The sequence below is a fragment of the Cupressus sempervirens genome, chromosome 3 (genome assembly GCF_028749045.1).
Source record: "Cupressus sempervirens isolate cs-2001-9-10 chromosome 3, ASM2874904v1, whole genome shotgun sequence".
Lineage (NCBI taxonomy): Eukaryota > Viridiplantae > Streptophyta > Pinopsida > Cupressales > Cupressaceae > Cupressus > Cupressus sempervirens.
Window position 1 is genome coordinate 799546714 of NC_143120.1, and position 288358 is coordinate 799835071.

Consider the following 288358-nt stretch of genomic DNA (forward strand, 5'->3'; position numbering starts at 1 on the left):
TTAACTTTAGAGTTGTGATCTCAATGTCCTTTTCATTCAATTCATGGTTTGCAAACATCAAATAATTCATTGTATCCAATTGCATGTTAGCAAGATTTTGCACATTTGATGCCTTCCCTTCAAGTCTGTTAGCCAGTATCCTTTTGCCATCTTCAATCATGAATTTGTCTTCCTAAGATTTCTTTTTTCTATTCAATCACCTTACATAGCAATAATGATTGGACTTCTTATTCTATTTTAAGATTTATGACCTCTTCAATTAGGGCATTGTTCTTTTCCATCAGATTTGCAACTGCTACATCAAAATCACTTGAGTTTCTATTCTCAAATAATCCAGTAGTGTCTTCTTGGTATTGAGTGTCATTTTATTGAATATCCACTTCCTTTCTTCTCTTTAATGAACATTGTAATTCATCTCTTGCCTCCTTGATTTGATGTAGGGCAAGTTTCATTTCAATCTTTTGGTTCTCAATAGTCTTTCCCAGCTTGTAGACTTCCATCTTCAAGATCTTACCTCCAAAGTTGTAAAAATTTCCTTTCTAAAGAACAAAGCTCTAATACCAATTGTTGGAAATAACAATGGGAAAGTAGGTTATGAGAGGGGAGGTCAATCGACACTTGAAACTTCTACCTCTAAAACATATCACCAACATCAATCTCATAACTTAATATGTAAAATGAAATAACATAGCATGCATCACATCCATAGCATAAAGTAAATAACAAAAAACATAGTAAATTGGATACCCATAAACCCTCCAATAAGAAGGTAAAACTAGGGTGAGGATGACACCCACAAATCTTCACTACTGTAGTTGTAAAGTGTGGCTTATTATGGCTACAATTTGTTTGAGCATAATCGATGATCTACCTTGTGAAAGGTCTATCCTATTAAAGGCTTACAAAGACTATTAGATCTCACCTTGTTAGAGGATTTAAACTTACAATAAAGAAAGCACATGGTTAAGAGATTTGCAAGAGCCTGTTAAGAACTAAAGCTTGTTAGGACTACTCGGTTAAGAGATTTTCTCTATATCACCTATTAGAATGATTCAACACCATGATCCTTCAATTAGCATCTTTCTTCTTGATGTTAGATCTTCTCTTTACTGATTAAACCTTGATCCTCCTGATCAAATATGTCTTCTTTGTCCTTTCACCTCTATACTTTGTTCTTCTCAAACTAATTCTTCAATACATAGCTCTGTCATAGCCATCTCAGCCACCATGAATGCTCTCTTCACACTTGGCATTTGTCTCCTTGCACACTTACAAACTCTTTAGGGTTTGCCTTGTTAAATAAACATTGGTGGGGATACATTAGGTAAGAATCAATAATTGTGGTTGATCCATATTGTCACCTTAAGCTTCCCTTTTTATAATTGGTTGCATATACTACATAGGGATTTGTAATATACTTCCATACTTATCTCTCATAATCATAAAAAATGATTATGTTGGCCCAAAAATGGTTTACATATAAGTTTGTGCCATTACAAACAACTATGCCAAACACTGTTCACTCGGCATCTAAAGACTCTGATGCTTGGCTTTCACTGTGCTCCTAATGTTGTAACTTAGCTTTTGAATAGCTCGACACTCTCTATTTACTCGGCACCTGAATCACTCAGCATGTATAGTCTTCTCAACACTTGAGTGGCTCGACACTAACTATTCATATTGCTTGGCATGTATTGGCTAATAACTTATGCTCGACATGCTTTGATCACTCAGCTCACACTGATTGCTCAGCTCACTCTGATTACTCGGCACACATTATGTACTTGGTTTGTACTATAATCTACTAGATTATGACTAAGTGTTTTGTCACTACCTTATCAAAACTAATATGAGATTAAAAAGAAACTTATATTTAATAATAATATGTATAAAGGTACTAACCATGCAGATAGTAGACCTATTGGAGGAACCAATATTATAAGGTATGGAATCATGTATTATAAGTGCAATAACTTTGGACATATTGCTGGAGACTACATATTATAGATTAGTCAATCAAGACCTAGATATGGAAATAATGTGATAACATGTTAGATTTGTAACAACACAGGACATACAAAAAGATGTTGTATGATGAACAACATGAGAATGCCAAACAACATGAGAATACCAAACTTTAGAAGGAATGCAAACAATGTTAGAAGGAATGAAAATAATAATAACAGTTAGAAAGAAAATGTGAAAGAGCATGTAGAAAACTTCAATGAAATATTTGTTAAGGATAAGACACCTGCATGTTCACAAATGTTGGGTAGAAAAGAAGCCAAGTGAAACTCCTGAAAATAAGTTAAAGTCATTAGTAGTTGCAAACCAACCTTTATCAATCTAATTAATCATTTTATTAGAGAAATATAAGGTAAATAACATCAAAAAATTATTTGAACCTTTAGAGAAAGGATTAAGGTTTGAGCTGTTAATATGAGGTAGATATGGATGTAAGGAAGCTACACCTAAGAGTGCATCAAATTTTGAGTTCATATGTGAGTGCATGAAGAGAAACAAGTTCTCTATTTAATAAGAACATCTTTTTGAAGCTTGTGTACTTGTGCAATTAATGAAAAATTAAATTGGAAAGGATTTAAAGGGTGAAATTGGATTTTTGTGTACCATTTGATCATGAACTGGAGAGGAAATCAAAGTGTAGTAAAGAAAATTAGAAAGTGAATTCCACAAGTCCTAGTTGTATGAATTTGAAGGTATTTATCACTTGTGCAGTTGTAATTTAAAGGTTTTAATTTGAAAATTGGAGAATCCTACTATATGTGATGTGAGTGAAAGGCCTAGGTATAAATTTAAGGAGCAACCATACATTTCACTCAAAGATGATCCATCAGGCACATTTTTAAAAGTATCCAGTAGAGTGTTACATGTAGAGGATATTCGCTCATACATATACTGCAAGTTTGAAATAACTTGAGACAACGTTATTCACCAAGACATGAACCTAGTGTACAATAATGACTTATCATTCAAACGAGGGTTTTACCATTTGGAAAACCTAAACATCACTAGGAATATTTTCTTTGAGGGGTTTGACCAACATGACTAGACAGGGATAATTCTAAGCAGAATTCATGAAGATATGTTCTGGGTAGGAGACATTCTGATAATGATTGATAATGATATGACTCACAAGTTGATTGGGTTGAGTAATGAAGGTAGTAAACCAGTGAATGAAAAGAATGTAAATAAATTGGTTGAAAATAACATTGGATCAACATCTTATAGAAGAAACATGGACGTAGATAAGATCAAATAAGTTGATGTGAGGTTGATTGGCAAGGTAATTGGCTACAAGATGAACTACAACACCAGAATGAATTTTCTACCTACTAGCCTCATCCATGAAACTTTCATGATGATTGTTGGAAGATTAATATTTAACATGTGTGAGATTCTTAGGGAGCAACTACTTGACAACATAGATAGAATTAAGAAAACTAAAAATACATCATACATATTTGAGTCTTTGTTGACACATTTATTCTTTCAAGTAATAAGGATATTTTTGGGTACGCTTGATTATGAATGGAACTCCAACAAGTGCATAATGGAGTTTATTATACACTACTATAGAAAATAGCCTTAGGAAATAATAAAAGAAGATATATCTAAAATGATGAAGAATTTCCAAGCTGAAATGAAACAAAGATTTAGGATTCCACTAGCCATTCTAGAGAAATACAAAGATGAGGTATATTTCATGGTTGAGATAGATGTGACCTGTATGGAGACAGTTGAACCAAGAGTAAAATTTATTGATACTATAGGATATGAAAATGGAGGAATTGATTGAAGGGTATGTGAAGATAATTCTTGAATCTGAGAAGTATGAAGAGTGTCCTAAATGGAGCACCTTTGAAGAAAAAGTTAGAGAAGTGGATAGTTAGATATATAGTAAGAACATTAAGAAGAAAGTGGACAAGAAAATAGGTGAAATGTTAAAAGAAATTGGAATTAATAAAGAAGAATTCAAAGAAGCCATGGGACGAGCTAGAGAAATGAAAGCAAGTGGAAAGTCTAAAATATTTATTGTTAAGACATTAGAAAATTAAAGTGGATTAGCTAAGGGATTTACTATTGTAGTTCCATTTGTGTAGTCATCCATTGCACCCTATGTAAAAGTTGCACTAGCGTAATGATAGTTTACCCCATCATCACCAATTCAACTAATGGAAGAAGAAGATGTTAGTATAGTGAAAGTTCAAATATCTACAGCTCCTAGCACAAGGAGATCAATGAGCTTGGGAGAAGTGAAACATGATCAAATAGAACCTCCTAAACACAAGAGAGTAAAGTAACTTGCCACTGGACTAGGTAAAAGAAAAAAAAACTATTGTTACATATGTAAGCAAACAAAAAAGGAAGGAACCAGAACAAGAAACTGAAATAGAGGAAAAGATAGCAGAGAAAGAGAAGGTTGGTGATACTACTAAGGAAGAAGAAAAAATAAAAAAATAAAACTTCTCGAAAGCCAAGGATAGATAATCTTAATGATTATATACTAAAGGAGGGAAATCTAAGGAAGTTAAAGTAGTTCTATGACAGATATCCCTTGTATGAGCAAAGAAATTTAGGTGTAACAATAATTTAGTCTATGATAAAGTTTAAGAAACCTATTCTTACAATGCATGGTGAGTTATCTAAAGATAAATATGATAGATTAAATAAGGAGAGGTTTAGGTTAAAGAAAGAAGAAGAGACGTTATGATAGGAATTAGTAAGAAAATTCTACAATGTGGAAAATGATGCATAAATGGAAAGAATAAGATAGTTACTAAATCCACATGTGCAAGACAAGATGAGAATAATAAGGATATGAGAGGACAAATACAAGAAGTTCTTAAGGAGATTGAGAATATTATTGACCTACTTCTTAGTGAACCAGTTAGAAAAGCCTATATCAATGAAGTAGAAAATTAAGAATCTCCATCTACAGTAGAACCACTAAGGTCATTTGAGACTTCACAGAAGACTTTTGAAGATAAAATAATATCTGATATACTTGAAACTAGAAAATAAGGAGAAAATGTGAAGCTAGGGGAAGCATCTCCTATTCCCATTAAAACTATAATACAGGAAAAAGATTACATTGTAATGAAATATGTAGAGGCAACTACAATAAAGACCCCAAAAATTATGATTGGTATAGACATAATGCACATTGATAGTACTAATATCATTGTGGATGAATTTTAAGATCCTTTAAAGGATTATGGGCCTATTTTTGAAAATTTGGTTAGATGCACAAGTTCTCAAAATGAAGAAGAAAGAGGTAAGAAAGAAGTTGAAAAGAAGGAATAAGAAGAAAATAAGGATTAGAAGGAGGATCTGGCTCCTTTAGCAGATGAACTTAAGAAGATTGATAAGAAATTACAAATTGTATGGAAGATAATTACATAGAAGACTTCTCACTTCACACCCTAGCTAATGCACACTGAAATAGAGCAGGGGATTGTTATCAGTCAGTAAGTGGATGAGGTAGGGTAATAGAGGGACAATATTAATGATGGGTTGGCACTTCATCCCTTGGATTAGAAGGATGGCAATCAAAATGTTGCAAAGGAACAATTGAATACACCTATCAAAGACAAAAGAAAAGAAGCAACTATTTCTTCAATGTCACCACTAGAATCAATATTTGCTAGCATGATGAGTTCTACACCACTAACATCAGTAGAGGACCATGAAATAGAAATGCTTAGTCAATTATCTACATTGGCCACTAGCTAGATTATTGAGAAGAGCAAGGGGATAAAAGGAAATCAAGAGATTCTTGAGAAAATGACAAGAAAATTGGAGAGTTTAATGAACATCCAGATCAATGAGAGTAATCCACGGAGAAAGGAAACTAAAGCATTAAAGGAATTTGACAGTCAATTCAAAATTTTAGTTAAAGTACCTATAGTCAAAGCACAAGCTAAGCATGATGAAAACATGTTCACAAAGGTATGCCATAATGTAAAAGAAGACTTAGCTAATTTGGACACATGCATAAAGGAATTGCAAAGATGTGTTCATGAAGGAAAGGAACTTTAAATGAGAAATATGTGCTAGCACATGAATACATGAACACCTTCATAGCACAAATTAAAGGAAAAGAGGATGAAGTAAAAAATCTAATTAGTAAGCTTAAGAGTGCATATGCTCAAATGATTCACTTGGAGAAAAGGACTAGCAAAACTATGATGAAAGGAGAATGCTAGAGGTTAGTAAAGATCATACATTATAGAGTTTCTCTTTGTTGAAAGAGCATCTATTATTGAAGATTGACCCAATTTAGAGACAACTTGAAGATTTCTTGAATGCAAAGACATCATATAAGAACTTTAGCTATCCAAACTTTTAACCAATAGAGTTAGCATTCTATGGATTGCACGCTTCTAATTGTGTCAGATTCAGTGAAAGGAGCATGGAATGAAGGTCTAGCCATCTTGAAGAATAGTTTGACTGATTGTATTTCACTATTACACAATTCATCAACATGAAGGAAAGAAAGGTAGAACCAAAATTTTGATTTATTTTTTACTCACCTTGTCATTGATGTAAAAGGGGGAATGATCGTAAGGAAAATTGTATAGTATATATGTATAAGGAGGTATAAGGTAGAACATAGTCAAGGGGGGAGTAATATTTTAATAAGGAGATATAAGTCTATAAATATGGTATATAATGGAAAATGATCCACATTTTGAAATTTTTGTATGGCATGTGAAATACTTCACAAATTTTGAAATTTTGAGTTTTTGGGACTTGTCAATTTTCCCATGTGTTGTCACCAATGTCAAAGGGGGAGATTATTGGAAATTTTCATAAGAGGAGAATATGTAAATGTATTTAGGTTTCCATTTATGAAAACATATTATATGTATTAAGTCAGTATATTATGGAGATACAGTTCTGGGTTGATAACTTAGAAAATTGTCTGAGTATCACAAAATTTATCTACTAGCATAGATGCAGTTTTAGTTGGTGTAGTTCACACATGAAGTTTTAACACGTGCATATTTACCTGGTGATAGTAAAAAGTGTTAGGATTTTATACCTATGTGTGTGAGTCATTATGAGCAGTACTGACAGAGATATTGATGATTTAGTGATTACAGGTTTTCACAAGTAGAACATGACATAGATAAGGAAAGGACTATTTTAAGAAAAGGAATTTTTTTTTTTAGCAAAACAATTACTTAACCAAATAGCTATGACAGAAAAAGTCAGTGTTGTATTTTGGTACTCGTGTGAAGATATGGAGGCCAACAGAAAATAATAACTTGGTATAAAGGACAAAATTTTGGATGGGAAGTTGTGTAATGCTTTTTGATAGTTATACTATTTTTTTAATGTGAATTTTATGTTGAGATTAGTAAGAAGAAATGTATGCAAAGATTGTTCAAAGAGCTACAAAAGTCAAATCAAATATTGAAGGTATCAACATTGGAAAGAGGTTTTTATATCTATACCTTTTATATACATAATATTATTGTACATTGAATGTTTGGGTTGTGGGCTCATCTTGTATACATTTTGTAATTGTAATAACATTTCCTAATAGGGTTGTGGCTTCTAACAAGGCCTAGTCCTCTAACAAGGACTGAGACATTATATAGATGTAAAAGACACCTAACAGGGTCAATATCTTTCACAAGATACTTTTAATTAGTGGATCATTTAGTGGGTACCATCCCCACCAAGGTTTTCCTTTGGCCGTGGTTTTCCTAGTTAAAAAATAATGGTGTTATGAGTTGCATTGTGTTACTATTATGTTTACTTTTTAGTTAATTCACATGTGCATGTTTTAATATTGTTAATAATATCCATAGTTGGGCAAAAAGTTGTGAAATATTGATTCACCCACTCCCTCCTCAACTTTCCTATTTCTAATAGTACACATCCATGCTTACAACCTCATATTTAGTATATCTATGCAACATTGTTTTGGTTCATCAATGTTCTAGCACAATATATAATGGTTATGTTCCATCTCTCTACAACACCATTTTGTTGAGGTGTCCTAGGAGCTGACATTTGTCTCATGATTCCATGTTCCTCATAGTGAAATTACAATTCTTGTGAGGTGAAATCACCTCCCTAGTATGATCTTAAGCACTTCAATCCTCTACCAGTCTCCCTTTCCACTTTTGCTTTGTAAACTTTGAACATGTGGAAAGCTTCTAACCTTTCTTTCAAATAAATAGTCCACAACATTCTAGAAAAATCATTAATAAACAACATAAATAATTTTTCACTAGATGCACTCTTTGTCCTTGTGGGATTGCACAAGTTAGTATGAAAAAGATCTAGTGCATGTTTAGAAGTAAGTGACTTGCTAGAGAAACTTGCCAACTTCCCTAGTTGATAATCTTTACACATAATATTGTTAGGTTTAGTAATAGGAGGTAAACCCCTTGCATAATTCTTCCTTCCTACTTTTACAATGCTTTCAAAATTCAGATGACATAGTGTCTTATGTCATAACCAACTATTATCATTTCTAGCTACCAAACAAGTATTTCAAAAAATATTGAGGTAGAAAATATTACCTCTACTTTGTTCTTCTATAGCTAGTAGTTTGCATGTCTTGTAAAATATTCTGCAAGACCTTTTCTTAAACTCAAACTTATATCCTTTGTCCACTAGTTGGGTCACACTCAATAGGTTATAGTTTAATCCTTCTACTAGATATACATCTTCACAAGTAGTGGACCCATAGGGTTTCAAAACCCTTACCTATCATTGTGCAAGGTGAGTCGTTGTCAAAATTGATCATTCCTCCATCGTATGCTTCAACCTCATGGAACTTGCTTCTATAACTAGACATGTGGCATGATCAACCATTATTTTTTATCCAATCCTTGTAGATACTAGAACTAGTTATCATGGCCCTCTCTATCCTTTCTTCTTTGATAGAAATAAAGGAGACTTCATCCTCATCCTCATCATCGTCGCTAGTTGACTCTTCATCAATCAAAACCTCTTCCACAATATAGATTCGCTTCTTTTCCTTTTCTTTGGAGTTTAACCACTACTTGTTGGTTCCCCTCTAGTTGTTATTTTTCTTCCTCATAGGTTCTAGACATATGGAAGCATAATGCCCCACCTCTTATAGTTAAAACACTTGGAAGCAAGCTTACCTTTGTACTTCCCTTTACCTCTAAGCATTCTTTTTGTAAACTGAGCCTCTAGTTCTTCTTGTTTAACTTATTCAACATATAGGCTTTCTAGTTCTTTACTATATCTAGATGTTCTTTCCTCTCCTCTTTCTCTTTCTATTGAAACTGGTGCAACAAAGGCCTTGAATGTGGTTTCAAACTTGGGTGATTTCCTAATGTCAAAGTTGCTAAGCTTGAATACATTGAACTTACCTATTAAGCCATCAAGTGATACCTCCATCTTGCCTATTGTTCTTAGCTCTTGAATTTTTGACACCCTTATGGCATATTTGGGTAGAAGGGTTCTCAATACCTTTCTCACACACTTTTCCTCTTGTATTACTCCTCAATTGGCTCTGATGGCTAGCATGACATCCTTCACTTGTTTTCCATATGCTTCAATCTCTTTGCCTTCTTGCATCCTCATCTCATCATACTTTTTCTCTAAATATTTTATCTACAACCCTGATGACATGCTTATCACCACCATGGATGAATTTCAACTTCTCCCACATCTTGTATGTTTTCTTAAATTCCTCCACATCTTTGTACTCATAATAGGACAAGGTGCTTGCTAGAGCATCCATTATGGATGTGTGTGTATCTCCTTCTCCTTCAACTAGTTTGGGCTGAGTTGACCAGTTGGTTCAACATATTGGACCTCTACATGGCTCTAGTAAGCATCTCCAAGAGTCTTCAAAAGAAAACACATTTTCATACACCATGAGTTGTAGTTTTCTTTAGAAAACTTAGGTGCATCTCTTTAAAACATTTTGATATTTTCCTTGAGTTATTAAACTCTTATCTCTTGAGGACCTAGGCTCTAATACCATTTGTTGGTTCCAACTATAGGTTACTATACTAAGATGGGTTCGAGGAGAGGGGGGGTGTGAATCAGTATACTCACCAGTGTCAACTTCTACTCCAAATCACACTTTACACTTATTTACAAGTTTGTGCAAGCTATAACTTAACCAATCAGCATTAAGCAAAAATAAAGAACATGAAAACAGAAACATGTAACACAATATTTATCTCATGGAAACCCAACTAGGGTAAAAACCACTAAATGTGAGTCGATCCTCAGAAAGCTCACACTATTCTAAAGTGTACTTGGTCAAGAGCTTATCCCTATTAGAAGATGACAAAGACACTATTAAGTGTCGCCTAGTTAAGGAATTTTGATAAAACTTGTTCAAGTCTTTCCCTGTTAGGAGAATCCTAACTAAAGGACTTTAGAACACAAGTTAATGTGTCACCCTATTAGGAGATTTATACAAAGAACCTATTAGGATATTTATACAAAGAACCTATTAGGGTCCACCCTTGATGAGATTTACTATTGCAAAGGTTAGTGAACAATAGGGAATGATCTAACAAAGAGCTACTACACTTAGCTTGCAATAAATCCTTCTTCAACTCCCCTGGCACATCTAGAACTATGCTTTACCTTATTTAGGCTCTACAGCTTTAGAACTTGACCACTTGTGCACTTGGCTCTCCTTATTCTTACACATGATAAATCTTATGTTGTTTGGCCATGCTAGCTTCTCCTTAGCATGATAACTCTTCAAAGGTGACTTTGATCTTTTCATTCTCCTTCACACCTTGAGATTCCACTTAGCTTGGCTCTTCTAGCTCTTTGGCTAATGACTTAGCAATCTAACCTTTCCTTTTTTAGTTCAGCCTCCTTTTATACTATCTTCCAACTTTTCTTTGGAAGTCCTAATCTGTGAGTTCAAAATTTGAATTCTCACCCCTACTACTAGCTCGACTCTCATTGTAGTAGTGGATCACTTTTGTTAGATGTAGTGTGTTCGTACAAGAGTCACGAGTGTTGTGTGTCCTTGATGACTTGCTCTTGTTGGAAAGAATTCAAATTTGAATTATTTTAAATGTTCCTTGATCAATTCCCCCATCACCATTAAATACAATGTTGCATGCACTCTTACCCTCTACATGACTAGGCAGTCATGGGTATTTTATTCCACGTGCTCCTTGCTAACTTGGCAAAATCAACTCATTGGTCTATCTACCTTCCCTTTCACTTGGCATCCTTCTACTCATACAGACTTCACTTAGCATAATTTTTCTAAGTAGATCACCTTCTAGCATTACCACTGCTAGGTCTGTATCCCTTTAATCACTCTTGTGAATTAAATTCACACATCATTGTGCTTTTCTAGTTGTTCCTCTCTCCCAATTTTGGTTCCTTTGTATATGTTGATATCGATGACAACACCTTTGATCCCTAAGCATACCAATAAATCTACTAATCTATCTTGAACACTTAATCCAATAGTTTAGTGGTCAATCTTAACACTGAACAATCAAAAAAGGTACAAAAAGAATGAAGATCTGATGCGTTTCCACCAAAGGGTATTCAAGACACTCACATCAACCCAATTGTGCCTATCATGATTTCATGTTTTTAGGAGCTTATTTAATCTAAGGAAAGGAGTGCACTACCCCCAAGAATAATCAATCTTCACTCATTCATAGGCTATCTTCTCATGGGAGAGAATGTAGGTAGATAATCAAAGGCCCTTCATAGAAATGGGTTTGACCTAGGTGATGCAAAGGATGCCAAATTGAGTTTTGACAGGAGAAAAATGCATTAATATTGGCCCCTATAGAGGAAAGGGTCATTCTTATCATAGTTAGTAAATGGGTTTATCTGAAGGTAAACTCCCTTTCCTTTTGTAAATTTTGTACATAGCCTTTTTGTTGTGCTTAAAATTTGGTTTTGCATCATGTGCTTTGTCACGTTTTCCCTGCAATAAGTCTTCCCCCACTTTGACTCTACACCCAATGAATGAGACAATAACCCATTTTTCATTCAGTTCTAGGTTCTCTTCATCCCTTCTAGTCCTTGTAACCATTGAGGGCTAGTGTTAGTCATGGTTTATGCACCCTCCATTTCAAAACTTCCCACTTCACAGTTCCTAAAGTCACCTGATCATTGTCTTCTCTAAAGTCATAACCCATGATGTCACTTCATTACAAGTTCCACAAAGCCCACAAGTTGCGACCATGCTTTCAATGCTTCTATTTTTTTATGACAGTGGTGCCTAGTTGCTTGCTTTCATAAGTTGATAACTTCTTACTAGAACTTTAGGAAGTAAGCACTTTCCCAACAATGGGTTTTTCAAGATTCATTCATCATGATGTGACCTTGCATTTAATAAGGCAATCCTAACATAACCTTTCAAATGGGACATATTTTTTAAACTTGGTAAAAAATAAGTCTTAGTACAAGGTTTAAATTTCTCACGTGTTGCCCTCATGAATAAGCTAATTGAATTTGTTTTAAATAAAGTACAAATTTATCCTTTGGCCACCTTATTCCTTGATAGCCATCTTGCAAGTTATGCTAGTTGCAAATTATCTCTTGCCAATGTGAATTCCTATTACAGAGGAATACAGTAATAAAGAGCCTAAACTTGTGCTCAACCTAGCCTTACAGAAGCAAAACTAAAATAATTTGATATAATCTCTAGCATGTTCACTACTACCTAGGATTTGAGAACCAGTCATGTCTATTATGAGAGAGACATTTTTGAGCTAAAGAGAGAAAGGGATCATGTTGAATTTGATTTTATCCTTGCTGAAGTAGAGGAAGAAAGAGCCCTGGACTTCATAGTGGATATCCTCAATCTGCAGCATGCAAACGAGGGAAAAAAAGAATGAAGGGAAAAGGCATAATTTTTGGTTTTAACTGCCAGTAAAAGATTGTGTTCTTTTTTTTTTTTTTAATATGAATGCATATCAAAGTTTTGTGCTACCATTCTCTGGGGCTCTACTTCGATGCTTCTAGTGGATTAGTTTCAGATAATTTACAAAGTTAGTGTTGTGTTATCTTAGAATAACTCCTATGAGAATTATAAGGCTTATTTCCCCTATTTGTACTATGGGATATTTTATGTAAATGAACTTTGTTTCATTTTCCTTCATCATCTATTTCAAAGATAGTTTATTTTATCATTGTGCATGCATGTTCATTTTCTTTCTAAGCGCACAAGTTAAAAGCGCACTAGTTTTCCATTCACTGTATACACATCTTATATGAGGGAGTTTTACCTCTAAAATTCAGAGATTGGTTTTGTGTAATTGTGCCTTCTATCTGTCTGTTGTGAGTAATCACTTTTCTTTAAGCTTGTGGCATCATTTCAATGTTTGTATTTAAGGTGACAAAACATTCACCATCATGTATAAAACTTAGCAACAACATAAATATCTAATAAAAATAAAGTAAATAAAAAATACTTAAATTTTATTTAAATAAAAATATGAAACTACTTGCATGTGTTTTGATAGTAGTTGTCTTATCAATAAAAAAGGTGGATTCTCACGAGTTTATAATTATTAATCATAAATGGTATAATTTATAATTTGTTATAGTTTAATTCTCGTCTCATTAACAAATTAATTTGTTTGCTTTATTGTATCAATGCAAGCTTGTTGGCGATGTCAATGACAATGTTGACAATGTCAACAATAATGGTGAGATTTGTATAGATTTTAAAGAAAATGAACAGGTTATTAATTATTCTATACAAATAAATAGTATGCTATTTTCCATTGTTCACTTGTCTCATCAAATATAACTATTGTCATGTTTGCCATGTACACTTTGTATAAATGACATGTAAAAAATGTGTATTTTTTAAGGAGAAATCAAAATTTAGTATTGACCAATTAAATCAAAGAAAACTAAGATTTCTATAATCATGTAAAATAAAAATAAATATAAACTATAAAAGTTGCATTAATTTTGTGATATGATTGGTTGATTTTGTTAAAGTAATAAGATATTTTCTTATTATCTCTATATTACTTAAGCTAAACTTTAGGCATATAATAATTAATCCTTTAATCAATTATTATCATGCAACCTAGGTTTTAGCTTTTAGGGTTTTGGATATCCTTTTATAAGGATTGATCTCTCTTTGTAATTTATGCATTCATTCAATACAATAGCAATTTTTCTCTTTTTGCTAATCAAGAATGTCTCCTTTATGGATCTATAAATTTGAGCCTCAATAGTTTTTCTTCTCTCTTTCTATCATAGGTCTTTGCATGCAGGTGATTCTTAGGAGCCGTGGGATTGAGATTTCATCAACTTTAACATGGTATTAGAGCTCCAAATTTTCAAGCTCATGCTCTTCTTGTGAGAGGTTTCACTTGGTTTTCAAATATGTATTTTCTTTCTCAAAGGGTTTATGTTTTTAGAAGTGTTTTGTATTGGATCTAGGAGGGACCTATTTTTCGGAGCACTTTGAGCTCAAACGAACATCATTGTTGAGCTCAAAGCACTCAAAAACCATCTATTTCCATATAAAATAAGTCTAGTTTGGACGCTATTGAAATCTGAGGCAAAAAAAATAAGCCTAAGGCAGTATGACCTTGGGCTCAGAAATTGAGTTAGTGATTTTTATTTTATTAAAAAAAGAAGTCACAATTGTTATACAAAAATATTTTTATTTTTTGTACAAAACATTTTTTTTATAAGCAAGAGGTTGAGGCCAAATATTCAATATAAAAAGAGTACATCTCAACTCATGAGGCACTGAAAGGACAGAGTTAGGTGATGGTCTCTTAGTTTAGCCCATATTTTTTTAAATATATCCTTTATTTCACATCCAATGGCTATAATTTTCCATCTTCTACAAAGAGATCCACTCTTATGTCTTAAATTACCCAAAACATCATATAAACATTAACCAAAACAAAAAACTCCATATTTCTCTGTTAAGGGTTAAACTTAAAGATATTATTAAAAGAATAAAATAAGAAACTACAGGAGGCCATCAACTAGAGACTGAGGACCAAAAACCCACAAAGTCTTAAAGGAGTATTTAAAAAGAAAAGAAATACATCAAATCAAACAAACATTAACACACCCAAAGCTAAGGCATTCTTTTTTTGTGTGTGGGATAAAGTTATGGTTAGGTACGCAAGATACGATCTACCATTAGAGCACGACCTGTGGGCCCTCCCTTTTCACCATGTCACCTAGATGAAGTGCATTATTTTTTGTTTGAAGGGCCAAACACCTAAAATTTGGGAACCACACCAAAGTGTTTGGTGAGCATGTTTTATATTTTATGTGGGCACTTTCCAACAATTCTTGGAAGAGTCTCATGCATTAGCCCATGGTACACCTATATGTGGTGCATATCCCAAGTCTGTCCTTCTTTGAACATCTATTGGTACCTACATTTTTTTCTTTGAGCCCCACACATCTTTTTTTAAGGTGTTGTGTGTGCCTCGACCTCCAATCCCATTAGAATCTACATGGCCAATGTCATTCTCAGTGCCTTTTGCTCACTTATTTTTGGAAAGACTTGCATTTTTTGGTGTAGCCTGAGGTCCACCTACCACCTAGGGCCCATTTGACCCCACATGTGCACTAACCATGTTAGTGGTAGTTTTGTGTTGCATGGGCATTGACTGTTGCACCTTATTTGGGAATGACATGTTTTCCTATTTTCTTAGCGCCATTATTTGAGGAGGTCAACCCCTTTATTATCTTCATGGGCCCTTTGCCTCACCATGTTCCCTCTAATCATGAACCCCTCCTCTACTACATGTCCTCCAATCACGATCATGTACTCTATGGTTGGCACAAGTTATTTAAGAATGCATGGTTTGGGCATTTTCAAAGGTGGTTTCTTATGCACAAGCAGTTTCATTTTACTGGCCGACATGCTCTTATTTGTTGGAACTCATGTCTTAACTTGGAGATCCTCGCGATTTCTTGGAGAATCTACATTTTATGCATGCCCGTGCCTCCTTCCACCATCAACATCCTTTTTGCGATGTCAATGACTCCAACATGGGAATCACATGAGTTTCATCTTAAAGATTGACTCCTTCCCACCTTCTGCCACACATCCTCGTTATTTGTCATGATTTATGGGTGGGTTTGAATATTTTAAAAATAATAAAATTTTACGTGTTCTTGGTAGTTTACCACTTCTCAAGGTGGTTTAATCAAAACATAAGTATTTGTGTTGTTTTCACTATGGTTTTCCATAGCAGATATGTCTTTTTACTAGCACATGCCACTATACTCTATTTTTTGACTCTGACAACATTTTCTGGTAGAGACATCTTTTCCGCCTACTAGATCATTCCTCTAGCTTTTTGTTACTTTGATGGTCATTTGACTGTCAAATTTGGGCTCATCATTGGCTGACATCTATGCCAAATCAACACTGCATCATTAGCTTGTTCCCCCTCCTTGCTTTGTTTGAACATATTAGTGAATTTTTGCTCATATATTTGGCATACAGACTCCATTAATTGAAAACAAGATATCACAAAAAAATTGGTTCCGAGCCTGTCATAGTGGTCTAGGTAATTTTTAGTTTTTATGGTTTTTTTTGTTGTCAAATTTAGGAGTTCTTTTTTGCACTTTGGGAGACATATCTTGAGCATTTGATCTTCCATTTGGGAAAATTTTATATCATTGGAAAGGTCTCTCAGAGCTCTTTCCAATAATACTGGTTATTTTTTCCAAATTCTGCACTAGGGACATTCTATTTAGTTTTTTGCATTTTTACATTCTAGTGGATATCTTGTTTGTTTTGGATTCGAGGATCAATTTCATTACTTCAGATGATTCATCATGGGTTGTTATATCTCTTATATCAACCTTATGTCTCTTGTGGTCTTTGTACACATGAATTGTATTTTTTTCGCAAATGCATTTCGATAAAGTGCCACATTGCATATGTATTTTCATTTCAGTTGTTTGCCTTGTTTTTCTTTGTTTTACCTTCTTATTAAAGTTGTGTCATCTAAGGACACTCGTACATATTATTGTATTCTTGGGATTCACCATATCTTGTGCCTTATTATACATGTGCTACTCTGATTAAGTGTAGGGGGGTTGATGTTTTTCTTTGTTTATCATATTCCTTTGTCCAGTAAGTGTCACTTCTATGACATTAGCATCATGAAGTGTCTGAGATTGATCACCCTAATACAAATATATGTATCTTTTGTGCATCTTGATCATGGTTCCTTGACATGTAGTTCTTTTGACCCAATTTTCCAATTTCTTGTCACCTTACCATTATCTCCATTAGGGGGGTGGGGTTCTTCTGTTGGTTCTTACGCTTCCTTGGTTTGATGGAGGGAGCTATGTATTCGATATTTGTTCCTATGTACTAGGCGGATGCAGTGGATGGGTTATGCATTTCGGTGAGATGGATCATTTACCATATAGACACTCTTATTTTCATTCCTACTTTGGTTGTAGCCTTCCATGTTTGATCAACTCTTCATGCTTTGGTGTTTTGTGTCATTTGTATCTTTGAGTTTAGTTGTTTTCTATTGCATACCTCTTGATTCAAGTAGTGTCTTTTGAGAGCACTTGTGCAAATTATAGTCTTCTCTTCCTAGTCAGGCTTTATTTCGGTGGAGGTTCTTTAGATCATCAATTACTTTTGATAGAGCTTTGCAACTTCTGCATGCTTCAGTGGTGTTCTTCGTGATCATCCTTTTTGTTCCTATCTCCTGGGATATTCTCTAGTTTGGAGGCTTTTTTCCTTCACTAGTTCTTTCAACATTATTTCCATATCTTTTTTGAGTAGGGATTTTCCCATGTGGTTTTCTCTATTTCTCCTCTTTCCAAAGATTTGGCTGTGCTTGGGTACCTCATCAAGCCTTGTTGCTAGGACCCACATTTACTTTTAGTAGTACTTTCTAGTTTTTTAGCTACTCCCTAAATTGTGCTTGGGTACCTCATCAAGCCTTGTTGATAAAATGAAAATGGATTTTAGATTCAGATAATTGGGTAAATACATCATATAATTTCCTTGTATATAAAGGCAATCAAGATGATTAGGAGTCATGTAAAGAGATAAGCAACAACTAAGCACATGCCCACTAAGAGTGGATTATCCTACATTGTGCATGGATGTACGTGAAATAATGAGAGGATATAAATACAAAGGTGTAGACCATAAAGAGATGTAGTAGACAACGTGTGCTCAAATAAGATGCAAGTTATTGTGTTGTCTACATGACAACTCATATGAATATGCAAACTCCTAGGTGTCTATGTGACAACTAATATGAATATGCATTAACCTAAGTAAACTTAAGTAAAGTGTAAATAGTAAATACTTATTTAAACCAACACACCCCCACCCCCCTTAAGGGTAACTTAAGGGAATTTACTTAAGATCACAAAAGCTAGATAATAATGCTAGATGGGTCCCACCTACTAGGCCCTATTACGTACCCATGTACAAATTATAAGTGCAAAAAAGACACAATGCAAACTCTCATAAAGCATAGAAAGAAGGAAAACCACATGGGAAAACCCACCTCCAAAAAGATAAATAAGTACAATAAGAGAAAATGAGAGAGAATAAGACCTCATGTGAGGAAAAGATCCCCCCATATAAGAGAAGAATAGGAAGAGAGACCAAGTAGCCCTCCTCAATGTAGAATGTACACCTACGGTAGATGTTCCAAGCTTGATGTAGAAATTGTGCCATGAGTGTAGAACAATATTCCTTCCCTTATGAAGAAACAAAACCAAAGGTGTTCCAATGAAGCCTCCCCCATATGTAGGAAGTAACCACAAAATGTATGGAATCTCTAAAACCTGCTCAAGTGTCCTCATATCAATAATGAAAAGTGCCTCCTCCAAATCATGTGTATTATGCCAATCTATTGAAAAGGACAAGTTAGGATCAACTAAGGATGAATGTAGAACATGTACCAAAGATTCAAGTGTCTCTCATGAACAAAAATAGACCTCCTCCAATTGTTGTATCAAAGTATCCAACATCGTATCAACTTTGAAAGAATGATCAAGTAGAGAATGAAGACTAGGGCCAAAGTGATACCTCGCAACAACTAAAGAAGGATTATCTTCATCAAAGAGAAGATGAATGTCATCAATAGTTTATCTCCAATACTTAATTTAGGACTTCACAAATAAACTTGAAATATTTGTCAAGAAGTCATCCCAAGGAGCTACAATTGGAAGACAAGGAATATCCTATTGCACTAAATCACCTAAATCCATGACTGTGTGAATGCAAGTATCATCAAGAACAATAGTAGATGCAATATCAATAGTAGGAGAAGAAATATAAGGCTTAAGAACTTGATCACATGTGAGAATACCCAAGTTCAGGTAGCCAAAGTCCTCAAAGTTTGAATCAACACTAGAAGTGCGATCAAAATCTATTGAAGAAATTGTAGAAGAATCCATGTAATATTCATGAGAAAAGTTTTAGAAGTAGTATAACCGAGATGCATGATCAACCATCCCTGCAACAATGACCTCTCTAGTCTCCAAGTCTCTAATAAATAATGAATCAGGTGTGAATTCCATATTCCTTTTTGTATCCCTATGACTGAGTTGATAGATGGAAAGAAGGTTTATGACTTAGGTGAGGTACACACAAGACATCTTTGAAGTATCCTTCCCCCTTGTCAATAGTTCATTTCCCAATAACATTCATGTAAGTATGATTTAGCATCAAACTAGGTGGAGTATGACAAGGATCAAACGATGAAAACATAGATTGTAAAGATGCCATATGATGAGAAGCCATCTCCCTGATTCATGAGTTGAAGTAGTAATTAATTCTTGACCTTTCCCTTGTGATCCTTTTCTTTATCAAAATATAAATATGAATAAGAGTATGAAGTAGTCATTCTTGAAGGAAAACTTATTTTATTCTTCTTGAGAAGATTCTTTAGTTCATCAATTTCTTTCTTAGAGCAATAATGTTCTTTGTGTCCATTCTTCTTGCAATATGCAGACTTTTTCTTTTCCTTGTTAGAAGTCTTCCCCTTATTATTTTTGTTAGGAGAAGACTTTCCTTGTTGTCGGCTGGGGGGTATATTTTTGTGTGTCCTCTTGTGGTTTGGCCTTCCACTTCTTCTTCTTGTTCTTTCTCATGCTGGAACTTTCACCCCCTTGATTTTTTGAGCTCTCAGTACTGGCCATCAATGCCTTAGACTTTGAAGACTTGAGAATTCCCATATCTATCAACTTGGTTTGCCCCAATACCAACAAGTGTACATAATCCTCAAGTGTAGGTTTTGCGAAGGTGCTTACCATGATAGCTTTATGCATTTTGTAATTAGAGACAAAGTTTGCATACTCTTGTGGCAACTTTTTGATGACATGATGGATCAACTTATCATCCTTTATGAGATGTCCACATTCCTTAAGTTGTGTCTTCAACTCATTGACTATTATGACAAACTCTTAAATGGAGTCAAAGTTCTTAGGATCCAAAGCAACAAGTTCATCCTCAATCTTGTATGCATCCTCCCCATTCACTTTCCCATACAATTGTTCAAGTTTATCTCGTGTCTCCTTAGAGGTGTTGAGGTTTAGAATTTGATAGAGGATCTTGTCATTTGCATTGTCCCTAAGGATTCCTTATGCTTTTTTAAATCAAATTTAGTACATTTATGTATGTCTTTTTCATCTACTTTGTCACTCTTAGGTTTCATATTTGTTCCATCCACATAAATAGCTACTTCATGAAACATTAACACATTCTATATTTTAACCTTCCATGCAGAGTAATTATGTGGAGTTAACTTAGGACATTTAGAAGAACCCATAATGCAATGAAGTGAAAGAGAGCACAAAGGAAGTAGACACAAAATCCCAAGACATCAAGGAATCTCTCCCCCCTGATGCAGAGCCACACCTTGGAAAACTCAGGAGGAATCAGTCACTCCACTGAGTTGCTTCAAGGGGCATCTACAACCTTCAGGATCACACACTAAAATCGGATTCAATAAACAAAACTTTGAAAATAAAATCCCCCAAAATATCTTCTTGCTACCTTCGGATAGACCCGCACTCAGACATGAATAAATTTTGAACCAAAAAAAATTTACTCAATCTAACTGTTGATATTTGGCATAACTAGGTTTCAAACAACATATAAAAATTTGAGATAAATCCAACGGTTCAAACACGAGATATTGACCCCGCATCAGAGTACATTTTTTCTGAAAATAAATCCCCCAAAATATCTTCTTATTGCCTTCAGATAGACCCGCACTTAGACATGAATAAATTTTGAACCAGAAAAGATTTACTCAATCCAACGGTTAATATTTGGCATAACTAGGTTTCAAACAACATATAAAAATTTGAGAGAAATCCAACGGTTCAAACCCGAGATATTGACCCCGCATCAGAGTACATTTTTCTGCAATTGTTATTCCCTAAATTGATTGCCATGTGAAATATATGAAGCATAACAGTAGAACCATAATCTTGAAAGAAAAACACAGGAGACCAAAGGAGACATAAAAACTTCCCATTCCTCCCCAAGTTTGAATCATTTTTTACATAAAAGATTGGCTTTTTAATAACCAAAGTCTGATTGGCCTTGCTATCCAATAGTAATAAAAATGTTTTCTTTTCCATCTAAGAATAGGAATCTGAAAGATGTTTTACCATCAATACCATGCATCAATCATGGATATTCTTGTAACTGCTAAGAATAGGAATCATCAATACCATGCAGCAATCATGGATATTCTTGTAACTGCTAAGAATAGGAATCTGAAAGATGTTTTACCATCAATACCATGCAGCAATCATGGATATTCTTGTAACTGCTAAGAATAGGAATCTGAAAGACGTTTTACCATCAATACCATGCAGCAATCATGGGTATTCTTGTAACTGCCTATTATCGGTCACCAGTATTTGATGGAATTCTCTTTAATTATTTAGCACAACTATGAATTAAAACAACTATTCTAATTTTAAAATCCACACACCTGGTCCTAGGTGGCTATATCTGGAGAGCTCATCGAATTGCTACTCCAGGTATGCCACCACATGTAGGACATTATTGAAAACATTTAAATTTAAAACACACACAAAATGTAAAACATTACTTATCATATTTTCTGCTCTGCTACTACAACATACTCCCCTGTAGAAAGAATCTCAAGTCCACTTGAGATGAGATCTTGAACGGATGAACCATACTTGTTGATTTGTTTCTCATCCATCCAGATAGCCTCTATCACTGGTTTGTTCTTCCATTTGACTAAATACTGAGTGTATTGTCGTCTGCGAGTCTTCTTTATTTTTGTATCTAGGATTTTCTCCAATTGAGGTGGTGCTGGTTTAGGTACTTGTTGTAGATCTTCTGTTACTGAATCTTCATGTACGGCTTGTGTTTCAGAACCTTTGTATCGTGTGAGATCACAAACATTGAATATGGGTGAAATACCAATTTCTGTAGGTAACTGAATTTTGTATGCATTATGTCCATATTTTTCCAGAATTTGACAAGGACCAACCTTCTTAGGTAGTAACTTTTTATTCTTCATTTGGGGTAACCTTTCTTTCTTCAAATATGCCCATACTAAATCACCAACTTCGAATTGTACTTCTCTTCTTTTCTGATCAACAACTTCTTTGTACTTTTGATTTGAATTCTGTAGCTACAACTTAACTTGATCTTGGACCTCTTTAATAGCTTCAACAAATTCTTTAGCATGTGAACTACTTGGAAAAGTATTTGGAAGTTCCCTCAACTCGAGAATTCCTCTTGGATGTGTACCATACACAATCTGAAATGGAGATTTCCCTGTACTTCTATTCACTGTATCATTGTATGAGAATTCAGCCTGAGCAAGTACGGAATCCCACTTTTCTCCATGTTGTTTTGTAAGGCACCTTAATAAGTTTCCCAAAGATCTGTTGACAACTTCTATTTGGCCATCAGTTTGTGGGTGATATGCAGATGAAAAAGACAAATTTGTGCCAAGTTTCTTCCAAAGTGTCCTCCAAAAATGACCCACAAATTTGCCATCTCTGTCTGAAACAATATTCAGTGGTAATCCATGAATTCGCACTATCTCTTTGAAGAATAAATCTGCAATGTATGATGCATCTTTGGTGGATTTACATGGTAAGAAATGTGACATTTTACTGAACCTATCCACAACAACAAAAATGCTATCAAACCCCTTCTGAGTTCTTGGTAATCCCATAACAAAATCCATACTAATACTTTCCCATGGTCGTGAAGGAATAGGTAAGGGCTGATACAATCCTGCGTTGGTACTTTTACCTTTACTTTTCTGACAAATGGTGCATTCTTCCACAAATTTCCTGACATCCTTTTGTAACTTTGGCCAAAAATAGTTTCTACAAACCAGCTCTAAGGTCTTATCTAGTCCAAAATGACCAGATAATGCTCCACTATGTTTCTCCTGTATGATATTATCTCTCATTGAACACTTTGGGATGCAAAGTTGTCCTCCCTTGAACAATAATCCTTCTTGAAGCAGAAAATTAGAATATTCACTATTGTACCTCTCATCCAAATTAATACATGCCTGATAGATGTCCTTGAAATTAGCATCATCAACATACATACCTTTCAGATTTGAAATGCCTGTAGTTTCCAACTGAATTTGTGACGTAGTTAGAGTTCTCCTGCTTAATGCATCAGCAACCTTATTTGTTACTCCCTTCTTGTGCTTAATAGAAAACGTGAATGCTTGCAATGTCTCTACCCATTTCATGTGCCTATGATTCAATTTCTCTTGACTGTTTATGAAACTAAGTGCTTGGTTATCTGTGTAGACAATGAATTCCTTGGGTAGCAAATAGTGTCTCCATTTCTTCAAGGTTTGAACAAGGGCATACATTTCCAAATTGTATGATGAATATCTCTGTTTGGCTTCATTGAGCTTCTCACTGAAAAAAGGCTACAGGTCTGTCCTCTTGACTAAGAACACCTCCTATGGCTATGTTGCTTGCATCACATTCTATCTGAAAGATTTTATTAAAATCAGGAAATGCAAGGACTAGTTGTTGGGCCACTTTTTGCTTAAGAAGTTCAAAGGCTTTATTGGCTTTAGCTGTCCAAACAAATTTACACTTCTGCCCTCCTTTTATAGTATTCAAAATAGGTGCACAAATCAAACTGAAATTTCTGATAAACTTTCTATAGAAAGTGGCTAACCCATGAAAACTTCTAACTGCTGCAATAGTTCTAGGAGTTGGCCATGAAAGAATTACACTTACCTTATCTTGATCCATCTCGAGCGTTCCTTTTGAGATCACAAAGCCAAGGTATGTTAGTTCCTCTCGCAAAAAACTACATTTCTCCATATTGATCATTAACTTTTCCTCTTGTAACCTTCTCAACACCAAATCTATGTGTTTCAGATGCTCCTCTTTTGTTTCGCTGAAAACCAAAATGTCATCTAGATACACTATCACAAACTTTCCTGTAAAATCTTCCAAAGCTTCATTCATCAGCCTCATAAATGTACTAGGAGCATTAGACAATCCAAATGGCATTACCTTCCATTCATATAATCCCTCATTTGTCTTAAATGTTGTTTTCCATTCATCTCCTGGCCTAATTCTTATCTGATGATACCCACTTTTTAAATCAATCTTTGAAAAATATCTTGCTTTCCCTAAACAATCTAGTAAATCTTCTATTCTAGGCATTGGAAATCTATACCTTATAGTGATCTTGTTCAGTGCTCTTGAATCTGTGCATAGTCTCCATGTTCCTTCTTTCTTTGGTGCTAGGACTGCAGGTACTGTGCATGGGCTTAAACTTTTACCAATCAAACCAGCCTCGAGCAACTCTTCAATTTGTCTTGCCATTTCTTCATTTTGTTGTGGTGTTAGCTTATATGCCGCCTTGTTGGGTAATGTTGATCCTGGTATGAGATCAATACAATGACTGATTTCTCGCACTGGTGGGAGACTTCTTGGTATTCCATCAGCTATAATTTCTTTGTACTTGTCTAGAATTGGTTCCACTTCTTCAGGCACCTTTTCCTTCTTCTTTTCTGTCACTTCCACCTTCAAGTTTGAAGACTCCATCTCTGAATTTTCTTCCTCAGTCTGATTTTCAGCATCATTCTGTAATTTATTTTTGAGTATAGGAACCAGTGCAAAGAGTGGACACTTCTTTCCTTTCATCTCTTTCAGAAATTCTTTCTTACCCATCACCATAACTTTGGCTTCTACGGCTTTTGATTCTTCTTGACTTGGCTCAACTAAAGGTATCAATTCAATGACCTTTCCATTTTTTGTAATGGTATACATATTCTTCACTCCATCGTGATGTGCCTCGAGATCATATTGCCATGGTCTGCCAAAAAGTAAATGGCATGCATCCATATTAACAATATCAAACAATAATCTATCTTTATAGGCTCCAATCTGAAATTCCACCCAAGCTTGCTCTTCCACTATAGTTTGTTGTCCTTTATTTAACCAAGATACTTTGTAAGGATACGGGTGTTGTATTCTTGGTAGCTTTAACTTTTCCACCATTTCAAGAGACACAAAATTTTCTTTAGAACCAGAGTCTACCAGTACCTTACAAAATTTTCCTCCAGATTTATAGGTAGTTCTAAAAATGGACTTCCTTTGTGGTGGTTCTTCTTTGACAGGCATTTTCAATAGTGTTCTTCTCATCATAAGTGCTTCCCCCTTTTTTGGATAACCATAACTTTCTGAATCTTCTTGTAAATCCGCTTCTTGTGCCAGGTGTATTCTCTTTTCGCCATGAGTACTAGAGCTTGCTTTTGCTGGACATTTGTGTGCCATATGACCTTCATGATTACAGTTGTAGCATCTTATTGGTCCATTCGTCCTTCCTGGTGATCTTCCTCTGAAATTTGGCCTTCTACCTCTGAAACTTCCTCTGAAATTATCAAACTTGTTAACTTCATTATGCAGCTCTGTTTGTGGTTGAAAATTTGGACTTCTTCCTCTAAATGTACCTCTTCCTCTGAATGGCTGCCTTCCTCTGCCTCTGTTGTTATTTTCTTGTCTCCTTTTGATTTTCTCTTCCACCTTCAAAGCTAGCTGATAGCACTTAGCTACGGTGTTAGGACTCAGCAACTGCAACTCTTCTTGTATGTTCATCCTCAAACCATTTAGGTATCTTGCTACCTTGATACTCTCAGGTTCTACAAATTTTGACCTTAGACTTAACTTCTGAAATTCTTCTGTATAAGTATAGACATCCATATCCCTTTGTCTGAGATTCTGCCTCTTCTGATGCAACTGTACCTCATAGTCTTCAGGGAGATACTTTTCTCTTTTCATTGACACCATCTTCTTCCATGAACAAATATTCCTTTTATCCTCTTTTACCCTTTCTTCTTGCACAAAATTCCACCATGTAAGGGCTGCTCCCTTCATTCTAGATTTAGCTAATTTAACTTGCTGTGATTCTGAAACTTTCTCACATTCAAAATGATTCTCTAGAGCTTCAATCCATTCCAATACTAATTCAGCATCCATCTTTCCTGTAAACATCGGTAACTCAACAGATTTTCCTCCCAAAGCCTTTAAAGCTTTAAAAAATGGCTTCTCGTTCTTAGATATTTCATCTTCTTCACTGTCAGGTACATCTTCCTCTTCTTCCATTTCTTCTTTTATTTCTTTCTTCTCAACTACATTCTGCATATATTCCAACTTACTGGCTAATTCTGCCACTATCCCCTTCAACTCTCTATTCTCTTTCTGGAGAAGTTCTTCTTGCTCCTCGACTTTCTTCGCTAACTCTGCATTGGTCGCCATCTTGTTTGACCCTATTGAAGAATCTTGATCAGGGGCGTTCAACATATAACTTCACAACCCGCAACTCTCAAGCTCTGATACCAAAAATGATGCAGAGCCACACCTTGGAAAACTCAGGAGACCAAAGGAGACATAAAACTTCCCATTCCTCCCCAAGTTCGAATCATTTTTTACATAAAAGATTGGCTTTTTAATAACCAAAGTCTGACTGGCCTTGCTGTCCAGTAGTAATAAAAACGTTTTCTTTTCCATCTAAGAATAGGAATCTGAAAGACATTTTACCATCAATACCATGCAGCAATCATGGATATTCTTGTAACTGCTAAGAATAGGAATCTGAAAGACATTTTACCATCAATACCATGCAACAATCATGGGTATTCTTGTAACTACCTATTATCTATCACCAGTATTTGATAGAATTCTCTTTAATTATTTAGCACAACTACGAATTGAAACAACTATTCTAATTTTAAAATCCACACACCTGGTCCTAGGTGGCTATATCTGGAGAGCTCATCGAATTGCTACTCCAGGTATGCCACCACATGTAGGACATTATTGAAAATATTTAAATTTAAAACACACACAAAACGTAAAACATTACTTATCATATTTTCTGCTCTGCTACTGCAGCACCCCCCCACCCCCCACCAAAAAAAAAAAAAAAAAGAGAAAAGAAAAGAAAGATGATTTGGCACTTCATACATAGTGTATGTACAATAGCCACTTGCCAATTTGAGTAAAGGTGGACTTTTGATTTTGATGGTTACAACAACAAATATGAAGCTATATTAGACTCAACAAGATAAGACATAAGATCTCTCGAGAATCTAATTAATTACAAGTGCCAAAATGGGCCAAAAAATGACCAAATACTAAAAGTGATATGTCCACTCAAAATTTCTCCAAATTGATACTAGACTTGGAAATTAGACAAAAAATTATGAAATTTCAAAAAAATAGCACTTGAAAATGTGTCCATATGAGCCTGAATGAAGCTTTTGAAGTTGCAAAAATTGGGATTTACAATTTTTAGAAAAATCCAGGAACAAAGATTACAAACATCCTACACTAGTGTGTAGATCACAAAATTATACCCCAAAATAAAATAAAAATTCTCGAAAAAAGGAGTACAAATGAGTGAGGTATCACTATTCGAAAATCACCTCAGTAAGTATTTTTCTTGAATTGTCATTGTTGCACCTTCAAAAATCAAATAACTCTAGATTTTGCCTTATATGTCCGATTTGGATGAAACAAGAGTCAATTTAGGGGTTTTTGAACCTTCTCAATGGGATGCCAATATCTGATTTGCACCAAAAAAATCCAATCTTGGCATGCAAATTTTTTCTCTCTCTAATGGCTATGCAGTGAATGCTCCTTCGATTTTAATACTATATAAAAATTTTCCTCAAGCTCTCATACCACGTAAGAATTTTCCTAAGGAAAATAATAAAATTCCAAGATCTAGAAGCTCAAGAGATAGCACAAGAGAGATAAGAAATGATAAAATGAAAATGGATTAATTAGATAATTGGATGAATACATCATAGAAGTGCCTTGTATATAAAGGCAATCAAGATGATTAGAAGTCATGCAAGTGATAAGCATTACAACTAATCACATGCACACCAAGAGTGGATAATCCTCCATTGAGCATGAAAGTATGTGCAATAATGAGAGGATAAGAATACAAAGGCGTATCTCATAAAGAGATGTAGTAGACAACATGTGCTCAAATAAGATGCAAACTACTGTGTTGTCTATATTACAACTCATATAAATATGCAAATTCCTAGGTGTCTACATGACAACTCATATGAATATGCAAACTCCTAGTTGTCTACATGACAACTAATATGAATATGCATTAACTTAACTTAAGTAAAATTAAAAATAGCAAATACTTATTTACACCAACACCCCCTTAAGTGCAACTTAGGGGAATACACCGAACCTCACAAAAGCTAGATAATAATGTAGGATGGGTCCCAACTACTAGGCCATGTTAGGTACCCATGTAGAAACTACAAGTGCAAAAAAGACGCAATACAATCTCTCATAAAGTAGAAAAAGAGGGAAAACCACATGGGAAACACCCATCTCCCCCGCCCCCACCACCCCCACCAAAAGAGAGAGAGAGAGAGAGAGAGGGGGGGGGGGGGGGGGGGGGGGGAAGAGCTTGTGTGAGGAAAAGATTACCCACATAAGAGAGAAGAAGAGGAAGAGAGACCAAGTAGCACCCCCCCCCCCCCCACAATTATAGAATGTACACCCATGCTAGATGTGGAAATTACACCATGAGTGTGAAACAACATTCCTCCCCTTAGGAAGAAACAAAACCAAAGGTGTATCAATGAAGCCTCCCCCATTTGTAGGAATAAACCTCAAAAAGTATGGAATATTTGAAACCTTCTAAAGTGTACCAATATCAACACCGAAAGGTGCCTCCTCGAAATCATGTGTACTAAGCCACTATGTTGAAAAAGATAAATCAACATCAATTGAGGATGAATGTAGAGTGTCTCCTCTAAAGAGAAAGTGACCTCCTCCAACTGTTGCACCAAAGGATCTACCATCATGTCAACCTTGAAAGAATGATCAAGTAGAGAATGAAAATAAAAGCAACATGCTCCCTCATAACAACTAAAGAAGGATCATATTCACTAAAGAGAAGATGAATGTCATCAATAGTGTCTCCCAAATATGTAATGTAGGACTCCATAAACAAACATGCAATGTTTTTCAAGTAGTCATCCCATGGAACTAGGTTTGGAAGACAATGAATATCCTACTGTGCTGAATCACTTGAATCCATGGTTGTGTGAATACAAGCATCACCAAGAGCAACAATAGATGCAATATCAGTAGGAGGAGAAGAAATGGAAGGATCAAGAACTTTATCATATGTGACAATACCCAATTTTAGGTAGCCAAAGTCCTCCTCAAAGTCTGAATAAACACTGAAAGTGTGGTCAAAATATGCTGAAGAAACTACAGAAGAATCACTCTCATCATTGTGAGTAAATTCTACAAAGTAGTATATTTGAGATGCATGATTAACCACCCTTGTAGCAATGACCTCTCTAGTCTTTAATTCTCTGATAAACATTGAATTAGGTTTGAATTCCATAGTCCTCCTTGTATCCTTATGAGTGAGCTGATAAATGGAAAGTAGGTTGAAACTTAGGTGAGGTACACACAACACATCTTTGAAGTATCCCCCTCCTTATCAATAGTTCCTTTCCCAATCACATTCATGTAAGTATGATTTCCCATCAAAATAGGTGGAGTATGACAAGGATAAAATGGTGAAAACCTATAGTGTGAAGATGTCATATGATGAGAAGCCCCTAAATCTAGAAGCCATCTCCCTGAATCATGAGTTGAAGCAGCGACTAATGCTTGACATTTGCCCTTGTGATCCTTTTCATTATCAAAATCTAAATATTAAGAAGAGGATGAAGTAGTCATTCTTGAAGGTAGACTTATTTTATTCTTCTTGAGAAGATTCTTGAGTTCATCAATTTCTTTCTTACAACAATAATGTTTTTCATGTCCATTCTTCTTGTAATATGCACAAGTTTTATTTTCTTCGTGTTGAAGTTTTGCCCCTTCTTATTATTGTTGGAAGAAGACTTGCCTTTTGGTGAGGAATATTGTTCTATGGAGGTAGATTGTTATGTGTCATCTTGTAGTTTGGCCTTCCACTTCTTCTTGTTCTTGCTCATATTGGAACTTTCACCCCACTGACTTTTTGAGCTCTCATTATTAGCCATCAATGCCTTAGACTTTGAAGACTTGTGAATTCCCATCTATTAACTTGGTTTTCTCCAACACTAAAAAGTGTGCATAATCCTTAAACGTAGGTTTATTGAAGACACTTCCCATGACAGTCTTATGAGTGCTGTAACTAGAGACAAAGATTGCATACTTTGGTGACAACTTCTTCATGACATGATGAATCAAATTATATCCTTCACGAGATTTCCATATTCCTTAAGTTGTGTTCTCAACTCATTAACTCTAATGACAAAGTCTTAAATGAAGTCAAATTTTGTAGGATCCAAAGCAATGATTTTATCCTCAATCTTGAATGCATCTTCCTCATTCACCTTCCCATTTAATTGTTCAAGTTTATCCCATGTCTCCTTAGAGGTGTTGAGGTTTAGATTTTGATAGAGGATCTTGTCATCTATATTGTCCCTAAGGATTCGTAAGGCTTTTTGATCAACTTTAGTCCACTCATGTATGTCCTTTTCATCTACTTTATCACCGTCAGGTTTCTTATTTGTTTTATCTACATATCATTGACACGTTTCATATTTTAACCTTCCATGCAGAGTAACTATGCAAAGTTAACTTAGGACATTTAGAAGAATGAAAGAGAACACAGAGGAAAGAGATGCAAAACACCAAGACACACACCCCCTTTCACTCAATCAAAGAATACTACCCCCACCCCTTGCGGAAAGAAGAAAAGAAGAAGATGATTTGGCACTTTATATATAGTGTGTGTACAATAGCCACTTGCCAATTTTGGGCAAAGACAAACTTCTAATTTTGATGATTACAACAACAATATGAAGCTATATCAGACTCAACAAGATATGACATAAGAACTCTCAAGGATCTAATTAATTATAAGTGCCAAAATAGGCCAAAAAATGACCAAATACTGAAATTGATATGCCCACTCAAAAATTTTCCATACTGATACCATATTTGGAAAGTAGACAAAAAATTATGTGTTTAAAAAAAATTAGCAACTAAAAATGTGTCCATACAAGCCCGAATGAAGCCTTTGAAGTTACAAAATTTGGGATTTACAATTTTCAAAAAAATTCAAGAGCAAAGATTACAAACAACCTGCACCAATGTGTAGATCATGAAATTATACCCCAAAACAAAAAAAGAGTCCGGATGAGTGAGATATTGCAGTTTGAAAATCACCTTCGTAATCATTTTTCCTAAATCATTATTGTCATACCTTCAAAAATAAAATAACTCTAGATTTAGCCTCAGATGTCCAATTTGGATGAAACAAGAGTCAATTTAGAGGTTTTGGACCTTCTTAATGTGATGTCAATATCTAATTTGTACCAACAAGCTCCAATCTTGACCTGCAAAATCTCTCTCTCTCTCTCTCTCTCTCTCCAATGGCTATGCAGTGAATGCTCCTCTGACTCTAATACAATGTAAGAATCTGCCTCAAGCTTTAATACAATGTAAGAATTTTCCTAAGGAAAAGAATAAAATTGCCAAGATCTAGAAGCTCAATTAATAACAAAAGAGAGACAAAATTGTTAGTTTGTGGTGACTGATTAGTAAAGTACTGTACATACTTCATAAATTCTTTGGAAAAAAAATAATTTTGGTACTATTCGTAGATTTGCCACTAAAGTAATGGCTAATATTCACCAATTTATGACCGACATGTAGTAACCCTAAAGCGGTTTAATACTTGTATAAAAGGGCTTAGGGTTAGGGTTGTTTTATATAGTGGTGATGCGACATAGGTTCTTGTGACAGTATTGAGCTGTAAGGGATTACAAATTGTAATAAAGTTTTAATCACTGGATTGTAATAATATCAGACTTGTTGTTTGGTGGACGTAGCCCAGGGATTGGATGAACCGTGTTAAATCTTGGTGCCTTGTGTTCTTTTCTGTGTGATCTATTTTTTTTTTTTATTGGTTATATTTGTATGTAATTGTTATTTTTGTCCATGGTTTAATCCTTATAAGTGGTATCAAAGCAAGGTTGTTTTTTCAATTATCCTTTGCAGGAAAGTCTCATAGTTGAGTGGGAGTCTCATGGTCAAGTGGGAGCGATGGCAAACGAGGGTAAGTTGAGGGTTGATAGGTTTAATGGGCAGAACTTTCAACTATGGAAGATGCAAATGGAAGACTATCTTTATCAAAAGGATTTATGGAAGCCATTAGAAGGAAAAGCCAAGAACCAGGGATCTATGTCAAATGACGAATGAGATCTTTTAGATAGAAAGGCACTCAGAAGCATTCGGTTATGCCTGACAACATTAGTGGCATTTAATATTACAAAAGTGAAGACAACAGAAGAATTGATGCAAACCCTAGCGAAACTATATGAAAAGCCCTCCCCTTCAAACAAGGCATTTCTCATGAAGCGTTTATTTAATATGAAAATGGCAGAAGGTGGATCTATTGTAGGTCATTTAAATGAGTTTAATACTATTAATAGTTAGTTATCTTCTGTGGGTGTCAATTTTGATGAAGAAATTAGGACTCTCTTGATTTTGTGTTCTTTGCCTGAAAGCTATAATGGCTTGGTAATGGATGTGAGTAATTCTGTTCCTGGATCTAGTACCCTAAAATATGATGATGTGATTGGTGTTATTTTGAGTGAGGAAACTCGTAGGAAAACCTCAGGTGGATCTACATCAGGAAGTGCTTTGAATGCACAAAGTAGGGGTAGAACAACTGAGAGAGGAAGTAACTCTGGAAATTATGGGAAATCAAGAGGAAAGTCAAAGGGGAGGAGGTCTCAATTGAGAGGACCTAATGACTATTGGTACTGTGGGAAATCGGGTCATAACAATAAAGATTGTTGGAATCAAAAGAGAACTAAAGGAGATAAATCATATGGAGACAAGGAAGCAAATGTGGTAAGTAAAAAATCTGAATAGGATGCTTTGCTTCTATCTTTAAAAAGTGTTGATGATTCATGAATTTTAGATTTTGGTGCTTCTTTTCATGCTACACCTCATAGAGGTTATTTCATTGATTATGTCCAAGGGGATTTTGGACTTGTTTATTTGGGGGATAATGAACCCTGTCAGATTGTTGGAAAGGGAAAAGTTAAGATTAAGTTGTAGAATGGGAATCATTGGCTACTACATGAGGTAAGACATGTTCCAAGGCTAAGTAGGAATTGAATTTCAGCAGGGCAACTCGGTGATGAGGGTTGTGTAGTTACTTTTAATGATAAAAATTGGCAAGTTTCAAAAGATTCCCTTGTAGTAGCAAAAGGTGTGAAAGTAGGCACCTTATATCTTTGTACAGGTCATATTGTTCCTTCTACTTTAATTGTTTAAGAGAAAAATGAATGTTTAGGAACAATTGCTGCAGTTGAGCAGGGAGAACAAATAGCTGTTGTAGATTATGATACAGTGTTGTGGCACAACAAACTTGGGCACATGAGTGAGAAAGGTATGAAAGTACTTCATTCAAAGAAAGTTTTAACAAGTCTGAAATGTGTTAATATGGATTTCTATGAAAGTTGTGTGTATGGAAAATAAAAGAGAGTGAGTTTTGTAAAGAATGGGAAGGAAAACAAAAAGGAGAAATTAGAGCTCGTGCATACCGATGTATGGGGACCGACTCAAGTATCTTCCCTTGGTGGCTCTCATTATTATGTTACATTTATTGATGATGCAACTAGAAAAGTATGGGTTTATTTCCTTAGACAGAAATTTGATGTATTTCAAACTTTTAAGAAATGGAAATGCTTGGTTGAAAATGAGACTGGTAAGAAATTAAAATATCTCAGATCTGATAATGGTGGTGAGTATTGCACTCATAAATTTGAAGATTATTGCTCCACTAATGGTATTCGTAGATAGAAAACTGTTCGAAGGACTCCATAGGAAAATGGAGTGGCTAAACGTATGAACAGGACTATAATGGAGCGTGCAAGGAGCACGAGGTTGCATGTTGGGTTACCCTTACACATGTGGGAAGAGGTTGTCAATACTGTTGTATATTTGATTAATAAAGGTTCCTCTACTCCTTTGGGCTGTGGTATTCCAGAGGAAGCATGGACTGGTAAGAAGGTGAGTTATTCTTTTCTCAAAACCTTTCGTTGTGAAGCATTTGCTCACATAGATTCTGAAAATAGAACCAAGCTGGAAGCTAAGTCAAAGAAATGTGTATTTGTTGAATATGGCGTTAATGAATTTGGTTATAGGCTTTGGAATTTTGAAAATTAGAAAATTGTAAGAAGCGGGGATGTCATATTCAATGAGAAATTGTTGTACAAAGATCTATTGCAACAACATGAGAAGAAAGAAGATGATTATGTAGTGCTGGATGATACTCCAAAAGCTGATGTTCCAGCCATTCCTCATGCGTGCAACAATTGGAACAACAAATACCACACACACTGGTGAATGTTAGACGGTCAACCAGACAAATTAGACCCCCAGAAAGATTTTCTCCCTCTTTGTATTCTATTTTATTAACATATATTGGTGAACCTAAAAGTTATGATGAAGCTGTGCAAGTGGATACTAATATTTAGTGGGAGTTTGCAATGAAAGATGAAATGGACTCTTTGCTGAAGAATAAGATATGGGATTTGTGCAAGTTGCTTGCAGGTAAAAGAGCTTTACATAATAAGTCGGTTTATAGGTTGAAAGAAGAGGATGGAGGTAAGAAAAGATTTAAAGCCAAGTTAGTTGTAAAAGGATTTACACAGAAAAAGGGAATTGATTTTGATGAAATATTTTCTCCTGTTGTTAAGATGACTTCTATCCGTACTGTTTTAAGTCTTGTGGCTACTGAAGATTTGCATTTAGAGAAGCTTGATGCTAAAACAACCTTCCTTCATGGTGATTTGGATGAAGAGATATATATGGCTTAGCCACAGGGATTTGCGGTCAAAGGTAAGGAGAACTTAGTGTGCAAATTGAAGAAAAGTTTATATGGCTTGAAGCAAGCACCTCGGCAATGGTATCTAAAATTTGACAGTTTTATGCATGAGCATGGTTACAATAGGTGTCATTTAGATCACTGTGTTTATTTTAAGAGGTTGGATGATGATAAATACATTATTTTATGTTTATATGTTGATGATATGCTTGTAGTTGGGTCTAACGTGGATCACATTAAGAGGTTGAAATGCCAATTAGCACATGCATTTGCTATGAAGGATTTGGGGGTAGCAAAACAAATCCTTGGTATGAAGATTTGCAGAGATAGGAAGAACATAACATTGATGCTATCTCAGGCTGATTATGTTGAGAAGGTGTTGCAACATTTCTCTATGGAGAATGCTAAAGCTGTTAGCACACCTTTACCTAGTCATTTGAAGTTGACTAAGGAGACGTGCCCCAAGACACAAGAAGAAGAGGATAAGATGTCCAAGGTACCCTATGCTTCAACTATAAGAAGCTTGATGTATGTTATGGTATGTACTAGGCCAAACATTGCACATGCAATGGGAGTTGTTAGCAGGTATATGAGTCATCCAAGAATTGAGCATTGGAATGTAGTCAAATGGATTCTTAGATATTTGAGAGGTACATCCAATAAGTGTTTACACTTTGGGGGCTCTACTACTAATTTATAGGGCTATGTTGACTCAAATTTGGCAGGGGATATTGATACAAGGTGGAGTACTAAAGGTTATGTCTTTATTGTTGGTGGGGTAGCCATGAGCTAGGTTTCTAGGTTACAAAAGGTTAATGCTTTATCCACTACAGAGGTAGAGTATGTAGCTGCTAAAGAGGTAGCCAAGGAGATGATATGGCTTCCGTTCTTCTTGGAAGAATTGGGACATCCTCAAAAGGATAATTATTTGTTCATAGATAGTCAGAGTGCCATTCATCTTGCAAAGAATTCAGCTCTACATTCAAAGACCAAACATATATAGTTGCGGTACCATTTCATTCGGTCAGTTTTGGAGGATGGATAGTTAAAGCTGGAGAAGATACATACAAATGATAATCCAACATATATGTTGACAAAGGTAGTAACGAAGGAGAAGCTGAACTCCTCTTTAGCTTTGGTTGGTTTTCTAGATTGAACATGAATAACATAACAACAGAGTCCAGGGTGGTTTGATCTAGCGGGAGCCTCATGAAGTAGCAACATCGCTACAGGATCAGTCTCCAAGTGGGAGATTGTTGTTTAGTGTGGAGCCTAATCAGTCCCCAAGTGGGAGATTGTTAGTTTGTGGTGACTGATTAGGAAAGTACTGTACATACTTCATAAATTCTTTGGGGCTCAAATTTTTTTTCAGGTACTATTCGTAGATTCGCCACTAAAGTAATGGCTAATATTCGCTAGTTTATGGCTGACATGTTGTAACCCTAAAGCAACATAAAATTACTTGTATAAAAGGGTTTACTGTTAGGGTTATTTTATATAGTGGTGATGCGACATAGGTTCTTTCGACGATATTGAGATGTAAGGGATTACAGATTGTAATCATGTTGTAATCATTGGATTGTAATAATATCGAACTTGCTGTTTGGTGGACGTAGCCCAGGGATTGGGTGAACCATGTTAAATCTTGGTGCATTGTGTCCTTTAATGTGTGATCTATTATTTTCTGTTATTGGTTATATTTGCATGTAATTGTTATTTCTGTCTGTGGTTTAATCCTTACAAAAAATGATATGATCAAATGAATGATTCAATATTGATCAAATGATATGGATTTCAAACAACACAATAGTTATTTACTTCCATAAGTAGTTTTTAGGTTTTTATCTACTCCCTAAGTTTATCTCAAGAGGGGTTGTTGGGGTAATAAGATATTTTCTTATTATCTCTATATTACTTAAGCTAAACTTTATGCATGTAATAATTAATTAATTCTTTTATTAATTATTATCATGACCTTTTAGGGTTTTGGATCTCATTTTATAAGGATTGATCTCTCTTTGTAATTTACACTTTCATTCAATATAATATCAATTTTTCTTTTTTTGCTAATCAAGAATGTCTCCTCTATGGATCTATGAATTCAAGCCTCCATAACTTTGCTTCTCTCTTTCTGTGGCAGGTGTTTGCATGTAGGTGATTCTTGGGAGCCAACAGATTTAACTATAGAATTGGATTGAATGATTACAATAGGGGAGAGCACCCAATACGTAAGTACCCTAACCTCACACTATCAAAATATTACATGAAAATTTCAAATCATGCTCAAATTTTTACAACTTATGTGACAAGCTATGTGCTTATAACAAAGGCTTCAAGTCTACACCATCATTTGTGATGCCACATCAATATAATTTTTGCCAAGTTGTCCAAAACAATTCAAATAAAAAGTGAGACCAATGGTCGTGCAAAAAGAGCACTCATTCTTGCATACCTAATGTGACATCACATCATTCATTGCTTTTTACAATTGAAAGCACATTTCATTCAACTATAGACAATTATCATTGTACTAACAACTTTAAAGTCACAATTACTGGTGCAATGTTATAAAAACATTTGGACATTAAGTCAATAAATATAGATATTAAATCAATATGAATATCAAATCAACAAGTCCTCTCACAACCATTGGAAGTTTCAAATAATACATCCTTTCCCCTAATATTGCTAATAATAATAGTATATTAATTCTTTAATTAGAAAAAAAAAGGAGGAAAAGGGGACATATCGCAGCAATATCTCCCTTTTAGAGACGAGGAATGATGCTCTTTCAACAAGTGCTTAAGCATTTTGAAAACCTGACTCTATCTCGATAAACATCAATTTGTATTCAAGAAAACGTTGGTGAAATACAGACAGAAATGGCGTTGGTATTAATGTGTGGACAGCCATGCAGTGGGAAATCATCGGCCGCTCAATGTTTGAGCGGAGCACTTCAATCTCAGTCATTCAATGTTCGTGTTATCGACGAGTCCTCTTTGCATATTGACCGTAATCAAGGTTACGCTGGTATGCAATTTTTTCTAATTTCTGAACCTAATATTTATTCAGCTGCTTTCTTTTTCCTGCCCATGGAGTTTACTGAATTCCCATTTTCTAGTATGTGAATGATCGAAAGTATGCAGTCGCTACATTTATCATGGTATAGCGGAATTTGAATTCGGGGCCCTTATATGCAAACCTCAATGCTCGTGCCAATTGGTCTTTCTTGCTCAATTTGTTTTCTCATTCCTACGATGTTACTCTGTTAAGTTAAGATTAGCGGGCCGTATGATTTGATTGCATTGTAAGCTTCGGTTCAATTTCAAGGGATGAGGGGTATTACTTGTCACCTGGAGACTTATGGAATATTTTTCTCATTTTCAGCATTGAACATGTCTTTTAGAGGATATCCTAGGGTTCCGCCGGGCGATTTCGTGTTACTTGTCATTAAGTTCTTTTTTCTTGACCACAACTGGTTGCTGTTGGCTGTTATCTATATCTATGTAATTTTACATATAATAATTATCTTAAAGTATGAATGATGACCTGCGGATTTCCGCCCTTGTTGTAGATGATCAATAGACTGAAATCACGAATTCGTAAGATTATGTATATGCTTAGCTGTCAACAGCATGTATTGATTTAAATACCGATACATATGAAATTAATAATTAACATATATGAAACTAATGGAACAGTATGATCTATAAGATTTCACAAGCTACATATTTTTACGTGAAAAACTATTGAAAACCCACCACCACAGAACATTTACAATTGTATCATTTAGTATCAATACCAATTCAATACAACAAAATCTTTAGAAACCCTTTTACAAAGTTTCAATCTGTAACATACCTTTCTTTTGCAATCTCTCAAGTGTTAACTCACTAATGATCAGATGTCTCGAATGTCATATTACAATTATTTCGTATCACACAAACTTTATACACACATGTATATATGTACACATACATATGTGTATGTACATGTACATGCTTATATATATATGCATGCATGCATGCATGTATGCATGTATGTATAAGAAGTCTTTAAAGCCTTACAAATGGAAGCACACATATTTGTTAAACTGGCCTTTTAATATATTGCCTGTGATTGAGATTGATGTCTCATTACCTTGGTGCTCAGTTCCTTGAATTAGGGGATTGGTGTCTCTTGTAGGTTGGTGCTTACAAATCATCTAATTGGGGCTTGTGTCGAACCTGTGTAAAAACGGTGTTGGGGTACATCGTAACACCAAGATGAGTTTTTGGGACAGGGTGATAAAGGGCTTCGATTTCAAGATGGTTGAAATGGGCGAGGGGCAAGGCGGTTTTGTAAACTATACGTATAGATCTTGACATGTCAGTTATGAAATGATGTTTCAATATAACATATTGAGTTGAAATATTTTAACATAGCAAAATAGCAATACGAACTAGAACCATTGAACATTGAACATTGAACATAATAACATAGTACATACCCAACATTAGCATTCAAAAATCAAAATTCAAATAGAAATTCAATTAGCCGTCCTGGCAGCGGTGTGGTTGCACAATGGTAGAGGTGGGGGTACTTTCTACGATAATAGATAATCGTCTATTATTAGTTAATGGTAATCTATCGTATATATTTAGTTAGTTGTAGTTTTTTTACCTTTCTTTCAACTAAAATAGAATGTTTCTATTTTTTATGATCGTTTCCTAAGGAAATATCGTTCCATTCTTTTGTATACAATGACCTCTTGGTCTCTGTTAATAACAAACAAGTATTTTACCATTTACTTTCATAATATGGTATCAAAGCCTAGTTGAATTTTTTTTGAAAATAATAATTTCTTGTTGAAATTATCTGAACAGTATTTTCAAAACTATTTTCTTCTATATTTTTATTTGCTTCAAATCGCATCTAGCTAGGGTTTTTTTTCAAAATCTTGGGCAAAATTGTGATTGTGACCTCTGTATCAGCAAATCATGACTGTAATACAAACTTCTACTCTCCAAACCGCATCTAAAAAATCACGATTTCCAACTCTGAAATATCATTTTTTCTTGCTTGCGATTTTGTCCCATACATGGACTTCAGGCTTTGTTTCTCCTAAGAAATCGCGTCATCGATTAAACCCAGCATCAACTCGCGATTTCCTTGGGCGTTTTTTCTGCAACTGAAGTCTGTAAATGACCTCTAGTGCTGTTTCACCACTGTTGGTGACCAAAAACCACTTGGAAAAGGGTCTTTTTTGATGTCTATGTAAAGAAACGACCTTAGATCTGCTGATTGCTACCACAACTCGACATTTGTAGGGCCTTTTTTTTAGCGTCCAAAACTCTATTTTTCTGCCTCCAAAACTCTATTTTTCTGCAAATCCGAGCTTAAATGGTTGCCAACTAAGTTTTTTTTTGAAACCCTAATTTTTGAGCTTGGAATTTTTTTTGATTATAGATTCTTGGTAGGTTTTTCGAGAGCTCAACTGGGTTGTCGTCTATTTTTCTGGGTGCGTCGATTTTCAAGCCAACAAATCTAGAAATCGAGACAACATATTCCTTTTGGGTTTTTTGAGCTCTTTTCTAGGTCTTCAATTTTTTTGCCCTGAAGAATGTGCTTCCATAGATTTTCACATTTTTTCATTGGAAAACGTGCCATGGCATCTTTGACAAACATTCTGCTCGAGCACAACTCAAAATTCAATGGTTGAAATTATGGCACTTGGAACCAGCACATCATCGCAATTTTTGAATATCAGAATGCCAATCAACTTGTTCTGCGCGTTACAAATTGTTCATTGCTCCTGGTCGTGATCAAGATACATGGGATCTGAATAATCGGGAGGCAGTGATGCTTCTCAAGTCATCCGTGGCTGATGATCAACTCTCTTAGATTCCATCCGACAAGACAACTGCCGATATATGGACACACCTCAAAGGTCTTCATGAGACTTTTGACAAAAGTAGAGCCTTTTTTTTGAAGAACACTCCGTTTTCTATTGTCATGGATGAGTGATGAGCGAACCTCACTCTAGGCACACTTGAATAGGATTCAGGAAATTCGTGATCAGTTACTTGCCATCGGTCGCAAGATGGAGGAAGAGGACATTGTGGTTATCACTTTTTGGAGTTTACCAAAGTCCTATGAGCATTTTTCCAGACTCTCAACATTACGTCTTCTAGTGTTGATTTGAAGTTCACTGATCTCTGCACACTTCTGCTTCAGAAAGATTGGTGGAAACAATAGTTCAGTAGTAGCTCCAACTCCACCTCCACAGAGCAAGCCTTTGTTGCCAAATCCTTTCATAAGGATAAAGGCAAGTTTCAGCAGCCTTCTTAGCAGAAGTCTTTTGCTCTCGCATCAGATGGTTCCCGAAAGAAGAACATTCAATGCAACTATTGCCACAAGTTTGGATACATGAAGGTTGAATGTTGGAAATGCTTAGCTGCACAATCTAAGCAATCAGGTTCGCAGCCCAAAGCAAACAATGCAGAGCACACTGAGCAGACGGAATCTGCCTTTTACGCCTTCATGGCTAAAAGACCTACAAATCATGTGAAGTCGTCTGCTTGGTACACTGATTCAAGTGCCTCTCGTCATTTTACTCACCGCAAAGACTAGTTCATTGACTACCAACCCTTTTAGACTCTGTTATTTTTGGTGGCAGAGAAGAGTACATTGTTGTTAGCAAGGCAACATTTAGATTCAGTCTGCTGGGAGGAATCTCATTTTCCTCGATGTGCACTATGTTCCAGGGATGGAACTAAATTTACTCTCAGTCAGCCAGTTGCTGCGCCATTCTCCACAGTTGGATGTTACCTTCAGTTCACATCAGTGTACCATCACTGATAGGGCGACTCAGTCTATTGTTGTAGTTGGTCTTGAGGATCATGATCTTTCCAAATTTACCAATTCCGGTGATTCTTAAGACTTAGCTATGGTTGCTTGACGGTCTTCTATTAGCACACTTTGGCATCAGCAATATGGGCACTTAAATGTGTATTATCTCTCACAGCTTGCTCGGGATGAGCTTGTTCTTGGATTGCTAGACATTCATACTCAATAGCTTGGAGTTTGTGATGCATGCCAGGCTGGAAAGCAACATCTTACACCTTTCACCAGCGACGATTTATGACGAGCTTCTCAAGTACTTCAGCTTGTTCATGCCAATATCTGCGGCCCTATGGCCACTCCTTCTGTTCTTGGGTCCAAGTATTTTCTGTTGTTTGTTGATGACTTCAATAGAAAAATGTGGGTGTATTTCATTAAAAAGAAATCAGATGCATTTCCTGTATTTCAAAAATTTAAACCTTTAGTTGAAAAAGAGTCCAGGAAATCTATTATTACTCTTAGGTCAGACAATGGGGGGGAATTTTGTTCTAATGATTTCTCTAGCTTCTTGGATACTCATGACATCAAATGCTAGTTAACCACACTCCATACACCACAACAGAACAATGTAGTTGAATGTCGAAACAAAACAATCTCCGAGATGGCTCGATCCATGCTCGAACCATGTTCGGAAGAAGCAGTCAACACTGCAGTTTATCTTTTGAACCAGTCACCCACAGTGGTGGTCAAAGGTAAAACTCTAGAAGAGGCTTGGTCAGGTTGCAAGCCCCGAATCAGTCACTTGAAGGTTTTTGGCTCCCTTGCTTTTGTTTGGATCCCTGATGCATCACCAAGTTGGATGCCAACAGTTAGAAACTCATGCTTGCTAGATACCTAAGTTGTCGGTTCGGATTTTGGTTTGTATGCGGGTTCGACATTCGCTCGATTTTTTTTGGGCTGGGTTCGGTTTGTTTTGGGTTTGTTTGTACAAGTTTTTTTAAAAAAGAAAATAAATAAATATGTAAACATATGCTGCAACAAATAAATTTATACACCACTATGCTAATATTGTAGCAATTTAGCAACATACACCACCATATATACTCACAATTTAGTTCGAATAGTATTACAAAATGTCAAAATGCACCATTATATCAATGTTTCGATTCAAAAACAATAATGCCAACATTACTAATCACTAATCACTATCAGTCATGTGATAAAAAATCATCAAAGAATTCCTCATCATTAGAAAGTTGTAGATTAGAAGCACAATTAGTGCCACTAGCATCAGTCGTCTCAGCTGTAGCCTCAAGATCAGCTTCAACATCATTATGTATCTCATCATTATGTTCACCAAGACCATCATCAACTGCTAGTGCATCAAAGTGTGCTTTCAACTCTGTAGACTCTGGTTCAACATCCCTTTGTTTTGCCTCCCCTTTTTTGTAGGTGTTCTTTTTGTGAGTTGTGAGTCTCAAGTTGGAATGCACAAAGACCAAGTTATCTGCCTTCTTGGAGTTTAGTCGGTTGCATTTTATTGAGTGGATAAAGGAGTATGTGCTTCAATTTCTCTCAGACGATAATGAACTAGCAACCTATCAAGATTTACAAATTTGAAATTATAGAGTGAAGAGTTTTGAATATTTATGGACAAGAAATTACATATTAGAATCTTAAGATTAAAGAAATTACTCGTGATACAATTTTGATGGCAATGGGCTGCAAGAGTTGGTACTTTTGTCCATGGAAGTACCACCATTTATGAGCATCAACATTGCTCGTCTTCAAGAGCATCAAAACCACAATCATCGGTTCTCACAAAACTCATAAATTCAGACCTCACTGCTGGTCGTAGGTGCCTTGGAAAGAGTCTTTGGAGGGCTGCCTTGAACCCTTCAAAAACTTCAGGATCTCTGTATGGAGCAACTCTAGTGTTGTTCCCCTTGAGAACATCTTGGCTATAGAACCTGGGGGTTAATGCAAAGGCAAGTAGATGCAAAGGGGTAGTCATTTTATTCCATCGCTCTTCCATGATTACTTTTAGCTCCTTGAAGAACTTCTCATCAGGTTCTTGCTCTTTCTCATTTATGATGGCTCTAATGTCTTCAACTACGGAGTGAATGACATCATATACCTCAGCCAAGCAAGGCCTAGCCATGTTAGTGTATTGGATCATGCTCAATATAGGATCAATGAACTTCAGAAGATACTCAACACAATCCCACCAAGAGTCTCATAATATCCTTTCCTTAATGACAAATGCCTTTTCACTATTAGATTGCCTCCATACACTCCAATTAACACTTGTTACCATTCTAGACAATGCCTCTTTCACTTTGATAAGGTGTCTCAAAACAATAGTGTTGGAGGCAAAACGGGTCTCAACAACCTATTTTAAGATCAAAACAATAGTAGATAAAAAATTAAGAAATCAACTAATCTATTTAAATTTAAAAACATAAAAAGTTTACCAAATTAATGCGACTAGATTTCTAAACATGTTTAAATTTTAAACAATTGAACTTACTTTCAAGAGCTCCAATTTCGAGAATTGTCTAAATATGGCTTGTGTCATATGGTGGTTTGTGACAAACATTTTGATATCTTGTACTTTTTCGTACAATTCTTTAATCCACTCAACCTTAGTGTCAATTTTTTGCAGCATTAGGTTGAGTGAGTGCACAACACAAGGCGTCCAAAAAATTTGTTCGTACCGCTTCTCAACCAATAAGCCGACAGCCTTATAATTCTTTACATTGTTGGTTACTACTTGAACAACATTCTGAGGGCCAACTTGCTCAATGGCTTGGATGAGAATGTTTGCAATGAAAGGACCGTCCTTTACCTGACCTTCACAAGCCATAGCTCTCAAAAACATTGCACCTCTTGTAGACACTGTAATAACATTCACCAAAGGATGGTTCCTCGCATCTTTCCATCCATCTGATACTATTGTGACACCTGATTTGGTCCATGAATCCTTGATGGGCAGCATGATAGCGTCTACACGAGCCGTCTCGTCATTAAGTAAAGTGGTGCATATCTTCTCATAACCGAGGCCCTTGAACCCCTTTAGAGAATCTTTAATTGCTCTCACCATGTATTGTCAATATGGTGAGCGAACAACATTAAATGATAATCTATTTGCATATACACATCTCGCTATGGCTTGATTGGCAATGTCTCTAGCATCATTTAAAAATGATGCTTCCAATGGTCCCACTGCTTTCTTACTTACAAGCTGTTGTTGAGGAGAACGTAAGAATGGATGACCCCCAATTGGTGGTTCAAGACATAAATGACATTTTCCCTTTCTTTGAAGGCCTACCGCTTTGCAATGGATGAGCAACACTTGCCCTCCCAGCAACTTCATTTGCTTGCTTTTGTTCTTGAATGTATTTGTTCACAATGTGATTTGGAAGGAGAGTTTTAGGTAGCTTTCCATTTACTCTTGGCTTTCCTGTACAAAATCTAATGCCTTTCCGAGGAATAAAGCACAAATGTGCTTTCACTCCACTATAGGAACTACTTGATTCCCTTTTGCAATGGCTGCAAATCCATACACAACCTCCTCCACTCGGCATTGGTTGAAGTATTTCCACGTGTTTCCATAATGGGGAGCATCTGTTGATTTTGAAGAGAGGATTTTTGATGCCAGAACCAGTTGCAGCCATTTCAAGAATCTACAAAGAACAAAAAAAGAAAAAATTAAGAAAAACAAAAATGATTCTTGATATATACCAATACTGTTACATGATATTTGACTACTAATTGTGTCTTGGCTAATCTGAATCATGTTATATAATATATACCAGTATAGGCTAATCGTTTATTGGCAATAAACTAGTAAATTAGTAATTAAAATGGTTTGTGATTCGCTTAGTCAAGAGATTGTATTTAAATTAAATAATTTAAATTTAAGAATGGTTAGCTTTAAAATAATACATGAAAATGCTAACCTGTAGAGAGGAGGATGACGCTGTTGCTTAGAATCCAGACTTGCTTGCAACTCAAAAACTTGTTGTGAGGAACCACAGGATGCCACTGATGCTCAAAACCAATGGGCTCACAATGCATTAATGCAACACAAAAAATTGTTGTGAACCAGGTTGCTCAGAATCCATGGGCTCGAAATGCAACACAAAATGTTATATCACAGGAAAGCAACCACAGGAAGCTGCCAAGCAATCGTGCGTAGAGACTTAGAGACAAACGATACATTGAGGAAGCAACATAATTTTTTAGGTTTAAGACATGAAATACGTGTTCTACAAATTCGTGGTGGATATATTTTCATGCACCATGTTTCATTGTTTTACTTCATCAAATCGCGACGCCATTTAGGTTTAAACTTTTACCATTTACAACTTTACAATGTTTACATTATAATATGAATAAAACAATTTAATAAAGTAAAAATAGTGTCGTAGAAGTCAAAATTTTTACAAAAATCAACAATCACTCAAATTCGTTTTGATATTCCTATTGGGTTCAGTCACGTGGTTTTGACATTCGCCCGAATTGGATTAAATTTCGACCCGAGTCCGTATGAACGATCTTTATACGAATATCACACGGAAATTGCAATTTGAATTTGAATTCGAATCGAATACGAATATATTACGAATTGAATTGCGATTTCCTAGTTGCAGCAACAAATATGGTAACCTAGTTGGATACAATAGTCTTCACAAAGCCTACTGCTTGATCGATGTTGAGACATCTCATCTCATCTACAGTTGTGATGTAGTCTTTGATGAGCAGCAAGTACCTTTCATGCCTGTTTCTCCTGTTCCCGATCCAGTAGACCAGCCTATGAAGGCTCATGATTTGGGAGTTAGGCTTCCGTTAGGTCCACCTGATGCGAGGGCTTTAGTAGCTCTTGTAGCTCTAGTTATACTAGTGATCCTTGTACAAACACCTCCAGCTTCTCCTGCAGGATCATTTCGCTTTGTAGATGCTTTGCCTGAGTTTGATCGAGATTCTTTTGATGAGGAACTTGATCACCAAGCATCTTCTGATACTAATGCTGGTCGTTCTCCTCTTTGGCCTAAGTGGTGGGCTAAGACACTTGCTGATCTTCGTGATGATGAGCTCATTAATGGGAGAACTGTTTGGAAAAAGAGCAAACCTACAGAGTCTGTCAACTTTGCTTTGATGGCCAACATTCACAGTGTGTTTGAACCTCGAACATACTCTGAGGCTAAAGGAATTCCAAAGTGGGAACATGCCACGACATCTGAAAACCAGAGCTTGCTGAAGAATAACACCTGGGTCCTTTCTAATTTTCCACCATGGAAGAAACCCATTGGCTGCAAATGGGTTTACAAAATCAAATACAAATCTAATGGTACTTTGGATAAATACAAAGCTCGTTTAGTTGCGAAGGGCTTTTCTCAGCATTAGGGCATTGATTATGAGGAGACCTTTGCTTCTATTGCAAAGATGAGCATCATCAGATTAGTCCTAGCCATGGCAACACAGTTTGGCTGCAAGGTCCATCAGATGGACCTCAAGAGTGTTTCCTGAATGGTGATCTCCATGAAGAAGTCTACATGACCCGGCCTCCTGTTTCAAGGTTGTTGGTAAAGACCATCAGGTTCTCAGATTGGTAAAAGCTCTCTATGGCTTGAAGTAGGCCCCTCCGTCATGGTACATAAGAATTGATAAGTACCTCAATGATCAAGGCTTCCAAAGAAGTTCTTCAGACTCAAATTTGTACATCGAGACTACTGACAGTGACATCATCCTTTTGGTTAGTTATGTGGATGATCTGATCATCATTGGCAGTTCGACATCTTTGATTCAGGGAATCAAACATAATTTATGCTAGTCTTTTGATATGACTAACCTTGGGCTTATGCATTATTGCCTAGGTGTTGAGGTTTGGCAACAGTGTTCTGGGATATTCATCTCTTAATCCAAATATGCTAGGGCTTTGTTAGACAAATTTTGTATGTAGGATTGCAAGCCTGCATCTACACCCATGGAGAAAGGTCTCAAGTTATCCTCAGAGTCTATTCTCCTCGCGTTGATTATACTACATACAGGCAACTAGTAGGCAACCTCATCTACCTCTTTGCTACTAGGCCTAGTATCAGTTTCACAGTCAGCTATATCTCACGCTTTATGACAGCTTCTAAGGTTGATCATTGGATGGCAGCAAAGCGTGTGCTTTGTTATGTGAAGGGCACTTCAGATTATGGACTTTTGTACTCTCAAAGTTCTAATACTAGATTCAGTGGGTTCACTAAGCTTTGTTGATGATAAAAAGTCAACTTTTGGATGTGTTCAGTTTGGGATCCGGTGCAGTCACATGGACCAATAAGAAGCAACAGGCAATTTCTCTCTCCTCTACAAAGGCCGGATTTAGAGGGATTGTTAAGGTAGGATGTGAAGCTGTTTGGCTTCGTTGGATGCTTGGGGATATGCATATGTCACTAGCAGGGCCGACTACTTTGTTTGTTGATAATGAAGGTGTTATCAAGTTAGCACAAAATCCAGTCTTCCATGAACGAACCAAGCATGTGGATGTTCATTGTCACTACATACAACAACTGGTTGAAGACGAGACAATAGATTTGCAGTATATTCCTACCACAGATTAGACTGCAAACATTCTCACCAAGCCTCTTGGTCTTGAGAAGTTTGTCAAATTCAGAGAACAACTTGGTGTTGTAGATGGATTAACCATTAAGGGAGGGTATTACGATAATAGATAATTGTCTATTATTAGTTAATGGTAATCTATTGTATATATTTAGTTAGCTTTAGTTAGCTATAGCTTTCTTAGCTTTCTTTCAGCTAGAACATAATGTTTCTATTCTTTACGATCATTTCTTAAAAAAACATTGTTTCATTCTTTTGTATATAATGACCTCTTGGTCTCTGTTAATAACAAGCAAGTATTTGACCATTTACTTTCGTAATAGTACTTGGGTACTCCAAGTACTTGGTTTGGAGACATCCTAGGGACGAGTACTTCCAAGTTTTGGGGGGTGCAAGTCCCTAGGTTTCGCTATGTAGAACACAATTCTTCTACTAGGGAGGGGGAGTGATTTAGTAGAAGATTTAACTTCTAGTCCTCAACAAATCTAAACTTTTAATGAACTATGAAACTTCAAACTTTAAACTGGAAGGAATTGGAATTAATACAAGAAAGAGATGCAAGCACACAATAAAAACAATGCATAAGATTTTACATGAGAAACGCTACTAGGATCTATTGCTCTAGTCTAGCCTCACACATAATTGCATTACAATGTTAAGGGCACTGACCTTATGGAGTCACCAATCTCCTATCTTAGTGTTGAAGTTTCAAAGCAGAAATGAAGATAAACAACAAAACAAAAGAAATAAACAAAATACAACAAATTATCTTGGGAAAACCCTCCAACTTGAGGGAGAAAAGCCTAGCCACAAATATATCTCTTGTATATATAATGAAAGAGTAGAAGACTGCTTCACAATATGGCCAAACACTAGGCGGAAATTATAGCACTCATAATAGCACCGATTTAGTTATAAATATTCAAACCATCAAATAATATCTATTGATTCATATGTATATATGAATTCCTTGTGGAAGAATATATAGATTGCCTTGACCCTTCATTGCCTTGCTGTTATAAAGTGAAAACCCTTCGTTGTTGTGAAATCCCTGTCAAAATAGGGTATAAATAAATAAATAAATAAAAAAATAAAAAATAAAAAATAATAATATATTATAATATATCAAAATACTGAGAATTAAATATTTAAATTATTGGTCATAATATATAAGTGAAAATATTATGCCCTATATATAATAATATTAATATTAAAAAAGTAATAGTAAGAAATATAATTGGTAGAATTTATATATTATTAATATCATATATGTTATTAATATATATTATCAATCAATATAAGATAATTATATTATTAATATAATATAATTATTAACAAGATATTATCATTTATGAATAGAGACGGCTCTTAGAATGAAAAGTATATATTAACTTTGAGAAATCAATAGGAAGACATTTAGAAAGATGGAGAAATATGAAAGAAAATATATGCAACTAGTTTGCAATCACAGAAATGAAATAAATTAATGGAAGTCCCAATAGGGGACATTACAGTTGTCTTGGCGCTTCATTGTCTTGGCTCTTCAACATATTGTCCCTTCAAAGTGAGAACCCTTCATTGTCTTCAATAAAGGGTTCTCACTTTGAATCAAACATGGGTCAATGAGTTTGGCTCAAAATGACACAGTTAAATCTTGATAAAACATGGGTCAACGAGTTTGGCTCAAAATCACACAGTTAAATCCTGATAGCAATATCACAATTTGACTTGTTGTGGAAATTATCTCCTACTTATCAATTGATGAGCTCAAGGGGCTTTCTAATGAATGGTTCATAAGGCACAACACTTGGTGAAGGTTTTGCAAATAGGGTTGCAAGCTTTGGTTTTAACCATGGAGGAAACTCCGTAGTGACCTCCCGGGAAGTCTCGGTGCTTCACCCCTGTGTGCATCACCTGGATCCACTGAGTGCTAAGTGTTCCATTCATACTCATGAGAGATGGATTCATGTTGAATCACTACTCATGAAACATGGGTCAATGAGTTTGGCTCAAAATCACACAGTTAAATCCTGATAGCAATATCACAATTTGACTTGCTGTGGAAATTATCTCCTACTTATCAATTGATGAGCTCAAGGGGCTTTCTAATGAATGGTTCATAAGGCACAACACTTGGTGAAGGTTTTGCAAATGGGGTTGCAAGCTTTGGTTTTAACCATGGAGGAAACTCCGTAGTTAAGCGCGCTCAGGCTGGAGTAGTACTGGGATGGGTGACCTTCCGGGAAGTCCCGGTGCTTCACCCCTGTGAGCATCACCTAGATCCAATGAGTGCTAAGTGTTCCATTTATACTCATGAGAGATGGATTCATGTTGAATCATTACTCATGAAACATGGGTCAATGAGTTTGGCGCAAAATCACACAGTTAAATCTTGATAGCAATATCACAATTTGACTTGTTGTGGAAATTATCTCCTACTTATCATTGCCATTGTAATTGATGATTTCCAAATGCAGATTTGGATCTCATATAAATATGAGAGGAGGAGACATGTCTCTTCAAGAGACATGAAGAGACATGTCTATATAGTTAATTACCATTTAGTTTATAAATAACTATAACTCACCTCTAACATATATATATAATATTAATATATTGACCATATATGTAATTTAATATAATATTATTATATTATTCTATAATAATATATAATGCATAATATATACTATACATATTATATTACATATATCATATATATATTATATATGAGAGATATATAATGTGTAATATATAATATATATTATATTACATATATAATATATACTATATATTTAAGATACTTAAGGACAATTTATCATCAATGAGGTAGCTTTAATAAAATCAATCCAACAAAGGCTACAACAAAGTCATGTCTCATAGCTTATGTAAGTAATAGACATACACTCATACATATATATAGATAGATAGATAGATAGATAGATATATTAGTAATATGAGACATAAAACAATGTTCATATAAATCATGAATACAAATACTCAATGTAATGAGTATATCACTTCGACTGATGCTATACTTCAACACTCCTTAGCAAGGGAGAAGTAACAAAAACATTTTATGAGACATCAGAATCAAGGATATCTATACACATCATATTATCTAGACTTTAACACTCTAAAATAGTGACTTGTCAAATAACTACAATCTCAATGTTATGAACACTATCATAACATATATTATGATCTCTAATTGTCCGAAACTATATCTAGAGTAATCATAATGGATTCGTTATCTATGATCTCTAATTGTCCGAAACAATATCTAGAGATGTCCATGATAACAAGCCTATCATTTTCAAGATCATCATCTTACAAAGATTACATTTTGTTTGTTCGTTATCATGGTCTCCGGCAAAATCTGGCCCAAAGAACCATTATAACAGGATTACCATTTACAAGATTGTCATCTTATAATGGTTACCTTTTATTTATATATGTCATTGAAAGATTGTCACCTTTCATTACATATCATATGTGCAATAGTAACTACCATGAACCTAGTCATAGGGTGGTACAAAGGGTTTTCACCTTAAATTTCTCTCTCATAGAGGAGAGCACATTTATAAAGAATTTCTCTTAGAACTTCTCCTTATAGAGAAGATATCATCCACAAAGGATTGCATCTCAAAAAATTCTCCCTCTGAACATCGATCATGGGAAGTTAGGTCCTCTTGTTACTTCCTTAGAAACTCTCTTTACCCAAGTATGCCTGTCAAACTCATCACTCATGATATACGTAGGAGTAGGCCCATCAACATCATGGAGTCACCCACATGTATTTCTGTACTCCCTCTGAGTATTAATCCTCTAAGCTCCAACATTGCCTTCAAAGAAGTGTCATACTCCCTCTTAATGTAGAAGAATCTCATAATCTTAATCATCAAAGATGTTTTCTTCAAGAGCCTCACTTTATCCATCTTAATCATCAGGGTCTTTGGAACTATTATCATTAGATTTAGTCTGCACAATATTTGGTAGCATATGTGAAGTACTGACCTTCTTTTCCTGTAAGAATATCCTCAAACATAAAGGAAAAAATCAAATCCAATAACCCTTATAGTATGTATAGAATTACAAATAGATGAATAGATAAATGTAAAAGATACAAGTACTTATATGCCCATGAGGGTCATGGAATATCTCCTTTTCTGAGGATTGTTCAAGTGGGAATGAAACATTGCCTATTATTCCACCCACGATGTAAAATTCTCACTCTTATATCATTGAACACTTTTACATCACATCAAATTTTACGACTTCTTTCTAAGTTCCAACTTGCTCTTTTCATCCATTTAAGCTCCAAACATTCATTATGCTTAATAGTTGAAGCTAAGAAAAACTCATCCACAATATGCCAATATCTTGATTGAGTATGATTGTGCAATTTGAATGACTCTACAACTCATACATCAAGCATCATTTATTATTTATCATAGATGGTTTAATTGAAGTCACCACTTTCATATGATGTACACAAGGGGTAGGCCCATTCACATAGTTGCATGAATTTCAGTCCTCTTGACTGTTGCAATTTATCGATCACTGAAGATTCCATGACAACATTGGTTTACTCCCTTTGAATCAATAAATGTTGAATCATATTGTTTATCTTCTCCCTCTCTTTTAAGTTTGCCTCTAATGAAATGCCGGACTCCCTTTGAATCCCAATCTTCATTTTCCTGCAATAACTTTCTCAGAGGAAAAAATCAAGACAAATAGCTCTTACAGTAAAAAATAAATAAATCACTTTTAATAATTATTCTCAATAATAATTTTAACTATAATAACATTAGAAATTTGATTGATTTCACAAACTATCAACTCATATTTGGAACTTTCATAATATTCGATATAAATAAGATATCATGTTAGATTTACAATATATCTATATATGAAAAATAATGCATTTCGTATTCTTACCTCTTGTTACCTTGGTGGTAGGACCCATACCTTTTGTGGCGTCTATGGGATATCATTTTCTCATACTCCACACCTCGTTTCCGATGGATTTACACACACATATATAGTATAATTTTATTATAGACAATAAACTATTATTTTAACCAATACTTAAGAAGTGATGTTTGATATAAACCATACAACATTTCAAAATTAGACCATCCGCTCAGGAATTTTGATGTGGCACTTTATTTGGAATGGAGACGCCAATTATGTTTAATGCTCACCGTGTCAGATAAAATAGTTTTGTTCCTTTCCGGATAAACCTGTAACTTATTTTTCAGTTTGACACGTAATATAAAGACAATATACATACCCGAAAATATTTTCTCTTCTATTCTTTACATTATAATAAAATTCCTTATTCCATCATGATCTGTGTCACCACTGAATATTACTTCTTGCATACTCAACGTATTGTAAATTATCAAAGTGTCAAAGCGGTTATACCTATTAAAGCAAGCTATTTCTAAACGCAACAACGTGTTTTTCAGTAGATTGTGTAAAAGTCATTCAATTTCTAATGCAATGGCCATATAAATGATTTAATAAAAGCGAGAGAATAAAGTTACCTATTTCTGGTTCAGAGGCGGAGGAGACAATTTCCTTTCAATTTCCAATGCTCTGAAACAAAAGAAAAGAGAGCTATTCTATTTATTTCCATACCAACTGATAGGTGACTCATTTTCCTCCCTTTGGCGCGGGTGGTATATCGAACATTGGGATGTGCAGATACCCGATGTGCAGAATTTCCTCCATCTGGGGGGAATGATATCACTTCCCACGTCACCTCTATTCATCAAATGGATGGTACTTAGTTCATTTCGTGTTTAGGGGCGATTAATGTATGTAATCTTACTCGTTCTTCCAATCTTTGTAGGTTGACTCTTGGTTATGTGGATGCCACATCACAAGGTTATAAAACCAACATTTGCCTCTTATTGGGTACAGGGAACCCATCCTTAATATCACTTTCCTTCCACGTCACAATGGTCTCGACCTTTCTAAATGCCTTCCTACTTTGTTTAGAGTGACGAATTTGATTATGTCACTTTCTAACTTGTTTCATAGTTCATTTTTGTTATTTCTTCTGCTCAGATCAGAAATAATAATGGTGATGGTGTAATCTTGCAAAAATAATAATGTCTCTAATGGATAACTAAGTGGACTGTAAACAGGTCTGCAAATTACGTAATTTTGCTCAATCTTTATGTGTCTTGTTCATAGACCTGTAGGTCTATTTCAATCTTCCCACTGAGCATGTGTTCTTTAGTGGACATATTAAAATTGCTGACTGTTCCACTATGGCTGAGTCTTTTCTTGTTGACTGTCTTTTTGTATTTGAAATGCTGATTGTATTGGTGTCTTCAATTCCTGATTGGAGGACCTATCTTTGTGCTTGGACACTATGCGAATGCACATATTATTCTGAGATTGTTGTTGGTTCTTTCCAATTCATGTTCATAACATTTTGCAATCCTGATAATAATTAACTTTAGAAGATTCCTGTTGACGATAACCATATTTTGTTGAAGTGCATGGTGTTGTTGGATATACACTGCCAAATATTTATAAAAGAAAATCAAAAGATGATTGGTGTTGTCGTCTATTACTCCTCATTGCATGTGATAACATGTGTTTCAATCTGTCTTTCATCACATTTCCTTGCTGCATCCTATATTCACCAGGGTATAAACATGGTCAACGTTAACACATTCACTATGCAGAATTTTGTATTACAATTGATCTTTGATACATTTGTAGGTGGCTCTGATACCATGTTAAAGTAACTAAGATAGTTTCTGCAAATGTATAATCATTGCCAGTGTAATTGATGATTTCCAAATGCAGATTTGGATCTCATACATGAAGAGACATGTCTCTTCAAGAGACATGAAGAGACATGTCTCTATGGTTAATCACCATTTAGTTTATAAATTACTATATGTATAACTCACCTTTAACATATATATATATAATATAATGTAATATAATTATATTATTATATAAAAATATATAATGCATAATATATAATACATATTATATTACATATATCATATATATAAGATAATTATCTTAAGGGCAATTTATCATCAGTGAGGTAGCTTTAATAAAATCAATCCAACAGAGGCTACACCAAAGTCATGTCCCATAGCTTAAGTCATAGACATACATACATACATACACTAATATATATATATATTCTTATTAGTAATATGAGACATAAAACAATGTTCATATAAATCATGAATACAAATACTCAATGTAATGAGTATAACACTTTGACTGATGCTATACTTCAACATCAATAATCAACTGAAGCTGAGCACACCAAAATTGCTAGAAACTTGTCTTCAACAGAGCACACCAAAAATGATAGAGGCTTACAAAAAAAGAGAAGATCTCTCTTGAAGCTACATTAGATTTTCAACACAGCTTAGCTATGGTCATTCATTATTTTGGGTGGTTTGATCAAGAGTGACAGCTTTAGTCTTGGCTGAGAATGATTGATTAGTTTTTTTTTTTTACTTAATTCATTATTTTGAGTTTTATATCAAAGGGACTCACATCGTTGATTTTTTTATGTTATGTAAATCTGTGTTGAGCACCAATAGATGTTGAATGACATTTCATAAGTTTTGTAATCATTTTATTATTCTCAATAAAATTCATAGGTTTGCTCGGGTTGGGTTGTTTCCCTCTGTTTATGGGGTTTTTCCCAGGATATATTGCTTGCTGTGTTTGATTCTTTTTGCTTTCTGGTTCTAGTTTTAACATGCTTTACGTCGGGCTTTTGCATTCCTTATATACGATAATTACTTCTCTGTCAAACTTGTTAGAAAATGTTCTATTTATATCATACCTTTCCTCAAGAACACCCCTCACACCCTTTTTATCACATCTTCACATTACATTCATCAGGTATGCTCACCTCTTTTATAGAAACCTATTCTATTGGATAGTTATAAAGAATTTTGTAATTTCTTCCAACTTGTAAATTGATTATCATCGGATCATCACCTTCGGGTATCATTTCCAAATAACCATTAAAAGTACCAAAAGATATAACAACTGCATAACCAAACATAACTGAATAAGGCATATATTAATTCTTCACCCAATAATCAAACATGATTGTCCATCACTAGTCAACCCAAATTAAGCATATATTAGAGGTATTAAATCTGCTATTTTTTTAGCCCATCTCTCACAATGTATACAAAGGCACAATCAAAAACAGGTTGCAAGGAATGAACAGAGATATAACCATAAAGAGTTGTCCAGATCACAGGTATTGAAGATATGTAAAAATAATTTGTCTTTGAAATTTCATATTCAGTAATTTCTGCTGTTATTCTAAATAAAACTGAATTGTTCATGTTATGTAGACCAAGTAACAAACATGTTTAAAAAAAATCTTGTTTGTTTAGAATGATTAAACACACTGAGAAATGACTGCATATCATAAGGAATGGTTATAATGAGAAAACTTGGCATCAATCACAAAATCATCTAGCAAATTAGTGTCTCCATCCTAGTTTTTACTTTTGTTGGTTGGTGCCTCCAAAATATGGTAAGCTTGCTATTATCTTTGTGAGGCTGGGTATAGGTAAAAGATCCAAGCAGCCACTCTCACCATGGTTTTTCCCTTCTGGGTTTCCATATATATATATACACGTATAGTGTTCTCATGTGATGATGTGTGATTGTGTATATCGTATGGATAGCTGCCTTAATGATAATGTGAGATGTACTAATGGTTTAATAATTAATTAGAGTTGAAGTTGAATTTGGCATATACTAATTCACCCCTCGTTTCAATATATTTGTGTACTCAACAAAGTCATACCAAGGTCTTTGGTTCTGTTACCTATGTTTAGATTCCAGATGACAAAATCTTTGTATTTGTTCAGGTAAGTGAAATGATTGAGAGATGATCATCAAGGGGTAAGAGCGGGAGGAGCACAGTTAACTTTGTTCTTATGACCTATATTCAAAGATTTTATGAGCTTTAGGTGTTTGAATAAGAAAAGGGAAAGATGAATGGAAAAGAAAATGGAAGTCAAATATGGGTTCTATAAAATAAGACTTGGGATTTCGTAGATCTTGCAATAAGCAAGAAACTTGTTGGCTACAAATGATTGTACAAGGAAGATGGCACAATGGACAAGTATAGGGCACTATTGGTTGCAAAAGTGTTCACATAGAGAGCATAAACTAGGAGTCAACCTTTGCTCCTATGGCAATGGTGAGCACCATTCGACTAGTCCTAACCATGGTAGCTCAGTTTTGTTGGACTATCCATTAGATGGCTATGAAGAGAGTATTCCTCAATGAAGATTCAGAGGAAGAAGTCTACATGTATCAACCATAAGGTTTTCAAGTTCCAACCATGGGATTTGAAAGAAGCTTCTTGCATTCTAAGTGAAGAAAGCTCCTTCAATTATGGTTTAAAATATGCACCTAGGACATGGAAAATCAATATTGATAGGTACTTGGTGAACACCGATTGTAGTAGAGTTCTTTGAATTCCAACCTATATGCTAAAACATGGGTAGCAATTTCATTCTGCTGTTGATGTTTTTGTAGCTTCAGTCGGATAAATCTTATGAGATAAAAACTATTGAAGATATATATATATATATATATATATGGTATATCAGATATAATCTATATACTTAACAAATATTTGTTTCAAATATTTGTTTTATATTAAATTCATAAATCATGAAATTTTGTGTGTTAATGAATAGACATTTCCCATGAAGGGACATGTCTCTCCTTGTCTCATCCTAAATATAAATACAAGAGATCACTTCCTTTGGAACATAGAGAAATTACAAGCAATGTTATTACATTTGCAGCGATCCTAAAACTTAACATGGTATAAGAGTCAGGCTGCAAATGTAAAAAATGAGAGAATAAGATTGGAAGGAGTATAGTTAGTGACATTGATATTCATCGTAGAGGGTAGTATTTAAATTGCAAAAGATAATAAACAAATTACAGAATATATACTCAAGAAATACATATTCGATATTATATAAATATTGTGTCTATCGTATATGTTGATAGCTAGGAAGATATACTACCTGTGGAAAATTGATATTCCTTACTAATTTGATCATAAAATGAGACATGTTTTTGAAAGACACTGGATTGTGTCTTGCACTTTACACTACGAATTTGGTCTAAATTGCTACTGTTGGATTTTAAATTGGGATTGATAGAGTGAAAAGGAAAGAACTAGAGGGAGACATCCAAAACAAGCACATGCTCTTATGTGGATCCAAATCTTCCCAGAGGGCAATGCCAGTTGTGCAAACACCCTTGCTATGTCTTCGGATTAGAGACCTATGCTGAAAAATTCACCTTTGAATCCTAACGCTCAGGTAAGTCAAACATTAATTTTTAAATCATGGATTTGTTGTTGAAGTGTTCTGTTGAGATGATAATTTTAGCTTCAAGAATGAGCTTCTTAAGTTATTTGTTCATGCTTACATGTCGAAACTAGAGAAAATTGTCATTTCGTTCGGGCTGAGTCTAACATTAGACATTACTACATATTGAGTGATAACAGACAAAACAATTTGATAGATTGTCGTTGAAATGATTATGGATGTGAATAAAGTTATAAACAACGAAGTCTATAGAGAGGATTATTTGCGACTATATATGGATAGGTCTAAGCATTCAAACTATGTACCATAGATGGAAAACTTGCCAAAGGCAAATTCACCAAGCCCCCCAAAAGTTTAATCGGGAAAAACTCCGCGATTTTAAAAAAAAACTCGGGAACCTAAAAAAACTGCTGAAATTTAATTAAAAATACATTTATTTTGCAAAATTTAATGAGAAGATGCATCTAGTAAGTTAATTAAAGAGAATACAAAAGAAACAAGCAGAGTTTAGATATATATAAATGCATAGTGCGTACAAAATTGCATTCTCATGCGAAATGCTCATGGCAGGAAGCAAAATAGTAAATAGTTTCAATCTGTCAAACTAGAAGTAAATACTAAAAGTCTAAATACATCAAGATTCAATACAATCACATCTTCCTCTTTTCAGTTGCACTAGCAGGAAAGCGAGGGGGTCTAGTTCTCGAAGAAGTGCCCCGCACTGGGATAGGGCGTGAGTTGCGTGACTGTGAACTCTGTGGTTGTGCCTCCTCGCTCAACATCCCTACTGACTGGCTCGACATCCTGGAAGAGGATGCATCTCCTCCTATATGTGGCACTAGTAATGTCTCATCCTCTGAGCCTGAATTATCATCGTCCTCGTCCTTGTCCTCAATGTCATCCATTGTGAAATGAAATTCAATTCCAGCATCCCCCTCCATGGCTTGCCTCTCCAAATCAGCGATCTCATTTGGTGTAAACAATGGACCTGGCTCCTGTGCTGTCCAATTAGAATAAGGATCTATCTCATCTAGATCAAGTGGACCAGGTAGTTTTGAACTCTGTGCCTTTTTTAGTCGCAACTTAAGATTATAGTGCACATAAACAAGGTCATTAAACTGTTTTTGAGTCATTCCGTTTCTTTTCTTTGTGTGGATGGACTCAAATAAGCTCCAATTGCGCTCACAATGGGATGAGCTACAAGGTTGGGATAGGACTCTGAGAACAAATTACCCCTCGATTCCACATAGACTTGTTGTTCGGTCACAATAAGGTCTCTCTTCGCTTCATTGGATATCATTCTCTCAATGCATTTAGAGAGACCTTCCATGACCTCTCCATTAGGATCTGAGTAGGAATCATCAGCCCTAAAACAAATAGAAAATGATGTCAAGTCTTACTACACAACCTTAAAAAGGAAAGTAAAATAAAGTCTTAGTAAAATCCCAACTTTAAGGACAATCATAGTACTTGAATTTGGGGTTGAGGAAGTAGCCTGCTGCATGAATGGGTTGGTGGAGCATATTGTTCCAGCTCCTATCAATTATTTCCCAAATGGGGTCAAATTTGAGACTGTCCCCATAATAGTAACTTCTAACAGCCTCTTTGGCCCTATTCATGGCCTCATAAAGACCTCCCATAGGGGATTGCTGCCCATCACATATGCGCAAGACTAGAACCAGGGGCATAGACATCTACATTTGAAATTTGAAAAATGCAAATTAGTTAATAACATAGTAAGTTATGAATTAATAATGAAACTTGAATAAACTAAAAATATGATGTTTTGATTCTTGAAGTTACCTCCACAATCTCCTTAGCCTTTGTAAAAAAAAACTATCATCAAAGACTATCCGTGCCACAGCCTCTCCTTCGGGCTTCTTTGAGCAAGATGGAGCAACCCAATCAGCACACACAAACATTTGTTTCAGAGCCAATATGTGTTCAAGAATACTTTGCAACGTCAAGAAGACCGTTGCAAACCTTGTCATAGCAACTCTCATCAAATCTTTGCCTTTAGTGGTCTTTCTTGTCAAACTGAGAACCCATGGGTGATTATAGATATATTTGGTGACTCGCCTAACATCTTCCACAACTGGACTCATCCAATCAAGTTTTCCTATGTCCTCCAAAAGAAGGTCAAGGACATGTGCTGCACAAGGTGACCAAAAAAGTGTGGAATGCCTTTCTTGGAGGATTCTACCTAAAAGATTAGCAAAAAATCAATAATTAGTTACAAACTTTCCATATTTAGTATTTACATCAAAACTAAATTGAATAATACGGTATAACATTTCATGATTCATATTGATTTGAACATAAAAAATTAAATTTACCTGCTGCCACATATGCTACTGCATTATCTGTGATTATTTGCACCACATTCTCTACTCCCACCTCCATGACAACATTCTCCAACATTAAAGCCAATGTGTGTGCATTTTTCACTTTGTTTGAGGCGTCAACAGATTTCCAAAACACCACATCATCTTTGCAAGCAACCAAGAAATTAATAATGGTTCTACTGCTTCCATCTGTCCACCCATCAGATAAAATGGTGAAGCCATACTTCTTCCACTCTTTCTTTTGGTCTTCTATCAATACTCTTGCCTTACCAACCACATTGTCAAGCAACCTACAAAATTTAGGTGTAATAAAGTGTTAGTAAAAAATAGGAAATAAGTTATAACAATTAAGATTTAAAATATAGCAATGAACTGAAGTGAATCACAATTATTTACAATTACTAAATAGTAAAATACTGGCCTTCCACTCATATCTTTGCGATTAGGTGACTTGTACTCTTTGCCTGATATTGAAATTGCATTCAACATATTGACCCAATAGGGACTATCAGCTGCATTCATTGAGATATTGTTGAAAAACCAAAAATCAGCTGCTGCAATATCAGTTTGCTCATGCACCTCCTTGAACCATGCAGTGCCCTCTAATGATGGCTGTGCTCCAAGTGTGTTCCTGAGCACAAAATAACTCCCTATCCCTGATGTAGATGGTGATGAAGAACTAGGACCTGTAGAAGTAGTGGAACCGGTAAAAGAGACATTTTGTTTATGGATCCGTGGGCTACGAAGAGATCCTGGTATGTTCTCAAGTGCTTCTTCTTCTTGCATATCAAAAGGAGCTCCTTGAGATTCAACTATGGCTGCCCTCATAGCTAATTTTGCCCTCTCCCTATTCAATTTTTTCTCTTCAGCAACTGCAAGTAGGGCATTGATGAATCTTTTTTGTTCTTCACTTACTTTGAGACAAAGATTTGAATCATGTTTCTTTATGCCTGCAAGGTGGTATTTGAGGTGGTTTATGCCTCCATAAATAATTCTCTCACATGGAATGCATATCACCTTCCCAACATCATTTGGAGCTTCATAGGCATATCGCTATGCCTTATCTCTCGCATTTTTAGGCCGAGTGCCTATATATCCAGATGGGCATGGTGTCTGTGGCCACTCTTCTTGCGGGTTTGTCATTTTTTTTAATGCTTGACTGCTGCTCTACACATAAATTTATAGAAAAATGAATAAACAAAGTTAGAACTTAGAGTTTAGAACAACTAGGGTTTCAAATGATTCAAAGTTCAAGCATAGAGTTAAAATGATTTTAAATGATTTGAAATCATTTACAAACAAGAACAAAAACAATAGAACATTTGTTAAAACTATAAAATTTTTTCAAACTATGATAAAATGAACATACCTGGAAAGAAATTTCTCTTCTAAAATCGGTTAGAATCCTCTAAAATCCACTCAAATCTGCCTTGATTCACTTGCAATCAGCTAAGAATGCCTCCAAACCTTCTTCTCTCCACACCTCAAGGCTCTAGACAACGCAAATGCAACAAACAATGAGAAAAAAATGATTTTTTGCCCTTTTAAGCCACCACAGGCCGCAGGTCAGGCAAAGTGCGAGTTTTAACCAAAAACTCGCCGACTAAATGGCGATTAAATGCATCCCAGCTGAGTTTTTTTTGGGTGAGTCAAGTGGCCAAAAGCTCGCTGAGCCGAAAAACTCGGCGAGTGTTTGAAACTTGCCGAGTACTCTGCGAGTTTTCCATCTATGCTATGTACCACGCATTCATTGAATTGCAGCGATAAAGACACTGTGTTCCAATTTGTTTGCTAAGTTCAATTTATGTCAACAAAGATGTTGATGTCGAACCAAATAAAATGACTTAACAACATTGAGATTTGAAAGTGAGTTTTGTCTTGAATGAAAGAAGGAACATAAGATGAATTCCATACTGTGTAGAAGGAATGTCATTCAAAATAACTAAGACATGATTCATATTTGAAAAGTCACGATTGACAGTGGTTGCTATGGCAGTGAAAACAAATATTATAATCGCCAAGCAAGGTTCGATATATCAATTTTAATTAAATATAAGGGAAGGCAATTTAATGAAAGTTGTGTTTTGGAGAAGTATGTCTAGAGAAGACCCTTCATTTGTGAAGAGGCATGTTCTTTTCGAAAGTGCAGATATAAAAAGAGGACGAACCAAGAATTATAAAAGATTGCATGCAAGGAAGGAAGATTGATATTTGCCTTGATCTTTTTTGATTTGTTGTATATGGCCCCTCATTGAAGCAATTTGCATTGATGTTGATGTACAAATTGTTGCGATAATGTGTGTTGCACATATTGCATAATATTGTTATATTTTATTATTTTATTTTATTATGTAACGTTGCGCCTAGGACCACCTAGACGGACGTGCAACATGTAAAGATTCCCATGGGATATACTTGATGAGTTGTATTTGATAATATTTGATGTAATTATTTAATATTGGGAAAAATAATTAAATGTGGGGTCAGTGGGTTACGTAGCACATGGTTTATGTAATACCACTTGGTAGTTTTGTGGGACTTGCTACTATATAATTAGCCACAAGCGTAGTTGTAGAGACAAGATAAAAAGGGAAAAATGCAAGAGTTGAGCAAGACAAGGCTTGACAGGTTAGCCAAGGGAACATTTGTGAAGATTGGAAGCATGGCATGGGATGTGTGGATTCATGTTTATTCATATGGATTGCTTGGTTGTGACTATGTCTTTCAAGACTTCAATGGTTGTGGCTATGACTTTGAAGGCTTCCATGGTTGTATTGCAATGGTATTTTTGCTGAATAATACATGGTGATAGATGCTTTTTGGAGGCTAGGTTTTTTTTCCCCTTAATGATGGTTTTCTAGGGTATATTTTGTGTCACATTTTTGTGGGTATGTTGTCTATTCCCTTTTATGTGGATTTTAATTGCAAATTTATTTCAGTTCTATTATGGGTTATGTGGAAACAGTTATAATTTTTATTGCAAGTTTCCTTACAAGTGGTATCAGAGCCAGATTATTGGTTTATGTATTGTGGATGTCCTTGATACTACATGGATTCACTTCTTTGAGATGTTGCGAGTGGATTGGTTATAGATTTGAGATTATCTTTTGTAGTGGGAGCTTCTTGGTGTATATGTGGCAGGTATTGCTCTTGAGGCTTGTGATTGTAGGTTACAGATTGGATATGTTGATGATGTGAGATTCACTTGTTATACCTTTTGAGGTATGGATAATTGGATGGTTTGGCATATGTTGATGATGTGAGATTCACTTGGTATACCTTTTGAGGTATGGATAATTGGATGGTTTGACACTTGTTGTGGTTGCTATTTCAGCTATAGATTTTGACAACTACAGATACATGTGATACAGTACAGGGTGGGCTCTAGGGGCATTGCCTCCGTGGGGGTTCCGGGGGTAGCGCCCGCAAAGCCAAAAAATGAAACTACTTTTGTTAAAGGCGTTGATTGCTATTTTCTTATTGGGCGACTTATTCTAGCCCTAATTTTGTAAGCGGCAAAAAACTTGTATAAAATGGCTTAGGGTTAGGGATTATATAATGTATGATGATATTATAACTTTTTGTGGCGGTATTGAGCTGTAAGAGATTGTGGATTCTAATTATTGGATAATAATAATAATAGTGGACTTGCTATTGATGGACGTAGCCCAGGGATTGGGTGAACCGCATTAAATCTGTGTCTTGTGTTCTCTTCTGTGCAATTTATTATTTTGTGAAATTGGTTATATTTGCATGTAATTGTTATTTCTATCTATGGTTGATCCTAACACAAATAAGTATTTTTCTCGACTATTACATTTATCTACTCATTATAGTCTCTCTCTTATTTGTATTTCTATACGTAATATAAGAGCTATCTACCTTGATCTTTTCCTTTCTCTTTAAGGATGTTCTTGTAGGAAAAAGAAGATGATATCGAATTCAGAGGGAGTTTGACACTTTATCAGAGGTAACTTTGAACGAGGAGCTCAGAAGATTGATATAAGATTAAGAGGGAGTTTTACAGAGCAATCTTGGATGAAAAGATAACAAATTGATATCTGTTAATGAGTTCTTATCTGAGAGAAGTTCGGGGTGAAATCCCTTGTTCCATCCTCTGTGCTAAGGCATGACAGATGTCATGTGAGTTACTACATGACTTTGTGGTTACTATAGTAAGGTGGCGATCTTACAATAGTCTAACCTTCTATCATGATGGATATCATATGGATGATGTCCAACAAAATCATGATAGATTATATCTTGCATGGTGGATTAATTTCCTTAAACAAACCATGAATATAATGTCCAATGGTAAGTATCAGTGAGTATACGTGTGCACATACCTTATGGACATTTTGAGTATTTGGTGAATGTCATGCAACTTGATGTTCAAGAGGCGATTGTTCAAAGTACTTAGTTATATCATGCGACTTGATGTTTAGAAGGTTACGACTCAAAGTACTTGGTGAATATCTTGCGTTTTGACATTCAGGAGGCCATTACTCGGAGAACTTGGTGAATATCATGTGATTTGATATTCTAAGGCCGTATATCTAATTGGAAATATCTTATGATCAAAGATATTCTTAATCATGCCATTTTGATATTACATTGAGGTAGTATCAAATCACGTGTTGATCCTTTCTAGCTAAGAGGGAATGTTGATGTTTTTTAAGCTTCAGTCGGATAAATCTTATTAGACAAAACTATTGAAGAGATATATATATATATATATATATATATATATATATAACAAATAATTGTTACTATATTAAATTCATAAATAATGAAACAACGTGTGTTAATTGATAGGCATGTCCCTTTGTCCCATGAAGGGACATGTCTCTCTTTGTCCCATGAAGGGACATGTCTCTCCTTGTCTCTTCCACAATAAAAAAGACGAGATTGCTTCCTTTGGAACACTGAGAAATAATAGACAATTGTTATTACATTTGCAGTGATCCTAAAAGTTAACAATATATATAGATGTCAATATTATGGGTAGTGAGGTACATGCTGTTGGACAAATCAAATCTAATGTGCATACAAATTCTGACGACTGACATGGATCTCTTACACTATTGCTTAGGTGAAGAGTTAGGCGAAAGGGTGGCAGCATTTTTGGCATACAAACTGAATCTGTGAGGAGTTTGCTTGGCAATTTTAGAATGTTGAGGAAAGGCTGAAGCTTTCAACCAATTCTTCTTCCCAAATAATTACGCAGTCAGCCTATAGGCAACTAGTGGGCAGCTTGTTATATATTATAGGCACCATACTTATTTTAAGATATGTTGTGCCTTTCATTTCTAAATTCATGACAAGACCAAGCATAGAACATTGGGCAAAAAGGAAATTGACTTTGGCATTTTGCATAGTACAAGCAGAGGTCCTGGGATGTGCAGGTTTTACAGATTATGATTAGGTATGTCTTGTGGATATCAGAAAATATACTTTTGGATAAGGTTCCAACCCATGTTTGGGTGTAGTCACAGTGACCAGCAAGAAGCAACACATAGTAACTCTTTCCTTGATTAGAGTAGAAAATTGAGGAGCGGTGGAAGGAGCATGTGAGACTTTTGGCCTAGGAGGATGCTTTTAGACATGATGCCATAGACAGTGTGAACACTCGCATTCTGTGACAATCAAGGGGTGCTCAAACTTGCCTAGAATCCAACCATCCGTGACTATACCAAGTATGTTGAAATACATGTCACATCGTTACACTATGTGGAGAAGATGAATCTAGTCTGCTGCAATATTATCCAACAGAGGACCAATTTGCAGACATTCTTACCAAGTCATTGGTTCTTGACAAATTTGTAAAATTCTGTGATAAGCTTGGTGTAGCTAGTAGATTGACCAGTAATGGAGGGTGTTAAAATAAATATTAAATGCAATGGTAATGGTCAATTAGTTATTAGATTATGTCTTTAAAACTCATTACGACTTTAGGATATACTTTATGTTTTATTTCCCCTTAGTGTGTTCTTGTTATCTGTCACATGTTCTTAAGATGAGTTGCCTAACGTGATTTTAATGATTTAGAAGAAGGCCCCTTTCTTATTTATTCAATTAATATCTTGGTAACTAGGTTATCTTTATGTGCTTGATAACTATAACACTGCCACAACATTACTAGGTGTGAGACAACATATACAATGTACTGCAACACCTGCAACATCACAGTCATATGTACACCAACATGCCAACTGCACTTAAATATTTGATAACTCATTGTAATTACCGCAAAGGAGATTGCAGATACTCTTCAAAAAAGGACTCTCTGCAAATGGATATGATCCAAGTCCAAACACAATGAATCGCCTTGTTTTTATCGAACTAATTATTCTTAAATCTGGGCAGATCACACTGTTGAGACCCACTTGGCAACAACATGGCAAGCTGCTTTTATTACTTTGATCCACCAAAGAACTCAATAACTTAAATAAAATCTTAGTCGCTGATTCGTGAAACGAATCCGATTCGGGCACGTGAATCGGATCCATGAATTCAGGATTTTTTTTGCAATTATGATTCATGGAGGATTTGTGTGTGTGCATATATACACACACACACTAAAAACTAAGAGCAATATACATTATTCTAAAACTAAATCATTTCATTGTATGAATCTATGATTCTAGTATGGATCTATGAATATCTAGTATACTTGATAATTGATCTATTTTCAGTATTGTAAAGAAAACCAACACATTCACATTGAATTACTGAATTACAAAATGAGATAGTGAAATAGAGAGCAAATGTGAGAGCAAATGAACTTGCATCATGAACAAAAGGGTCGTTTTTAGGGTTTTAAGCAAATAAAAACATTAAAAAATGCACTTGGGTCGAACTTTTTTTGGTTTTTATATCTTGCATTGCATCGGATCTGTGCTGGATCGTCAGGCTGTGGCTTGCATCCATGAGGATCCGGTCAGGATCGTTTTGATTCTGCCTGTGGATCCGTCAGGATCCACAGTCCACAGATCCTGACGGATCCACAGGTAGAATCAAGGATCCTTCCTGGATCCTCATGGATCAAAGCCCAGATCTGGTTCTGGATTGGATCCAACCTGTATATGACGAATCCAGTAACTAAGAATAAAATATATAATGAAGATATGTTAAATTTTAATAGCTGTTTTTGAAAAGATTAAATTAATTTCATGGTTGTTTTGGCAAACCTGGCAGAGATCGACAGTTGGACTTGTGAGTCTGCTGAAACATGCAGACTCATTGAAACAAGGTCATTGACTTGTTCAGATCTTGAGTCATTACTGAGTCTCTATTGACTGGGGTGACTACCGAGTTACTTGATATGGTTAGAAAGTTGAAACAAAATCATAAGAACAATATGATAGGATCAATGCATGTTCAAAATTATCTTTTGCAACAGCAGAAGTAAAGGGCAGGAAAGTATCCTATCTGCAGTATTTTTCAGAAGTAATTGGTACGAACCCTTACTATTACATGGCATAACCCAAACCAGACAGCAGCGAGCCAGCAGAAAAGTAGGAAACGAGAACAGTCCAATTTTGTAATGATTGTATAATATGTGTGAAGAAAACTATACCAGTAATTTTGTTCTTACCTCAAGCTTATTAGGTCTAATCTCATTGCAAGTTTGAGAAAAAGGTCAAAAGTCAAAAGAGGTGAAAAATTGGAACAATGTATAATATCATTGGAAATAAATTTGCCCATGGGCTTTCCCAAGGGGAGTTTCATATGCCTTATTGATTTTTGGCTTGGCCGTGACTTATATAAGAAAATTTATTTACCATTCCTGTGCCAGATTATCCTGATGACTGGTCAATAAGTTCAACCTTGGAGTTAGATAAAAAAAATAAAACTGTCCATTTTATGCAGAAAAAGTTATACAAACATGCATGCATCACAAAGATTCAATATCTTATATTAGTTATTGAAATTATTCAGCACCTCTTTCAGCTTCAGGAAGTAGTGCAGTTGTTAGCTTCTCATTCAATTGATTCTTACATGCTCCTTTGACGCCTTAACCTCATTGCAAGCCAACATTATTTCCATTATGTTTTAAATATAGAAGATGAGATAAGAAGATCCACTACCTTCCTTTAATGCCTTCTTGAGCAAGGTCAGGAAAGGGATGGCTATTCCAATGACATATGGTATTTGTGGAATTAGAAAATAATTATCTCCCATTGCCCACAAGTGTATCCATGTAAAATCCGATTTGAGATGTGTTGTCGGTAAAAAGTATTATAGCTGATGGGTAGAGTTGTATCCGAAAGGACGCATGATGGTTGAGTCACCCCTTTGGGAAAGTATATGTACATCGTCCGAATAGACTATTGGAGCATCATTATCATTGTATTCGTTGTTTACATACAACTTAAATGAATAAAGTATCTTGTTTTGCTTTACGTTCTAATACCTTAGTGCGATAAGTATCCGTTTACCTTGTATGGTAAAATTTGGCACCGTTGCCCGTTGAACCTGGTATACAAGAGGTGCTATGGAGATTAATGTCGAATTTGCTTAATAAAGATAGGAATAAAATAAAAGACAAGGATGATATACACACAGCATGAGAAGCATTAATTTTAGCACAACAGGCGGAGAGCGCAAACAAAAGTTTCAGCAACTTATCGACAGACACCAGGGGGGTGAAGGAGCACTGACGGAGGGAGTGCATTCACCTAGCAGATCGAGGAGGGCCAAGGAATTGCTCGAAGAAACACAACAGAGATTGATTTTGGTGGAAGAGACAAGGGAGGAGTTCCTTAACTTATAAACGCCGAGGGTAGAGAACCCGCATGGAAGAGAAGGTACCCGCATGACTCGAAGTGCCGAAGGAGCACAAGCGTGGGGTGACCTCTTCGTTGCGGAGACACTTGACGAACGGACACAGGTAGAGAATCAAACAACTTCGCTTGAAGATCCCTTCACATCGGATAACATGTTTGTCCAAAGTAGGGTGGTTTTCTGAAGTAGCGTGGCTATGCAGAACAACGTGGGTACTTAGAACAACATGAGTACTCAGAACAACGTGGGTACACAATAAGCACCATAAATTCAAAAGAAATTAGCAATGGTAGGACCGAAAGAAAAATTGCTGAAGTTTAATAGCGATGGGACGGTCGATCCAATTAGACACTGTAAAACATGTGAAACGATCTGGATGGTGAATGGTGTAACAGACCAAGATGACTGGATCCGATAGTTTCTGGCGACCCTATGGGCTGTAGCGATTGATTGGTTTTTGGATGCCGATCCTCAGAAATTAACTACACGGTTGAATGTCAAGAAAGAATTCATAGAAGAATTCCGACTACTGAGGGATGATAACGAAATAGTAGTGGAAATATACAAAACGAAACAGGGAAAGAACAAAACAATCCGTGTAGATGCAAGAAGGCTGAAGGAGCTAGAGAGGAAAATGGAAAGCCAACTAGCTTAGGGTTAAAGAAAAGGTGGTTTGTTGAAGGGCTACAACCAACATTGAAGAAAAGATGAAAGTTGTACCTCCAGCGTCATACATAGATGCATATAATTGGGCGATGGATCTGGAGAGTGAGCAAAAAATGAGCAAATAGAAAAAAACAAAATCATTGGACTCAAATGATTCTTCTTCCGAAAGCAACAACAACGATGAAGAGTCAAGTAAGAAGGTTCGAGCATTGCAGAAGGACATGTTATAGATGATGAAGGAGTTCAAAAATCTGAAAAAGAATCTTGACTTGGTTGACGGGTAGAGTTGTCTCCAAAAGGGTGCCTGACGGTTGAGTGACCCCTTCGGGAAAGTATATGCACATCGTCCGAATGGACTATTGGAGCATCATTATCATTGTAATTGTTTTTTGCATACTTCTTATATGAATAAAGTATCTTGTTCTGCATTACAATCTAATACCCTAATGTGATAAGTATTTGTTTACCCTGTACGGTAAACAAGATGGTTCAGAGAGCCACCTTTTCAATGTCATTGTTTTAGAGTTTACTTATAACACCTTATAGGGTTTTCTTCTAAATTATCACCACTCTGCACAAAATGAGGAGCTTTGCCTGTCTTTTTGGCCCTTTGACTCAGATTTAGTTGCAAGAAAGCCTTTAGGATAGTGGGGGAGAAGTCGATGTCTTTGAAAACTTTCTTTTATACCTGAATCAACAATTATTTTTGCCAAAGGTCTGAAATAAGAACTTGCATTTCTCTTTTAGCACATTCTCAATCAATCTCTGAATGATCCTATCATCTTCAGTCATCATGGCATTAAATTTTCCTTACTTTTGTAATAAAATGCATGCTCCCCAATCAGCAGGAAAAAGAATGAACCCATCTGAGAGGATACAGAGGACACAAACTTTAGTGTCTATGATATGGATATAGCTTTAAAAGAGGTTATTCTCTGAATGGGAAGAAATATGAAAAACTGCAAAATGCTGAGGAGTTGTTACTTAGGTTATATACTGCCAAAAATGATGCTGTACACTTTCATAAGCATGAAACTATAGGTCCATGTTAATGAAACTCGAAAAAAATGGAATGATTGTATTAACAAATCACATAAATAAATCGAGTTTACAAACACTATAAAAAACATAAACTAAAAAGAAAAGTTGTCCAATTAAAGACAACATCAAAAAATAGGCCAGATTAAGATAACTAAAAATAAAGTCTTAATGACCATTAACCAGGTTCTAGAATAATGAGCTAAATATAGCAAGTACATAGGATAGTAAAAATATTCTACTACCCTCCCTTAATGGTCATTCTAACTACCCTGGAGAAGACTGTATGTGGATGAGTGCTGTTTGGTTAAGGCTAAGCAAATACAAACTACCCCAGAACTTGTCATGCAAAATACTTCAATTAGTCTAACTTCACTTGAGTTGATGAATGGCTTCAGTGAGTAAGGCCAAGGGTACACATAAGATAATCACTTAAAATGCTTCAAATCTAACTATGCTCACAAATCGTTTGTAAATCAGTTACATCCATGGAATGGATTTTATATTTGCAGTTTTTTGTGTTTTGTCGCCATATTATGATATTTGTTTGTCTATGAATCTACTTTGCAACAATACATCATATGCTTAGTAACAAAATATTCCTCCTAAAAAATTATTTGTAGGTTGAGTTGTAATTATTGTCATTTGAAATTTGTCTTTATCTGATATTTAGGGTAACTCTAAATTTTTCTGTTTCATGTTTATCAGATATGCCTTCTGAGAAGAACTTGCGTGGTGTATTGAGATCCGAGGTGGACAGATCTGTTTCAAAAGACAACATAATTATTGTAGATTCATTAAACAATATTAAGGTGGAAATACTGACATCCTTGTCCTGGGCTACATTCAAACTTTATTCTCATGTTTGTTTTGCAAGTTATACTCTTAGGGATTGCTTGCTTTGAGGATTCTCTTTTAAACACTTCTGTTGTTACTGTGTAATATTCTTCATTCATGTTTTGTTGGGATAGGAGATAACAAAATGCATCTATTTATTTTTTAGACTTAATTGATTTTCCATATTAATAATAGCTTGTCGATATGCCACGATTTTTTTAGCTTTATAGTTTTGCCATGCTAATAATAGCTTATCTATATACCATGAAAATCTTTTAGTTTTATATATTTGCTAGATCTGTTGATTCTTCTCTTAACTAAGAATCTTGATGCATAGAATCAGATATTATTTCCTAGATTGAAAGTAGTCATGGTAGCATATAATTTAGTAAATTAATTTCTTGCTGCAGTGTTATTCTTTGGAATTAGGCAGCACCACCTTTTTGGATATTTTCTAGTTCGCTCATGATTTTATAAATCGTTGCTCTCGGATTCCTGATGCCAAAATGTTTGGTTTCAATGCAATGATATTGATGAGGACAAATTCCATACAAACAAATGCCAAATAATTTTGTCTTCAAGGTGACAGGAACTTAAACAGCATGATAGTTACTTCTGTAGCAACACATCCGAAGTGACATAAGCTTCAAGAACAAATAACATAAGAACTGAATGATAATTCAAATGTTCTCTATTTTGTAATACAGTCTTACAAACACAACATGGACACACAAACAGAAACTCTGCCACAACAATACTACTCTGCAAATCTGAAATACAAAATTACATAAGCTAACCTGCTGATGGCTTCCCTACAGCTAATCAAGTAATTAGTGTTATGCTAATGGTCATTTAAGAACATTTAGTTTATTAGGTGATAATTTCTATTTTCTCATTTAGGTAACATAGACTCTCCTGTTAGATATCTAGAATGCTTCTATTTTATTTTTCAGTGAAATATCATTACACGGTATTAAAGCGGGATGATGGGGTTTTATCTATGTTCCCCCGAGTTTCCAGGACTCAAGAATGGAATTTAGAATTCATTTTCAATAACAAGAAGAACAATAACCCACCTTCCAAATTGAAACACACTACTGTCATTTAATTCTAAACCACATTTCCAATTCATTGTAAATGGAGTGATATTAATACAGAAAGGTCCTCTATACAGTTTTGGTCATGATATAGGTTTTTAACAACAAGATGGTGTCTTGATGCAACTTCCAATATTCATCATATCTTCCATAAAGGACCCAGATCAACCCAAGACAAACCGAGCACTGATGTATTGCTAGAAAATGACATAAGGATGCATGTTCTAGTTCTATAATGCACTTTTCAGACTTCCCCAGCACCTTGCAAAGAGTCTGCTATATAATTCTTAGTGTGTAAGGTGACTATAACAGCAATATTAATTCCATGATTCTCAACATTATGTTGTCAAATACTAATAAGAGGGCCCCAAATGGTAGGAATTAACTACCAATTAGTAATAAGCATGTTAGGGTGAACATGGAAGGAGGGGCCCACTTCAAAATTAAAAAAGAAAATGTCCTATAAAAGAAAAATATTTTATAAGTGCTGATGTTGTCTATAAAATCGGGGATGCTCATTTGTCCCAAGGACTTCCAAGGTGTCCCCAACCATCTTTGGGACGTACAAACGTCCCCCAAAAAATTTCCCAAAGTCCTCAAGTTTCCAGGATGTTTCTTGGGAATATTTGGAAAAGGGGGACAGGGTGGGGACATCCGCTAGCCCTCCCAAGTCCCCGAAACGTTTCGTTTTGGAGAGGGATTTTTTTAGGTTGGGGATGCATCCCTGGGTAACATATGGTTTTATAAAATCTAGCAATTTGAAAAAAATTTGTAACCTCTTCTTACCTGTAATTTTTCCAACAAATTGTTTTCCGATTTTTTTAACGAATAAAAAGAAATCGTTGGAGTTTATTGGTTTTTTCTTCTTTGAGTTGGGTTTTTTAGGATTCTCAAGGGTTTGCATTTTTTTCAACCTAGAAGCCATTTTTTGTGTCAAAGGTTTTTCATGACGCTAAGGGTATGAGTTCTTTTCAACCTACAAGCCATTTTTCTATGCCAATGCAGAATGATGATCAAGGTTTCAACCTCAAATCTGGTGTTTTCCAAACTGCTGCTGTCATTTTTTTGCTAAAAGAGAGCCCGCATGACTTATTTCTCTTCGTGTTTGGTCTATAGCTGGTGCAATTTTTTCCTTGTGTTTTTTGTTACTCACACACTAGGGTTCTTCTATGGCCTTTGGCCATCGCCCACGTGATAGCTCATTCTTGCGCCTTTTTTCCTTTGCGTCTTCATTCACACTCGTGCCGTCAAATCCCATGTTCTCTTCTACACATGTGAGACAACACAATTTGTTTTTCCTTGCCCACGTTTCTATAGTTTTTGGCTTGTTTTTTCAACCCCTCTGCAATTTACAAATTTGGTACAGACGTCTACTTGAGTTGTATAGTGTTTAAAAACTAAACGTGGCTTTTTTGGCATTTTTTCTATAAGTCTTGCATTTTTGGTTACTTGGTCTTTGCTTGTGGATTTTTTAAGATTGCGAGAATTGGCTATAACACCCCTATAAACTGCAGTGCACCAGGTAAACTCTTTTAATTTGAGTGGTGACATTTGTGCAACACGTCCTTTGGTACTGCGAGCATTGGTGTGAGATTGAACCTTGTGATCTCATGCTTCAAACATGAATTGTGGGTATTTGGGCACACTTAAAAAATTCTTCATGAAATGTCGCAAAAACGTTGAGCTTTCTTTTTCAAAAATTTGTTGTTTTCTCTTATGATAGATGAGAAGATGTCTCTGTAGGAGCATCTTATGGGAAACGTTGATCAACTGGAGGTCATTGGTGGCAAGATGGAAGAGGACATGGTGGTGAGTACACTAAAGAGTCTACTATGATCCTATGAACACTTTATCGAGATGTTCAACATTACCTCCACTAATGTTGACTTGAAGTTTGATGAGTTGTGCAATAAGCTATTGCAACAAGCTAGGTGGAGACAATAGTTTGGTAGCAAAAAAGACATGGTTAGTGCAGAGCAGGCATTCAGTGCCATAGATAAAGGAAAAGGCATGTCCACTCAGTTGAAAGGACAACACACATTTAAGGAAGGTTCCCGGAAGAATATCTCTTGTTGCTGTTGTGGGAAGCTTGGTCATGTCTATAGGTTCTATAGAGACTAGTTGGTTGATCATGTAATATCCCCAATGAATATTGGCCTGATTTTAACTCAATATAATTTTCCGAACATAAACATATGAAGATGCACTATAAACCAACAATATAAACCAATAGATTCTCTTAAAATACTGTAGAATATGTTACTACATTATACATCAGCAATACAATAACTAGCATTCACAAATCCCATCTTAAACACAATTTTATAGTTAGATTGGAATACTAAGAAAAGAACTTGTAAGCACATGTGAGACACTTGTTGTGATGTCTCCACGGACAATGGGTTTATGTCCACTGTCTACCGGCACGAGGGTCTACATCCTCAAGCTGAAGCTTTCCAAATAACTCTCTCAGGAGAGAAACTGGAATCTGAATTATAAACCAAGCATGAAGAAATGAGCTTCCCTCCGTCTTTTATAGACCCAACTTGTGACTCTTTAGCTTCAGTATTCTTGTCCCTGTCCCTCATGCCACTCATCTCCTATTCACTCCCCTTTAATTAAAATTGGCTTAATAATTTTGTATTAAGTCCTCAAAGGTCATATATTGGATTGGCCTATTAGTTTTTAATGTCTTAGAAAAAAGGGGACATTATAGTCCTCCCCTCTCGAGATTGTTTACCCTCAAACAACTGCAAGCATGCGACCACGATACTTGGGTGCCAACATCATGAATAATGCTTTGACAATCCGCTGCACTACTATGATATGAATGAAGGATTGAGAATTGCAAAGCCATTCACCGTCTTCCCCTAATAACAATACATCAAGCGTGCTAATTGCAGGATCCCAAACCATCCCATGTGCATGTTCAACCAGAAACAACCTGACATGTGCTACCATTATATACAAGAAGATCCTTAACCCGACTGAGAATCTCACTCCAATTGAGATCACACGCACTACTGTGGTCAAAACATTGTGGGAACTCAACTGTGTGCCAACCAACTCCTGGAAACATTACGAACCATGGGAATGTTCCTCCTGGATCCCACAAGCACAAGGGCCATCCACCTTCCCAACTACCTATAATATCTTGCTCCTTTGTGCCCGTAATGGGTGGAGTATCCTAGTTGCTCTACTGCCATAATGCTGGTCCTCTCACTGTATGCACTCTAGCTATATTGCTCGCCACATCTCTATCCAAGGCTGATTTGTAATCAACGTTATGTCCCTTTGTCAAGGCAACAACCTCTTGGTTGCAACAAATATCAATCCGAAACTCTTGACTACTATCAATGAGTGTGCCATCATCAGACTCGAATAGCAAATTCTCCATTATTGAATCAACATCTACTTCAAACAAAGAGTTGTCTACTAGCTGATTGTATCTGAAAATTTAGTATTTGGTCTCTTGGGACAGCTTTCAAAGTCATAAGTTTGCTGAATGCTATCTAGTTCATTAATTACTTCTTGGAAAAACTCTTGCCTCTCTTTACTCTCATGTTCAGTAGTCTAATTTGTGACCCTAACCTGATTTTCTGCTTCATGAAGAACAACCTGTGTATCAACCAAAGCCTCCTAAGTATCCTTAAGTTCCCCGCTGAGCTCCACAATCTCATTCTTTCCTTTACTCAATTGATCAGCATATATTCCAACAACCTTAAGGATATAATCCCTATTGGAAAGCAAGCATAAATAATCTGATTTCGTAGTTTCAAGGCTGTTTCGACTGCTTGCAAGTCAACAACAAGTGAATCTCATGTCACTCCCCTTTGAGCCTTCCTTCGGAGATCCTCAATCGTCTTGTGAGTGTTGTCATAATGTACCAAAGATGCCACCACCACGTCTTCACTAACTTTCAGCTGGTTCTTTAAGGCATGCATCTCATTATTGTCATGTTGATACAAGTAATCCGTCATCTTGGATTGTTCCTCTAAATTTATATCATGTGTATAAGAAACACATGGTTCATCACACCTCTCAAGAATATAATCATAAGCCTCAATTTTGTTGCTCCTTTGATCTGAATGCAAAGGCAAAGCTGCTGCTATGACATCATTCTTATGCAAACATGCTCTTACTTTAAGTAGAACCAACCTTATCAACATGTTTGTCAAGGCTAACCTCCAAATTACCAACGTAGAAACTTGTATGTGCCTTATCCATATTCTTTCCATTGCTGGTCTGATTTACTTTACCTTCCTCCTCACTGTTATAATTCCCATAAAGCCTCATAAGAGCCCCTTTAACTAGTAAACCCATGGAGATCAACTTATTACCTGTCATGCAATCTTGGAATTTGTTGATTCTATGCTTAATTACTTCCTCTGCAAGCTCGAAGGTTGCAGACGTGAGCATCAAATTGAATAATCCTTCGCATTATTTATGTTCCCTCCTCCAAAAAGCTAACAAGGTTATCTGCAACATCTTGCAGATTTTAACATCTGCATAAAAAATTGAGGATATAATGGTGCGCATACAAGTCTTCAGATTTCCTGAATGGTGCTTCCCAATTTCAAACAAGAAGCATTCTGATAGCTGAAGAATTAAATTGTTGCATTCAATATCAATCATAATTTAAATGATTCTCTTCTTTGCCATAATATCTAAAATCTTTACTTTCTTGGCAAAAGTAGGATCTTTGTCATTATGTCATCCCTCTAAGTTTCCCACAATCAATTGTAGAACTTTCCTCAACACATCATCACTATAAGCTGCTATAGGGGCTGTTATTCACACAATCTCACTGAGACATAAGGTAATTGTAGACCTCACATCTTTATGTGGATGTTCTATGAATTCGGGCTGGACCATTCGGGAGCCTACAATTTGCCTGCTCAACTCTGGTTAGATACATTTCTATCACCTCCAATTCCTGGCGAATGGTGTCTAATGAGTTTATGGAGTCTAGTCGCAATCCAACCATATATAACCAGTGTCCTACTTCCATTTCCTTAGGCAAATCTCTTATTTGTTCACCATTAAATGTCTCATTGAATTCTTTTGAGAAAACCCTATGTTTCATATTTTAAATTTTCTAGAAGATTTGTTGGGAGCAGCTATGTAAGGCTGATGTTTTGTATTTCTGACTTTCTAAGATTGACCCCTAAAGGTACTGCCCTTGTTTGCCTCTAAAATTTCCTTTCTCGTGAAGAAAATCAAGTAGTTTTCCTTACCTCTAAGATTGTGAATGTTTATTTGTTTGCGAAAAGTCGGATCTATAATCTGTGTAAGCACTTCAAATGTAAATTCCTAACCTCTAGTTGGCAGCGCAAGCAGAATAAAAGAGCTAGTCTTTTCCCTAGTACAACTATGTTGACATTTGTCAAATAGTGGTCACGTATGCTAATTGTATGCTTCTTAGTTCATGTTCAAGTTTGTAATCAAGGCAGTTTGTTCTACCTCTTATGATTGCCTTTATATCCAGACAGATCCCAACTTCTTAAACCTGATAGTATCTAACCAACTGTAATCTGGAAGTGACTAAAGCACTTAAGGTATTGCCGGCCTTTATTCCTCTGTCAGGTTTTCAAAAACCCCTTCCTCAGTAGGTAGGTATCTAATAATTTTGGTTGAAGTCTCATCTGACTCACTACAACACGAAAAAATCTATATGCTGTGGCTATACAACTGGGGGCTCGTCCTCTAATTTTTGTCAAAACTGTCCTTAACAGATATGAATAGTGTTTACAAAGACGACCATTATAACAGCACATAAATTGCAAACTATGAAAAGACTTAGACACGGTGAACCTTGTTTCAATGACAATCACACATTTTTCTTCAGAAGTAATTATAATTTTTTGGTCTATCTTACGATGTCAAGTGTTCACACTCTGTAGGGAGTTCTGTAGCATTCACCTTAGAACAATTCCTTCTGTTCATAGCTTTAAGAAACTGTTGTAAATGTACAAACAAAAATGTTTTAATCACTCCTCTTATTTGAAAAATGACTTAGAAAGTTTTGCTTCTACAAAAAATTGGAAACATGCAACGCACATCTCTAGTGGTCATCTAATTTCATACTCCCTGAATGATACACCTGTAGCTTTTCATGGCAATGGAGAAATTATCTCAGATACATTTAGAATTGAAAATCTTCCACAACTTCTTCAAATAGATTATTCAGAGCTTCCACTATTACAACTTATTCAATCACCGTTTACACCAATATTTTCACCTTACTCTACACTTTTCACCAAGCTGTGTTGAATTTGTTGTTTTGTTGAACCTGTGTGTGCAACGCCACTTAGATTCACCTGACTTTATCACATAAATGGTTCTTAGTTTCGACATAGAAAACTCCGGCAATAGGTGACACTTCTTGAGTCTAGCCAATCAAATGTTCAAAGGAGAATCTCACAACACTTCTTGTCAAATTTTCAGATCATTTTTATGGTTCTCCTATTACTTGTACCTACTACGATAGTCACCCATCAAGCTTCATTCTGCAATGTAACTACAATCCTCTGACAAAGTTTGCCTGTCTATATCAATTTTTCGATACGATTCTCCTTGTATGTTATTCGCGTCACTTGCAGAACTGCAATTCCTGTAAATGCTATCAATTTCTGACCTCTTGCAAACTGACGACTCTCGACAATGCTTTTTGCATGCAATTTTTCCCTCGCTTCAACTTGTCACCATAAAAGACAACTTTGAGGAATAATATTGTGATGAATTTCTGCCGTACCAAACTCACAAGAAGGAATATTAGTAGGCACTGACAAATTTAATTAAGAGAAAATTCGAAACCAATATGAATCCCACAGCTACGAAATACAATATCATAAGATTTTTTCCCTTAAACAATAATATTAGTTGAGTAAAATATTGTCATCATCATTTCTCTATTCTTCTGCAAACTTTTCGATTCCTCAAACTCCACATAGATGCAAAATGACTCAAACTTCACACGTTGCACAAAAAGAAACCGTTTTGAATTATTTTTATTAGGTGTTGTTTTCTTTCTTTGCTTTTGGCCAGGTTTGTAACGACAATTTTTGTCCGTTTGTAGTTCTAAAAATGGCTCAAACATTCAATTTTTGTGCGTTACATTTCCTTTGCAAGAGCTCGAACCCTCCCGAAAAGTGTAGGTTGTTTGCACATGTTTATAATCTTTCTGTTGCAAATCATCTATGATCAACGCGATTCCTTCCCAACCGATTCTTCTTCTCGCAGCACTCTCCTTAGAGAAAATTAATCAGTAGGCTCAAAACAAATTATAAATTAATTTTCCTAGTATGTGTATGTTGGGTGTCAAAATTTAAAATATTCACTTCCAGATATCTTCGTGACTTCCTAGTGCACATGTACTTAGAAAAACGTTTATCTCCCCTCCTGTTACTTCCGCTTTAGATTGTTTCTGTTGTAATGTGCAGACACCAAATTGTAATCGTTCCTGGCACATATACTATAAGATAGAGGTCTTTAGTTTGACCCTCCACGGAGGTGTTTATAAAATTCACGACAAACACTCTGCAGACTTATGGGGAAATAGTTTTAACATGGACAGCATTGAAGAATAACTTTCAAATGTTGACTTCTCATAAATAATCTTTTTGAATCCCAAAGATATTGCTTTAACATCTCGCACAAAAATAAATCTTCAAAAACGTTGCCAAATCTTGTTTTCGATATATATCACATGCTTTGTTTCAGACACTGCATATAATAGGTTTTTCCACACCAGGGCTTCAGATATATTTGGCTTTATAATATTCCTGCAAATCCTTTCCAAAACACCGAAAATATATCTCCTTACCAATTTGGTTCCATTGATACAAATATTACTTTCAAACCCGTATCTGTAACATGTAATTTTCCTTCAGTTGATTATAATATTGTAACAACTTCACAATTTCTTTTAGAAGATACTGCTATTTCATTGTTTGTCCCAAAAGAAAAAGAATTTACCGAGCTGCAAATACCTTACAATATCATAGGGTGGCTGGATAAACAACTTTGATACCACTGTAATATCCCCAATGGATATTAGCCTGATTTTATCTCAATATAATTTTCTGAACATAAACATATGAAGATACATTATAAACTAACAATATAAACTAGTAGATTCTCATAAAATACTGTAGAATATGTTACTGCATTATACATCAGCAATACAATAACTAGCATCCACAAATCCCATCTTAAACACAATTTTACAGTCAGATTGGAAGGACATGTGAGATACCTGGTGTGACATCTCCACGTACAATGGGTTTGCGTCCACTGTCTACTGGCATGAGGGTTTACGTCCTCAAGCTGGATGAAAGTTGAAGCTTTCCAAATAACTCTCTCAACAGAGAAACTGAAATCTGAATTATAAACCAAGCATGAAGAAATGAGCTTCTTCTCCGCCTTTTAAAGACCCAACCTGTGACTCTTCAACTTCAATATTCTTGTCCCTGTCCCTCATGCCACTCATCTCCTATTCACTCGCCTTTAATAAAAAATTGCTTAGTAATTCTGTATTAAGTCCTCAAAGGTCATATATTGGATTGGCCTATCAATTTTTGATGTCCCAGAAAAAAAGGGACATTACAGATCAGAAGTCCAACTAGGGAGAGTCTCAACAATAGATCTTATGTTGTAGAGCATTATGAATCAATGTTGTATACATTCATGGCCAAATGACTAGAAAGTTTTGTCTTTTGTTAGGGTAGTTAGTAAAATGACCATTAAGCGAGGGTAATAAAGTAATTAATGTTATACTATTGATCATTTAGGAATATTTAATTTATTAGGTAATTTTTATTTTCTCATTTAGATAACTTAGAATCTTTCCTATTAGTTGTTTAGAATGTTTGTATCTTACTTCTTGGTTTTTTTCCTATATGAGGAGACTACGTTGCTTTTGTTAATCACTTAATCATTGAATAATTAAATAATATTACAACAACCACTTGCAAATCCTTCCTAGGCTGCTTTCTTTTCCCATATAGTTTGCAGCCTTTCCCTTATTCTTTGTACAACCCTTCACTTCTTTTGGCTGGCACCTTTTTAAGGTAGACCCACACTTAAAGCTACCTCATTGGTTCAAACCTATCCAACCTCTCGTTTATCCCTTATGCTACCCTTTTTTATCCACCCCCAAGATTTCTTTTTTCATTCAGTTTTGGTGTTTAACAGTTTCAAGAGTGAATTATTTCATTTTGCACAATCTTTGAAAGTTCCACTTGCCACATTGATGCTAACAAAGAAACATTGTGGCTTTCCTTAGAATGACATCCCCACATTTTGCAATTATTTCCCTATAGACAAGTGGAGGGAAAATAATGCCAACTTGACACGAAATATGCGCCTATTCTAGAATTTTTACAAAAAATGTGCCCAATCATGGATTTGTTGTCAAGGCCCTTTGGGTAGACTAACTATGCACCTTTGGGCTCACATAGGTAAGGACATACTAGCTAGTCAAAATGTGGATATCATTTCAACATCCACATGGTATGCCCAAAAGTTCTACCAAAGTTGCATTGGTGTTGGATGAAATATCGCCAAAGGAGTTGTTGGTGTTGAAATCAACAAACAAATTGGTAATAGGATTAATAAGAAGAGAGTCCTTCTATGGATTGTAGGATGTTCACACCTTACTCCAAAGCTTGCCTAAATTGAAGCAAATAAATGGGAAAATATTTTTGGTCGATACCGATGGCCGATTCACTTGGGATGCTTTTGTATCAAATATTTTCATAGCAAGAGTAGGAAAACAAACTAGCAATTAAGGGGATGTTCTTGGATGCAGTCTTTTTGTGCATGTACTAATCTATTTAAACTTTGCTCGCCTTGCACAGCGAAACGAAAATAATTAAACTATAACCTTGTTTAATTTCTCTTTGTTTTGTTATATCTAAGAAAATTTCGTAAAATAGGGATGAAGATTGAATAATTTTAGCCGGCCATGTTGAATGTGTTTTGAAGGGTGCTAATTTTTGTACTATGTTGTCATTTAAATATTTTTTATTAATATTGTTAGAGATTTAAGGCTTTTAAGGACCACAATTTATCACACGTGCTTTTGGAAAAGCCACTTAACAAGATATTTGCTGCATTGGTGTTTTACATCACAATCTATATGATCCATCACGAGGACAGTGTATTGAGATTTAAGATTTAGATCAGTGTTTAAGAACTTAAAATCTAGGATATTGGGTCCTTGCCGTTGGCTCCTTAGTCTAGGTCTGGTTCACATTGTGTCTGAGTCCCAACCCCATTCATTGGGGGTTCAAGCAGGCTATTGGATCTTAACTATAGGTCCAAGATGAAACCCAAATTCTCTATTATTAACTCACCTGTATTGGAAGCAACTAAATTCCTATCTATTTATTACTACCATGCTTCCAATCCACTTGCGTGATGTTATATTTAGAGAAGTGGACCTATCATACCATGAATGTCAAGAAGAGGACTTCAATTAGTCCCATAATGGGCACAAATGCTAAGGAAGATGTAAAGAGACTTCATGAAAAGCTGAAATAGTAAGGGAACTCAATAGAAATGAAATCATCTACATGATAAGGGGGATTAACACGTGACAACTAATAAGTAGTGTAGTTGGATGATTGTGGAAAGAAGCCACCTTTATAAAAAGGACAAATGGCTTGTTTCTATGTTGGGAAGAAAATATACCACGAAGAGCATGAAATCCTTGGTTAGGGACACCCCTCTACATTTGTTGCTGATTATTTGTAAAGAAGGGGAGTCACTATGCCCACAGAACAAATAGCCTTTAGTTACCTCAAAGTATTATTGAAATGAACTAGAAAAATAGTAGAAAAATGTTTATACAACTAGATTAAATTTATGCTAAGTTGAATACAATAGAGAAATGAAATTACTAAATTGCAGGATTGTACAATAAGATTAAATTTTCTAAACTACAAAAGTGAAGAGCATAAAAGTCAACAATTTTATTGTTGAACACATACGCTCTTGGCAAAAATTGACAATGTGTCGTGTGGACCCGTGTGTGCTTATACCGTCGTCTTGTAGAAAATGACCAAAGACTACCTAAATTAGAAATTCTTAGCGCACTGAATTTGCGCATTTGTACATAATGAGAGGGGAAAAATGTTGGGGATTGTATAGCGTTTTTCCTTAGTCAAATTGTAATGGCCCCTTAGTGAAACAAGATTATCTTAATAAATGATATTTTATATAATCTAGTAACAATATTTTATTATTTAATATAGTGAATTTTTATAATAATATTTAATTGTATTTTACTATTTAATTGTTATTAAAATTCTTTTTGGATGAGGGGACATGACAGATGAGATGAAAAACTCACAAGAACTAACATCACCAATTTACATAAACATGATGCCCTCACAAAAATTTATGATCTCCGCTATATGATTAAATATTGAAAAAGAAACCCTTCAAGAAAAATCAACCACCATTGTGAACAATTCGTAAAAATAAGAGCAAATGTACAAAGAAACTTGGATTTTTGAGTCAAAATCTAGAATATTGACATAGATAGATTTGTAGTGCTTAGAAATACCTTTTTAGTGCCTATAAAAAGGTGTAATAACAACTTTAAGAGAAACATATGGCTTGTCAAAAATAACAACTTAATCTATGCTTCAAGCTTAATTATTATTATAAATATGTTTGGCAAAAATTGTACCATTGCGAAGTGTTTGGAACCAATTCTTGACACCATTATGAAGTCAAAAATCGAATGGTTTGATGAAAAGTTATGCCTCGTCAAGAACCAATTTGACAAATAACAAAGGGCCACCCTTTTGTAGTGAAACAGGTATTGCCTATTCAGTGGTGGATGGCTTGTGCCACCAATGCTAGGTGTAGGGGTAGGCTAGAAGGGTTGATGTTTTGCCCAAAAAAATGATAGACAACAATAATTAAAAGTAGAGAAATTAGGCACATATAGGCACACAAACTTATCCTGGGAAAACCCTTCAACTTGAAGGGAAAAACCTAGCTACACTATAAAAACATCCCTTTTATTGATAATATGTTCAAGTACAATGCTTTCCACATGATTCCTTGCTTCAACATACAAAGGAATCACGTATATATAATTGACAGACTCTTCATATCACAATTTAAGGTCTCTTCAATTTTCAAATACAAGCCCCTTCATATTTCCAAACACATTACTCTTTTCATGACAAACATTGCTTCATATAATATTATCTCAAATATTATCATAAATATCTTCTCCAGCTGTAAACACAATACATAGGTATTATTTCAATTTTAATACATAGCAAAATCAGAGATAAAGATCTCTATCGTAGCTACAATCTTAAACACTCTCTCTTAGCAAGAGAGAGATCTTTCTTATGGTAGGCATACATAGTTGCAACCAAAGATGTCAACAATAAATTCTCATTACATAGATTAAAACTTGTTATCTCATCATAACACAATTCATCGTATTAGCATATAATTGAAGTCACAGAGTCACACACATGACTTCCACCCTGCCTTTTCGTAGAGGGTGGAACAAGGGCTTTTACGTCAAACAACTCCTCGAGAGCAATGCATTTGCACCATGCCTCAACGTAGAGGGTGGAATGAGGGCTTTCACCTCATACTTCTCCTTGAGAATAATGCATTTACAGCATGCCTCATCGTAGAGGGTGGATCCATTACATCTATTCACAAAGGGTGGAATAAGGGATTTCATCGCGAACTTCTCTAATAGAGAAGAACTTATTAGCAAGGGATTTCACCTCGAACTTCTCTTGCAGATAAGAACTCATTAAGGGATTTCACCTCGAACATCTCTCACAGAGAAGATCTTATTAACAAGGGATTTCACCTCGAACTTCTCCTTTACAGAGAAGAACTCACTAACAACATGTATAAGAATGGTTGAGATTCTCTCTCAACAAAGATTCCCTCTTAACAAGGGCAACATTGATCACCACAATAAGTTGATTTCAAATTGACTAGATAGACTTGCAAATAATTAGATTTCTCACTACTACATTTGGGCTCAAATTGTGATGGCCACCCGTTGCCCAAGCGACAGTACCAGGAATTGGCTCCCATCGGACTGGTGTCAGACTTTTGTTGTCGCAAATTGCAACGACAAGCACTCCTGTCACAATTGCGACTTCTATAGCTGTTGCAATTTGAAAGAAAGTAAGGGCATGAGTCCATATTCACATCGTGGATATTGTGATGGTCTATTGTTGCAAAAACAACGGCTTACGTTTTTAGTATGTCGTTGCTAGTGCGATGGCTGTGCTGCAGGGCTGATGGCAACCCGTTTGACAGGTCGTTGCAATTGCGACGTCTTGCGACGACAATGCTGTTGGAGCAATGACTACCCATCGGACAGGCTGTCGCAATTGCGACGGCTTGCTGAATTATAAAATAAAAACTGGTCAGGATGGAAAAGCTATGATCAATGTGCCCATTTAAAGATTGTGTGTGAATTATGTGAGCCAGTGCCTCATGACTATGCTCTCGTAGGCTCTCTAGTGGGAGATCCATTACTATAGAACCATCTTGAGATAGATCTACTTTCATAGGATTGTTCCAATGTAAAGATCAAAAACTCTAAAGTTTAGAAAGAAAATTGATGACAATGTGTGACTGAAATGAATATATGAATATGCTATTTGTAATCTATTTAATGCATTTGAAGCATTCTTATTAAAATTAGGTACAATCTGAAATGACTTTGACAAACTTGTTTCTTCTTCCATATTTGTTTAGCTGAAAGCAACTTTAAATTGGATGTACTCTACTTCAAATTGTTATAATTTGCTATTTAATGTTATAGTTGCTGACATCAAGAGAATAAGACAAGAAAACTATCAATACATATACGATATGACCTTATTACTGATCTCTCAGACTAAAGTCCAATACTATTTATAAAATATTTACAAACACTTAAACACATTACACTTAAAACCCATCAAAATTAAAATACAAAGCTTAACCAATTGGAACTGATGCGAACTATCAAGCTGCCCAGTGTTATGACTGCCAGAAGAGATCTATAGTTAGAGTGAGACAATGATGACAACATTCATTTGGTTTCACATTTCCCTTAGCTCACCGCCTTTCAATACTTCTTAGCAGCCATGGTTGTTGGCAATGGTTGTCCACAGATTTTGTTTGAGGCCCACAACAATTGTCAGAACATATAGACCCTCCTCAAAAGATGATGTGTCTTCCATTAATGGTGCCTTGCACGATCAATGTGCCCATTTAAAGATTGTGTGTGAATTATGTGAGCCATTACCTCATGACTGTGCTCTCGTAGGCATTCATCCAAAATGTGGAATCATTACTTTGGCTTGCATACTGTTTTAGCTGAATACCCCAAATTGACACATCCATCTTCAACATACTTCCACACGGGTTCAATTTCCTATTTCATCTATCATCGTGGACTTCATTTGTAAATTTTTGGTAGCGACAAAATGAAGAAGTTGGTAGAACAAATTGTAAAAAGCATGTGTGCAACATATGTAGATCTCTCACTTAAAATTTCTTCTCTCCGTTCTAGTTGTGGTAGGTACTGGACTGTTTGATAAAGTGTCCTGTGAGCAGTTATTTCAGATGCAAGGTAAAATTGTAGGAAAGTGCGCAAAGTGAATAAAGTTTTATCCTGCCAACTCTTCCATTTTGTCCACCTTGGTTGAGGTCTTCATGCATGCAGACACACCCTAAATCTTGTTCCGACCTGTGGGCTAAAGGACAAGCCTTGAGTCAACATTTTAATATCTTTTAGAGCATGATTGAAGTCATTGAAACAATATGGATCGTATTTTCCATAATCAAACTTTTATGTCCAAGTAAAGAAATGCACAATATACTCAGGCAATAACTTGTAAAGGAAAACATGAGCATTTTAAGTAAGCAACATTCCTTAGACAAAGCATTGACACAATTAAAGAGCAAGTTAGGCATTTAACTTAAAAGTTAAAACATAGAGTACCTTGACACGAGAGAACAATATGCAAGACTTTAAGTATTGGCAACTGCCTCAAAAATTGCTGGTGTATTTTCAGGGTATATTGCCTGAGTAAATAGTGAGGAAAGTAAAAGCGCCATTTGATGTCCACTCAACCTTAGAGAGCTTGTTTCCTGAAAAAGCCTGGACAAGAGAGATCCTATGTCTTGAGAACCCTCGTGCCTCAAATGCTAAAAAAAGAAAGGCCCACAAATTTGTGTAATTATCTAGTGATGCTAGCAATAACTGGGAATATAAGGATTAAAGACATGCCTTATTATAATCTGAATGATTTGGTATAGATAATATGATATGTGCAATAAGATACGTTGTTGCAATTGTTTTCTGGCTACGACAGTGGTTGTAGAAAGATTCTCCAATGAGACAGCCATCATGTCAAGAATTACCAGCATCACCAACCTGAAAACCCAAAAGTTATTGTGATGAAACTCCTTTACTATCTAACATCCATGTTTTTCTCGGAAAAACTCCATTTTCCTTGTCTATAGGCATTTCTTATTCTTTCAGACAGTTTCCTAGCACCTCTTTAGGATGCTATCTAAACAAGTTGAACTTTGCAATTATATTGACCAACTCTACATATTAGTGGATATTTAATACTAATTTCATATGTGTCTAACAGCATGTGCATTCAAGAAAGTAAAAGAAGTATTAAATTTATCACCTTTTTTGCAAATTGCACCGGACACTCTCCAATTGCGCAAATGCCTTACAAGATCAGATATGGTAGCAACCATTGCTACAAAAGGTTGTGATTTTGACTGTTGTGCAAGGATAGCAGAAATTTCAATGATATTAATCTGCATTTGAGGTTGCTGCACCACATTCTTGTGATCAAGATGTTTAATGAGCATGAACAATAGCAAATGAGTAGAATGGCCTGCAAATTGACCAGCAGAAAAGCATGAAATATCATAAAATATTAAAATGAAAAGGTGAACTTGTCATTTGGAACCAGTAACTGAAATATTCACGTATAAATTATAATTTAACCGAAGTATTTTGAAAGTAAAATTCAAAATTCAAATCAGTAGATATCATATATAAACCTAGAGATGTAGCCCATGAAGTTTGACTTTTGCATATTGTAATTTGCAATCCATTAAGCGTTGCATGTCATATAGAACACAGTGCAAGTCCATTCTGAAGGGACCAGTGTTTCCCACTATCAAAAAAATGAAACATAGGTTCAAGTACACGACGTATTGTGGTGGCCTCCTTCACTAATTTGGCCATGTTTTGAAGACAAATCTTTGACCAGACTTTAGGATCCTTTGCTTCCTCCCTGTAATATTATTCAACATATCACCACACTCAAAAGAAATAATAAGAATAGTTCATGAGAACATTGTGAAACAATAGAATGCACAAGCACATGAATTATGGTGTATTCATATACCCTAGAAGATTTGTTTCGCCCTTTAAGTCTACTACCTCCCAACATATCTAGTCAATTTGTATGACAAGATTCATTTAAAAATTAAATGAATATATCATGAATCAATGTATACTTTAGAATGATCTAATATAATTTATTTCCACTATTCAAATTCTTCATGTCTCCCAATTTACAACAAAAGTTATCAAATGCAATCATTCAACGAGAAAATGGAAAATATAACAATAAGAGGAGGAAAGCCTAGTGACTCATACTTGCCCATCCTAGTGATTCATAATTTCAATGCAAGACAAGACATGGGAAATTGCCAATACAAAAATGAAGATATGTAGTTGATGGAGTCCATCTTGTGATATAAGAGGAACCTTCCCCTACATCAAAATAAGGACAAGATCATTTATTTTTCTTTCCATTAGAAAATAGCTCCATTTGATCTGATTATACAAGAAAAAAACTCGACCTTTGAAGCATTATGACCAGTTGCAACCTCATCTGTTGCCAAGCTCCGCCTTAACGGTGTTTCATGAGAAGCTATGAAGATGAGCTTTCTATGTATTAAAAGCATTTTAGTCTCCTCAACATTACTATCTTCTTCTTCTTAGGCCTCCTCCTTTGGACATGGAAGGAAAGCGTCTCCTAAGCTCTCAGATATACAAATCTCTGCAATTCTTGTCTGCCCAACAGTAAGTAGAAGCGAGATAAATCCTAACAACATCAATTCTGCAAGCAATTTAGAAGAAATCAAGCTAAATACTTTAATTCTTTCATACCAAGCCCTTGGAGCATGCTTAAGCCCATAGAGAGCTTTCTTGAGCCTGCAAACAAAAGTGTTAGGATCATGAGTTTCAAATCCTTTAGGTTGCTTCAAATAACCATTATGTTATTTACATTGGATCATGCTTTCTAATATCTTTCTCTTATTTATATGATGAATCATAGAATGTGATCCAAGACATTGATGCAAAAATTACAACACAATCAAACATGATTGCGGATAAATAGAAACAATAGAATACCTTAGAGAGGAATAATTTGAGGCAATCCCATAGAAAACTGTTCTTTTGAATACTTTATACACTGCAACTAAATTTTATAAATTAATGAGTTTGACTATTGCGTCCTCCTGCATTGCTTGAAACCAAGAGATTCACACAGTTAGTTGTCATGCAATCATAGGTTAATGTTGAGCTTCACTTGGTCTTGAGCATAGTTTAATATTCTCTACTAATTAGGGCCAACCCCCCCAACATATAAATTCCTTGTTAACATTTAAAATTCATTCATTCTATTAATAAAATGTAACATAAGAACATTCACATGAACATTCAATAGAACATAAAAACATTCATTCATTCATTAGAACATTCATATTAACATCAAAACATAAGATTCATTAGAACATTCACATTCACATTCAATAGAACATAAATAAAACATGTAGACATGAACATCAGTCATTATCAAATAAGTTACATAAGTTCACATGAATCATTTCTTTTTTCGTCCTTCCCTATATTGTTGCAGAGGCATATCAATTTCATCATCAATATTTCTTCTCACACGTGGACGTGCACTTGCTGTCCTTTGCAAAGGTGGGTCCTTTGCAATAACAAATAAAAGGTTTAAATTTTAAAATGTTGAGACTTCAAAGATTTTAAAGAACATTGTAGTGCTCTTTACCTTGTCCAACCACATCATCTTGACCGTTGGTTTGGACCTCAACACACTCTTCAAGAACAACCTCTACAACCCCTGAAACTGCAATACAAGATGTTTTCTTAGTTCCAACACATAATATAGTTAAATTTGTACTACACCAAATTAAATTTAAAATGTTTACTTGTATTAATAATTCAGAAATAAAAAATCGAATAGAAAATATATACATTGAGTACTAGGATCCACATTCGAATCGCCACCTCCACAGTGCTTAGCTGATGTATTAGGATTGGCAAACTGCAATCCAATGTAAATAATTAGTGCACTTATCAACATTGCTATACATATAAATACAAGACAAATACTGAGAAATCTTAATCATTCATTTTAGTACATATAAATATATTTACTTTAAAGTTTTAAACAAATATATAATCATTGTTTCCTTATTTAAAATAAATATAACAACTTATATTTTTGGAAGTTAATATCAAATATAGTAATTGCTAAAGTATTCAGTTTGAAATAAAAATCAATTGATTTATTTACCTCATTGATAGATCTAGCAGAAGAACCTTACGCACTCATTTTTCGGAGTCGTTTAGCCACGACTCCTTAGCCTTTTGTGTAGCCTAATTTCTTGTCCTCTTGAGAAGTTTTTTTAAAAAACTCCATGGCCTACATTTTTGCTTGGTATCATGAATTGTTTTTGTAATCAGTTTCATCAAGACCAAATTGTTTACAATTTATAAATATTTGCATATAATTTTTCATTTACTTATACTTACAATTCGTGTAGATAGTTTTGAATATCCACCGAGCTGCGCTTGTGCTGCCCGTGCTTCTGTTTTCTTGCTTCGGTTGCTTTTGATGTGTTAGGCAACCTATGTGAAGTTTGAAATATGTTAGATCACATAAGTATTTAGAGTAATTATTACATAATTTCATTCTTAATATTATGACATTACCTTCTTTCCTCGAGTGGTATCATTTCTCCATCATCTATTGCTTTTATCTCAGTGGCATCCTTTATAAGATTCTCCCACTCAATAATAAGAATATAGGGGGGCCACTCATAACAAGGTTTTTTTTCATATGGGTTAGTTGTACCTAATATACTTCAAAACTTGGCCCGCTTTCTCAAGGAGCCTAAGTCTTTGAAAGACATTAGGTTCAAAAAGTGTTGTCATGACATCAATGAGTTGGTCCTTTAACTCTTTCGCTTGCAAACTCCACCTTTTAAGAAAAGAAAAAAAATTGTTAGATTCATAAATGAATTGAAGCTACCTTTTAATTTACTTGAAGAAATCGATCAAATTAAGGAAACATGATCTAGCAATGAAATCAAAATACGATGCCCTGTGCGTATGGTCGTCTCAAATATATGCAAACATTCATCATTAAGTTTTTCATAAAATATATTATTCCCTGCAAAATAATAATGGGATTAGTAGTTATTGCAAGGGACTGCACGAGAGGTTAGTGCATTTGATTATGAGTATAAGATTGTATAGTAATATAAAGGATCAATCTTTAAAGTACCTAAAAGTTGGGCTACTTTTAGGGGAAGCCTATCTTCATTGCCAACGAGCAATTGATCACAATTTTTTATTATTCCCGTACATCTAACACGGGAACACCCAGGAAGGTTCTCATCGCTTCCTAGATAAAATGAATCCACTATTACAAAATGCCCCATATGAAATAATAGTTCAAGTGAAATAAATGCATGAAAAATGAGAGAGAAAAAGAGGAATCTACTTACCAATAGGCAGTGCCACCGCATCTTTAGCTGAGCTATGTGTTGCCAAATTTGTAGTTGATAGTGCCTCTTAGGTTCTGTTCCTTGTAGCAGGCGGCATAGTGAACAGAGGATCAATGGTAGGCGCTGAAAAATGAGATTGTTAGAGCACAATAAAACAAGATTGTTAGAGCTATTAAAAAAAATATTGTTCAAGTAAAACACAAGTGTAGGATAGAACATGCAATGTACTTGAACCACTTGAAGTATCATCCTTTGGGGGATTGCCCCTGCACGTCCTCAGCATCCTCTGAAAAATAACACATGCATTTTATTTGATGACATAAATAAAAGAGTATACTATTAAAATAGTTATTGAACTTTTGTTATAATAAAAAACTACATTAATACTTATTGTATATGTGCAAACTCGGTTCATCAACCTATCCTCCGTGTTTTGTAATGCAAGAGTCTGTGGTTGAGTTGATGCCAATTGTGATATCCTTCTTCCTATATTATGAATCAACTTTTGCAATGCAATTGCAGGATTAGGGATTGACTCAAAATCAATAATAAATTCATCCAGCTCATCATGCGGCTCCTCGTCCTCGTGGACTACTTTTTCCTTTCCCTTTTAAAATCAATCCAAAATAGTAGTGAAGAATAAAACATAATAAAAAATATGCATTAACATATTTCTTGCATCTAATTTGTACAACAATGAGTTTTATCTATCGGGAAGAAGAACCATCGCCGTCGTGCATATCCTGTGGCTGTTGATCCATACTGTAGCCCTGCATTTCAAAACTTTTTCATTGAGACATGCTAAAACACATGTTATTAAGCTAGCAAAAAAGAAAAAAACAAATTTAATGGTGTGTTGGATTCATTTATTGGAGTTAATTTTAAATGTGCATAGTATGTACCGCCTCGCCCATGATAGTGGCTTTGTTTGTATGTATGCGATTTAAATTGTAATCAATAAGCTCTTCGCCTCCACATATTGATTTTATCGCACATACAAACACGCGATTTCCTTCGCGTGCCTCAAATATGCAATTGGGTCGCTTCTTAGTGGACTTAGGTCGTGTACTATTTATAAAACCTGCAATATTCCCTAATGCTTTTGGCCTTCCGTCAATTTATATAGCTACTTTTTTACTTTGTTCACTAACTTTTTGTTTTATATAATTTGCTGTGAGTGCATACCTACACTTACTTTTTTTATATCTAACAATCTGCATCCAACTATTGTAATCATAGCAAGGTTCGACATACTCCATCAATTCAACAACCTTGTTGTAAGGGACCTTTATGCCATTCGTGGAAAATAGGCGCAAACCATGTAATGAGGATGGTGCTATGCAATATATCTTCTCTCCAACACAAAAATCAGTGTTTATTGGAGGAAGCTCATTAGGGACCCATTGTTTTCGTAGATATTTGTACCTAAAGAGCACATCGGAGTTGTCTTCACTCTCATCATTATAAGAACATGACCCCCCTTGAGCAAGGAAAAACTTTATGCGCTTATTGAAGTATTTTTTGTTATTTTGACCTCGAGTCGATCTCCTTGATTTAGACATAATAAATGTCTCAGTTGGTTGTGTATATTTGCAAAAATATTGGACATGTTGTATTTAATGTTTATATTTGCACATATGGTTTTGAAAGAAAAATTTGGTGTAATTAATGTGTATATCTGCAAAAATATTGCACATGTTGTACTTAATGTTTATATTTGCACATGGTTTTGAAAGAAAAATTTGGTCTAATTAATGTGTATATCTGCAAAAATATTGGACATGTACTTAATGTTTATATCTGCACATATGGTTTTGAAAGAAAATTTATGTGTATCTATGCCTCTTCATTTTGATTTTGTTCAAGGGAGGCCGTCAATGGTAATAGAATACAAGAAAGCATTTTCTAAGAGTTTACAATTGTTCAACAAAATTAATGTTTTACAAGAAAATGCACTTGAAGAACTATTAGCTCAGAAGTAAGAACATGGTGTTGAAACACTACAAAAAGTGCTTGACATGAGAGGTCTGCGAGTGAGGGTGTTGACCAATCTTGAAAACTTGAATGCTGAAATGAAAGCTATTGAGGATCAAACACCTATGCCAGAGTTCATTTGGTTCTTCTACATCTTTCATTAGTTCATATTTCAATGGAATTCTTTTTTCCTTCAACATAGCCATCTATTGGTTTATCCATGTGTGAGTGAATGGTGTTAAACATGAATCATTATTGTGTCAAAATTTCATCTTTGTTCAAAATAACATCTGATCACCTTGGAATTTGTCATGTAATGCATCTGCATTTGCTCTGCCATTGCTTATAAGAGTGTTTCAAGGTTGGGAACCACTTCAACATCCTTTGCATGGTTTTGAGGTAATTTCATTGTGGCAGAGGCTTCTGCAAGGGAATGAGCCTCGTTATTATGGCATTTCCATAGAAGCAAAACTTGCTTCGTCAACTCCTTTCACTCAATTCTTTACTAGAGTTATTCTTCCAGCAGTGAGAATAGCTGCTACAAATTCCTGGGAGCCAAGGGACCCTGAACCTATGCTACATTTTTTGGAGACATGGGAGAAGTTACTATCGGATTCAATACTTAATAACGTTTTGGATCATATAAGATGCCCAAATTAATAGCAACAATAAATACTTGGGATCCTCGCAGGGAGACTATGCCAATACATGCATGGTTACATCCTTGGCTTCCATTGTTGGGCTAGCGTATGGAGGCTTTATATCCAACCATTCGTTATAAGCTAGGGAATGCATTTCATGTGTGGCATGCAAGTGATGAATTTGCATATGCAATTTTATCACCTTGAAAAACTGTACTTGATCCGGCTAGTTGGGAACAATTGATTGTTCGTTTTATTGTACCTAATATGATGTCAGTTCTACAATAATTTGTAATCAACCCAACTAATTAGCAACTAGACCAATTTGTCTAGGTTATGGCTTGTTTGTTTCTAAAAATATTTGCTATGATATGTTTTTGTAAAATTTCTTGCGAACTCTGCCCATTTTTCATGGTTTGCATTATTTTTGTGCAGGATCTTGAGCTAAGTCACTTAGCACGGGTTGAGTGAGTTTTATTGTTTTATTATTTGGATTCTGGAATATGTATGCAGTTGGATCAATTTTTTTGTTGTGCTAATATGTAATAACTACCTTTAAAAAGATCTCTCTGTATGTATAAAAACTATGAGTTGTGCAATTTGTCATGTATTGCATCTGCATTTGCTTTGCCATTGCTTATAAGAGTGTTTCAAGGTTGGGAATCACTTCAACATCCTTTACATGGTTTAGAGGTAATGTCATTGTGACTGAGGCTTTTGCAAGGGAATGAGCCTTGTGATTATGGCATTTGCACAGGAGAAAAACTTGCTTCTTCAGCTCCTTTCACTCAACTCTTCGCTAAAGTTATTCATCCAACAGTGAGAATAGCTGCTACAAATTCCTGGGAGCCAAGGGACCCTGAACCTATGCTACAATTTCTGGAGACATGGGAGAAGTCACTACTGGATTCCATACTTAATAACATTCTAGATCATATAGGATGCCCAAATTAATAGCAGCAATAGATACTTGGGATCCTCGCAGGGAGTTTGTGCCAATACATGCATGGTTACATCCTTGGCTTCCATTTTTGGGCCAATGTATGGAGCCTTTATATCCAACCATTCGTTATAAGTTGGGGAATGCACTTCATGCCTGGCATGCAAGTGATGCATCTGCATATGCAATTTTATCATCTTGAAAAACTGTATTTGATCCTGCTAGCTAGGAACAATTGATTGTTCATTTTATTGTACCTAATTTGATGAAAGTTCTATAGGAATTTGTAATCTGCCCAGCTAATCAGCAACTAGACCAATCTAACTAGGTTATGACTTGTTTCTTTCTAAAAATATTTGCTATGATATGTTTTTGTAAAATTTCTTGCGAAGTCTGCCCTTTTTTCGTGGTCTGCATTATTTTTGTGCAAGAACTTGAGCTAAGTCACTTAGCACGGGTTGAGTGAGTTTTATTGTTTTTGTTAGCCAACTGGATGGTTCCGGCTGTATTTTGTAGCCGACGGTCCGGCGGTAAATAGTTTGTAGCGGATAAAATAATTGTGGCCGACAGATTCCTTCGGGAAGGTTCGGCGGTAGTATTTATATCCCGTCTGGGATCATTGTAAATCATCATTAATCTACTATTGCGAATATAATTCTGCTATTCTGCTGTTATTTTCTGTATGTGTTGACTTCTTTACCTGTACGGTAAACATTTGGCGCCGTTGCCTTATGAATCTGGAAGGTGGGAGGAATGAAGATTAATGCCAAATCAGCTTAACAAGGATCGGAATAAGGCGAAGGGAAAAGATGGAATCCGTATTGCGCAAGAGAATTTAATTCTAGCACAACAAGCCGAACGTCGACGAAGATTTCAGAGGATTGCCGACGGAAACCGAAGTGCGGAGAAATTGTTGGAGGAGACTCGGTAGCGGGTGGAATTGGTGGAAGAAGCACGGGAGGAGTTCTTGAATTTGTGTTCGCCGAGGGAAGAAAATTCAGACGGGAGAGCATCAACTCGCACGGCTCACAGTGCTGACGGAGCACGAGCGTGGAGTGACCTCTTCGTCCAGGATAGACTTCCGCGGGAAACAATTTCGGAGGATCCTTCGTCTTCACCAAGGTTTGCAGCTGTCGACACCTCCGGTGTGGGAGACCAGTTCGTCGGTGTGGGAGTACAGACTGTCGGTGTGGGAGTTCAGACTATCGGTGTGGGAGTGCCGACTGCCGGTGTAGGAGTGCAGACCTCCAGAGTTATGGCGGGACCCAAAGAAAAATTACCGAAATTTGAAGGCGATGGTACAGCCGACCCTCTCCGACATTGTAAGATGTGAGACAATCTGGCGGGCAAATGGAATCACAGATGCCGACGAATGGGCCAGGCAATTTTCGGCAACCCTACGGGGTGTCGCGATTGATTGGTTTTCGAATATGGATCCGCAGAAGCTGGATACATGGGATAACATTAAAAAGGAGTTCTTGGCGGAATTTAAACTCTTGCGGGATGATAATGAAATTGTAGCGAAAATTTTCAATACCAAGCAAGGGAAGCACGAAACTGTTCGTGTCTACGCCAGGAGATTGAAAGACTTAATAAACAAAATGGAAAGCAAGCCAGCGGACGGATTGCAGAAAAGGTGGTTTGTGGACGGCCTACGCTCGAAACTGCGAAGGAAAATGAAAATTGTGCCACCGTCATCATATGCCGATGCTTACAACAGAGCCCTCGATCTTGAAAGTGCGCAGAAGACAAAGAAGAAGAAAACTAGCTCCTCTGACTCTGATGATGATGAATCCGCTCAGGATGATAGCAGTGACGACGAAGGTAGTAACAAAAAGGTTCGTGCCTTACAGAAGGATATGGTTCGAATAATGAAGGAGTTTAAAAATATGCAAAGAGAACCAAAAGGTAATGAATTGTGGTGCACGGAATGTAAGACCGACGGTCATACTAAAGGATCGTGTCCGAAGAACCAATTCTGTGACATCTGTTAGATCATGGGACATTCGACAAAGGACTGCCCCTTTAACATGAAAACAAGAGGATCTCCGCAGCTGCTTCTTACACAGGAGGCCTCTCCATCAGGTAGCAACGGAAACACGAATGCCGTCGGCGCTACATCTGAAGGCTACAGGAATAATCGGCGTGGACAAAATAACAACAATAATAATACCAATACAAGCAGAAGCCGGATTCAGTAAATACACCCCAACTATTGTGCCGATGGTGCGGACCCGGTGATCACGATGACTCAAAATGTCCAAAATTTGGAGTGAACTTGATCACTGTTGGAGCCGAGGAGGAAGAAGTTCTGGCAATAACATGGCAACAAGCAAAAGAATACCCGGACCCCGCCAAAGAAAAGGAGAAATTTGCGGCAGCACGGGCGGAGGTTGGAAAAGTACCTCAAGTAGTAACTCCTCCGGACACCACCGCCACTTCAGCAAGAAATTCCGCAGAACAGAACATAGTACGACAAATTTTGCAAACGGAGGTGCAAGTAAAGGTAAGTGATTTGCTTCTCACCATGCCCCAACTTCGTTCTGCTCTCTCAAATATGGCAGGGGAATCGAGCCTGCAGAAGGGAAAGTTACCGGGAGAATCAAATCGACGGAAAGAAAAGGAAATTGTTGCCGGAGGAGAAGATCAGATGTTGTTGGCGCTGGCATCCGGACGACACCCTGCAGTTGTCGAGATGGGGATACTTGGACATGTTCTCACAGACACCATAGTGGACGGAGGGTCCGGCGTAAATGTATTGCTAGAAGACACTTGGAGGAAACTTGGACAGCCGACATTGTGGCCTCCAAGGTTTCAGCTACTAACCGTCGATCAACATGGAATTAAACCACTAGGTATCCTCATGGCACAGCCGGTAACCATTGGCACCCGGCCGTTCCTCATGGATTTTGTAGTGATTCCATTTAAAAGGAAAGGATATGATGCCATCCTGGGCCGCGGGTGGCTTATTGAAGCAAGAGCTCGACATGACTGGAAGAAGAACACTTTATCCTTGGAAAGTAAAGGCCGCCGATTTGTCATTGATCTGCATACCCAAATGGTAGGGGAAGAGGCTTTGTCATCAGATTCTGACGGAGAGGACGATGAAGGTCGACGACGGATGGAACCGGATCATGAGGGTGTCCTCCGATTGGATGGAGGAACAACGGATGACGACTTGGATTCCGTCAACGGTCTCTATCACTGGCAAATGGGGGACTATGAATTATTTCACAGCTGTAATGTTCTGTCAATTGAGAACGAATATCCAAAGGAGTTTACTGAAGTAAAGGAGGGGGAGGCACCGTTGGATGTTACACCCGCCCATGCATTCAGTAAAGGACAGACAATTAAGTACAACGAAGCTCCACTGCAAACAATGAATTTGGGGGACGAGGCAGAGCCGAAGAACATACTAGTCGGAGATAATTGGGATCCAGTACTGAAGGCTGCGGCATTCAAGATATTTATGGACTACAAGGATGTGTTTGCATGGACATACAAGGACCTCAAAGGAGTACTGCCGGAATTGTGTGTGCACCGCATTCCGCTGGTGGACGGAGCTGTACCTGTACGGAAGCGACCCTACAGGATGAATAAGAACTATGCCGCACGCGTTACGGAGGAAATCAACCGGATGCTGGACGCTGGCATTATCTTCAAGGTACAGACCAGCGAATGGGTGTCACCAATAGTCATTTCCTTGAAGAAGGATACTATTCAGATCCGGATATGCGTTGATTTCAGATGCTTGAATGCAGTAACAATCAAAGATCCTTTTCCGATTCCATTCACAGATACCATTCTGGAGGAGGTTGCGGGACATGAAATCTACTCTTTTATGGACGGGTTCTTCGGATATAATCAAATTTCTATAGCGGAGGAAGATAAGTTGAAGACGACGTTTGTTGTTGAAGATGGGGTCTAAGCGTACAATCGGATGCCTTTTGGGTTGTGTAATGCACCGGCCACATTCCAGCGGATTATATTGCATATCTTCGACAAGATGTCTGTGGGAAATTTCAAGGCCTTCTTGGATGATTGGTCAATATTTAGCACAGAGGACGGACACCTGGCAGCACTTGGTGAGTGTATGGAGAGATGTCGCAGGGCCCGGCTAGCATTGAACCCCAAGAAGTGCCGATTCATGGTTCCACACGGCAGACTGCTCGGACACATTGTCTGTAAGGAAGGATTAAAGACGGATCCCGACAAGGTGAGAGTCATTCTAGAAATGCAGCCATCTACTAATGTCACGGAGGTAAAATCTTTTCTCGGACATATAGGTTATTATCGAAGATTTATTAAAAATTTTGCCAAGGTGTCATAGCTGTTAGATAAGCTAACGTGCAAGGAAGAAGCATTTAGATGGGAGAAAGAGCAGGATGAGGCATTTGAAGGGCTAAAGGTACGACTGGCTACGGCACCCATCCTGGCATATCCGGATTGGAATAAAGAATTTCATGTTCATGTGGATGCCTTCAATTATGCGATCGGCGCAACCCTGGCACAGACTGGTAATCACGGATTGGATCATCCAATATACTTTGCCAGCCGATTGCTATCAAAGGCCGAGCAGAACTACAGCACGACTGAAAGAGAAGCTTTGGGAATGGTTTATGCTGTGCAAAAATTTCGCCATTATTTGCTTGCTACACCGTTTGTGTTTTATGTTGATCACCAGGCCCTCTTGTACATGATTAACAAACCCGTCATCCAAGGGAGGATCAGTCGATGGTTGTTACTATTGCAGGAATTTACTTTCAAAATCATTGTCTGGCCAGGAAAGAAACACGTCAGTGCCGACCACCTGTCACGGATCAAAACAGGGGAACCAGCGGATGGTGTAAATGACGACTTCCCTGACGCACAGCTGTTTCAGATTGGGGTGTTGCCGGAGTGGTACAGGAATATTGGTGAATACCTCTCAACATGACAGTTTCCCACGGGGATGTCACCAAATGATAGGCGCAAGTTGATAATTAGGAGTCGTACATTTCAATTAATCAATGGGTTGCTCTACAAAATGGGGCCGGATCATATTCTTCGACGGTGTGTGTTGGAAGAAGAGATACCGCAGGTTTTAAAAGAAGCACATGAGTGTCCCGCAGGTGGACACATGGGGCTTGACACCATTGCACGGAAGATATTGCTCGCAGGACTCTGGTGGCCGATGGTGTACAATGATGCACGGGAATGGGTCGTCGGATGTGACACTTGCCAACGGACTGGGAAGCCGCTGAAGAGAGATTTCATGCCCCTTCAACCCTCTCATGCGCAGGAACTTTTTGAGCGATGGGGACTAGATTTCATTGGACCACTGAGGGTGAGCAAGACTCGACGGTGTCGCTACATCATTGTTGCAACGGAGTATCTGACCAAGTGGGTGGAGGCCCGTGCGCTACCAGATAACTCGGCCGTCAGTAGCGCGAAATTTATTTATGAACAGATCATCACAAGGTATGGAATCCCATTACAATTAACAAGTGATAGGGGAGGTCATTTTGTTAACCATGTTATTCGACTGCTCACCACTCAGTTCAAGATTTATCATTCACTGTCGACTCCATACTATCCAAGAGCAAACGGGCAGGCAGAGGCCACCAATAAAATTCTGGTATCCATCATCTACAAATCCTGCGCGGTGGAAGGTGCAGATTGGGAAGAGAACTTACCTGCTGCCCTCTGGGCGTACCGCACGGCATACAAAGTGACGACCGGGCACACACCATTCTAGTTAATGTTTGGACAGGAAGCAGTGGTCCCCGCAGAATTCGTGATTCCAAGTCTCCGAATAGCGTTGGAAAACAAACTGGATGATGACGGAAGCCTCCAAGAGCAATTGAATAATTTGAATAAACTGGAGGAGAAACGGTTGCTGGCATAGTGGGCAACAGAAGTGGCGCAAAACAGACGCAAACTCTGGCATGATAAGCATCTGAAACGTAGCAGATTTCAGCCGGGACAGTTAGTACTAAAGTATGACGGCCGTAATGAAATCAAGCCGGGCAAATTCAAAGTGCGATGGGTTGGACCGTATCAAATCCGAGAAATTGGTGACACTTGGGCAATGAAATTGGCAACCTTGGACGGACAGGAGATAGCTCAGCTGGTTAACGGGTCCAAGTTGAAACCATATCGTGTAAGGAAGTTCTCGCCGTCGTTGAATCCTGCCTTGTCGTCAGCACAACACTCTCTGGCGGTGGCGGCCTCCAAAGATGCCCCAGGTACCCCTATAATTTGAGAAAATAAAAAATTAACAAAAAAAAAAAAAAATTGAAAAAAAAAAAAAAAAAAAAAAATTTGAAAAAAAAAAAAAAAAATTTTAGCAGCCGAGAAGTCCCGCGGGCAACCGCCTGTCCGCGGGCACTTAAAGTCCCGTGGGTTCGCGGCCAAGAGACTCCCGCGGAGGATAAAGCCCGTGAAAGCATTCGTTCGATTTCCTTCCCTAGACAGACACATTGGGCCTGCACTTGACAGAGCATTGCAAAGACAAGCGCTCTGGTTCGCAGCAGCCGGAGAAGAACATCTCGTGTGAAACTCGTTCCCCCAAAATGCTCGAATCACAAATGCTCGCAGCAGAGTCGTAATGCAAACGACAAAGGTTTCTGCTCTGTGAAGTGCCGCTGAAGAACCCGTATTTCTTGAGTGGAGTTGACATTAATTCTAACCCCGACCTGGCTTCCGCTGCGTGTATAAACATACTACGATTTCTTGCAAATCCTAAGACGAGGCTGGTGAACGAGATGGCCATGGCTGTGACCGCCTGCTTGCGCTAAGATACTTGCCGTAGCTATTCCACAGAAGGCAAGCCAGTGATTCAATATCGTTCTGCTCATGGGCTCCTGCTAATACAAGTCAGCAATAGCAGCATTAAGATTGCAAGGTATGATTGCTTCTTGTGCAGATGGTTTTGTGACAACGCACGGAGATTTGGTGCAACAGCAATAAAATTGTGAAACCCACATTCTCCTCCAGACGGGATTCCTGGCCGGATACTATAAATACACTGTTGAACTTATTTCTCTTTTTTCCGGCCCGAGGATATTGGACAGGTAACCTTCCGCAAGAAATAGCAAATAAGAGGCCACCTTCCCATGGAATCGGCAGGCAAGCGGAAGCAGTGGAAGAGTCAGCTGGTAGCTAATATGGAGAAGAATTCAAGAGTTTTGGCGTCGGGAATTCGAGTTGCAGGCCCCTCTGGTCTTAGTAGCAAGAAACAGAAAACCAAGGAGGAACTTACCTATCTCACTATACAGTTTGAGAGTCTTAGTGGAAGTGACTGCCAGAAGTGGTGGCAGGAGACCCCCGAGGCAGACCAAATGAAACAGATTTTGCAACGGGCACAGGTACATTGGGCTATTCAGCTTCCCACTTTTTCCATCCGGTTGTTTGAATCAGTATTGCGCACTATGATAAAAACATATAGCACCCGGACCAGAACAAGTACTTTCCGGTACAAGGAACAGCAGATGTCAGTATCTTTTAAACCAAGGGATTTCACTAGAGTTTTCGGCATCCCTGGCCCCGACGAAAAAAGAGTGGAAATCAAGAATCATAAACTGTCACAAGAACGGAAGGAGCATTGGATAGCTCTCGTATGCAGAGATCTCACACCCGTAGAGAGGGAGACAGTAGTTCAGGGGACAAAGTGCAGAGGGCTTCGCAGAGACTTTATTCGAGAAGGTCATTGGCGTTGTATTATGGACGTCATCAAGAGCAGGTTGACAGGTGCCACCGAGCCTCAGATATCGCATTGCCGCAGATTGTGTTCATGAATGGCATCATGCAAGGAGTGGTATATGATTGGGCCTCAGTACTTGTCGATAGGATGGAGGAATTCATGACGCTTCAGCACCGAACATTCTTCATGCCACACCATGCCATTGGGTTGTTCCTAGAGGCTGCAGCTAGCCAGATTCCTATGGATGGCTTTGAGGCTCCTCCAAGGGGCAAGTTGGCAGACGGGGAGCCTCCCATATTCTACTGGCGACACTTAGATACAGGAGGGTCAGCAGCAGGTCACAAGAAAGTACTCCGCGAATTGGCCCCTTCTGGAGAGACAGATAGCGGACGAGAGGGCACTTCGACGAGTGACGGGGCTGAATCTGTAGAAGAGGAGAGCACATCGGTTGAAGTTGACGGTGAGACAACAGGTGGTAGGCCCACATTCTTTTCCCCACCTTAGCTGTCAACTTCAGCGCACTTGACTATCTCTTCGACAGTCATTCCGGCCTTTGGTCGGCGCCATGCCCCGGTTCTTATGACTCCTCCAGCGGAGGCAGATGTCCCACGGACAGTGACGAAGGTGGTTCCACAGACAGTGACGGATGCCGTCCCACGGATAATTGCCGAGCTATTGCCGACGGCTGTAGCGGAGGTGATTCCAGTTGCACCAGCGGATGTCGCACAGTCACCACTACCACAGTATGAGCTGCAGGTTCGGTTGGAGGTCATTGATTGTGATGCAGTGGTCACCGTTTCATCATCTTTTTTAGTAGAGGCCGAGTCAGCCCAACCCGTACTGGAGATGAACATGGAGCTTGCGCGGGTCGACCAACCGGAGGTGATGGATAGAGCTAGTGAGTTTCTGAGGCAGCAGTTCCGACTCACTCCGACTAAGCGGGGTCCCTCCATTCAGTTTCCTAGGCGTTCAGAAACATGGCCAGCAGAACTCCAGCCTCAGATTCAGGAGGAGGGAATACCACATGCCGTGGTTGCGCCAACAACACAGACGGCGACACCGGATGTGGGCATGGCTCCCGCTAACGAGGAGGGAAACAGTGATGCAGAATGGTCATTGGAGGCCTTTGCCAAGGAAGACTATGGGTCAAACGAGGACAGGTGCCGGGATTACCTCAGGACTATGAAGTCTGCATTTAAGAAGGGCCACGATGTGGCAATTCAGGGCCTGACTCGGCGGAGGGAGTGGCACTTGATCAGAGCATATATCCGTGGGATTTGTCCTCGGCGGTTCGAGACTTGCTTTATAGACAGGGGTTGGTCGGCAACGGAGACAACTGAGATGCTGGCCAATTGGGCCACGGAGCCGGAATTGGGACCCATGGACACTCCTAGGATGAAGCTGGCACATGAGGTTGTGGGACTGTACAAAGATGTTTACTACGGTTGTCAGCGTGCGGAGGTGAACAGGGTTGCAACAGAGTGATCATTGGTAGCTGAGACTGAGGCTAGATAGAGACTAGCCACCGACTTGGCCGCCCAGCAGGCAGCTTGGGCCACAGAGCGGGCAGCATTACTGGCAGATTTGGCAACCGCGGTGCAGGAGAAGGACTTGGCTAAGCAAAGTACAGAGGCAGCGGTTCGAGATAAGGATGCGGCTGAGCACGAGATGTAGTTAGCTAGGACGCAGGCCATGGACGCGACACTTCTTCTCAAGGAGGCCGTTGAAGTCAACTCTCAGATCCAGAGAGATCTCCGCATCAGGACAGAACAGGTGTATGAGTTACATCGCCAGCACCACACTTCTGGGACGCTCCCTTCTCTCTAGATTTTCTGTAGTCTGTAAGTTGTCTCATAATTTTGTGAGTCGTCAGGAGACAACTGTTTTTTTGGGGGGGATGGTGTTAGCCGATTGGATGGTTCCGGCGGTATTTTGTAGCCGACGGTCCGGCGGTGTTTCTGTAGCCGACGGTCCGGCGGTAAATAGTTTGTAGCGGATAAAATAATTGTGGCCGACGGATTCCTTCGGGAAGGTTCGGCGGTAGTATTTATATCTCGTCCGGGATCATTGTAAATCATCATTAATCTACTATTGCGAATATAATTCTGCTATTTTGCTGTTATTTTCTGTATGTGTTGACTTCTTTACCTGTACGGTAAACAGTTTTATTATTTGGATTCTGGAATATGTATGCAGTTGGATCAATTTTTTTGTTGTGCTAATATGTAATAACCACCTTCAAAAAGATCTCTCTGTATATATAAAGACTAGGTTATGGCTTGTTTCTTTCTAAAAATATCTGCTATGATATGTTTTTGTAAAATTTCTTGCAAACTTTGCCCATTTTTCATGGTCTGCATTATTTTTGTGCAGGATCTTGAGGTAAGTCATTTAGCACGGGTTGAGTGAGGTTTATTGTTTTATTATTTGGATAATGGAATATGTATGCAGCTGGATCAATTTTTTTGTTGTGAGCTAATATGTAATAAGCACCTTAAAAAAGATCTCTCTGAATATATAAGGAGATACATGTTTACTAGGAAACATAAAGACATAAATGTTTAGAAGGAAAAGAAAAGAACATTTACATAGGTACCTCTTCTCGCCCTTGAAGAAAATCGCTTAGCAAGGGCATGTAGATCACAAGGGCACAGCACGGCAATGAAATCGCAGAGCTGCAAGGGCACAACAATGAAATGCAAAGATCACAAGGGCACAACAACAAAATGCATTGATCACAAGGGCACAACAACATTCACAGCTCTCCACCCTTGTTTGGAGCTCTCCTCCTCTTTCGCGTGCAGCTCTCCACAATCAAATCAAATGGGGAATGATTTATTCGTGTTTTTTTTTTTTTGTTAATGCTCACGTAGGTGTCGCAATTACAGTGTCAATGTTGGTATTGTGGTGGCATCGGGGACAATTGCAAAAAAAAAAAAACATGAAAATGAGCACAAATTACATTGCCGTCGCAATTTGACCCCAAATGTTGTAGTGTCTCCCTCTGTCATGTAACCTCCCTCGAAGCTGAATAGTCTCCCTTTGAATATCATGTATGATCTTCCAATATGTATCAACAATTCAGTCCTATGACCACAAGCAGCATTTCCATGTTCATAACTTTTGCATATAATCTGTCATCACTTGATCTGTGCTAAAACCAAGAGAAATTAATAATAACTTAATCAACTTATCATAAAGAGAAATATGCAGATTAAAGCATACACTATTCCTAGATTATAACATAAATTAATATTAATTACACAAAATTCATGATCAATATTCAATGATATGAAAAACTTATCTCTTGGTTGTCTTTTCAGATTTTGATCTCCATATCTTTCCACCAAACTGTTGAATTTTTACCTCACCTGATAGGCACTACATGCACATAACACACCTTACATTGATTGTGATGCCTCGAGAAAATTTACAATAACGCCTCAGTCTTCAGCAACTCAACATAATTATGCAGGATGGAGACACTTCATATTATTTAGCAACTCAATCCGCAATACTCTAAAATTCTGTGAACATCTGAACACCTCCATTCTATAATATGAACTTCAGTGTATGTGAAAAGACCACTCACACAAGACCAAGAAAATTTTCTATCATGCCAATACCAAGATGATGAAATGGAAGATCATATCCTTTTCATGAATCCACGACAGTTACAACAGATGGTCGTTACATAATCAAGGGATATGCAGGCATATAAATGAACCGGTGACCACACTTTGCAGGAATACAATAATGCAGTCCCTCGCTAAATGAATGCGACCATATAGACCACAAAAAAATTTAAGATTCTCTCACAGAAATCCAAGAGGTGACGGTTACAAGCATCGACCACATCCCTCCAGCATTGACTAACATAATGACCTCTTTGATAGGGATACACAACTATGTAAAATACTTATTACAAAAGATGGTCTCAAGGAATATCCAGAATTAGAAAAACATATCTTTGCAAAAAAAATGTCTCTACTGCAAATAAACATTAAGATGGTCACAGGAGATACCCACAACTTCAAGACTCTTCCCTATGTCATTTGAACTTCTACAATGACCCAACATGCTCCAATAATGCCATCACTTACCTTCCCATTAGCCTCTGCAAACAATGTCTCTTCAGACGTATTGAGTGCTTTGTTCTGTCATTGTTTGGGTCTGCAACATCTCTATAACTTACTGCAAAGATGTCTAATAGCTTCCTGTCTGCATATCAATTATGAACTTCTCATGCCCGATGTTTCTTGTGAGTGTGTAGCATTTGACCTTAAAAAGAAAATGATGTCAATACACTACTGTTCCTTTCCCAAATCGATAGTTGTTGCCCAACAACTCATTCAAAAACTTTAATATATTTCCCCGAGTCAAGAATCATTGACACTTTCTTGAAAATGCACATTTGTTCGTGTCACTGCTAACAATATATTTCCATAGAACACATAACATTGGAAGTTGACACACAACTTTCATGAAATTCGTCGATTCAAATATGAATGGTCAAATATGTGAAGCATAACATACGATAGAATGGTTGAGATAGACAAAACTTAACGCGGTAAAATTCCTCTTGATGCTGCCAAGCTGATCGCCCTTTTTCATCACGAGTAGAGCCAAAAGCACAACATGCTCTAGTGTAGAGAGAGCCACTTGTGCAGAGTATTGCTCTCCCTAATAACCCAAGCAGTCGGCTTAAGCAAGCCGTTGTGCATAAAACCCCCATCAAACATCTGCTGCCCAAGCTTGTTATCTGAACAGTCGGCAGATATCACACATTGCCATTACAATATCAACTCTTAATGAGATTACGATAAACCACTTCTTGGCAGGTCCTGAACATGAACCAATGAAGTTATTCCAGATGAAAACGCAATGGCAAGCCATGTCATTTCATTCCAGCAGAGATGGAGACAAGCATAATCAGAATAATAAATATAAAAGGAAACTGTACCAATAGGGGCATGGATGAATTTCCCTCGCAGCTACCGTAATCATTAACAATCACATTTGGCCTTATACATTCTCCTTATCGCTATTATCAAACTTGGCTGTGATGCCATGTTAGTGATTTGCCTGGAAAAATGATAAACACCAATAAGCAAAAGTAGGGAAAACAGACACAAACAGACACAAGAACTTATCCCGGGAGAACCCTTAAACTTGATGGGGAAAACCCAGCCACACTAGAAAATAATCTCTTTTATTAATAATAAATGTTCAAGTGCAATGCTTTCCACTTGATTCCTTGCTTCAACACACAAAGCAATCATGAATATATAATTGAGAGTCTTTTCATATCACAACTGAAGGTCTCTTCAATTTCCAAATACAAGTCTCTTCATATTTCTAAAGGCACTACTCTTCAGATGACACATCTCTTCATATGATATCATCTCAAATATTATCATAACTATCATCTCCAGCTATAAACAAAATACATAGGTATTATTTCAATTTCAATATATAGCAAAATCAGAGATAAAGAACTCTACCGCAGCTACAATCTTCAACATGAAGTAGAGTTGCGTACACTGCTAGGCAGAGGATACAAGCTGATAGAAGTGGGGTAGACAATTAGTTTGGGGCTAGAGTGCGAGCGACATTGTTGGGTTTGTATGGCTAGCTAAGCAATGACGTGGACACTGTTGAGAATATTAGCTTCATGGAAATTGAAGCAAATATAATATATGTGATTTTATATGACTGATGATAAATCTGTATATTAAAGTTGATTATACACACACACACACACACACACACACACACACACACACACACACATATATACATATTTATATCTAAATACTTATAGATTCATATATATATATATATATATATATATATATATATATATATATATATATATATATATATATATATATATATATAAATCATTATAATATTATTATATCCTGAAGTTAGTGATCATCTTGAATTAATCAATATATCAATGTCAATCATTAGTATTGAGCATTGTAAGTTGCCTAGAGCATTGTTTAATGAATAGGTGTTACTTATATTACTCTCACCGATTACATTGAAGTTAACCGATGTTAGTGAATCAGTGTTTTCATTAGGCACATTGTTTATGCCCCTACGTGACCATGTTCCAATGCATATATAATGTGCATCTAAATCTGCTGAGATATATCAATCAAAATTGGCAATATCATCTCAGTAAAATTAAACAGAACTGCAATATTATATACTTGAATTAAATCTGCTCAAATACAAGAAGGAAAGTCTGAACATATCTACAAGTTATTGTTATATATATAAAACTCAGAAACAGAGTTGTGGATTGTTCAAGTATTGAAAATAAAATTTAGTTAGTTCTCTCCAATACAATTTCCCACTATATCTTAGTAGACCAGGTGCTAGAAAACCTTATGCAATTTATAAAGAACATTTTTTGTTTAAAATCTGATGACAACAAATATTCTCACCGATCATCCTATGCAAACAAAGATGACACAAAAGATCTGATGATAACAAATAGTCTTACAGATCATCCTTTTGATCCGTACGATTGCAATATGAATTTGTACATTACAGAGTTTTTTTTGCCATTTTTCTGAAAACTCCAAAACTGCCTGATTGTTTTTTGTCCAAACCCTGTAATTTTTTATGTGAAAAATAAAATATAGGTTTTTGCGCCTTAAAAACTAAAATGGTGGATTTTGTTTTGCCCAGACATGAATCCAGCAAAAGCTCCTGCCTTAATCACCCCAAAATTTGAGAAGAGGCTTGCAGATTTGAAGTTGTGTTACTATTTAAGAGTCATACACCAGATTCAAGTAGCTAGGATCACCTGCAAAATAAATAATAACCTTCCACAAGTGAGCAACAAAGAAGAAATGCTTGTTTATAGGATGCAAAATGATACAATGATACATAATGTACAAGAGAGACCTTTTTTATATAGTTAAGGTGAGGAGACAGAATAACCCATGTTTATGACAATTGTCACAATTATATAAAATGACACTTAAATAACATGAAAGTGCCTTGAGTAAACTAGGAAGTTTGAATAGGACCAAAAGAGGAACTAGTTAGGCAATATACTGCTAACCGCATAAGATAAAAATAATGAATGAAATGAAGCCTTTTCTTCATCACAACAATGGAAATGGATTATTCAATTTGATTTTACATATCCACTTGTACCTGCCTAGAGTTTGAGTTTGGCAAAGCCATCTCAGAAAATTAGTTATGTGCTAGTGACTTGCTGGATCTTAATTGTCTGATTAGGGCCACAAAGATTCAACAACCTTGTAAAATATACTAAATTTATAAAGAAATTCACTGACTGCTGGCCTCAGTGTTTGTTGTCCTTTTCATATTTAGTCTTTAACATAATATTGTCTTAACGTATATAGATATTTGCTTGGAACGGGAAAAAACTATGTTTTCTTTGGGAAATAAATATTTTATTCATCTTTTGGTTTTTAAGTTGCTTGCCAAGTTTTGTTAAATCTTTCTGAATTCCAAGCCCCTTACAAGACAAATCTGATTGTTGGCATGAAGTATTTAAGTTTTACCTTTCTTGGACATAAAAACTAATAAATTGTTTCTTCGCAGGGATACAGATACGAGCTATGGTGTTTGGCTAGAGCTGCTGGGACAAGATATTGCGTGGTATGCAACATTTTAATTATTGTGGTACAACTACGACTAAATAATTCTTAATTTCTTTGAACAGTTCAAAGTTCAAACAGAGAAATATGTTCAAGGATCACCATTTTTCGAAGTGAGCAGTTTTTTTAATATTAGGGTACTTTCTTCCTGGACTATATTTAGTAATAAAATATTAGGGCAGTGATAGGCCTGTCACAACTCAAGTGGGTAGGCAAAAGGTTCCTCATTGTGGCTGCCTTATTGAAAGGATCACCCTTATCTTTCCTTGCTGCTAGGCACTATAGTCAAGACAACAGTATATAGAATCTAAATGAACACAAGCAGGCAACTCTAGTTGAAAAACTTGCCAACAGAAAAAACTCTCCCAAGGCCTGAAAAAACCTCGGTGAAAACTGGACAACTAAATTTTTTTGCTTAAATTTGGTTGAAAATGCATATTTTTACAAAAGTCAATGAGGAGATGCATCTAATGAGTCAATAAATGAGTATGTAAAAGAAACAAGCCAAGTCTAGATATATTTGATTGATTTAAATGCAATTTGGGTACACAATGACATCCCCATGTCGAATGCTGATGGTTGATCGCATGATAGGATTCTCTTTAACTAGCTGGATTTTAAAGGAGGACCAAAGTTATTATGCTTAAGAGGTGAGAATTCAAATGATCCAAATTCTTGGTAGGTGAAGAGCACAGAAGAAATACTGAGGGGTGGTGGGGAAGAAGGGTGATTTAGATTTTTTAAGTGCACAAAACCACATAATAAAGAGAGCAACTATTATAAAAACACAAACACCAAATTTCTCATGGAAAACTCTTATGGGTAAAAATCACGTCATACTATAACTTTCGTTAAGAAAAGGGCACCAACCCACAGAGAGCACCAATGCTCCTTGAAGCACCAACTTCAAACAACTGAAGCACAAACTCCAGTCAGCAGAGGCACCAACCTCAATTTGAACACCAAATCCTCTACAATCTCAACTTATGCATCAATAGTTCTCAACAAAATGAGCATCTCTCAAAATCACTGCATAAGAATTTTACATGGCGCTTAAATGCCATCAACACACCACTTTTTTAAACATAAGCAGCTCAGTAAATAATAGAGTTTTCATTGCTGAGGAAAATCATAATAACACCCTCTTTTTTTTATCACTCACCCTATGAATAGAAGTATTTTCGCTACACATGCCATCATTATGCTGCTTATCTCAGAAACACACATTCATATATAAAATAATGCATCTAAAAGAAACCAACGATGCTTTTAATTCAAAACAATCTCATCTTCCTCATAAAACACGATACTCCTGTTTTAGAATACACGTCTCCAGAATAAATACGCACCCTTTTATCCACATGCCCAGCCTCTTTGTCAATGTACAAAAGATACATTATGTAGGAATAAAAGGATTGTTTTAAAACCAACCAGCAGTCCTTAATAAATAGTCAACACAGCTCACAGAGTAAAAAACACATTGCCCAGCCAAGAATAGAAAATTGAAATATTCAATCAGCTTGTAGAAGGTAACAGGGTCGCCACCACTCTAAAAAATGTTGCAAGGAATGAAGCTATCGCCTAAGGATTCTTATAAAACAAGCATTAATTTCTACAAGCAGAGTTGACTTAGCCACCATAATTAGAACTAAAGAGATCAATTCTTAGAATATTTAAATATTGACATGTCATATGTGCTGATTAAGCAGCTTAAGAATACAAGCAAGTAGCTCAAGCAGACAGCCAGATAGCTTTACCAGACAACTAACCAGCTCAACCAGGCATCCAAGCTAGTAGCTCAACCAGGTGACCATGTAGCTTAAGCATGCAACTAAGTAGCTCAGTTACTTTTGTGTAATCCTCTGAGATTTATACAACCTTGTAAGATTCCAGCTCTTATTTAACAAGGAAATTATAATTTGACTGATGACATTATGACAAACAGTTGGAGTTCGGACTGTTGAAGATGGTAGCTATGATAGAAATCTTTATCTCTGGAAATATGAATGTTATAGCCGTTATTGTTACGTTCAGCTGAATAGGACACTTATGTTTAATTGTAATTTTAAATGTAAATGACATGTATCATTAACATGCATTGAGGCATGAATATTCAATGAGTTTTAATTAATTATAGGAGTTATGGGAATCTCAAGAGACCTTCAGTTATCATGTGAAGAGTCTCTCCTATTGTTATATATTTTGCATCAAGCAAAGGACATTGTACACTTGAACTTTCATTATCAATAAAGATATATTTGTGTTGTGTGGCTGGGTTTTTCCCTTCATCCACGAAGGGTTTTCCTAGGATATTTCTGGTGTCTTTGTTTCAGTTTTCTCTCTTAATCTTATTGCTGGTTATCTTCATGGATTTCTGGGCTCTAGTTTTAACACAAACTGTATGAAGGCTTTGATACCATTGTATTGATCTGAAGTAGTTATAACCAAATATTCCTTGTTTGGATGTAAGGTATTTTGTTAAACAGTTACCGTGCAAACCATGTCTTTAGTGAAAATATGATTGTTCTTCCCTTTATTGTCACACCAAATTAACTTAAGGAAAAAGAGACCAAATGATATAACTTAGAACTTAAAATAAACATACACCAGCATCCTGGGTTCATTAATATTACCCACATTTCATATTATTTCACTAACGGGCGACAACATCACAGGTATATACTAATAAATGCATTACAAACAAATACTGGAGGAATTAATTTAAAGATAGACCCATGTCTTGTTGACGTGTGTTGATGAAGTGGTCCGATTTTGCAATGATGGATGTATCTCGCCTTTACCCAAAACACTCCAGCATAGTTGCCGACAACTCTGTATGTTCTTCTCTAGATTCCACTGCTATATACTCGCTGTCATGCCTTCTAAATTTTTTGTGTCTGCAACCATACTATTGCTTGTGGCTTGGAAAATGATGGAGAAGCACGTCTTCTGTCCTGCTCGACTGGAATGAAGCATTACCGCCGCTACTCTCCTTCCCAAAATGTGGATATTAACCAATGCGTCTGCTACTAATGCCCAACTTTGCCAAAATCCAGCATCTTTCCCACAAATCAACAGAACCTGTCATCATGACTTGCTGTTTGCCGAGTAGCCTCAATCTGCTAGATATCACGTCTCCACTCAACTATGGTAATTGAAATAGATAATGTGATTACTAGGTTTTCGGCTAGTATCACTCATTTCCTAAAGGTTTGTCGTCCTTTAGAAATACCAGTCACATTGAAGCAACCTGATTTGATTTGATAATTCATGTCACCTATCTCAAAGCTCCGCTTTGTACGATGTCGATCAGCATATAACTTTTGTTGGTTCTGCGCCTGCTGAATATTATCTCTTAAGAGATTTGAAAATATCCCGATGATCCTGAACCCAATCTTTGGCTAAGGGAGCCTTGCTGTCCTGTAAAGCCAAATCAATGAAGGAGAGAGGTTCGTAGCCATGAAGAGCACAAAAAGGAGTCATTCGAATAGACATATGATATGTGGAGTTATAGCAATACTCCCCCAAATACAGCCATTTAACCCAAGCTCTTTGCTGACCTGCAATGTAGTTTCTCAAATACCCTTTCACCAATTTATTCACTATTTCAGTTTAACCATCCGTCTACGGGTGATAGCTAGTATTGGGAGTCAACTCTGTCCCTGTCAATCTAAAAACCTTGTGCCAAAAGGTACTGAGAAACTTGCTGTCCCTATCGCTCATGATAGTCTTGAGTAATCCATGAAGACGAAAAGCCTCTCGAAAGAACAACTCGGCCACCTAAGAGGTTGACCAGTCCACCGCAATAGCAAAGAAGTGCGTGAACTTAGTCAATCTGTCTACCACCACAATAATGCAATTTTTTCTTTGGACCCTCGGCAACTTTGTGATAAAATCCATGGAGATACTCTCCTGTTGGAAAGCCCTATTTTGACTTGTTCTGCTGACAAGTTGGCACTCTCTAACATGCTGCAATACATCATCTTTTAGCCCCTTCCATGAGAATCTCTCTCTAATTTACCTGTAGGTTTTGAAAAAACCTGGGTGACCTACTGAAGGTGTATCATGTATATTGTGCATAATATCGCTTTTAAGTTTAGATTTTGGTACTGGGTAGATTCTGTTCTTATAATATATAATATCATTCATTACCTTATACTGATCATCCTGAAGTATACCATCCATATTCTGACATGTGTGAGTATTTTTAGAATACTCAACTAACAGTTGGGATCTCCAATCTGTTGAAATCTCAGAAATGGTACAAGACTCTATCATAGGGGGTCTTTGGGAAAGTGCATCAACAACTATATTATTTTTCCCTTTGACATATTCAATTTCAAAATCGTATGCTTGGACCTTGCTGACCCATTTCTGTTGTTTTTCATTCAACTCCTTTTGTTCCAGGAAGTAACGTAAACTGTTATGAGCAGTCCTCACTGCAAATTTACTTAGCGTGCATTATGGCTAGCATCTCTTTAAAATATGTAGAATATAATAGCTCCCTACCCCTAAGTTTTCTGCTCTCAAAAGCTACGGGATGATGGTCCTGCATCAAAATTGCCCCGATTCCGCTCCCTGAAGCATCATACTCCAAAACAAAGTGTCTAGAAAAATTAGGAAGTGCCAGAACTGGGCACATGCTCATCACCTGTTTCAGTCTATCAAAGACTGCCTCTGAATCCTCTGTCCATCTAAATGCCCCTTTCCGTGTTAGATCGCTAAGGGGGGCTACTACCTAGGAAAAACCTTTGGGGAATCGCCTATCATAAGAACAAAGGCCAAGGAAGCCCGGAAACTCAGATACATCTCTCGGTGGTGGCCAATCAAGAATTTCCTATATCTTTTCCTGATGTACCTTAACTCCCCTACACCAATCACATGACCCAGATAGAGAATCTTAGTTAATCCAAATTTGCACTTAGACTCCTTTGCAAATAAAGAGTTCTTCCATGAGGCGAAGGATCTCATTTAGGTGTTGCAAATGTTCCTCCCAAGTCCTACTAAAGATCAGTATGTCATCAAAGAAAACCAGCACACTCTTTTGTAGTTGCTTTTTAAAGATGTGTTTCACACATGACTGAAAAGTAGTTGGTGCGTTAGTGAGCTCAAATGGCATCACCAAAAACTCATACTGTCCGTAGTGGCATTTGAAAGCTGTCTTATGCACATCCTCCTCTCGGACTTGTATCTGATGGTATCCTGATTGAAGATGTATCTTCAAGAAATAAACAACTCCATGAAGCTCATCTAGTAACTCATCAATGTGGGGAATCAGATACCTATTTTTAATGGTTTATTAAGGGCGCGGTAATCAATACACATCCGAAGGGTGCCATCCTTCTTCTTAACCAACACCACTGAAGAGGCAAAAGGGCTGGAACTGGGCCTGATATGTCCCATATCTAGTAGTTCCTTAATCGTCTTCTCTATCTCTTCCTTGTAATTCTTGGGGTGACAATAAGGAGTGGTAATGACGGGTTTGGCACCCTCCTCTAACTCAATGAAATGCTCAAACCCTCTATTTGGTGGAATACTTGAGGGTAAATCCTCAAATACCCTCTTGTGCTTGTCAAGCACCGTTTGGATGTCACAATGGTATTGCTACCCTGTATCCGGTGTCTCCTTAGAAGAGATGAAAACACTGTGTTGCCCACTCGATATCATCGTGCCTCAAAATGGCTTCCATCCTTTGAGCTGTTATCAACTTGGGTCCACTATTTGGTATGACCTTTAAGACTATCAAGCAATCACCTTGTAAGAATTCCAACTGCACTGTCTCATGATCAAATGTGTATCTACGGAGAGTCCTTAACCACTGTCTACCCAGAATGGTGTCCAACCCATCCAAATCAACAACATAAAAATCAGTCTCTAAAAGATAATCATCAAACTATATGACTGGATACTTTCTTTGTGCAAATCAAAACTTCCCCACTTGCTACCTTCACTTCAAACTTAGGTATGCCGACTGTCTGCAATCCTTTCTTAGATACCATCCGTGCGCTGATGAAATTATGGGATGCTCCTGTATCCAAAAGGCAAACAATGCGTTGTCCTCTAACAACACCCTTCACCCTAAAAGGATGACATGCTGGATCACTAGAAAGGGTGGCTATAACAAGAGGCTGCTCAGTAGCGGCTTTCTTCTTTTTATCTTTAAAGGGTTGCTCCTCAACCTCTTCCTCCTCGTTGTCCTCAACATCACTACCTTCCTACTGCTCTCCTTCATCCTTTGAAAGAACCTCAACATAGTGAATCTTGCCTTTACCAAGGCATCTTTGATTAGGAGTCCAAGGTTCCCCTTCAAATGAAGCACAATTTCTTCCTCCTAAGTTCATTATGCGTCTCAAAATCCTATTTGGGAGGATTTGGTTTTTGCTGGTTTTTGTTCCCTTGGGACGATGTAGACCCTTTATAGGGTTTCTTCGGAGGTTGCAGTAGCGAAGAAGGTGAATCCAAATCATGGGCGATCTTAATTGCATCATCCAAGGTGTTTGGTTTAAGTTTGGTTTAAGGACCTTAACCAAACCCCTAAATCTGTCCTTTAACCCTTCTGTGAACAACATCACCTTACGTTGTTCTGTCATATCCAGTACCATTACTGATATCCGCTAAAACTCATCAATGAAGTAATTCAAGGACCCACTCTATTGTAACTGAGAAAAATCCTTGTAATAAACTTCAATATCCTTTCTGTCAAAGCGAGTAATCAACTTGGAGTTGAAAATCTTGTATGAAGTTATGAGGCCATGATCCTGGGTGACTAAACCATGATGCCACCAATCATACGTTGCTCCCTTCAGGTGCTTCGTGGCAAATCTAATTGCTTCTGTCTTTGCCATGGGCTTGAGTGTCAAGTAGGTATCAAGCTTGTGAATCGAAGCTCTAGCGGATGTCTTACTACTGTCATCAAAGGTAGGGAGAGTGAACTAGTTCATAGCATGCTTTAGGTCTCTGTTTGGTGCTCTAGGTCTCCTATCTTGCTGCTGTCTATCTGCCTCCCTTTTTTGATTTAGGTACTAGACAAAGGTCAAATTTTGTTTAATAGGATCGAGAAACAAATCCCATTCATCCATACATTGCCATAACATTGTCCAGTAGTAAATTTGGTGTTGCTGGAGGTGCTGCCTCTTCTTCTGCATTAAACACTGCATTAAAGGCCTGTCAGTGTTACATGTGGGAGCTCTAATAGCTCGGGGTGATCCAGCTACACTATTTTCTCTACTGTGATGGCTCGAGGCTCTCCTATTAACAAGAGCTAATTGCTGTATATTAATTGCAAGTTGTTGAAGTGCATCAGCTATGTTATTTTGTCCATCTCTAATAGCCCGCAATGTTTCCCGTACTTACCTGTCCTATTCAGTTTCATTATGTGCCATTTGAATGTTGTTTACTTGTTTTGCTTGTCCAAAATGATCAACCTATTTAGTTTGTTTAGTTTGTTCACCTGTTCCAAATATTAATTTCTCATCCACTGAATAACTATCTTCAATCTCAATATGTTCTGAAGAATCCGCTTGCTCCGGCTGTAGATGACTGAATTTATAATGTCTTTTACTCATTCTTGGTTGTCATTTTTTAGATAAAAATCAGTCTACAAATATTCCATTTTTTCCCACAAAATGGCAGGTCTTGTGGGTCTGATACCACTGTAAGATTCTTGCTCTTATTTAACAAGGAAATTATAATTTGACTGATTGACATTATGACAAACAGTTGGAGTGCAAACTGTATGAAGGCTCTGATACCACTGTATTGATCTGAAGTAGTTATAACCAAATATTCCTTGTTTGGATGTAAGGTATTTTGTTAAACAGTTACCGTGCAAACCATGTCTTTAGTGAAAATATGATTGTTCTTCCCTTTATTGTCACACCAAATTAACTTAAGGAAAAAGAGACCAATTGATATAACTTAGAACTTAAAATAAACATACACCAGCATCTTGGGTTCATTAATATTACCCACATTTCATATGATTTCACTAGCGGGCGGCAACATCACAGGTATATACTAATAAATGCATTACAAACAAATACTGAAGGAATTAATTTAAAGATAGACCCATGTCTTGTTGACGTGTGTTGATGAAGTGGTCCGATTTTGCAGTGATGGATGTATCCCGCTTTTACCCAAAACACTCTAGCATAGCTGCTAACAACTCTATATGTTCTTCTCTAGACTCCAACGCTATATACTCTTTGTCGTACCTTATAAATTTTCTGTTTTTGCAACCACACTACTGCCCGTGGCTTGGAAAATGATGGAGAAGCACGTCTTCTGTCCTGCCCAACTGGAATGAAGCATTACTGCCCCTACTCTCCTTCCCAAAATGCGGATATTAACCAATGCGTCTTCTACTAATGCCCGACTTTGCCAAAATCTAGCATCTTTCCCACAAATCAACAGAACCTGCCACCATGACTTGCTGTTTGCCGAGTAGCCTCAATCGCTAGATATCACGTCTCCACTCAACTATGGTAATTGAAATAGATAATGTGATTACTAGGTTTTCGTCTAGTATCACTCATTTCCTAAAGGTTTGTCGTCCTTTAGAAATACCAGTCACATTGAAGCAACCTGATTTGATTTGATAATTCATATATTCATTGTGCTTTTCCCAAGACTGAGCCTCCTTTTTAACCTTAAAGTGAGGAAAAAGTGTTGGAATAAGAGATGTGGGATAAAACACCAATTTCGTCTTCTAGTGACTTAAGTCACTTTATAAAGTGAATGTCTTAATAAAATATAAAGTAACTTTATTAAAGTACTTTAATACATTAAATGACGAACTTAAGACAAATCTTCCCTTGTGACTGGCAGGCATCCTTTTTGGAAATGCCATTAATGTATCGGGATGTGGAGATAATATATTAACTAGGCGCCAAAAGAACTAGCGCGAAAGAGGGGACATGACAAATCTTCATCATTGCCTTTTGACACCAATAACAACATACTTGATAGTAGTTATCAGTACTTAAACCCTTAAATTGATTGAAGAAAGATCAATAGCTGAAATATTGAAGCAGTTTTCCCCAATTTTAGAGCTATTGCCTTTTGGAATAAAACTATTACAATAATAGATAGCTTCTATTATTAGTTAATGGTTATCTATATGTAATCTATTGTAAATATTAGAGTGTTTCTAATATTTAGTTAGGCTGTAGATAACTGCTTGTTTTCTATTAGCTAGAATAGAAAGTTTCTATTCTTTACGATTGTTTCTTAAGGAAACATCGTTTCATTCTTTTGTATATATTGACCCTTCAGTCTTTATTCATAGTAAACAAATATGTACCAATTACTTCATATTATGGTATTAGAGCCAATTCTTTGAATTTTTTCGAAAAATATTATAATTTTTTGTTCGAAATTATCAAAGTAATATTTTTACAAATTATTATTTGTGATATCTGCTTCGTCCCAATCTAAATCTGTGAACCCATTGAGTCTAGGATTAGAACTTAGAGAGGAAATAAGTCCATAATTTGTAGCGTCCTTCACATAATGAAGCACATGCTTTGCTGCCATCTAACGATCACTCTTAACAACTGTCATAAAACGTAAGATGTAGCTAATTGCGAAGTTGATATTAGGCCTAGTAGTAGAGAGGTAGATGAGACTGCCTACTAGTTGTTTGTATGTATTATCATCAACAGGAGGAGAATTAGACGTGGTTGATAACTTGAGACCTTTCTCTAGAGGTGTAGATACAATTTTGCAATCCTACATATGAAATTTGTTTAACAAAGCCTTGACATATTTGGACTGAGAGATGAATATATAAGAAGACTAACACCTAGGCAATAATGCATGAGCCCAAGGTCAGTCATATTAAAAGGCTGTCATAATTTTTGTTTGATTCTTTGAATAAAAGATGCTGAATTGCTAGCGAGGATCAAATCATCCACATAAATAATCAGAAGGATGATGTCACTGTTAGTAGTCCTGACGAATTTGAGTCTGAAGAACTCCTCTGGAACCCTTGATCACTAAGGTACTTATCAATTTTCATGTACCATGCTGTAGGGGCTTGCTTCAAGCCATAGAGAGCTTTAACTAATCTGAGAACCTGATGTTCTTTACCAACAACTTTGAAACTAGGAGGCTACGCCATGAAGACCTCTTCTTGTAAGTCACCATTTAGGAAAGCACTTTTGACGTTCATCTGATGGACCTTCCAACCTAACTGGATGCCATGGCTAGGACTAAGCTGGTCATGCTTATCTTTGCAGTAGGAGCAAAGGTCTCCTTATAATCAATGCCCTGGCGTTGAGAAAAGCCCTTTGCCTCTAAACGAGCTTTGTACTTATCCAAAGTACCTTTAGATTTGTATTTGATTTTGTAAACTGTTGAAGTTTAGGATCTCTGATAGATGAATAATTACAAATATGTGCAATTAATTTCTGAATGAAACAAGCAGAGTAACTTGACTTATCTTGCAGTGTTTGGAGCAGACTCTTGAATTCTTCCTTCCTTAGCGATGATTGCTTCCTGCGAATCACTGTAGGTATATGTTAACAATGAAATTGCAATATTGTAGAATATCGACTACTGCAGGTACTGGTATATCTGATTGTAATTTTTTTTTATATCTTCACTGCAGGTTGATATACTCATATATGTATATTTTGAATAGACATGACCCCGAAGAGTCATGTCTCTACGTGGCCCATGGGCCACGTAGGGACATGCCTCTTCGGCGGCATGTTTAACAACATTGTTACCGCTAACAAAACTTTATATGCGGATAACAATACATAACCGATAACCTCATGTTATCGGCACCCGATAATGATATTGAACATATCATTCACAGCGCGGGTATTATCTCAGTCGAGGGTAATACTGAGCAGAGGCATATCGACACCATCTTAGTCGATAGTAATATGCAGTGACACATCGACACCATCTTAGTCGATGATTAATTCATATTAATAATGTGCAGTCCGACAATGATATCTGTCGTGAGCAATATACAAACCAACAACAAAGCAGTAGGATCAGACAATATAAAACATATGTATACTGTTTATAAATAACAACAAATATATAATAGAGGTGTATGTATACATACACGTATGCATACATTAATATGAATACGTGTATGTATAGATATACCTCTGTTATATATTAAACAGTAACATATGTATAACTTCTTAGAATGAAGGACAGATATCAGGGTCGAACTATTTTACTTATTTCTCTGAAATAATAACATCATAGAAGATTCAGATATTCTTCTCCAGATGCTAAAACATCAACACTCCCTCTTTAGCAAGGGAGAAGAAAAACTTTAATCAGAGTCATCAATAAGCAATACTGTATGAACAGTAACTGATCTCTACTTGCACTTAAGCAATGTCTAGAGATAACACACATATATCCTCTACTTGCACTTAAACAATGTCTAGAGGTAACGTACATATCCTCTACTTGCACTTAAGCAATGTCTAGAGGTAAGTCAAGAATAATCTCTATTTGCACTTTAAGCAATGATTAGAGAAGCCCAAAATAATCTCTACTTGCACTTAAGCAATGTCTAGAGAAGCCCAAAATAATCTCTACTTGCACTTAAGCAATGTCTAGAGAAGCCCAAAAATAATCTCTATATATACAAGATCGTCACTTTGTAGATAAATCTAGATTATTAGTTATGTACATGAATGATCGTCATCTTTCATTACATACAAAAATAGAAAAACAAATAATCAATTTTATTTCAAAATATTTCCATTACAAATAATCATTCCAAGTCTTTCCCTGAAATGTTTCAATTTCACTTTAGCAAGAGGTTTAGTAAAAATATCAGCTGTTTGATCATTTGTACTTATATACTCCAATTGTATAACTCCTCGATTAACCATATCTCTGATGTAATGGAATGAAATTTCAATATGTTTAGAGCGATTGTGAAACACTGGATTTGAAGAAAGCTTAATACAACTTTGATTATCGCAATGAATCACCGTGGACTTCAATGGTCTTTTGAAGAGATCAGAGAGCAACTTTCGGAGCCAAACTGCTTCTCGGGCACATAGAGAGGAGGCAATATACTCAGCTTCAGTAGAACTTAAGGCTACAGAAGTTTGTTTCCGACTAGTCCAAGAAATCATACCAGATCCAAGACTGAAGCAGTATCCGGAAGTACTCTTGCGCTCAATAGAACTTCCAGCCCAATCTGAATCAGAGAATCCAGATAGCTCAAGATTAACTTTGTCATATTTGATTCCCATTCCAATAGTACTTTTTAGATACCTCATTATGTATTTAGTTGCCTGCAAATGTATCTTCTTAGGTGAGCACATGAACTGACTCAAGGTATGAGTTGCATAACAAATGTCAGGGCGAGTATTAACCAGGTACATTAAGGATCCAATAATTTGCCTATAATAGGTAGGATCAACATCTTCAGATTCATTCATACCATCTTTTAGTTTGAGTAAGTTTATCTCCATAGGTGTAGCAGCTGGTTTGCAATCCATCATACCAAACTTGGTTAATATGTCAATTGTGTATTTTCCTTGATTTAGTATAATACTGTTGTCTAGCTGCCAGATTTCTAATCCCAAAAAATAATGAAGTAACCCTAGATCCTTCATTTCAAATTCAGCAGAGAGATCTTGTTTACATTTTTCTATCATGTGTTCATCACCTGTGATTAGTAAATCGTCAACATATAAAACAAAGATAACCATATCATCTTCTTCTGTTTTGAAGTATAAATTAGGATCGGCTTCATTCTTGGCAAATCCCAATTTTAGCAAATAAGTATCTATTCTTTCATACCAGGCTCTAGGAGCCTGTTTAAGACCATACAGTGCCTTCTTCAATTTACAAACATGAGTCTGACGATCAAAAACACTGAATCCTTCAGGCTGTTCAACATAAACTTCTTCTTCAATCTTTCCATTGAGAAACGCGGTTTTGACATCCATTTGATGTACTTTCCATCCTTTAGATGCAGCAATAGCTAGAATAGTTCTGACTGAAGTATATCTGGCAACGGGTGCAAAAGTCTCATCATAATCAATGCCTTCCTTTTGAGAGAAGCCTTGGGCCACAAATCTTGCTTTGTATTTTTCAATACTTCCATCTGCAGCGTGTTTGATCTTGAACAACCATTTGGAGGAAACAACAGATTTGTTTTTGGGTCTTGGTACAATATCCCAAACATCATTTTTCAATATTGAATTATATTCCTCAATGATGGCTTCTTTCCAAGATTGTTGTGAGAGTGCTTCTTTAACATTGTCGGGTTCTGATTTAATGAGTTCAGATAACAGAGCAACATAAGAGGATTGATTTCTAGTTCTTTTGCTTTCCTGAATTACATCATCTGGTTCAACTTGATTTTCAGCTAACATCTTTCTGGCCCAAAGGGGTCTCTTTTTATTGTTAAGGTTGACATGATCAGATTCATTATTATTAGACATGGAAGATATGTCAGAATTTTCCTCCCTCTCAATTTCTGTTTCTTGATCTTCTTCTGAAATACATTCATCATTATTAGAAGTCTTGAAAGCTGTGTCTTCTTCGAATATGACATCTCTACTCACCTCAATAGTTCTTTGTCCAGGAATGTAGATTCTGTATCCTTTTGAAGTTTCACTATAACCAATGAATATCCCTTTCTTTCCGGAAGGTTCTAATTTGGTTCTCCTTTCTTTTGGAACGTAAATGTAGACTGGACATCCGAAAATTCTTAGATGACTTAGGTCTGGTTTAACTTTGGTAAATGCTTCTTCAGGAGTGATGTTTTCCAATATAGAGTGAGGGCAACGATTTTGAATATATACAGCTGTATTGGAAGCTTCAGCCCAAAAGGAATAATGAAGGTTTTGATCATGTAGCATGGCCCTGGCTGACTCAACAATGGATCTATTTTTTCTTTCAGCTATACCATTCTGTTGAGGATTATAAGGTACGGAATACTCCCTCTTAATCCCAACAGAAATACAAAAGTTTTTGAAGATATCAGAAGTGAATTCACCCCCATTATCAGACCTAAGGGTTTTGATCTTTTGACCTGATTGATTTTCAACTAGGGCTTTAAACTCTTTGAACTTGGATAAGACTTCAGAAGACTCCTTAGTTTTCAGAAAATAAATCCAGGTTCTCCTAGAGTAGTCATCAATGAAAATTACATAAAATTGACATCCATTTAGAGAGGGGATAGACATAGGACCACAAAGATCTGTATGAATCAACTCAAGTATGTTTTTAGATTTATGAACACTATGTGGAAATGATTGTTTAGTGTTTTTCCCTAATGCACAACCTTTACAAATACTTGAGTGATCAAAATTAAGATTTGGAAGACCTTTTACAATTTTACTTATAGATGCTAAAGCTCGAAAATTTAAATGACCTAATCTTCTATGCCAAATTTCAATAGAGTTTGACTTATTTTTACTAAGAGTTAGGTTTAGTTCAGGATTTTGAGAATTACATAGTTTATAAAGACTCCCATCCCTAACCCCTATTGTTATAGCTTTCTTGATAGATGAGTTCCTAGTCCAGGATAGAACTTTATTTCCTTGAAATGCAATGTGGTAACCTTGATCAGCTAGTCCGGAGATGGAGACAAGATTTCTTTTGATTCCAGGTACATAAAGGACATTCTTTAGCTGCAGAGTAATATCAGAATTTAGTTGAATAGAACATGTGCCAATGCCTTTAATTGGATAAGAGGAGTTGTCTCCAATAGTAACTTCTTCAGCTTCATGATTTGAGAGAGTATCAAACTTGTCTTTAAATCCAGAGATATGACGAGAAGCTCCACTGTCTAGTATCTAGGTGCTGTGATTAGAATTTAACTCACTTGAGAGAGCTACTATAAATGCATAATTTTCTTTGTCTGTCTTTTCATTATTCTCTATTTTAACTTCTGCTAATGCTGCTTGAATTTTCTGTTTTTCAGGACATGCATAGTAGGAATGACCAAGCTTATCACATTTAAAACATCTTACTTTGGACCAGTCTCTATTTTTGTGAGATTTATTATTTTTATTGTTTCCCTTCTTGTTGTGATTGAACTTTCTTTTCTTGTTGGACTTGGAGTACAAAGCTTGAATATCATTATCTTGATTTGAATTTAAACCTCTGGATGCTAGTCTGGACTCTTCTTGAGTGCATTCATTCTTCAATTGATCAAATTTTGGAAGTTCAGGACGAGAGCTTAAGCCTCTTATGAAGGTTTCCCATGATAGAGGAAGTCCTCTAAGGGCAATCATACTCAATTCCTTATCATCTATTTGATTTTGCATAGTAGCTAATTGATCCTTTAACTCAGTGATTCTAAGAAAGTAAGATGTAATGGATTCTCCATTTTTCATTTTTATATAAAGAAGATCTTGTTTCAAAGTAAGTAATCTGCTTGTGTTGTTAATTTCAAACGTACTTTGAATTGTAGAGAACATATCAAATGCAGTTTTGAGATTTGCAATAGAAGGAAGAATATGATCTTTAACTGAATCTATGATTATTTTCATTGCCTTATTATTGTGCCTTTTCCATGTTGTTTTCTCAGATTCGTTTTCAGGCATAGGTGTATTTGTTTCAATATAGTTTTCTAATTCCATCTCCCTTAGAATTATTAAAACTCTGATTTTCCAAGATGAAAAATTTGAGGCTCCATCTAATCTATCTTCAAGTCTTACATGATTCACCATCTTTAATTTTACTGTTAAGGCTTTTTTTTTTCTTTTAAGTTAGACTCAGAACTTTAATATTTGCAATAGTTTTCTTATCAGCACTGCTCTGATACCATGTTGAAGTTTAGGATCTCTGATAGATGAACAATTACAAATATGTGCAATTAATTTCTGAATGAAACAAGCAGAGTAACTTGACTTATCTTGCAGTGTTTGGAGCAGACTCTTGAATTCTTCCTTCCTTAGCGATGATTGCTTTCTGCGAATCACTGTAGGTATATGTTAACAATGAAATTGCAATATTGTAGAATATCGACTACTGCAGGTACTGGTATATCTGATTGTAATTTTTTTTTATATCTTCACTGCAGGTCGATATACTCATATATGTATATTTTGAATAGACATGACCCCGAAGAGTCATGTCTCTACGTGGCCCATGGGCCACGTAGGGACATGCCTCTTCGGCGGCATGTTTAACAACATTGTTACCGCTAACAAAACTTTATATGCGGATAACAATACATAACCGATAACCTCATGTTATCGGCACCCGATAATGATATTGAACATATCATTCACAGCGCGGGTATTATCTCAGTCGAGGGTAATACTGAGCAGAGGCATATCGACACCATCTTAGTCGATAGTAATATGCAGTGACACACCGACACCATCTTAGTCGATGATTAATTCATATTAATAATGTGCAGTCCGACAATGATATCTGTCATGAGCAATATACAAACCAATAGCAAAGCAGTCGGATCAGACAATATAAAACATATGTATACTGTTTATAAATAACAACAAATATATAATAGAGGTGTATGTATACATACACGTATGCATACATTAATATGAATACGTGTATGTATAGATATACCTCTGTTATATATTAAATAGTAACATATGTATAACTTCTTAGAATGAAGGACAGATATCAGGGTTGAACTATTTTACTTATTTCTCTGAAATAATAACATCATAGAAGATTCAGATATTCTTCTCCAGATGCTAAAACTAGAGAGCTTTAACTAATCTGAGAACCTGATGTTCTTTACCAACAACTTTGAAACTAGGAGGCTACGCCATGAAGACCTCTTCTTGTAAGTCACCATTTAGGAAAGCACTTTTGACGTTCATTTGATGGACCTTCCAACCTAACTGGATGCCATGGCTAGGACTAAGCTGGTCATGCTTATCTTTTTAGTAGGAGCAAAGGTCTCCTTATAATCAATGCCCTGGCGTTGAGAAAAGCCCTTTGCCTCTAAACGAGCTTTGTACTTATCCAAAGTACCTTTAGATTTGTATTTGATTTTGTAAACCCATTTGCGTCCAATGGGTTTCTTCCCTTGTGGAAGATTAGAACGGACCTAGGTGTTATTCTTCAACAGGCTCTAGTGTTCAGATGTCATGGCGTGTTCCCACTTTGGAATTGCTTTAGCCTCAGAATATGTCAGAGGTTCAAACACATTGTGAATGTTGGCCATAAGAGAAAAATTATCTGACTCTGTAGGTTTGCTATTTTTTTGAGCAGTTCTCCCATCAATGAGCTCATCATCTTGAAGATCGGCAACTGTCTTAGCCCACCACTTAAACTGGAAAAGAGAATGACCAACATTAGCATCAGGAGATGCTCTATGATTAGGTTCCTCATTAGAAGAATTTGGATCAAACTTAGGTGAAGCATCTACAATTCTAGGTGATCCTACAGGAGAAGCTGGAGGTGTTTGTACAAGAATTGCTATTATAATTGGAGCTTCAAGAGTTGTTGGAGCCTTCTCTTCAGGTGAACCTAATGGAAGCCTAACTCCTAAATAATGAGCTTCCATAGGCTGGTCTCCTGGATCAGGAACATGAGGAACATGCATGAATGGTTTTCGTTGCTCATCAAAGATTACATCACGAATGTACAGGAGATGGGATGTCTGAGTGTCGATCAAGCGGTAGGCTTTTTGAAGACTACTGTATCCAACAAGAATGAGTTTTTGACTCTTGGCATCCAACTTGGTGCTTGACGCATCAGTGATCCAAACAAAAGAAAGAGAGGAAAAAACCTTTAAGTGGCTGATTTTGGGCTTGCAACCTGACCGGGCCTCTTTCAAAGTCTTATCTTTGACCACCACTGTGGGTGACCGGTTGAAAAGATAAATTGCAGTGGAGAATGGCATAACAACTAGCTGATTGAGAGTAGATTTAGTTCCATCCCTGTAACATAGTACACATCGAAGATAATGAGATTCCTCCCAACAAACTGAATTTGAATGTTGCCTTTGCCGACAATAGTATACGCTTCTCTGCCACAAACAAAGATTGAATTTGAATAATGTTGGTAGTCAGTGAACTACTCTCTATGGTGGGTGAAATGGTGAGAGGCACATGAATCAATGTGCCAGGCAGAGGACTTCACATGATTTGCAAGTCTTTTAGCCACGAAGGTGTAAACGACAGATTTGTTTTGTTCAATGTGCTCTGCACTGTTTGCATTGGGTTGCGAACTAGATTGCTTAGATTGGGCAGCTAAGTGTTTTCGACATTTAACCTTCATGTAACCATACTTATGTTAATAATTGCATTGAATGTTCTTTTTCCTGGAGCCTTTTGAAGTTGGAGTATAGGACTTGTGCTAAGACTTGCCTTTATCTTTTTGAAAGGATTTAGCAGCAAAGGTTTTCTCTGTGGAGGTGTAGCTGGAATTGCTCCCGAATTGTTGTTTCCACCAATCTTGCTGAAGCAGAAGTGTGCAGAGATTTGTGAAGTTTATATCAACACCAGTAGAAGTGATGTTGAGAGTGTTGATAAAATGCTCATAGGAATTGGGCAAACTTTTGAGGGTTATGACCACAATGTCCTCTTCCTCCATCTTGCATCCTATGGCAAGCAAATGATCACGGATTTCATGAATCCTATTCAGGTGGTGAAGTGATTTCCGCTCATCCCCATGATAATACAAAACAAAGTGTTCTTGAGAAAGAAGGCTTTGCTTTTCTATGAAGTCTCATGAAATTTCTTGAGATGCTCCCATATCTCGGCAAATGGGATCTGAGGGAGTTAATTATCAGCTACGGATAATTTGAGAAATATCACCGCCTCCCGATTATTTAGATCCCATGTATTTTGATCAGTACTAGGTGTAGTCAAACGTTGTGTAACACCCAAAACAATTTGATCAGTATTTCGATATTCAATGATTGCTAGTATGTGCTATAATTCCAACTATTGAATTTTTAATTACCCTCGAGCAAAATATTAGTTTGAGATGCCATAGCATGTTTTTCAGTGAAAAAGTGTGAAAATTTATGAAGGCACGTAATTTGAGGCAAAAAAAAAATGGAAGACCCAAAAAAAATGAAGAGGTACCCTTGAAAAACCCATAAAGAATGTGCTGTTGGATTCTGGATCCACTGGCTCAAAAATTGAGGCAGAAAAATCGAGGCACCCAGTAAAACGGATGACAACCCAATTGAGATCTCGAAATTCTCACCAAGTATCTGTAATTTCTTTTTGATCTGCTACATAAAATCAGGGTTTCGACCAAAAAGGCCATAGCTGCATAAAAACCCCAAAAATGACAAAAATGTGCAGAAAAAACACAGTTTCTGGGCGTGATTCTGTATCTGAGGGTTTGGTAAACTCTTGACGTCACTATATAGAACAAAAACGACCATCAAACAGGCAAAAATGGCTGCTGTTTTTGCAGGAAAAAATGACCACAAACAGGCTGGAAAAACACATGAAAGCCAGATGCGGATTTACCAAAAAATTACAGACTGAAGTTGCAGAAAAATGGTTGAAGTTGCAGACAAAAAATACCCTTAGACGAGGCAGATAGCATAGAAAATAATTTCGAAAATAAAAGGCAGATAATTTTGACCAAAAAAGTATAATTTTTTCCGAATTTTTTTAGAGTATTGGATGTGATACTGTATGACTTCGTAATATAGACTACCATAGTTTATTGGCCAAAGGCTGTCTGATCAATTTGGGAACATTACTATATTTCCTTATGAAGTCACCATAAGTTTCATGCACAATTGCAATTTATAGGACAATTAGTTATTTCTAGGAACATGCAAGTGGAAAACATGTGAGTTGGAGGTACTAATACTCTTCAATTCTCAATTTCGTACCATTTTATTCTTGTCTGAAGTCAGTCACGTAGATTTGAGATGAAATTTGAATAACAGGTTGTTCAACAAGAACTTAGAAGTAATTGGACAAATTAGCAGACAATCATTTTTGAATTTCTGAAAGCATATTTTGTGATTATGCTATCTTCAGCCATGTTTTTATCATACCATTTACAATGTGCTTTCATAACTATTGGATTACAGTATGCCACTATAAGGTGATTTACTAGGTTCACAAAATATCTACATGCAGACATTGCTCATTAGAGTGCTTCATTATAATTTTTTAACATAAGGCTTATGGAGATATAATAAATTTGCAATGCTTGTCTGAATTCTGCATATATCATCTTTGTTCTTGTACTTTTTAGAATGTCGCATAAGGCTTTAGTTCTGTTTTCTTTTCCTAGAACACATTAGTGTAGTGACTGGAGCCTGGAGGAGTATTGTTATGCTCCTTCCTCAGCAGCATGAGTTTACTTTATAGGCTTCATTCCCAGAACAATAAGGAGCTTGTTTTTGCATCCATGATGTGTCTATTCATTTCAGATGTGTACATACTTTAAAGAGGGAGGCATTTTTTCTGTTTTTACCCAAATGTTTAAGAAACGTTTCTAGGATCAGATGTTCTTTTCACTTTGGAGGCGTCTTTTGTCTTTAGCTATTATTCTATGGCTTGCTGCATGTTCTACTTTTTCAGCAGTTCCCTTAGTATTGAAATGTTTAACATTGTTATTCTGATAGGTTGATTGCAGTTGTATTGTGATGTAGAGGAGAGCTATTGCAAGACATGGAATAATGCACGTCGAGAGAAAGGAGAGTCTGCATATAGTGATAAGATGTGAGTATAAATCGCTTGATCAAATATGCATGCATATCTTTACATCTGTGTAATAATTATTAGAGCTTATTCAATAAGCAATAGTTTTAAGGCGACATGGGTTTTGACAGTCACAGTGTCCATTTTTTGTGTTGTTAATCAAGATTTGCATAATCAAGTGTTAGATTAGATTATCTCTGTGTTAAGATCTTCTGGGGTTTTAGCCTAAGGTTTGTTGCTGGATTTATTACCTGCTATAAAAATTTGTAAGTATGATGGTACAATTCATTTCCAAAGATTTTGCCCTGATTTTAATCATGGAAACTATCCTGGGGCAATGTAGTTTCACTTCTAAGGTTATTTACTTCAAAAATTTTGAATATATTGTCTTCCTGTGTACAAGAGGAAATAATAAAAGCTTGAAGGTCAATAATGAGATCAAAATTGAAGGATTGCAATTTTAACTGAATTTTCCTGAATGATTACACAGATTTGATGACTTAGTAAGAAGGTTTGAAAAGCCAGATAGACGGAACCGTTGGGATTCTCCTCTTTTCGAGTTAAAGCCAGCTGAAGGTATAAAATTTCAAGTTACCTGTTTTGCAGAACAAATATTAATTTGACTTATGATTGACATTTTTCAAAGAGTTCATGTTGGCTACAGTTTCTATTTCAGTCTTTTGATGGATACTAACTTTGGAATGTAAGAATATTCTAATTTCCTTTAGAGAAAATATTTATTTGGGTTTACTAGTACGCAATTGATGAGATCATAAATGGCTCATAAAAAAAGTGTAGAAGAAACATAATAACTCAACATGAAGTTCAAAAGGCGGATTGAATATACTCTAGAATGAAAATAATGACTAAGAACTGCAGAGGGCAGGGGATTGGGCTTCAAGGAAGCATGAAAAGGAACTGGAAATTTAGGCTAGCAGAATACGTTGGAATCTCAATGTGGTATTTTATTCGACTGCCACAATATGGTAGAAGTGATCATGATGCTGCTTGCATCCCGAGCCTCTTTAGGCTACAATAAGAAGGAGATGAGGTGGGAGTTTACTCTCTCGGTTGATCTTTGCTAAGTAGGATCATTTTATCTAAATTCAAATCTGAAGTTAAGAATGCCCTGCGTAATTATAGTGTATTAATGGCAACAAGGAACCATATCTATTGCTGTAGATCTTGTAGTTTTGCAGGTCTTCAAGAAGGTGGTGATCAATATTAATTCCTCTTTGATGAGAACAACTGCATAGCTTTTTTAATATGATAGCTCATTGGGAGGCTGAAAATGAAACTATGGAAATTTGTTACCTGTTAAGTGAATTTGAGTAAATATCTCAACCCAAAAATCATCAACAGTAAACTTTCTTCAAGTTCACCCTTCTATTAAGTGGATTGTTTTCACGTTCTTCACATTGCACTCTATAGACACCATAGGGTTTTGATCATTAATGAAGCTCTAGGCATATGATGTTTTGGCAACTTGAACGGTTACAACTTGGAAGTATATTGCTCATTGTCTTTGTTTATTTTGTTATATTATATATACCTCAAAATATGTTCAACTTTTAATAATTTTCTTCATTCATAAACACTGCTGTAGTTCTTTGAAATATATTTAAGCTTGTTTTAATTTCAGATGATAGGATGGAGAGGGAAAGCGTGCGTCATCGATCACCTTGAGAAGTCGGATCAGAATCTTTCATTCAGTCAGAATTCTGCTCCTCATGCTTATTTAATTGGCAGGCTGCCTAACGGCCATCAGCTGATTGATTGATTACTTTCCATCATTGATCCCTTCTTTCTCAGAGCAGGTTGCCATTGGTTGAGTGCTCTCCCTGTATTCCAAAACAATACCGGTGGCACTTTACAATTGATGATCCTCTGCTGGCATACAAAGTGGTGTCTTTTGTTACTTGTGGACAGTAATCTTCAGTAAGAGACGTGTCACCAGTTGGCAAAGACTCAAATTTGTTGACCAACGGACTATTTTCTAGTCATCTGACATTATAGATGTTTCATATCAAACTACATTTTCAATATACCCACCTAATCAGAAATAACGGCAGTACTCCTTGTTTAGCAAATAAAGAAAAAGAGCAGTAATCCATAATTTTATTTGCTTATAGGTATGGTTCACATGGCTTCATCTTCTCCATCAGCATTAAACATCCAGTCATGAGTATTTGTAAATGATCAACTCCTTAGATTCATTTGAGGAGTTTACTTCAACTCTTGTATGAAAGTTAGTTATAGGGGTAGGGGTAGGATATTTCTTGTATGTATGTACCTCCTTCCTATGCATTTTCACTCACTCAATACACCCTTCATCTGCTCTTCACATTTTGCCTCTTTGTTGTTTCCATTTTGCCCATTATTCTTGGCTGAATGTAACATGGTATTCGGACCATGTTAGTGCAAGTGTAAATGCAAATAATTTGTGACTGAGTTACGTTTCATTTGGGTGTAAATGTTTCAATGTGAGATTGTGGACTTTCCATGTGAGATTGTGGACTTTCAGCCATTATGAATCTTTATTACTGTTTTTCTTGTGAATTTGGTATGTGGATTGACATGTTTTATCACAAAATCACACATATGCCATGTTTTGCATTCTTTACGCAAAGAAATGCAAATATTATGCAAACAATGTCTGATTTGAGCAACTAGGTGCAAATTTTTGCACATTTTGCAATTTTCACCTCAGATTTGTTAATTCTCATGTCAAATTCACAAGTAGAACACTGTTACAGATCCATGATTGCTGCAAGTCTGCGATCTCACACAGAAGCATTCCGCCTGAACAAAATGCAACTTGTATACAATCTTTTTTTGCATAACATTTGCACTAGCATATCTCTGATACAATGTTGAGATTTCATGGAGCAGCTAGGACTCCAATCTTGGACCTTCCATTTGCTGCTAGGGTGTTCTACGGTTGAGTGCGCTTGTGGCTACTAGCCTGACCTGGCTCTGATACCACATTTTGAGCTACACATTGCTGGAAATTCTACTTTGAAGGGGGACTTTATGGTCTCACTTTTTCTCTCTTTTTGGGAAGGAGTTTTTCCCTCATGCAATTTTGTACTTCTCTACAATATACAGCATCTTTCCCTCATTTAGGGTGGAACTTTTCTGCAAGGTTTTCTTCTCTTCTATATGAGTGCATTGTACTTCAGGACCCCACTAGGATTTTATTGTGGGACCCTCTTTTTTGTCTCACCTCAGCTCTGCTTAAGGGGGGTGTTGGTGTATGACAATATGTAGGTGTTATGGTCAGCTGGCAAGTTAGTTAGAGGGTATATGTAATTCATTTCTTCGCATTTTCACTCACTCACCCAATATGGTCATCATTTACTTCTCATACAATATACAGCATCTTTCCCTCATTTAGGGTGGAACTTTTCTGCAAGGTTTTCTTCTCTTCTATATGAGTGCATTGTACTTCAGGACCACACTCGGATTTTATGCTGGGACCCTCTTTTTTGTCTCACCTCAGCTATGCTTAAGGAGGGTGTTGGTGTATGACAATGTGTAGGTGTTATGGTCGGCTGGAAAGTTAGTTAGAGGGTATATGTAATTCATTTCTTCGCATTTTCACATACTCACCCAATATGGCCATCATTTGCTCTTGCAATTTTTCTTCTTTGTTGTTTCCATTTTGCCTAGTATTCTTGGCTAAATCTTACATAATCCACCTTCTTACAAACTCCTTATTTTTGTGATCTGTGTTTTAGCAAAAGGAAAGTGACTATGGAGAGGTGGGAAGGGATTCAAATATGTTAATTCAGAAATGTGCCCACTGCCTTTTCATTTACCAGAAAATAGTTATTCAATGTTACCCACATTTAAAAAAATTAAAGCCTCGTTAGTTCTGCATTTTTTGTTTCAATAAAGGGTAAAGATATTAGACATAGAGTTATGAATCAATGAGGTCACAAATAGGTAGCTGCTTGAACCTTGGTGGAAATAACCACAACACCATTATTCAATCATCACTACCAGCTCATCGTCACGGCTTCTTTTTGTCTCAGAAAAGTGCTATTTTCTCCTTTGATATCAGAAGTAGTTTGCTCCCAGAGGCTTACATCTCTCACTTGTAAAAAATATTCTCTTTGATATCCATCTTGTATTTAACTTCATCTCTCCCTACTACTGCACACCTCCTCAACCCCAAGGCAAAAGAACTTGTTACTGTTGTCACCTCACTTTTACATGTAAAAATGCAACTGCCCCACATTCAGCGCTGTCTACCAAAAATGCTGGGAAATTCAGTCCATGTAGGATCTTTGGAAGCTTTTCCTTCGTTTGTTGTTCTAATGTTCTTTACATGTAAAGTTTGTGTATATTTTTTTCTGAACAATTATTAAAATTTTGCATCTTTTATTTAATTGAACTATTCAAAACTAGACATGTCGTAGTCACTCATTTAATGATGTAACTTGCAGGTTTTCTGTTTTGTTGGAAATATTTGAGAAACTCCCTACAAATGTTTTGTGAATTGTTAATTCCATAACTTTAAATCATACTGATCTGATTACAGATCGTACTGAGCTGTTCTTGCATTAAATCCCTTCTTAAGTCATCATTTAATTGTCTTATCTTCTTAATAGGTATCGGCGCCTATCTTGGACAACTAGTTTATGAACTAACTAATCTCCTTGGTTAGTTTAGGTACTAAACTAAATCTTGCTTGGAAAGTTGCCGATTTTGAGAGATGAGTCAAAGCTGAATTTGGAAGGGACATGTCCTTTGTAAGGACATGCCCCTTGGTTCTATATTAAATAGGGTGTGGTTGTAGTTAAAGGACACACAAGAAGAACACACAGTCTGCACCCTTAAGCAAGTCTGCCCTATACAAATACTTGCAGAAATAGAACATTTCAGAATAATATAAATTTTGACATCTCTCTATACAAGTCTGTAACAAGTAAGATCATCTTCAGCAAACACTATAGACAATAGAAGGTATTATCTAAGTCTGATAAACAAAAAATTGTAGAAACCTTACATGGTATCAGAGCTTTGGTAGTCGAACCTAGGCTCTGCAAATTAAATAATCAGACGATATATATCTAGCATCATTCTTCCATCTTCAATGGCATACACAATCAGACTTGAGGGAAGGTTTGATGGGAAAGAACACTTTGATGCTTGGAAATTTAGAATCATGATGATTCTTGAAGAAAATGATGTAAAACAATTTGTTGATTCAACATCCAAACAACCTACTGTTGAACCTAATAAAACTATCTGGAGTAAAGGAAATAGGAAAGTCATGCAGATCATATTAGATGGAGTGAAAAATGAAATAGTACCCATGCTAACGAAACATCAAACAACATTTCATATGATGAATGCATTATTAGATGTATATGAGGTCAACAATGCAACTAGAGTCCTCGCACTAAAAAGGCAACTAAATCATATATAGATAAAGAAGGGAGAATCGATGAATTCTTACTTCCTAAGGGTTGCCAGTCTAAGAGATGAACTTGCAAGTATAGGAACCATAATTGATGACAAGGAACTAACACTGATGGCTATAGATGGGTTACCAAATTCATGGGAAACGTTTGCATAAGGAGCAAGTGCTAGAGACAATCCTCCTAACTTCAATAGACTTAAGGGAGATTGTCTTCAAGAAGAATCCAGAAAACTTAAAAAAGGGGGAAAGTTGAAAACTAAGGACGAAGAACTTCATGTTCTTAACAGAAATTCCTATAAAGGTAAGAAGAAGCACTTCAAGAAGAAGGGTAATCAAAAGAATGACAAACCTAAGAAAGATCTATCCAAAATAAAATGCTTCAAATGCGAAAAATTTGGACACTATAGATCTAATTGCCCTGAGAATTCTAAGTAGAAAGTAAACTGTACAAACATTACTAGGAAAGAAGATAACTATGATCTGAGAATCGTGTATTGTATTTGGTTCTATCAAATGAAGTCTCAAATAAGGCATGATTGATTGATAGTGGATCATCTCGACATATTACAAGATACAAAGAAGCACTAGACTCTATATCAGGAAAATTTAATGGCAAAGTGTAATAACCCTCCTAAAATCTGCTCTCAAAAATGTTGATGAAAGCTCAAGGAATTTCATCAAACAATTCACATGCAAGGGACGTATGACTGATATAGTATTTCAGCTGGCTTCAAATTACTTTTTTTTCAATTTGCATCAATGAGAATCTTGTGCTAGAAGACTACAATGGACTACACAATGACCTAACATGAGTGTGCTACTAATTTTGACAATATTCAGTGCATATATATGATCTAAGCATGAGAAATGAACACTTACAGCTAACTGGCATTTTTACAAACAGTTGGTATGCAAACTAACTAGCTGATAAATAATGATATTAAATTGTTTAAATGACACCAGCAACTATTATCTTCTTAATTGCAGTGAAAATTACAATGCTCATGAAATATGGTCAAGACTTTGGCATTTACATGGATTACAAAATGATAATGCTGGTATAATGCACACTTACAGCTGAAAGCTTATAACACCCTAAAAAGCAATACTAACAAAAGAACCTGGTTGTAGATCGCTGTAATCATTTCCTTCAATGCTGCCCTTTTTGCTTTGCTTTTTTCGAACTGCTTTTTTTGCCCTGCTTTTTCGGTTCTGCTTTTTCGGACTGCTTTTTCGTACTTGCTTTTTCAGCCTGCTTTTTCGGTTTCGCTTTTTCGGACTGCTTTTTCATATCTGCTTTTTCGGATTGCTACTATGTTGAATCTCAAGACCATATCTTTCAATGGCGTCAAGATTTCCAGCTTGAAGGGATTTCGTCCTTCAAACTATTGAGATATAATCTCCAGAAAATTTTCCAATTTCTTTGATATTTCCAAGCATGAATAAATGAGAGCTATCCTCTTTCTTTTAATCCCTTCCTCACTTGCTCCACGCTTCCGTCTTGCCAATGTGGGATAATACATGAGTTTTAATATTACTTCTTTTTTTTCTTTTTACAAAGTCCATGTATGTACTCAAAGGGGGACTCTTGATTTTTATAAAGTGACTTTATGAAACATTATAATATTTAATTTAAATAGTCACTTTACCGTTGTAACTTCAAACATTAAAATAATATACCAAATAAACTCGAAATTCCACATATAATAGCTCATCAAAAAGAGCCCAACAAAACGCATCTCATCCTGTCACTGAAAATTGAAAGCACTGCATCCCCCTATTGGTTTACTAAAAATAGTAAGTCTTTCTGAAAACTCAACAAATGAACTCCGTTTGGCCTGTGATTAAATTTGACTAGGCCAAATAACCTCAGGATCCCTTTTGAAGTCCTAGTTAGCCCTCGCGACCATACAAGAATGGGCTAACGACAACATACCTCCAAACTGGCTGAGTGGGGGACATTACACAAAGTCACCATCGGTGATATAATTCAACACATTCCGTCGAAGGAATTTGATGGGGACACAACCCAAGAATAGAATGGACACAACAGAAAAGGGAAATTGTATTAACTGAGAAAATAAGCTAGTACAAACAGTATAGAGAAAATAAACTTCAAAACATGCCCTAAGGGCTTACAATAGCATAAATCTGGAGATAATTTCTCCTTTCAGTACCTCCTCTCAAACTCCACTCCGAACTGCCTTTTACAATGCCATAAATCTCCTTAAATAGACCCCAGAGGGTTAAGGACTAGGAGTACATTCTAGAAAGTGCTAGTAGGCATCCACCGACCAAATAGAAGGTTCCAGAAGCTGCGTTAGAAGTCGGTGCAAATCTAGAAGAATCCAGAAATGGTAACCGAATTTCCGAGAGGCATAACTTTTAAACCGTAGCTCTGATTGACGAACCGTTTACATTTCCGGAAAGCTCTCGAAGTGCTCTATAGCCCTATGGACCAGCTTCGCTCGTCCCCATTTTTCGGCCCTTTTCGAGGTCATTTAATGCCCCTAATCTGACTTTGAAGCATTCTTAGGAGGTCTTGAAAACCCAAAAAACTGCAATAACTTTCAAACCGTAGGGCCTTTTGACCTGATTCTTTTTCTGGAATGCTCTAAATTACAATTACATTCATCTAGCCAATTTACACCTCCTAGTTCACCAAAATGATGGCCCAATTACATACTCCTATTTTTTCGGGATTTTCTAGCACACTGATAGTGGAACTGTGAGAGTTGGAACCTTTATTTGATCCAAATGGGTATCCAAAAATAAAAACACATGAAACAAAAACTAAGTCTAAGTACATTTTTTTTGGGTGACACAGGATTGCCCTTATACCTCTAGATGCTCTTGGATCAGACACCCAGGGTAGATTGAAAAGTGACCCTGTCACTTTATGAATGGTAGAGGAAATCCCAAATAGGAAACCTCAGCTGCTGAAATCCAAGTTGAGTCCTCGATCGGTCGTCCTTTCCATTTGACCAAATACTCTTCATACTGCCTGTTTCTGGTACTCGTACCCACACGATGATCTAGAATGTCTTCTATCTCCTCCTTCTTAGAAGCAGGAATTGGACATGGCTCTAACACCAGCATCTCATCTGCACCATCATTATGATACTCTGTTAAATCTGCAATGTTGAAAATGGGAGAAATGTGAATACCGTCTGGCAGCTCCACTTCATATGCATTTCCTGAGTCATGTTTCTTCAAAATTTTGCAGGGGCCAAATTTCTTCATTTTTAGCTTGTTGTAAGTACCGGCTGGAAATCTTTCTTTTCGTAAGTGCACCATGACTAGATCCCCTACTTGGAATTCCTTATGTCTTCTCCTTTGATCAGCCCTAGCTTTATACTCTTGATTCATCTTGGTAATGTGTGCTTGAACCTCCTCATGTAGACGCTTGATATGTTCAGCAAATTCCTCAGCTTCAGCACTTGTCCTCTCCTCTTGTTCTATCTTCCTCAATTCTGGTGCAGTCCTTGAGCTATTCCCATATACAATTTGAAATGGTGATTTTCCAGTACTCCTATTTATAGAGTTATTGTAAGCAAACTCTGCTTGTGGTAGAATCAAATCCCATCCCTTGGGCTTATCCCCAACTAAACATCTCCGCAATTTGCCTAGACTTCTGTTTACCACTTCTGTTTGGCCGTCAGTTTGTGGGTGATGCGTGGAACTGAATTTCAAGTTTGTTCTCAACTTTTTCCACAATGTCCTCCAGAAATACCCCACAAATTTAGTATCTCTGTCAGAAACTATACTCCTTGGAAGACCATGTAGTCTTACCACCTCTTTGAAAAACAAGTCTGCAATATGGACAACATCATGAGTTTTGTGGCATGGAATGAAATGTGCCATTTTGGAGAACCTATCAACCACCACAAATACTGAGTCATTACCCCTTTGTGTCCTCGGCAATCCAAGAACAAAATCCATACTTATGTCCTCCCATGGCCTTGATGGAACAGGCAATGGCTGATATAGGCCAGTATTGTGACTAAACCCCTTGGCAACTTGACAAACCTGACAACTCTGTACAAACTTCTTCACATCTTGTGAAATTTGAGGCCAAAAATAATGTTCTCTAAGAATGGCAATGGTCTTATCTCGACCAAAATGTCCTGCCATCCCTCCACTGTGTTTCTCCTTAATTAGATTTTCCCTCATGGAACTCCTTGGAATGCACAATTGACTACCTTTGAACAACATACCATCCTGAATCAAATAGTCTAACCACTTGGTTCTATCTACAGCAACAGGTTGTTTACAAGCTTTCCAGGCTTCAGCAAAATCAGGATCCTCGGAGTACAAATTCTTGAGTTCATCAAACCCAACTACTTCAACCTGCATTACTGTAAGCAACAACTGTCTCCTACTTAGTGCATCTGCAACCCTGTTAGATTTTTCACTTCTATGCTTCAACACAAATGTATAACTCTGCAAGAACTCTACCCACTTCATATGCCTCTGATTCAATTTACCTTGGCTATTTAGGTACTGTAATGCCTGATGATCAGTATACAAAACAAATTTCTTTGACAATAAATAATGCCTCCATTTCTTTAAGGCCTGAACTATTGCATAGAACTCTTGATCATAAACATAATACTTCTTCTTTGCATCATTCAATTTTCACTAAAATATGCAATAGACTTACCTTCTTGGCTTAATACAACCCCAATAGCGTTGCCACTAGCATCACAATCCACTTGGAACACTTTTCTAAAATCTGGAATTGCCAACACAGGTTGTTTTGTTACCTTCTTCTTCAGCAATTCAAAACTTCTCGCAGCTGCTGCAGTCCATTTGAACTCTTTTCTATCCCCTCTTATTATATCAGTTAGGGGTGCACATATGCCACTGAAATTCCTAATAAACTTCCTGTAAAAACTAACCAGACCATGAAATGATCTTACCTCCGTAGCAGACGTTGGAGTAGGCCATTCCAAGATGGCTTTTACCTTCTCCGGATCCATTTTGAGACATTCAGGTGATATAACAAACCCCAAATAGACTAACTCCTTTTTTGCAAAGTTACACTTCTTCAGATTAATTAACAGTTTCTCTTCCCTTAGCCTTTCAAAGACACTACGAATATGCAATAAATGTTCTTCCAAAGTCTTGCTGAAAATTAAAATATCATCCAAATAAACAATAACAAATTTTCCCAAGAACTTCTTAAGTACCTCATTCATGAGCCGCATGAAGTTGCTTGGGGCGTTCGTCAATCCAAAGGGCATGACTAACCACTCATAAAGACCCTCCTTGGTCTTGAAGGCTGTTTTCCACTCATCTCCTTCTCGAATCCGTATCTGGTGATAACCACTCTTCAGATCTATCTTTGTGAAGTACTGAGCTCCACTCAAGCAGTCCATAATATCATCCATCCTTGGCAAAGGAAACCGGTACTTGATGGTGATCCTATTTATAGCTTGAGAATCTGTACACATCCTCCACTCTCCATCCTTCTTTGGTGCGAGTACTGCAGGTACTGCACATGGACTCAGGCTCTCTCGAATCAAGCCCTTCCTCAACAACACCTGAACCTGTCTATTTAGCTCCTCTGTTTCAGTAGGAGTCATCTTGTGAGCAACCTTGTTAGGAAAACTAGCTCCTGGAATCAGATCTATCTGATGACTGATTTGCCTTACTGGTGGCAATCCATCTGGAACATTATCAGAGATAATATCTCCAAACTCCCCTAGTATATCTGAAACTTCAACTGGTATTTCACTACTACCTTCTTTATCTTTCCTAGGAATCAAAGCATAGCACATATGCTGATGTTTCATGCCATCTAAAAACTTCCTTTCATCAACAAGACAAATCTTAGCATTGCTACATACCTTTTCCCCTTCCTTTTTCATGGGCTTCAATTTGTGGCGAACTCCATCCTTTGTCAGAGAGTATGTGTTTGCATGTCCATCATGTACTACATGTCTATCAAACTGCCATGGTCTACCCAACAATAGATGACAAACATCCATCGAAATAACATCACAGAGAACTTCATCATGGTAACTCCCAATTTTGAATTTAACTAAACATTGTTCACTTACCAGGACCTTATGATCATCTTTTACCCAAGCAATCCGATAGGGCTGGGGATGTTTCTCCCTCTTGAGCTTCAGCTTAGAGACCATCTCTTCTGATACCAAGTTATCAATGCTACCACCATCAATGATCACGTCACAACATTTATCGTCACACTTGCATCTGGTACGGAACAAACTCCTCCGTTGTCCCGGTTCAATCTCACCACTTAGTAGGACTCTTTCATTTACCAAGGTCTCTCCTCTTTCTGCATCCTCTGAATGTGATGATTGTGCATCCTCATCCACATGAGCAACCCTAGCTTGGCCCTCAGCTCTCCTCTCTGTCCTTCCTTGTCGTTGAGGGCATTCAAAGGCACGATGACCTTCTTCATTGCAATGGAAATAGGTACCACGGAAGCCTTCTCTTCCTTGTCCACGTCCTCTACCTCTTCCTCTCTGATTTCCAAAGTCTTGATCATGAGAGCGGTTGAAACCCTCATTCCTCTGGTTCTTGCTAGTACCCACATCTTCATTTTTCTTTTGGGTTTCATTGCGGCCTTCAGATGATCTACCGCTTCCCCTTCCTCCTTGACCGCGCCCTCTTTGTCTTCCTTCAAACCTTTTATTCAGCTTCTCTTCAACTCGTAGGGAAAACTGGTATGCCTCTTCAATGCTGGTCATTCTTACCAGACTTAATTCCTCCTGGATGCTAGGTCGCAACCCACTGATATAACGAGCAACCTTCTCCTTATTTGCTTTTGCATGTCCCGCTCTAATCAAGAGTCGGTAAAATTCCTCTGTATATTCTTGGACTGATCTTCCTGCTTGCTTTAACCCATGCATCTTCTTAAACAAATCAAGCTCATAGTCCACAGGAATGAACTGCTTCTTCAATTTGTCCACCATGCGATCCCATCTTGTGATCTTCTCCTTTCCTCTTTTGTTTCTTTCCAATTGGACCTCTTGCCACCAGATTTTGGCATGGCCTTTGCAAACTTAACCCTATCTGGGTCCCTGATATCCTCATAATCAAAGTATTCTTCTAGTTCATTGATCCAATCGATCAACTCATCTGGTTTCAAATTTCCTGAAAATACACCTACTTCAATTGTAGGTCTTTTCCCAAACTTAGTAATGGCCCTAAAAAGCCTTTCCTCTGCATGATTCAAAACTTCCCTGTCAAATTCCCCTTCTGGTTCCATTACTTCTTCTTCATTGTCATCCTCACTGTCGTCACCTGCGGGAACATTTGCTCCTATACGGAGCTCCTCTTGCAATGCCTGTACTTGCCTTTGGAGGGCTCTAACCTCCTCAAGATTAATAGCTCTGGCCCTTCCACCACGCTCTCTTCATGGAGGCATCTTCTTAACTCAAACCCACAACCACACAGTCCTGTTGCAAACTGCCTCACAGTCGGCGTTCTGTCTACACACTCAGGAAAACCATCTCTGATACCACTCACAACCCAAGAACAGAATGGACACAACAGAAAAGGGAAATTGTATTAACTGAGAAAATAAGCTAGTACAAACAATATAGAGAAAATAAACTTCAAAACATGCCCTAAGGGCTTACAATAGCATAAATCTGGAGATAATTTCTCCTTTCAGTACCTCCTCTCAAACTCCACTCCGAACTGCCTTTTACAATGCCATAAATCTCCTTAAATAGACCCTGGAGGGTTAAGGACTAGGAGTACATTCTAGAAAGTGCTAGTAGGCATCCACCAACCAAATAGAAGATTCCAGAAGCTACGTGAGAAGTCGGTGCAAATCTAGAAGAATCCAGAAATGGTAATTGAACTTCCAGGAGGCATAACTTTTGAACCGTAGCTCCGATTGACGAACCGTTTACATATCCGGAAAGCTCTCAAAGCGCTCTATAGCCCTATGGACCAGCTTCGCTCGTCCCCCATTTTTCGGCCCTTTTCGAGGTCATTTAATGCCCTTAATCTGACTTTGAAGCATTCTTAGGAGGTCTCGAAAACTCGAAAAACTGCAATAACTTTCAAACCGTAGGGCCTTTTGACCTGATTCTTTTTCTGGAATGCTCTAAATTACAATTACATTCATCTAGCCAATTTACACCTCTTAGTTCACCAAAATGATGGCCCAATTACATGCTCCTATTTTTTCGGGATTTTCTAGCACACTGATAGTGGAACTGTGAGAGTTGGAACCTTTATTTGACCCAAATGGGTATCCAAAAATAAAAACACATGAAACAAAAACTAAGTCTAAGTACATTTTTTTTGGGTGACACAAGATTGCCCTTATACCTCTGGATGCTCCTGCATCAGAATTGGAAATTGCACCTTGAAACTAAAGTCGGGTAGTTCTCTACATCTCAAAGGAGTACTCTATATACCAGGAATAAAAAGGAATCTAATCTCGGTTACAACACTTTTAGATGATGGACATAATGTTGCCATCATGGATGGTAAAGTAATGACTTGGGCTAAGAACTCATTTAAGAAGGAAAAATTGATTGGTCGAAGAAAGGGATACTTGTATGAATTAAATTCAGAACCTAGTCAACCCTTTCAAGCCTTAATTCATGAAGCTGCTGATATAAACGAAATATGGCACAAAAGGTTAGGACATCTAAATTTGAAAACCTTATCAACTATGGAGAAGATGGTTACTGGTTTATCTAAGTTAAATAAAGGTCATTCAAGTATATGCAAAGGATGCACTCTGGGTAAGAACACCAAAAGTCCATTTCATGATAGCACTAGAAAAACTAACAATGTTTTGAAATAATCCACTCAGATTTATGTGGACCTATGTCTCTTCCTTTTCTTGGAGGATTCTGGTGCTATATACTTTTTATAGATGACTTCTCTAGGGAAACTTGGATTTACTTCTTAAAATGTAAAGAATCAGAAGAAATCCTTAAGAGATTTAAAGAATTTAAAACCTTAACTGAAAACTTATCAGGACATAAAATTAAAACTCTTAGGACTGATAATGGAGGGGAATATACCTCAGATTTGTTTAAAGAGTTTTATAAAGAAACATTAATTAAGAAGGAGTATACCGTTCTTTATAACCCCCAACAAAATGAGGTAGTAGAAAGGAAGAATAGGACAATTATAGAAGTTGCAAGAGCTATGATATTTGATCAAAATCTAGAATATTATCTTTGGGCAAAAGTCTATTATACTACTGTCTATATTCAAAACAACAGTCCTCACTCCTACCTTAAAGATAAAACTTTTGAAGAAGTCTTTACTAAGACCTAATATAAGTCATCTTAGGATTTTTGGGTGCCTAGTATATATACATGTTCCAAAAGAAAGGAGAACTAATTTAGAACCCTCTAGGAAGAAATGTATTTTTGTAGGGTATAGTTGAATTATCTAAAGCATATAGGATTTTTATACCTGCGTAGAAAAATATTGAACTTAGTAGGGATGTAATTTTTGAAGAAGATTTAGCATTCAAAAGAGCCCTAAGTTGTGAAGATCCCTCTCCCTTACCTAGCTCTGAAGGAAATACTGAATCTGAGTCTCAGAGGGAGAACATTATTCAAAATCTCAATCTTGAAGAAACTCAAAATTCTAAGAAAAGACCACTTTGGACCATTAAGACAGTAGAGGAAGCACAAGACTTTTCTGCACAATCTGGAACCTCTAGAGAAAGCAAAAGACCTAAAAGATTTTCTAGTTATGCAACAAACATAAGTGATTTGTCTAAATTAGAATGAACCAATGTTTTAGATGCTACTAAACATACAGCTTGGAAGGATGCCATGACAGAAGAATACCAATCCATTATGAAGAATGATGTTTGGGAAATTGTTCCAAGACCTGACGGAAAATCTGTTGTTTCTTCCAAGTGGATATTTAAAATCAAGCATGTTGCTGACGGTAGCATTGAAAAATATAAAGCCAGATTTGTAGCTAGGGGATTTTTTCAAAAAGAGGGGTTTGATTATGAAGAAACTTTTGCTCCTGTTGCCATATACACCTTTGTAAGAGCAGTCTTAGCTATTGCAACATCGAAGGGATGGAAAGTACATCAGATGGATTTAAAAACAACATTTCTGAATGGAAAGATTGCTGAAGAGGTATATTTGGAGCAACCTGAAGGATTTGAAACTCATATAACCTTAAAATTTTTATTTGCAGGCTCAAAAAAGCTCTCTATGGGCTTAAACAGGGTCGAAGGACATGGTATGAAAGAATTAATAAGTATCTCACCAGCTTAGGATTTTGCAAGAATGAAGCTCATCCAATTCTATATTATAAAGGGGATAAAGATGATATGGTAATTTTGATACTGTATGTTGATGAATTACTAATAACAGGTGATGATCATCTCATAGATCAATGCAAGAAAGATCTAATCAGAGAATTTGAGATGAAAGATTTAGGACTCCATTACTTCCTAGGACTGGAATTATGGCAAAATTCTAACAACATCATACTCAATCAAGGAAAGTATACATTAGATATCTTGAAAAGATTTGGAATGTGGAACTGCAGGCCTATGTCTTCTCCCATGGAGACTATTTAAGGAAGCAGCAATATAATCACCTTTCATAGATTCTACTCTTTACAGATAGATGATTGGGTCCATTATGTATTTGGTAAATACAAGACCTCATATTTACTATGCTGTTAATGCATTAAGTTAGTTTATGTGTGAGCCAAAGGAGATTCGCCTTGTTGTAGTCAAACACAATATGAGATACTTAAAAGGCACTCTTAACCTTGGGCTCATGTATGAGAAAGTTGAATTGGACCTACATGGATACACAAACTCAGATTGGGCTGGAAGTGTTAATGATAGGAGAAGCACTTCAGGATGCTGTTTTAGTTCAGACTCAACTATGATATCATGGGTATGCAGAAAGCAGTCTTCAGTAGCACAAAGTTCGGCAGAAGCTGAATACATTGCAGCAGCGATGGCCTCTTGGGAAACAATTTGGCTTAGAAAGTTACTTGTGGGATTATTTGGTCAAGCCATGAATCCTACGATTATGCATTGTGATAATCAGAATTCAATCAAGGTTTTTGTGAATCTTGTTTTTCATGACAGGTCCAAGCATATCGAAATTCCTTACCATTATGTAGGAGAAATGGTAGACAGGAATACTATAAAATTAGAATACATTTGCACTGCAGATCGGACAACAAATATTCTTACCAAGCCTCTCTCTCGAGTGAAGATAAATCACTTTAGGAAAAGACTTGGTATGGTTGAATTGTAATACATTTGTATTTTTTAAATTATTAATAAAATAATTTCATTGTAGGCTATTTACTATTATGGGCTCCACCATTTGTATTCATTATCTAAGAGGTGACGATCTCTGAGATAATGAACACTTGTTTATTTCCTTTGTCTGCAGAAGTAAATCTAGTTCTAATTTCTTTCATAGAAAGTTGCTTGAAGAAAAGGTGGTGGGGAAGAGCCGACAAATCGGTGGTCAATATTAGAACACATGGTTCTCAATATTGAAACACTTGAACTCCCTATAAGACGACTGCTGGGTTTCAAAGCGATGCCTATAGTCTCCTTTTAAATTAATAATTTGAGAACCAGTCAAACTTGATATTAGAACTAGGTGAAGGAAAAAGGCTATTCACACACTTAAATTTATATATACTATGGTAAATGTTAAAAATATTTCAAAGTTTTATATTTTATACATTAGATTTTTACCGAGTTACCAAATTCTCTCCCTGACTTGGGAATTCCTGGTTCAATTCTCTCAAAAGTCTAGTTCTTGTCAAATTCTGTCCAAAGTCTGTGACAAAGATTGAATTTCGTTGGGAATTCTCTAAAGGAACCCTGATAGAATTTAGATGATTTTTGAGCGACTTTGGTTTCCAATAGAGGAACCCAGATAGAATTTTAAAGACTTATGAGAGAATTTGGTTGGAAAACACCCTTATGTTTACCTTTTGAAATAGTTTTTTTCCCAAATTACACTCAAGCACACGATTAGACTCAAATTACTAATCATATATTATTTGATTTAAATGCTACTTGAGAAGAAGAATTGGAATGTATAAAAGTGTCATGCATCTATTATGGAATGTATGTACTACACTATAATCTGCGCATATAGGCTAACATGCATAGAAAACTATGGATTGAACAAAATCTACAGAGAACTTTACTATGGAAAATTATAGAGCCAAAGCATGCTTTCTCGGCTTCATCCAGTCCGATCCAAAGCTGCTTTCTTTGAATCATCCAATATGATAATTAATGTGTGAAGCTTACAATATGGCAACAATCACAACATCGGCCTTAAAGGGGCCTATAGCGTTACATTTTGTACTTCTAATTTGCAACAGAGAGTGATGATGATTTGTTTGATAGTTTTTGATGATATTTAAATTTTAATTGATGATGGTTGATTATTAATGTTGACATTATTGTTTTTGAACGAAAACATTGATATGGTGGTGTATTTTGCTATGTTGCTTTAATATTAGTATACTGTTGTATAAACTTATTTGTTGCTGCTTATATATATATATATATATATATATATATATATACATATATATATGTATTTTCTTGTATCTATGAATCCAAAACAAATCCGAACCCAATCCCCCAAAAAATTGAATGAATTCGAACCCAAATCTTGAGCCCTAATCAAATACCAGAATATGAACTAACAACTTAGGATTTTTAGTTAGTTGAAGGTTTGGATTCTCAAGAAAGAATAAAGCATTTCTCAGAAATTAATTCTTCTAGCAATACCATGTCTATTGACATTTTTATTTTTGTTGCACTAGGGGTATCTCTGCAACCCAACCGAGTATCCAACTTAACTTATCTTGGCCTTATTGCCAAGTTGGGGTCAAGAAAGGGCGAGCTGGGGCAAGACTAATCTCCTGAGGGTTCATGCAATGACTTGCAAACCTCATGCATTGGGTAAGTCCAAGCCTTGGAGTTGAACCCAAGACTAATGGGGAGAAAACCCATGGCCCAAGCCAACGCCACCACAAATTGGGGCTCTGAAATTGGCACTATTAATTGTAAAGCTTTTTGTAAGCTTGAAAATGGTAAGGTCAAGGATGAGCAAGTATCAAACAAGCCCTAACCCAAATTATTCTCTTAAAGATAAAGAATATTTTCAATAATTGAAAATGATTCGTAGGGTCCATTTAAAAAAAGCAGTGTAGCACGGGGACGCGTCCCGCCCCCCTCCCCCCAAAAAAAAAAGTGCACCATCTCGGAGACGGGAACGCACCTGGGATGGGGGGATGGTGTCTCAGTGTTTCGGGTGGCGCCACTTAGAGCGCCATCGTCGCTGAAGACAACGAGACGTCTCTGAGTGTGGGTGTGGGGGGACACGAAGGAGTCTCCTTTTTTGCGGGGGGATGCCAGGGCATCTCCCGCGGCAAGCAAAAGAGGCAAATAAAAAATTAAAAAGTCTAAGGCATTTTTATAGTGTCATTATGTTTCTGTTTTTATGCTATTGGGTTGTGAGGACGATTCCTTCCTCCTTTGGTCAAAAGCCTTCTATTCTTCATTTTTGTTCACATTTGCATTTCTCATTGTTTGCAACAGCAAGAAGAAGAAGAGTGAAGAGCTAAACAAGGGTTTGTGCAAGAGTGAAGAAAGTGTTTGCAAGTGAAAAAGGAGAGCCTAGGAGCAAGAAGAAGAAGAGGAGGAGGGTTTACCATCTTGCTGAAGGAGTTTTTCAAGCAAAAGATAGGGTTTTTTACTTGTTTCTTTGATTTTCAAATGCATGCTTATAAATTATTGTTCAATGTTATTAGTTCTAAATGTGTGTTGTTTCACTTTGTTATAGTTATGATTATGATTCATTCATTGAATCATTTGTAAATATTAAATAATAGATTAAGATTCTTGATGTTTCATTTTGCAAATTCTTGTTATTTAGTTTTAAATTTTAGAAAATTTAAAGAAGGGCATAGGCTGAAAGTTTGTAAATTCAAATTGTTAACTTTATTAATTTTTTTTTTCATTTTGTGAAATGCAATGTCAAAATGAGCTCCCACATTTATACTCTATAGTGATGATGAGATGAAATTTCATTCAGATAGTGGCAGTGAATTAGAATATGAACCTGACCTTGAGGTTGGGGTTAAGGATGATGATGACACTATTGAGGGGTGAGCATGAGATTGACATTGGGGCTGGGCCAAATCAACAAGGGGCCCAAACTAGTTCCACTTCCATGGGTACTGATTTTATACTATCTGGTGCTCCATCTATTGATTGCCCCTCCCCACCTTTGGCAGAGTCGGTTAGGGGTAAGTTTGATCCAAAATCTCCTTTAAAACAATTTGCCACTAGAATAACAAGCAGATTAGGAACAGGTGACACAAGAAAGTAGAGATGCAATGTTTGTGGTGATGTATGGTATGGTAGCATCACTAGAGTGAATGCACACTTCTTCTTTTGGACAATTAAAGGTGTCTTACCATGTAAGTTTATGTTTGAATCCAAAAACTTGAAGTTTAGAATTGAATTCAAAAAGCTTTGGGGAGTGCTAGAGGACTTGGGCCTTCTAGTGCCTACTACCTTGGCTAGTAGGCAACAGATTCATACTATACAGGAGGTGAATGAGCAACAAATACAGGGGCAACAACAGCGACGCATGTCTTCTTCTAGACCACAACATAGAGCTTCATCGACTACATTGCTAGGGGCAGCCTCCACACCTTCCTCTACTTATAGCTCTATGGGTGTAGCAGCAACCCAGATAAGTAAGGGGAAACGCAGGGCACAGTCTAGTGACAACAACCCAATAGAAAAATTGTTTGCAGCCCAAATGAGAGAGAAGCTAGATGCATGCATTGGGAGAATGTTATTTGCCAATGGCATTCCACTTCATATTGCTTGGTCTCCTTATTTTAAGGAGGCATTTTACAATGTAGTGACTGCGGGGTTACCATCATATGTGCCACTAGGTGAGCACAAATTGAGGACTAAAATCTTGGATGATGAGTATGCCAAGATTAGTGAGTCCATGGAGACCATGAGGGCTGTTTGGGAGGAATCAGGGTGCAGCATTATCATGGATGGGTGGACGGACATTAGACACCGTCCACTCATCAATGTCATAGTCACATGTACATAGGGCCCATTCTTTCTTAGGGCAGTTGATTGTTTAGGGCATCAAAAAGATGCTGATTTTCAGTTTTAGATTCTTCGGGAAGCCATTGAGGAGATTGGGCCACAAAATGTGGCCTAAGTAGTAACAGATGCAGCTTATGTGTGCAGAGTTGTAGGGAGGCTTATTGAGGCCACATATCGGCATATTTGGTGGACTTCTTGTTGTGTGCATCCTGTGAACAATGCTTTATATGACATGGGGAAGATTATTTGGATAAAGGGAGTGGTGAGTGATGGTAGAGATGTGCAGATGTATATCTGCAACCACCACACCTCACATGCACTATTTAGGAACTTCGCTAGGAAGGAGTTCTTGAAGCCAGTTGAGACACGATATGCATCCTATTTCATTCTCTTGAAGAGAATGCTTGAGTTTAGGAGCCACTGCAACTAATGGTTATGACGAATGAATGAAATAGGTGGGATGGTTCGAGGTCTTAGTAGGGGATGAGGGTGAAGGATATAGTTAAGAGTGATGTATTTTGGAGCAATGCAAAATACATTGTCTCTATTATTAGGCCAATCTTCGAGGTGATCAAGTATGGAGATGGGGATGCGCCTACACTCGGAGAGGTGTAGGCAGTTGTGCAAGAGGACCCCACATTAGCCTTCTACAATGATCACATTTAGCCTATTATTCAACGTAGATGATACAAACTTAACACACTCTTACACATGGCTGCATATGCATTGAATCAGAGGTGGTACATGACTAGGCTTGGTAGAGTTACACCACTTCATGATGATGAGGTGATTTATACTATATAACACTTTTAAGACTTTGTCTTATGACTTAGATTTTTATCATTTTATAAATTAAAATCATTTACATTACAACATCTTGATTCTTTTATTTGCTAATAATTTGTACTTATTAAACTTTTTCGGGTGAAGGAAGGGTTCTTCAAGTGCATAGATAGGATGTATGACCTTGAGACAGCAGCTAAGGTTCGCACTGAGTGGACCTAATTTGCTACTCTTAGGGGTTACAATCAAGTGACAAAGGCGGATATTAAGACTATGGCACAAGAGGATCTCATTTTGTGGTGGTCAGCTTATGGAGCAAGATCAACAACCACCACACTAGCTATTCGTTTTCTGTCATAGGTACTTAGTTCCTCAACTTTTAACTTTTCATTGTTCATTGTTCAATGATCGTTGTTCAACTTCTAATTCTCGAGTCTCACATTGACCAATTATTTTTCATCTCAGGTTTCTAGTTCCTTAGTTTCTGAGAGGAATTGGTCTACATATAGCTTCATCCACGCTCTTAAGAGGAATAGACTTACCTCTTAGAGAGCAGAGAAGCTAGTGGCTGTACACAGTGTGTTGCGTATTGATGACCGCAAGACAAGTGTGTATAAGGAGAGCCCAACATCACGATGGGATGTAGAGCCTGAGGAGCCATTGCAGATTGATGAGGAGGAGGATGCTTTAGATCTAGCCACAGGGCTAGTTGGTGTTCCCTTTTTGACTCTTGATCTTGGAGAGACTGATAGTTCTAGTGGCGATGAGTTTCAACTTCCAGCCTCCAGGGGATAGTCATTGATCATTGATTTGACATTTTGATTTGGACTCTTGGAGACTTGTAGTTTTTGTTTGATATCATGAGTCATGGCACATTATACTTATTGTAATCATCTTTATGTCATGACTCATATGATCATTGATTACTATTAGAGAGTAGAATCTAGATACTCATACTATTGATCTAAAGATTGATATATAGACTAATATTTATTATTTGCTGATGTTCAATGTTAATTGTTTGTTTGTCATTTGATCATGAATAATGATGCTCCAGTTGAAAACTTCAATGCAATGTTCAATGTTTAAGTTTTTTACATCTTTGTATCTTATATTGTATAATTGTAGTACATTTTTTCATAACTAGCATTTTAAGTACCATATGTATAGTATATACACCCTTGCTCCCCTCGCCACCCCCCGTCCCCCGCTACCATCCCCCCACTGTCCCCAAATCAAGGCCCCTCTGTTCCCTTGGCTCGAAAACTTGTCCCCCCGTCTCCCCATCTCCCAGGGCAGTGTAACTATGAAAAAAATTCAAGAACCTAAGGTGTTGAGATTGCAAATTGCCCTCTTTATGGTTGGAATTGGAAGCACAATTAAGTTTAAGAGATAAGGTGAATTTTTTTAAAATCCCCTTCTAATTGATTTTATCAGCATTCCATTGTTCGTTAGTGCTGGGGGAATGGTGGGACAAGGAACAAGTTTTTGGGACGGGGGAATAAAGGACCTAAGTTTGGGGATGACGGATGGGGGGGGGGGTGGTATTGTTTAGTATAAAAGGTAAAGTAAAATAGCAAAATTGCAAATGCCAAATTCTAAATCCTTGAACACTGAATATCAAATTACTAATTAGAAATTAGAAAACTAAATAAAATATAGATTTGAGAACGAAATTGTTGAATCTGTGAATGGAAGATTTCTTTTATATAAGAAATGTCATAAAGATGATCACAATGAGTAGCATGATATCAAAACAAGTACAAACTATCAAAATGTAGTGAAGGGAAGCCTCTAATCATCCCTCAAGGAAAACTCCTCATCATTGGAACTAGTGGACTCCTCATGATCAAGATCTGCCAAGGGAACACCAATCAACCCTACATCTAACCATCGTGATGGCTCTGCATGCCATCGTGCTATGGGGCTCTCCTTGTACACATGTCTTGCAGTCAATGATACTCAAGGCACTATGTACAACCACTAGCTTCTTTCTTCTTCGAGAGGTAAGTTTGTTCCTCTTAAGAGAGTGGATGAAGCTATAAGTAGACCAACTCTTAAATGCGATTGAATAATTAGGAACCTGAGATAGCAGACAAATGGCTAGTGTGGTAGTTTTTGATTTTTGTTTGTGAGAGACAAATTAGGGTTTGAATGGACCACACTAATTTTTTTAAAGAAATTGCATTTATTTGAAAATCCTACTTTACGAACTTTCTATTGATGGGGGACACATAGATGTCCCTGGGACAATCGAGAGATGCCTTGATGTTCCCACACAGTTCTAGGGATACTATGCCTTCCTCACGTTCTGGCAGCTACTGGGTGGTGTTTGTGAGGTATGCTCCATCCTCGTCCCCCTTGTCCTAGGAACATAGGGGTTTTGGGGCCAAGACTTGTCCTCGTGTTACTCTAGCTTTTATTGCCTTTTCTGTTTTTAATTTTTTAAACTAGTTTTTTTTCTTAATATGTCTACGGGTTCTTTGTAGTTGGCTTAGTACTCACCAATAGTTTAACCTATAGAGTCTATAGCTATAATCTAGGTTGATTAAATGGTGAGCCACACTGAATTAGTTACCTTTTCTGCACAAACAGAATTCTGGACAAGAGTGTTATGATTTTCTTTATTCCCCAAATGTTCTCACTTGTACCATTACATATACTCCAGCATTTTTACTTTGCCTTGTTTAGAAAATCTAAAGCAGTCTCTCTAAAATATATTCCTCAGATTTCAAAATTTCATTGAAAGAAATTGTGACTTGATTTTGAATGTTAAGTCAGACATCTGTGTCTGAGAAATTGTTGAAATTGTTCTTAGGGGAAATGTGGGTGCATTATTTTGCATTTCTACAATATAAACATGGCATCATAGCCATTATGAGCCTTGAGCATTATTTTTAAGACCGGTTTTCATTAGTAGCTTGTTGTCTTCATCACTTGTATTAAAAATATTGGCTCAGTGGTTATTATTGTTGTGCACTAGTGCTACTAAAAATATTGCAGGACCTCTTACTCTTTTGCTATCAGACCACCTATCTGCATTGCTAATTTCAACTTTGCATCTGTTCATTTCAGGAGACAATTGTATCCATTGTCTGAAGGCTTTGTTATTGGTTTTACATTTACTGCTGTTATGGAGCTATGAAAATAACTTGTAATGTTCTATTATGTGTGGTGCATGTGATCCTGTTAATTATGTCTATGTTCAAGTTTATGATGGATACCAGAGTGCTTCTATTGTGTATGAGTCATAATAGTATGAGCTGTAAAACTCCCTTCTTGGCTGTGATGATTCATCGTCAGATACCTAGGTAATATTTTGAAGGAGTTGAGTGATCATGACAGTCACATGTTAAATCAGAATTAAGTGCAGAGAAGCTTGATGTAACTTGTTAAAAATAAATATCCTAGTTTAGATTGTTGAACTGAATGCTACAATTGTCTGTTTCCTTTTTAATTTTTATCATCTAATATGCTCCAATTCCTTATAAGTCTGTTTTCTTTCCCCTTCTACAACTATATATTTGATTTGTAATTGTGTTTTACACCATGAGATGAATATTACAATGAATGTTGAGTACTGAATACATTTACAGTGAAACTTTATTGAGATGGTTGCCAAATTTTCCAGAACAAACAAATGAGTTGTCATCAGCCATATTGGAAGCCCTATCTTTCTTGACAAAAAAGATTGATTCAAAATCCAGAGATGTACGCTTACTTCAACCTACCATTGCTACACAATCGGTAAGAGCTTCTTCCATGTGCACTGTCAAATACAGAATGTCAGTGTTGCCTATTAGGCTTGATTAAGGCTATTTTAAAGAGAAAAAAATTCACCATTGAAGATCAATGTTCTCAATCACCTTAATTTTAGTTTATTTTAAAGATCTTTTGACATAATAGTGTAGTTGAGTTATTTATTGAATAATTGCATTGTCAGGTGCGAGCTTCTGAGACCAACTCACTTTATGAGTTAGATCGTGCAACACAGGTAAGTACAAATATGAGTAGTTATAATTTTCCTTCCCCTTTGGTCTTTATGTTGTATGAAAAACTAGGAGCTAAGTGTTTGAATGGATTCAAGAGTTGGCTATATATTCTTGCAATTATTCTTTTCACTGCGTGACTGGCATATACTTATGTCATATTAAGGATTTATTCCTTGAATGAAAAGCATAAATGATAAAAGACAAAAACTATGATCTTTTGGGATTTTTTCATCGTGACATGTTTGTGTGGAAGGAATAGTTTGGTCAAGTTAATTCCCCTCAATTGGTCTACTGTAGAGAGGCAACATGCTTCTTCTTAGTTATCTAAAATTAATTCAACGTTCTGAAAGTATGATCCACACACATAAATGATCCAAGGAGCAGTTTAGGTCATTTAGGTGGCAGTTGTAGACATTATTCAGGAAAAAAGACAAAATAATGTTTTGGGTATCAACATTTACTTATTTTTCCTTTTAAGGCAGTTTAGAGTGGATTTTGTAGAGGGTGACAAGGTACTTCTCGAAGCACCCATACTAGTTCACAACTTAAGCTTTTCAACAAGTATATACAAAGTTTGAATTCTGAGCTATGATCAGGGAGTTATGACTTTGGGAAGTGGAACTACTGAAATAGCACCACTCCAAGAGTCAATCACATTTTCAGACCTGTTTGTCCTCAATAGTACATTTTGGCTTCCTGAAAGGAAATGTCACCCTCTCAAGGAGAAACTTTCATTTTTTTATTAACTATTCAGCTGCTGCATTATAAATCTAAAGTATGCTAGACGGATTTGAATAAGAACTAGAGTTAAAGGGATGCATTTGTGCCAATGATGAATGTCCTCTTTGTAAACTCTTTATCTTTTGAAAGAAAGTAATATTGTTAAATAATTGCAAGCTTATTAATTTTCATTTAAACACAATTTATATAGTGCTTTACGTCAACAGCTATTGCTTAATCCATTGAATTGCAACCTCAATATAGATCAATAGATTTGCATTGATTTCCATACCATATCCATTAGTAGGTGTTATTAGAGGGGTCTTAATGTGATGTGTATTACAAATTGACAATAAGAAGCAGCTAAAACTAAGAGATGGTTGATTTTAGATTATGTTGGTTAATATAATCTTAATGTTTTTGCTACAAGACAAATTGAATTGACTATCACCTTTTTTGATGTAAAATCGTATTCTCAAATTTTGGGCCAATTGAAAGCCTGCTATACATGCTGTGAAACAAATGAAGGGTGCAGAATGTTGGTAGAGACCAGACGAAAAATCTTGTAAACATTCATTGAACATTGGTGAAGAATTTAGATGTGAGTGCAACTTTAGAAGAATATTAAGGTCTATTCAGAAAACAAAATTGAAACTTTAAGTGGATAGGATTTGAGAAAAAGTTATTGATGGCAGTCTCAAAATTTTGGAGAGCCATTTTGAACTTTTACGAAGAACCCCTATTGAGCTTTTACTGCATATGTGCCCAGCATGCATTTTTATGCATTCAATGTGTTTTGTGTCCCACACATTGCATTTAGCATACTCATGCATCCCTGGTCATTAGGTTGCAATTCTGAGTCATTTGGTGAAGTGCCACTTTGAGCTAGTTGCATTTCTGCACTTTTTGCTCTAGTGTCAAACTGTTATGACAGGCCTTGTTTGGAGTTGAATAACTTTCCTCCGGTTAATCATATTGATGAAATTCTTTCACCATGGCATTCTAGGGGTCAGAGACATCTTATGTTCGAGGTTTGAGTCCACGACAAATCCATTTGATCAGTTTGCTAATCTGATTCCAACTACAACTTATTCATTTTTGTGTTGATCACATTTGCAGAATTATTGGAAGCCCTATTGATGATGTTATAACGTGTCTAGTGATTGATGTGATCAAATAAGTTGTACCGCTGAATTCTACACTTGAAATACTTACCCCATCCCAATGTGCAAGTTTTCACGCATCCATTTGCATGCTTTTCAAGACCCAATGCATTTGGAAAAATCTCATTTTTACCAAGTTGACAAGTTCTGTAAATTTAGGTGACCATTGTCGCATGCTTGCAAAATGTGCCTAGTTGACGATCAAGAGCTCAAAACTCATTTACATATTCTCCATGTTAGAAAGGAGCAATGCCTGTAGTTATAAGCCACCACACATTCATTTGATCAGTTTTCATGGCCCATTTCAAATGCATTTTATTACAAATTGACATGCTCCAGTTACAAAATAACTGAAAGGGGTACATTTAGAGGTTAAAAACTTGTGATCCGGATATTACTATAAGTTGCAAAGTTACACGATTAGAGCCTATATGCTAGAGAACATGTGTGCATCGTGCCATGGTTGGGTTATGCAATTTTATCAGCTTTTAAGGCCATTGGAGAAGGCAACTTGTTGCATTATGTCACTTTGCAAGGTTGCTAAGTATCAAGATTTAATTGACCAATCGATGTTCAAAATTGATCAAATCAAGTTGACTGCTCAAAGGTCTTTGGATTAGTTTGACAGAGGGATTGTGATGACTATGTATGAAAGTGGGGGATTAGGGCATTCTTTGTGTCCTTTTAAACAAATAATGTTAATATGGCCCATGCTCCAGGAGCAACATCATAGGTATGTGGTAGTGTGTGTATCTTTGTTGCATGGACACCAGTGAAGGAGGTTCAATTTCAGCCTAATTTTGCAACAATGTTTTCTCCATTCGACAGAGCTAGGCATTGCCAAGTTTTGACTGCAACATATGATGACACTAACAATCTCCCACATGCTCTAACAATGCTAGGATACTCCCCCGTAGGAATATCATTAGCATTCATGCTAACAATCTCCCCCTTTGACATTGATGGCAACATAGATGAAAAACATCTAAGTTCCAAGAATATCAAACATACTACTCTGTTGCAACTACTTCACTACTGTAGTCATCTTCTTTTGAAATCCTATTCATCAATCAAATCAATCTGTCACAGAAACATCTCTCCCCCATTGATATACTTCCATCAATATTAATCAATCTTTAAGTACACTTCTCTCAATAACAAAAACTTCTCCCCATAACCAAAAGATATTTTTCATGTACTTCTCTCCCCTCTTGACATCAATGACAAAGGCATCATTATGTCAATCTGCTGCAAAAATATCCACAACAAGCTCTAGTGTCCAAAGACGCTGTACCAACTACCAAGAGTCCATGACTCAGCTGAAATATAGATACTCCCCCATAGAGGAAACATCAATATCCAGTCCAGATAAACACTAGTGCTTTGTACCACTGGATTGATGCAATCTCTGCATCTACTCCAAAGTAGGTAGGGCTTAACCCCAAGCATACCTCTCAAATACTCAAATGTATCCTTCGGTAAAGGCTTTGTAAATATATCTTCTATTTGCTCCTTTGTATTAACATACTCTAGTCTGATCTCTTTCTCTGCAACCTTCTCTCTCAGACCATGATACTTAATAGACTTGTGCTTTGTCTTAGAATGTAACACAAGATTCTTAGACATACTTACCATACTTGTGTTATCACAATGTATGACAACAGGCTTTGTAAACTCAACTCTAATTGCAATTATTTGTTGCTGCTACATACTTTGCTTCTGCTGTGCTTTGTAAAATACAATCTTGTTTTTTGCTTAGACAAGAAACCAATCTTCCTCCTAAGAAAGATGCTCCACTACTTGTACTCTTTCTGTCATCCATACTGCCTACCCAATCCGCATTAGTATATGCACATAGAGTAAAGTCATTTGATTTGTCATAGCACAACCCAAAATCAGGTGCATCTTTCAAATATTTGAAAATCCTCTTTGCTGCTGCATAATGTGCTTCTTTAGTATCAACTTGAAATCTCGCAACAATGCCAACTTCATTAGCTATGTCTGGTCTAGTATGTGTTAGATATTGCAAACCTCCAATCATGGATCCGTACTTCCTCTTCTCAACAATAGGTGTCTCATCTTTGTTTGCTAGATAACTTATGACCGGTTACCATAGGTGTACCAACAGGCTTACAACTTTCCAAATCAAATCTTTTCAACAAATCTGTCAAGTACTTAGTCTGCGATAAGAAAATACCTTCACCGTTCTGTGCAATCTGCAAACCCAAGAAATAATTCATCTCACCAATCATGCTCATCTTAAACTCCTTCATTTCACTGGCAAATGCTTCGCTTGCTTCATCATCTCCTCCAAAGATTATATCATCCACAAATACTTCAATAATCAACAAACCATTCTCAATTTCTTTTAAATATAGGTTACTATATGTGGTACCTTTAGCCAATCCCAATTTTTCCAAATATATGTCCAACCTCGCATACCAAGCTCTAGGTGCTTGTTTCAAACCATACAATGCTTTCTTTAACTTGCAAACCATATCTCTTTCAGTTGTCAGAGGTAAACCTTCAGGTTGCTCAATGTAAACTTCTTCAAGTTCTCCATATGCTAACTTCACATCCATCTGATACACTTTGAATTTCTTGTTAGCCACATAAGCCAAAAACATTCTAACTTCTTCTATTTTGGTAACAGGTGCAAATGTTCCCTCATAGTCAACACCTTCTTACTGTAAATATCCTTTACATACCAGTTTTTCTTTATTTCTCACAACCTCACCTTGTTTATTCATCTTATTTCTGAAAACCCATTTATTTCCTACAATGTTCTTGTGTCCTTAGGTCTAGGAACCAATTCCCATGTATCATTTTCTTCAATCTGATCTAATTCCTCTCTCATAGCTTGAATCCAAAAGTCATCTTTACTAGCTTCATCTGTACTTTTAGGCTCAAGTAGAGAAATCAAACGTAGTTCTTTTCTTTGTACCTTGTTCCTTGTCATCACACCTTTGTCCTTGCTCCCAATAATTTGATCAGCATGACGATTCTTTATTAGGTTTTTATTAGGTGTCACTATCTCAACTCTTACTTCAGCTCTAGGTTCACTCCTTGGTTCTTCTCTCTCTGTTCCACAATCTGTATATCATTCTGCAAATCTGTGTCAGTTTCATAAAACAACTCAACACTCTCTTTGTTAGCCTTTGGATTAGTCCCTTCATCAGAATCATAATCAAGTATTCTCTCTTGAATTCCAAACTTCTCATCAACGCTAACATTTGCGCTCTCAACAATAGTCTTAGTTCTCTAATTAAAACATCTGTATGTTTTACTTTTGAATGAATAACCAAGAAACATACCTTCATTGCTTCTTGCATCAAACTTACCAATGTCATCTTCTCTTTTAATGTAATACTTACTCCAAAAAATTCTGAAATACTTAACTGTTGATGCATGTCCAAACCAAAGCTCATGTCTGATCTGAACTCCGTTCATTCTAGTATTAACTGCTTCTCTCCAAAATGTCTTTGAGACATTATTCTGAAACATCATAGCTCTTGTTGCTTTTGTTATTGATCTATTTCTTCTCTTTGCTACATGATTTTGCTTAAGTGTCTTAGGGGCTGAAAGCTGTCTTGTAATGCCATTTACTTTACAAAAATTGTTAATCTCATTTCAAGTGAATTCACCACCTCTATTTGATCTTATACACTTAATCTTTAATCCAAATTCAGTTTCAACTCTGTTCTTAAACAACTTAAACTTCTCAAATGCTTCAGATTTCTCTCTAAGAGATGTTACCCACATCATCCTAGTAAAATCATCAATCATAAAGTACCTTTCACCATAGAATGCTCTTGTTTTTGTAGGACCACTCAAATTTGTGTACTATCTCCAACTTTGCTGATGTAAACTTTTTGCCTAGAAAAGAACTTTTCTTTTGCTTTGCCATAGCACATTCCTTGCATACCATGTTAGTAGGCTTCACTATTTTAGGCAAATCTCTAACAAGTGTACTGTTCACTTTTACAATGTTATCAAACTTTATATGACAAATCCTTTTGTGCCATAACCAATTGTTATCAACTTTGGCAACCAAGCATGTCATCTCTGTACGATTCAGCTGGAAAACATTACCTCTTGATTCATAATACATGTCTTCTCTGTGAATTGTAATTGATATCCCTTGTCAACCAACTGTCCAACACTCAGAGGATTATGTTTTAATCCATCAACAAAATAAACATATCTGTGTTAGTTTTACCATCAAGAGTAATAAATCCTATTCACTTAATATGACAATCCCCTAGTTTCCAACTCTGACAATTCCTCCACCACAACTGTTGAGCTCAACAAATTTATTTATATCATCAGTCGTATGACACGAACAACCACTATCAATGATCCAATCAGATTTCTTCTTTTCAACTTGTGACACTTCTTCCTTTTCTTCTCTAACTTCTTCCTTTTCAGGATTTTCTTCTTTAATTGCAACAAATCCTAGTTCATCACTATCATTATCACTGCCACTCAAGAATCTTTCTGCAGTAGCTTCCAGATCTTCATCATTTGCATAAAGACATTCTCTAGATTATAGTTGGAAAACTTCTACTCGACAACAACTTGCCAAACCTCAAAAAATTTAATCAGGAAATAATCGGCTAGTTTTTCAAAAAAACTTGGAAAAACTCAGGAACCTAAAAAACCATGTAAATTTTATTAAAAATACATTTTTTTGCAAAACTCAACGAGAAGATGCATGTAATGAGTTAATTAAAGAAAACACAAAAGAAACAAGTAGAGTTTATATATATATAAATTCATAGTGAGTAAAAATGATAAATCACATTCTAATGGGGAATGCTGATAGCAGGAAGCAAAATAATAAATAGTTTGTGTCAAACTAGAAGTAAACACATCATTACAATTACATCTTCCTCTTCCCAAATCTACTAGCATATTGTAATTCTCTATTTTATATAATATGTATAGGTTTTTTTCCATTTTTTATTTACGAATTTTAAAAAATTTTTAAAAAAAGTTTTTTTCAGAAAAACTGGCCAATTTTTTGCAAAAACTCGGTGATTTGTTTGCTAGTCGAGTTGCGATTAAATCTGGGAAAAACTCACTGGTCAGAAAAACTCAGCGATTAGTAGAAATTTGTCGATTTTTCAGCAATTATGCCAACTATGCTCTAGATCTCCTAGGCTTGAAATTCCTCTTATACTTATTTACACTTTTAGGACATTTAGAAGTATAATGACCAAATTCATTACAAGTACAAAATTAAATATTTTCTCAACTTTAGGTTCTCTTTTCACAAGTAAGGCGATACCTTCTTCAATCTTTCTATCTTCTTTGGTTCTTCCTGTGCTGCTGCGAGCATAATCTCCACTAGTGCTTGCGCTTCTTGTCAATGTAGGACTAACACTCAATGCGCTGAATGTTGTCTCAATTCTAGGCAAATCTCCGCTCTGTCTTAGACTTATCTTTGTCGCTTCCAATCCTCCAAGAAGAGTTTCTCTTGTGAACTTCTCTATGCAGGTTATGACCTATTCAATCATCTATTCTATTTATTTATATGCAGGTGTCAAAGTTTTCAAAAGCTTCCATACAATTTCATCTTCATCATTCTTCCCATCACAAGTCTTAATACTTGGAACAATTTCTGATAACCTACCAAAATAGTTTCTTATAGATTCATCTTCCATCATTTTAGCTTTTTGAAACAAACATATCAAATTATGTAATCTAACCTTCTTAGCATGCTTATCACCTTCATAAGTGGATTTCAAAGCTTTCCAAATTTCATTTGATAATCTAAAAGATTTTATTTGATTGTATTCATTTTCAGGAAGGGCCGACAAAAGTGCTTCCCTTAGTCAAAAGTGCAATCTTCAAGCTTTTCTTCATCAATCACTTCTTTATGTTCCTTAGTAATCAACCAATATCTTGGACCCATGCATAGCAAATGTGTCTTTATCTTCATTTTTGAACTTTCATAGTTGGCTCCATCAAACTTTGGACTATCCTTCCTGAAATTACTCGCCATAGATCTCCTTAAGTTGTTAAGCTTTCCCTTCAATGACCTGATGCTCTAATACCAATTGTTAGAAAGTAAAGTCTACTAAGATAATTGAGAGGGGGGAGGGGGTGTGAATCAGTTATGCAATCAAAACAACTTTTGTTATCCTTTTTTAAATCTGAAACATGTAATCAACAAGTGCAATAATCACTAGAAGATAAACATACACATTAACACCCAATTTGTTAACTAGAGAAATCCTTAATCAAAGGGAAAACCCCGGTGGGGATGGTATCTACAAAATGATGTACTAATATATAAATCCTTGCAAGAGGATGGACTTTGTTAGGAGCCAATGAAATACATTCAGTACATATCAGTCCCTATTAGGAGACTTTGAATCCTTGTGAGGAGAGTCCAACCCTGTTATGAGTTATGGAAGGCAAAAAGACCCACTGTCCAAACAGCTTCAGGGGCAAGACAACCGAACTCATTGTCCAATTGGCCTCTATATTGTTCCTTATATAACAATACCAAAAGATCAACTGTTCACTCTCTTTGCCAAATATAATCACTGTGCTCATTCACTATGACTCTACTGCACCAAACACATTGCAGATCTCAATACCGGATCCGCAAACTCGCATCACACAAATCCCTCAGATCGCTTACTTGCATGTAATTCACACTTACAATTCGCTTGCTTACTTTGAATTTATTTAATACATACACACTTAAATACAAGGAAAACAACTTTCCTTTATATGAAGGCCTCAAATTAACTTATTGAGTTGGCCTTGACGCTTTCCCAATTTACAATTACAATAGGACCTCATTAAGATAAAACAATACATGCTACATTACATCTTTTCATAATTACATAACATTGTCGGCTCATAGTCTTCACCAATCTTCACACGTGCAATCTTGGATTTTGCGCGCTGATTGACGTCATCATTGTGATGTCTTCTATGTCTGTCTAACTGCGCTCACCCAGATTCTATGCCAGTTGGGAGATATAATCCAATTACCAGAAGTTGCTTCTTAGAAACTCTGTTTGTATGCTGTCTTCTATAAATCTTGAATAACTGTTATCAGTCTTCGATTCTCTGTGTGCACTCTCACCCATGGCATCAAGATACATTGTAGAACATGTCCACAACTGCGCTCGATATCATCTTGAATCCTACAAAACATTGCAGACTATATGATATGTGAGTTTCAGCATTCTTGAAGGTGAAGTGATTGAAAGAAGTCAAAGACCAGAAATGTTCCTCATCTTGGAAGCTACAAGTGAATGCAAATTATTTTAGCGAGTTCACCTTGCTTCTGACTTCAGCAGAAGTCAAGGTGTTTTGATTTTCATGTTTACATATGTTCATGGAATTCAAATGGTAGAAAAGAATTGTTCTGCATCAAGTGATCAACACTAAATAGGAGCATTATAGTATTGTTTTCACATACTTCATTGAATTAGTTTCAGCATGTTCATGTGGATCGTGAAGTATGTCGAAGTGTGAATTTGATAGAGAAGTACTTGGATCTTTTGAGAGTGGAGTCCTAAATTTTCCATATTTGGGGCCTCCACTTGTGCACCTTTTTTTGTTTTCTTACCAAATGATTATATTTATATTTCCATTTCATATATTTATAGTAGTACAAACTTTCAATTGAGATGAGCTTCCTTCCACTATAATAGTGAAAAGCTGCATATCATTACCTCAGATTGATCCTGTAGCATGTGAAAAAATCTGTGGCTGCATTGTACAAGAATCAAGAGATTATCTGAAAAGAGCAGCAACAGAGAATATTGAGTATTCAATACAGGACCACTGTGTGTTTCAGGGGCAGTTCATTGTCCAGACTTTCGCTAAACATGTGAAATTTGGAATTGATTAAAATATTTTCTGGCATATTTTCAGTGGTAGCATTGATTGGGCATGTGAATGATGATATCAAACTAGGCATGCTCTACTTCTATTGGATGGCTATGCACAAGATAAAGCAACTAGAATCTGGAGAGGAAATATGGGATCTTTGTCATGTGGATTAAAAGGATTGCAGGATTGAGAGATCACATCATTATCTCCATCCACGGGAAATGGTTGTAGTGAGCACAAAGATAATCCTTTTATAGATATGGAAGCTCGTGGATTCTAGTAAACACCTGTAGCACTCATTTGTACAAGAATCATAAGCAGAAAAAAACCTTTTCCGGTAATTACGAGTAGAGGATGATCCACTGATGGCAGACTCCATAACACTAATATACCCAAGCGCCAATATAATTGCACAAGGCTTTCCTCCAACGATAGAGAGTAATTCGTGTAACTATAGCCTAGTTCGAGTGGTAGAAAGGGGCTCTACCCGATAATGAAAGGAGATAAGAATTATGCTCAAGCATTCAAATACATTGAAGGAATATGAATCAATGATATTTAGAGGTGTTAATAGATAACTGACAGTGATCAAGATCGATGAAAATAGACAGAAATCTCTGGCATATAGAAGACGAGTTAGAAAGTAATTTAAAAACCTGATAACATATATTAACGGCAAAAGACTAAGGCTTGATCAAATATGACTTCCACAATATAAGTGATATGAATTGTCAATGTGGAAAGCGTTTACGGTAGAATTGTAAGTTGGTGAAATGTGTTTGGCAAGTAACCATACTCGAACATATCAATATATTGAACGAAAATAAAAAAGAATAGAATCGGGAATCACCTAAACTCTTGCCACTCTTGTGTCTAAATAAGACAAGTGCTTTTCATACGAAATCATGGCTAATTCACTTCACCTATTATCAATTGCTCCAAGTCTTATTTAGTAATTCACATTTATTAATACCATGATTTAGTTGCAAGCCAAATAAGCGCGCATGCTGGAGGGAAAACCTGTGCAGATTTGGAGTGTGAAGATTCGAACATGTTTACAGATTTGTAGGAACATTTCAAACTAATTCTAACCATCGCTAGCAGTATAAGGCAATATGATTATTGAAGCATCAATTATTTTTGTTTTTATCAAAGTTGTACTAGATTTTATGTTTGATTATGTGTTATGAAGGGGTGCGATGCTTTGAAAGGCACTCGACATGCCTCCAAGTGTATAAATATGAAATGTAAAATTAAACAAGGAACACAATTGATACATTCTTTAAATAAAAACTATCTGCATACTCGAGCATTTTAAATATATTTTATTCTCTCATTGGGAAGGTATGGATTTTGTACAAAGTTTGCAGGTGGTGAATCATTGAGCAAGCTTTTTATATGTGATTTTGGAAACTAATTGTAGTGGATCGATCATCAAATATGAGTGTCTTCATCGCATTTTCTTTTTTGGCATTACCAATAAGCATATTTGATTTATTATTTCCACAAAGCTTTAGAGGCAAAAATATTATAGAGTTTTGTCCTTTATAAATATTTTTTAAAATTATGTAAACAATTAAAATATCAGATAAGTGGATATATTTATTGTTTCTGTATTTGTGTCTAGTTTGTCTCCATACCTTAAGAGTTGAAGTGCAATCTATACTAGTTTAAAATTGCATATATATATATTTGATTTGTCACGTCTTGATTACTAAATTGTTTATAGTTGAAGTGCGTAGAATTTTATAAAGTTGTACGTTATAAATTTTTATTAATAACTCTATTTCCCTTTAAATTTTGGCACTGGTCTTTATATTACTTGTGGCTCATAATTTATATGCTGGTAGTTATTTCATATCTTCCCTTTGAAAAAATAGTATAGTCATTTATTTCAATAATTCATAATTATTATTTATTTTAATTACTCTCACATTCATATAATCATTTACTTTGTTTTCAATTCAGATTCTAATGTTTGAAGCTCTTACTTTCTGAAGTCATCATTAAAGTTGTGAAGTTGGCATAATTTCAACAATTTTTCGCATTTTTGTGCAACTTGAAAGTTGTCCATATTTCTTGCCATCTAGGAAACTTTTGTTGCATTCATATTCAAATTGATTTGCTATAAGTATCTTGGACCTAAGTGATCTGGTCAGGATTAGGTATACCCAACTCAGCTCTGCAGAGGACTTGGAATGGAAGTCAATTAGTCTTCTCAAGTTGGCCTTTAACTAGTTGGAATCCCATCATTGAGTTGGCAAGGCTCATAGGATTCCAATCTGTGGTTTTGGGAACCAACATATTGGCGACTTTACTGGGGAGAGTTGTTTGGCAGCAAGTGCTGTGAAGATACCCAAAATTTCAGATTTCACAAATAAGAATCAGAAAGCAGTTATATTAGTTTTTGGAAGCGAATTCTACTAGAAGCAAGAATTTGGATGATCAACACATTCCTTAAAAGAGATGGTGATTCTATTCATTAAAATTTCGGTTGGTAGCTCTATCGAGGGAGAAGACTCGCAAGGAAATGGTATAGAGTCTTTTCAAATGTATAGAACATTTCAAAGAAAGTCTTTTATTCCAGATGGCTTCAAACCATTGGATCTCAAAAATTTTGATTGTGAACCTAACAAGTTGATTCTAAAGCTTTCACAACTTGTACCAAAATTCCATAGGGAATGGGATGGATCCACACTTCAACATTTGGATGCATTTTATACATGTATAGAAGATTATGAGATTTGTACAGAAGACTAGGTGATGAAGTTGTTTGTTAGGACGTTAAAAGACATTGCAAGACAAGCATCTGAATCATTACTTACACAATGTGTCTCATCTTGGAAGGATTTTGAACAATGGTTTTTAGATGAATTTCATGATGCAAGCGAGGAAGATAATGTGTTTTATGGACATGATGAAATTCAAGGTCGTAGCATGGAAGAGGATTCTAACATGTCTCCGCAAAATGCATTTTTCAATCCGGAAAGACATGAAGTCGAGACTTCAACACATTTGTTCATAAGGATGGAAAGCTTATATCATGAGATACTATCAAACCTCATGCCTCCATATGAGGAATTTGTAAACAAAATTTTTCAGTTGGGAATCTTGCCAAAGGACCCTGATGTGAAGTTTCTTTTTTCAGATATTAGAAGATAATGAAGATAGAGATGAGGAGGCCTATAATTAGATTGAACAAAACACTGTGCTTGATGGCAATCTTACTAATGGCGAAGAAGATCTAAATTACGTATCTCCTTTGGATGCATTTTTGAACTTGGAAAAACAAGAAGACGAATCTATAGTACAATTCTTCAAAGGATGTTAAATGTTCATCAAGAAAGACCTTCGGAGTGCAGACCTCCATTCTTTGATCTTTTCAACAGAATGCATGAAAGGCCTCTCACATGATCCATAGTTGCTTATCCTTCTCAAGCATATAAATGATGAATTGACAATAGAAGAGAATGAGTGCAAAACTGAAGTAACACATGAGTTAAATGGAATTCCAAATGGAAAAAAGGGTTTGGATCAGATCGAAGACGAATTCACCCATGGTTAGAATTGTGTAGAAATGGAAATAAATGAGTGTCAAGATTAGGAAGAAAATCTTCTTATTTGATAGATAAGATAAGATAATGATATTAATGTCTGAGAAGAGATCAACAAAGGTCTAAGGGACTCGAAGATACAACAAGGGATAAAACTAACCCAACATGGGCACCAAATGATGTTCGAAGAAGAGCGAAAAAGAAAGAAAAGAAAGGGAATAACCAATAAGAGGACTAACTATCCTTTCTTGGTACAAAGAAATCCAACATTAAACGATAAGGCCCAGAGCGATTTTGGGTTCAGGCCTATCTCTGATTAACCTTGGATACAAGGTGTCCTTGTCTTGTGAAACCATACTAGCTCTAACAGATTTGCTGTGCCTGGAGGTAGGTGTGTCCAGCAGCCGCTTCATGCCCCTGGAGTACATGGACAGGAAGAAGGTGGTGATGAGCTGATTTGAGACCTGCCTCTAAGAAAACATGCATTGAAGAGTGAGATCATGAAGTTGAGAAGTCTCATGGAGGTACAATACTAAACACTGCTGGTCGAAATAGCTGAAAAAGTTTGGGAGGGATCTATAGTCTCTGAATAAGCAGTGGAACCTGCCTCTAATCTCATAATAATTGGGGCATCTGAAGATGAAATGGATCTCAGTATCAGCCGCAGATAAAGTACAAAAGCAGTAGATCCAATCATCCCTAGTCAAATGGTGATCCATCTGGCAATGAAGCCGTTGGGAACCAATTCTGAAAGACCCCTGAGAAATGCGAAGGGCGTGACACTAGCACCGACTCAAGTAAAAGGGACAAACAATAGTCCCATCGTGGATCTCTAAAAAGTGTTCGGAGTAGAAGGCCATCCGGAGTCGTAAGCCCAAGGAGGGTTAATCCAAGTCGTGGTGATGTACTATCTGTAGATGTTGAGTTTGACGTGCCCATTCAACTCTTGCTATGAGGGGAGGAGATGAGCATGAGCATCCAGTGAGAACTGCTAGGGCGGGAGGTGATCGATGTCAATCCTTATTGAACTTAGCAAGGTAGTGGCTTGGGTATACCAACAACGAGCTCTAACCCTCAAATCAGATCTGGCAATCTCCATTGAGTAGCAGTAAACATGGTATGAGTATTTGTGGCAGCCATCGATGGAGTCTGCAAGGCCTATGAGGCGGTGGATGAATCAAATCAAATTGAAGATGACGCTAAGTCTGAAAGGATGGCCCCCAAACTCAACCAAGATAATGCTATGTAGAGTGAACCAGTGACATCTTATAATTCGATTGAGAAGGATTTGGACCTGCTCGATCGAGGCCCAATCCGAATCTAGAAGGGGTGGTCCCTAAACCATAGAACCATATAGAACAGTCGGTTTGACCAATGAGTCCAAGAGGGATAACTTGGACTCAGTGTCTTGAAAGTGATGTCGGAAACACTGCCTTTCCAGAAGGGTAAGGGAGCCCATCCTCTTAGAAACTCTGGGTAGGTGAGCGGTTATCATACTGAAGCAGGGACCAGAGAACTTCACCTTGAGATAAGTGTATGAAGAGACAATCTCTATCGCCTGGTACTGTAAGCTAAAGTGAAGTTGCAAGGTCTTCAAACAGTTGAAGATCATGACCCAAGTCTTGCTGAGGTTCATAGTAAGCTAATTTCGATCTAGATAAGAAATCTTAGACTTATTAGACATGTAATTAAAAAAAGATGTTGAGAAAAGTGGTCCAAATTGTTTCTCAAAGAAGAATAGTGGATAAACACACATTCAGAAAGTGTCTAATAAATCCCAAGGAAATAAATATTTGATGAACCTAGAATTGATCATCAGAGTTTTTCAAATTTATTCCCTACAATGCATGAAGGATTATTTTTTGAACATGAATCATTTTGTGAAATTAATCCATATCGTGAAGATGCAATAGAGTTGCACATAATGTGTGAGCAAAAAGGAAAACAACCTATGGAAGAAAAATTTAATGGTTCAATTGACAAAATAAAACCAATGAGTATTTCTCAGATAGAGGATGTGCTTAGCCTAAATGTGGGTTTTGAGCAATAGGTTAAGGTATGTACTATTGAAAATTTTTCAGATGAAAGAAAAGTGAAGGATCCTACGAATACTTGTAATGATGCTTTCTATGTCTATTCTCTTATGTGCTCAAAATTAGCACATAATTTTGAAGATAATATTTTTAAATATGCACTATGTGATGAAGAAAAATTATTTCTCAAAAATCAGGAGATAATTTTGAAGATAATATTTTTAAATATGCACTATGTGATGAAAAATTATTTCCCAAAAATCAGGAGATAAATGACTTTATCTTCTTGGAATGTGATTCGATACCCTTGATGTGCAAGGCCAGTTATTTAGACCAAGTTTCTTTTGTGCCGAGTACAAACAATACATTCTTTAGCTGAAGAGTAATTCTTGTTTTTAGTTGTATTGAACATGATCCAATTCCTTTTACCCAATATGTAGATTTATCCCCTATAGTTACTTTTTCAGAGGAGTATTCTTCAAATGTTTCGAATTTTTCTTTGAACTCTATTATATGGTGAGATGCTCCAATGTCTATTATCTATATATTTTTGTTTGAGTTGAGTTCACTTGAGAGGGCTAAATAGAATGCTAAATTTTCATCCTTTTTATCCTTAACTTCTGCTAGGGCCGTTTGAATTTTCTTCTCTTCCAGACAAACTTTATGAGTGTGACCAAATTTGTCACATTTGAAGCATTATACTTTGGACCAATCTCTTTTCTTGTATGTTTTGTTGAATTCCCTTTCCTCTTTTTTGTTTGAACTGGCCCTTCTTTCCTTTATTGTTTGCATTAGTTTGTAGAGCTTGAATTTCTCCCTCTTGATGTGGGCTGATTCCTCTTGAGATTAGTCTCGACTCCTCTTGAGTGCATTCATTTTTGAGTTGCTCAAAATTTGGTAGTTTAGGTTGAGAGCTTAATCCACGGATAAAGGTTTCCCAAGATAAAGGTAAACCTTTTAGAGCAATTAAACATAGCTCTTTATTATCTAGTTGATTTCCAATGATAGCAAGTTGATCTTTTAATTTTGCAATTCTTAAAAAATATAATGTAATAGACACTATACTGTTCATTTTGATGTATAATAGTTGTTGCTTCAATGTTAGCAGTTTTCTGGTAATTAATTTCGAATATATTCTTAATAGTGGTGAACATCTGATATGCTGTTTTGGGGCTTGATATTGATGGGACTATATGATATTTGATAGAATCTATATATTGATCTTCATAGCTTTATTATTATGTCTTTTCCAAGTTGTTTTGTCTAGATCATTCTCAGGCATAGAGATATTTTCCTCTATGTATCCTTCTGATTCCATTTCTCGAAGTATGATCATTACTCGTATCTTTCATGATGCAAAGTTGGAGGCCCCTACAAGTCTGTCTTCTAATCTTACATGAGATTAAAGATAATTTAATAGGTTTAAATCTAAATAAAGCTGACTCTGATGCTCTATCAGTTAGGCTCTGATACCATGTGAAGTTTATAGGATCCTTGATAGAGAAGTATGCAAGATTCAGAAATATTTTGATGTATTCAAATATGCCTGAATACTGTAATTTATTTATAATATATAGCAAAGAGTTATATCTTAATATACATATTTGTTACGGTAATGACCTTGACTAATCACGTGGACGCTTAATAAATTTGATACAATTGTTTATACTTTCGATCTGATGTAAATGCTAATATGTATTGACTTGTGCGATGGCAGATATGATTTATATTGCAAATAATACTTTGGGATTGCTGTGGTTATTGATCCCATTTCTCATCGGCATTGAGAAATATATATTACAGGCAATAGTCATGTTACGTAGAGACATGACTCTACGTGGCTATTGCCATGTAGGGTCATGCCCCTATGTGGCATGACCATTGGTTTTGTTAGCCACTTGAATGACTATTAAATGAGGCATCGGTTAAGATAATAATGCTCGATCAATACTGAATTTTATTTCTATTTGCATATGTATGTATGTATGTATGTATAAGAGTCTTTTGCAACATATAAGAAGGTTATGTATATGGATACATGTGTGTGTGTGTGTGTGTGTGTGTGTGTGTAAGGTAAAATGTGAGGATTACTTAGTTCGACTGATGCTATAACCTTTAACACTAGGAAACTTTTGTTGCATTCATATTCAAATTGATCTGCTATAAGTATCTTGGACCTAAGTGATTTGTTCAGGATTAGGTATACCCGCCTTGGCTTTGCAAAGCCAGAAGTGCAGAGGACTCGGATCGAAAGTCAATCAGTCCTGTCAAGTTGGCCTTCAACCCGTTGGAATCCCAACATTGAGTTGGCAAGGCTCATAGCATTCCAATCTGTGGTTTTGGGAACCGACACAAAGTTTGTAAATCTGAAAAGTATTTGAGTGGATAGTTTCAAGTTTATTGAAATATGTCAAATATTTCTCCACTGAGTATGCAGCCCATGAGTAAAGTTTGTAGATCCTTCTCTATCAAGAGGTATGAGCCATATTGTTTTGATGGCATCTATGGTTTCCCAGATGTTATTCCATGTGATATTAGGGATTACTTGCCAAAATTTTGTGGGAGACATTCATGTTCGGCAAGTCAACATGTTCAAGTGTTTGTTGACCTTTTTTGGTGATTTTGAAGTTGTTCATGAAGATGTGTATATGGAATTGTTTGTGCAAACTTTGACAGAAGAGGCTAGGGACTGGTTTTCTTTCTTACCAGCTTTTTCTATCTCTTTTTGGGATGAATTGCATGCAGCCTGCATGGAGCAAGGGTAAGCATATATGATGCATTTAGTAATTTGTTGAAGATTCACATTGAAAGTGATGAATTAGTTCTACACTTTAACATCATATTTGCAAGAGTTCTGAATGAGATACGTCAAAATTGTATACCCAATGATCGAGTGTGTTCGGTTGTTTACTTTGATGCATTTGGTGGGAATATGAGCTACTTGTTAAGGCATAAATAATCAAAAAGTTTGTACCAAGCATTTATGACAGCGATTGGCATTGAATCAAATCAAATTATTAGTGCCTGTTCTGTAGCTTCTAATCATGTTTTAAAATCAGATTTGAAAGCATGTGCAAATAAGGAGTCATTATTGCCAACTATGGACGCAAATGTGTATATTCAAGAGGTTGCAGCAGGTGTATCTCTTTCTTAGAATTGTGATAATACTGATAATTTTCTAAGCCATGAAGTTACAGCATGCTTATCATAGTCCTATGAGAAAGAAGGTGCTGAAATTTGTGATTCAAATGTTAGTAATGACAATATGAGTGCTGATCCATTTTTGTATGGGTCAGATGCAACATGAGAAAAATAGAGTAATGGTGAGACCGAACATTGTGTTAAGAGTATCTCTTCTATGTCTGATGTGTTGATGAGGAATATTTGACAATTGATATCTAGTACTCTAATTTTTGATGAGCGAGTTTAGTTTGCACTTCATGATACAAAATCTAGGCTATGCCTCAAGTTACATCACAATTTTGATATGGTGAGATAAGTTGCAAGTCGTATTTTATAGTTGTATCTGACATACCAAAAATATATTGTTGGTCTCTTGTTATTTCTGATTATACTCTCAAACTAGGTGATGACCTCGTATTTATCATTTATTGCAACCATATATTGGTTATTTCTGATTTGTTCTCTTTACTTGTATTGGCATTTTCCTCTGGTCTCTTGATGACCATCCATTCTTTCTCATCTTCATATTTTGTATCTCTTCTAGATATTTATCGTGGCCTTTGTTCAGTAACCAAATGTCTCTCTGTTGCCTCAAACTAAATCCTGTAGTCACCCTTGAATGGACATAGTTCACACAACAATGGAGCAACTTTCATATTGATAGGATGAGTCAACTAATTGCTGAAATTAATTGCCATCTCCGTTGATAATCCCTATAACCAATCGTCTTCCATAATGTTCAAATTCAACCCAAGACCAATGCAAATGCTCCATGCAAATTCTTCGCTGTTTGAGTAACTAAATTGAACTAGATTGCTTCAGAAATTCACTACATTGTACACTTGGAAATATGATGGTAGTTGAATGCCAGTTGATAATTGCAATTTCCATCTTGAGTCATAGATTGGTTCTAACATGAGGCAACATCATTATGCATGGATATTTTTTGTCTTAGAAACTTTCACAACAATTTCATGTCAAGACCATAGTGGTTCCCATATATTTCTGATTCTTATTTTTCCCCAATTGACTTCTCTTCTCATAATCATTGATATAGAGTTCGTTAAATGTTGCTTCTCTTACATGGACCGTACAAATTTCTTGGACATTTACCGCCTTCTGATTTGGAGTCCCCAACTCTTAGTCTAATCCTTCAATGATTTACTGATTATTGGTCCGTGTCTAATGATATCATGTTCATAATCTGTGTTGATACTTTCTCTGATTTTACTGGTAATATCATCGTCTAAATTGTGCAGGTCTAGTATCAGTTTTATCTGGCTGGATAGTGTTGACTTGTATTAGTTCTTTCCGGTTACTTCTATTCATTTGCAGTTTGGCTCTGATACCATGTTGTGGTATTAAAGATCGTTTTCTGCAAATGTAATAGCATTGCCATTGTTATTGGTGTGTTCCAAATGCAGATTTGAAGACTTACAAATATGAGAGGAGGAGATATGTCTCATGAAGAGACATGTCTCTATGGTTAATCATCATTAGATAATGATAATATATTAAGAATATAAATAACCATACATATATACTATATGTGTGTGTGTATATATATATATATATAAAATATTATATATATATATATTATAATATCTTTTATATATATAAAATATATTATATATAAGAATATTTGTCTAAATGATGATTTACCATCAACAATGTATCTCATGATCGAATCCATCCGACTGAAGCTACAAACTTAACAGAATATATGTGAAGGTGTTGGTAATAAACTTGCCATTTTATTGGGGAACCAATAGTCATGATGCATTGATTTCAATTTTTTTTTAATGAAGGTCAAGTTTATGCCCCTATGGGAAATCTTTGCCCACTGTCTCGTAAGTTTTGCACCATTCAAATTTTGGCCCAAAATAAATGCTTTTGTAGTTTAATAAGCCTTCTTCTGAGTTTATGAGTATGTTGTAAAACATTGCGCACCTCTACTTATGCAATCAAGTAAGTTAATACATAGGGAAGGCACTCAAGCTAATGTAAAAGTTAGCAGGATCTCTGATAGAGAGACTGAATTGAATAACAAAAGATTGAATCAGGTATTGCCTGAGAAGCAATGGAGCAAATTTATTTATATCTGCTTATAAAACTTCTGATTGACTGTCAGTATGATAACTGATTACTTGATTACTTGACTGAAGATTAATATGGTAATATATATATATATATATATATGACTGCTATTATACTAAATGTAATATATTTGTCATTGCTGTTATACTGAATACTGCCAAGTTTATTGGTATTATTTCTAACAGCAGTGAACGATGAATATATATAGGTTTCATTGGTCATGCTCACGTAGGGACATGACTACGTGGCTATTTCCACCTAGGGTCATATCCCTATGTGACATGAACTTTAACAAATATTAATTACTTAAGATATATGTGTCGGCTTCCATAACACACCCAATAGTCTGGAGGAAGGTGCCCGATAATATAATCAATGTTATTATGGAGTATCAAATATATAACAAGGATTGATCTGACTGAATTTACTTTAGCAAATACACACACACACACACACACACACACACACACACATACTCATATATATATATAATGCATCTATACATATTTTATTATATATACAATATGATGTGCTGGATGCTTCAATTCAACTGAAGCTACAACTTTAACACTCTTAGCGAGGGAGAGGTGAATCATTAAAAAACAAACTTATATTCTCTTGATATGTGCACTAGCATCAACCTCATTGATGCCTATCAAGAGAATAGGTTATTTGATTTCCGACACTCTGAGACAGCTACTTAATGTAGTCTATTAGATAACAAGAAATCACAATGTCACGATCTGTCTCATGAGAAGTATCATGATCTCCAGCACTCCGGGACAACAACTTGATGAAGTCTAATTATGATACGTTCGTTATCATGACTTCTGACACTCCAGGACAACAATTTAATGAAGTCTGTCATGACAACAGGTTAAGAAATGGGTAAGATCATCAGCTTACAATAGCTACCTTCCAAAATATATATTAGTAAAAGATCATCACCTGAAATGACATATTACACATATATGAGAAGGTAACTCTTTAATCATAAAAAATTTCAAATGAAAGTACACATATATTATAACAAATATAACTAAGATTCATTCTCAGGAGTTATAATCACATTTGAATCATCCTAAGTTTTCCTTTGAAATGCTCCAATTTAGGCTTAGAGAAAGGTTTAGTGAATATATCGATAATTTGCTCATTATTGCTGATGTATTCTAGCTTGAGAACATCTTTGTCCACCATATCTCACATAATGATAAGAGATTTCAATATGCTTCGATCGGTTGTGGAAAAATGGATTTACCGACAACTTAATGCAGCTTTGATTGTCACAATGCATAATTGTATGTTTTAAGCTTTCAAATAATCCAATTAGCAACTTCCTTAACCATACTGCTTCTCTGGCTCCTATGGAGATAGCTATATATTCTGCTTTAGTGAAATTTAGGGCAATTGATGACTGCTTTCTGCTAAACCAAGATATCATCGGTGAATGAAGACTAAAATAACATCTTGTGCTTTTAAAATCAACAGAGCTTTTGGCCCTGTCAAAAGTTGAGTACCCATGAAGTTGAATCTCAACTTGATCATTATTTAAGACCAAGTCCAATTGTACCACACTAGCATTATGAGATGTGACTGGCTGCCATGAGGTGTATCTTCTTATGTCTGCACATGAATTGACTTAGGGTCCGTTTGGATCGTGGATTTGAGCGGGAATTGGAATTTAGAATCCTCAAAAATTCCTAATCCACTTTTTGGGTCTACATAATAGGAATTGGAATTCGGGAAAATGTGGATTTGGTAACCCCATTAGACCCCCAAAACAAGAATTCCGTCTCCCCTCAAAATACTTGTTATTTGGAATTCCTGTTTTAATTCCCCCATTTAAATCCCATTTTTTGAATTTTTGAAAATGAGGATTTCAACTAAAGTGAAATTTAATTGGGTTTGACATTCGGATGCCTATTTGGGAGCACCTATTTTTGTACATATTTTTGAAATTTAATTGAGTTGTAACTGAGAGAATGAGGCATTTCAAGAAATGATACCCTTTGCATCTACTTCGGGCACCCGTTGAACGCCATTTTGTAAAAATTATCAGGTGCCGTTTGAAGAAATTAGAAAAGATTATTGCAGAAATTTGTACGATTATAATTTTTTTCAAGTTGGGGGATAAATTTCAGCTATTGTTGCACTTGCTCATATGTTTGGATTAAATAAAATAACTAGTATTGCACATATCTTATTTCTTTCGTCTTTCTTTTGAACTTTTTCTTGAATTTTTATTTTTCAATGAACATTGACATTTTCAGCATGTGTGGAGTTGGAAGCACCATGAATAGGTCCTTGATTAAATTGGAGTTATGAATCACCTTTCTCACTGTAGCTTTTATATTTATTTTTTGAACCATATATTCGTATTTTGAACCAAACAGGTTTGGAATAACAAATTTCGAATATCAAATATTTTTGGGTTTGAACCAAATAGTCCCTAAATAAATTCCAGAAACCGTAATATGGATTTCGAGTTCCAGAATCCCAAATCAAGAATTTTAGATTCCAATTCTTAAATCATATTCCAACAACCAAACAGGCCCTTAATGTATTGGTTGCATAACATATATCGGGACGAGTATTCATCAAGTACAGTAGTGATTCAATAATCTGTCTGTAGTAAGTAGGATCAATAGATTCAGATTCAATTTCATCATTTTTAAGCTTGTGAAGATTTGTTTCCATTGGTGTGGTCAAAGGCCTATAGTCCATCATTCCAAATTTGATCAAGATGTCAATAGTGTATTTTTCTTGGTTTAAGATAATGTAGTTCTCCTTTTGCCATACTTCTAGACCCAATAAGTAGTGTAGAAGTCCAAGATATTTCATATCGAATTCAACTGCCAAATTCAAGGCTTGGGGGCTTGTTTAAGGCCATAGAGTGTCGTCTTCAATTTGCACACATAGGAATATTTGTCGTGAGTGACAAATCCTTCTAGTTGTTCTATATATACTTATTCGATAACTCCATTTAGAAAGGTAGTCTTAACGCCCATCTAATGTATCTTCTATCCTTTAGATGCTGCAATGGCTATAATGGTTCCAATAGAGGTGTATCGAGCAACTGGAGCAAATGTCTCTTCATAATCAATTCCAGCCTTCAGAGAGAATCCCCGAGCTACGAATTTGGCTTTGTATTTTTCAATGCTACCATTTGGAGCATGTTTGATTTTGAATAACCATTTGAAGGAGACAACATATTTATCTTTAGGTCTAGGTATGACATCCCATACACCATTTTTTAATATAGATTGATATTCTTCAATCATTGCATCTTTCCAAGGTTGAAATGATAATGCCTCTTTAACACTTGAAGGTTCAAATTTTATTAGTTCGGATACTAGAGTAACATAGCATGAACGATTTATAGTTTTCTTGCTTTCTCTAATTATCTCATCAAGTTCTATATTGTTTTCTTCAATCATCTTTCTTGCACATAGTGGCCTTTTCTTATTGTTAGGGTTTTCAGCATTTTCAGTATTTGAAGAAGGGAATACATGATCTTCTAAGCCACTCTCCCTTTGATTCTCAATTATGGGGTTGTCATCTAATTCTGTGGTTGATTCCACGTTTGATTCTTCAATGTTTTTAGAAAGGTTATAAACAATATCTTCTTCAAATTTTACATCTCTGGTGATTTCAATAGTTCTCTGTCCTAGAATGTAAACCCTATAACCTTTGGAGGCTAAACTATATCCTACGAATATGCCCTTCTTCCCAGAGGGTTCTAGTTTAGTTCTCTTTTCTTTCAGAATATGAATATACACAGGACATCCAAAGATTCTTAGGTGACTTAAATTTGGCTTGTCTCTTGTAAAGGCATCTTCAAGGGTTAATTTTCTCTAAGATTGAATGAGGACAACTATTTTGAATGTATATTGTGGTATTGGAGGCTTCAGCCTAGAATGAGATGTGGAGGTTTTGATCATGCATCATGGCTTTAGTGGATTCGATGATAGATATGTTTTTCTTTTTTGCCACTCTATTCTGTTGAGGATTATAAGGTACTGTAAACTCCCTCTTAATTCCAAAAGAGGTGTAGAGTTCTTTAAAGTTTTCAGAAATATATTCACCCCCATTGTCAGACCTTAGTGTTTTGATTTTCTTCCCAATTTGATTTTCGACTAGTCCCTTTAACTCTTTGAATTTGAATAACAGTTCATTTGATTCCTTAAGTTTTAGGAAGTAAAGCTAGGAATAACATAATACATGAACCCACTTAGTGAAGGGATTGACATAGGACCACACAGGTCAGTGTGAATAAGTTCAAGTACAGTTTTAGCTTTGATATGGATGGAAGTATGTGATCTTTAACAAAATCAATGATGATCTTCATAGCTTTATTAGAATGTCTTTTCCAAGTTGATTTATTTGGATCATTTTCAGGTATTTTCTTATTTTCTTCCACATACCCTTCTAATTCAAGTTCTTGTAAAATAATCATAATTTGAATTTGTCATGAAACAAAGTTTGAAGCATCTTCAAGTCTTACATGGTTCACCATGATTTTAATCTGAAATTTGATGATAACTGAGAATATACACTCTATCAGTTTGGCTCTGATACCATGTAAAAGTTAGCAGTCTCTTTGTTAGGGAGACTGAACTAAATAACAAAAGATTGAATCAGGTATTGCTTGAGAAGCAATGGAGCAAATTTATTTATATCTGCTTATAAAACTTATGATTGACTATCAGTATGATAACCGATTACTTGACTGAAGGTTAATTTTGTAATATATATATATATATATATATATATATATATATATATATATATATATATATATATATATATATATATATCACTGCTGTGAATTATTTCAAACATCAGTGAATGATGAATATATAAAGGTTTCATTGGTCATGCTCATGTAGAGACATGACTCTACCTGTCTATTGCCACGTAGCATCATGTCCCTACGTGACATGACCTTTAACAAATATGAATTACTTCCTTAGCATGTATGTGTCGGCTTCCATAACACACTGGATAGTCTTAAGGAAGGTGCCCAATAATATAATCAATGTCATTATAGATTATCAGATATATAACAGGAATCGATTTGAGTGAATTTACTTCAGCAGATATGTGTGTGTGTGTGTGTGTAAGAGTATATGTATATGCACACGCGCGCACACACACACACACACATATATATAATTCATCTATACATATTTTATTATATATACAATATGATCCATTGGATACTTCAACTCGACTGAAGCTACAACTTTAACAGTTAAGGGTGCAAAAATTTGCTTGAATCATTTTGCCTATCATTTACCATCAATTTTGAAAATCTTCAAGAGGGTCTTTTTTGGTTGAATTTTAATAAGTATTGTTCATTTTCAATCCCTATCTTCATAACAGATGTTGGAATTTGCACAAATTGAAGAACATTGTATGTCTGGGAACTTTTTGGTAATTTCCTAATGTTTTTGAGTTTCAATGGATTATTGGACACCTTCTGTTCATCCAGTGTCATATTTTGACACACAAAATTGCATGAAATTTTGGCAATGTTTATTGGGCCCTTTATTCTTTCCATTATTCTTCATTTCATCTGTTAATAGGACCTAACCAAGGGTTTTGTAGCTTATTAGGGGGCTTTACAAGATGTTTTGGACAATTTGAGATAGTATCCTATTTTTCAGTAATTGACTAGGAGTTGACAACACACATCAGGAGATCTCAAAGATCATTTTAGAGGCTTTAGTTGCAGTTCCTATTTTTAAGGGAGGATCCCTAATTTTTGGGAGGAAACTGTGAATTTGCCTGCTATATTTTGACACCACCTTGAGGGGACATGCATCATCTGTTTTCTCTTTGGGACTACCAGGTAATGGGATTTGAATAAAAATTAATTTTTAAAGTATCAGACTTCAATATTTAATAAAATAAAATTAGTTGATTGCTAATATCACTACAATAAATGAGCAAAGTAATAGAAGGGTCCCATGTCCAAGTGAGCTAAAGTTGTTTTAAAAGAGGGCCATCAACACATGAATAAAAAATGAACTATTAAATATATAACAAGCGCAATTTCCATTGGCCATCTTGAGGAGACTTATTTTGTTAAAATTTGGATATAGAAGAACATTGGAGGCAGCCATTTGGTCATCTATTCATTCATTTTTACAGCTGAGAATTGTGTTTGAGCAGCAGATTGAAGCTTCTGAGAGTGGAAGTTCCCTGAACATTGAAGATTAGAAGGTTGGATGAAACCCCAACTTTCCTTGAGAGGTGAATTCATCCAATTTCACCATTGGGTGGATAGAAATAACATCGATGTTGACTGAATTTACAACAATTAGAGGTCAATTGGGCAGATTTGAGGAGGTTGGATTCATCTCTACCAGCTGTACCTACCTCTACACTATCCATACATTTGCTTAGGGCTGATTTCATTCTCTTGTAGTTGTACACACTAAATTAGGTGTTGGCATTTGTGCAGCAGCTTGCAGGTCAGAATTATCAGCAGATCATTGTGAGATTCATTCAGACAACAAAGAATTTGATGGATCAGATTGATGCACATTGAGGGTTTGTCAGTTGACAGGGTGATCTTGCCTTGTGTCACAAGGTTCACTGAATTTTCGGCTCTAGGTTTGAAATTCGACGAGCCTAAAAAAATATTAAAAAATTCGGATAAATTCATCCCAAAATTCATCTGAAACAGGTTGTTGGTCGTTGTTTCTGAAACCGTGAGTGCAGGTCGCAGGTTGTGGGTTATGAATTCTCTCGTTTGGTTACACATTCTACCGTCTGCTTTCTTGTCTTCTTTCACGAAATTAACTTCTCTGCTTTGACATATGCTTTTAGCGTCTCTTGATTGCCTTGTAATGAATGGCGTTTGAAGAAAACTCAGCTTCCAATCCTCTCCATTGGCAACAACGTCTGAACCAAACTCCGCTTCCTTTCCTCTCCGTCGGCTGTTTAGGGCATAATATAGTGATTTTTAACATTCAAGATTATTTAATAGGTTTAGTTAATAGTTTTAAATTTTATTATAGTATGTTTAACATTTTGAGATTATTTAATTCTAGGTTTAGTTAATAGTTATAAATTTTTATTATTGTATGTTTTCTTATTATTAATAATTTATTTTTGTTATTAGTTTTATATTATATGTCAAATATTAAAGCACGTCAATATTAATTTAATATTATATTATAATAAATAACATATACTTATAAATAAACATATCAATACTTATATTATTTTATATTATTTATCAATTATTAAAACATGTAATATTTAAAATAGCATATATTTCTATTCTTTTGAAAATTACATTAGGCAAATTTAATGTCGATTTTTTTCACTTGTCGAACTTCATCCAAACTTCATAGTCCTCGAACTTGAACTCAAACTCAAACCTTTTGACTTAGATCATGCCTACAGGCCAAGCTTAGGGTTTAGAGTTTCCCGCATATTTGTTTTTAGTAATTATCAACATTGCAAACAAAACTTAATAGCATCATCTTGTTAGTTGGACACCTTTCTTATTGTGTTCAATCAATAAAAACCCCATTCTTGGAGTGAGCGCTAGAACTTTGAAGTATGCCTATTCATGTTTTGGTGTTTAGTTCTTTCATTTGTGATAAATGTGTTGTTGTCTATGATAAATCATAATTCTGATCTTAGTAAGAGTTATTAGTTCTCACTTCTTTTGCATTTTAAGTTAAAAAATTGTAACTATCTAACATACTTCCCCTAGCAAAGTTCAAACAAACATTGACATTGAAACTTAGATTGGAAAAAAAATGGTCAAATTTGGCTGGGGATCTTTTAATATTTTATGTTGCACCTTTGGGTTTTGCCTTGCTTTTCATCCAGTTTAAATTGTCGATCTTGCAAAGTTTTCAATTGGCTTTGCTGTGCCTTTCATCAATTTGTGGAGTTCCATTGGAGTTGTGATCTTCTGAATTTAGTTCTACATTCTTTCTTCACTTGGTTTTTTGTTGCTGCTGTTGTTTATGTCACTGTGACAACTTATTTTTATGTATTTCAGATCACACTAAGAATAAGTAAAGGCTTTGGAGTTAATCTTTTTTTGTAGGCTTCATTTGATAATACTGGGTTTGTCAATGTATTGTGAAAATTTCAAAATTGTTAATTTTTGGGGTTTTATGCAAGATCTAGTATTAATCAAACTTTAAATTTAATAGCAAAACATTTTGTTGGGGTTATTACACATCCTCAAATCAAAGCCCTCAATCCCCTTGTTTTCGAGACAAATCCCTTCATCTCTTAGGCTTGGGGAACATTATTGTTACTATTGATAAGGTTGTGTTAGAAGACACAATATGTAGTGCAATTTTATCATTGACAATTGAGCACATTACTTAGTAGGCAAACTTTGTAATGGATATGCCCAATTTTTTTTGAAGTGTTTTTGAAGGTGATTTGCATTTTGTGTTGTAACATGCAATGAATTAACTTAAGCTTTGCTGATTGAATTTATGTAATGCCTTGCTTGGAAGCTCGAGAGGGCAAACATATAACTACTAACAAACAAGGCAACATTTTTTTTTGAACAATGACAACAATTCCAACTTAAACATAAGGATTGCATTTATACATCATGACAACCAAATAAATGATACATTACATTTTATACATGCATAAGGAATAAATTCTCTTAGGTTCACAAGTCGCTACTAAGCAACATATAATTACATGACTAATTCGACTAAACAACAATGATATAAATTACAAAATTAACATCATTAAACTATTGTCATTTTAGATCTCAATCCAAATGTTCCATATCTATAAGAAGGTAACATATAAGTACAAAATGGTAGTCAATACAACCATTGATCTAACTCCAACACCACATTTCAAATAGTCGTTGTCACATATTTATAGTTATGTTACATTCGTTTCTTAAGGAGTGTACAATACAACATCAACACATGCTCATAGCATAATACAAATATACAATAGGAACCGTCTATCCATATAAAGAAGAAGCTGCAATGAAAATGCAAGTCCATCCAAAAAGATCATGAACTAAACTTTGAACATATCTATAGAAGAAAGAATGCTACCACCAGTGTAATGTCCCTTAGTGATCCCTTATGTACAACTTAATAAGAGATAATCTAGAATTAATCTATTGATGAATTAGAAAATTTAAGCTATTTCAATTATATTACTGAATTAGGAAGAATGTCGGAGTATAGTAGATTGTGTGGAACCAACATCAAGAGCCTTAAGGTTTCTAGGGATCCAAGCCCTTAATCCCATCTTGGACAAGACCTCAAGGCATCTTAATCCCATCTTGGTCAAGTCCTCAAGGCATCTTACAGGGATGCTGATCCTTACCCATCTCAGAATGGTCTATTGGCTGAATTCAACAGTCCTACACTATATTCCTATTCTTCTAATTCAGAACTATAATGAGCATACTGTTATTCACCAAATTAATATTGATGATAGAGGGTGTGTGGGATACTCACTTTAATATATTACAAGTCAAATTTGTGAATGGATCATCTGCTGCAGGGTGTAAATTGCACTCTTGTGTTTGTCTGGTTATACCAGATGAATGTACCAAATTAATATTACTCTTGGACAGTTTGATCGTTCCTGATTGGCTTTCATGTTTGTTTGTCTTTTGCTGATGCACTGTAATGAAAGTACAGTAGCTGTTATAGTGTTTTTCTGATTATCTTCTATTTACACCTACTTGTATATGTTGATTACTGGCTTATTTATCCCAACATAGTATGTTGTTGGTTTCAGACTTACAGGCAGTCTGAAACAGCTTGCTTGTCGACTAGAACTATTTCTTCTAATATATATGGTAGTAGTGACCTAAAGAATCAAAACTCGATATAGGTTTGGACTTGGCAAGGCCTACTCAAATCGTGAATCGACTACGAATAGGCAAAGTGAAAAAACCCTTGAAATTTAGATATTTTAACAATTTAAAGCTTATTTCATACACCCTTTATGGAATATAACTTAAACACACTATGAAATCATAAAATAGAGGCTAACATACATAAACAAGGAACATAAATGATAAATCCATCACACACGTAAAATGTAAATTGTAGTTGAAGTAAATAGAAATCATAAGATCATAATGTGTCATGACATAGATATATAGAATTATAAATGTTCTCAAATCATAAATGTATGTAAGATGAAGATCCATAAAATCAATGACATTAAATCATAAATGTATGTAAGATGAAGATCCATGAAACACATGTCTATCTATGAACAAAATGAAAAAGAAATTGTCGAACTCAAGCCTCATCATCATCCTCAAGCTTGGCCACAACCTCATCCTCAGCCTCAGCCTCAACATCTGAGTATCCTATCTGCCTTCTACAAAGGCGTCTAAGGTAGGTCCTATAGGACTGATGAGCCATAGCCCCTGCATGTGAGATGGACTTATGAACAACATCAGTAGGGCCTATATATGTGCGTCTGCTAGTGTCTGGACGTGCTCTAGCCTCCTCTGCCATGGTCACAACTTCTCTATCTACTTAGTCAACCCACTCATGGTCTTCCTCAGTGAAGACTATTGCATCGGTAGCCTTAGTGAGCCGCTCTAACTTTGGATCAATCTCTAGAATGATCGTAGACGAGTTAGCGGCCAAAATCTGTCTGGTCCCAAGGTGGAGGTTGTAATTGTTATTGCATATAGGATCTCTAATAGAAATATTGGTAAAGATAATTACAGTCTTAACTTTCTTAATGCTGATGTATAGATCTTCAGATGCATCTAATGAGTTAATTAAAGAGAATACAAAAGAAACAAACAGAGTTTAGATATATATAAATGCATAATGGGTACAAAATCGCATTCTCATGTGGAATACTGATGGCAGAAAGAAAAGTAGTAAATAGTTTGTGTCAAACTAGAAGTAATCATTACAATTACATCTTGCTCTTCCTAGCTCTACTAACATATTGTAATTCTTTATTTTATATAATATTTATAGGTTTTTTATCTTTTGTTTTAAACAACTTTTTTTGAAAAAGTTTTAAAAAAAATGATTAAAAAAAAAAGAGTTTCGCCAAGTTTTTGCGAAGAACTCAACGATCAATAACCAAAAACTTGGTGATTTTTTAGGCTGCTGAGTTGCGACTTTTTTTTGCAAAAACTCGTTGCCTACAAAAACTCGACGATTATGCCAACTATGGTTTTGCCTCTTTGAGTGGATATGCTTGAATATGGACCAACTGCGCTCACATCCTGAAGTGTTGCTAGGTTGACTCAACATACAAATGACAATCCTTTGAAGATTTGGGGTTGAGGGTCCAAACATATGTCACCATCTATCGAGAATAAGGGAAAAGAAAAAAAAAATTCTCATTTGCAAAATTACAAGTACAACTTTATTGCTAAATTACAAAATCAAAAACTAAAATGCCATAACAATTACCTTTAAGAATATATTATTTTTACTTGGTTGTAATGATGTTTGAGCATCTATGGCTATCCTACTAGAGAAAATCTCCCCTTATTATTGAATTTGTCTAGGTCAATGGTTGCGATTGAGGCACTGCCATCGCTACTCATCCTTTGCATCATTGTATATAGGCCGGTTAGAACCTCCTCATCTGTCTTGAAGTCAAGACGGAAACGATATGCCGGATTCAAGTAATAGGCTGTTGGATGGATGGGTCTGTGGAGTTGATTCTTCTATCACCTATTAATGATCTCCCAAATGGGGGCATACCTATGCACTCTTTGCATACTAGGATCTAATGGCCTCCTGATCTACATACTTCTCCTGCACAATTCGTAGGAGAGATACAAGGGGCTCATTGATATGCATATAATGTAAAAAAATATGAGTCAAAACTTAAATATAAGACTAAAAGTAAAACTAAATCATTAAATAATTAAATAATAAATAGTAATGCTAAATGTTAAATTGTAATAAATTTACCTTGATTGTTTCCTTAGTAGGTGCATTGAAACCATCCTCATCAAAGAAGCAATCCACCACATCTATCCTTGCAGTGATTGTAGCATAGGAAGGGGAAGTCCACTCCGGCCCAACAAACATGCGCCTCAATTATTCCCTTGATGTCATCAAGGACTTCACTATGATGATATTTGAGGCAAACTTCGTGTTGCCAGAACAAGCTACTACCTATCTCATGTGTATTTTTTCATTATGCTGACGACAAATGCATGATTGTAAAAAAAACTTGCATATATTTTGGCCCTTTCTATGCATGATTTGATCCACTCAAGATTACCAATGTCCTCCAACATGAGATTAGGGCAATGTGCCGCACAAGGAGACCAAAATATTGTGGGGTGCTTCTCCATCAAAAGTTTACTTGCAATAATTTTAAATTAATTAGAAATTTACACATCTTAAGAAACTTAGAATTAGAAAAGTTCAAATAAATTTATTTTCAAAACTTGATAAGTTAAACTAAAAACGTAAAGTTTGCTTGCAACAACACAACGTGTTGCATTATTTGTCACCACCTGCACCACATTTTCTTCCCCTAGCTTTGCTACGACTTCCTCAATAACCTTACATAAGTATGTGGCATTTTTTACACAAAAGGAAATATCAATAGATTTGATGAATATGGTGGATTGTACAAAATTAAAATGGAGCAAAACAATTAATTATCATGGAGAACAAATTAGCAATAAACAAATCAAAATTTTAATTATTCAATAACAATTCACAAAGCATGTAGGAAACTAGAATGATCAATCACCTCCACCTAAATCATGAATATTAGGAGTGTTCTATTCCTCCTATCCATCCAACCATCAATGATAATAGTGCAACCCTTTACTGTCCATTCCTTTCGGTGGTCCTCTAGCTCAAGCTTCATATCTTCTACCAGTTCATCGAAGAGGTAGCCACTCAGCTTAGCCTTAGTATAGGCTTTAAAACCTAGACCAAAAATAGTTACGACATCTATCGTGCCTTGCCAGTAAAGAGACCTCTCACAAATAGATTATGATTAGGAATTTAGATGACGAATTACTATATAATATGAGTCTGTGATTACACAAGTAGAAATGATTAAAATTTAACTTTAAACTTAAAGAAAAAAAAAAGAATTAAATACCTAGCTGCAAATAAATGGAATGTTGCAAAAGTACTAAAAGTTGCAAATCTCTTTTTTGGCATTATCATAAATCTCCTTGTTTAAATTCATGCTCTCAAGCGAGGATTGTGAGCCTAGAGTAGTGTGCAGCACAAAGTAACTATCCAATCTGGACTTTTGCAGTCTAGGTTGAAATGTAATAGGGCCAGTCTCAGTACAAGAACCACTAGCACTAGGGAAAAAGGGAGGCATGGAAGAACCCTCTCCAACAAAACCTACTGATGCAGATGCAGATGCAAATACAGGAGCATGGGAGCGAATAGCTCATAATTGTTCAAGTTGCCTTCTCTTATTTAACTTCTCTTGTTCATATGCCTCTAATGCCACATAACAAAAACATTTTGCCTCTATAGTTTGTTTAGTGCACACAGTAACATCATGTTCAAGAATGACAGCAATATGGTATTTGAGTCTATAGATGCCATCATAATTTGTCTTTACAAAACATACATTTTGTTTGATGTTTTGTTCTTCTAGAAAAATCTTCGGTATATTTCCAAGCCTCATCCTTTTAGGCATTGTGGAAAATGAAAGTTAAGGCTGTTGCAATAAGAAAATTCAATTCAAAACTTAAACTAATTAAAAAAACAGCAAACCCCACATTCTTTTTGAGAAAATTGTAAATACATGTTTGCACATTTGTTATAAAAACATTGTAGGGTTTGCAAGATTGCACTTTGCAATTTAGTAAAAAACATTCAAGATTTACAAATGAAAACTAAAAAAAATTAGCAAAAATTGAAGAATACATGAACATACAAAAAAAAAATCAACACTTACCTCTTGCAAATGAGTTGAGGAGTGTTGTTATTGACTCTTTAATGCCCCCAATGCAACCTTATGGCCTCCTTAAATTGATTTTTGATCTCCTTGATGCTCTTCTTTCTTGCTGGTTGCAAACCCATGGTTTCTCTTTTTTCTTTTCTGTCATTTATTTCTCTTCTTCTCATGCTAAACAATTAGAAGGCCTTTTAGGGTTCTAAGAAAGAGAAAAGGTAAAAACTAATATTAAAAAAACCTGTATTTTTTAATGTTTTTGATTTGACATTTTTGGTTGTCGTGTGGCCGTTCATCAGGCAATATCTGGCGATCTTGGACGGTTTTTGGAGAAATCACCTAAACTGGTGATTCATGGTGATAGATGCCAAAAACTTGGCGATCTGATTCATTGAGTTAGCAAAAGATGCCCAGGCTAACTTGAATCACCTAAATCACTGTGATTTATGGTTCTCTTATTATATATAGTGTATGTGTTGTGGCTGCCATCACTAGATGAATCTTTATTATTTCCTATTAACTTTTGATAAATTCTGATCCTCTCTTCTCAATGGTGCAGTGACTGTATTTATCTCTTCTTGGCATCTCTATATTGCCTGTTGATTAATCAGGATTGCTGCAAATGTACTAAGCATTGACATGTTAAGGTATGTGTTTTCCAAATAGCAATGACCTCTTATATCTGTAATGAGCATAACTATGAAGAGACATGTCCCTTCATGGGACATGTCTATTCGTTAATTAGATAATTAATATAATAACAAATATAATTATAATTATATAATTATATATATATGTATATATATCATCATTATATTAATTTCTCTTATATAATAATAAACTTATATCTTAAATATAATGAACACATACATAAATTATATTTTATATATAATTATATATATTCACAGGTTTATCCGACTGAAGCTAAGGAGGATAAACACAAGATAGATATTACACCATTGGTAATATTAGTAATGACAAATTTGAAGGATATCTTTTATCAGAAGACATCCACCATTTTGATATCACATTTGATATCATGAGTGGTACACCTATTATATATCTATACAAACAACTCATAGATCGTCAAGTGAATGACATCTAACACTTAGTTGTTGATTTAGAGTTGTTGATTTACAAGATATCATGATTTGTTTCAACATTTACATATAATACATATCATGACATAAGTTACTGTAAGATCGTCACATTCCAATAACTTCTGCAAATACAAGTGATGATCATTTGAAAGTTTTCACTTCCTCATGATGTACACAAGGGTTAGGCTCGTTAAATCATGCAGTTACATAGACGATACCAAAAGTTTACATGAAGTTAAAACTCCCTCTGATTCTGATATGATCAAGATTGTCGAAGATCGACTGAAACATATCCTCCATCTGCTCCTTTAGACAGATGTGTCAGACTCCCTTTGATCATCAATCTTTTGAGCTCCTTATCCAATGTTGCCTTTGATGAAGTTCTAGAATATCTCGTTTTTCTTACAAGAACATTCTCAGAGGAAAAGATCAAAGCAAATAGCTCTTATAGTATGCATTGGAAATATAAGCAAGAGAGAGACTAGTATAATACTCAATATAAGATATTTCCAATAAAATGTAGATAATTATAAACTAACATCATTCCCTCTTACTTTGAGAATGAACCCCATTATTCCAATATAATAAATATCTAATTAAATATATACATTGAACATATATGCATATATTCCATCTTCTATATGCATACTATAATCTATATTTCTAACATATTATTTTTGAAGATGACCAATCTCCCAATTTATATTCACTTGTCTTTATAAGAAATTATTTAGAAAATATATTTATTTTATATGCATATATAATTACCATATATTAATGTCATTTTATATATGAGGATTGTATATAACTATTGTCAATTGATTAAATAACGAAAAGCAATTATATTACCTTATCTTGTATGATTCAGCCAACTCCTCACATTGGTCCTACAATCCTGTCTATCTCCTTAAATATGGACGGGACCCTACTTTTTCCCCCTTATCATTCATTAGCATGGGTTCCTTTTTCTAAATAACTTGTGATCAATTTTGATTCTGCATTCGTTTGCCTGCTCTCTGATATGCAATTGATGCACTACGTCATGTGTTTGAGATGTCAATCACATTGGTGTATCTCAACAACCTTTAGTCAATGCTTTCTTTGGAGCAGGTTATTCAATTTCCAAACCACCGACTGCTAGTTGTCCTTTAGTTCGCTATGGGATGAGTTTCAATTTCTTGTGCATGATATTTATTTGCCCTTCATGGTCAGTGGAGATTGATATTATTTTAACCAGATCTTCTCCTAGAATTCGCATTCGATTTGCCAACATTCTGAGCCCTACATGTAATATTCCTGTGAAAATTTTAATCACAAAGCTCTGAATCTGTACTGGGTAATTTTGTCAAACAGTTTCAAACAACCCCATATTCTTCATTACATTGTAATAAGCTTCACTGAATCTAACCACAGAGCTCAGATTTACGACTGGGCATTTAATCAAACAGTTATCAGGCGATATTTATCTCAGCAATCAATATATGTCCAGAATAATAAACACCACAGTTAGTGATTTGTAAACTAGAAGCCAATGAATGTAACCTTAATATTCAAAGAGATTACCCCACGTATACAGACTGATTCATTGCATTTAACATTCATTACACACGATAGTCGCAAATCAGTTACCCTTCATTAAATTCAGAATGCAATGGCAGAGATATACTCCAGAGATTTAAACAATATATAGGGAGGGAAGAGAAGTGACAGACCCGTATCTGTATGCTGTCCTGAATGTGTCAACTGGCAGTTTGTATAACGTTGCCAAGGCTGGTGCTTTACTTGCAACCTGACTACTATACTCTCAATGGCCACCTTAACAACTGGAGGAGTGTATGCTAACTGTGTAGGAGGAGAGAGTCACTATGTGACCCAAGACTTCAATGACGTAAGGGCCCAGTTGGAGACTTTCTGCGTAACACCTGGGTGTGCCCTTTGATTTCCTCCTATTTTTTTTCTTGATGACGTGACTCAGCAAAACTTCAGTCCACGGCTCCTAGCTATGTGCGACTTACTCCCATTTCCGACCTGAGACTCTTAACCAGCAAACAAAACCTGCTACAGCCAGAAAACTCAGCGCCTTACCTCCTTTGATTACTCTTCAATCACATCCTAAACGACCACTGTATGATATTCTTCATGCGGCTTCCTGAGATGAAGAATTTCTGATGTAATATGACCTCCTACCTTATTCAAAAATCTGTCATAACTTAGCAAAACCAATGAAGGGTTGGGGTGACGTCCAACCTCTTCGGAAAAGCAAACTGGAGGGATTTTGTCCTCACAGTTCAGATGAGTCACTTTAAAGCAACTAGAACTTGAGAGTATTTGAGTTCATAAATTCTTGTGTATCAATCCCAATGCAAGCTCCTTTTATAACCTCGAAGTGAGGGGAAACAACAATGAAACAAGGTATGTGGGATAAAACACAATTTCGTCCTGTAGTCTCTTAAGTCACTTTATAAAATAAATGACTTTATAAGAGTAACTTTACCCGCACACACTTTAATAAAATAACTGAATTACATAATATAAAATCTTTGATGTGATCGGTAGGCATCCTGATAGCTAATGCCGTTAATCTATCCAGATGTGGAGATAGATCAACCTGGCACCAAAACACTAGTGTAGAGAAGGGGACATGACACTACATTAATGATCGAACGTAAATCCCCACCAACTTTGAAGCAGAAATCTGACACATCTATCTAATCTCGATCCGAGCACTTCCTTGCCACTCAGCCCCAACTTGTCGGTCCCAATCTGGCTTCCCAACTTGGTGTCTCTTCCTCCATATTTGTCGATTGATATCATTGCTTTGAGAACTTGAGCACAATCAATGACTCCTGTGCAATGGAGTGGTGGTGGGCATTGTGTTTTATGAACGCCTTTTGCTCCCTGCATACAACAACATGGGACATCCATTTGGGTTGCAATCTGCAACTCCAATCTCCAACATCAACTACTCTGGACCATGGACCCAATTTACAGTTTGAATGCATGATTCAATATTATCAGTGAATATTGAGATTCATTGAATACACAGATAAGGAATATTGAGAGAATCTCTCTCCCACCTTTCTCTTGCACATGAGATCCCAAAGCATTATCTCTCAGCCCCGATACATTGTTTGTCACTCTTCTACAGTCTGAGTAGTAGCTCATCCATTTTACTGCTTTAACAATGGCTTCCCTGCAATTTAGACATTTGTTTCGATCCCTTTCTTAAGGTATGCATTTCTACTGTGTCTCTTATTTTCTTACATTTGCAGCCCTGCTTTGATACCATGTTGATTTATTAGGACTGCTGCAAATGTACTAAGCACTGCTATGTTAAGGTATGTGTTTTCCAAATGGCAGCGATCTCTTATATTTATAATGAGCATAAGCAATGAACAGACATGTCCCTTCATGTGACATGTCTATTCGTTAATTAGATAATTAATATAATAATGATATATATATATATATATTATATTAATTTCTTTCATATAATAATAAACTTACATCTCAAATACAGTGAACACATATATAAATTATATCTCATATATAATTATCTATATCCATAGGTTTATCCGGCTAAAGCTACCAAACATCAACATTGCTGATGCAAGTTACCGGTCATGTAAGCCATTTGCACTTTACTTATTTTCTGCAATGGTATTTCTATATTATCTGCAGAGGATATCATACTTCCTCTTTGTGTGTCCCGTTTTCTTGTCCAGCCACATTGGAAATCAGAACCCTTGTCAGTGCTCACCCGTGGGAGATGTTTGCATATATTATGTGTTCGCCACCATTAATGCATATTTAGTTATTTATTTATTAAATACTGAAATTCATCATTTTATCAGATAAAATTCCTTGATATGTTTATTTATTTAAATATAAATAAACAATATATTAAAATAATGAAATTTATTTATTTACCAAATAATGAAGATATTATTACAGGTAGGGGATATCACAACCCGACCATGCTAAACCCTGAGGCACACTCCTCTGTGGTAGGAGATAGACACAAGGCCCCACACCACACAAGCAAACATAAAGACAAGGCTCTAAACGATGATATAGGAAAATCACATAGGAAACCAAAAGAATAACATAAGTATTCACGAAGGGACTGGATGCAAACCACAAGGCTAATTGGAAGGTTTCTAAGACACTCATAGGAGAGTGTCATCACATAGATCCTTAATACCCTGGGTTACCCTGGTAGTCTTTCTGTATACCTTGACCCCCAGGGGGATACTCATTTGGAACCAGCAACCTTTCATGAGAACATGGAAGTCGATTTGTCATATCAATGCCCCATGGATAACTAGACCTTCTCTAATCCGTCCTCATAGTTTGTACAAGCACTCAAGGCCATGGGTGACAGAATATAACTTTTTTGATTAACGTGTCAACTGTACCCAGTTCATTTTATTGAATTATCAGTTGATTATCTGCACAACAATGGGTTATCTTGACAACCTCTTAGGGCCCTGGCATCCATTGAGAGACACTCCCCTAACCATGCTCTTTTTTATTGTATGCTTTCAATAAACCAAAATCTTACCAAAAAATAATATATTAGAGTTTTAGTATGACCAAAATATGTCACCACTCTTCAATGGCCCATCCTATTTGAGAAGTTGAACACCATGCTTGATGGTGGCCCCATCCTATTTGGAAGTTGAATGGGCAGTCCAATAAGTACAAGCTTATTAAACTAAAAACTGTTTTGGATTTGTATTTCAAACTCAGGAACTCCCACCTGAGACTTTCTCTGAGGAGATCCGTGATTTTTGTCTAGATCAACTGAATTCCTATAAGTCTCAGAAGATGCTGCTTCAGTTCTTTTTGCATTCTATGATAATTAAACTATTAAAATATATGTGAAATTTTATGATGCAGGATGTCATCAATATCCTTGTTGATGCACAGGCTCAAGGATATGGAGGTGTTCTCAATGGTATTAATCTTGGTGAAGGATTACCAACAATATCCTTTTTGTTAAACTGGCTATATGTTATACTATATTTTTGCTACACTTTATCTCATCACACTGAGATAGTTATAGAAAGGTAGCTTTCCTTGACTTTCACTTCACATTAATATTCAGAGAACAGTTGGGTTACCTGAGCTGCGTCGCCTACGCAGAACATTTGTAAAACTTACAGGGCAAACCAGTTTGAGTGGTCCTCCTCCTCCCATAGATGCTCAAAGTGCAAAAAGAATGTTTGCAGATTATTTGAACCAAGAACTGGGCACTACATAAGCTCCAAAGTCTCTGTTCATTTCTTGGCGTCAACTGTTGAAGTGAACAATGGCAATGTTAATTAGTTCCACAGGTGATTCATGGATTCACTTCCTGTACTCATTTTGGCCTGGGTGATGTTTCCTTTTCAACTTGCAGACTGTTCTGATCCATATGTGAGCTTATTTATTGGGGAATTTATATCTAAAGATATGTAAGAAGCATTCTCCACCTTCTGCTTTTCAGTGCTATGACTGCTCCTATTTAAGTGCATGGGGCATTTTATAAGATTAATTGAGCATCGTTTCCACAACTAAATTGTATTTATATTCTTCTTTGTAATGTGAATTGAGGTCCCGTATCAAAATAACTAGTTGGAGAATTTAATAGCCTTTTTTGACTGGCAGCATGTAATGATATTAATTCAGAGCAATCACAGTTAAATTACTTTTGCTGGAAGTGTATAGAACTTGAAACGTTAATTAATAGTTTCTTATTTTGTTGACTACTTTATGAGATACAATTTTACATTTTCTGACTGGATTTTGGAAGAATTCGCTGTACATTGTTGTTCGTTATGCATTACAATATAGTAGGTTCAGATGCTTTGTTATGATTTATCATCTTTCTTGTATCTTCCTTTGAATGTGGAGTTAATAATAATAATTAAAGCCTAACATAGCCTACATAATCAGATATAAGCTTGTAACTGATCAAAATGGCATATCGATCATGTGTCATTTTTGACTTATTTTGTTTATGTCATATTAGAATGAATAAAATTCGGCTTTTCTTATCAGAATATTTAAAAAATATTCTAATCACTTTCCTTTAGGATTCTGTAAGAGATATTTGGAAAAATTCCAGAGGCTATCAATACTGTGTGCTGTTTTGTTTGGCATTTTTGATGTCAATTATTGCGATTAAGAAATGCCGGAAATAAAAGCTATTTCTTAGTTTTGTTATGAAGAATATTTGATATATGAAAAATAGTTTTGTGAGTTACTTTTAATTGTAACAATATGTATCAGCTTAATCTCTGATTGATGTAGGATCATTCATTGCAGTGCATTTCTTTTACACTTACTATCCCGTGATGGGTATTGCTGAACAGTTTTGTTTCATCTTTTATATATTTTCTTTATTACTCAATGCCATGAGAATGAGGTAGTGAGGTTTCCTCGAAGATGTTCAGATCTCAGCCGAGACAGGCACCAATCATTTAAATTGAGTGGATAAATATTGATTAATTTGAAAGTAAGCGTTTTACACAAACCAAACAAAGTTCTGCTTTGGTCAGAATTATTTACACTTTTGGTCAGTGTTTTTGATCCGGTGAAGGATTTGAACTCGATTGGCTATGAGAAATATGAGTATAAAATTGATGCTTCAATTTTTTAATTCTTAAAATGTATTTAGGAATAAATAGTGGCATCTGACTGTCTGATATATTAAAAAGTCTGTTTTTCATTGTGTTACTCAAGTTCTCAATTATTAGGGGCCAAATATTTTAAGTTTGAGCCATTTTCTCCTCTCATTTGTTAAAGTTTTGAAAAGTTAGCTTTTTTGCAAAACATTTCTTTCAGATTTTGACAAAAAGTTTGTCCGAGTCCTTACTTTTTACAAACAATTTCTTCAAACTCTTACTTTCCATGAAAAAGTTCCTCAAACTCAACTTTTTGCAAAAATTTCATCTAAACCTTAACTTCTTCAATATTTCATTTTCACGGAGTTTTGGTCTTGGTCAATATCTTCTCACATATTTTTGAAAACATTCACTTTCCGTATTCGTTAGCCTCGAACCTTTTTAACTCTTTGGGTTATGATTTTGGTTTTTAACTATTTTTGGTTTTGGACTCTACATTTTGAGAATATTTTAACTACCTACGAAGGAAGAGTTAAAAATAGTTAGCCATCTCGAGGACATTGTAATTACCTATGAAGGAAGAGCAAAAAAATAGTTGCTGGATTGGGTTTCAGGAAAGCCAATCTGAGTATTGTGCATCATGATATCCTCCCTCTATATGCTAGTCAAAAATAAGTCTGTCGGTGAACACAAGATGCGTGAGTAGTTTGGGTAATTTAGAAGGCATGGGAACCAGTTTTCAAATACCTGCATGCATGTTTGGTATGAAATCAATGTCTACAGTATGCCCAAAATGTGGATCAATATCCCAAAAGGGTGTGTCTCAGAGCCGCGAATGCAAGAGATTGCATATAGGATTTATTATGAAAAAATATATAGCTTGGGAAATGCTGGATCGTTACCAAAGTAAGTGTGTCTGCCAAATGTGAACATCTTCGCAGCTGTGAGATCCATAGAGATAGATGCAATTCCAACCAAGGGCGGGTATGACGCCAGTTCAGTGATTTTCATTGGCCAAAGTCTTTTTAAATCAATGAATCCAAAGCATCAATGGAGTTGAATCCTTGATATTGGGAAGGACAGAAAGGAAGAAGACACATAACAATGGTTTGACCAAATGCCTCTTATAAATATGGTGGGATGCTGTTATTCAAGCATAAAGTTTGTTTGAGATGCACTTCTGGATTAGATTAGATATTGTGTTATATTTATTGTATAGCATTTCGAATTATATTTAGTGATTCGAAACATGATAAAAAATCTGAATGTAATTTGAAAATAAATCATGCAATCTAATCCAAAAGTGTATCTCAAACTAAAAATTAGATCACACAATCTATTCCAAAAGTACATCAAATATAATAATAGAAATCTAAAAGTGCATCTCAGATATAATAATGGATCCTGAAAATCTGTTCAGGCTAAGCATAAAGTTGTTCATGGCTTGAGCACCCCAACTATTTGACCGAATGCCTTAATGCCGCAACTTTTATGGGCAAAATGCATATAAAATGTGGATGTGTGAGCCAAAGCATAGTGTTTGATTAATGTCCTCCCTATGTGCCAAAGCTGGAAATCTTGGAGCAATGCATAGAGATCCACTAGAGTGCACTGGCTTTGAGATTTCTGTTAGCCACCATTATCCAGGTAGACGTACGGAAGATGTGGAACCATAGACACAACATGCAAACTGTTTGACATAATGCCAAGGAGAAATGACATCTCATGGAAATCAATGTGATAATTGCAGGTTATATTCACAATGAATTTGTTGAAAAAGACTTGAGAAAATTTCTAAGCAAATGCAATTGACACTTCGACATAGAGCTCTGCGGCATTTTCCAGCAACCCCCCTGTGTGTTTCAATGCATAAGTTTTCAGCGGCATCTGGATTTTGTCAGGAAATGAAAACAAGAGCAGGAGATTAATGATTAGATGATATTGTTAAGACTCCTATGATTAATACACGTTGCGAAATGACAGAGTTGATGGTATGCAGAAATCTTGAAGTAGATGGAGAAAGATTCATCACAAATGACTTGATCATTCAATTGCTTGATCATATCCTTTAAAGGACATCGTATTCTGAATGTATTGATCACAAAGATTCATCACAAATGACTTGATCATTCAATTGCTTGATCATATCCTTAAAAGGACATCGTATTCCAAATGCAGTGATCACAACAGTGTTAGAAGGTAGTTTTATTGTCAATCTATATAGATACGATGCATCAACTGTTTGCCACAATGTTTGTTGCTCTTGAAATTCAAAACCACCAATTGCTGGAAATTGTCATATCAGGGAACCGAATGATCATTGTAGAATATACATTAAATCAATTCATTTGAAAGAGGGGTCTTGAAGCTACTGCTGATCCTAATGAAGTGAGCCAGTATGATGATGTTTATAGTTCATACAAGAAGCAAAGTAGCCCAAGTTATCATCTTCAAAATAAGCACTTTCGAGCCAACTCTGAATTGGTTATATAAAGTTGATTCATTAAATAGGTCTAGAAGCTCTACAACATAATGTAATTGGTCCAAATTCCTCTCTGAATTGGTTATATAAAGTTGATTCATTAAATAGGTCTAGAAGCTCTACAACATAATGTAATTGGTCCAAATTCCTCAATGTTCTTCCAGCATCGTGTTGCAGTTGAAAGAGAAGCACATGGAAATCCATTTAAGAGTATATCGATGGGGATATTACATTTGGCGATTCCTCAATAGACATGCCAGCAGACTGTGTAATCATAGATAAGGCACCAAAATTGATTAACAAGTGTTTACACATATGTCATCACAATGAGATAAAAGGATTGCAATGTGTGTACAAATTGGCTATGAAAAAAAACTTTAAAATTATAATGGTTCACTCGATAATCTTTTCTTTTGGGAAATAAAATGACCTATTATTGGACAGTGTAGTTCCCCCATTGTCATATATATATTGAAGATTGTGCCATTGAAATGAACATGTTAATACAAGAGGTTCCTTTGATCTATATTGCAATATGTGTACAAATTGGCTATGAAGAAAACTTTAAAATTATAATGGTTTACTCGATAATCTTTTCTTTTGGGAAATAAAATGACCTATCATTGGACAGTGTAGTTCCTCCATCGTCAAATATATATTGAAGATTGTGCCATTAAAATGAACATGTTAATACAAGAGGTTCCTTTGATCTATATGTGGCTGAACATGGTGATGGGAACACGTGAGGATTTATCAAGTGCTATGAGAGTGAATTTGGAAGAACAAGAAATTTGTGAACTTTTCAAGGTGTTACCTAAAATATGAAATTTGATTTTGTGAACTTTTCAAGGTATTATCCAAAATATGAAATTTGATTTTGTAAACTTTTCAAGGTATTATCCAAAATATTTTGGATCATAGCCAACAAAGATTACCTTAATCTTAAAAGATGTTCGATATGAAGTTTGATGGATTGATAGATTAATGCATCACATATATAATGTGCATGCTTTAAGTGTAATAGAGTTTTCAGAGGCAATTGATAAACATATGAGATATCAATAAAACACGTCTAGTTGATGTGGTTGCAATGTGTGTAATTGAAAGAAAGATATATGTGAATGCATGCTTTATGACAATGATAAAGGATATTTGTTTGAGGTTCTTAAATGGCTAGATGACACAATGATCACAAGTTAAATGAAGTGGATGGAGATAGAGATAATACGTCATTATAATTTGTGACTTGATTTTTCATCAAAGTTATCACCTATGCAAGTTTAAAGATTATTAATAATATCCATAGTTGGGCAAAAGATTGTGGAATGCTGATTCACCCTGGAGCACCCTCCCCTTGTATTGCCTATTTCTAAGAATTGGTATTACAGTATAGTTACTTAGAGGAGGCTTGCCATCTTGAGTAAGATCACCATGGATATGGAGCAATTACAAAATAATCTTGAGGAAGCTCTTGAGGAACTTGATACAATTACAAAGGAAAGAAATAAATTGAAGATAAAACTTAAAGATGTGCATGATTTCATTAAACAATTGAAGGGGATGATTGAAACCTCTAGATCTAAAAAGAAAGAGTCACATGATCAGATTAAGGATTTGTGATGCAGTTTCAAGGCTTAAAAAGGAGAATGAAATTTTGAAGCACGAGCTTGGAATCACAAATCCAATGTTGAGCATTATGGAAGATGAAAAGAAAAGTCTGTCTAATTTGAGGTTTGATAATGCAGATTTGAAATCTAAACTTACTAAGGTGACATCTAAACTTGAGACTACAAAGTTGCAGTATACAGAACTTGAGAAGTACAACACTATTGTGAAAGGAGGACTTGCACAAAAAAAATATCTTGAGAAGTTATATTCAAGCACTGAGAAGCTTGATGAGTAGATTATTACACAAAGACCCGTTGGAGAAAAAGCTGGGATTGGATATGTTGAAGAAGAATCATATAAAGGATCTGAAACTATTGAGGAACAAGATCTACTAAACCAACAAACTAATCAACAAGAAGATTTGAATAAAGAAGTACCTAATCAACCTCAAGAAATAAAGAGAAAATTTAATGGTGGATGCTTTGCATGTAATCAACTTCGACACATGAAGGACTGCACAGGTAGGTATTCTAAACCATTTTCTCGTTATTGTTATGATTTCTTTACTTAGGTTATAGATCTAATGAACATAGGAAACCTAGACTAATAATGATAATAGAATGTATGGAAGTACTAACCCTATAACTAGTAAGCCTTTAGGAGCAATAAATCTTATTGGAAATGGAGTTGTGTTATAAGTGCAAAAAATTTGGATGTATTGCTAGAGATTGCAGACTACAAACTAATAAATTTGGACCTAGATATGGAAACAAAGTTATAACATGCTAGATTCACAACAATTTAGGACATACAACAAGATTTTGTAGAATGAACAACATGAGAACACCTAACATGAGATCACAAAATATGAATCCTATAAGAAGTGTGAACAAAAATGCAAGAAGAAATGAAAGTGTGAAAGGAAAGAGTGTTGAAGTGTTAATAAAACATGTGTTAGAGAAGGAATACTTACAAGGACTACAGTATGGGTTGAAAAGACAAAAGACAAATAAGAGAATAAGAGGAAATCAATAATTGTAGTTGGAAACCCCTTATCAACCTAAGCTATCACTTTGCAAGACTTAAACATGGAATAATACACAAGATATTCATTAGACCTCTTATTGAAAGAGTTAAGTTTTGTGTAGTTGGTAGCAACTTGAAATTAGTATGAGGATGTTATAACTAAGATCGCATAAATTATATATGAAAATTTGTGAGGTTGCAAAAGAGTTGAAGGAATACTAGATTTAGTAACATCTTTTTGTTTGTGTGTACTTGCACAATTAATGCAGATGCAATTTTAAAGGATTGAAGGGTTGAAATCAATTAATTTGGTCACCATTTGATCGATTGGAGCTTAGAGAAACTTGGCAGAGAGATTGAAAAGAGATTTGAAGGATTTTTAAAGTGAATTCAATAAATTTTTGTGAGAACCCTAATTTGCAATTTTGAAAGTATTTATTTGTTTGCAAGGTCATTTCTTGAAGCAAATTTGAAGATAAATTGTGAAAAATGGATTCAAAAGTCTTCATCATTTTAGAGAAACCTAGATATAAATTCAAGAGAAACCCTATTTTACCCTTGGATGATGATCCCATTAGGGCATTGTTTATGGAAGATGTTAGGGAATATATCCATTGTAAGTTACAGACATTAGGAGAAATGAACTTATAAGAGAATTCAACAGTGTTTACAAAGATGATAAGACCTTTAAGAAATGATTTGAGCATCTAGGGCACCTCAGTATTGCGCAATATATCTTTAGCATGAGTATGATTATGAAGAGTGATCAAGAATAATTTAAAGTAGAGTGCATGTTAATATATTCTGGGTTGGGGATAAACCAATCAAAATCACTAGTGACCTAATTCATGATGTAATTGGAATGTGTAATGAAGGTACCTTTCCTATTAATGAGAAGATTGTGAAAAATTTAGTGCAACAAAACACTAAAACTATTTGGAATGAAAGAGGTATAATGCTTAGCAAGATCAAACCTGATGATGTGAGATTCATGAGTTAGATCTTAGCTTACAAGATGAATTCAATTTCAAGAGAAGATGAAGTATTAGCTACATTTATCTACATTTATCCATGCTGCATAGAAAACTTGTGTGAATAAAGTAAAAGTAAACCTTTGTGGGATTTTGAAACAATATTTATTTGACAATCTTGAAAGAATTAATAAAAAAAAATGTAGTATTTAGATTTGAGTCTTTAATCACTTATATTGTCTTTCATGTTCTGAAAAGATTCCTACATATGCCTATGCTAGAATGGAATACAGAAAAGTGTACCATGGAACTGATTACACATTGGTTTAGAAAGTATCTAGTAGATAAGATGAATGAATAAATTACTTTGATGATGAGGTTATTTCATACTGAGATGAGAAAGAGAGTAAGGATTCCTAAGTCACCTGTGGAGAAATACAAGGATGAAAATTATTTTATGGTAGCAATAGGTTAAGCTTGAATAAAGCTTGTACATCCTAGGGTAATGTTTGTAGAACCACTTGGATATGACGTGATAGAGGATATGATTGAATAATATTCAAAATAAATACTTGAGGCAAACTTGGATGAGAGGAGTGAGAGATGTGATCCCGCTGGGGCATATTTACAAGTGCCAAAAGGAGTATTGTTTATGGAAGATGTTAGGGAATATATCCATTGTAAGCTTCAGACATCAGGAGAAATGAACTTATAAGAGAATTCACCAATGTTTACAAAGATGATAAGACCTTTAAGAAAGGATTTGAGCACCTAGGGCACCTCAATATTGCAAAATATATCTTTAGCATGAGTTTGATTATTAAGAGTGGTCAAGAATTATTTTAAGTAGAGTGCATGCAATATATTCTGGGTTGGGGATAAACCAATCAAAATCACTAGGACCTAATTCATGAAGTAATTGGGCTGTGTAATGAAGGTATCATTCCTATTAGTGAGAGGATGAATGCACAAATTACTTTGATGATGAGGTTATTTCATTTCGAGATGACAAAGAGGGCAAGGATTCCAAAGTTAGCTATGGAGAAATACAAGGATGAAAATTATTTTATGGTGGAAATAGATAAGACTTGCATAAAGGTTGTAGAGCCTAGGGTAATGTTTGTAGAAACACTTGGATATGAAGTGACAGAGGATATGATTGAATAATATTCAAAATAAATACTTGAGTCAAACATGGATGAGAGGAGTTAGAGATGAGATACCTATGAGGAAAAGTTGAGTAGAAATCAACAATAGATCACTAGCAAAGAAGAAAGAAATAAAGTTGACAATTTGATGAACATCTTGAAGGATTCAAAGATGACAAAGGAAGAATTTATCGAGTTAGCGCAAATAGCGTTAGAGATGAAGGCCAATGGACAATGTAATGTTTTATTGATTAAACCATTAGCTATGGAAGAAAATCCTAGCATCCCTGCAATAGAAAGTATATCATAGACTCCACCACTAGTTGCACTAACATCTACATCTATTTCCCCTTCAACATAAATAGTTCAATCTATAGTAATAGATGATGTTCTAGCTACAGAAGTGCAAACTACAATAGTAATGGCTACAAGAAGGTCAACACGAATCTTTTCATCTGTTGAACAAGTGACATTGGCATAGGTTAAGGAAGAAAAGGAAGAGGAACCCCCAAGTAAAAAGAGTTAAAGAAATGGTAGCAAGTCTAGGACCTAAGAAGAAGCCAAAGATATAAATAATATACTTGGGAATGAAGAAATCCAATGAGCATAAGGTTGAACTAGCCAAAGATAGAAACAATATACTTTGGGAATGTAGAAATCATATGAGCCCAAGGTTGAACCAATCAAAATTCCTTGCCTGCAAATCACTCTAAATTAGATCGGCCAAAGCCAAGTAATGATAAGAAGAAAACAAATTGAAAGCCCAAGATCAACAAAATGAATGAGATGATCATGACAGATGGTAACTCAGAGAAATTAAAGAAATTCTATGGCAATTATGATCCTAATCAGAAAAGAAATTTGCAAATTCTAGTTATTAAATATATTACAAAGTTTAGAAGGCCATTGATCAACCGACACAACACATTTCCTGAAGAAATGTATGAAAAGATAAATCAACCAAGGTTTAGAGCTAAACAAGAAGAATTAAACATGAGGGAATAAACCATCCGCAAGTGTAAAGTCATTGAGAGTGAAGAACAATTAGAAAGGATAAAGATAAAGTTACACCCACTTTTGGGAGAGAAGATGAGAGTTATAAGAATAATGAGAGGCTTGTATGATGAAGTTCAAGGTGAAACAAGACAAGTAGTTTATCAAGTGTTAAGTGAACCTAGTATATTGGATACCGCCCCTACAACCACAATATAAACAACAAAGGAAAAGTACAAGATGACACTGTAATGGATAGAGTTGACACTCAACTTGATGTACTTGAGAAACATGATGATAGCATGACTATTGGAGGAGTAAGGATTACTGTAGATATGTCAAAGGATCCATTTAAGGATTAATCTAATTTTAATGTTGGCAATTTGGTGAAAGATAATGTAGAAAATTGTGATGAGGAGCAACAATCATATAAGATTCCAGATCAAAATATTTTGCACAATGAGGAAACATCATAGCCTAATCTTTTAACTTGGTTACATGATAGTACATAGACTCTAGTGACCAACACTGACAACTCAAACTCCAATTTGCATAGTCAATGGAAAAGCATAGTAAAACATATTACCACAACAAAAGATATATCTATGCAAACTAAGGCACAAATGTAGACAATGAAGAGAAGCAAGTAGAAGAGAAGACATAGGACATGTCAAAGGAAAAAGAACACTTTTCAGTACAACCATAGAATGAGTAGAGAGCTAAGAAGTTCAGTAAAGACACTCAAATACAATTAGTAACATCTACCAAAGAAGTTGGTTAGATAGATCCTGCCACCTCTAAATCACCATTGGAGATTTTGTTGGCTAGCATGGCTAGCGATTTACCAATGAAGATGGAAGAAGATATGGACATTGAGAAATTATGTCAAGTTGCACTATTTTCCATGAGGAAAATTGCAGAGAAAACAAATAAATTAAGGAAGAGTGCACAAGGCACCCTAGAGAAAGTAACAAACATACTTCAGAGCACCATACCTATACAAATCAATGAACAAGATTTGGAGAAAAGAGATAAGAAAGTGATGGAAACTTTTAGCATACACTTTTCTACACTTGAAGATGTAGTTGCTTTGAAAGCTCAAGCAATACATGGTGCAAATTTGTTTAGCACAATCTGTGGAAATATCAAGAATGATCTAACTTCATTAGACATTTGTAGTAAAAAGGATTTGAGGAGTTGCATCTTAGAATGAAAAGATTTGTATGGAAAATGTCCCTTGGCACTTAAATTTATTCAAGACATCTCCACAACAATAACAAATAAGCAAGATGAATTGGAGAACACAGTGAATTTGTTGAAGAATTCAAAGGCCAAAATTATGGAAATTGAGTAAAGAATCAATATAATTTATGATGAGTTATGATCTCTTGAGTTGAACAAAGAAAGAATCTTGTAGAGTTTCTCATTAATAAGAGAGCAACTAACCATAGAGATTGATATTGTTCAAAGGCAGCTGGGCACATGTTTAGAGCAGGGTTTTTACTTTAGTGACGAATATTCGAAAAATGGTTAGTCTTACTCATTGGGGACCCTAAATTTGGCAAATTTTTGGCACTTTCTAGGTGGCGACATCGCCCGTAATTTATGAAAACTGAGTCGCATGCTCAGACCAATCGCCAATAATGATACACAATGATTTTTATTTTGATGATGACTTCGCCAATGGAATCTAACCTTTCCACATGGTAATTAAATGCTTTCACCCACAATTTTTGAGGCATGTCTTAATTGATGGTCACATTCACCAATCTATGGTAAAACTTTAAGTTAGGTTATAGGTAAAGTACATATATTTGACAAGTGTCTCTATTCTGGAGACTTTCTTAGGAAATTTTTATGCTTCTAATATTTGGTCCGAAATAGATTATACTATGGACAAGTGTTGTTATTTCAGAAAGTTTATCTGAAACTTGTTGTACTTTAACTTTTTAGCTTGAAATGGGATTTAGACCGTTGATTTAGAACCATCTAATGGTCATTAAATAGGGTTAATGTATCTTGGATGATACAAATTTATGGTTTCTATATATTTTTACTTTTGGTCTTGATTTTCTAAAATAATTAAAGATTCGCCATGGTTTTACAAAATTATCACACGACTGGAAACAAATTGCCAATACAATTAAATTTTTTCTAATTTTGAAAAAAAATTGGTAATTCAAATTAATTTTTTCCCCTTAAAACAATGTTGGATTCACCACTATTTTATACATTTTTCCAAAGGGGGGTTTCTTAAAGTTATCCCTAGTTTAGAGGCAAATGAATCATATGCAAAATTTGTCTATTTTGATATCAATGCAACAAAAGTTACATCTTATGGGTTGTGTTCCTTAACCAGTGTAGAAGATACAGTAAAAGACTCTTGGGATAAAGAGTTTGGTAGCTTGAAGAAGTGTTTTGATGATTGCATAACACTTCAACACCCATACAACATGATGAAACAAAGGTAGAACCACAATTTTGTCTTGTATACATATTTTTGACTCACCTTTTTCATTGATGTCAAAAGGGGATAGATATGATGGAAAGAAAAAATTGTAAGTATTATATAGATATATACGAGGGATATATAAGTTAGAGAATAATCTCAGTGGGAGTATAGTATGTAGAAGATGGTATGAAAAATAACAATCCACATCTTTTTGAAAATTTCACAAGGCCACAATTTTATAATTTTTGACACTTAACCAATTTTTCCCACATGTTTCTATTAATGCCAAAGGGGGAGATTGTTGGCAATTTGGACAAGGTGATGTATCCGGTTTATCATTTATGGAAATATATATCCTTTTTTGAGATGGAAAAATATAAGGATAAGTTAGAAGCATAAAAACCTAGAAATTTGTCTTAAGTTTGGTAAAGGAAAATAGTGTAAGATCAACTTATTTTGTTTAGCACAACTTACTAGAGGCACTTGACAATGTTTTCTCTTATAGGAAGGTAGTACATAACCCATATTACAGATGGGAAAAATCTCTTAAGATTTTGTTGTACGAAAGGAGTTATGGCAAATACGAAAGGAGTTATGGAAAATTTACTAAGTATAGTCCGACATGACATAACAGAGAAACATACATAATAAAGGCATTTTGGCTAAGGAATAAACCAAAAATATTACTTGAAAATATTGGGACAACATCCTAGATGTTAACCCACACATGGAAAAATATTATTCAAGTATTTAGCAAAGTATCAAGTAGTAAGGCCATCATGATTGAAATTTTTGGGCATAAAGGTAGAACATTTTCTTTGGCAAAGTCTGGCATTGTATTGTGATGATATAATATTTGTATGCACACTTTATGTGATCACTATAAATGCAAATTTGATGCTAGTACACAAACTACAATTGTATGATTAGTTTTGAAGTAGGAACTAAAAGAATAGATCACATATTGAAGATATCAACACTATATAAGGTTTTTGTATCTATCTCTATTGATATCATTATAAAGTTGTATATGAATGTTTGAGAAATGATCTCATCTTGCACTTTGTATTGCAATAACAACTCCTAATAGGGTCAATATCTTTCACGAGATACTTTTGATTAGTGGATTATTTTATGGGTACCATCCTCACTGAGGTTTTTGATTGGCCAAGACTTCCTTGAGTAACAAATAATAGTGTTATGAGTTGCATTGTGTTATTCTTATATTTACTTTTTAGTTTTATCATCTATGTAAGTTTAAATATAATTAATAATATCCATAGTTGGGAAAAAGATTGTGGAACTGTTGATCTCAGATTGGTTTTGACAATTGAGTGTCAACACACTTAAGTCATTTACTTAGTTCATGCCAAACTAGTAATGCATGCCGAGTACAACATGTAAATATAAGACCATGCCGAGTTGTAATGAGTGCCAAGCCACTCATGTGCCGTGTCACTCAAGTGCCGAGCAGATAGACCATGCCTAGTGATTCAAGTGCCGAGTAAATAGTAGATGCCGAGCAATTCAAGTGCTAAGTCAGAAACAAAATTATAGTATATGTCGAGCATTAGTAACTTACATATGCCAAGTAACACAGATTGGACATATTTTTTTGTAATGGTACAAACAACTACATAAATCATTTCCAAGCTGACCTAAGGATAGATTACAATATTTTGGAGATAAGGATGAATCTATATGCAGAATCCCTATGCAATTACATACAACCAATCAGAAAATGGGAAGGTTTAGATAGAAAAATGGATGAATCATAGCCATAGATTCATACCTAACCCTAAGCCACCAAAGTATTTTTAAGAAGGACGAAGCCCTAAACTTTGTGCGTGAGATTACAAGGGTTGAATGATAGAATTGGAAGAGCAAACAAAATAGTTTGCAGAGCATTCAAGGTGACTTAGAAATAAGAGTGAATTGCAAAACTAGTTAAGTGAAGAACAAACGATAGAGGATACAACATTGTTATATTTGATTGTGAAGGATCAAGGACACTGTGCAGAGTTGATCTATTATCAGGAAAGCAAGTGTTAGTCACAAGATGTATGCTGAGACATTCTAGCAGGTGATTTCAATTAAATCTCCTAGGCGGAGTAGTCCTAACAGGCTTTACCAAATCCTTTAACAGGGTGGCATTCCAAGTGAATGACCTAAAGTCCTTTAACTAGACACACTTCTAATAGGTTGTTGATATCCTCTAACAAGGTGGGACATAATAGTCTTTTGTAAGCCTTTAATAAGGCAGGCCTTTCACAGGGTAGATCATGATTCATGGTCAAACCATTGTAACCTTAGTTGGCTACACTTTACAACTGTAGGAGTAAAGATTTGTGGGTGTCATCCCCACCCCAGTTTTACCTTCTCATTTGGAGGGTTTCTGGGTGACCATATCTGGTGTTATGTGTGTTTGATTACTTACATGTTTTAGATGCATTTACTTTACATGTTATTTTAGTTTATATATTGAGTGCATCTAGTGAATGGTGAAAGTTTTATGGATCAAAGTTTAAACTCCTGATTCAAACCCACCCCCCCTAGAAGTTTACCTTTCCCACTTGAAATTCCAACAATTGGTATTAGAGCTAAGTTCTCAGAAGGAGAAGCTTTGTAGCTTAGTGGAAAGATCTTGAAATGAAAGTCTACAAGTTGGGAAAGACTATTGTGAAATAAATCTTATACTACATCAACTGAATGAAGCTAGAGATGCTTTGAAGAGTTCCTTGAAGAGAAGGAAAGAGATTGCTATAGCAGAAAATGAAACACAATACAAAGAGAGACACCACCAAGCTATTTGCAGATGGAAACTCTAGCAGATTTGATGTAGTAGTTGCAGATCTAATGGAAAAGAATAGAGCACAAGATGAGGAAATTAGAAATCTCAAGCTAGAACAAGAATCTCAAGTGATGATGTTGTGTGAGGTAACATAATAGAAGAGGAAAGACATGGAAGATAAGGCCATTATTGAAGAAGATAAATGAATCTTGAATAATAGACTGGAAGAGAAGTCAATAGAGCTAACTAAGATCTCAAACATGCAATTGGATACCTTAAGCCAAATGGTGAATGCTCATCATGAGTTGAATTTTAAAGACACTAAGTTAACCACATTAAAGTTGCAGAATGAACAACTACATAATGATTTGAAAAGAGAAAGAGAAATTGCTGAAAGTTTCAACAAGCCAAATGAAGCCATCAAGTACTTTGAACAATTACTGAAATCCCCTAGATCCAACAATGATGTAGTAGGATTAGGCTACACAAGCATTGAAGAAGGAGAATCATCAAAAGTTGCTGAAGAAAGGAACTTCAAAGGTAAGAACTCCAAACCTACTTGTCACTTTTGTGGTAAGAAAGGACATACTACTAATGTGTGCAAGAGCAAGAATACAAATCAGAATGCTAAGCCTAAGAACATGACTCATTGATAAGTGCAACAAAAAAGGTCATTAGGCACATGAATGCAGAACTAGAACCATGCATGCACCAAGATTTGAAGGATATTGCTACAATTGTCAGAAGTATGGAAATAAAGCTTTTGAGTGCAGATCCAAATCCATGTGGTCATCAAACAAGTTAGCAAAGGTAAGAAACAATAGAAACTTTTAAAATTGGGATTATAAACCAACACAAATTTGTCATTACTGTCAAGAGTATGGACATATCCCTGAGAACTGCATTAGGACACACTTTAGTGGCAAATATAAAAGATGGTTAAGTCAAACCACATGTTTCAACTGTTTAAAGATTGGTCACATTAGTAAGTATTGTCCAACTAGGTCAAAGGCACCAAGTTGTGAATTTGATAAAGGAAAAGGCAAGGCATATGTTGAACACTTCAGGAACGAGATGAACAAGACATGGAAGACGAAAGATGGTTGTAGCACATCAAATGGAGAAAGGATCATTTCACACATGGGTGAGATGGTCACACCTCATCAAATTAAAAAAACATGAGGTATGTGGGACTGATACTGCAATATCACACATCAGTTTCAAAGGTAACAGTACTGAAAAGAATACATTAACATGAATAAAGATGCAAGATGTTGTTGAAAATCCAAATTAGAACCTTGAGTTTTTCATGTTTTTTCCAAGCATGAAATGTTCTTTGTGTATGCTAAGTGAAATACTAGTTAATGTTGAGCTTTCAGACTATCTAGTTGATGCCAAACTCATAGTAGCTACCGAGTGATGGTAATAACTATAGATGCCAAGTGAATCTAAAATCATGTTGATGCTAAGTTTACAGCTATACAATCATTGAGTATTAAATGCAAGGGTTTTGAAGGGTATATGGTCATTTTTTAACTCATTTCTCATCATTTCAAATTTGAGCAAGAGAAAACAGAGCAGAAGGCAACTCAAAAACTTGTTCACGAAATTCACAAAGATCTCAGCTACGATTTCACACCAGTTCTACAAGATTTTTAAGGTATTTATCATAAGTCGAGCTATGCAGTTTACATTTGCATAAACCCTAGTTTGATAGAATGTCATCTAGCTCAAAAAAAGTAGAAGAGAAAGAGGTTTTGAATGTTCAACTAGTAAGTAACAAAGTCAAACAACCCATATTCAAGGCAATCCCTAACATAACATACAAACAAGATCCCTTTGGCACACTTTCAATGATTTTGCCCAAAGTTATTATGATTCAAGATGTTAGTAAATGTTACAATTGTAAGATAAGAGGAATAGGAGATATGGAAATCGGAGAAGCCTATGACAGATTGTATGAAAATGGTGTTCTAAAGGAAGAGTTCAAAATCATTGAAAGGAAGGGTTTGACACGTGCCCTAGATTTTTCAACTGTATTCAAAATTGAATGGATTAAGATTGTGTTAAGCCGAGTACACAATGGATCCTTGTGGCTAGAAGGTGGACTGATTAAGATATTAAAGAGAATAATTCATAGTGTAACTAGCTACCCAACCCTAGATCGGCCCAAGACTCTGTGAAGTGACTCTAAGGAGGTAATAGAGAATAATACATGAGCAAAATGAAACAAAAGAGGGATGACAATAGGCACTATAACTGATCCACTGATAAACTTTGGAGTAAGGGTTATTTCTCACAAGTTTTATCAATCCAAAAAATTAAATAGTGTACACTATATTGTAGTAGATGTTGGCTACAAGATTGTGAAGAAAGATCATACTTATGATCTAGCTAAGCTTCAACTACAAAAACTAATGGAAAACCTTGGAGCTATAATAAAAAAAAAAAATGCACAATGCAAGTTTGGTGCAATACTTGTTTGCATATTATTCTATGTACATAATACATTCCCATCCTTTGGTATAGTTGGATGGAAAACAAATAGGTCAGTTTCTATTTAGATAAATGAGTATATTGAACAGATGAGAGAAATTTTTGAGACATTAATGACTAGCTACTTTGAAGACTTTAAGAAGTCAATGAAGCAAAGGATGAGGATACCAATTTCTTTGGTTGAGCAACATTACAATGATATATGCTTTCTTGTTGATGCTGACTATACATATGTGCAAGTTGTCATTCCAAGGGTCAGATGGTTAAGACCACTTGGATATGAAATCAATGTTGATGAAGCATCAATAGAAATCAGAACACTCCTCACTTTGTTTTACTCAATCACTTTTGCTATGGTGTCAAGATTTCATTCCCTTTCTATTTATATACTTCAATGTGTAAGAGTATTTCTGGGCATAAGAAGAAACCCTCAACGAATCTGACCCTACACAAGGGGTTATTGCTTCTAATTTATGAGCATTTTAGGGCTCAGACCATAAACAAAACCCCCATGTAGGGTGCAAATGCTTTTGTAGATACGGAAAGCTCTAGTTTCTCGTCTGATTTAGAGGATGTTTAAAGTATTAGTTCAGAGGGTGAAGAGAATGTTACACTTGTGAAAAAGGCCAAGGATTTAGACAAGAAGTCACCTTCATCAATAAAACCCTGAGTAGGAAGAGCCCTAGAGGCCATGGGTCAAAATCATCTAGACAGGTAGATGAAGAGTATAATGAAGAAGGGGATGATATGAAAATTGATGAAGAGGGTGAATAGGATGTAGAAACTAAGTCAGTGGAGCCAGTGGCTAAGAAACAGAGGAGGTCAAAAGAGAAGGATATTGAGGGGATTGTGGATTCTGGGCTAGAGCTTCCTACTATTCCTCTTTCCCCTATTCATCCTTAGGATCCAGACATGGAGAAGAAAAATGGTGAGGGAGGAGAGATAGTCATTAAGGATAGGTGCATGGCTTGGAGAAACTTTAATGTAAGAACTTCCAAAATGGGTATAGTAAGAGAGGCAATGAACCCACAAATTTTAGAAGAAAAATAGGGCCAACTCTAGTTAGAGGATCTCATTGATCCAGCAATGGTGGCCATAATGGATAATGCAAGGAGACTGGCATGAATTTGCTTAATAATGCTAGGAATAACATGATTGATAATTTAAGGTCAATCAAATGGCTTTACCATGAGTTGGAGGAGTTCAGGGAAAAAATAGGCTAGTTGGAACAGAAAATGAAGATGCCAGATTGTGGGAATTTAAATGATAAGGGGAATTGACTTAGTTTGGCTAAGAAGAGAATCCATAATTTGGAAAATTATAACCATAATCTGGAAAATTAGATGCTTACCATTCTAACCTCTATTAATGATAATATCTCATCCCTTACTGGAATGTTGAAAACAAGAGGTCTTCTAGATGAAAATGAGGAGAAGGACAGAGAAAGAGCTAGGACGGAAGAGGAAGTGACTACTGACATTACCTTCAGCAACATGGAGTAGAATAGTCAGAAGAAGCAAGACCAAGTGGCTGAGGAGATTAACAAAACCTATGAAGCAGTGGAAACGATGCAGGAGCTAGAGAGAAAGACAAAGTAATAACAATGGTTTTTCTTTTCCTATCTTTTGGAATGAAAGATTGTTGTAGTTTTTTTTGTCTAGTTGGTTTGTTAGTCTATTGTATTGGCCTTTAGGTTGGCCTTCATTTTTTGGTTGGGCTTTATCTGCTTATTATCAGCCTTGGCTTTTTGTCTGTCTGTTGAACTGGCCCCTTGGTTGGCCTTCTTTTACTGGCTGGGCTATTGCTGCTTATTATCAACATTATGATGTGTTTTAACTCTTGGGTTTCAGGGTCCCTGTAAAACTTATTTTTCTTATCAAAAACAATCACAACACTCCTAGCAGAGGAAATTGAAAAGACTACAAAAATATTTTGGAATTATGATGTGATGAAATCAAAGATTGAAATGGAGTTAAAAACTACCTCCACACTTAAGAAAAATGATAGCCTAGTTAAGAAGCAAAAGGCCAAATTTGGTGAAGGTGCAGCTGAGGAAGAAGAGGAAGAAGATGAAAAGGAAGAAGAAGAAGAACAAGAAAAAACACAAGGACCTCTTGCATTAACCCAAGGCATGTGAGAGGACAAGGAAGAAGAAGAAATAGAAGGTGTCGAGGAAGGAGCCAAGGAAGCACCCACACAAGCTGAGCCAAAGAAAAGGAAGGCAAAGGCATAACCTGTGGGTAGAGTAAAGAAGATTGTTAAGACAAGACCAACCCAACCAACAACATGTACCACTAGAGCAAGCACAAGACCCACCACACAAAAGGACAAAGAGCAGACTAAGGCTATAGATCAAGGAGGTCAAGTGCAGAAAAAACAAAGAAGAAAACATATTGCACAACCTGATATAGATGAAGAAATGACTAAATCAGAAGATAAAAGCCAATTTAAAGTGGTAATTCACAAACCACAATCAAATCATGAAAATATATGTGAAAATGTCAGAAATAATGCAGATTTATCTGATTCAAAGAATATTAATTTTGAAAAACTTGAAAGAGAGGAGAAGAATCTAGTAGAAGAAGTAGTGTATGTAATAATGTCCAAATTTAAAAACACTCCACTTGAATTTGACAATACTATACCAAAAGGTTTGTATGACATTCTAGAACAGAAGGGGCATTATTGTTTAAATTTGGAGAAACAGATAAGAGAATCTACCTTAGCCTAGGTAATGCCAGAGTTAACACAAGGGCAGATTGCTAAAGCAAACAATAAATATGGAGGAAGGTTTGTACCAAAGTATAGGGCCTTCAACATTCTTCAAAATAGCATTGAAGATGTTGTAAAGAAATCCACTCAAATGTGGAAATTAATCTATGGATTAATTACTATGAAATAAAGAGAGAATGACCACTTTGAAGGTAGGAATGATGACAAAGAATATAGCAGTGAAGAAATAAATATAGTTGAGGAGGAGACTAAAAAGATGGATACTAATAGGACAACAACTGAACAACAACAAGAGCAACATAATGTGCAAGACACAAAAATGCCAAGTGCCACTCCCCCTCATGACACAAGTGTAACTGCATAAACCATAATTGTCAAAGATGTTTCTGATGCATTAGCTCATAACATCAATCCATTAACTATAGAATATTTGAAAAAGATTCTAGACCAATCTACACTACAAGCACAATTATTTGATAATCCAATTTTGGTCAGTGTAGAAGAACTTCAAAAGGCAATAACTAAAGTTACAAGGGATAAGGTGAATCGACAAGAACCACCTTCTACCCCCCCTTTAGTTACTCAAGTATAACCTTTAACTCAAAAAATAGTAGACACATCTACTAAGGTTAATACTAATATTAAAGTTGATACAGTTGAACATAAACAAACTATAGAAGAAGAAAAAGGGACAACAATAGAGAAAATAGGACAAATAGATTCATATGTACTTGAAACACAAACAAAAGGTGCAATTCAAGTCATTATCATAGATCAAGATAAGCCTGAAGAGTAGGATCAATCGCCTAAGGTAAAAGAATAGGAGGCCATCCAAGCATTGGTAACTTTATCAACATCTGGCTCTTCACCTACAAAAGCTCTTTAGAAGCTGAGCATGGAAGCTATACCCCTACAAATCTTAGTGCTAGGCTCAAGCTTCTAAGGTTGAAAAGGTAATTCATTATGCAGATATAGTTCATGATGAAGAGATAGTGATTCCTAAATTTGACTATGCAACAATGAAAATAGAGCAAATAGGTATTTTGTAAAAAGCATTAGAAAAGAAGAAGCATCAAGAAATTCTTAGGAGGGAGCATAGGCAGAAGCAAGCTCTATAAGAAATTAAAGACATCTTTTTAGATGCATTCAGCTTGCCTACTCCTGAAGAAACCAAGCCATTACTAGAACAACTATTAGATATTGTGGAAAAGGTTAATAATGAAGACCTGATACAAATGCTAAACTTTTACAACGGTCTAAGAGAAATTTTCAAGGAAAAGTGAATGAAAAGATATCTGGTGACATAGCACTGACTCAAGTTGCATTAGCAACCAAGGTTGAGGATGTGAAGAAGGTACTTGAGAATATCTTCTCATTGTACACCAAATTGTGTGATCCCACACTCTTCACCCAAGACACTAGACATCATATTTTGAGCTTGGAGAGGAATCTAAACATTTCAGGTCCACAGCTACCTAAGAACCCAACTCAGAGTGGGAAGCATTTTCATACATTGCTTCAGTCATAGAGTCAATTAGCTGTGTTAACAGTACGAGAGGCTAACATAAGAGCCAAATTGACAAATATTCAGGCCTCCCTCACCCCACACATGGAAATCCTCCACAAGAAACTAGGTTATGTAGAAACTCTATTGAAGAAAGACCTCAATCTTTCTACTCTAGATGGCCTAGTACACCTTGCAAAAGAGCTAGCTATCCAACTCAAGCCATTGGATGTTGCATGTGACAATTGGGATGTAGTTCTTAAAATCATCATGGAGGTCCATAAATCCTTTTTGGACAAATACACTATAAGTGTATATCCCATTTGACATAAGTGTCAAAAAGGGGGAGTAAGTAAGAAAGGGGGAGAATAATGCAAGGGGGAGAGATACAAATGGAAAATATGGGAAATAAAGAAAAAGAATAAAGAAAAGGGGGAGACAACAAAAAGGGAAAGAATAAAGAAAGGGAAAGCAATACAGTGTAGAGATAGAAATAGAGCAACATAAAGAGTATAAGTGCATTGAAGTCAAAGAGTATCAACAGAAACAAATCTACTTAGAATGGAGAACAGATTTTGGATACAAAAAAAACATATTAACTTAGGGGGAGTTATAAATTTTGAGGTATATAGGTTTTTACAAAATTTTAAAATTTTTGAAGTTTTGTATATAAGCTGATTCATGGATATGTTATACTCGAGAATATTAAGTTGATTATATATATTCAAGTGTTTTTGAAACTCATGTCAAAGGGGGAGATTATTGATCTTAGATTGGTTTTGACAATTGAATGTCAAAAAACTTAAGTCATTTACTTAGTTCATGTTGAACTAGTGATGCATGTCGAGTACAACATGTAATTATAAGACCATTCCGAGTTGCAATGAGTGCCAAGTCACTCAAGTGCCTAGCAGATAGACCATGTCGAGTGATTCAAGTGTCGAGTAAACAATAGATGCCAAGTAGTTCAAGTGCCGAGTCAGAAGCATAATTACTGTATATGCCTAACATTAGTAACTTCATATGCTGAGTAACACAGATTGGACATATTTTTTTTTTAATGGCACAAACAACTATGTAAACCATTTTCAAGCTGACCTAAGGATAGATTATGATCTTTTGGAGATAAGGACAAATCTATATGCGAAATCTCTATCCAATTACATGCAGCCAATCAAAAAATGGGAAGGTTTAAATGGAGAAATGGATGAATCATAGCCATAGATTCATACCTAACCCTAAGCCACCAAAGTCTTTTTAAGAAGGACGAAGCCCTAAACTTTGTGTGTGAGTGTACAAGGGGTGAATGAAACAATTGGAAGAGAAAACAAAAAAATTTGCAGAGCATTCAAGGTGACAACAATAAGACTAAATTGCAAAACTAGTTAAGTGAAGAACAGAGGATAGAGGATACATCATTGTTATATCTAATTGTGAAGGATCAAGAAGGACACTATGTAGAGTTGATCTGTTATCAGGCAAGCAAGTGTCAGTCACAAAATGTATGCTGAGACATTCTAGCAGGTGATTTCAGTTAAATCTCCTAGGCAGAGTAGTCCTAGTAGGCTTTACCAAATCCTTTAACAAGGTAACATTCCAAGCGAATGACCTAAAGTCCATTAACCAGACACACTTGTAACAGGGTGTTGAAATCCTCTAACAAGGTGGAACTTAATAGTCTTTGTAAGACTTTAATAGGGCAGACCATGATTCATGGTCAAACCATTGTAACCTTAATTGGCTACACTTTACAACTATAGGAGTAAAGATTTGTGAATGTCATCCCCACCCTAGTTTTACCTTCTCATTTAGAGGGTTTCTGGGTGACCATATTTTGTGTTATGTGTGTTTGATTACTTACATGTTTTAGATGCATTTACTTTACATGTTATTTTAGTTTATATATTGAATGCATCTAATGAATGGTAAAATTTGTATGGATCAAAGTTTAAACTCCTGATTCATCCCCCCCCACCCCCACCCCCATCAGAAGTTTACCTTTCCCACTTGAAATTCCAATAGGAACATTGAGTCACCCCCCTCTCAATATTCCCTAATTCTAACACCTCCAATATGTAAACATTTACTAGATTATCTATCAATTATCTAAGAATTAGTTTGATTGCATTCCAATTCTCAATCCTAGGATGACTCATATCCCTGCTAATGACTCCCATTGCACATGTAATATTTGACCTAGTACATACCATAGCATACATTAAAATTCCTATAGCTAAGGCATAAGGAAACTTGGACATTTTATCCTCTTCTTGTGTCTCTAGATCTATATCCTTAGTTAATTTCAAATGACCATGAAAATGTGTGCTAACAACTTTGAGATTCTCCATAGAGAAATGCTATAACACCTTAATATAATCATCTTGAGATAATGCCAATGTTCTATTTCTCCAATCTCTACAAATTTTCATACCAAGGATTTGTTTTGTTGTCCCCAAATCCTTCATAGAAAATGAATGTGCTAAATATTATTTTAACCCCTTGATGTCATCAACGTTATAACTAGCTACAAGCACATCATCAACATGTAAACATAAAATAATGTAGTTGTCATCATCCAACCTCTTAAAATAAATAAAATGGTCTAAATGACACCTAGTGTATCCATGCTCATCTATAAAACTATCAAATTTAAGATACCATTGCCGAGGTGCTTCCTTCAAGCCATATAAACTTTTCTTCAATCCACAGACAAAATCCTCCTTACCTTTGACCTCAAATCCCTGTGGTTGCTTCATATACATTTCTTCATCGAAATGACCATGAAGAAAAGTTGTTTTAACATCAAAATATTCCAAATGAAAATCTTCTGTAGCCACAATACTTAAAATAATACAAATAAAAGTCATTTTAATAACTGGAAAAAAGATCTCATCAAAATCAATTCCCTTTTTCAGTATAAATCCTTTTACAACTAACTTGGCTATAAATCTTTTCTTAATTCCATCTTCTTCTTTAAGCCTATAAACCCATTTATTCTATAAAACCCTTGTACCTGCAAGCATTTTATATAATTCTCAAATTCTTGCTTGCTCTTTTCCAAACACTGTTTGGTGTCTTGTAGTCCACTGCTTCTTTTTTTGTATGCTCTCAGTCCCTTAGACCCTTGGTGGTATTTTATTGGAAATTAATAGATTTATCTTATCTTATCTTATTTCTTTTGTTACTATAGACTCCCACTAAAGATTTGTATCCACCTGCACAACTTCATCATAACGTTCTAGTTCACCTACATCTGCTAATAAAATATAGTACAAAGAGTGAGAATATATTTTTGGAGATCTACTTAGCCTTTCTAACCCTCTAAAATTCATTGAGATGTGTGGTATTTTTTTCTTCTATTGTTGTGGAGCATGAGGGGCTACTAGAACATCGTCTTTTGGAGTATCATCTAGGACTACATAATCATTTTCTTTCTTCCCGAGTTGTTGCAACTGATCTTTGTACACCACTTTCTCATTTAATATGACATCCTTTATTCTTAGAATTTTATGATTTCAGAATCCCAAAGTCTATCCAAATTCATCAATGCCACACCAATAAATACACATTTCTTAGTTTTAGCTTCCATCTTGGTTCTTTTTCCAGAGTCCATATGTGCAAATGCTTCATAACCAAAGGTTCTAAGAAAAGAATAACTCTCCTTCTTATTAGTCCATGTTTCCTCTAGAATTCCATATTCTAAAGTAGTAGAGAGACCTCTATTGATTAAATATACAACAATATTAATAGCCTCTTCCTACATATTTAAGGTTATCCCAACATGAAACCTCATGCTCCGTGCATAGTCCATTATTCTCCCATTCATGCATTCAACCATTCTATTTTGTTATAGAGTCCTTGGAATAGTTTTCTTCCTACAAAAAACATTAGAAGAACAATAATCTTTAAATTATTTTTTGTAATACTCACTACTATTATTAGATCTGTACCATTTTAATCTTTTACCACTCTCATTCTGAACCAAGCATTTCCATTTCTTAAAAGTTTAAAATATATCATAGCTATGTGTAAGGAAATAAATCCAAACTTTTCTAGTTGCATCATTAATGAATGTAAAATAAATCAGAGAGCCACCAAGGGAAGATACTTGAGTTGGTCCACGTACATCTGTGTGCACAAGCTCTAATTTTTCATTTTTCATTTGCTTCCCACTCTTCAAAAAACTAACTCTCTTTTGTTTCCCATACACACAACTTTCATAGAAATCCAAATTGACACATTTCAGACCTAATACAACTTTCTTTGAATGAAGTAGTTTAATACCTTTCTCACTAATGTGCCCAAGTCTATGATAGATGAGGATGATTTGAAGAAAGTATGTTGATGACTTAGAGTATTAATATGTAAAGTATTCAATGAGCACTCGAATATGTTGGACAATGATATTGTAATGTTGGTTTGATTATTGTACAATCATGTATTATTGTAAAGTATTGAAGTACACACGCTTAACCAAGTGACAAGGTTAAAGAAGGAAGTTTGTATTCAACGAGTGATTGGAAAATTAAGAAGGAAGTTAGTATTGCCTAAGCAAGTCTAATATCGACCGAGTGATATATTGCTTGAGTAAAATTTTATTTTCAGTGAGTAACAACCAGAAGAACAAGTTGAAAGAAATAGAATCTAAGGCTGAATTTTGATGAGAATATGTAGTGTTTGAGATGGTCAAAAGCGTGGGTCAAAGTTTGTTGCAAGATCAATGATTGGGAAAATTCAATAAGGATCTAATGATTGAGATTAAAGAAAGATAAGAGTGAACACAAATCTCTATGAAACAATCTATTTTCTATGTGGTCAAGTACATTGAATATGAGATTGATGATTGTGATTAAGAGGCAATAGATGGAAGGATTTAGAAGCACCAAAATAAATATTTAAGGAGGAGATCAAGATAGCTTTATGTTTTTGATTATTTTGATTATGTTGTTGGTGATGGTATTGGTATTGATATTATTGTGAATGTAGAGTATTAAGAAGAAGAATAAAGTAGAGTAGAGGAAAGAGAGGAACAAATATGGTGAAATTGAAGGTGTGAATCAACTAGTCAAGAGAACAAAGAAAGAGGATCAAATGATAGAGGTCAACCAAAGATAAGGACAAAAATGAGATCTCAACAAGAAAGGTAGTGCTATATGTTAACAGATCATTTTTTACACTCTTACTTTCTAATCATTATAGCAGAAAACCTCATAGATAAAGTGGACCTAACAAGTCTGTGAAATCCTATATGGTAAGATCGATTAGTGGTGATTCTAAGTCCTTTAGAGAAATCCACTCTTTAGTAAAGATTAATAAGTGATAAGGTCTTAGATGATATTTTGGCTAAATCCTCTAACCAGGCCACATTAACACTATGTTGTAACCTTTAACAAGGTTGGATCCTAATAGAGATCACTTCAAAAAAGTAAATTTTTATTGGGTTGCTGATCCCAAGTGGTTTTTCCCTTAATAGGGTTTCCACATTAAAATATTGGTGTCAAATGTGTGAATGTTACATGTGTTGCAAGTTGTTTTACGTGTTTAACATATTAGTGTAACTTGTTAATGAGTAAGTAAATGTTGGTATCTCTAACCATTGTTGTCTATTAGTGTCAGCCACTTAGTCATTTACAAGGTAGAATCAGATGGTCATCACTATGACCAAGCTACTCTATATAGGTGAAGTCATGTACATAAGATAGTATGTACTAAGAAAGTTCTATAGAAATCGAGTAAGTGTATGGTCATAGAGTAATTTTCTATATGTATCAAGTTCATCAACGAACAAGAAAGTTATCAACGACTAAGTAAATTCCAAGTTTGCAAGTACTTAGTGATATAGTTTGTGCTAAGAAAAATACATGTCGAGCATCAGAAGGTTAACAAAGGCCGAGCAACAACAATATCAAGCATCATAAATAGTAAATACAAAGCAACACATAGTCTACGTAAAAGTCAGGAATGGAACAAAGTTTTAGGTGAAATGATTATTACATGATGTGGATCACATATCCCTATGTGTATGTTCAACAATAAGGATGAAGAGGAAAAACCTAGAACCTTCTACAAAAATCTTTATGGAAATCTTTAAATAGTGATGATCTTAACCTAGATCATATACATGACAAGAAGGTTAGAGAAGAGAAGAGTATACATGAAAACATGAAGCATTATACTATGAAGGATTGAGAAGACACAAAGTCATTCAAGGGTTCTGTTATCATCTAAAAAAGAAAGTGACCTATTCATAAGTAGAGAATGTGAAATGGAAAGGAAAGATTTATTAGATAAGAGGAGAGGATCATTTAGTAAGGAGAAGACTCAAAATTATCTTGTAGAGAAAACTTAGAGTTAGGTATTGAATTAGTTTTATTAGGGTAAATCTCTTAACAAAGTGGTCTTAACAGATCTTTATAAATCTCCTAATTGAGTCCTTACTTTTTTGTAAGTGTCAAATCCTCTAACAAGGTGAAACCTAACAGTTTCTTAAGTCTTTAGTAGGACATACTCCTCATAGAGTAGATCATATTTTATGTTCAAACATTATAACCTTAATTGGTTAACTTTATTACTGTAGTAGTGAAGATTTGTGGGTGTCATCCCCACCTTAGTTTTACTTTCATTTTGGAGGGTTTCCAGATAACAAATATTGTGTTATGTGTTATTACTTTCATGTATGTGATTGAACTACTTTACATGTTACAATAAGTTTACATATATAGTTTTGCATGCACAAGTTATTGATAGATGTGGATGAATATATGAAAAGTATGAATTGTTATAGATTCTAATTTAATTCCCTAAAAAGGAGAAAGTAAATTGCCATCTAGATAGAGAAATACTCTTATGAAGAAGTTGAGACTAAAGGATTTTTTGAACCAGTCAATCCTAATGACAAAGCATCTTCTAAATTAATTTGAAAGGAACAAACTACTCAATGAAGAGATAAGGACATTGAAAAGAGAACATGAAATACAATTAGTGAGACTATGTGAAGTGACTGAACAAAGAAAGAATGCTAAAGAAGATAGGACTGTGGCAAAAAATTACAAAAGGATAATGACTACCAAACTTGAAGAAAGGATGTTAGATATGAATAAGCTCATGAATACACAAATGGATATAATGAATCAACTAATGAATGGAAATAATAAACTAAATCACAAGGATGTGAAAATTGCAAATCTTAGTTCACACAATGACATACTGAAGAATGAATTGAAGAATGAGAAGGAATCTATGGAGAAATTCAACAAACCAAAGGAATCAATCAAGTATTTTGAAGAGCTTATGAGATCAAGATATTCTAATGGGTCAGGAAATTCTTTCACTAAGAAAGGAGAATCATCCAGGAATGGAGAAATGAGAAATGCAAAGACAAAAGACAAACCAACATGCTATCATCATTGAAAAATTGGTCATACTACAAATATCTGTCGAAGCAAACATGGTATGCAAAATTCCTAACCTAAGTTTATTGGTTGTTTTTACTATAAGAAACAAGGACATCAAATACATGAGTGTAGGTCAAGACTGAGGAATACACCTACTGCATGTAGTTTTGAAGGATATTACTATAACTATTAGAAATATGGGCATAGAGCATTTGAATGAAGATTAGAGAAAAAATCCTATTGACCAAATTATAAAAAGAAGAATTATGAATTTAACAATACATGTTCCAAGTGTCAAAAGTTTGGACTTCAAAGCAATAATTCTAGAACTCAAGTACATTTAGAAAATTAGAAAAAGGACAAAGGAAAAGGAAAAGTGGACATTGAACAAGTGAGGAATGAAATGAACTAGAAATGGAAAAAGAAAACAAAAGATGGAAATAATGCAGCTAATGGAGCTAAGGTCACCAAATCCAATGGAGAAGGGGATCATGTCATCTCTAACCAAGTAAAAGAGGTATATATGGAACTGTATACCTAAATGATATATCATACATTAGTTCCTTGCATAAATATGTGCCAAAAGTTCATATCTACATATATAAGATGCATGAGAACAAATTTTGTGAAAGGTTTTCGAGTATTAGTAAAATTGTCTATGTTGACCAAGCATTGCAACATAGACCAAGCACTCCAATAGAGATCGAAGGTTATGGAAGAGACTGAGCTGTTATGCAAAGACACTAGTATTGACTGAATTAGCTTGCTTCCATCTACTTGAGTATGCAAAATTAATGGTGAACCTAATCGATCAAAAGAGAGATATAAATTTTTTTGAATGAATTAATTCATACCTTGCATCCATATTTTTGAAGAGCTTAGAGAAATTTTAGCATTCAAGCAACCAACAGAGATTTCAAGGAGCAATTTTATCAAAAAGTTTGAATGAGTAAAGAGTGTGAATGAGTGCCGAGTATCTAGAGAAGGAAGATCATCAAAATCTATTTATGATCATAACATCTTCATCGTCCACTAGAATTAGCCAAGACGTTAGCAAAGTCCAACTAGTGTAGAGTGACACCTATCCTCCATCTTAATTTTGTGCTATTCTAGAGATTGCGGTAAAAGGAGGCTCAATGGGTGCATTAGCCTTGATACCACCTAAAGTCATTATGATTCATGATGTTAAAAGTTTTTATGTGTAAAATTGGAGAAGTGGGAGATTATAAAATCATGGAATCTTATAAGAAGCTGTGTAATGAAGGAATTTTGAAGGACAAGTTTTAGATTATCGAGAAGAAAAGGGTTAACTCGAGCCCTAGAATTTCTAAGAAATTTTAGAATCAAATGGATCAAACTTATCCTGAGAAGAGTTCATGATATGAAGTACTGGTTATAGAATGGAACAATAGAGATCATGAAGAAAATGATACAGAGGATTACAAGTTATCCAACCCTAGGTAAGAAGAAAACCATGTGATGTTTGAGCCGAGTGGATTGGACATGGTTTGTCCATTGCAAGCATTTCTGATCCACTCATAGAATTTTTAGTGAGAGCCATTTCTCACAAATTCTACCAATCAAGAAGATTGAATAGTGTGTCGTGTATGGTTGTGGACCAAGCATGGAAGATTGTGATGAAAGATCATGAGTATGATCTTGTTGAGTTGCAAATGTTATAATTGGCAAAAAATCTATCATCAATAAGGAAGGAGATGAATTCAATGTGTAAGTTTGGTTCCCTAATTGTTTGTATATTATTTTATATCCAGAATTATTTTCTTGGTATAGGTAATGTTGTATGGGAACAAGGTAAACTAGTGACAAGAAAAATCAATGAGTTTATTACTCAATTAGGAGACAATTTTGAAAATGCAATGAATACATATTTTGATGAATTCGAGCTAAGAATGAAAAGGAGAATGAGAATTCTAGAGGAATTGGTCACAAAATATTGTAGTGACATATGTTTCCTTATTGATATGGACAAGACATTTTTACAAGCAGTTAAGCCACGAAAGGCGTGGTTACAAAGATTTGAATATGAAATAGATAGTGATGTTGTAAGTGAAAAAATTGATGCACTATTAAAAGAAGAAATAGATGCTGAGGCCAGACCTTTTGGAAGATATGAAGAAGAAAAAGCAAGGATAATAGTGAACATCAAGATAAATTCCAAGGAGAAGAAAATAAAGAAGATGATTGAAGACCTTGAAGCTAAACTAAAAACCCTAGGCAAGGGAAAAGAGCCATTGAAAATAATTCAAGGTCTTGGTGAAGATGAAGAACAAGAAAATGGTGATGAAAAAGATGAAGTAGAAAAAGATGATAGGGGTAAAGCCTCAGTTGTTGTCATGTCACCAAGCAAGAAGGCTCAAATAACAAAAGAGAAGCATGCAGTAACACCTCTACCACCAAATAAGCCAAGGACTAGGGAAACTGCTATTACCAAGCAGTGTGCAAAAAAGAAGGTAGTAGAGACTACTGAGTCAAGTGAACCTTGAACCAAAAGAAGGAGATTGGTCAGAGGACCACCTAGATCAAGACTATTGATAAGCTATGTGTAACCTTAAGAAGATCTGTAGGTTTATATAGTTTTAGATATGTGAGATATAATACACTAAATAATGATGATACAAATAAAGTTGAGGAAGTTATGGTAGAAATTATTTCAAATAAAAAACTAGCTCCTAGTGTAATAGAGAAGAAGATACCAAAGGATCTATATGATAGATTAGACAGGAGATGGCAGTAGGAGGAAGTAGAAACATAGATAAGAAATGACACACTAGTTAGAGTTATGCCCGATTTGTCACAAGAGAAACAATTTAAATTTTTGAAATGACATAGGAGCATATTTTTTCCTAAATAAAAAATGTTCTTGACACTACAAAATAAAGAGGAAGTTGTAAAACAACAAAATGAGTTCTTGTAGAAGAGCATTTTTGGGCTAACTACAAAGGAGGTAGAGTTTGTAAATGTTGATGAAGAACATAGTAGTGGATAAATCTCAAGTGTGCCAAGTCCACAAGTCAACATGTCTTCTATACATGCCGACACTCCTAACACTCCAGATGCCGAGTAGCCAAGGCTTACGAATGAAGAAGAAGATGGTAAAGATGGAGAAAATAATGAAAATGACAAGATTGCTTCAACACCTCATATTGATGAAAGAAAAGGATTAAATAAGGCTGAACCAAGTACAAATATTTTTATCTCAAGCATAGATGCATGAGAAAGACCGAGTGGTGACACCCCCCTCATCTACTCCTGAGGTAGTGCCAAGCTGCAACATCCCTTCACTAAATAGGAAGAGAAAATAAATAAAAGTTGTTTCACCAGATATTGATGTTAGTCTAGATCAAATCATTGAGATGCCACAATTTAATTTGGCAAATATCACCTTGCAGCAAAAAAATTTGCTACAAGAAATTTTGAAGAAGAAGAAGAGACAAGAAGAGCTGAGGAGAGAGAAAAAGTAACAAAAGACATTATAGTATGTAAAGCATATTTTTGTTGATGCTTTTGACATAAAAAATTAAGATGAAGAGACACCAATCATTGACCAACTTGTACATATAATTGGACAAGTGCGTGCTGAAAATTTTGAATCCAATGAGAAACTAATGGATTGGTCAACAAGAAGAATCAAAACCAAGGCTGTGGACAAAATTTTCATAACCATAGATGATTAGAAAGTGCTATGGAAAGAGAAAGCACATAATATGATGGAACTTATACAAAGAATACAAAATTTATACACAATTTTTTCTGATGTGCCATGGTTTATAGACAATATTTAGGAAGACATAGATAAGACTTAGGCTAAGATGAAGGCATCCAATAGTATTATTTTAGAGTTAGTAGGATCTAGCATTGACCACTACAATATTCTACTGAATGCTCAAGGCAGAATGGATGAGCTTCAAGCAACTGACAACACCATGAGAGCCAAATTGATCTCAATTCAGACAACAATGATACCTCATGTGGAGGTCATATAGAGAGAACTAAAGAAAACCCATGATCTTATTACAAAAGATCATAACTTATCAGTGGCTAAGATTTTGATTGATTTAGCTATAAAAATACAACTGCAGAATCAAATTTTGGAGGCAACAAGAACCACATGGAATCATGCACTGTCCATGATTACCAGAGTTCACAAGGAATTCATTGAAACATATGGATTACTTCAACTCTTTCAACCCTATCAACATTGACATAAAGTGTTCAAAAATAAGGGGGAAATGTATAAAGGGGAGAAATGCATATGGAAGAGGGAATATATTGAAGAAAAAGAGGAAGATATACAGGTATAATATAAAGCCTATAATGAATTTATTATTCATTATTCATAAGTCATAAGACTTAGGGGGAGAGCTCATTTTTATTAGATTGTATTGATATGACAAAGTGATGTAATATGACAAAGTATTTTTTCCACTAATGTCAAAGGGGGAGATTGTTGGTATCTCTAACAATTTTTTTCTATTAGTGTCAACCACTTAGTCATTTACAAGGAAGAGTTAGACTGTCATCACTATGACCGAGATACTCTGCACATGACGAGTCATGTACATAAGATAATATGTACCAAGCAAGTTCTATAAAAGTTGAGTAAGTGTATGGTCACAGAGTAATTTTCTATATGTACCAAGCTCATCAACAATCGAGTAAATTCCAAGTATGCAATTACCAAGTGATATAGAATGTGCCAAGCACAATATATGTCAAGAAACAATAATGCTAAGTATTAGAAATAGTAAAGATTGAGAAATGCAGAGTCTACATAAAAGTCAGGAATAAAATAGAGTTTTAGGTGAAATGATTATCAGGCTGACTTGGAAAGTTTATTTAAGTTTTGAAGAGGTTATTATAGAAGATTTACATAATGTGGATAACATATCCCTATGTGTATGTTCAACGATCAAGATTAAGAGGCAAAACCTATAACCTTCTAGAAAAATATTTATGGAAATCTTTAAATAGTGATGATCTTAACCTAGGTCATATACATGACAAGAAGCTCAGAGACGAGAAGAGTATATGTGTGAACATGGAGATTATACTATGAAGGATTGAGAAGACAAAAAGTCATTCAAGGGTTCTATTATCTTCTAAAAGAGAAAGTGACCTATTCTTGAGTAATGAATGTGAAAAGGAAAGACAAGTGTTATTAGTTTAGAGGAGAGGATCAATTAGTAAGGAGACTCAAAATCAGCTTGTCGAGAAAACTGAGTCAGGTATTGAATCAAATTTTTAGCAAACTTGAATTAAGGTAAATCTTTTAATAGATCTTTGTAAATATCCTAAGAGAGTCCTTACTTATTTGTAAGTGTCAAATCCTATAACAAGTTGAAACAATTTCTTAAGTCTTTAACAAGACAGACTCCTCATAGAGTAGATCATATTTTATAGTCAAACATTGTAACCTTAATTGGTTAACTTTATCAATAGTGAATATTTGTGGGTATCATCCTCGCCCTAGTTTTACCTTCACCTTGGAGGGTTTCTAGGTAAAAAATATTGTGCTATATGTTATTGCTTTAATACATGTGATCGAACTGATTTACATGTTACAACAATTTTAAATTTATAGTTTTGCATGCACAAGTTATTGATAGATGTGGATGAATCTATGAAAAGTATGAATTGTTATAGATTTTGATTCACCCTCCCTCTCAGTATCTAGTTTACACATCCATAAATCAATAGTAACCATAAGGTTATAACTAAGTTCTTTTATTGTCACTCGATGAAGAAAAGAATAATAAGTTAACAATTTGAAGTGAATTGGTTGAAAGAATTAATTAATAAATTGGATGAGAGCATCAAGTGAAATTTTATGATTATGAATTTTGTTTGTTGTGTATTAAATGTTTGAAGGGATTATATATAATCAACCCCCCCTCTCAGTTCTCTAGAACATTGGTATTAGGGCACAATTCTTTGGGAAGGAAGTTTAAAGGAACTTGAGATAAAGATCAAGGATGTATAAGAGAGAGGTACCAATACTAAACACATAAAAATTCTCATCATGGAAAGATATAATAAAGCTACATCTATCTAGAATTGGAGATAATGTTACACACTGGTTGGAACATGAATACACTACCCCTTTTGGTCCTCTAACTATAGAGCAAATGAATGAAAAGAGAAATCACAATAGCCTAATGATCGAGATTGCTTCTACAGTTAATGATGTTGAGTTTGATGACATCAAGAATTGCAGTACTACCAAATAGATGTGAGACAAGCTAACACTTGTACATGGAGGAGATGATAATGTATGGAGATCCAAAGATAAATGTTTTAGAGGAAAGCATGATGACATGAGAATGCAATAAGGTGAGAATGTTCCTTAGTATGTAAATCGAATCAAATTTGTGAGTAGAAATATTCTAGAGGAGTTATTTATGATTATGAAATTGTAAGTAAAGTTTATGCTATCAATTTTTGTTCTATACAAGAAGTTAACACTATGCCTAGTAATGTATTGACACTTGATAGTTTAGTTGGCTAACTGACTACATTTGAATTGATAAATTATGAAAACAATATGGTTTCAACTAGAAATGATTTTAAACATTCAATAATCATTAAAAGTTCTAAGAAAGAGAAGAAAAGTAAAGAAGGAAGTGAATCTAAATATGAGGATGAGGATGATCTAGATGAACTTGACACATTTCTTGCAAGAAATTGTCGAGAGTTAAAGGTAAATACAAAGGTAAACTGCCCCCAATTTGTTTCAATTAATTTGGTGACTTTATTGCTAAATGTTCCAACAAAAGTAAGAATCACAAAAATTATAAGAAAGATTTCAAGTATAGGAAGAAAAAAGACTATAAAGAAAAAGGAGAAAAAGTCTTGTTACACTGTTGAAGAAGAGTGAACCAAGTCTAGTTATGATGATGACAAGGAAATAGTTGAGATGGTGTATGTTGAAATCAAAGAAGATCCAAATAGAGAAATGTATGAAAGTGAAAGTTCCTTTATTTCACACATTAGCAAGAATGACCCATGAATTATTGATAGTGGTTTCTCACATCACATGACTGGTGATCTTAGTAAGTTTGATAGATTTGAGGAAATTTGTGATGGTGAAATTATTAAGCTAGGTAATGATGTTCCATGTGCAGTGAAAGGTAAAAGATCACTAATGTTAAATGATAAGATTAGATGTGATGTTGCATATTGCGTACAAGGACTGAAGTACACTCTTTTGAGTGTTGCACAATTGAATAACTTAGGTCACAAGATGAAGTTTCAGAGTCAAGATCTTTGATGATGAACGTAATATGATTGGAACATGAATTCAAAGAAAAGGAAACTTATTCTATCTTGATCCTATTGTTAAGACATGCTTATTTGATAAAGTTGAGGATGTGTGGTTATGGAATAAAAGGTTGTATCATGTTAGCTTTGAGAACATGGTGAAATTTAGTAAAATGAAAAGAGTAAGAGGTTTACCGAATCTACAAAATCTAGAAAATGTTGTGTAAAGAATGCCAACTCAGTAAAATGACAAAGTCTAGTTTTTAAAGTAAGACACACTTTAAATGATATCCTGGATTTGTTGCATACTAATTTATGTGGTCTTATTGGTGTTGATAGTTTCTATGGTGACAAGTACTTCATATTGTTTGTTGATGACTATTCAAGAATGATGACTATTATGTTCATGAAGGTGAAATCACATGCTTTTGATATGTTTAAATGGTATAAAGTGAGAGTTGAAAAGGAAACTAACAAATATTTGAAATGTTTAAGATCTGATAGAGGTGGTGAGTTTATGTCTATCGAGTTCACTAATTTTTTTGCTAAGAATGGTATTAAGAGACAATTTTTTGGAACAAGGACAATGCAACAAAATGAGATTGTTGAAAGGAGAAGTAGATCAATTGTGGATTGTGTAAGCACATCAATGATTGAAAGTTAGGTTTCTTAGATATTTTGGAGAGAAGCAATTAGTACTACTATTTATACTCTCAACTGAGTTAAATTGAAGAAATGAACAAACATGACACCCTATGAATTTTAGTATGATCACACATAGAATGTAAGTTATTATAAAATATCTGGAAGTAGGTTTTATATTCACAAGGATGCAAAGAATGGTAAATTTGATTTTAAAGGAGATGAAGGTATATTCCTTGGTCACTCATCTAAATGAAAATGTTATAGGTTTTTCAACAAAGCCACTAACAAGATATTCTAAAGTGCAAATGTGAGATTTGATAAATTTGCAGAGAAGAATGATGTGTAAAGCAAGAATTAGCCTAAATATTACAACAAGTTTGTTTATGTCTAAGAAGAGGCACCTAGTACATTTCTTGAGTTACAACAAAGAAACACTCAGCATCAGACAATAACAACCTAGTTACATAATACCTTACCCAAGCACCAACTAGTTCAATACAAGAAGGAAGATAAACCACTACCAAGTGGTGAAAATGTTGAAAGTCAAAGGACTAAACCTGTATTGGCCAAATATGTGAGAAATAATCATTCACTTGAACATATAATTGGAGACAATACTTATTTGATTTCTAATTTTATGTTAGAATGATTAGAATAATTGGGGGGGGGGGGGAGGGCGTGAATAAGTTACCCTAGGTCTAGATGTACCAATTTCTCTTTTAACAACTTCAAATAACTTATTCACGCTCATAAACTCACTCGACCAATATAACAACTCATCAACAACATAACTTATTCATTCATTACTTAGCTCTCTATTCAATATATGTTGGCTAACAGAAATAAACAATAGTAAATAACATGCATGCATCATGAAAATAACATTCACACAATTGTGACACAATGATTCAACATGGAAACCCAATTTGAGAAAAAGAACCAAGAAATATGTTGCCATTATTTCACTCTTTTGAAGTGAGCTCAATTAAGAGCCAACCCTATTAGAGGTTAAAAACATAATTTTCTAGGTGTGACCTTGTTAAAGGATTTAATCACCCTATTAGGAGTGACCTTTTTAGAAGAATTTGGATCATTCCATTAGAATGTCTCCTTAATTAAATGATTTACAAATGGCTATTAGGTCAACCTTGATTAAAGGACTCTATTGCTGCAATGGTTAGAAAGTAACGACTAGGCTTGATCTATTAAGGTACAACTCAATTTACAAATTCAAATATACATTCAACTCATTCCTTGTTCATTGACTAAACTTCATCATATTCTCCATCACTGATATGCTTGGTGACCCTTCAAGAAATCACACTTCACCAACTTTCTCACTTTTCCTCTGCTACTCTGTTCTTCACAAGTCCTTCAAATTTATTCTAATCAACAACCATAAAAAATATCTTATCCCTCCTCAAATAGGTAGCTTTTATTTTCTTAAAGATCACCATAGATCTTAGGGTTTGATCATATTAAATGAATTTGTCCATTATTTTACCTTTCTAATCATTTCTTGGACCTTCTAGAAACTTCTCTTTAAATCCTTTCCTTTGATCACTTAAAAAAATCAATTATTGTATTAAATATGCCATCTCATTAATCCTTATCTTTCACATGTTTTGACCAATCCAAAAATTAACTATATTGGCCTCAAATCTTGATTCTTCCAGAAATTGTTATTTTGACACTAGTAAATTTACCCTTGTTTTTTGACCAAAAATTTCAACCAAAGGCGCCCATATTGGCCTATGATTTATTTTACAAAGCATTCCAAACTGTTTATATATTGAAATTCTATATACCTTAAAGTTTTAGGGACACCATGTATATACATTTTATAATTATATATAGAATGACTCAAATATCTACAAGCTTAACTATATATGACCTTACATTTTACGTTTAGAAATTCAAATAAATTATCAAATTTATATTAAAATAAAATTAAAGTACCTATAAGTAGTTTAGATGCTTTATCCTATCAGTACTTACACACCCGAGTAATTCAATTGAGTGCCATATATATATATATATATATATATATATATATATATATATATATATATATATATATATATATATATATATATATATATATATATATATATATATAAGTTGTCAAGAATATACAATATATTTAACTTTTAAGTAAGCACTTTGAAGCTCGAGGTAGTAGTGTTAACAAATCTATTTAAACTTTGCTTGGCTGTATCAATTGTTAATTAATTGTTATGTAGTCTTTTAACTGAATACTTTGAATCTTGACATGTAATAAAGGAATTCAACCAAAGGCTTTTAAATCACTTTCACAATCATAATTTTAACTTTTGTTTTCTTTTTTAAAAGCTAGTAAAAAAATAATTTATGTAAATTTATTGTAATTAAATTATTGACATAATGGTAACTTAGATGTAATGATTACCATGACCATTTAGGGTCAAAATAGAAAATCCTAGCATTGATGTCAAATAAAACTGTCATTCAGATTATCCACTTTTAAACAAAAGGAATTTATTCTCATGAGAGATGGATTCATGTGAATCACTCTTAATGAAACACAGGTCAATGAGTTTGACTCAAAAACTACACAGTTAAATCCTGATAGCCATATCACAGTTTGACTTGTTGTGGAAACTATCTCCTACTTATTAGTTTCTATGTTTTTTAAATTGGTTGAATATAGTTGAAACCAATTTATAGTCACTTAAGTATCCCTCTTTGGGTTGAGGGTGTACATATGAAGGAGGATGAATCAAACTATCCAACAAAGTATTTCATTTTATTGTCATTTTTCAACAAAAACTACTGATTAGTCATATTATATTCATATAAAGTGGCTAATTTTGGTTCCAAACCGATTGTGGAAGTAAATATGGAAGATATACTTTTATTTGATGTAGGTTGGAAGGATGGTTGTTGATCAAAGAAATTGATCAATTTTTTTTTAAAAAATAGTCTTCAAACTCTCACTACCAAGGGTTCTCATAGAACTTTTTTAATATCTGGAGTTTCCATAATTTAAAAATTCTAAGCTCTTAGATTATTCTATAATTTTGAAGTATCTTTAATTGAATTTGGTTTAAGATCGAATGATAGTGTGACTAGTAAACCTTTTTTCATATATATGACTTTAAGTAATTTGAATTGGTTGAAATTTTCTTCAAATAAGAATTCCCAAAAGGATGACATGATTGAAGGAGTGTAAAGGACCTAAAAAACCTTCCAAGTGCTTTGGTTTAGGATTCTTATCTACTTTTATCGACTGATTTCATTATCACAAATCTAATTCCCCAACTATACAATAGTGATAGTTTAAATGGTCATTTGGTTTTAAATCCATTTTTTTTTTGTAAGCATGGATCATATTTCCTAAAGATACTCTAATGTTGAAAGTTAAATTGCTTCTAATTTTTCCTAAATCATTCTCGACTATGATAGAGACAACATATGTTGTTTCTTCATTAAGAACTATTTTCTTTTAAGTATTATGCATGCCCATATAGGGAAATGATTCATGCATAACCTATATCTCTTTTCCAACCTTGGCATGAATATATTACTTAGATTCAAAGTCATTATTACATTGTCACTATCAAATAATGTTTATCATAGATTGTCACAGCTAGATCTGATTTGATTGTCAAGTGGACCCAATCAAATTCTCCTAGTATGTCTACACACACCACTAATTAGTAATTCCCCATTGGATTGTCCATGCATTTGTATACCTATTGACTTGTATATCTATTAATTTTAGACTTTCATTATTACCATCTGCCATAAGGTTCTAACTCAACCATTATCTCTATTATACAACCTTCCCAACCTTGTAGGCATGTTGCCATGATATTCTGATCAAAACTCTAAGTTGGATTGTAATAAAAGAAATGTTGATCTATAGATTGCATTGGAAACACACAGGAATGTCAAATCACCTAGCTTACAAATAAGCACCATTCCTAATGCTCCCATTGATTAAAAAAATTGAGCTAGAACCCCTCAATACAGAGTGAGATTTAAATTTGATTACCAAGTATTTACATTTTTCAAGTGTACACCATGTATACACTATAACAAACTCATTTCCATAACCATAGTATCACTTGAAAGGTTTTGAAGGCTTCATACAAGAAACATTCATAACATATTTGTGCTTCGTAAAGCTTAATTGTAGTAAAAGACCTTGCATTTTTTTTTTCAATGTTAAATTGCCCCACTCTTAAGCCTTTCCATTATAGCTTGTAATATAGGAAAATAGTTTTTGTCCATCAGACGAACACCCCAGACCAAGGAAGAATTTATTGAAAATGAGATTGTGTTTGACAAGATACAATAGTTCAAGAATATGGTGGAAGGGATCCATTTGAGTAGGACATCAGTGGTACATTTTTGACATTTACACCAACAACAATAAATGCATGTATACTTTTCATTCTCTCTTTGATAGCATCTAAAGTTCTAAGAGGTTCCATATTGCCTTCAAAGCACATTACTTAAGACATCAGTTTGGAAAAGTCTACATGTTAGACCAAAAACAAAACATTTGCATCAAAAAAAATTCCAGTGTAGAATACCTCCTAATATAGTATTATTTTCATTTCTTTCTTATTGAGACCATAAATAGGGAATCCTTTTTATATTTGACTGATCTGGATTTACTAATGGAGGTCCACCATTATTGACAATATTATCTAGCGATAGACACAAGTTGGAATGCATATTCTCTAACCTAGCTAGCTATAGTTTATGATTAAGAGGAGAGGGAGGGGGAAGCTTTGGAGAAGACAAATTAGATGCTATAGGAGGTTGTGTTGATATGGGCACACTTGAGTGTGTCCTTCTAGCTATTGTATTTCTTTCTACCTATATAGAAGAAAAACCAAGAAAAAATAAATTCAAGAAAAACTATGCATTCACAAATCAAAATAAATATTCAGGTAAAATTATCAATGACAATTCCCACTTGTGCTAGTCCATCTTGTATGTATGTTTGAAATGCTTCATTTGTATTCTAAAGTTTTGAGAAGATGCCTACTTGCAATAACTTATTACTTATAAGAAGAGTTATAAATTTCCTTATTTAGAAACAAAGGTCATTATAATTGACAATTCATTCGCTAATCTTAAAGATGTGTGTAGAAACACATATTCATAATTCTATGCATTGATGTAAATGCAAAGATGAATACCACATAAAAACACTCACAAAGATTACTTGTAGATAAAGATGGGTTATGTGGTAGAGCTCATATAAGCCAATTGTACAAGTCTTCTTGTCTCCCTTTTAAAAAATAAATGTAGCCTGTGAGCATGACCTCTCTATAATTGACAATGCTTGAGAGCCTAAGAGCACGTGAGACTCCCTAGATGACTCAAAATGGATACTATCAAACCTTACACTATAACATGAAAAATCACAAATCAACTAAAATTAGAAGATTTCTACAGATATCAAATCAAAGTCTTAAAAACTACAAGTTGAATCTTGATAAAAAGACATCAACACAAATATTCACTCAAGGAGTAAAAAACAATATATAAATTCTTAATCAGCCAAAATCACAATTAATAATGTACCTTGGCACATGTGCATTAGAAGGCTTCAGTAGGACCTCTCCACTTTATTTCGCAGTCTCACTTCTACAAAGCAAGAATACAATTAACCACTCTAAAATATAGGTGTCATTTCCTTACATACCCGCAAAGTCTTTCTAAACAAAAAAATGCATATCATATTAGGTATGGGATGAGTCTTATAATAATATAAATAGGTGATTCATAAAAAATTGTTTATACTTCATTACAACAACTGCTTGATATTTGAGTTGCAATTTTTTTGTCAAATATGAAAACTTTTTGCATTTTTAATCCTAATGGACACCAACTGATCGCAAACCTTTAGAAATTGTAGGAAATCTATGTCTAAGGTGAAACACACATGTTTTCCATTATTGAATACCAAAACACTCAAAAATCAAGAATTAGGTGTTTTAGTGATGAAGTTCAGAAACGATTGAAATAAAAAATATTTAAGAATTTACATCTTCAAGAAGAGTTTAAAATGAAGTGATACAAAGGAAGTTATTAACAAAGAGCATTGTAAGTAGACAAATTTTCATTGATTATAATATGGGTGAATTTGAACGAGGTGACCAATTTTTTCTTTCAACCATATGTGCAGATATAAACATTAAGTACAACATGTCCAATATTTTTATAGATATACACATTAATTAGACCAAATTTTTCTTTCAAAACCATATGTGTAGATATAAATATTAAGTAAAACATGTCCAATGTTTTTGAAAATATACACATTAATTACACCAAATTTTCTTTCAAAACTATATGGGCACATATAAACATTATGTACAACATGTCCAATAATTTTACATATATATTTTCTTGTGAAGAAAGACCACGCTTGGAAATACAAACCCAAAACAAAAGAATGAGACAATTGCTAGATTGTGGTCTTAGTTCCAAAGAAAAGTTGATAAATATAATTGTCTATGCAAAAAGTGTAAGGGCTTAAAGATTCGAAGAATTCTAATCACAACAACCCAGAATCATTGTAGGAAACATGGCCATGTTGAAGGGGGCCACAATTTTTGTCGATTGGTGAATGTAGATTTCCAATTGGAGGAACATGGAGGTGTGAATATCCAAGATGAGGATAACACTCTGATGGAAGAAGATGATAATGTGCTAGAGGATATGATTGAAGAAGATGTTATTGGCACAAGTGATGATGATGATCATGATGATGGTACTAGCACATCTAATAATGATGATGAAGATGGTATTGTTATACATATACTTGAGAAGGAATATGAGCCCCTATACCAAGGATCCCAAACAACTCTTCTCTCTGCTATAATGTTGTTGGTGAACTTGAAGGTTATGAATGATTTATCCAATGCAACAATGTCACGTATGCTAAGGTATGTCATTTTTGTCATCTTCAATGTTAGCATACCATTACTATTCATTATATTAAAAATTCATATTTGTTGTTGTAAGTTGATATGTGAGTTTTTGTTACCACCATCAAACATTCTTCCTCATTCATACCGAAAATTATCTACCATTATGAATCAAATTGGAATGAAGTATCAGACAATACATGCACAAAAAAGGTGCCTCACAAGGTTCTTCGATACATTCCCATTATTCTATGCCTTGAACGATTATTTAGGTGCACCAGCTTGGCACAATTTATGGATTATCATGCATACAATATAAGTCAAGATGACATTATGTGAATGCCTGTGGATGGTTCTACATTTAAAGACATAGAAAAAACATGGCCACACTTTAAAGAACCTCACAATTTCAAGCTTTCTTTGGCAGTGAATGGTATCAATTTATTTGGAGATATGAGATCTATTTAATTAAGGTGGTTTATCATCAATAAAATTCTTCCTTATATGTCCATAAAGAGAGCAAATAATGTTCTCAATGATTATACCAGGTATTTTTTCATCTAATAGTTATCTAAATTGATTTATAAACAATACATTAAAATGGTCATAATAATTATATAATGTTTCTATTCATTCAAGTTCTAGATAAGTACCAAATTAAAGATATGAACATTATTGACGAGTTATTGAAGTTATAGAATGGGGTCACTATGCATGACATCTCTAGACCAATAGGACAAAGACAATGCCAATTCCATGCAATGCTTGTATGGACAATACATGATGCCCCTGGGCTAACTCATTTTTGTGGTATGTTATATTGTTAAGGTCACATATTTTTGGTCTTTTATAGTGCTTACACATTATTATTGTATGTTTAAGTTGTGCATGATAATTGTACACAATCCAATTGTACATGATCTTTTAGGTCTTTAGACAAAGGAAAAAATTGCATGTCTAGTTTGTGGTCTGAAAATGAAATTTTGTCATTCAAGAAGTTTAAGAAAGTAGGTGTTCAATAAGTTTGGGCACTTTCTCCACAATAATCATAAGTATTGAATTAATGAAAAAATATTTTTTAATGAAAAAAAAGAGACTACATCAAGGCCATGAAGAATGACACCACATCTATGGAAGTTGGAATACAATCAACTAAATCGTCGAGGTAATGTCTAGTTTGTGGTATGAAGTTTAAAATTTATATTTTAATATTGATGCTCGTGAGGATCATCAAGACATCAATGACCAACTTCCTAAAGGAATAAAAAATTATCCTACTAAATTTAGTGGGTTACTGTACTACAAGGATCTCCCAATTTTGCATTTATTTGATGCCATACATATTAGAAAGAAAGTAATAAAGACATTATGGAAACTATTGGATGGAAGGCGTGACAGAGAAAAAATTGCCAAAATTTGTAATGACATTCATGAATCCAATCATGCATTGAAATTTTTTATTGAATTAAATAGCAATTGAGACCACATAAATACACGTTCCCTTCCTTAGTTATTATTGGAGTAGAAAAGTGATGCATTAAAAGAAGTCATAAAAAAACAAAATTTCTCACAAGATTTTTTATAAATATAAGGAGTCTTGTATCAAAGAAAGGTGGTTTTGGGAAAGGGTTGAAAACACATGATTGACATACCTTTGTCAAGGTAAGTCATGTCCTCTTTTTACAATATATTTGTAAAATTGCGTGTACTACGTATTATATTATTTCATAATATATTGAAAAAATCATTTTTTAATGATTGTAGTACATCCTACCTCTATCCCTCCTACACCAGTTTGACAACAATATTAAATAAGTTATATATGATCTTGGACAAAACATGAGGTTAGAAGTTTTATTTTTTAGATTTTTTATACATATATTATATTTATGACTCACTTTACTTTTTATGTAATTTATTGTATATTTTAATCTAAAATATCATTTATATGTTCTTGCGTATTGAATCTCTTTTAAGTGGTTATCATCTATAGAAATTGATATATATATATATATATATATATATATATATATATATATATATATATATATATATATATATATATATATATATATATATATATATATATAATATTGAAAGAGAAATATTCCACAACTTATGTGTGAATGCACAAGTATCTACCTTTAACTTTTTTCAATACTCAAGAACACTACCCCATACATCAAGTTGAGAAGATTGAATTGTGTGGACCTATACAAACTAGGTCAATGTGGATGGTTGAGAGACACTTGAAATTTAATTAGGGATTGGTTTGACAAAGAGCACATCTTGAAGGTTCTATGGTAGAGTGATATATGGTATACCAGACCATGGTATGCATTAGTAAATATCTTCCCAAGCGTGTACGAAAGATCCATATAGATCACATTTGGGATCTCAATTCCATTAGAAAATTCGAAGGGGAGTTCTTGATGGGGAAAGGAGACTGAGGAAAGTGAGAGGTAATTATAAGATGTTATTGTAGTTAAATAATTATTATGCATCATCAATATAAGTTTTTTCTAACTGGGCTAGTTGTCTTATTTATAGTTGATCATGAGTGGGATGTACTACATTTTAATATTGCAAAAATATTGATTACATGATAGTATGGATTCAATAGTCTCAAGAAAATGGTTGATCATTAACATGGGATGGTGTTGCATCATTGGTTAAAGACGCTCATTGTAAAGGAGATCCCCATGTTACGCCAATGGTACTTTATCTAGCATATGGCTTAAAAGATAGAAATGTACATAGAAGATTATTAATCATGACCCATAAGTTTAATATGAACTCATGGATCAAAGAAAATAATCTTAACATATTTGAATAATTGTAGATCAAATACCAAAAATTTATTTACTACCAATCCCATAAATTTTGCATAAAAATGTTAGACAAAATGAAGACAACTTGTGACCCTGGGATAAGTGCAGTCTTCAAGGTCACCAATATTTTGTCTAGAAATGACATACATTGTAATGCCTACACCTAGTTTACTTTTTAGATTGTAGTGTTATATTTTGTAGACTTCCAAGAGTAAGCCTAAGCCTAGGGGAAGTGGATGCAATGCCTACCCTTGATTTTTTTGATTGTAGTGTCAAATTCTTTTAGGCCTGTTTATGTATATGTTTATGATTATCGATACTTGGTTACCAAATTAGATTAAATGTATTTTATATTTAGTTGATATATGTGTGGAGTTATTTAGTAATTTCAATTATTTTGGGATTATTTTGATGATGATATATATGTTTATATAGTGATTTCAATTATTTTATGATGTTAGTTAGCGGAATGATTTATATGTATTTCTATGGTTACTTACCCCATACTTGTATGTGTATGGTGTAAGTGTTTGTTTTACTTTATGTATGGCATTTTTGATGTGGTTAAGGGAGGGAGTCATAGCCACCCACTAGTTAGGATCTATACGATGTACCACTCTCCACCATTGCCTGTTTAGTTTAGAATATATGATAATGTACATGCGTGCATTTTATGTAGATTGCAAGTACTAGGTATCAACTTCTCTAAATTTTTAGGATGACTGTACCCTATCACAATATCTCAATGGTATAAGTGGGGAGATAACTCTTGAGTCTAAATTCTAACCCTAAGCCAATTGTCCTAGAAAGTAGCATACATATTTGAATTGTTTATTTTGACCTTGGATTTTGACTTTGTGCTTTGTCTTTCAGTTGAGCTTTTAGATTTGGTTTTGTGGGTTTATTGCGATTTTTTATCATCATTAAATAAAATTAAAAGATAATTTAATGATTTAATTTAATCAAAATTTAATAAAGGAAATTCAATATTTAATTAATTGATAAATTAATTAAATAAAAGAATTAAATTTAAAGATTTTATTAAAATTCTAATTTTGGTGTATTTATATTTATTTCATTTAATGATAATTATTTAAGAGTTTTATTTTAATAAAAAACTCTAAATAATATTATTAATTAAATTAATAAATATATTAATTAAAATGTCTCATGAATTAGTAAAAGAGAAAAAAGAATAATTCAATGAAGTTATTTTAACTGAATTGCAAAAATTTGGCATGGAATTAAAATAATAATATAATAAAGGAAAAAGGGTTTTCGCATGATTGCACAATCTAAGCCTTGATTTGGGTAAAAGTTCTTTATTAGGAAATCCAGCTCATTTCTCCATACATAGGTTTGGAGGAGCCAATTTTCAAGATGGGGGTTTTTGAAGGAAAAGGAAATTTCTTGTATGTTTTGTGCGTTCATTTTTTTAGCATCAGATCCAAGTTGGATCTTGTGAGTTTGTGCAGTAATTGCTTGTTCTTTGATTTCTCTATCTTCTCTGTGTTTGTGAATCTATTTTTAGAATTCCTCTAGGCTGAAACCCTTATATGTGATTTTATAGTTTTTCATTTGAGAAACCCCTATATATGAATTGAATCTAAAACCCTTATTTGTGATATTATTATTCTTTGTTTGAGATCATCTATATGTAAATTGGAATTTTGAAACCCTCATGTTGAGATTATTGCTCTTCGTTTCTTGACAACATTTGTGAATGAATTTAGTTTTGAAACCCTTGTTTGATGAATTGGGGATTCGTATTTGGGTTATTAAAATTTGGTTATGGGGTTTGAATAGAAAAAAACTAGATTTGTTATTTTATTTTGGTTGTTTATCCCAGGTTTCTATATTAGATCTAATTGGGAGAATCATTAAAAATAAAAATAAAAATAATTATCATAGTAATCTATAAAAACTGTGATAATTATAAATACCTATATATTAATTAAATTGCAGAATTTCTATTGTGGGGGGCTGTGACTAGTTTGTTTATTAAAACATAAATAAAAAATTATTATTTTGGGGAGGTGGGCCACCAACCCCACCTCACTCCTCCTCCCTTCCTTTTCCTTATGGTTATTAAAGTTCTAATTTTGGCATATTTATATTTATTTCATTTAATGATAATTATTTAAGAGTTTTATTTTAATAAAAAATATTTAAATAATATTATTAATTCAATTAATAAATATATTAATTAAAACATCTCATGAATTAATAAAAGAGAAAAAAGAATAATTTAATGAAGTTATTTTTATTAAATTGCAAAAAGTTTTGCATGAAATTAAAATAATAAAATAATAAAGGAAAAAGGGTTTTGCATAATTGCAAAATTAAAGCCCTAATTTGGGGAAAAACTCTTTATTAGGAAATTTGAGCTCATTTCTCCATACAAAGATTTGGAGGAGCCAATTTTTAGGATGAGGGTTTTCAAAGGAAAATGAAGATTATTCTATGTTTTGTGCATTTATTGTTTTAGCATCAGATCTAGGCCGAATCTTGTGGGTTTGTGTAGTAGCTACCTGTTCTTTGATTTCTCTATCTTCTCCGTGTTAGCAAATCTGTTTTCAGAATTCCTCCAGGTTGAAACTCTTGTATGTGATTTTATAGTTTTTCATATGAGAAACCTCTATATATGAATTGAATCTAAAATCCTTATTTGTGATATTATTATTCTTTGTTTGAGATCATCTGTATGTAAATTGGAAATTGGAAATCCTCATGTTGAGATTATTGCTCTTCATTTCTTGAAAACATCTGTGAATGAATTTAGTTTTGAAACCCTTGTTTGATGAATTGGGGATTCGTATTTGGGTTATTAAAATCGGGTTATGGGGTTTGAATAGAAAAAACTAGATTTGTTATTTTATTTCAGTTGTTTATCCCAGGTTTCTATATTAGATCTAATTGGGAAAATCATTGAAAAAAAAAATATAAATATAATTATCATAGTAATTTATAATTACTGTGATAATTATAAATACATATATTTATTAAATTGTAAAATTTCTATTGTGCAGGGGGTTGTGACTGGTTTTGTTTATTACAAACATAAATACAAATTTATTGTTTTGGGGAGGTGGGCCACCAACACCACCTCCCTCCTCCTCCCTTCCTTTTCCTTATGGTGGCTTGGTGTTTTTTAAATAAAAGAAAATATTATTTTGGTGGGCGGGGGCCACCACCCCCACTCCCTTTTCCCTCGTCCTAATTCCATTAGTGACTGCATGGGACTATGCGCAACAGTCCTACTATGGTAGCAGTAGGTACTGCTGATGCATTACGCTATTGCTGCTGTAGCAAGCTGCTACAACAACTTGCCATTAAAGCCAAAGAGCTATAAACATTTGAATGGTAATTGTTTTAATTTTTAATTTTTAATATATACTATTAGAATTTATTAAATGTTAATATATATTACTAAAATTTATTAAATATTAATAATTTTAAAATATTTATTATGAAATATTAATTGTAATTAAATATTATTATTATTAATCTTTTTGATTAAGAAAAATAGGTTTTTTATAGGGGTTCCTGAAACACACTAGTTTTTATTTTATTAATGTTATTATAATAGTTAATTTAATAATTATTTTTGTTAATAAATAAAATAATATATTATATATATTATTTTATTAGTAATTTAATAATTATTTAATACTAATAATTTAAAAATATTTAATAAATTTTAATAATAGTATTAACTTTCTATTTGAGTTTTGGGGTGTTATTTCTAAAAGTTGGAATCAATTTATATGAAATGGATTTTTATTTCCTTTAGGAATTTAAAAGAAAACTTATTTATTTATGATTACTAATTGCTGAACAAAAATGTAAACCCTTCTTATAATAAAACACCCCATCAATTGTATTACGTGAAAAATGAAAAATGAAAACTTGATAACATAGTAAAAATTGAACTATTGTATTTTCAAAATCTAACAAATTATGAAGGTTACTTTTGTATGTACATTATGTGATGTGTGGATTACTGCTCTTAGGTTTGTGTTAACTTAGCTTTGACCAAATTAGGATGTTTACCAGAGGCTTGGGGGATTTGGTTCCGAGATTCTATTATGTATCCAATCTTTTATACTTGATCATTGTGATGTAGTCACATGTCTTCCTTGATGAGTTTGATCTGTTGGTTGTTATTGCTTTCCAATTTTTTCTTGTGTAGAATTGAAGGGAATGGTATGACTTGATTGGTGTAACCTTTGAGTCTTTGATCAGTTATCTTTGGATTGCTTCCCAGTTTCTTGTATAGGACTGAGGTGATTATGTGATTTGTTTTTGGTGATTTCATGTGATGTCATGAGTTGGTATATGTGTACTTGATTTTGGATCAGTCCTTTTAGGATGATTGTATCGGTGAAATCTGTGATTTTAATCAGTGATATTTTAGAACATTCCAATTGCTTATTTAAGAACTGGTGTGTGGTTTATGGTTGTGTGAGACCTTCTACTTTTGTTGAGCTTAGGGTAGGTTATTTGTATGTCATGTTGGGAAGTAGCTTGCAATGGAGGCTAGAGCCCTAAAGAGGCTACCTGGGTAACCCATTGTAGGTTGTTTTAATAAGCGATAACATTTCATTAAATGGGTCTAAAATGAATTAATAAGATATTGATGCCACATAAAGTCACTAGGGGGCCAATGTCCTACGAGGTTGCCAAGGTAATCTTAAAGTTGACTTGTTAGTATGCCTTGTCTATATGAAAGGATACTGATGCTGCATAGAGACACTAGGGGGCTGAATTTTAGTGAGGCTGCAAGGGTAACCTTAGAGTTGGCTCATGGGGTGACACTTTTCAACTTACATAGTATATTTCCTATGTGTCATTTTGCCTTTGGGATTAGATGATACTTGTGTCTTGGTACCCTTTTGAGATAGTTTTCTTTCAAGTGTTTCCTTGACCTAGATGTTGATTTTGACTTGTGTTTTTGTATCTGTTTGGGACTTGAGCTTATCTCCTTAGTGCAGTGGGAGTGGGCCATTTAGGTTCCATGAGGTCAGGTGGTAATGCATTTTTCTTATACCATTGAGATCTGACCATTGGATGTCATTGCTAGATGTACCTGTGCAATTGTACCTTTCTTTCTGATCTTGTATTTCTATTGGATGATTATTCCTTGTTCTATTGTACTTGATTATCAAAGACCTTATCAGATGTTGTATATTATTGATGATGTATATTCTTTGAGCTTATCATATCCTATGACTTGCACAATGGATGATTAAGCATTTCTAATTATTGCCAAGTGGCATCTTATATTATTGTATATTATTTAAATGAATATGTACTTGTAATAATTCTATGATGTGGATTTTGGTTATGTGCTAGATTTAATATTATTAAACTTAAATGTGATTCTATGTCATGGGACCCTTAGGAGATGTAACCTGTTTATGATGGTTGTATGTTTGTGTGTTATTGCTTCCACTATTTTATCTCTTGTTATTATTGCTTCCACTGTATTATATTTGTTGTTGTTTATTATCTTTCAAAAAAAAAGTTTGACAAAGTGAAACTTTAGGTTAACTTATTTTGGGTTCCTTGGTGGGGCGTTACATACATCCTCAACAATGTGAAAATTAATACTATGACATTTTGGATGATATACTTGAGTGCGACTTTAGTTTTTTGAAATTAGTTCTATTTGTCGTCAAATGGTATAGGCTATGGCTAAATCAAAATGATCTTGATAAGACTATTATTGGACGTGATAGTGGATTTAGAATGATTAATACAAGGTCATTTGAGCCAGTTGGAGATGAGCCCTATGGTCTTCCAAGCCAATGCAAGCAAGTGTTTTGATTTGGCATTCCACATAAACCAAGTTGGTCATTTGTTGTTATACATGATCCAAGAGGAAGGTTGGTAAAGTATAATGTGATGGAAGAAGAAGATATTGAACAATTAGAAGATGAAGTAAATGATGATCACAAGCGACTATTACACAATGCAGAAGAAGAAGAAGATGATGATGATTCTGGTGATGTTGACAATTACGGTGATGATGATGATGATGATGATGATGAAGATAGTGATGATCAAGGTGATGATGGTCATGATAGTGATGATCAAGGTGGTGATGGTCATGATAATAGTGATGAAGATGATGATGATGGTGATGAAGATGGTGGTGGTGACGATGATGATCAAAGTGACAAGTATGATGATGGTAATGATGATGATGACATGGATGAAAATGATGATCAATGAAATGTATGTTGACATATGATCAATATCAAGTATAATGGGGTCATGATTTATTTATAGAACTTTTTTTGACTTGTATGTTTTTAGAATTAAGTTATTATGTGTTGAACTCTACTGTCATGGAGTATATACAATGATATTACATAGCTACTACACATAAAGTAGAGGTAAGGAATTACAAAATATACAATGATTTTGATGAAGTCATTATGTTACTTTTCTTCTACGTAATTTGTAGCATATATATCATGTAATTTTTGGCTAACTTAAGATAAATGATTTACATATGTAGGCTATTTAATGCTTTTGACTAGGATCTTGCACAATCACATGGATTGATAGGTATAAGTCAATAGACCCTATAGATACAATTTTTTATTTGCATATCTTCTCTTTACCTTTAACATCAACTTTGGTCCTACTATGTCTCTAATTTTATGGATTGAAAGTATCACCAAATAGGTATTTATTTGATCTGTCTTCCTCGAGTGATGAAAATTTAGGAATAGAAGACAAAAGTGAGGCATATAGTAGGTATAAAATAGGGAGATCAAGTAGAGGTGAAAAGATTAGAAAAAAATTCAATAAATGAATGCATTTTTTTCTTGCTGGGGGGGGGGGGGGTGTCAATGTTCTTATGATGATGAGAGAGAAGATGATAGGAAGGTTCCCTTAAGGTACACACATCTTCAAAAAGAATGGGTACCCAAGGAACTACCTCTAGTTAACACTGATTTTTCTGTTAATGAAAGGATATATTGCATAGCTCCATCTTCATTATATGGTTTGGGCCTATTTTCCATGGATGGAATAAAGGTTAGTTACAATAAAGTTTTTGAATTGATGGAGTATGTGGGACCTTGTTACAATTACAAAAATTAGATGTAGATTGTGCAATATAAAAAAGTATGCATAAGTATGCATTGTCACCAAATTATATACAATGCAAAGAAAATGATCAAAGTATAAGGCTCACTATGTATATTGATGGAAGGCCAAACACAATAGGGAATATTGCAAAATTTATGAATAGTTCTTGACCCGTGTCAACTAATAAGTGGTTGAATTGTATATTTGAGGCACACGAGAGAAATCATGTTTTTGTATGTGCAATAAAATCAATAAGTATAGGGGAAGAGCTTCTCATAGATTACAATTTGAATTGTGTAGATACAAAAAAATCCCCTATGATGGGACTAGTAAGTATAACATTTAAACCAATTGCCTCCAATTAATATTGACTCCAATATACAATCTACTATTTTATTAATAATTTTTTTGGGTAAGTTTATTACTTTCATTTTGCTACTGATTGCTAAGAATTACTAATATTTTTTACAAGGTGAAATGGATACACCACAAGGCATAGGTGGGGATGTACTAGCTTACACACCTTATTTAGCTTAGGTAAACCTTAATTTGTGTAATTGTATAAATTATATAGAAATAAATGTCATATTATTATGTTCTTTTTTTATGACTCTGGAGTTATTTTGATGGAATTTTCCTAATATTGATGTCACAACTTGATATTTATTGATAGTGAAAAGTGAAAATGATAGCAGATCAAATGCGATCTAAAACATAGGCATCATTTGTAAATGACATCATGTGTAGCACTGACCTTGTCTTTATGGCCCATAAACTTATAAAAAAATATAGTGATGAAATTCTCAACCTTGTCCTCGACCAAAGCATAACCGAGGAGACTGAGGCACTAAAAGAAGAACTGATACTTAGAGTCAATTCTTTGAAGGTAAGCATTAATTAATCTTAAGAAATAATAAAAGTTCAATAGATGTTTATATTTATAGTATCTTATGGATCATGATCTAAAATATTATGCATTCTTCTTACATGATTTTGTGACACCTGTGAGGCCATGTGGTCAATATGGTGAGGGTTGTAGTGCACAACCTATCATGTAAATAAAACTTTCTCTTTACAACATTATAACACTTAACTTTGATTTTTATCCATTGCAAATGAAAAAAAACAATGTTGCAAATATCTTTGCTAACAATGTGGCTTGCTCATTTCGGCATCCTTGAAAATCACAGTTTGATTTATGCTCCAAAGTTCATAAGACAATTCCTATGAGAAGAAAGAATGCAATAGTTGTACACCATATTCCTACATCAAATTTATGCACTACTACACTTATACAAAGATAACCCTAGTATGCATATGTAAATTAACTCTAGTGCATCAAAAAATGCAATGTGAGAATTATGTGAGAGTTATAACTTGTAGATGATTATCTTGAAGTATAGTAGCATATATAAGAACAGTTCTACATACCAACCTTTGAGGCAACCTATTGCACAAGCTCATCATAATTGGGGTTTGATTTCCCATTCCAAAAGGTTCAAATTTGTATGGAAGGGCATAAGGTAACAAGGCCACTACAATGAAAAACACATCACTAATGAAGCCCTTCATCATGTTGGTGTTACCTTTCAATAAATGCTCAAGCTCTTGAAATCCAACCTTTCTAGGCACAACAATCAAAAGATGCTTGTCATTATTAGGAAATATCCACCCACATGGTATTAGTTTGTCTTGACCTGACCATACTATATCAATCATTTTATGACCCACAAAATGCTAGATGTGTGACTTGGCAACTCTGATTTCTAGAGAAATAATAGACAAGCTAGATTGATTTGCCCAATAAATTACCTTGTGAAATCTTGTTCCAACTATATTGATGATCTGAAAAGTAGAACCAAGCAAATTTCTAGTATCAAATTTTCAAGACTAGTTAAGCTAGTGAAATTTGTTTGTAGCAATATATTATGCAATTGTGATCCTCCTACAAACACCTTTAACTCTGCTAATTTTGTTTCATTTCCACTTAAATTGGAGAGTTGCCAGGGATAACCTGTAAAATGAAAATTTCCTCCTTTCCTCAAGAAATTGTCAATTGAATGAGAAATTATCAAGATTGCATCATAAGCATATAGTCCAAATGTATTTAAGTGGAAATCAATTATCCTAGTTTTGTAAAGATTGTTCCACCTTACTCTAAAAGCATGCTCTAATTTGAAATTGGAATATGCTTGCATATAGAAAGGACTCCTTGGAGTGAATTCATGATTTCATAGTCAATTCCATTAGAGTCTAGAAGGGAAGAGAGCCAATCTGTGGCTATCTAGACATAGTTACTATTCAATATTCCAAGGTACAATACCTCAAAGAATAGATCAATACCTATGTCTAGATTCATATGCACAAAAAATACCCTTGACTCCATCAAAGATAACTGCACCAACACACTTCCAATATCATTTTTACTGACTCTAGGAGGAAATGGTATTTTGTTAACAATCTTAGCATTAACATCTTCTAGCACATCATTCAAAGAAGCTACTCCATTTGTCTGATAATCATCTTCTATATATGAAAGTGCAATATCTTTCCAACCATAGAAACCAATCACAACTACAACTGCCATCATTCCATACATATCATCTATATATACAACCATAATAAGAAGCTATCCATTTCTCCCATAGAAACCAATCATTCCATACTGATATGATGAGAGAGTTGGAATTGCTGCTCCAAATGAAATAATTGGTACATGAAGTTCACTGGTTACATGTGAAACAATATGAGCAATAACATAAGATTGTGTCCCTACTAGTGCAACATTGTTTTTTCCATCAACATTATAACACTTAACTTTGATTTTTGGATGCTTCTAGCTAGTGTCCCATCTTATCTTTGTCCATTGCAAATGTCTTTGATAACAATGTATTCTTTAGCTCATGATAAAGTGTGAACACCTCCTTTAGTCACCACATTGATATTTCGAAATGTATTATCAACAACAAGGAGCTTGCATACATCTTTGAGTATACCAAGTACAACTAGTAAAACCTTATTTTTCTATATTTTGTTATGTGCTAATCATGCATTATTTTTTTGTTAGGAAAATTTTATACTCATGGACCTATTTTGTGCACTAATAGATACACCTATAGTTGATAGAACGATGGAGAACACTACTAGTGAAGGTGAAGCATTTCCTGGAGCAGCCCATGTGATTAGTATTGGTTCATTTGTGAGGACATTGTTGTTGAACAAGAAAACTATGTTTCTATTAAAATTACCAAATCTTCTAAGTGCTTTAAAATTGTTATTATTTACAGTGTAATTGTAGTTTTCTTATACATAACTCATTTTGGACCGATAATCCCATGATGTTTTCTATGATCATCTTTTTGAAATAACATTGAAGCTATTTGGACCCACCATACGTAAAAGGTACATAGTTTCTTATCATTTCTACAATAATTTTCTTTTATTCCATTTATTGTACTTTATTAAAGTGATTTATCTAACAATTTTTTTTTAAAAAAAGGTGGAATGAACAGGGTCCTGAATTAAGAAATTATCTCATTACATCTTTTGAGGACCTCTTTGAAAAAAAAACATTTTTGATAGTGCCCTACTTCTCAAAAGAGAATCCAAACATATAAAAATTGTGAGGAAACAATATATAAGGGGTCTAAAGGATAACCTAAAGTACGAGTGTCCTCCTATGATTCCACCGATGGAGTAGAATGAAATAATAGAAGATGCAAGATGAAATAACTTCCTATCTTTCCTTCTTTAAGATCGTCTAAGTAGTTTCCAAAAGAAAACTAGAACTCAAAATGAAACATATTCTAGTGATCCATATTTATCTCTTGCAAATTTTGAAATGAAACTTTGCTAAATCTGGAAAACCAATGAATTCTACAATGTAATGTACCCAAATTTTTGTTTACTTGCCCTCCTTGTCTCTGGGTTTTGAAGAGACCTTCTTGTTGTTGTCTAAATTGGCCCTTCCTAAAAAACCCCCTCCCCATTTCCCTTTAGATATTTCACTTCACCTTATGATAGATTATTGATCTTTTAGGATGAGTTTGCTACAATTTTGGGAGGAGAACATCGCCTTAGATGAAGAGAAATTACTGCTAACAAGAGAAGTCATTGCTAATTAACAAAGTTAAAACATCCTTTTTTTAATGTTAAAATGAATTCATGTGTCCTTAATATAGGAAATGCATACCTTGATTATGTGTGTCTTGATGAAGGCCAACTTGACCCATTTAAGCCAATAAAAACATTTAATTTAATCATTTTATTCCCCCTACAACAAGATCGACTTGTTTTTACAATGAATTGAAGGCATGTTTTTATCTTTTGATATCTCAAAGCATCTCCCTTTTCTTCCTTGGTCCTCTTCTTTATGGGGCAAAATTTGAAAATGAGGGAGGATTGATTCATCCTGCCATCCCTCAAGGAATTATCTTGATTCATCTCTAAAATTCAATTCCATTCTTCAAATTTTTTTCATCTTCCTCATTGTTCTACATGAATTATGAGATCATTTATTATCTCCTTCCCTTTCCTAATGAATTTTAGAGGCAAAACATTTTCTACATTTTCGTAGAATTTTTGAATGATAGCTTTTCCATGTGAGCTTTGGTTTTCTTTCATGTGGATGCTCTATCACAACATGGCATGGAAGTTTGTTGGGTATAATACATACCGAGAGAGGCTTGTAGAGAGTAGAAATAAATGTTGTTCATTTACGCATTTGTTTCATTATCATAAAAAGTGGAGGTCTTATATGTTTATTTCTCTATTAGTGAAGGTCTTATATATTTATTCCTTTTTCAAACAGTACAAAAATTTGGGTGTTGTGTTATGTTTCTATCTTGTAGATATAGTGGAGAATCTATTTCCAAGCTTAGCGCTGTGGATGTTGTCATCACTACAATAGATCTGTTCAAGGAGCTTGCATTGATAATTGCCAAAATAGTTCTTTCTATTCTTGCACTTGATTATCTAGTAGAAATTTTTTCCTTTTATATCTTAGATGATGGTGCATCTCCCATCACTTTCTAGTCTCCTATAGAAACTTTGAGCTTTGTCAAAAAATGGGTACCATTCTACAAAAAGTTCAAAATAAAGAACATGGCACCCTTTATGTATTTGTCCAAAGAAAATGAGTCATTTGATCTTGATTTTGTCCAAGAATAGCAATATATGAAGGTGATAATGATGTGATTAAAATACATAAATTAATAGATCCCGTGTTATGAAATCATCATGCCTCCTTAACATTGTTAAATGATATTTTGTAGGATGAGTATGAAGGTTTCAAGAAAAGGATAAGCAAAACATTGGAAGAAAAACAAGTTCCACCTAATTTTACCTTTCATCATAGTGTTAATGATTTTGTGTCTAGAATCTTGGATGTTATAAACCATACAAGTATAGTACAACTAATAGGGAGAGTATGAAGTTACAATGGTTGTTTATTATGTTTTTCTAGTATAAACTTTAAGAAAGACAGTAAGAGTTTCTCTAGAGGATGAATATCTCACACTATTAATTCTTTATATGTATAGGTTATTCATGAAAACAAAATAGTTCCTAACAAGAAAGATGATGCTCTACCACACCTGATATATGTTGCTAGAGAGAAATGCGCCAAGGTTAGCCATCATTAAAATAAGGCTGGCACCATGAATGCCATGGTTAGTACATTTTTGTTATTTATCTTTCTATAACTTATTTATAAAGTTTTTGGTATAAATTGTGATTGAAAAAGTTTTCAAATAATTTTTTGGAAATTTAAATAGTAATTTCAACTATGAATAATAACATGAAATAGATAATATTTTACTGTCAACTATGGTAGGTTTTGATGGTATTAAATATGTACTATTTCTTAACATGATTTTTACTAATCTAATGTGGTGTTGGGTTTTTAGGCAAGAGTCTTAGTGTTGATGAAAAATGCTCCTTTCACACTAAATCTAGACTATGATATGCATGTCACTGATTGTAGAGCTATACAACATGCTATGTATTTTTTCCTTGAATGCAAATTAGAGAAAGACTGCAGTTTTGTTCAATTCCCTCAAGTGTTCCTTGGAAGTCTCAAGGATGATCCCTTTGGAAACCAATTGAAAATACTCATAGGAGTAAGAAATAATTTACTATCTTTTTTGAACTGATTATTCAAGAGCTCTATAACATTTTTGGTTGAGTTATTACATGATTATAGATGTAACAATGGAGATGTTGGGTGTATGCATACTATTGGGAAGGGATCAAATTCACTCCAAGGTGCTCTTTATGGAGGAACCAATAGCTTTTATGGAAGAAAAGGCTTGTGTGTGTTGCCACCTGAGATTGATCAAGACCACATGAAAGGAAGTGAAAGGTAAAGAAAAGGTAATAGAAAATCTTCCATAGCATTGATGCTAATTCACTTTTGGCTGGTTGTAGGTGGGATGGTCATAGGTGATTTGATAGTCTTTGATGAATTAGGCAGTAGTACTGATGCAAAGGAATGGGATTGACAGTGGAATTGTCACCATGGACCCTTTTCATATGAATTATCACCAGTTTTTTTTGTCATTTGATATGGTTTTGTGGGAACAATGTTACATGAAATTTGATAATTGAAAAACCTTTCTCAAATTAGCCATACTGTTACTTCACCAAAGAGTTAACCATTTGAAGTGATTTAACTATATCATTTATGAGTTATCATCGTGTTATTTGATCATTCATGTGTGAAGGCACATACCCCAATTCAAATGATTATCATATCATAAGCCTACATTGATAGAAGTTTTATTTTGTCATTTGACTTATCCTTTTGATTGCCCAATTATGAGTTCCATGCTTTAATGGCAGAGTTATGATCACATAACCATGACACATGACAATTAAAATTTAAGTGAATTGGAAAATGTGGTAGTAGTTGTGTTTTACACTGTTGCTACCTTATATAGGTCATGTTTCACTATCTTGTATAGGTCACATTAATTGAAGTACTGAAGGCACAAACATTGTAACCCTCATTCAACAAAACATTGGCGAGTTCATATGAAATATTTAGTTTAGCTTTATTGTTATATCTTTAGGGGTGGATGAAATAACTCACCTAGACATTGTGGTTATAAATCATGTAAGCATTGCCCATAGTAATTCCACCAAACATTCAGTGGATGCTACAAAAGCATGCCTTGACTTCTCTATATATTTATTCAACGCTCTGCCTCACTCAAACCATCGATTAAACATTGGAATCCATCATTAAACATTTTTTTAAATCATTAATAAGATTTATTTCACACAAGCACATCAAAAACCTCAATTGATAGAAATTTTGTTTCTTTATTCGATGTTCAAATACCAGTATAGTTACAACGATTAGGCTTGATGAGTCGGGATACACTATAGCAATCATAGTATGGTCAAAAGAGATTTTGGGTATTATATCGCTATAGAATATAGTGAACTCTTCTATCTCTATATAGAGAAGGCCTAATCTTGATATAGAGATGAGTGATGAGGAAAGTATATTGCTATGCAAAGAAACTACAAAAACAATATAGAGATAAACATTAAAGGAGGCTTATTGCTATAACATATAGCGAGCATTGGCAAATGAAAAAATATATAATCATTACAATGATGAGAGATAGAGATTTAGTATCGCTTCAAGTCATCAACCAAGATGTCATCATGGTTTTGGCATCTCGGTTGATCGAGGGCCAACATTAGTTGAAATTTTGACCAAGTTTGGTCCAAATTTCAACCAAAGCATCAACCAAGATGTTGTCATGAGTTTGGCATCTTGGCCAATGCTTTGGTAAAAATTTTGATGACACTTGGTTGAAATTTCAACCAATGGTCTCATTAATAAGGAAGGCCATTTTGACCAAATGCATCATCAAAATTTTGACACTGACAAGAATAGGTCAAAGTTTCAACAAAAAAATAGTGATAAAATAGTTTGTCAAAAATTTGACCAAATTTCATCAAAAAATGAGTCAAAATGTACTAGTGTGATGACACTCAATCACCATTGTGTTCTTTTTATCATTCATCACTATGTAGAACAATCTCTACTGATTCTGTCTTACTAGGCTTACACTGACTTGCTTGGTATTCACTACGCTTGGTCACTACTATATTTTCTTCTAAATTGTTCTCAACCATAATGATCATTTAGTTGATATTGTTTTCTTGGCTATCTCTTAAGTTCCTTAATATTATTCTTTAACTTATTCATTGACCTTGTAAAATGGTACTCAGTCAAGCTTAGTGTTTTACTCAACTTCTTTTCTTCTCTTCTATACATCAACTCAACTGTCTACTTTAATGCATATGATGATTAAACAACACATTATCTTGTCAAAGACTAACTAATCAAGTGCCTATTTTAATTTCATCATACTCTCTCCTCTTCACTCAACAACTTCACTAGTTCATCTAGTTATTAATCTTTTCAAATCCTCTTCATCAATTAGCATATATGATAGTCTACACTGCTAGTAAACATCTTACCGGTGAGGTTTGACATCAATGACACCATAATTTTTTTTGCAATTGTAGTGTCCATTTCCCTCTTTGGCATTGATGGAAATATCTTCAGTTACCATGCAAAGGTAAAATACTTTCTCATGATTGATTATTATCACCTCTTTATGTATTCTATATTAGATCTTCATTAAAATCCTTAGTTTTATTTTAATTCTTTATTTTGATACCAATTGTATCTCTTCTTATAATTGGATGGTAACACGACACCCACCTTAACTATCATACATCTTTCTCTTTAGATATTGAATGGTAACTATGATACATCTCTCCCACACATCTTCAGATAATGGATGGTAGCTGAAATACATCTCTCCCTCTTTGACAATAATTCCAAAGACATCATCTATCCTATACACACCATCCTCTCTTTGTCACTTTCTAACTAATATTTGAAATGACCTTTCCCTTTGTCATCTTGACTTGAAGCCTCATCTTCTCATACTTTTGTGCATCTTTTCACACCTTTAGGCAACTCCTAAAGTGTGACCTCCAGCATCAATGTGTAAGATATTTTGATCATAACAATTGATGCAATGTTGCATCCCATCTTAGCTTTCCTAATTTGCCTCATATATACTCAAATGCATCCTTAGGTAATAACTTAGTAAATATATCATATATTTTCTCCTTTGTGTTTACATATTCCAATCTTATTCTTTGTCTTACACTAGTTCCCTCAAGTAATGATACTTCATTGCAATATGCTTGGTCTTTGTGTGAATCATGGGATTCTTGGATATGTTTATAGCACTTTTATTATTACAATATATCACTATAGGTTCAATAATCTCTTCTGTCATACCTTTTTAACTATTGAAGTTGATGAAAGCTCAACCCCATAGCTCCCAAGAATCACCTTCATGCAAACACCTATCATAGAAAAGAAAGAAGCAAAAGCTTTGGAGGATGGAATTCCCAGATCCATAGACGAGACATTCTTGATGAGAAAAAAGAGAAATTTCTATTATCAAAAGTGAATGAATAAATTACAAAGAGATCAATCCTTAGAAAGGAGATGAAAACCCTAATAGGTAAAACCTAGGTTGCATGATAATAGTTAATAAAAGAATTAATTATTATATGCCCAAATTTTAGCTTAATTAAACTAAATATAATAAGTGACTTAATAATTAAATCAATATGATTTAATTAGTAATAAAAAACCTTATTACTCTAACATTAACAATTTCTTTATCCATACAATATTTGAATAATCAATTGGTGTAACAACATACTCAACCTCTGCCATAGATTAAGAAATACAATTTTGCTTCTTAATTGTCCATGAAACTAGTCTTTTTCCCAGAAAAAAATCTCCCCCACTTGTATTTTTTCTATCATCAATGTTTCCATCCCAATCAACATCTATGTAAATTTTTAGCTCAAACTTGTCATTCTTCTTGTACCATAATCCATAGTCTTTTGTTTATTTTAGATATCTTAGTATCCTTTTCACAACCATTATGTGATTCTCCTTAGGATTAGCAAAAAATATTGCAACAATACCAACAACTAATAGAATTTCAAGTCTTAGATATATACAACATATTGCAAATTTTCAATCATTGACAATGTCTAATTTACTTCAACATAGTCATCATTGTAATTTTTTTTATATCCATTCACCATAGGTGTTCCAACTAGTCTTGAGTCTTCCATTCTTAAGGTCTTCAATATCTCCTTGATATACTTTGATTGTGTAAGTTAAATTCCTTTCTTCATCTAATATAATTGCAAACCAAAAAATAATTTAATCTATCCAAACATTGACATCTCAACTTATTTCTTCACCTCATTAGAAAATGATTTGCACAACAAATCATGTCCTCCAAATATGATATCATAAAAAAAATTAAGCCAACAATATCCTAATTTCAGTTTCACTTTTCAAGTATAGATTTCTATTGTCATTAGTTCTTGCAAAACTAATTTTCATATAAAAGGTATTTAACCTTTCATACCATGCTCTAAAGGCTTGTTTCAAACCATATAATGTTTCGTGCAATTTAATACCATTTTCTTCTTGCAATGTTCAACAAATCCTTCAAGTTGTTCAATGTAGACTTCTTCTAAGATTTAATTCATAAATGTATATTTCACATCCATTTGATATGCCTTAAATCCTTTGTAAGAAGCATTTGCATATAATGTTCTTAATCCTTCCAACCTTGCAACTAGGGTAAATGTCTCTCCATGTTCAATTATTTCCTCGTGTGCATATCTCTTACAAACTAGTCTTTCTTTGTTCCTTGTGACTTCACGTTTCTCATCTAGCTTGTTTGTGAATATCCACTTGGTTCTAATCACATTCTTTTCTTTTAGTCTAGGTACCAGTGTCCATGTCTTATTTTTCTCTATTTCTTCATTCAGTTCTTCAATCCAATCTTCATTCCCCAATGCATCTTTAGATGTTCTTGGCTCAAACTCACATAGTAACCATGTACCATTCTTCAACTTGTTTCTTGTTATGACACTTGAATCTTTGTCTCCAATGATTCTTTCTAGTGCATAGTGTCTTCTCACATATTTTAATAAGATAGGTTCAAATCTTCTCTCTCCTTATGGTACTTCACTCAGTCCATCTTATTCATCTTCTTCAAGTATCTCTAGTTGCAACTCAACATTGTCTATTTGGTGTTTAGTCTCCTCTATTTGATGTTCAACTTCTTCTCTTTGTGATTCAGATTCTACCAACTGATGCTCAACAACCTCTATTTCTAGTTCAAGTAATCTACATGGTTCTCCTTCATAGATGCAAGAAATATTTCTCTAATCTTGAAGTTCTTTCTTGTATTCCTCTTCATTCTTATCTATAAATTCATCAACTCTAACATTTGCACTTTCCACAATTTTGTTAGTGTTATAATTTAAACACTTGTATGCTTTGCTTTTGGTGGAATATACTAGAAATATAACTTCATCATTTTTTGCATGAAGTCTTCCTTTCCTTGAATCTTTCAATATGTCAAAATTTCTTCCAATAAATTTGAAATATTTGACATTAGGTTTATATCAATACCATAAATCAAAAGGGATTTTGTTTGTACCTTTCTTGACTCAAACTTGGTTCAGTGTATAGACAACATCACTTACAACTTCTGTCCAATATTTTTGTGAAACATCCTTTTTGACCACTAGTGTTCTTACATAGTCCATGATTGGTCTATTCCTTCTTTCAGCTATCCCATTCTTTGGTGGAGTCCTTGATGCACTCATTTGTCTCTTGATTCTTTTGTGATTACAAAATGTATTGAACTAATATGATATGAATTCACCACGTCTATCTAATCTCAAGAATTTCAAGCTCTTACCTTTTTCCTTTTTAACTCTAGACAAATAACACTTAAAATTTTGAAAAGTATCAATTTTTTCTTTTAAAAACATCATGTTCATCATTTTAGAGAAACCATCAACAAATAGAATAGAGTATTTGTCACCATAATAGCTTTTCACTATAATAGATCCAAGTAAATTAGCATGAACCAACTCCAAAATATCATTAGAAGATAAGTCTTGATCTTGAAACTAGACTTAGTCATTTTTCCCATTTGACATTGTTTACACATCACTTTATCAAGTTTACTCAATCTTGGTAATCCTCTTACTCTTTCCATCTTACTAATGCTTACGAAATTATCAAAGTTCACATAACATAGCCTCTTATGTCATAAAAAACATCCTCAAATTGTGAAAATAGAAATGTATCTTCAGATAGGTCTAGATAGAACAAGTTACCTCTTGTTTGCTCTTCACTTCCAATTAGTTCACTAGTAGCATCATAGATCTTTGCCTTTATCTTTTGAAATTCAACTTAGTATCCTAAAATATTCAACTATGTCACACTCAACACATTATATTTCAATCCATCAATCCAATATGTATTATACATTTGATCTTATCATTAACACTACAACAATTGGGGTCAAACTGTAACAACAATTTGTGACGATGGTGTAATTTGTGGTGATTTACATATATTTTTTGTAATTATCCTTGACACCATTGCAATATTGACATTGGCATCATAATTGTGACACTTGTGTGCATATAAACAAAAAAAAGAAAACATGACATAAATAATTCCCCATTTGTTTTGATTGTGGAGAGCTACAGGTGAAAGAGGGTGGAGAGCTCTAGACATTGCCATGCCCTTGTGATCAGCGAATTTTGTTGCTATGATCTCTGTATTTTGTTGCCATGCCCTTGTGATATTTTCATTTTGTTTTCATGCCCTTGCTCTATGATTTTTTTGCCATGCCCTTTCTCTGTGATTTTATTCAAGAGCTATGCAAATTTTCTTTTCTTTTCCTTCTAAATATGTATCTCTTTATATTTCCTTCTAAACATGTATATCTTAGAGGTGTTTTTTAAGGTTCTTATTAAATCACAGTACAACAAAAAAATTGTTCCAACTACATACATATTCCAGAATCCAAATAATAAAATAAGAGAACTCACTCAACCCATGCTAAGTGACTTACCTCAAGATCTTGCACAAAAAGAATGTAGACTAGGAAAAATACATAGAGTTCATAAGAAATTTTACAAAAACATATCATAGCAGATATTTTTAGAAATAATGTATCCATAGCCCAGTTAAATGGGTCTAGTTTTTGATTAGCTGGGTTGATTACAAGTTCCTATAGAACTATCATTTGATTAGGCATAATAAAATAAACAATTAGTTGTTCCTATCTTGCAAGATCAAATACAATTTTCCAAGGTGATAAAATTGCATATGTAGATGCATCACTTGCATGACAAGCATGAAGCACATTCCCCAATTTATAAAAAATGGTTGAATATAAAGGCTCCATACACTAACCCAATAATGGAAGCCAAGGATCTCACCATGCATGAATTGACCCACTGTCCCTGCGAGAATCCCAAGTTTCTACTATTGTTGTTAATTTGGGCATCGCTATATGATCTAGAATATTATGAAGTACTAAAGCTGGTAGTGACCTATCCAATGTCTCCATAAAATGTAGCATAGGTTCAAGGTCCCTTGGTTCTCAGGATTTTTTAGTAGCTATTCTCACTGTGAGACTAATAACTTCAGTGAAGAGTTGAGTGTAAGGAGTTGAAGAAGCAAGTTTTGCTTCTATGTAAATGCCATAATCATGAGGCTCATTCCCTTGCAGAAGCCTCTATAACAATAAAATTACCTCTAAATCATACAAAGGATGTTGAAGTGGTTCCCAACCTTGAAACACTCTTATAATCATTTGATACTTGGGATCATGGTAGGGAGACTATGCCAATCCTTGAAACACTATTATAAGAAAATGTAAATGAAATACATGAAAAATTGCACAACTTATAGTCCTCTCGATATTTGGACTATAAATTCTTAGAAACTTGCAAGTGATTCTAATGTCAGAGTACCAACCACAACACTTTCTTGAATTCTATCTAGTAACACCCATAATATCCTCTATGTTGTTTAGCTATTATTTCTGTTGTGTAGTATGTTTCTAAAGCTGCTCCTTCTCCTTCTCTTTCTAAAGACCCTCTTTCTCCTTCTCTCTCGTGCCTTAAATTTTGATTATAAAACTTTTGAATAGCTACCTCTACCATATCTAAAGTCAACTTCACATTGTGTTGTAAATCTAGCATAGGTGTTTGATCATCGATAGCTTTCATTTCAATATTCAAATTTTCAACATTGGTCAACACCCTCACTTGTAGACCTCTCATGTCAAGAACTTTCTATATTGTTTCAACAACATGTTCTTGCTTCTGAGCTAATAGTCCTTCAGCTGCATTTTCTTGTAAAATATTAATTTTTTTTAGCAATTGTAAACTCTTAGAAAGTGCATTATTTTTTCATGTATGTATGTATATTTGTATGTATGTAGGTATATATATGTATGTATACACATGTCTATGTATGTATGTATATACATATATACATATGTATATATATACATACACACACACATATGTGTGTGTGTGTATGTGTGTATGTATATATACAAAGAGATCTTGTGGATTGTGGATTGTGAATTATGGATTATTAAAAAAGAAGAAAAGAAAACACAACATTAATCATTCCCCATTTGTTTTGATTGATTGTGAAGAGATGCATGTGAAAGAGGGTGGAGAGATTCAAATGAGGGTGGAGAGCTCTAAACGTTAGTGAAGATCTAGGATTTTGTTTTCATTCCATTGTGATTGCTGCATTTTATTGTCATCCTGTTCCCTTATGATCTCTGTGCCCTTGCTCTGTGATCTTCTTCAAGGGGAGAAGAGGTACCTATGTAAATGTTTTTTCTTTCCTTCTAAACATGTATCTCTTGTTCATATATAATAGCTTTGGTTAGATACAAGGATAATTGATTATGATGATTTTACGTATATCAATTCACTATGTGAATTTCTTTACATGCATACATACACACTTGCATTATACTTGTGCTAAATTACATTATTCATTCATGTCTTGAATTCATACAAGCAATTATCCTTGTATTCAATTGAAACTATCCATACCAAACAAAGTATGAAAAAATATGTACTTACAAATTATATTATCTCTTGGTGATTGAGTAAAGATCTCATGCATAATATTGTCTAGGTAATGATAAGATGCATTCACATTAAGTCATAATAGGATTGAGCAGATGATCGATTTATGTTTATATAGATCAATGACTTAATATATATCATGTCTGGTTAAGCATTAACTAAACTAATTAGTATAAGGTTAATAATTTTTTATATCAATGGTCATGTCATGAGTGGTGGTGCAGAGCACCAAGGCACTACTGTGGATTTTGTTAGGATGAATAATTCTTGGATGCAAAATCCATGGTTGTAATGAAAACACACCTTCATGTATGCCTAGGTCACTTTGGGCAAGTTATAGGCCAAATTTTCTAGTTGGGAAAAATTGGGTCTTTTTGAGTTTTTGGTTAAGATAGCCTAGGATCAGGTGTTTTAGTTGTTTTTGAATAAGCTAGATCCTTTTCCAAGTCTTAGAATTGAAAAATTGTAAAAGTTGCACTTTTTGTGCAAAATTGCTAATTTGCAAAATTGTAAAAGTTGATAAAAATGCAACTTAGTTGAAAAGGAGTTGTATCTATTCAAACAATAGTTAGAATCATTGGGATGGATGTAGGAAGGATATATATCCCATTTGTGAGGTTACAAAGGGAAGATTGTATAGATTGGGAGAAGTTGAAATAAGATATTTTTTAGTTTTGAAGCAATTTACTAGTTTCTTGTACCTTTTCCATATCGTATGGATTGATAGACATGACAAGATGATTTTTTGAAGAATTTTTTTGTCTTGCCTTTCCATTTCTTTTGGTTTCATCATTTTTTGTGGAGTTTTTTTCAAGTTATTCTATTTTTTTGTATAGGAGGGTTTGTAGGACAACAAATTTATGCAAGCCTCAAAGATGGGCCCTTAGCTATGACTCCTATAGTTTTTTTTCATGGAATCTTGGAGAATGATAGTTAGATGGGTCCTCTAAGTGATTCTAGGGTTTCAAGACCGAGCAATATGTTTTTCTATTTTTCCTAACCAACCCTAGCTCAAGTGCCTATGAGGATTTGACCTTACGAGCGTGTTGTTTGGAGTATAATAGGAGAAGGAGACTTGTTGGAGGGCTGAGTATTTGGAAGGAAGTTTTTGGATGGTGAATAGACATTCTTGAGTGTTGGGTTTATTTCCATGACCCCACTTTCTCATAGGTTCTTTGTAAACCAATCCTAATTAGGCCAATTAGGACTATATTTCTTAGTGAAGGAAAGGGAGTGCTAGAGTAGAACCAAGTCCTAGTTTTTTGGTATTGGATATAAATCTCAAAAGGGTATTTGGAACCCTAATTTTTTAAAGGTTTGTTTGGGATTTTTGTAAGTTATACACCAAAAACCTCTTAAGGACGTTGAATAGAGCTACTAGGTGAATTTGGGTTTGATACATTGGAGAAATGTGGGGATCAAAAAAATGATGTATGTTGTGTAATGTAGATTCCCTAAGTCCATTTCATGCCTTGGAACCATTGGAGAAACCCTTTTTTGTGTTTTCCTCATGTTGGCCTAGTTGTGCAGATTAGGTCCTGGAGCCATAATTTGGATGAATTTGATCCTTAGACCATGGGTGCTTGAAGAAGTTGGTAGTCTTGTTTTCTTTAGAATTTGGAGGATTTGAACTGGCTATGACCTTGCAAGAAGGTTTGGATTTTGGTAACTTGTTGATTTGGTATTAGAGTGGGAAAGCCCATTTACACCTTTCTAGTTGTGCACTTTGCATCAAGTGGACATGAGACATGTCCTCTTGTGACATGATTTTTGGCTTTATGTCTTTTGAAACAATACTTATACCCAACTAAACAACCAAGAGAGTTATTGAAATCAATAAATTCCTTTCCCTTTGGTGTTCAATAACTTCAAATATAAAGACATAGATTACTAATAATTATTTTATGAAAATAGAACAAACCTTCATAGTCAAATTTTTAAGAAATCTAATCACCTTAAACATCTCTTTATATTTCCCTTAGTAGGTTAATAGAGAAGTTTCTCTTTATAATTTTCAAGGTGATAAAATTGCATATACATAGATGTATGTATGTATATATATGTTTGTATGTATATATGTATATACATATATATATACACATGTATATGTATATGTATGTATGTAGATATACACAAAGATCTTGTGGATTGTTGAGATTAGTGGAGATCTAGGATTTCATTGTCATACCCTTGTGATACGTACATTTCATTATTGTGCCCTTGTGATCTCTGCATCTCATTTCCATTCCCTTGTGATCTTTGTATATGTATGTATGTATATACATCTATAAACACATATGTGTGTCTATGTATGTATGTGTATAAACAAAAAGATCTCTATATATACATAGACACACACACACACACACACACACACATATGTGTGTATGTATGTATGTATATATAAACATACATACATTTAAAGAGAAGCTTCTCTAATCACCTCCTGGGTTAAATATAAAGAGATACATGTTTAGAAGGGAAATAAAGTACCTATTCTCCCCTTGAAGAAAATTATAGAGAAAGGGCACATAGATCACAAGGGAATGACACGATAATGAAATCACAGAGAAAGGGCACAAAGATCACAAGGGCAAGAAAAAAAAATACAAAGATCACAAGGGCATGACAATGAAATGCAGTGATCATAAGGTCATGATAACAAAATCATAGATCTCCACTAATCTCCACCAAGGGCACAACAATGAAGTGTAGAGATCATAAGGGCGTGAAAATGAAATGCAATGATCATAAGGGCATGCCAATGCAATCTCCACCAAAATTTAGAGCCCAGAGCTCTCCACCAATGTGCAAAGCTCTCCACCCTCATTTAGAGCTCTCCACCCTCTTTTGTGCACAACTCTCCACAATCTATCAAAAAAATGGGGAATGATTTATGTCATTTTTTTAATATACTCATGTAGGTGTCACAATTGCGACACAAATGTTAGTATTACAATGACATCGAGGACGATTGCAAAAAAAATATGAAAATCCAAAAATTACCCTACTGTCACAAATTGTTGTCACAATTTGACCCCAAATATTGTAGTCAACTTGAGTATTTTTAAGACTTTGAGTTTGAAGATAGAAAAACTTATGGTTGAGGTTCCTAATATTGAAAGAAAATTATCTGATCTTGTGATTAGGAGTAGAGGAAGAAGAAATAGTTTTTTTGATTAGATGAAGGCTTGCAACAAGTATGATTCATTTGATCCTAGTAGTTGCAATAGCAAGAGAAGAGCTGATATTTCTGATGATATAGTTGGTTGTAGTAGTATGTTTGGACGAACTTTTAGGATGATTGATGAAGAGGATTTTTGGATTAAGAATGCACATGGGATTTATGTTTTGAATTTATTCATATGTTAATAAGTCCTTATGGAACATCTTGCTTTTGAAACCTTGGGTGTCTAATGTAGGTGTAATCTTGGGCTATTGACGCTCTTGTATCCTTGGGCTATATTACCTTAAGCCCACCTTATAGTATCCCCTTAGGAGAAGTCATAGACTCATGGCTCACTTTGATCAAGATTCATCTTCTCCTCTCTTTAGGAGCCTTAGTGATCCTATGGGTTCTCATGACTCTAATCCTTCTATGTAGCATTACTCTTCTCATTCATCTCATGATGAGGATGAGGATTTGAGGATTCCTCTTGAACAAGTTAATTAGATTGCTATTGAGATTGATAAAATGCATGATTAACTTCTTCAAGAGAATCACAATACTGATACTATGGCTTGTTTTGATGCTCTTAAGAAAGTGATCTATAATGATGAACATAGATTGTTTGCATGGTTTGATTCGCCTTGTCCATACTCATGTTAAGCCTTTAGTTCAAGCCACATTTGAAACATGAATGGCTTAACGTATAACTAGTGTTGAACCTACCTTGTCTCTTTCCAAACCTATCTTTAACATTCCTTCTCATGTTTCTCCTATTGTGACTAATTATATTCAACCATCAATCCTCCTATTAGTAGTATTACTATTTCTTCTCTACCTATGAGTGTTCCACCTGCTTCATTTCCTATCTCACAACCTTCATACAATAGTGTTCTTTACACTTATCCTAATCCTCCTACTATGGTTCCTAATGTCCCACTTGTAGCACCTTCTATTCCAACTAATTTTTACTCTCTTCCTAGTGTGTCGAATGTGTCATTTCCACCTATTTCCTCTATTTATTCCACTATCATTAGTATTGCTTAAATTATTTCTTCCTTTCAAAAATGACTTTCCTCCCTTACTCAATCTAATTTTAATTTTCCTACATGTGATATGGGTAGTCCTACACAAAAATAATGTAGACCAAGTAAAATGGGCAGAGTTCATAAGAAATTTAATAAAACATATTATAGAAGATATTTTTAGAAAGAAGCAAGCCATAAGCTAGTTAAATTGGTCTAGTTACTGATTAGTTGGGTTGATTACAAATTCCTATATAACTATCATCATATTAGGTACAATAAAACAAACAATCAATTGTTCCCAACTAGCAGGATCAAATACAGTTTTCCAAGGTGATAAAATTGCATATGTAGATGCATCACTTGCATGCTAGGCATGAAGCACAGTCCTCAATTTATAACAAATGGTTGGATATAAAGGCTCCATATGCTGGCCCAACAATGGAAGCCAAGGATATAACCATGCATGTATTGGAACACTCTCCATGTGAGGATCCCAAGTATCCACTACTGCTACTAATTTGGGCATCACTATATAATCCAAAATATTATGAAGTATTGAAGCCAATTGTAAGTTCTCCCATGTCTCCAAATAATGTAGCATAGGTTCAAGGTCCCTTGGCTCCTAGGAATTTGTAGTAGCTATTCTCACTTCTAGAAGAATATCTTCAATGAAGAGTTGAGTGTAAGGAGTTGAAGAAGCAAGTTCTGCTTCTGTGTAAATTCCATAATCACCAAGCTCATTCCCTTATAAAGCCTTTGCCACAGTGACATTACCTCTAAACCATGCAAGGGATGTAGATGTATGTATGTATATATGTATGAGTATATGTATGCATGCATGTATGTATGTATCTATATATGTATGTAAGTCTATGTGCATGTATGTATATATGTATGTATGTATATATACAAACCAACAAAAATGGGTAGAGTTAATTTTTCATTGTTAATGGGAATTATATTTCCCCTATATATATATATATATATATAGAGGTGATTCACTTAGCATGGGTTGAGTGAGTTTTATTGTTTTATTATTTGAATTCCAGAATATGTGTGTAGCTAGATCAATTTTTCTATTGTGCTAAGATGTAATAAGCACCTTAAAAAAGATGTCTCTATATACATACATACATGTATATATACATACATACATACATACATAGACATACACATATGTGTGTGTAAATATGGATATATATACATAAAGAGAAACTTCTATGTATACATACATACATACATACATAGACACACACATATGTGTGTGTATGTATGTATATATACACATACATACATAGACACACACATATGTGTGTGTATGTATGTATATATACACATACATATACATAAAGATAAGCTTCTCTATTCACCTACCGAGGGAGAAATAATGCAGATAAGAAAAAATGGGCAGAGTTCGCAAGAAATTTTACAAAAAGCATATCATAGTAGATATTTTTAGAAAAAAACAAATCATAACCTAGTTAAATTGGTCTATTTATTGATTAGCTAGGTTGATTACAAATTCTTGTAGAACTGTCATCATATTAGGTACAATAAAATGAACAATTAGTTGTTCCTAGCTTGCAAGATCAAATATAGGTTTCCAAGGTGATAAAATTGCATGTGTAGATGAATCACTTGCATGCAAGACATGAAGCACATTCCCCATGCGAGAATCCCAAGCATCTATTGTTGCTATTAGTTTGGTCTAGTTGTTGATTAGCTAGGTTGATTACAAATTCATGTAGAACTATCATTAGATTAGGTATAATAAAATGAACAATAAATTATGTATATGTATGTATGTATATATATGTATATATGTATGTATGTATGTATGTATGTATGCATATATGTATGTATGTATATATATGTGTATGTATGTATGTATATATATGTATATGTATATATAAACATAAACACACATATGTGTGTGTCTATGTATATATGTATGCATATATTAATAGAGATCTTGTGGATTAAGGAGATAAGTGGAGATCTACGATTTTGTTACCCTGCCATTGTGATCACTACATTTCATTGCCATGTCCTTGTGATCTCTCTATATATGTATGAATGTAGGTAAGTATATACATATATGCACATATGTATATGTATATATATGTGTACATATAAATACACACACACATATGTGTGTTTCTATGTATGTATGTATGTATGTATGTATATAAATGGAGAGATCTTGGCACAATAGAAAAACAATAAAAATCACTCAACACATAGCATGGCCATAGATGCGATGGTAAAAACTATTGGTAAGTAGATTCCTCTTTTTCTCTCTCATTTTTTATTTCTTTATTTCACTTGAGATATTATTTATTAGGGTGCATTTTGTAATATTTTTGATTCATTTTATGCAAGACACAATGAGGACATTCTTGGATGTACCCGTGTTAGGTGTATGAGAATTAGTAAAGAATTATGATGAATAGCTCATGAGAAATAAAAATGTACTTCCCCTGAGAGTAGTAGGAGGTGATGAGGACATTCTAGTTACTTTAAAGTTTGATCCTTTCTTAAAGATCTTAAATGTTAACGAGGAATTCAAATGTTAGGGGGGGGTGGGGTCAAATGAGCTTCCACATTCACATGGTTGGCCTTGATTAGTAGAGAATATTAAACTATTCTCGAAACCAAGTGAAGCTCAACATTAACCCATGATTGCATGACAACTAACTGTGTGAATCTCTTGGTTTTAGGCAATACAGAAGGAGGCCATAGTTCAATATGCAGTCTCAATTCATATGCATATGATATCAGGTTCAGCTGGAAAATGCAATAGGTTTGCATTTTTTTTAGAGGTCTTTAATTAGCTATTTTAAGTTATATACCATCATGAACATTGTAACTTTGACTCTTATAGGAAAGGGTAATGCCCTCAACATGCAAGCTAATTAAGACTTTCTATGTGCTAGCTTGCTAAGGATATTCTCTTGGCCATAGCAACTAGAGTTCTAATGTTCATGATGGTATATAATTTTAAAAAATTAATAGACCTATTAAATAAATGTAATTATGCTAGATTTTTTCAGCTGCACCTATTGTCTATGTATATAGAACGCAACTGCATATGCATTCTCAATTCAGAGTGTTTAATAAAACTCAGCATCCTAAGCGAAAATGATTGTACTTCTTCTTTCTCCAATGAAGAAACATGTTGCATCCAAGAACATTTCATTCTCTTTCTTCCCTAGAGAATCATATTGACTTTGAGCCTCTTTGTGATGTCCTCATGGGGAATGTGGGAATACTTGTTCAATGTTTGCTGCCAATTTTTTTAATAAATAATTCAGCAAGCCATCACAATTATGAAAATCTATTTCAATAGATAGTTGTTGCTCTCACAACACCTCTATCGCATACCTATCGCTCTTTCAATGATCTCCTCTAATGGATGGCCGTTGGTCGTACAACATAGCCATCATAATTGGGATGACATATCGAAATCTTAAGCCATTGTATTTGTGATGGTCTACAGTCACAATTATACCAACATGAAGATGAACCCTTGCCCTTTCTATCTTCTAAGTTATGAAAAATTTTTCCATTACAATTGTGATAGATGCCCTTACTATCACAATTTGCAATAGAAAAATTTCTGATTCCCATCTAATGGGAAACAATTTGTAGTACTGTTGCTTGGGCGATGGGTGGCCATCGCAATTGCGATGGCTTGCTGTCGCAATTTGGGCCAAAATTTTAGTAGTGTAAAAATATTTGATCCTTTACCTTTCACATAAAATGGTGCCTCATTACCAAACTTAACACAACTTCCATTATAATGTTTTAGATTTTCAAACATACTTGTATCACTAGTCATATGATGTAAGCAACCACTATCAATTATCCATCTGTCATTCTTAGTCACATGAGAGATTAGAGAAGTTTTCTCATCTTCATTAGATTCATCTTTCATTAAAACATAAATAACTTCTTCATCATTTCCATTAGAATCACTATCAGAACCATCTTCTTTCTACATACTTACTCTTTTTCTTTCTTTTAGATCCATCAAGGGTTAGTTGAAACTTGAAAGTACATTCAACACTTGAAGGTGTATAGTTATAAAAATTTGATAATTCAAATGCAATGAGTTTACCAATTAGACTATCCAAGGTTAGATCATTACCTAGTGTACATCTTAATTCATGAATTGTAGATACTCTAATTGTATAGATAGGGAATAAAGTCCTCAATACCGTTCTTATCCTAGTCTCATCAAATATGTTTGCTTGGATCCTCTAATTGTATTTATAACCTCCTTGATTCAACCATAATACTATGCAATAATTTATCCTTCTTTCATTCTCATGTCATTAAACTTGTCTCTCAAACTTTCTACATTAGCCCTCAACATATCTTTGTCTCCTCCATGAATTTGAGCCAACTTATCCCACATTTTCTTCATAGTAGTTTATTCCTTCACATCATTAAATTTAAGATAAATTAGGAAAGATGCCATATCTATCATCATTTGATTATGTTCATTCTTCTCTTTGATTTGTTCAATTATAGTACACAATGTCTAACTCTAGAAAGATGTAGTCTCATCAAGCATTGCCATGCTGGGAAGTTATCTTTGTTCATCTTAGATAACTCTCTCTTATACATATTGATATTTAAGTCCCTTCAAATTTACTTTACAAGCACCAAAACCTCTGATACCAATTTTTAGAATGATTATAGTAACTAAGAGAGGGGAGGAGGGGGGGGGGGGTGTGTGGGCGGGGTGGTGAATCAATTATCCTAAGGTCCAAAAATACCAATTTAACTTATAACAACTTCAAATAACTTATTCAAACTCATAAAATCACTTGATCAATATAACAACTCATTAGCAACTTAACTTATTCATTCATCACTTAACTCTTTATTTAGTATATGTTGACTAATAGAAACAAACAATAGTAAATAACATGCATCATGAAAACAACATTCACACAATTATGACACCAGGATTTAATGTAGAAATCCAATTTGAGAAAAACCACCAAGTGACATGCTACCACTATTCCACTCTTTTGAAGTGAGCTTGGTTAAGAGCCAACCCTATTAAAGGTTAAACAATACATTGTTATGTGTGACCCTATTAAATTTAATCACCCTATTAGGGTTGGCCTTGTTAGAGGAATTTGGATCATTCTATTAGAATGTCACCTTGATTAAAGTATTCAAAAATAATTATTAGGTCAACCTTGATTAAATGATTTTACTACCACAATGGTTAGAAAGTAATAACTAGGTTTGATCTATTCAGATACAACTCACTTTGTAAATTAAGATCTCCATTCAACTTATTCCTAGTTCATTGACTGGATTTCATCATATTCTATGTCTCTGATCTTCTTGGCATCACTTTAAGAAATCATACCTTATTAAATTTCTCACTTTTCCTCTTATACCCTATTCTTCATAGGTCTTTCACAAATTCATTGATCAACAACCATAAAAGATCTCTTGTCCCTCCTTAAATAGATAGATTTGATCTTTTTCCACTTAAACATCACTATAGATCTTAGGATTTGATTAGATTCAATGAATATGTCCATTAATTAGTCCTTCTAATCCTTTCTTGAAATACCTTGAAACTTCTCTTTAAATCCCTACCTTTGATCGCTTAAAAAAATCAATTCTCACTTTAAATATGCCATCTCATCAATCCTTATCTTTCATGCATTTTGACCAATCTAAAAATTGAATGATGTTGACCTCAAATCTTGATTCTTCTATAAACTGTTATTTTTCTAACACTCATTGACCAATGTATTCTTCTACTTAGTCATTGATGTGTAGCACAGTCTCAACTAATTTTGTCTTACTTGTCTTACACTGGCTTGCTTTGTCTTCACTATGCTTGGTTGCTACTACATTTTCTTCTTCATCTTTCTTGGCCATAACCATCACTCAACTAATACTATTTTCTTGATTATCTCTTATATTCCTTAATCTTATGCTTTAACTTCTTCATTGAACTTGTAAACTAGTACTTAGTCAAGCTTAGTGTTTTATTTAACTTCTTGTCTTCTCTTCTATACGTTGACTCATCTGGTTGCTTCATTTCATTTCATGATTAAACAACACATTATCTTGTCAAATACTAACTGATCAACTGCCCATTTTAATTCCATCATACTTTCTCCTCTTCACTCAACAACTTCACTAGTTCAACTATTTATTTCTCTTTTCAAATCCTCTTCATCAATTAACAAATATGTCACTCTACACTATTAGTAGATATATTACCAGTGAGGTTTGACATCAATGATAACATAAGAAGTTTTCCAATTTTAGTTTCTAACATTTTGAACCAAGAATGGTTAAGGCTGCATTAGGCAATGATTATTGAATAAATGCTATGAATGAAGAGATTGATTAGATTGAAAAGAACAATACCTAGACATTATTACCGAGACCTGCTGATAAGAATGTAATAGGAACTAGATAGTCTTTTAGGAAAAAATTTAATGAAAATGGAGAAGTGGTAAAAATCAAGGCAAGATTAGTTTGTACAGGTTATGCACAAGAAGAAGAAATTGTTTATGGTGAGACTTTTGCACCTGTGGAAATATTAGGAGCTAGAACATTATTGGCTTATGCTACATACAAGAAGTTCAAATTTTATCAAATGGATGTCAATTCTACATTTCTAAAAAAATACTTGAAGATGAGGTATATATTAAACAACTTCAAGGATACATTGCACCTGAAAAAAGAGCATGGTTTGTAAGTTGAATAAGACATTGTATGTATTGAAACAAGCATCAAGAGTATGGTATGAAAGGTTAAATTCTTATTTAATTAAGATTAGATTTTCTAGAACAAGTGAGAACAATAATTTATATTTGAAAAATGATTATGAAGATATGGTATTAATTACTAAAACATTTTTTGATGACATAATATTTGGAGGAAATGATATGTTGTGTAAGACATTTGTTGATAAGATGAGTACATAATTTTTATATGTATACATTTGGTGAGATCAATTTTTTTATTAGATTACAAGTCTATCAAAAAAAGAAAGGTATATATGTTACTTAGTCTAATTGTGTGAAAGATATCTTGAAGACATTTGGGATGGATGAATCTAATCTAATCGGTACACCTATGGTGACTGGAGTGAAATTATCAAAAGAAGACATCACTGGAGAGGTAGATGAGACACAATACAAATCTATGAATGGTAAGTTACAATATTTTTTACATATTAGACCAAATATTGTACTCAAAATTTGAATTGTTTCATGGTTTACATATAATCAAAGGGAGACACACATGACTGCTATAAAAAGGATATTCACACATGTCTAGGAAATTGAGGATTATGTCTTATGATACATAAACAATAATGACTTTAATATTAGAGTCTACATAGATAATAATTGGGTTGGAAATATTGACTATAGAAAAATCACAAGTGTCATAGCTTTCTTTTTAGGAGAAAGGTTGATTAAATGGACAAGCAATAATCAAAGTTGTATTTCACAATCTATTACTAAAGTTGAATATCTTGCTACTACAATCAATTGTTCAAATATTGTATGGATTAAGAAACTATTGGAAGGAATGCAAGAAGAGGTAACCAAGCCCATTACTATTTATTGTGATAATAATAGTGAAATAATATCTTAAAAAATATGCTGATGCATGTAAAAAAAATCACATATCAATTGAGTATCATTATTTGAGGGAGTAACTACAAGAGAAACATGTGGGGCTTGAATATGTAAAGTACAAAGAACTAATTGATGACATATTTACTAAGACATTTCCTAAGGATTCTTTTGAATATCTAAGGGGTAACTTGGGGGTTACACCCCTATCAAAAATTCACTAGGTGAAGAGGCATGCTACATCAATTCATGAATGAATTGTCACAACTTTGTGGAGTTGATGCAAGAGTTCACACTTTAGGAACATTTCTGAAGTTGTGAAGATGATCGAGATGAAATTTGTACGTGCAAGGTACAAGGATAATTATAAGGTTTTATAAGTTTCATATTGAAATCTATAATGACCTTTGGATTTCTATAAAAGGGAAGGAGGAACAGTAACAAAGAAAGAGTAAGAAAAATGTTAGCATTTGTCACTAACTAAAGGAAGAGAAGACTACAAAAGGAGAGAAGTATGAGAAGATAATCAAATGGTGAAGAATACCCAAAGGGGGAAAAAATGTTACTATTGAAGGTACAAATTGAGCTATAGAGAACCTACTGATGAAGACTATGAGTTGAGAAGTTGTATTATTGACAATGCATACATTTGATTATCTTATGTAATGGTTTATAATGTAGAATCTTATGTTATGTGTTTCCATCAATACCAACAGGGGAGATTGTTAGACCCAAATGATAATGTAATTGGCAATGTCATGAATGTATGTAAAAGATTCATATCAATTATTATTTTTCATTGATGTCAAGTATTTGTTGGCTAGATAATATGCTAACTCAATAGAGAGCTATATCATTATGGATGATGAAGAGGATTTGAAGAAAGTATGTTGATGAGTCAGAGTATTGATATGTAAGGTATTCAATGATAAATTGAATGAGGTGGACAATGATAATGTAATATTAGTTCAATTATTTTAGAGTTATGTAATATTGTAAAGTATTGAAGTACACAAGCTTAATCAAGGGACAAGGTTAAAGAAAGAATTTTGTATTCACCATAAAACTTTAATATTCATCAAATGATTGGAAAATTAAGAAGAAAGTTAGTATTACTTGATCAAGTATAGTATCAACTAAGTGATATATTGACCAAGTAAAATTTATGTTCACTAAGTAACAACTGAAAGAAATGGAATCTAAGGACAAATTTTGATGAAAATATGGAATGTTTGAGATGGTCAAAAGCACGTGTCAAAGTTCATTGCAAGATTAAAAATTGGGAAAACTCAATAAGGATCTAATGATGGAGATTAAAGAAAGATAAGAATGAGCAAAAATCTCTAAGAAAAGTTCTTCATTCTACATGGTCGAGTACAATGAATTTGAGATTAATGATTATGATTAAACAACAATAGATGGAAGGATCTAGAAGCACCGAAATCACTATTTAAGGAGATCAAGATAATTTTTGTTGGAAACTTACAATTGGAATATCTTTTGTTTTTAATTGATGTCAAATCTATGGATGGGATATATTGCTACCTAATCTAAATATCATATCTATTTGATTGAGTAAGAGGATTTGAGAGTTACTCATAACTATAGCACCTAGAGGAAAGGTTGAAGGTGTGAAAAGGAAGTTAAAATGGATATTTGATTAGATAGACTTTGATTAAGAAAAGTAATTGTTTATGTGAAGGAAGCTAAGCCAAGCTAAGTAAAAGAGTGAATTACTAAGGAGTGTCGAGTAATGCTAGTGTCAACCAAGCCATAATTAGTGCCTAGAAAATTTAGTATTGACCAAGCATTAGCATCAATCGAGCAAGTTAGTTGGTGTGAAGCTAGAAAGATTAAACGATGACCAAGTATTTTTGTGTTGGTCAAGTATCAAAATTCAGTTGCTAAGTGATAGTAAAAGATCAAACTCAAAGGAATCATAAGATCAAAATGAATTATCTAATTTCTTGGGAGATGTAAAAAATGTTGACAATTAGATTGATGAGCTAGATCATTAAATTCAAGGTAGTGATTAGGTAAAGACCTAACATAGGGATTCTAGAGAATTTTCTAGAGGATAATCAAGAAGTTGTACATATACATTGAATCGAGTTGAAGTTGATTGTAAACCCTAAGATCTATGGTGGATGTAGAAAATAGTAAAGAAAAAATTGCTAATTTAAAGGGAGATTGAATCGATTCTTTTGGTGCCATGTCTAGTCAAGCCTAGCCAAGCCCAGCCAGTGTGTATGAGTGAGTTAATATATAGAGCAAGGTTGATAAAAAACATACAAGAGTGTGAATATGAAGCTAAAGGGGAAAACTTGTAGATGTGATGTTATTATTGATAAGTGATTTTGAGTAGAAGGCTTAAGTATTTATGAGAAGTGTAGATTGATTACTTGAAGGGTGTCCAAGAAGATCAAGATTAGAGATGACAATGAAAGGCTTATTAGTGAACTTATTGGAAATATAAGATAGACAAGGTTACTCAGAGGGGAGGGGTGAATCACGAATCAAGAAAACTTTTATCTTACTTCACCAATTAATCCTTTATTTAATATTTTGATTTAATTGCATGCATGAAAGAATGAAAGGAATAAAATATTCATAACACTTTGACACAAGATATGGTGACCTAGAAACCTTCTAAATAGAAAGTAAACTAGGGTGGCGATGATACCCACAAGATTTAGTACTACAATATTAAGTTAACCTATTAAGGCTTACAATTGATCACTTTTGGTGATCTTACCTATTAGGAGAAAAAAGGACTATGAGGTCCACCTTGTTGAAGGATTTACAAACATACAATGAAGTATGCACTCGGTTAAGAGATTTAGCAAAAGATTATTAAGTCTACCCTGTTAAAGGATTTGACTAATGCACTTGTTAGGATGAACTAGTAGTTAATCTCTAATTTGAAACTCTAATTTTCTAAATGAGATTATTTGAATTATAATGATCACCTAACTATAATAGATAAATCTCTATTGTCCCTTATACTTCTTATAACCTTCTTCAATTCAAACTTATGCTCACCATGTTCTTCTTTTTATACTTACTTGGATATGATACAATGCATTACATTTATACCAATCCAAATTAAAACTTACTAGAGTCATCTATAATACAAAATTTCATCATAATTCACAAAGTCAACCCAACTATTGTAACTCAGGTTTTGAAGACAAACTTGGTGATGTTCTGATACACAAAAAACATTCTCAACACTCATCAATCTTTGGCACTCAATTGAACTTGAAGCTCGGTCCATACTAATCACTTCCAAGTAGCTTGAACTTGATCAACACTATGTGACTTTGTGAATATTGAGAAACATGGTAGCTACTGAATCACTTGGTTGACACTGCACAACTCGGTCAACACTAGATTCATATTGTTAACACTATGAGCTTGGTAGATACTATTAACATACCATAGATTGGTTAACACTACAATCTTCCTCACTTCTACTAAATATCTTAGTAGCCTATACTATACTCAAATTGCATTGTACATAGTCTTTAAAGCTCGATAAACATTGTGAACCTACTCAGGTGCTCGGTAGATACAATATTCCAACTACTTGGGCTTGGGAACAACTGAATCACTTGGTTAACACTGCAAACTGAATGATGGGCTCAGTAACAATTGTAGAGCTTGGTAGCAATGTAACCATTTGAATAAGTTTTGAGACACTGATAGAAAAATTGACCTTAATGTCAACAATCTCCCCATTTGGCATTAGTGAAAAAATACTCATCAAGTCAAAAATCTGAACATTCAAAACTATAAGTCAAAAACTTCCTTTATTATCATTCTATGTCTTCAACTCGGTTTGACTTTCTGCTATTATTGCTTGGTAACATACTTTTTTTTTTGATTTTTCAAAATTTCTTTTGTATAGATTTTTTTGTTTATCTCTACAATTATCTATATAATACTATACTACTCCTCCATACATATATCTCTCCTATACACATACATTTGGAGTATAGTAATATTTTTCTCCCTTTTACAATATCTTCTCATCCTTTATACAATATACAATATCTTCTCCCCCTTTTTGACATAAATGTCAAAGCTGTATAATATCTATATGATAATATAAAAATGTGACAAGAAATCAAAAGTGGTGTAGGAAACCAAGAAAAAGTTGCATGGTAATAGGTTAGGTGATGTAATCTTGAAGGACTTTTAGAGTCAAGACCACATGTGAGGTCAAATGGATCCTTGGTACCATTATAAACCAGGATGCCATTTGAACCAAAGGTCAATTTTAGTCAATTTAGGTTGTTTTAGGAGGGAATAAAAGATTTGTTGTTTCCTAGGAGGGTCTAGGTGTCTTTGTAATCATTGATATGATTTTGAAGCCTAGGTGGGTAATTAGGACAAAAATTGTCAAAAGATCAAAAATTGCAAAAAATGCAAAAAAGTTGCTAATTGCAAAAAAGTTGTTAAACAACAATTTTTGCAAAAAAATGTTGTTAAACTACAAAATGGTTGTGCGATCCTCATAACCAGTTCAAAAATGGTTGTGACCATTGGAGGACATCTATTTAAGGTTTCCACATGTGGAGAAACCCATTGTACGGATGGGTGAACAACAAGCACTAATAAAAACTTAGAATTTTTGTCATTTTCTCTTTTTTTCATTTCTGTATGGCCTATACAGATTGGTAGGAGTAAAATTTTGGCATGGTTGGATAGAGGAGTGAATTAGTGTTCTAATGCAATTTTTTTGAAGTCTTTATTTGATCTATGGTAGAAGTTATATTAGTTTTTACAGAGGTTGGTCTGATTTGCCCTAAATATGAGGGTTTCACAAAGATGGCCTCCTAACTTGCAATTCCACCGTGGGATTTCAATGCTCCTTGGGGGAATGCAAATTAGGAGAGGGTAATCAATGATGGTAGGGACTTAGAGCTATAGGTGCAGGTTTCCTATTTTTTCCAGCAAGCCCTAGATTGAATATTGCCATATGTCTAGTCCAAATTTGAAGAAGAAAGAAGGTTTAGGCTTCCAAACCAATTGATTTGACCTAGGTGAAGGGTGTAGGGGGATTTTTTGGATAAAAAAAGGAGTTCCAAGGGGTGGATTCAGGTCTATGAAGCCATTTTCTTACACTTCTTTTGTTAACCTAGCCTAATCTAGCCAATTAGGTCTGTGAATCAATGTGAGTGTTAGTTGGTGCTGGAGCAGAGTTAGAGTTTGATCTCTTGGAATATTTAAGAAGAGGTTAAAGGGTATCCAAAAAGGTGAGAAGATAGTTTTGTCCTCTGTGAAGTTTGGGAGTTTGATCGAGAAAGCAAGAATTAGCTCTATTAGGAATGGTGGTAACATTTGTGTAAATCACTTGTTGGGTGTTTAAGAACTCCAAAGTTGGGAGATTCTTGATGGATTTGGTCCATATAAGTCTTTTCTATTAGGAGAGTTGAGTTATAAATCCATCTAGGAAGAGTTTTCCTTTTTAGGCCTATTGGAGGAAGGGAGTCCCTAAAAGTTGTAGTTGATCTAAGTTGATCAAGAACCCTAGGTTTGAGGTTTAGGCTTGCAAGGAGTGGAGTCCACTTCCAAGGTAGAGAATACCTTTTTGTTAGAGCCTATGATCAGTTTGCAACCCGTTGGTCTTATTTTTTGCATTATAATTTTCCCTTGCCTAGGTAAAAAATCAAACTGGATCCATTGATGGTGCAAAAACCTTTTAAAAATATGCAAATATTCTCCATCCTTTTCAAACTTTCTACACCCAAAGTCTCCCCTTTTCTTTTCTGTTTCTCACCGGCCGATCCCTAAAAGATCTAAACTGATCGCTATCTTGCTATGACAAGATGCAAGTGTTTTACCCTTAGCGACATAGCAACTGTTGCTAAGTTGAAGAGTGGTGCCATCAAATGGAGGTACGGTGATCGAAGATTGTATTGATTTAGTAATATTTGATCACATTTTTATGACAGACCTGTCTTAACCTGAAAAGGGGTTGAACATTGAAGAACAAAAAGGCATCAATAGAAATCTCAACTTTTTCGATTAGTCACTTTGTCGCTATAAAAAAACTGAGCACTTCGCCATTAGTGACATGGTGCCTTCGCCAAAAGTAATGGCCGGTAGTCACTTTTAAGTTCTTTGGTGACCATAAGTTTTCCAAGTTGCGTGATGGAAGTGTGGTTTTATTTTTATGTCAAAAGAATTAATGAGGGTGGTTATGACTTTAGTTGCCTTTATCTTTTCAGCCCCAAATTTTGATAAGTCCCCAGAAGTCACTATGTCGCTATCAAAAAATTTATGTTTCTCGCCGTTAGTGACATAGCGCCCAGATGGAAAGTAATATTGTGGCAACATTTTAGAGAAAGTGGGTCCCATAAAATGCTTTGTCAGATATCAGTTATAAATTTTTGGCACACGATGGAATCTAGTGGGATACACATATACACTAGGAAAAGTGACAGCACTGGAGGTCGTTATATCGCTATCAAGAAACTTGTGCTTCTCGCCATTAGCGACATAGCACCCAGTTGGGAAGTAAACAGACATTGGGACCCAAGTAGTGTGGTAATGTGACCAAGATTTTAAAATATGAATTTATATGCCAACGGTGCAGGGTTTTTCTCATGTAATCAATAACTGGACCCACGCCTTATTCATAAAACATTTGAAAGATCATGATCGTTAGATCGATCTCAAATCTACGATCATTGCTATCTCGCTATGGTGAGTTGTAAAAAGGTTATGAACAATGACATAGTGAAAAGGGGCCCACCATATTTCTCTTTAGTAATGCATAAACTATTTTCCACATGATTAATGCAGAATCAACAATGGTCGCTATCTCGCTATAGCAAGGTGCTCACTTTTTATGTATAGTGAGATAGCGATTAAATGACACGTGTCTTCAGAACTCAATGGGTCCAGGTTGAAATGCCAGCATTAAAGGATAGGTACAGATGGGAGCAATTTATTGGTTTGACTACTAGTGTGCTTAGAAGAAAAGTGAGTCAGCCTAGTTTTCGTTCCTAGATCGTAGGATTTTTTAAAGATCGATGGCACAAATTTAAATACAAAAGGTAGGCCCACTCTGTGCAAGATAGACATGTGAAATGTAAAGAGGAACAAGGGAGTCAAAAGAGAAGCCATGGAATTTAAGAAAATACCACATGCAAACAAAGGAAAACTCGCAGTCAAAGGCAAATATGAAGGCTTTTTGAAGTCTGGATGTGAAGAAAATCAATTCTGAGATATTTTCTTGGCTTTTGAAGGCGAGTTAACTAATTTTCACTTTTACCTTGTGTTCATTCTAACATCAAAAATTAGTTATGATGATGAATCAATTTTCTAATATTCTTTATGTCTTTAAGAGCCAGAATCATGGGGATTTGATTTGCAGTTATAGAGAGAAGGTAGAGAGAAGCTTTTTCATCTTCTTGGGAAGGAATTTTGAGGGTACACTTGTCAATTGCAGATTCAATCCAAGTTTTTCTTCCTTTCTATTTATGCTTTCTTCTTCTCTTTTGTAAGTTTTGGAAAATATTGGAAAGTTTCTTTGGTATGAAGATAGTTAGTAGAATTGGCCCTAGAATTGATGAATTCTGAATGGAAGACCTGGGATGTGCTGGTTCCAGACCATGAAGCTTTTCTCAGGCTATGATACCCCCTTCCCATCTCATTAGTTTCTCATTCTTGCCATTTTCTCTCTTGTATGATAGCATATGTTATTGTATAGTCTAGTTTATTAGGTTCTTTATGTGTTAATTTCATGCATTTTTATGTATTATTTCAAGGAAATCAATACAAGGAACATCAAGTGTTTAGTTTTAGTTTGAATCTTGTCTCCATTCTTAGTGAGTTGTAATGTTTTATGATCTTTGAACAAAGAGCTTAGGTCATAAGTGTAGCCCCTTAAGGTTGTATGCTGCTTTATTGTTACTTGTAATTCAAGGAATTATGTAAATGCTTTAAATATTCAACAGGGTTACAGGTTTATTGAGGAGGATATTAGGTAAAAATGAGATTTAGATCGAATATTGATGTCTATTTACAAGGTGAATGGATAGATCATATATCTGAATATATGAATAAGTATCAGATATCCAAAATGCATGAGGGAGATTCATGAATTACCCAATGGATCAGGCACTAATCAACTATAGGGTCATTAAGTTGTTGTCTATACATGGTTTTCATC

General features: G+C 35.0%; 1 protein-coding gene across 1 annotated transcript; it reads left to right on the plus strand.

The window, feature by feature from the left end:
• The first annotated feature begins 38127 nt into the window (after positions 1 to 38127).
• DRL1 (KTI12-like, chromatin associated protein) lies at positions 38128 to 200033 on the plus strand. The gene is made up of 9 exons (XM_089821962.1): positions 38128 to 38425; positions 72753 to 72856; positions 112668 to 112724; positions 133271 to 133356; positions 133826 to 133911; positions 158302 to 158417; positions 158614 to 158664; positions 199183 to 199269; positions 199379 to 200033. Exons 1-9 carry the CDS (start codon positions 38278 to 38280, stop codon positions 199544 to 199546), a joined length of 903 nt encoding a protein of 300 aa, XP_089678088.1. The 5' UTR covers positions 38128 to 38277; the 3' UTR covers positions 199547 to 200033.
• The last annotated feature ends 88325 nt before the right edge of the window (positions 200034 to 288358 follow it).

Coding starts and splice junctions, on each gene's coding strand:
- DRL1 (XM_089821962.1), top strand. CDS start 38,278: ATGGCGTTGGTATTAATGTGTGGACAGCCATGCAGTGGGAAATCATCG. Junction 72,857..112,667: donor ATTCATTAAACAATATTAAG/GTGGAAATACTG, acceptor GTTTCTTCGCAG/GGATACAGATACGAGCTATG. Junction 158,418..158,613: donor CTACCATTGCTACACAATCG/GTAAGAGCTTCT, acceptor TTGCATTGTCAG/GTGCGAGCTTCTGAGACCAA.